The sequence below is a fragment of the Prinia subflava genome, chromosome 20, assembly GCF_021018805.1.
Source record: "Prinia subflava isolate CZ2003 ecotype Zambia chromosome 20, Cam_Psub_1.2, whole genome shotgun sequence".
NCBI lineage: Eukaryota > Metazoa > Chordata > Aves > Passeriformes > Cisticolidae > Prinia > Prinia subflava.
In genome coordinates, this window is record NC_086266.1 from 4,870,326 (window position 1) to 5,137,091 (window position 266,766).

General features: G+C 52.0%; 23 protein-coding genes and 5 non-coding genes across 48 annotated transcripts; 13 read left to right on the forward strand and 15 right to left on the reverse strand.

Annotated features, from left to right (window-relative positions):
- The first annotated feature begins 426 nt into the window (after nt 1-426).
- Nucleotides 427-23,155, forward strand: OGT (O-linked N-acetylglucosamine (GlcNAc) transferase). Of its 3 annotated transcripts, none has more exons than XM_063416953.1 (22): nt 427-604; nt 4,224-4,404; nt 5,293-5,536; nt 7,045-7,113; nt 10,120-10,236; nt 11,568-11,647; nt 12,819-13,014; nt 13,244-13,384; nt 13,560-13,660; nt 13,853-14,006; nt 14,111-14,212; nt 14,453-14,632; nt 15,378-15,536; nt 16,155-16,244; nt 16,986-17,111; nt 17,528-17,698; nt 17,824-17,940; nt 18,020-18,187; nt 20,155-20,307; nt 20,999-21,251; nt 21,448-21,571; nt 22,104-23,155. In XM_063416953.1, exons 1-22 carry the CDS (start codon nt 568-570, stop codon nt 22,276-22,278), a joined length of 3,138 nt encoding a protein of 1,045 aa, XP_063273023.1. In that variant the 5' UTR covers nt 427-567; the 3' UTR covers nt 22,279-23,155. The 3 variants fall into 3 exon arrangements, with proteins under 3 accessions (XP_063273023.1, XP_063273024.1, XP_063273025.1); XM_063416954.1 differs by having other exon boundaries at nt 4,254-4,404; XM_063416955.1 differs by lacking the exons at nt 427-604; nt 4,224-4,404 and having other exon boundaries at nt 5,457-5,536; nt 7,045-8,897.
- Nucleotides 23,156-23,226: 71 nt separating this feature from the next.
- GCNA (germ cell nuclear acidic peptidase) lies at nt 23,227-31,655 on the forward strand. Its single transcript, XM_063416956.1, has 10 exons — nt 23,227-23,540; nt 24,462-24,508; nt 24,905-24,956; nt 25,307-25,380; nt 25,529-25,966; nt 26,290-26,461; nt 27,492-27,636; nt 28,508-28,646; nt 29,477-29,681; nt 30,567-31,655. Exons 1-10 carry the CDS (start codon nt 23,362-23,364, stop codon nt 30,817-30,819), a joined length of 1,704 nt encoding a protein of 567 aa, XP_063273026.1. The 5' UTR covers nt 23,227-23,361; the 3' UTR covers nt 30,820-31,655.
- Nucleotides 31,656-31,788: 133 nt separating this feature from the next.
- On the reverse strand, nt 31,789-38,272 carry BRCC3 (BRCA1/BRCA2-containing complex subunit 3). Its single transcript, XM_063416958.1, has 8 exons — nt 38,116-38,272; nt 37,705-37,825; nt 36,997-37,083; nt 36,247-36,335; nt 34,877-34,932; nt 34,251-34,382; nt 33,870-33,913; nt 31,789-33,158 (listed from the first exon to the last, which is right to left on the reverse strand). Exons 1-8 carry the CDS (start codon nt 38,218-38,220, stop codon nt 32,977-32,979), a joined length of 816 nt encoding a protein of 271 aa, XP_063273028.1. The 5' UTR covers nt 38,221-38,272; the 3' UTR covers nt 31,789-32,976.
- Nucleotides 38,273-38,531: 259 nt separating this feature from the next.
- Nucleotides 38,532-44,013, forward strand: MTCP1 (mature T cell proliferation 1). 5 transcript variants are annotated; one of them, XM_063416962.1, is made up of 6 exons: nt 38,532-38,612; nt 38,927-38,980; nt 41,197-42,273; nt 42,370-42,540; nt 42,693-42,744; nt 42,826-42,971. In XM_063416962.1, the coding sequence occupies exons 3-5, from the start codon at nt 42,166-42,168 to the stop codon at nt 42,738-42,740; spliced, it is 327 nt and encodes a 108-aa protein (XP_063273032.1). In that variant the 5' UTR covers nt 38,532-38,612; nt 38,927-38,980; nt 41,197-42,165; the 3' UTR covers nt 42,741-42,744; nt 42,826-42,971. The 5 variants fall into 5 exon arrangements, with proteins under 5 accessions (XP_063273032.1, XP_063273034.1, XP_063273033.1 ...); XM_063416964.1 differs by having other exon boundaries at nt 38,534-38,612; nt 41,393-42,273; XM_063416963.1 differs by having other exon boundaries at nt 38,535-38,612; nt 41,348-42,273.
- On the forward strand, nt 38,534-47,139 carry CMC4 (C-X9-C motif containing 4). Of its 5 annotated transcripts, none has more exons than XM_063416968.1 (4): nt 38,534-38,612; nt 38,927-38,980; nt 43,947-44,013; nt 45,714-47,139. In XM_063416968.1, exons 3-4 carry the CDS (start codon nt 43,956-43,958, stop codon nt 45,881-45,883), a joined length of 228 nt encoding a protein of 75 aa, XP_063273038.1. In that variant the 5' UTR covers nt 38,534-38,612; nt 38,927-38,980; nt 43,947-43,955; the 3' UTR covers nt 45,884-47,139. The 5 variants fall into 5 exon arrangements, with proteins under 5 accessions (XP_063273038.1, XP_063273040.1, XP_063273035.1 ...); XM_063416970.1 differs by having other exon boundaries at nt 38,567-38,612; nt 38,927-39,001; XM_063416965.1 differs by lacking the exons at nt 38,534-38,612; nt 38,927-38,980 and adding an exon at nt 40,248-40,371.
- A 747-nt stretch (nt 47,140-47,886) lies between these two features.
- On the reverse strand, nt 47,887-54,340 carry FUNDC2 (FUN14 domain containing 2). Its single transcript, XM_063416959.1, has 5 exons — nt 54,206-54,340; nt 53,618-53,768; nt 52,253-52,328; nt 51,050-51,184; nt 47,887-50,634 (listed from the first exon to the last, which is right to left on the reverse strand). Exons 1-5 carry the CDS (start codon nt 54,222-54,224, stop codon nt 50,557-50,559), a joined length of 459 nt encoding a protein of 152 aa, XP_063273029.1. The 5' UTR covers nt 54,225-54,340; the 3' UTR covers nt 47,887-50,556.
- A 3,601-nt stretch (nt 54,341-57,941) lies between these two features.
- F8 (coagulation factor VIII) lies at nt 57,942-82,405 on the forward strand. The gene is made up of 27 exons (XM_063416952.1): nt 57,942-58,132; nt 58,258-58,434; nt 62,302-62,426; nt 62,707-62,829; nt 63,306-63,518; nt 64,064-64,135; nt 64,544-64,651; nt 66,407-66,628; nt 66,883-67,117; nt 67,504-67,678; nt 68,605-68,698; nt 69,323-69,534; nt 69,834-69,984; nt 70,130-70,339; nt 71,558-74,201; nt 74,498-74,663; nt 75,442-75,639; nt 76,396-76,624; nt 76,716-76,898; nt 77,091-77,207; nt 78,398-78,469; nt 78,758-78,843; nt 79,300-79,455; nt 80,243-80,387; nt 81,211-81,359; nt 81,624-81,800; nt 82,022-82,405. Exons 2-27 carry the CDS (start codon nt 58,283-58,285, stop codon nt 82,175-82,177), a joined length of 6,570 nt encoding a protein of 2,189 aa, XP_063273022.1. The 5' UTR covers nt 57,942-58,132; nt 58,258-58,282; the 3' UTR covers nt 82,178-82,405.
- Nucleotides 82,406-87,689: 5,284 nt separating this feature from the next.
- MPP1 (MAGUK p55 scaffold protein 1) lies at nt 87,690-105,857 on the forward strand. The gene is made up of 12 exons (XM_063416877.1): nt 87,690-87,914; nt 93,881-94,024; nt 94,365-94,443; nt 95,433-95,518; nt 96,648-96,716; nt 99,440-99,636; nt 99,890-99,996; nt 100,845-100,925; nt 101,515-101,595; nt 101,945-102,147; nt 102,494-102,568; nt 104,583-105,857. Exons 1-12 carry the CDS (start codon nt 87,807-87,809, stop codon nt 104,757-104,759), a joined length of 1,407 nt encoding a protein of 468 aa, XP_063272947.1. The 5' UTR covers nt 87,690-87,806; the 3' UTR covers nt 104,760-105,857.
- Nucleotides 105,858-106,059: 202 nt separating this feature from the next.
- Nucleotides 106,060-116,226, reverse strand: DKC1 (dyskerin pseudouridine synthase 1). 2 transcript variants are annotated; one of them, XM_063416874.1, is made up of 15 exons: nt 116,073-116,226; nt 115,843-115,904; nt 115,513-115,599; nt 114,919-115,010; nt 114,206-114,390; nt 113,687-113,751; nt 113,027-113,153; nt 112,540-112,670; nt 111,429-111,572; nt 110,888-111,008; nt 110,042-110,160; nt 108,952-109,055; nt 108,464-108,530; nt 107,698-107,856; nt 106,060-107,361 (listed from the first exon to the last, which is right to left on the reverse strand). In XM_063416874.1, exons 1-15 carry the CDS (start codon nt 116,209-116,211, stop codon nt 107,296-107,298), a joined length of 1,668 nt encoding a protein of 555 aa, XP_063272944.1. In that variant the 5' UTR covers nt 116,212-116,226; the 3' UTR covers nt 106,060-107,295. The 2 variants fall into 2 exon arrangements, with proteins under 2 accessions (XP_063272944.1, XP_063272945.1); XM_063416875.1 differs by having other exon boundaries at nt 116,083-116,170.
- Nucleotides 109,703-109,778, reverse strand: LOC134560721 (small nucleolar RNA SNORD83). The gene has a single exon (XR_010082784.1). It is a non-coding gene; the product is annotated as a small nucleolar RNA SNORD83 (small nucleolar RNA).
- Nucleotides 110,406-110,652, reverse strand: LOC134560724 (small nucleolar RNA SNORD17). The gene has a single exon (XR_010082787.1). It is a non-coding gene; the product is annotated as a small nucleolar RNA SNORD17 (small nucleolar RNA).
- On the reverse strand, nt 112,244-112,378 carry LOC134560723 (small nucleolar RNA SNORA36 family). Its single transcript, XR_010082786.1, has one exon. It is a non-coding gene; the product is annotated as a small nucleolar RNA SNORA36 family (small nucleolar RNA).
- On the reverse strand, nt 112,756-112,831 carry LOC134560722 (small nucleolar RNA SNORD83). Its single transcript, XR_010082785.1, has one exon. It is a non-coding gene; the product is annotated as a small nucleolar RNA SNORD83 (small nucleolar RNA).
- Nucleotides 113,339-113,585, reverse strand: LOC134560725 (small nucleolar RNA SNORD17). The gene has a single exon (XR_010082788.1). It is a non-coding gene; the product is annotated as a small nucleolar RNA SNORD17 (small nucleolar RNA).
- Nucleotides 116,227-117,314: 1,088 nt separating the features above from the next.
- On the reverse strand, nt 117,315-118,715 carry F8A1 (coagulation factor VIII associated 1). The gene has a single exon (XM_063416878.1). It carries the CDS (start codon nt 118,649-118,651, stop codon nt 117,584-117,586), a length of 1,068 nt encoding a protein of 355 aa, XP_063272948.1. The 5' UTR covers nt 118,652-118,715; the 3' UTR covers nt 117,315-117,583.
- A 399-nt stretch (nt 118,716-119,114) lies between these two features.
- TRMT2B (tRNA methyltransferase 2 homolog B) lies at nt 119,115-125,773 on the forward strand. The gene is made up of 12 exons (XM_063416876.1): nt 119,115-119,802; nt 120,550-120,604; nt 121,043-121,162; nt 121,573-121,672; nt 121,821-121,891; nt 122,327-122,473; nt 122,589-122,683; nt 123,201-123,415; nt 123,525-123,626; nt 123,796-123,915; nt 124,833-124,932; nt 125,516-125,773. The coding sequence occupies exons 1-12, from the start codon at nt 119,546-119,548 to the stop codon at nt 125,640-125,642; spliced, it is 1,509 nt and encodes a 502-aa protein (XP_063272946.1). The 5' UTR covers nt 119,115-119,545; the 3' UTR covers nt 125,643-125,773.
- Nucleotides 125,774-127,715: 1,942 nt separating this feature from the next.
- On the forward strand, nt 127,716-131,403 carry TMEM35A (transmembrane protein 35A). The gene is made up of 2 exons (XM_063416769.1): nt 127,716-128,043; nt 130,864-131,403. Exons 1-2 carry the CDS (start codon nt 127,924-127,926, stop codon nt 131,248-131,250), a joined length of 507 nt encoding a protein of 168 aa, XP_063272839.1. The 5' UTR covers nt 127,716-127,923; the 3' UTR covers nt 131,251-131,403.
- A 149-nt stretch (nt 131,404-131,552) lies between these two features.
- CENPI (centromere protein I) lies at nt 131,553-152,095 on the forward strand. Its single transcript, XM_063416768.1, has 21 exons — nt 131,553-133,996; nt 135,090-135,403; nt 136,055-136,192; nt 136,538-136,656; nt 137,690-137,797; nt 140,165-140,213; nt 140,531-140,577; nt 141,256-141,345; nt 142,835-142,963; nt 143,214-143,378; nt 143,621-143,741; nt 143,945-144,033; nt 144,332-144,449; nt 144,549-144,613; nt 145,118-145,203; nt 145,605-145,740; nt 146,464-146,588; nt 147,628-147,676; nt 147,833-148,066; nt 149,927-149,968; nt 150,771-152,095. The coding sequence occupies exons 2-21, from the start codon at nt 135,202-135,204 to the stop codon at nt 150,900-150,902; spliced, it is 2,244 nt and encodes a 747-aa protein (XP_063272838.1). The 5' UTR covers nt 131,553-133,996; nt 135,090-135,201; the 3' UTR covers nt 150,903-152,095.
- A 7,616-nt stretch (nt 152,096-159,711) lies between these two features.
- On the forward strand, nt 159,712-189,909 carry DRP2 (dystrophin related protein 2). Of its 5 annotated transcripts, none has more exons than XM_063416816.1 (24): nt 159,713-160,151; nt 167,860-167,996; nt 172,325-172,458; nt 173,214-173,370; nt 174,405-174,525; nt 175,402-175,670; nt 176,165-176,311; nt 176,834-176,912; nt 178,071-178,131; nt 178,526-178,587; nt 178,859-178,933; nt 181,354-181,555; nt 181,747-181,832; nt 182,491-182,648; nt 182,767-182,933; nt 183,201-183,312; nt 184,128-184,264; nt 184,494-184,559; nt 185,240-185,305; nt 185,576-185,719; nt 186,357-186,594; nt 186,731-186,851; nt 187,005-187,137; nt 187,858-189,909. In XM_063416816.1, the coding sequence occupies exons 2-23, from the start codon at nt 167,889-167,891 to the stop codon at nt 187,097-187,099; spliced, it is 2,805 nt and encodes a 934-aa protein (XP_063272886.1). In that variant the 5' UTR covers nt 159,713-160,151; nt 167,860-167,888; the 3' UTR covers nt 187,100-187,137; nt 187,858-189,909. The 5 variants fall into 5 exon arrangements, with proteins under 5 accessions (XP_063272888.1, XP_063272886.1, XP_063272885.1 ...); XM_063416815.1 differs by having other exon boundaries at nt 187,005-187,091; XM_063416817.1 differs by lacking the exon at nt 187,858-189,909 and adding an exon at nt 187,211-187,330.
- A 964-nt stretch (nt 189,910-190,873) lies between these two features.
- LOC134560708 (aryl-hydrocarbon-interacting protein-like 1) lies at nt 190,874-194,185 on the reverse strand. The gene is made up of 6 exons (XM_063416984.1): nt 194,090-194,185; nt 193,447-193,626; nt 193,074-193,262; nt 192,821-192,997; nt 192,576-192,717; nt 190,874-192,168 (listed from the first exon to the last, which is right to left on the reverse strand). Exons 1-6 carry the CDS (start codon nt 194,183-194,185, stop codon nt 190,874-190,876), a joined length of 2,079 nt encoding a protein of 692 aa, XP_063273054.1.
- A 482-nt stretch (nt 194,186-194,667) lies between these two features.
- TAF7L (TATA-box binding protein associated factor 7 like) lies at nt 194,668-200,548 on the reverse strand. 2 transcript variants are annotated; one of them, XM_063416513.1, is made up of 11 exons: nt 200,354-200,548; nt 199,042-199,120; nt 198,768-198,901; nt 198,284-198,410; nt 198,027-198,085; nt 196,976-197,048; nt 196,478-196,594; nt 196,188-196,376; nt 195,974-196,086; nt 195,646-195,705; nt 194,668-195,084 (listed from the first exon to the last, which is right to left on the reverse strand). In XM_063416513.1, the coding sequence occupies exons 1-11, from the start codon at nt 200,531-200,533 to the stop codon at nt 195,040-195,042; spliced, it is 1,176 nt and encodes a 391-aa protein (XP_063272583.1). In that variant the 5' UTR covers nt 200,534-200,548; the 3' UTR covers nt 194,668-195,039. The 2 variants fall into 2 exon arrangements, with proteins under 2 accessions (XP_063272583.1, XP_063272584.1); XM_063416514.1 differs by having other exon boundaries at nt 200,259-200,475.
- Nucleotides 200,549-200,577: 29 nt separating this feature from the next.
- On the forward strand, nt 200,578-205,333 carry LOC134560479 (magnesium transporter NIPA2-like). The gene is made up of 5 exons (XM_063416515.1): nt 200,578-200,832; nt 200,939-200,995; nt 202,014-202,104; nt 202,241-202,401; nt 203,331-205,333. Exons 1-5 carry the CDS (start codon nt 200,715-200,717, stop codon nt 203,960-203,962), a joined length of 1,059 nt encoding a protein of 352 aa, XP_063272585.1. The 5' UTR covers nt 200,578-200,714; the 3' UTR covers nt 203,963-205,333.
- Nucleotides 205,334-205,469: 136 nt separating this feature from the next.
- On the reverse strand, nt 205,470-206,850 carry TIMM8A (translocase of inner mitochondrial membrane 8A). The gene is made up of 2 exons (XM_063416516.1): nt 206,631-206,850; nt 205,470-206,278 (listed from the first exon to the last, which is right to left on the reverse strand). Exons 1-2 carry the CDS (start codon nt 206,751-206,753, stop codon nt 206,117-206,119), a joined length of 285 nt encoding a protein of 94 aa, XP_063272586.1. The 5' UTR covers nt 206,754-206,850; the 3' UTR covers nt 205,470-206,116.
- A 280-nt stretch (nt 206,851-207,130) lies between these two features.
- BTK (Bruton tyrosine kinase) lies at nt 207,131-218,595 on the reverse strand. 3 transcript variants are annotated; one of them, XM_063416509.1, is made up of 20 exons: nt 218,461-218,595; nt 217,396-217,473; nt 215,387-215,569; nt 215,137-215,235; nt 214,824-214,892; nt 214,215-214,296; nt 212,726-212,854; nt 212,551-212,618; nt 211,889-212,070; nt 211,551-211,613; nt 211,231-211,285; nt 210,817-210,899; nt 210,583-210,710; nt 210,360-210,434; nt 209,851-210,022; nt 209,375-209,591; nt 209,060-209,124; nt 208,491-208,609; nt 208,226-208,383; nt 207,131-208,117 (listed from the first exon to the last, which is right to left on the reverse strand). In XM_063416509.1, exons 3-20 carry the CDS (start codon nt 215,525-215,527, stop codon nt 208,046-208,048), a joined length of 1,977 nt encoding a protein of 658 aa, XP_063272579.1. In that variant the 5' UTR covers nt 215,528-215,569; nt 217,396-217,473; nt 218,461-218,595; the 3' UTR covers nt 207,131-208,045. The 3 variants fall into 3 exon arrangements, with proteins under 3 accessions (XP_063272579.1, XP_063272580.1, XP_063272581.1); XM_063416510.1 differs by having other exon boundaries at nt 217,396-217,463; nt 218,461-218,545; XM_063416511.1 differs by lacking the exon at nt 217,396-217,473 and having other exon boundaries at nt 218,461-218,554.
- An 877-nt stretch (nt 218,596-219,472) lies between these two features.
- On the forward strand, nt 219,473-223,969 carry RPL36A (ribosomal protein L36a). The gene is made up of 6 exons (XM_063416754.1): nt 219,473-219,544; nt 219,781-219,886; nt 220,624-220,691; nt 222,179-222,301; nt 222,388-222,443; nt 223,377-223,969. Exons 1-5 carry the CDS (start codon nt 219,476-219,478, stop codon nt 222,406-222,408), a joined length of 387 nt encoding a protein of 128 aa, XP_063272824.1. The 5' UTR covers nt 219,473-219,475; the 3' UTR covers nt 222,409-222,443; nt 223,377-223,969.
- On the reverse strand, nt 223,421-228,933 carry GLA (galactosidase alpha). Its single transcript, XM_063416752.1, has 7 exons — nt 228,725-228,933; nt 228,395-228,569; nt 228,022-228,199; nt 226,445-226,536; nt 225,418-225,579; nt 224,637-224,834; nt 223,421-224,513 (listed from the first exon to the last, which is right to left on the reverse strand). Exons 1-7 carry the CDS (start codon nt 228,892-228,894, stop codon nt 224,250-224,252), a joined length of 1,239 nt encoding a protein of 412 aa, XP_063272822.1. The 5' UTR covers nt 228,895-228,933; the 3' UTR covers nt 223,421-224,249.
- A 6,239-nt stretch (nt 228,934-235,172) lies between these two features.
- On the reverse strand, nt 235,173-242,122 carry LOC134560684 (glycine receptor subunit alpha-4). 2 transcript variants are annotated; one of them, XM_063416926.1, is made up of 8 exons: nt 242,008-242,122; nt 241,102-241,169; nt 240,165-240,388; nt 239,952-240,034; nt 239,625-239,765; nt 239,328-239,542; nt 238,941-239,090; nt 235,173-235,709 (listed from the first exon to the last, which is right to left on the reverse strand). In XM_063416926.1, exons 1-8 carry the CDS (start codon nt 242,084-242,086, stop codon nt 235,431-235,433), a joined length of 1,239 nt encoding a protein of 412 aa, XP_063272996.1. In that variant the 5' UTR covers nt 242,087-242,122; the 3' UTR covers nt 235,173-235,430. The 2 variants fall into 2 exon arrangements, with proteins under 2 accessions (XP_063272996.1, XP_063272994.1); XM_063416924.1 differs by having other exon boundaries at nt 235,173-235,712.
- A 15,367-nt stretch (nt 242,123-257,489) lies between these two features.
- PLP1 (proteolipid protein 1) lies at nt 257,490-264,496 on the forward strand. Of its 2 annotated transcripts, none has more exons than XM_063416783.1 (7): nt 257,490-257,645; nt 259,841-260,027; nt 260,458-260,719; nt 261,522-261,690; nt 261,889-261,962; nt 262,074-262,139; nt 262,523-264,496. In XM_063416783.1, the coding sequence occupies exons 1-7, from the start codon at nt 257,642-257,644 to the stop codon at nt 262,592-262,594; spliced, it is 834 nt and encodes a 277-aa protein (XP_063272853.1). In that variant the 5' UTR covers nt 257,490-257,641; the 3' UTR covers nt 262,595-264,496. The 2 variants fall into 2 exon arrangements, with proteins under 2 accessions (XP_063272853.1, XP_063272854.1); XM_063416784.1 differs by having other exon boundaries at nt 260,458-260,614.
- The last annotated feature ends 2,270 nt before the right edge of the window (nt 264,497-266,766 follow it).

The following is a 266,766-nucleotide window of genomic DNA, read 5'->3' on the forward strand; positions in this document are numbered from 1 at the left end:
CCCAGCTCTCCTGTCCCGCTATTTGAGCTCCGCTATCCCAGCTCTCCCGTCCCTCTATTTGAGCTCCGCTGTCCCAGCTCTCCTGTCCCGCTATCCCAGCTCTCCTGTCCCTCTATTTGAGCTCCGCTGTCCCAGCTCTCCTGTCCCGCTATCCCAGCTCTCCTGTCCCTCTATTTGAGCTCCGCTGTCCCAGCTCTCCGGTCCCGCTGTCCCAGCTCCGCCGTCCCGGTGAGCGCCGGTTCCGCGGGGCCACGTGCGGGGGTACCGGGAGGTGGCGGCGCATGCGCGGTCCCGCCGCCTTTGGCGCAGCGCTGCGCGCGGAAGGATAACCTCGTCCTAAAGCGCTGCGATTCCAGCGGGTCCCTCCGCCCGCCGTGTGGCAGCGCCGCCCGGCGCCGCCCGGACTCTTTTCCGCGGAGATAGTTCCGGCCGCGGCCATTCGGTACCGCCGCCGCCGCCATTTCGGGAGCGCCGCCTCAGCGCGCCGCGACCGCGGGCAGCTCGGCCCGGCCCGGCCCGAGCGCACCTTCTGCCGTCGCCGCCACAGCCTCCCCGGCCCCTGTCCCGATGGCGACCTCCGTGGGGAACGTGGCGGACAGCACAGGTACCGTGCGCTGCGGCGCCCCCGGGGACGGGCTGGCCGGGGACAGCGGGGGCCGGGCCGTGCCCTCGCCCCCGCTCCCCGCTCGCCGGGCCCGCGCCCTGCGGAAGTTTCCAGACGCGGCAGGGCAGGGGTGCCCCCGCCGCCTTTGTGGGGGTCTGTGCGCCCCGGGCCCGAGCGCGGTCCTGGGTGCGCTCCGGTGGGCGCTGCCCGTGGGCAGCCCCCGGGCCGCTGCCGGGGAGGCGCGGGGAGGTGTGAGTGCGGCGGGCTCGCTGCTATATTTATCAGATTATCAGGTGACTGCGTTAAAGGGCGAAGTAGGGTAAAAGCCTGACCCAAAATGTGTGTTGGTTTGCCCAGAATCGCTCGCTGCACTTAGGCAGGACTTTTTTTTTTAGCAGCCTAGTCGAATGGAAGGTGTCCCTGCTCATGGCCGTGGAATTGGAACGAGATTGTATTTGAGGTCCCTTCCAACACAAACCCTTCTGTGATTCTGTGGCATAGCCCAGCACTAAAGCGCTTTTCTGAACAGTAACACAGCGTGTTGTATCAAGGAAAAGATCCTGCCCTGAATTTAGTTCTCAGATCAAGAACTTGAGGAATGGAGGAGAAATCTGACTTTCTCTGTAGAGCAAGGAAAATAATTGTTATGCTTACTGAAAGGATGAAAGGACAACACAGCTTTATGCCCCAGATTTGGGGATTTTTGTAACCTGAGGGGCAGGAAGAGCTGAAATGATACCTGGGAAAAGTAGAAGGAAAAGGAGGATTTTTGGAGGAAGAGACGGGATAGCAGTGCGGAGATAGGGATCTAAAGAGAAACGGTAGTGATACAGAGAGGTGCTGCAGCACAGCATTTCGTCCCTTCAGAGCTAGAACTGTGTGTGTGGTCAGCGAGGCTGCAGCATCTTCTAACCGGGATCCCTGGGGCAAAAAGAGCCACGTGCGCTCTGGGCGAGAGCCCTGTGCTATCCAGCACTCCCAGCTGGAGGCAACCACTGCTCCTGTCTGGAGCTAGATTGTGTCTGCGAGGTTGAGCTTCTGTGTATTGCAAGTGTTTAGGATGGTATTTGTTGGGGGAAAACGGCCCTGGGCGCGTTTCTGATGGTTCTGTGCAGCTTTTTGTTTTGCTTGTATTGTCTAGAAGCCTCAGGGAAGGTCATTGTCACAGTACTGTGCTAGACTTTTCCAAGGTCACAGTCGAAGCATGCAGCACAAGTTAGCCTAGGTACAGAAATTAATTTATGCAAGGCTTGAAAAGGGGTTTTCCTCGCTGTGATTCCTCACTGCAATTATTTTTTTAGAAATTGATTCAGTGAGCATCCATTCGTGGGCTGTCTTACAGATACTTTGCACTGTACAACTTCCAGGCAACTTTGTGTTAAAAGTTTCTCTCATTCTGGACTTTGTGGTGTGGCTGTCCACTTCCTGCTTTTCAGTGAATTTCTTCACAGTCGTTCATAAAATAAATGCTTGGAGGTAGATGACTAGCAATTTTACACTGATTTTGCCTTATCTCTGGAGACAAAGGATGGGTTGTTTTGTAAACAGAGACACTTGATAAATAAAATGTCAGTGTTTCTTCTTTTGTTGCATTTGTTAGTAGTTCTCATTCCCAGGTGTTAAATGTGCACCGCCTGCTCTCTTGCCCTGGAAGTTCCAACTTCAATTTGACTTCTTGCTTTAAGTAGGCAAAATAGCATTTAGATCGTGATTGAAAGTTTCTTTCCTTGCATAAGGAAAGTAACTTCCCTGCAGTCATAAGTCTTGAAGTGTAAACTTCTGGATTGTTTTGGGATGCTTTTTGGTTTTCTTGGCTTCAAAATTTACTAGAAGAATTGAAATGTATTTGAAGAAGAAATTGAGATGTGCTGTTCCTCTATCTGGTTTTTCTGTTTGTGCCTCAGCAGAACTTGAAAATATGCTGACTGCCAGAAGGGCAAAACCTGTTAATAGCACAGGGGCCAAGTGAGGAACAGTCTGCTGGTGGTCCAGTGTTACTGTCAGCACCATTTATAAGTGGTGTGGTTTTCAGCCACAGTTCAACATTCTCATGTTGAATAAAGGTTGTACCTTTTTATCGTTGCCAGTAGGTTTGATCAGATCCTGAAGTCCACTTTGCCCTTAGTCAGGGTTTGAAAAACAGGAATCTAATCTGGATAAAGGTATTTGGTTACTAATTTGTCAATTATCTGAAAATGAGTGGCAATGGCAGTTCCAATTCACTGTAGAAGAGTTTATAGCACTGAGACAATATACTATCTGGAAAAACTACTGTACTTATTAGAGGACTTGCAGTCTTATACTAAAACCTACTGGTGCTAAACCCCCAAATTTGAAAGTAATTTAAATAAATTGCATCAATCCCAATTTCATAAACTAAACACTAGGTAGTAAATGTGTATCGAATCTCTTCATGATTATTATGGTCATCTTTAAAATTCTCACAAAAGCATGAGAGTCTCTGGACTTTTGTACTACCTCACTACAAAAATGTAGGCTGAGCTATTGAGGTGCTTTCTTGCATTAGGAAAGGTTTATCTGTTTCATTTAGATTCCAAACTTTAAAACTGCAGGATGAGGTGGAAGGTGTTTAATGAATGGAATTAAGGGGCTGCAGAGTACAGGAGGAAGAATGAGACACTTGCAGTAATCAAACCTTTTAATAGTAAGAGCTGTTGGTGTAAAGGCAGAATTTGAAGGCCAGCACTTCTCTCTAAGATGAGTGGTTGTGGTTTTTTTTCCAAACTGCACTTGTGTATTACTTTTTTAAAAAAATTACTTAATTTTCTCACTTCTGATTGTTTTCTCTGAAACAGGTGGTGTTTGATTTAAGTATTTCATTCTCCACAGTTGGGTATTAAATACTAAAACTGTTTTGTCACTCCTGTTCCAGCTAAGCCTCCAGGAGCAGTAACTCCTTTCCTGTACCCTGTCTGTTTAATGGTCCCTCCTGTAGGCCAGTTGCATAATCATTGAAGTGTGTGTTTGTCTCTCATCAGATATTGTTGTTCCAAGACCATTCTTTTTCTGTGAAAGGATTTTGACTCCTCAGAGAAAATGTAGATGTATGCAGGATTCAAGGAATGCTACCCGTTGTGCTTTTTTTGCCTTTTTTTTTTTAAGAGCTTTCATTACTTGCACAGTGAAAGTTTCTTTTGTTAAAGTCCTTTATTAAAATCTTTGTCTCCTGTCCTTCATTTCCCTATTAAATTGTTAGAATTTTTTTTAACATAGCAAGATAGGATTTTCAGTTGTGGGGGAGAGTGAGGAGAGTCATTGTTCTGTTAGCAGCACTTACACTGCTAATAAGGAACCAAAATATCATATCATGACAGGAGTCTCTTTCAGAATAATGGGAAGAGATTGACTTACAAATATTCACAGTCGTTACAGTCTGCATTTTTGCTATTATTAGCTGATGGAGTCAAGGAATGGTACAGATAAGATTTTAGATTCCCAACTGTTCACCTGCTGTAGTGTTTCATTTAATTTCAAACATTTTCATCCATTAGTTGTGTACATTTTTTTTCATTGTTTTGTTTTGTTTTTGTTTTCTTTTTTTTGTTCCCATCATCTAACTTTTTGTTTTCCCCCTTTAAATGTTTTGGTGATTCTCCAGAACCAACGAAACGTATGCTTTCCTTCCAAGGGTTAGCGGAGTTGGCTCATCGTGAGTATCAGGCAGGAGACTTTGAAGCAGCAGAGAGACACTGCATGCAGCTCTGGAGACAGGAGCCCGATAACACTGGTGTGCTTTTGTTACTGTCGTCCATTCACTTCCAGTGTCGCCGACTGGACAGGTAGGCTTCTTCCCTCTGGGGTAGGAGAAATACAAATAGAACTCATCAGCTTTACAGCAAACAGGAGGCCTTGCTGTTATCGTAGTGTTGTTTTAATATTGTACCTATTAACATAGGAACATCAGCCACATCGGTGTGTACTGGCAGGATTTACATAGGTAATGTTCATTCCACCTACAGTCTAAGGATTTGTGGTTTGGGGTTTTTCCTGCAAGTTTAAAACTGTTTTCCTGCACAACAACATGTTTAGTTAAAGGAGTTTAGTGATCTGGAAGTTGTTGCTATGTTCTTTCTGCTTGCCTGTTCTTCATCTTGTTTTCTGTGCCTCTAGCATTTTGAACTTCACTTGTTCTAGCTGTAAATTCATGTTTGCTGGTGAAGGAAGTAAGAACTTTTGACTTAGATTTGTTTTACATCATCTTTCTCATTGAAGTTGTACTAGTTCAGATATGGGAAAATGAATGAGGATACAACAGAATTTTGCATGTAAGACATGTCCTGCTTCTTGAAAAGACTATCAAGTGGAACATTGCTTAAAGCATACAGATGTTGGAAGAAGGATTATTTCTGTAGTGTTTTTTCTAAGTGTATTGAGCTCAGGTTTGGTGAGGCAACTTGAACCCTTCTGACTGTAAATGAGAGCTCTTTGTTCAGTGCAACCTGAAATGGGAGCCAAGGCAGAGTTTAAAGTGGGAGCATAAAGATACAGGACAGCTCAGTAAGTCCTGATTTGATGGCTGTGTATGTTTGACTCACCTAAGCATGAACGTTCACTAGAGTAACTAGATAAACAGACAAACACTGAATGTCCAGGGTGGAGTTGTTTGGATTTTTTGGTTTGTTTTTGGGTTGTGGTTTCTTATTTGCTAACTTGCCTGTTTTCTCCAGGTCTGCTCACTTCAGCACTTTGGCAATCAAACAGAACCCGCTGTTGGCCGAAGCCTACTCCAATCTGGGCAATGTGTACAAGGAGCGTGGACAGCTGCAGGAAGCAATTGAACATTACAGACATGCACTGCGCCTCAAACCAGATTTCATTGATGGATATATTAATTTGGCTGCTGCACTTGTAGCTGCAGGTGATATGGAAGGAGCAGTACAGGCATATGTGTCTGCCCTTCAGTACAATCCTGTAAGAAATGCTTTATTTTCTAAAAGTCCATTCTTTATTACTGCCTTAGGAGCAAAAGTAGCAGCTTTGAAAGAATGAACCATAGATAACCCTTCCAACCTGTATACCATAAACTCAGTGAAGGTGCTAATACTATTTTTAAGGATCTTTGAGAGGCTTTTGTTACAAAAAATTATGTATTGCAGTAAGGGCTACTGGTTGTTTCCTTTTCTGTATATGTAGCATGCTTACCTTTTTAGATAAAAGGTTTGGTTTTTCTTTTCTGAAGGCAGAAGCTTCAGTGAATGGCCCCATTTTTAGCTTTGTGTGCTTTAAGGTAGTACTACAGTGAGAGAATTAATGCTTAGACTTGAATGTTAGATCTTGGAAAATCACCAGGTATTACTTTATCATGAAGTCAGAATTTTCATGGTGGTGACTGTTGCCTTGGTAAGATTTCTGCTGTAGACTGAGTTAGATTTCCATTGTGGGCTGGTTTACAGGAGTATCACTTTAGGTTTTTTTAGGCTGAAACTGTCTATAAGTGACTCCTATAACATTGATTGATCTGGATATTTGGCTGTAGCTGTTTCAGATTGACATTTTTAGTAAACAGACTGCTGTTCTCTGTTTATTTTGCATCATACTCATTAAATTTGTATAGTACTGCTCAGCGTGATAAAGGTATTTGCTTGCTCTTTGGTCAAACATTTTGATCAAAAGTACTGCAAGGGCAGCATTGGTCCCACGTGCATAAATCCTTTTTCTGTAGGAAAAGCAAAAGCAAACCCAGTCCAGCAGGAGCCCAGAACCTTATTTCTCTGTGTTCTTAAGCCTGTGTGAACTTGTCTAACTTCATATGCCAAGTGGTGTGACTAGTGGATGCACTAGTTAGAATAATGTGAGAGGGTGGGTTTTTTTGCAGGAGTTGAGTTTTGTTTAGGCTAGTAAATCCTTTCATTAGTGTTGACAAAATGTCTACATTCTCTGTGGTCTTTACTGCTGGATAGTGCTGTTGCAGACTGCTTTCATTTCAAACAAATGAAAGAACAAAAACATGTAGAACATGTGGTAAAGCTGTTGGAAATGGATGGATTAATGGGCAAAATGGAGAAAAACTTCTTTAGGGATACAGGCAGCAAAATCACTATATATCTATTTAAAAGCCATAATGGCAATGGTGTTTCGTAAGAGTACAGGTTTGGAGTTGTTTGAAAAAAATAAGTGGGGCTTGAAATGCTTGGCAAAAGGACTTAGCTGCTGGAGGGGCATTTATTTTCAGTTTTTTATTTCTGTATAATAGGAATTGTAATACTACTTCTTAATTCTTTACAGTTGTACTTTCACAGTACTAAATTTGCTCAGATTACCTGTTGTTTGTAATCTTAGGTCAAGAAAAATAATTCACATTTGCAATGTATCTATTAAGAATCTGAACTGAGCATTAGAGCACTGGGTTGTTCTTGCAAATTCTCTGCAAAGACCTGTGGGGAATCTGAAGTCCTGATGGTGTGATTTTGATTTTTCAGGACTTGTACTGTGTTCGTAGTGACCTGGGGAACCTGCTCAAAGCCCTGGGTCGCTTGGAAGAAGCCAAGGTAGGTGTTGGGTAGAATACATGTAAACATCAGTGTTTTGAAAACTTGAACTTTGCACCAAGTCTTCAAATCTGCGTTGATCTACAGACAGTCCGAGAAACTGCTGAAAACTGAAGGCACTGAAACACCCCAGAGTAGTTGCAGGGCAAGATATGGCATGTCCATGTTTAAAAAGTTGGTTTAAGTCAAGAAATGGAAAGTTACCAAGCCTTGCTGCTGAACTAGACTATCTGATACCATTCTGAAGTATTGGGCAGGGGCTCCATCATGCTTTCATCTGGAAATAAGTAACAATCCTTCAGATCTGAGGCTTGCCTGCTGGTGCCAAGCAGAGAGCCTGTGGTTAGCTCGAGATCCCTGTACGATGCAGGTGCTATTGAAAAGGCTGCTCTTCTAAAGTCCTTTGCGGCTTGTAAGTGGAGAAGAAACTTATCCAAATGTTACCTTGTAATATTGGCTTTTAAAGATTTTTATTCTTTTAACTTTTCCCTTCCCTCGATAGTGGAAGAAAGGCTAGTAAATAATAGCTGCAGTATGCGACACACACCACCCCCCACCCCCATCCCCCAATATCTTTTCTTCATGTCTTCCCTCTCCCCTCCCCCAAAATAAAGAAATCGGAAGGACAAAGCTGGTTTGTTTGGTAAATGAACTGATCAAAAGAAAACTTGCTGTAGTGGAAAGGTGGCTTCTAGCAGTCGTGCATTTCCTAAACCGAGAATTCGAACACCCAAGATGAGTTGAAAATTCTTGGCACGTTAAAATTCGGATTGCAGAAAGAAAATTGTCTTGTTACAAGCCACCTTACGCGTCCGCGCTGCAGGGGTGAGGAGTGTGGAGAAACCAGAGCCACTCTGGGCTCCACGGCTGTCGCTCCAAGCCCCACGCGCATGCTCAGAAGTGGAGTGTATGAAGAGCGTAGCTGTCTGTTTGGCTGCAGCACCATTTGGGGAGGGTGGCGATCTTTGTGGGGTAACGGGGACTGCAGGGTCAAAATTCAATCTTGCTTTGTTTCTCACAACAACCTGGATGCGTGTACCAGCCTAGGGCAGCCTGATCGATTTGGTCGGATCCAGGTTGAAAACATTGTGTAGCAGCACGAAGAGTTGGACAGTCTTTGAGACACTTGGTTCTCAGCCCACCAAGCGGACAGCTAACATGAATTGCACTTCACTGCAGCTTTAGTGTGACTGGTATAGGCCAAGACACTGCGCCTGCCTTAGGTTGCTGACTTCTTTGTTTCAGAGCTCTGGAGACACCTAGTTTGAAAGTGATTTTCCGTTTTGTGAGAACTTAATAAATGAGGAAAAACATCTCGAGTAAATTGCAATGTGTTTCTTTGGTTATCAGTCCATTTGAAAGATCAAGCCAGCAGATTCCTTACAGTTTGAACTAAAATTTAATTTCTTTGTAGATGTTTCAGAGCCTTTCTTCCAAAAAAAAAAAAGTCCCTGCTGTATGCAATTGCCCGATTAACCCTCTCCCTTCTGCATGTCTCCCTTGTTACAGACAGATTATCCTCATTCCCATGTGTTAAGACATATCCAAAAAAATGCAATTGCTTTGTTGAACTCTTACTAATGATCTTGTTTTATTTTCTCTCTTGTTTTTGGTTTTTCACCACTGATATTGTATTTAGAAGGTTTCAGGTGGGTGAAACCTCCTATTCCATGCGTAAGGTGCCTCGCTGAAGGGAGCTCGAGGCCTGGATCTAGGGCAGACACACACCTCCTCCTCCTCTTCCAGCAAGGAACGCACCGAAAAGTCACATGATGAGAAATATGGTAACGGGTTTGTAACTGCCACAGCAAAACCATTTGCCTCCATGCCTGAATCTTCTGTCTTGTGGCTTCAGAAACAGCTTAAAATATTTAATTACAAGCAAGTAATGTAAGAATATTTTATACTATTAGCCACAAATTCTTTCAAAGAAATAAAAGTAAAAGTAAATTAAAATATTTTTTAAAGAAATAATTGGAGATAGTTAATAGTAAAAGCTTCTAACTCTTCCGGTTGTTCATTTTTTTCCTTTTTTCTTCTTTGTTTGGATTGCAGCGTTCTGCTCTTCTGATGATGCGCTGTGATCCTGCAGTAGCGCAAAGGCTGCGCAGCGGTAACGCGCATTGCGTGCGATTCAAGCCCCCGTGAACGGCTGACTCGATGATTAATCTCTGATCGGGCGACTGCCCGAGCTCCAGGCTGAAGCCTTTTGGATAAAATCGGGCCGTAACTCATTTTACAGAGTGCAGACATCAAATTTAACATGCGAGTTTTGTGTGGGCCTGCCTGGTAGATTAATGATTCAGGTTGGCTGTTCACCGTGGGGTAATCACTAGAGCCAAGCAGTTCGCAGCGATAGCGTGGCGCCGTGCTGGGTAGGATGCGCAGCGATTTCTTGCGCTTGCATTACAGGGACCTAAACCTTCATGCAATCCTGTCATTTGAGGTTTTGAAGCTGCAGGAGAGGTTGATTGTACTGGAAGAAAGTGGGAAACAAGATATGGATGGGGTGTCATCTCACTTGACAAGCACACTTAAAACTGAGGAATGGCTTGATCTTCTTCAGTAGTTTTTTCTTTTTGCCTTTTTTTTTTTTTTTTTTTTTTTAAGTCACTTCTATCTGATTTAAAATATTTAAAAATTTTGTTTCAGAGTGAGGGTATTTTTACACAGTAACTTTTTGATTTTTACGCACTTAAGGGCGGCAGATATTTCTGATGAACTTGAATTGTTTCTGAGATGATTTCTGTGGCGATCTGGTGTCTGAAGGAATTTTAATTCTTACCAGCATAACTGAAAAATGGTGGGCTTGCACCTGGGTTTTGGTTTGCGCTGGCGCAGGATCAACAACAGTTTGCAGCGCATTAGTTTTGGCGCAAGCTAGCCTATACTGCAGGGTCACTTTTGGCTGGTTAGAGAACGCATACTAACAATGATTTTTTCTCATTTTTTTCTTTTTACAAATATTCCCCTTCCCTTGTATCTCTCTTCTTTAACTATTCCAAGGCCTGTTACTTAAAAGCAATTGAGACTCAACCAAACTTTGCAGTGGCTTGGAGTAATCTTGGCTGTGTTTTCAATGCCCAAGGAGAAATTTGGCTGGCAATTCATCACTTTGAAAAGGTAACTACCTAAGGGAGTCAGCTTCACTGCTAGATTGGAATGTACATGCAGTTGTGTGCTTGCAGGTGATAAATATTTTGATAGTGGAGGACTTTGTATGATCCTGTTAGTTAACAGCTCCTGTTAATTGTTTTTTTGAACTTGCTGATGTTTCAGACTGCGTATATGCTACTAGAGAGAGACACTTGGAACTCTCCTAAGACTTCACACACGTCAAATCTGAGAAAATTCATTAAATTGTTCTTCAGCCCTTTCCCAGAGTAAATCTTTTACAAATCTAATTTGATGATAATGTTTTGCATGTTTTGTGTGTGAGAGAAAGAATCAGTTGGTGCTTAAAGTAATTTTGCATTGTGATTTTTGTTTCAGGTGTTACTGTCCTTTGAGTAACTGAGAAGAACAGTTTTAACAGACACATTAATTCTCCTCTCCAGGGTTATTTTTCACTACTGTTCAGACTTCTCTAGATTAGTGTCATTAAGTAGTTGTCTGATACCTTCCAATTAGTGGCTAATTGGCATTGTAATTAATTTTGTCCTCATCTCTTAAAGTTTCTGGAGCACCCTAAAGCTGAATTTAAGATGTGGGAACAGTTTCTTCCTGAAATTCATGACTTCAAATCTACAGAAAAAAGTCTAGCTGCTCAAGATTTTCTTTTTATGTGTTTAGTTAGTGATACATTAAATATTTTAATTTGCAGTTAATAAGTCCCATGAGACTGCAAGAGTGGGGCTTGTCAAATACTCACTTGTAGCTTTGTACTGCAGCTTCTCTAACTTCATCAGTTTAAGTGGTTTTTTGCATTTTATTAGGTTTGAAGGGAGGAAAGATGTTTTAGTTAAATGGCTCCTGAATTTTCCCTGCACACGTGATCTATTTGCTGTTTCCTTGTTCTTGTGATCTGTTTTCCTGAACTGGCAAAGCTTTAAAATTCTGTCATACTTTGCAGTAGATAAAGGATACAGATAAGGTTTTTTAGGGTTCCCTCTCTAAAAACAAGCTAAAAACAACATAGCATCAGTAGACAGGAGTGTTAAGTATGATCAACCTAATGTGAAATAAATGCTTATTAACACTTTATTATGCAGTAGTTGCAACTCAATAGGTAACCAAACAAATAAATTTGAATATAGTACATGCTACATTAATTTCTACAGATAAATAACTTTGCTATGTGATTGGTTTGTATGTTTTCCTTCCTTACTGAGTTATTGATAAAATCTTAAAAGTTTACAGATTATGTTTATCAATTTTTTAAGAAACAGCAAACAGCTCAGTTTCATAGAAAATATGTTTCTGTTTAATGCTCAAAACTTCAAAAATATTTGCAGGCTGTAACACTTGACCCAAATTTTTTGGATGCTTATATCAATCTGGGAAATGTTCTGAAGGAGGCAAGGATATTTGACAGGTAAGCAGATCAATACTGTTGCTCTCTCTGGCTTGTCAGATGTATCAAGATACAGATTATGTTCATTCTGTAAAATATTATGGACAGGGGTAGCAAATGGCTTTGAAGTGGAGACAGACCTGGCTACTGGTCTATTTAAATTTAAAAAAAAAAATCAGTGAAATGTATTCTTTCTTGTTGCTTTCTTGTACTTAATGCATTGTCAAAAACAAGAGTTTCTTTTGAAAATAGATTTGAAATTAAGGCTGGGGAGGGTGAAAATCTGATGCACGAGAAAGACCTTCTGAATGCTTGAATTCTCTGTTTTCATTATGTGATTCAGAACGTAATTTGCAAGTGTGTCTCTTCTAAAATTTCCCTTCTGTGTGAGGCAAACTGGAATGCTGGAATTCAGCTAAACATCTGATTGAATATTCTGTATTTGTGACATGTTTGTCTCATGTTATTGCCTTGGGTTGCAGTAGTGTTGCTGTATTGTTGAGCTGACCTGTTCTGAGACCTTAAATCTGATATATGGATTTTTTTGTTTCTGGGAAAAGATCCAGGCTGTGCTGTTTACATGCAATGTACCATGTTGCATCTGTTAATTGGTTTTTAATATCTGATAGCTGTGGTTTGTGGCCCCAAATTTAATAAAAGCTTGCAGGGAACAGGTTAATTATCTGCACTGCACATAGTCTAATTGATTCAGTGATGTCTGATTTAACCATGCATTAGTGGACCAAACAGAGGCATGTTTTTCTACATTTTCAGATTTTACATCACCTTTTAAACATTTACTGACATATATTGTTATGATTTTCATAGAATTTGGATTTGAATACATTAGAGATTTATATACTGCTATAGGAGCATATAATTAAAGATTTCACTTTTGAACAAAGTGATGATTTAAGTCTAAGTAAATAACGGTAGGTTAGTGGAGAGAATAAGGATGTAATGTGATACTGTTTATCTTGTTAAAATTGAATAATATACTGGCAGAAAATGGGGTAAGGAAAAAAAAGTGGGGTTTTTTTGAAAATGAAGAGTGTTTAGAAAAAGTAGCTGAAAGCTTTGCTTGTTTTCCAGAACACTTAACATTGTTCACTCTACCAAGGTAAATAATTCCTGCTCTCTGGAGGATTGTTAACCTTCTCTTTTTTTTTTTTTTCCTTTTATTTTGTTACAGAGCTGTGGCAGCTTATCTGCGAGCCTTGAGTTTGAGCCCAAATCATGCAGTTGTGCACGGCAACCTCGCCTGTGTGTACTATGAGCAGGGCCTGATTGACCTGGCCATAGACACCTACAGGAGGGCCATTGAGCTCCAGCCCCACTTCCCTGATGCCTACTGCAACCTGGCCAATGCCTTGAAGGAGAAAGGCAGTGTAAGGAGCTCTTCTTTCTTCTTCAAATGACAGTGAATGCTTTTTTAATAGACACCAGCCATTACCAGTTTGTTAAATTGTTGGGCAAGTTGTTTAGATGGATGTTACCCTCACTTAAAAGGAAGAACAATTCAGGAAATCTCCATCTTGAACCTTTAAAAGTGATTGTATAATGACATTATTTTTTACAATAAATGTTACTGTATTAACAGTGCCCTTTTTTTTGAAGGTGGTAGAAGCAGAAGAATGCTACAACACAGCCCTTCGACTTTGTCCCACTCATGCAGATTCTCTCAACAATCTGGCAAACATCAAGAGGGAGCAGGGCAATATTGAGGAAGCTGTCCGTCTTTATCGGAAGGCTCTTGAGGTACACTTGAGTGTGAGGGAGGGGTGGGTGCTTCAAATTGGGAATATGTAATAGGACGTAAGTTTTTTTCATCTCTATCTAAAAAAAGTAAGAAAATACAGTAATAAATGTACAGATACTTGTGCTATGGTCTGCTTGAGATGTTTGAGACAGACTCAATTTCTTTTTCTTCCAGGTGTTTCCAGAGTTTGCTGCAGCACATTCGAACTTAGCAAGTGTTCTGCAACAGCAGGGAAAGCTACAGGAAGCTCTGATGCATTACAAAGAGGCTATTAGGTAAATGGATACTCCCTCTAAGAGTCCCAGCCTTTCCTAATGGGAAAATGCCTAGATTCGTACAGAAGATGACTTAGTTGTGTGTTGTAATTTCCATAGTTGCTCTTCAAATGAAGAAGTCCGGGTATGAGCATGTTTTCTCATTGGAGGAGAAGCTTTTCTTGTTCGTGACATACTCTCTTTACTTTTCAGAATCAGCCCCACATTTGCAGATGCTTATTCTAATATGGGAAACACTTTGAAGGAGATGCAGGATGTTCAGGGAGCTCTGCAGTGCTACACCCGTGCCATTCAAATAAACCCAGCTTTTGCTGATGCCCACAGCAACCTGGCCTCGATTCACAAGGTAGCACATGCGAATGATTCACTCTTAGAAGAGTGTGGTGGGGCACTGTGAGTAGTTACCCTGAGGATATTTTTACCTGCTGACTCATTTCTGTTTCTTCACAGGATTCAGGGAATATACCAGAAGCCATTGCCTCTTACCGTACTGCTCTGAAACTGAAACCTGATTTCCCAGATGCCTACTGCAACTTGGCCCACTGTTTGCAGGTGAGGAAGATTGAGGCTTTGATTGTAATTCTTAGGGTTCCTCTGCAGGAGCTTACTAATTTAAATGTAAAGAGTTAGACTTGAATCTTAAATCAGGAGATTATACAGTCGTCAACAGTAATTACAGAAGTTCTTACTTCCATTTTTGGAAGAAACATTAATGTTAACCTGTGAAATAACTGATACAGGCCAAAGGAAGCTGTTGTCCTAATTTTTATGTTTTTTTTTTCTTTTTTATAGATTGTCTGTGACTGGACAGACTATGATGAAAGAATGAAGAAGCTGGTTAGCATCGTAGCTGATCAGCTGGAGAAAAACAGACTGCCTTCTGTACACCCACATCATAGCATGCTATATCCCCTTTCTCACAGTTTTAGGAAGGCAATTGCTGAGAGACATGGAAATCTCTGTTTGGACAAGGTAGGAAGTTCTATACAGGCCAGCTGTTGATTGTTGACTGAAGTTCTTCGGAGCTTTTCCTGTTCCTACTCAAAATCTAATACTCAGATTAGTCAGTATTAGCCTTTGTAAGCTTTCTGAGTCACTGACATGTGAAGAGATGGGGTGTAATGTTCATAGCTGTTTAGTGCATGTGAGTTTTAAGACAGACTACTTGTGCAGGTTGCCATTTATAATTGAAAATGTGCTGTCAGCTGCTGGGAGGGTCTGATTAACTAATGAAAGATAACACTTTGTCAAAGTGACTTGTCTGAGTAGCCTGATAATCCTGTCAGAGGTAGTGGTTACAAGCTGATATCTGGGAAACATAGAGAGCAAAGAGCAGAACAAATGCTGTGGTGCCTGACAGCAATCCTGTTCTGCTCACAAATGCCTGATGGTTTGAGAACTTCCTGAGGATTGTGGTGTGGTATCAGTGTGTTTAATAATCATGGGTGGAATACTGAAACAGTTAGAGAGGCAGGAATGCAGTAGCAATGTCTGTTTTTGTCTGAGAGCAGAGACATCACATCTTGTGACACAGTGTGTGGGCACTGCACTTGGCTCCAGTGGAATACATAGAATGCAGGTTTAGAACAACAGATGTCTGTGACTGCTTGCTTGAATGTGGGATAAGGTTAATTCTGCAAACTCCTAGAGGGGGTTTTGTCCCTTTGTTTAGATTTTAGTTCCTGAGTTTGTAAACACTTGTGTGTTTTCTTGGCAGATTAATGTTCTTCACAAGCCACCATATGAGCATCCCAAGGATTTGAAGGCCAGTGAAGGTCGACTTCGTATTGGCTATGTGAGCTCTGATTTTGGAAACCATCCAACCTCACACCTAATGCAGTCAATTCCAGGCATGCATAACCCAGACAAATTTGAGGTAAAAATACAAATGGCATGCTTAAAGCTTTAAATATGGCTATAAGTAGCACTTGTTTTTCTTGGTGCAAGCAATTAAATGAGGAAAGAGCAAATTTTTGCTTCTTGGTTTTTTTTAATGGATTTGAAGAATTCTTCAGCCCAAGTCATCCTCCTTTACCAATATGAAGTGCTGTTTTCAGATACACTTGCAGTTTCCCACTTGGGAGAACTACTCACTGTTAAAAAGCTTCCCTGAGGCTTAGCTTGTCTATTCAACCTGATTCATAGTTATGACTCTAACTAATTATAAAGTCAGAGGTGACTAGAAGGCATCCTAAGAGGTTTAATTCTTATGCAGATCTGTGTCTTAAAGTTACTTTGCCTTGCACTGATGAGAACATTGGGTATGTGGCTGTGCAGGATGCAGTGCCATACTCTGGAACCAGAAGTAGGCCCCGTTCAAATGTGTCAAAAAATGGCCCAGTGCCTCTTCTTTTTCTTCTTTGTCAACTGGTAAATGCCATGTAAATAAAAATGATATGTGTGAAACTAGATCTAATTTAAAATCGCTCTATAGCACAGTTATTTTATGGACATGCTGTCATAGATACTCAATTTTTGGTGGCTCATATTCTAGGTATTCTGTTATGCCCTGAGTCCTGATGATGGGACAAACTTCCGTGTGAAAGTGATGGCAGAAGCAAATCATTTTGTTGACTTATCTCAGGTGAGCTTGTCTTATACACTGACCTTTTAGCAAGCCTAAATTTTTCTAAATGAAGAAAGAGATGAATCTGTAGTTTGAATTCTTAGTTGCAATTATTTCTTGAATTAGGCTGATGTTAGTCTTGAGAATTTTGAAATTTGTAGATGTGTTGGCATTATGCCCTGCCTGGGATGTGGTGACTGTGACCTCTGATTATCAAAAAGTAACATTATCAATATTTAATAACTCACATTAGATCTCAAGATAAGCTATATTTAAATGTCATGGAGTAGTCAAGATGTCACAATTGCAAATACATTTAGGCTTGCCTGAGGTTCAGTGTGAAAACTGACCAGGATTTCAGTATACACAGAAGTCAAAGCAAAACCCTGCAGAGTAGTTAAAACCCTGGCTTATTCTGGATCTCCATTTTGATCTTCTGTACTACCTTAGTTTGTGAATGTGTCACTTGCCCTGTGTAAGTGTTAATTGCTAATTAGCTTTAGAGGAGAGAGTGTGGGGGAGGGTGTTCTGGTTTGTATAACCTCGGTTTCTAGCCTTTAGCTTTTGTTTCACTGCTACTCAGCTTTACTGCTGCATTGAAAATTTATGCTTCTGTAAAACCAGGAATAACAAAATTTAAGTCTCACTCAGATTAAATTATGCAGTTGGCATCTATCCATTGTTACACTGATGACTAAACACATTTATTACTGGAAGACTGAAAACAAAAAGAACATGTATTTATTTATTTATTCTTAGATCCCATGTAATGGAAAAGCAGCAGACCGCATCCATCAGGACGGGATTCACATTCTCATTAATATGAATGGCTACACCAAAGGAGCCCGAAATGAGCTGTTTGCCCTGAGACCAGCACCTATTCAGGTAATTTACAGGGCTCTTAGAAAGCCAGAATCAGTGCCAGAGTTTTTTGGGAGGATTTTTTGACTAAGAATTTTCTAAAATGCCTGTGGAAAGAGAGTGAGAGGAACCTTACTCAGAGTCATTCTAGACTACAGGAGTTGTCTCAGGTGAGAGAAGCTGTAATCTCTGATGGTGTTCTGGCTTCAAGCTGCATGTCGTGGGGAAAATGTGCTTGAGAGATCAATTTTAGACTACCTTTGAGCTGTTCACTGTCTTGGTATTGAAAGTTAGGAGTTAGGGGTTGATCTTCAGTTGGTAAAGCAGAAGAAGGAACTTGAACCTGTATGTGGCAATTGTGACTTAAAATTCGTTGATTTTTAACTGCTTCTGTTTTTGCAATGCACATGGAAACAAAACCTTGCTTGCTTGTTTTTTAGGCAATGTGGCTAGGGTATCCTGGAACCAGTGGGGCACTGTTCATGGATTATATCATCACAGATAAAGAAACTTCACCAGTTGAGGTGGCTGAGCAGTATTCAGAGAAATTAGCTTACATGCCAAACACTTTCTTTATCGGAGACCACGCCAACATGTTCCCCCATCTGAAGGTACGTTGGAAGATAGGGCAAGAAAAGCAGGTGTTTTCCATAGATGTCTTTATGAAATTTCACTTAGTATAATGTTGATAAGGAGTCTTGTAACTTCTTGTCATCTTTTTTTTTTTTTTTGACAGAAAAAAGCAGTCATTGATTTCAAATCCAATGGTCATATTTATGATAACAGGATTGTTTTGAATGGCATTGACTTGAAGGCATTCCTTGACAGCCTTCCTGATGTCAAGATTGTTAAGGTGAGAGCTGCTCTTGTCTGTGTGCAGTCCTGGGGACTGAAGGTGGTGCTCCCTCTGATCCCTGTGTGATTTCTCTCAGATGAAGTGTCCTGACAGCTGTGACAACGCCGATGGCAATGCCGCCCTCAGCATGCCAGTGATCCCCATGAACACCATAGCAGAGGCTGTGATTGAGATGATAAATCGTGGGCAAATTCAGATTACTATCAATGGCTTCAACATCAGTAATGGATTAGCAACTACTCAGGTGAGGCACTTCAGGACACTGTTCTTTTGGTGTTTATGTTATATATGATGTTTTAACATAACAATGAAGAGAAACCTCCAAGCAAATGTGTTTTCTGTCATGTTGATTTGTTTAGTTGTCATACTGAGGGAAGCTCATTATAAGCCACAGATGTACTGGAAGATGATCTTCCCTGCCAAAGATAGAGGAATTGTATCTAGAGGTATCTAAAGTCCAAAGAAATGAGTTCTTGTTGCATAAAGAAGACATTTGCTTGTTCTGAATTTGAAGGCAAGATTTCTTTACTGCCTGCAGCCTACTGAGATTTGTGACGTGTTACTCAGTGTCAATTGTGGTTTTCAGTTAGAAAAAAAATTACTGAGTGAGCGAATAGAGGCAGAATTATTCCACTGTATTTCAACAAAATTTATTCATCTCCATCTTTCCGAATTGTGGACTATATTACCACCTCTCAGTGCTTAACAGTTCATGGGATTTTAGTGACAGCTACTGGTGTTGTTTAACTCTTCCACTGCAGAACAGTTTTTCCCTTTTAGAAATGCCACATTCTGACATTGGCATAACTCATTATCTTGTGAATTTTATTCAATTTACAGTCCCTCGGGAACATCTTTTACATAATTTTGATACCTTTTACTGCCACTGCTCTGTTCATAATCTCATACTTTGGTTTATTTTTGAGTTCTTTTCTTCACAACTGAGACTTTTCTTTGAGTTGATAATAGTTTGTCTTAGTTTGATCAATAAGGCTATTAGCAAATTTTTCTCAACAGAGAAAAAAATTTTTTCTCAATAGAGAAAAAATAGAGAAACAATAGAGAATTCTTAACACTCCACCACTGAGATGAAACTCTAAGCTCTGTCTGTACACTTCTAAAAACACGATTTTGGTCTTTCAATTACACTAATATAGCACTTCTCTGTGCTGAGATCAGCTATTTTTGGGCATAGGTCAACAAGAACAGAGCATTGTGTTTTTTGAGGTCTCACTGACCTGAAAAAGTAACATATTTACAAATGTCTGCTGAGCTGTTCTGCATCTTCTAAGAGTCAGTGACAGTGAGTCATTGTCATTCACATCAAATGTGTCATCAGTGGCTGGCTGCAATGCCACTGTCTAAATTGTAAATACATAAGTATGTAAAAATACATATATCTAAGGAAAAAGGCTCTAAGTAGCTGTGTTGCTCTGTTTATGTGGTTTTGATACCATCATTGTGTGTCACTAAAAAATCAAAAATCCTGCTTCCATTTTACTAATCTTCAAGACTCTTGCATGGTAACTTGATTATTCTGACTTCATCCTCTGCTGCTTTTTATTAGCATGTTCCTATTCTTTGTGAAGGCTGTAAGATCCACTTATTTGAAAAAGTTTGTCATTAACTCTTCTAATTTTCAGCATTTTCATTATTTTCCATGTCAACTGGTTCCTTACAGTCTTATCAGTTACATATGAGTCTGCATCTTACAGTGTTCTATCTTAAAAAAGAAAATCACACACAAAAAACCCACCCAAAAATAAACCACAGAAATCCAAACAAAACAAACCCCCACCTTTGCTTTCTAAATACCTTTTTATTCTGTCTTTCAGTTTTAATTTCATTTTTGGTCTCAAGGAAATCAGGTGATCTTAAGGAGGATAAGATTCCATGTGTAATGCCTCTTTATATGATTCTTCTTTCCAATTATTCCAGTTACTTGGAATTTCGGGGAGAATTAGGAAGGGCATGAAAATGCCCAGTGTTTTTTGCCTTGGTGGTTGCAACATTGTGGCATCCACAAGCGTGTACACATACCAGTTAAATTCTTACTGTGGGTAAGTAAAAATTTTGTTTTGTATCATAAAACCAAAGATATGCTTACAGTAATTCGTTATGCTACCAAATGTGTGTCAGGACAATTCCACAGGGCATAGTCTTGTTTCCTGCAGTTTCAGTGTTTCAATAGCTTTTTTTCTTTTCTTTCAGATAAACAACAAAGCAGCAACTGGTGAAGAAGTTCCACGGACTATAATTGTCACCACCCGTTCCCAGTATGGCTTACCAGAGGATGCTGTTGTGTACTGTAACTTCAATCAGCTCTACAAGATTGATCCTTCCACCTTGCAGATGTGGGCTAATGTGAGTATCCAGCAGGAAATGTAAGGTCAGACTTGTGGCAAAGCTGTTCAGGTTAGGGGAAACTTCATGCAAGTTAAATTTTAACTTCTCTGTGGAAAACGCTGACCTTGAGCCATTTGAATCCCTTACAGTGCTCATGTCGCAGGGCTTAATGTTAGTAGAATATAGATGTATTTCAAATGATATCTGTGTATCTAGACAGTGAAAATGTATGTTTGGGACAGCTTAAGTATGCTGGTTCTCCATTGTGAAATAATTTTGGGTTTCCTTGGTCTCTGTAATTGGGTTATAACTGGCCTTGGCAGTTGGTACACTGATAAATCTTGAGTGGAGAGCCTCTGTATCAGGTTCCAGCTTACAGTGTATTGCTGAGAGCTACTTGGGGGTGATTTTTCAATATATATTCCATATTATGGGCCTATAAATAAATTAGATCATAAAGTTCAAGACTTACTCTCTTAAGGAACTGCTCTGTAAACTGTTGCTCAGTGTTGCTGTCTCTTTCAGTGGGATCAGAAATGCAGTCCCAGTGATCTTACTCATAATAATGATCTGTTTAATTTCTACTCTGTACCTCAAAGTACTGAATGATGATGCCTTCCACTACATTGTAGTATGTGCCAATTCTTTCTTCAGAAAAGTAAGTGTTCCTCTCTAAAATTTCTCTGTTTTCTTCTTATTTTTGTTACAGATCCTAAAAAGAGTTCCCAACAGTGTGCTGTGGCTGCTCCGTTTCCCAGCTGTAGGAGAGCCCAACATCCAGCAGTACGCACAAAACTTGGGTCTTGCCCAAAACAGAATCATCTTTTCCCCTGTTGCCCCCAAAGAAGAGCACGTGAGGAGAGGGCAGCTGGCTGATGTTTGTCTGGACACTCCCCTTTGCAATGGGCACACAACTGGCATGGATGTGCTCTGGGCTGGCACTCCAATGGTCACCATGCCAGGTAATGCAGCTGGGAACCTGTGTGGAATACATAGGGTGGAATATTGGTCATTTTTTCATAAGAGCAAACACATCTAACTTTGCCTTTTGTAGAGGCAGGAGGAAAGTAACTCCTAGTGTGTGATAAGTTAATTTGATAAACTGATTCCTGGTTGTTTTTGTTGGTTTTGATTTGCCTTTTGTTTTCATTTCTTCAGGGGAGACTCTTGCCTCACGAGTTGCTGCCTCACAGCTCACTTGCCTGGGTTGTCTTGAGCTCATTGCAAAAAGCAGACAGGAGTATGAGGATATTGCTGTGAAACTGGGAACTGACCTGGAATAGTAAGCAACCTTGGGCTCTGTAATGTGGGAACATCAAGAATGTAAAGTACTGTATTTGGGCACAGTGCTAAGATATAAGTAGTTTTAATCCTGCAGATATTTTATATGTAAAATAGCTGGGCAGTGGTGTCTAAAGGTGTCTTGTGTTGCAGTTAATTCAGTTAACAGCACTCCGAGTCAAGTAACAATTATGAAGAAACTGCTTGTGTGCAAAAGTGCAATACAGTTCACATTTTGTCCACTTAAAATTGAATATTAAGCAGTTTGTCAGTTGAAATTAAAATCATGCTGTAAGGTGATGCTGCACTACAGATAATGCAGGAAGTTAATGTTGCAGCTCTTCTGATTTGAGGTAGTCATGCTGGTCTGTATCAGAAATGAGAGAGAACGGGAGTTTGGTGGAGGTGGGGGGAGCAGGTGTTTTTGAAACAGTTGTACAGACAGTTCTGGGTTAGCTGAAAACAGCAGGTTTCAAAGGTAAACAGAATTACGTAGTGTTTGGAACATCTCATGACTGCTCTGTGTTTTGTAGCCTGAAAAAGATCCGTGGCAAGGTGTGGAAGCAGCGGATCTCGAGCCCCTTGTTCAACACGAAGCAGTACACGATGGACCTGGAGCGCCTGTACCTGCAGATGTGGGAGCACTGCGCCGCGGGCAACAAGCCCGACCACATGATCAAACCCGTGGAGGCCAGCGAGTCTGCATGAGGGGACACTGCAGTGCCACCAGGAACCTCCAGGAACTGAGCCTCTCCAACACCCGTGCAGAGATGACGAGCTAAAAACTGTGCATTTCTACTTAACCTGCCTGGTACTCTGTGGCTGAAGTAATACATGATGGTGATTAAAGCACAGCCAGACATATTTCTTGCATGATAGGGGAAGACTCAATAGAGCCTGGGATCCTTTTATTCCATGAGGAATTTGAATGGGATTGAGCCGTGTGTACATGTGAGCCTGTGTGTATGAGTGACAGAAGTGGTTGCTGGGGGAAGTTTGAACTGCCCAACCAGTTTATGATATCATGGATTGATTTAATCTTCCTACGAACCTCTCTCCTTTTATGTGGATTGGGAATTGGAGCGTTTTAACATTTGATTTTGAGTACTCCCGTTGGTATATGTGTGGTTCTCCCATGACAAGATTTCCAGCTAGCGAGTTGCTCCCTGTGTTAATTTCTAAACTGCGTGGACTGAAAGGGCGTATGTGCTGGTGTAGTCTTTTTTTATAGGTTTTATAAACCACTTGAGCCTATATCAGCCTTTTAATGTTTGACCTCTGTTTTGGAGCTCTCTGTAATGTGTTGGTTAAGATAAGGACTTTTTGGTTTTTTTGTTTGTTTTGTTTTTTATGCTTCTCCAATAACTCAGCTAATTGGCTTCATGATGGCAGCTCCTATTCTGTTCAAAAACCAAATTTGATTTGAAAATAATCCTCCCCACAAGTGTTTGAGGTAAACACAAACTGGTGCCAAATACAGACCTTTCAGGAATGATTGTTAATTATGTATAGGGGTGCAGTCCTAGGTACTGTAGCAAAGACTTTAAAAAAAAAAAATAAAGCTTTGGTTTGCCAGTTTGACTGATTTGACCGGTGTTTCACGTTTTGTGCTGCCGTCAGAAAGAGAACCGTACTCCTGTGTGTGATGTTTGGAGTAGTTCTTTGGGCCAAAAATGGGTGGGTTTGGGTGGATTTGGCGGAATTCCCGCGGGAAGGGGCGTGGCCGGGGAAGGGGCGGGGGCGCCGTGTGCGCATGCGCGGTGCCCCGGAAGCGCGGGCCGTTCGAACGCCATGGCGGGAGCGGCGGCGCGGGCGGGCCCCGCGCTCGGGCCCGGCCCCGGCTCGGCCCCGGGGCCCCGCCACCACCGGGAATGGCGGGGCCGGGCGGGCAGCGGGGCCGCGGCATCGGCCTCGGGCGGGAGGAGTCCCGGGAGCGGCGGCGCGGGGAGCCAGAGCTGGCGGGGCGGCAGGTGAGGGGCCGCCGGGGAGACAGCGCCCCCGCCCGTGTGTCCTGACGTATTTAAATTATTAATATAGCTTAATAATTATAAATTACTAGTATAGAGAGTTTTAAATTTATCGCTATTTAATTTATGTATTTATATCTTTACATACCCATATGTATATGTACATATATACATAGATACACATATATGCGTGTATTTATATATGTATATATGTACATAAACATATATGCATATATATACATATAATGCCTGTGTATATATATTAATACGACGTACTACATTGCATGTAGTACATATTATGTATGTTGATTTATAATTCTAGATTCTATATATTGATTTATAATTCTAGATCACGCCCTCGTTTGTTTTATGGTGATTGGTAGGAATTGCAGTCCTTAAGGTTTAAATAACGCCCATTTAAAAAAAAATTAAAAGATGTCTTCTTGTTTTTTTAGGCAGCTGCATAATGTATTTTTGAAGTTGTTAATGTTTGCTTCATGTTGTTATAAAATGAAATAAATAACTTGGTCAGGGTGTTGTGGGCTGCCTCTACATTTGCATAGGCATAGCAGCCCAGGTGGTGGTGCCTCCATTCTGCCTCTTGAAATAGCTCCATGCCAGCTGCTGCCTTTTGCTAAATATTCATGGCAGCTCTATTAAAGTGCACTTTGTGCAAAAGCAGCTTCTTACTCATCACTGCAGGGGTTGGGGTTTCAGGCTCACTGTAACACACCTCTCTGACAGATCACAGAACATGTGTTAGACAAGAATGAGCTTTCTATAAGGAGTTCAAATAGTTCAGCCTGTTTGGGTCTTGCAGCATTTTTCCCAATGTATATTTGGTTCTCAGTGTTCACGGGTGTTTCAGGCCAGTGGAGATGCAGATCCTGCTGTCACCTAAAGTTCTGCATTTCATTTTTGCAGCAGTGCCCTGTACTTCTCTTCCAGCAGCGATGATGAATTTGAAATGTGTAAGTAATGACTCCTTAATTTGTGTTATGAAGGAGTATGGAAAGGATACATTTGTGTCTAATTAAGCATTTTTACACGTTGCTTTCTTTCATTGCTTGTGCTGCAAAGTGATTCTGTCCTTGCAGTGCAGTCCTGGTGTCTGTGCCACAGGGGGTGTTCTTGAACTGCCTCAAGTCTGACTATTCTTACCTTGCATTTTATTTTTCTTATTTGCCTGAGTTTTGTCTGTTCACTTGCTGCAGCTTTAAGGAATTGAGAGTTGGAATTCTGTGTAAATATAATAGTGTTTGTTTTTTCAAAATACTTCAGACTAAATTTTCACTAGTTGCAAACTTTTAAAAATGCTTAACAAGAGACACAGAACCTTGTTCTTAATTAATCTTCTTCTGTTTCAGTTTTAGCTAAACTGAAAACTCCCAAATCTGTTCCTAAAAAGGCAGATGCAAGGTGGGTGCTGTCATTAATGAAATTTCTGTGTTCATATTTTAGTTTTCTGTATTATATTTACTAATCAGAATACAGGAAAACAATCTAAAGCTGTACTGATTCATAGGCCAGACTAGGAGAGAGTGCAGACACCTTCAGTCATGTTCAGGGCAAATGTAAAATGGGATATTTGCAGGTGCTCTTCCCATTCCTATTCATGGATGCAGTTGGTGACATTTGCTGCAAGGAGCTGATAATGTTATATTGGGAGGCTTTATTTGGATTGCTGTTTTAGTAAGGCAAACTTACTGCTCTATTTTTCTGCTTACTCCTACCTTTATTCCACACAATTTGCCTTTTTTTTTTTACAGTTTGAAAGGCTTCATTGATGACTCAGATGATTTCTTCTTGGACTTGAAAGTGAAAAAGAGCACAACCAAGAGTGGTAAGCAATCATCCATTAAAAAAAAAGTAAAGATACCTTTCTGTTCTTTGTGTTTTTGATCATTCAAGGGATTTCTTCTGTGTTAAGGCAAAGGCAGGTCTCCTAAATGCAACTCCCAAAACTTCAAGCTCTTTCTTTTGAATTGCAGCACAGAAAGATCTTCAGATCCCGAAAAAGCTGACAACTCCTGGAAACAGAAACACTTGCTGCCAGGAATTGCAGTATCCAGACACTTCAAGTGACACTGAAGATTCTGTCTTTGTAGAAAGTCCATGGCATAACCACCAAAAAGAGGGAGTGAAAGACTTAAGAGAGAGTCAGAAGTGCATAAATCTTTCACCTCCACGGAATCAGAAAGAGTCAATTTTCAAAGGCACTCCAGATTTACTTGTTAGAAGGAAAGAAAGAAGCTGTGAAAATACAGAAAATAAATTGCCAACTGTGGCACTAGGACGTGGTACCTGGGTGGAATCAGATAGCTCAGATGACAGTTTTGGCTCTCTAATGGAACGGATAAAGAAGCGAAATCTACCTCGAAAACCAGTCTTGAGCACAAGTAAATCTGTCTTTCAGCCAAGCACCTCAGGTGAGCAGTCCTGAGCTGGCTTGCAGTGGTAATTGCCTGGTTCTTTCCATTTGTGGGGCACCAACCTCTGAGGTGCAGCCCAGCACCTTGCAAAGGATTTTGGTGCAATCAAAAATTACTCCTCTGAGCATTCAGAAAATCATCTTGTGCTATCAAGATGTCAGTTTTTCATTATTGCTTGTTATGGTCATTGTAGATGCTTTTAGTTTTTAAAATTATTCTGAAAGTAAATCTGGTGGCTCCTTCTGGTGGTTTCTGATGATTCTGTGATTTCTTTTTTTAATATATGCTGTGTAATCCTATGACCCTTCCTGTTGAACTAGAAAACATCAAGCCACCCTGCAAAGACACACAGCCTGTGAAAGGGGAGGGAGTCAAGACACCAAAGCCAAAATCTATTTCACTTCAAGAAACACCTTCCATGATAAAGACTCCTGCAAGAATTCCTGGGAATGAATCAGTCAGTTGCTCACAATCAGCAAAGACAGAGAAAAGGTGAGTGTGTCTCCATTGTTCCTGTGTTCTAGGACAATTACAGATGGACAGAGATGCTGAGCATTTTGCATAGGATGATGTGATTCCTCTACTACCTAGAAACTCCTACTAATTCAGCATTTTTAAATGGTTGAGTAGCTGGAAAACAGAGTTTTCAGTCTCTAATATGGCAGGGAGAACATAAACTGATCTCTGCCGAGGGGAATTGATGACAAATCTGACAAATGTCAAATCTTCTTTGTAAATGTTCTCTCTTGCTATTCCTTGTCTTGCACAGCATGTGCTGCCTCTACAGATTGTATATATCCAGCTGCTTACCTCTGAAAAGATATCAAAACTGATTCTATTAGTAATTCTTATCTTTTAAACAAGAGTGTATTGATTTTTTTTAATCTGTATCCTTATAACTTGGAGAAATCTTGTTTCTTTTTCTATATGTGGATGCAGCTTCTGCTTTTCAAAACAATGCATTTTTCATTTCTAATAGCTGTCCTTATTATGCCTTCTAGCCATGTGCTCTTCCCTTGAATCATTTTATAAGGGTGTATACAACACCAAACCTTTAAATGATATCCTTAAAGGTGAGATTTTGTCAGAATGCTGCAGCTCTGGAGTTAGCAATCCTGGTGGAGTATCTGCTTCCCCTGAAATAATTCCTGGACCATCTTTGTGTCTGAAAGTACACCTTTATTGTGATGATCACATTAGGACTATTGATACATTGATTAAATTTTGGTCTAGTTGTGGCTTGCTGTCAAAGTCTGAGTCTCTTTTCCTACTTAGGAGTTCTCCTAATCTAATTTTGTGAATTACTGAAGTAACTGCAGGACTGCTGCAACAGCTCTGCCCCTTCATGCCCTCAGAGGGGTAAGAGGGCAGTCATGGGGTTCATGAGTGCAGGCTGGTGCAGAGTCAGGAGAGGTTGATGCACTTGAGGCATCCCTGAGATCTTTATTGGCTTTCAAGTGGCCATTATTTTTCTCCCTGTATTTTTCCATATCTCTGTACTCCTTACTGGCTTTTCCTGCAGGCTCAGGGTATGCTCAGTGCCTGATTGTTTCTTGCAAGATCTTTCAAATCCAGCTTCCCACTACGTGAAGAATTTCAAGAAAAACAAAGAGGAGCTGGCCCAGAAGCTCTACAGGCTGTTTAACAGTACCATCTTTGAGCAAAAGGTTGGTTTCAAAACAAGAACTGCCATTCTAAAATGCTAGTTAATATGTTGCTCCTCACTTTTTGATGTGATTGCTCTTTATCCTCTTCAGATTGTAGAAGTTTTATAGCAATAGGTTAAGTCTGAATTAGTCCAGGCAATTTCTTTAGAAGGGCTTTGTCACCACTGTGATGCAGCAGTTTTCAGCTTGGCTTTGCTTTCCCAGCTGTAATGGAAATACTGCATGGAACCTTTGTTCCTTCCTGTTGGATGTTTGTGTCTGCCTTTCTGGAACAGGTTAAAAAGGTGATCCTTCACATAATACTTTAGGGTGAACATGAAGCTACAAGCTGTGTTTCAGATTTAAGATTCAGTTTCAGAGAACTGCTGTCTTGACCTGGGACCATGATCTGGGATACTGGGGACCCTCCTCTGCTGAGAAATACTCTTGAAAGGAAAGGTGCTGCCCTCAGTAATTGCAATGGGACTTCCCCCAGGAGGGAAAGTGGTTTTTATGCAGATGAGAAAATAATGTTGAGCTGACAGGCTGAGGTCACGATTTCACATAAAACTGAGCTGAACACACTCACTGTTGCTGAAGCAGAGTATTTTACTGCCCACTGCTTCAGCCCTGTACCTGGAGGTTCTTGGAGGTGGAATAGAGGAACCAAGGGCTTCTGTCTCAGCCTGCATTGTGAAACTCCCATTGCTGGTCACAGGAAAACTGATGGTGGGAATAGGAAGCCATGGAGGGGAGTTGGCATCTGAAGTGTTAAGGATACCAACAGAGAGATCCTGTACTGGCCTTGCAGTAAATAAAGGGGAAGCCAGAGGGCCAGAGGTAAGAGAAGAGGTAGGAGAGGGCAGATTACATGCACTGTTTTGTTTTTCAGTTGCCAGAGAACATGGTAATAACCTGGAATAAGAAGATGAGAAAGACAGCGGGGTACTGTGTGACGGGGCAGGGGCAAGGCCCTGAAGGGAAGCGTTACGCTCGCATTGAGCTCTCTGAGAAAGTCTGTGACTCTGCAGGTGGGTCAGAGAAAAAGGGTGTGTTGGTTCTTCTTTGAGGAAGCAAGTTTTAGAGATAAAAACATAAATCTGATGCTTAAGAGATCTGGAACTGGAGCCTGCTTTGAAATTTTATCTTGTATGAATACATGTATGGATTTATCCACATTCCACAGCCCTTCTAGGAGGCTGGGCAGATGTCCAAAATGTGAAAACAGAGATGCAGTCACACTAACTGAAGTATTGTTTATATTTCTTAATGATTTGAAGACCTACTGGCCTGGTGTTACTCTTAATTCTGTGTTATAATGGCAGTCTAAAATCTGACTTCTTCCATCACAGCAAGACACCTTGTTGGTAGTACCTAAAGTTGGAATAAAGACAGGTCAGTGCCAAAGTAAGTTCTGTTACGTGGTGCTGTGACTGTTATTTCTCCCTCATCTCCTCCCACTATAGGAAAATGAATCAGAAAATGGTTTGGATTGAAAGAGATCTTAAAAACCATCTTGTACCAACTCCCTGTCATGGGCAAGGAAACCTGGAACAGCTTTCTCCAAGCCCTGCCCAACCTGGCCTTCAACACTTGCAGGGATGGGGCAGGCTTGCCAACTGAACAGAAACCCCAAGCAGATTCGGTGTGTGGGGAATTGGGGCTGATCACAAAACTGGAAATGCACTAAGTAAAACCCTGTTTTGGAACATTTTATCTTATCAAGACATTGCTAATTCTAACCTTCAAAATAATACTTACATTTTAATACAGAATGAGTGTCAGAGGCCTAAAGCAGTGACCGAGGGTGACCTTGTTCCTCCCCGCTCCTGAGGGATCTCTGTCCTTGCTTTCCCCCCAGACCGCCTTCGGGACACGCTGATCCATGAGGTTTGCCACGCGGCCTCCTGGCTCATCAACGGCGTCCGCGACGGCCACGGCCGCTTCTGGAGGTTCTATGCCAACAAATCAGCTGTGATCCACCCCGAGCTGCCCGTGGTGACACGGTGCCACAGCTATGAGATCAACTACAAATTCACCTACGAGTGTGTCCGGTGCAAAGCCACGTGAGTCGTGTTTTCTGTGTATGAACTTTCTAACTTGTCAGTCTCCTGTGTCTAGAAATCAGGGTTCTCTGAAAATGTAAAGCAGTTTGGATACTCTGATGTTTTCCAGAGCCCACAGAAGCTCAGTGTGTGATTCCACATTTGTTTCCAGGTGGTTGCAGTTCTAGTTCAGAGGTTGGGACAGGCAGAAATGTCATCTGAGGGCCACTGGTGATGAGGAAAGGTCCTTGGGAAGCAGTAAGAGATGTGTTCCTAAGCTTGGAAAGAGCAAATCCCCATAAAAACTGGGCACAGAATATTTGACAGTGATTAGATACTAGATAAAACTTAAAGAAGCTTCCAGGTTAAAGACCTGATGACTTTAAATTATAACTGCAACCTCACGGATGTGAGCAGCACTGTGATGGAAAGGATTGACAGTAGGACACAACCTGGAATAATGACACCATTTATGGCTTTTTTAACCTCAGGATCGTATGTGTGACTCCCAGAAGTACTGGAAGGAAACACCTCACATACCCTGAAATGTTATTAGCACTATGCAATGCAGTGGTTGCTTAGATGCAACAGAGCATTGAGAAGATTTTTTTTTAGTGATGTCTTTAAGGAGAAACTCCAAGAGGCAGTTGATCCATGAGTTGTGGAGATACTTGGAAATGTTGTAGCACTTCATAATGGTAGGCTAAGAGTAGAAGAGACAGAGGAAGGAACCAAGCTGAAAAAGCAGCGGAAAAAGTTCCAGGGTAGAGAAGTGTAACACAAATCTGATTGTACCACTGTCTGATGTACTGTTCTAAAATCTGCCTTACAACTCTGCCCACACAGCAGAGAAAGGGGCCCTTTCCCCTGGCTCCTGTGGAACCCCAGCCTTGTTTTTCCTTTCAGCATCGGGCGGCACTCGCGCTCCCTGGACACGGCGCGGTTTGTGTGCGCCTTCTGCGGGGGGCAGCTGGAGCTGCGGCAGCCCCCGGGCAGGGCGGGCACCCCTGCCAGGGCACAGCTCACCCCCTTTGCCAGGTATGTGAAGGAGAACTATGGACTGGCTAAGAGAGGGCAGCACAGGCTGAGCCACGCAGAGGTCATGAGGAAACTCAGCGCTGACTTTGCTTTGAAAACCAAGCTGGAAGATTCCTTTTAATGTCTCGATACACCTCCTTTCTTGGTGCCAGTTAAATTTTGTATAGAGTAGTGAAAGTTCTGAGCAGCACTTACACACAGCATGTCTTCAGTGACTCCAGGGATTTACTGTTTCATCTGGGCAGATAAAATGCTGTAGGCTCTGTGTGTGTGCTGAAGAACTGCTGTGTGTGCACCTGGCTGGGATTGCCAGAGGCAAGAAAGTCAAGGCTCACCAGCCCAAATTCTGACTGTGAATGACTCCAAGGCAGGAAAAGGGCCATACCCAAGTTGGGCTTCAACATGGGTTCAGATATTCTCTCATGTAGAGTTTCCTGAGAGATCCTTTCCTGTTTTTGATAAAATTAAGTGGTAGGTACATGTTAAATCCATTAACAGAGTATGTGAGCTTCTCCAAACCCTTTAGCCCTCAGCAACACTAATGGGGGTCTTTGATAGATTTCAATATAACATACCTCTACCACTGAGATTTCATAGAAACTAAAATAGATGCAGAAGGTCAGGTTGGGGAAAGCAGATTCAAACACTTTCCCCCATGGAATGAGGAGGTCTTGTCAATGGCTTAAGTCTTTCGTGTAAAAGGAAATTGAGTATGTTATAGTGTTTGTGTCTTCTGTAAGCAAATTGCTCAGGGGCTTGATAATTTTGATAATCAATAAATGGCATTTTGATACGAACTCTTGCAATGAACCAGGCTGCTCTGTTCCAGTTTAATCATGGCTGTGTAGGAATACAGAACCCTGGTCCCAGCCCAGCTCTCCTGGATCAGCACAGTCATTTACCTCCTTTGGTCACTGGGATTACAGTCCAAGGATCCCCAGTTCAGGAGGCTCCAGGGCTGCTGGGTCATCCCCAGGAGCCCTCACCAAGCCTGGGGGCACTGAGGCACCACCCTCCCTTCCCCAGCAATGATGAAGGTAAAGAGCTTTGGAACTAGAAACTCACAGCAAAAACAACAGCACAAAACCACTGACTGTTCAAAAGCTGATTAATTACTCTTCACAGCACTTCTAAGGAAAAAGAAAACAGTAGTGAGCATTGTACTTCAAGGAAGTTCAGCTCTTAGAGGATTTGCCAGCAGAAATGTAGAGAGATTGAAAAGGCAGGTCTGGCAAAGCAGTGGGGTTATGGAGCTTCCACATCTGACAGCAATTTCCAGCTGCTCATCAATACTGGCTGCCACTGGCAGGGAGTGCTTCCTCCCCAGCTCTGTCACTGATTGTCCCCTCCTGTGCTCACATGAGACATTCACAAGACAGAACACAGATGAGGATGTACATGATGGGGGATACTGTGAAATGCAGCAGCAAGAACATTTAAAGGGATTAATTCAACAACAGCTATTTTGTTCCAGTCTTAAGAAATTTCTGCAGTTAAATTCAGCATGGAAGAATGTCAGACTTGTATATCTATGAGTTCTCTGTATATCTATGAGCATCTTAACCTCTGTGAAGGAACCACAGTCCTCTCACTGAGCCAGCAGAAACAATTCATTTTCTTCAGAACCCCAATGCTGGGCACACACCAGCATTACACAGAGTAAGAGATGACAGACTGACCAAAAAATACTGGCACTGCCACTTTGTAGCGTTCATTTCCACTCCCAACAGCTCCAGCTGTGGAATTCTTTATTTGGTTTGACATATGCTGAACAAAGATCCATCCTACATGTCAGAGACCTTCCAGGTCTGTTCCCAAGCTTCCCTCCCACCTCTTATCTGCCTGGGTGAGTGACCAGTGATCCAGAACATTACTAGAGATACAAGACCATGGTCAACTGAAGCTACTAAGAGAAGGCAGAAGTTGGCAGCATCAGCTATGACAGCAGGGACACACTTTTCCCCTCTAACCCTCCTGTTCCAGGCTCCTGGAATACATGTAAAGCAGTAGAACTTCTGTCAAAATATAGAGGGAGAAACAACAGGTTCCCTAGGTGTGTGCTCTCCAGAACAGGAGTCTTCAGGTGCTGCCCAGCCCCACCACTGAGCCAGAAGTGCAGCAGCTGCAGCCACAGCACTGCTGTGCACCAACTGGGGCACGTAAAGTCCTGATCCTGGAGCTGTGCTCTTTGTGCAGGAGAAGAGGCACAGCCAGTACCTTCACTGAGGCAATGTAGGCCACCCTTCAACCTGGAGTAGTTCTTGAAGATTTTTCCGTGTCACTTTCCTGAAGGGTCTGCATTTCCTCCTCCCTCTAAAGCAGCAAGTTCCTGCAGCAGCTGCTCCTTCTCCTGCTGCAGCTCCTGCATGCGCTGTTTGTTCTGCTCCAGTCTGTCCTCCAGCCACTGCAGCAGGGGCCCGCTGATGGCAGACATTTGGCTGCACAGGTTCTTTGTGAACACTGCAAAGAGCAACAACACACAAACAACTCAGGGCAACACACAAAGTACTCAGTGTGCTACAGCAACCCCAGATCCCACAGCCAGCCAAGGAACCCTTCCAGCATCCTGGCCATGCCAACCACACATCTGCACAGGAAGGTCAGAACCAGCAGCTTCTAACAGGGAAAAAACATTTCACTGTGACCCAGGCAGGGGTGACAGACCTACGATGAAGATCTGCACACAGCTAATCACTGATGCTAATTAATTTCTAAATTTAGAAGCATCACAGAATGCCTCATTTCCTAAACGTGTGAGAATGGACAGTGGGGTAATAAACTTGGAACAGAAGTGGGATTAGGATTCACCCCATCACAGTGGCAAAAGGAAAGATGTCACATCCATGTAACACCTATAAAATGCCAGGAGATGGAAGTGTGCATGCAGGTCAGCCAGACATTAACACTCAACAAATCCCCTTTTCTGTTCCAACAGAAAAACCTAAACAAACCAAGCCCCAGAACCCCAAACAAGCCCAAAGTCTTTTATAATTTTAAGCAATTCTACAAAGCCTAAAGGATACAACATTCATGAACCCCAGGATTAGGGTGTTTTACAGCCTTCAGTTTTTATTTTAAGTTCCTAGTTCTAATTCTGTTCCTGTGTAACAAAACTCCACCATTTTGATTCTGGGAGCAGCACCCTGGATGAATCCAGAAAGGAATCCTTACCTGAGCCATTATGGATCTTGGTTACAGAGTCAAGATGTGTGAGGCTAAGGGAAGGAAAAGAAAACAGGTTAGAGACAAGACAGCAGGGAATTGTGTATTAAACCCAGGCTGTGAAACCAGTTGCCCCCAAATCACTGACCAGACCACAGGTACACTAAACCTCTTCATCTGCTGAAGCCCTGCACATTCACAAGGATAACAAACCCCCAAAATTCTGCTGCTCAGTTCTACAGACTTCAATAAATTCTACAGAGGCACAGGAGCTGCTAATCCTCCTTAATTTCTACATCTTTGCTAAGGCTTTGGCAGTCTAAGTACAGCAACAGTAGAACACATCAGCAAAGACAGCCCTGGAGAGGGGCAGAGCCCCAGGGCTGATACCTGTGAATTCTCCTGTAGGCATCCTGCTCTTCCTGGCAAAGGATCTTGGGCAGCTCCACAGCTGATTCCAGACACACTTTCCCAATGGTTTCATGGGGGACAACATGAATGGGAATTTCAATCCTTTCATATCTAAAAGGGTATGAGATATAATTAAAAGCAGCGAACAAGAAAATGACTTCTACAACCTCACAACAGTCTGTCCAAGGGCTGGCAGTGCTGCACATCCACTTTTAGGAATACATGCCTGAGCTGACAGGCAAAGGGAAGCATTTTGTATCCACATATTTTTCTTAAATTTTAATTGTAAGGTGCAAACCTGAGGGTTGGACTTCTAGAGCTGCCAGCAAAAAGGTGGTGCTGCTACACAACGAATTGCAGCACAAATCCCCACCCTGACCTCAGCAAATCTTAAGAGAATAAATTATCTAGGCTAAATGAATCACTCCTAATTTTTAGATTCTCTCCCAGCAGCCTGCATGAGCAGAAGTCAGGAGACCCTGTGCAGGCATCTCTATACATCTGCTCCTCACAACAGGCTGAGAAGCCACTTGTTAGAGACAACCTAGAGAAAGGAGAGACAAGACAAAATACAACTGGACATAACATTCTTCTGCTGTACTCACTCTGAGCTCTTCTGGGCCTGAATAGACTGGAAACAGGTATAGAGAATCCTGCCTGTCTAAAAGAGACAGCAGAAAGTCAGATTCCAAAGGCAAAAAACAACTAAAGCTCACATTCTTTTAGGAAGCTTTCAACAGAATTTCAGGTGTTTTGCTGTGATTTGCTTGCTGGAGGTGGTTAAAGCACACATTGATAAACCCTTTAATGATGAAAAAACTCTTTAAGCAGCAGCTGCCTGGACAGCCTACGCCTGACTGTCAGCTTATCCCACATGACAGCCACACCTCCTGGAGAGGCTGGAAGAGGGGCAGAGCTCTGTGTGCTGGGCTAGACCCGAGGGAAGAGTCCTGACCCATTTCAGAGCCACTCTGCAGCCACTGCAGCCCCCCTGGGCAGCACAGGGCAATCATCACTTGTTCTCCTGCCCTTGGGATCACAGTCCAAACCATTCCCACTGTGCTTTCCATGTGCTCCCAGCACAGCTCTGCCCTCCCTACACGCTGCACCCAAGGACTTCAGCTCTGCCCTGATGTTTCTGATGAGCACCTGGAAGGGTTTTGCCATTTTTAAGTCACCAACTCTTGCAGCAGCCCTCTTGTTAGAGGGTAGAAATGAGCTGACACAGACTTTTCATTTCTCACAGTGTGAAAAGGGCCCTGGTTTATTCCTCTTCACAGCTCAGCCATCCTGACTCCAACCATTCCCTGACTCTGGCTGCAGCAACTCCTGCTGTGGGGTTCCCTTGCAGCCTCTGACTGCAGGGATTGGTGTGCAGGGATTGGTGTGCAGGCACTGCAGGGATTGGTGTGCAGGCTCTGCAGGGATTGGTGTGCAGGCACTGCAGGGATTGGTGTGCAGGCACTGCAGGGATTGGTGTGCAGGCTGTGAGTGCAGGGATTGGTGTGCAGGCTGTGGCTGCAGGGATTGGTGTGCAGGCTGTGGCTGCAGGGATTGGTGTGCAGGCTGTGGCTGCAGGGATTGGTGTGCAGGCACTGCAGGGATTGGTGTGCAGGCTCTGCAGGGATTGGTGTGCAGGGTGTGGCTGCAGGGATTGGTGTGCAGGCTGTGGCTGCAGCTTTTACCCAGCCAGACTGTGACTGCAGGTTCCAACAGGCTCTAACTGCAGGCACAGCCTGACCTCACAGCAGGGATTCTCTCTCCCCAGGGCCTTTCTTCATGATCCCCTTGTTCCCTCTTCCTCAAGGTTCCTCCCCCTTCATGATCCTCCTCCCCAGCTCACCCCCTCCCTTTTCTCACGCTTGTCTTTACTGGATGTAGCTGTGACTCATGGGGGTGAGGCTGTTTTGGGTAATTAACACAGCTGTCACTTATCAGGGCAAGGTCACCTGCACTCCCTCCTCCTCCAGCCTACCTTGGTGTTCTTGTCCTCAATGAAGCAGGAGAAGATGAGCCCTACAAACCCTTGGTCCATCATCTGGTACATGGCCTGTGTGCGGACATCTGCAGGGACAGAGAGCACAGTGAGGGCTGCCCTGCTCACCTGCAGCACTGGGACATGATCTGCCACCTTCTGAAGGGTGGTCTGGAATTTGGCAGCAAATGTCACAAACTTTATGTTTACATCCTCACTCTGGGGGAGTTAAATTTAAAAAAAAAATCGATCCAATTTAAAATAGAATTAAATATTAAATGTTAAAAATAGAAAATCACAAGAACAAGAAATTATCTCACAGCCAGCCTGGTGCCACAGGTCACCATAAAGTCCAACACATATAAGACACTCGTGTACTTTTTTAATGAAAGTTTTCAGCTCTGCATTAACACCCACAGATGTCAGAAGTCATCACAGCAATCCTAGGATCCCCACAGCTTGTTTTGCTATTCCCCACACCCAAGCTCTGTTTTTAACATCAGGAAGAACAGCAGCACCAGCAGTAGCTGATCTGTGACTCCTGGGCCATGTCTGAGTCCTTGGGGAGCACACACAGCAATGGGGCTACACTGGCAGGGGTCCCTGCAGCCCCCCCAGACCAATCTGCCCCTATCAGGGAATGTCCCAGGCTCAGAACTGCTGGGATGTGCACTCTGCAGCTGCAGTGCCTCACTCCCAGCATCAGGAGCTGTGAGTTTTCCCCAGAGCCCAGCCCAGGGCTGCTCTTACCGACGTGTGAGGGCCACACGGTGATGTGGGGGTGGGAGTGGTACCAGCCCACCACCCTCATGGGGCGTCCTGTCATCTCAGCCAACCTGTGTGCGGGTCAAGGAGCCTTTGGAACCAACAAAGGAAGGGCTGGATGTACCAGGGAAAACAGCAGAGTTTGAAAAGGTTTCCTGTGAGTCAGCAGAATTCCAGATCCCTTTGGAGGAGTGACAAGAAACAGTGCAAGGAGCTGATGGGAGCCTCTTCCCCAGCACCATCAGGAGTTGCTGCTGCAGAAGCAAACTGGATTTTGTTTGCATGTGGCAACAAACAACATTTCAGCAGCTGTCCAAGCCAGCATCCCTGAGTGTGTGCAGAGGAGAGGCTCCCCAGTGCAGCACCTGGAGCTTTGCTAACCTTTCATTTCCCACTCAGCCTCCCTGCTGAACTGCCACCCCCCTCCACAAACACACGGCAGTTTCACCTGTGACCAAATACAAAACAAGGATAAAAAACTTCTAACACAATTGCACTGCAAGCGCTGGAACCAACAAAGACTCCAGGGAAAGGCAAGTGCCAGCACAGCCCTCCCAGGTGAGCAGGGCTGAGCTGCAGGAGGGAGCAGCTGACGGCTCCAAGCCAACTACAGGCCTAAAACCGAGCCCACGAAAAGAGCTCTGAGGTAAAGCACTGCACTAGCGAGCCTGCTGCTGTCTCTGCTGAAGGATATCTCTGCCTCAGTGGAGGCAGCTGAGAGCTGCTCTGGTGAGATCTCCACACGGTCTTTCCTCTTGTCCGAGCGGCGCAGGATTATCACAGAATGGATGTGGACGATCCGGCTGGTGTCAACCTAACGACACAGAGGGGGAATCAGCCATTCCTCTGCTGGAGAAACAACCCGCGGGGCACGGCCGGCCGCTCCCAGCATCGCAAGGCACACGCAAGGGGGATGGGGATGGGAGGCTTTCCTGACCCTGAGTTTCGGCTCTCCCAGGAGCTGCCCTAGCGCTGGCGGCTGCCAGGGCCGGGGTCGCTGCATGCGCGATGCCGGCGGTCACAGACGGCCCTGCGCAGCCCACAACCCGCATAGGCAGCGCCGCCACCCGCCCCTCCCCGGGGCCGCCCCTCCGCGGGCGGTACCTCTCCGATGCAGAGCCCCATGACCTCCTCCTTCTCGGTGCTCAGCGCGTGGTTCAGGCACACCAGGAACGCGTCCGCCTCCAGGTGCACCGCCTGCACCGCCATCTTGCCTTCCCCGGCCAGCCTGCCCCTCGCCCCGCCCCCTCGGCGGATGGACCAATAGCAGCGGCGCTCGCGGGCCCTCCCAGCCAATCGGCGCAGCCTCCGGCGAGGCGAGCGGTGCGGCGCGGCGGAAGGGCCGTGCCGCCCACGGGAGCGGCAGCGCCGGGGTTCCGCCCGCGTTCCGCGCGGCCGCCCATGCCCGCGGCGGCCCGGCGGGGGCTGGCGGGGCCGGGCCTCAACGGGACGGCCCGGCCCGATCCGGCTTAATCGGACTCGGCTCGGCCCGGAGCCCGCCCTTCGGGGCCTGCGGGCAGGCGCGGGGAGGCGGCGGGGCCGGGGGGCGGGGGACGGCTTATCGCGGCGCACGCGGCGCGGCGGTCACGGCGCGGGTGCAGGTAGGTCATGGCGGGCCCGGCCCGCCCGCGGCCGCCGCACGCCCGGGGCCGCCCGCCCGACCCCGCGGCCCCGGCGCGGGGGGGACGCGGTGCCTGTGGCGATGTGCTGCGCCTTCCTTCCGCTCGCCCCGCCATGGCCGGGCCGGCCCCACGCCCGCACCACACCCCCCTCCCCTCCGGCCCTTCCTGCCCGGCTTGGCCGCACCGCCCCCGCTCCCCGGCCCGGCTCTTGCATCCCTTCCCTCGCCCTCCCCGCCCCTCTGCGTGGCTCCCCCCGAATTATGTTCATCTTTTGGTCTTCCTGTTTTTTTTAGATCCCACCAAAGCTCGGCCTGCCCTCCCCACGCTGCTGGACAGCCCGGTGGTCGGTGAGCATCTGCTACCCCTCAGTAGGTCGGGCAGAGCGGAGCGTGGAGTCAGAGGGGCTTGCTCCAGGCAGAGTAGAGTCCAGATCCCCAAGAAGAAGCTTTAGAGTGTCTCCACATGCCCTTAAGTCACCAGATCATCAGATCGCTGAGCTGTTGCCAGAGCCAGGCTGGGTTTTTCAGGAAGGCTCATCACCCTTCAGCCCTGAGGTGTGCAGGCAGCTCTCATGCCCCACAGATGGCCAGGCTGGCCAGCCTTGCTCTGGGGGCTGTAACTTGTCAGCACAGCACTGCTGAGCCTCTGCAGTGCTTTTCCTTGGTGCCTAAATGGCATCTGAACTCACAATTGCTTTTTAGAACAGAAGGTGAAAAAGGGTGGAGTTTGTTCAGCTCACTGACCTCTGGCTCTGGGGTGGTCCAAGCAGCATCTGGAGCAATTTCTGTCACTGTTTCTATAAAATATTTTAATGTACCCAACTTTAAACCAAATAAATTGTCGTCACTACAAGCTGCATTCCTCCTCCTGGCCATTTTGACATTTATCCAGGTCCCAGAACAGCATTAAAATTCTAAGTTTGATGCTAAGATGGACAGAACATCTGCCAGTATTATTCTAATCTCTGGGGATTGGGATTTGAATGTCCCCAAAACAACACTTTGAACAGCTCAGCCTCCTACAGCTGTGTTGATGGGAATGTTGAAGTCTCAAAGAATGATGCTGCAGTCCTGCAAATTTAAGCTGTTGGGTTTTTGTTGGTTGTGGTGGGGGTTTTGATAGGTTATGAAGCAAGCACTGTAAGAACTTAGGTTGAAAACTTGTTTAAAATATGAGTAAGCTCTCTTCTCCTTCCACCCTTGTCTTCCTTCAAGCTTTGTTTTTGCTTTCTGATCAAACCTGCAGAAATAGGCTCTGTGTATGTTTTCAGGTGCACTGTCTGAGCGTGTGCTTGTGGCATCTCCAGTTTCTTTGGTGTGTTTGGGTGCTGCAGACAGACCTGTCCCACCTCAGCCCCCGTTGCTGTCCCACCTCAGCCCCCGTTGCTGTCCCACCTCAGCCCCCGTTCCTGTCCCACCTCAGCCCCCGTTCCTGTCCCACCCCAAACCCAGCTGACGGTTTTGCCTGACCTCAGGATTTTCCGTGTGGCACTACCTGGGCACCTCTAAGGCCAGACTGAGCCTTTCAGCTTTGCAGTTCTGGGGCAGCTTGGGGCAAATCAGTGGGGCAAAGGGTGAAAACCCACATTAACCTCTGCCCATTCTGCACAGTGTCCTCTGCACGAGACCTTGTTGTGTTGTCCTGGATGTGTCCTCGCTGCCATCTCCACTCACCATGAACACAAACGTGCATGTTGTGCTTTAGTCCTCCTACCTGCAGTTCAGCCAGGCTGAACCAGGTCAGTATTTGGATAGGAGACCTTCCAGGAGAGTTTACTTACAGTAGGAAACACACCTCACTTACTGAGATGCATTTTTCAAGACTGGAGCCAGTCTTGAGCCTTCTGGTTCTGGGGATGATAACCCATAGAAATTCCAGCTTTGAATGGAATAAATGCAAGTTCTTGGGCATTTCTGATCATGATGGAACTTTCTGCAGTTTGCTGCAGAGTGAGAGAGTATCCTGGCCGAATTCCACCTGGGGTGATTCCGTTTGTTCAGCTGACTGAAAATGAGCAGTGGCAATTGCTGCATTTCACTGTTGGGCAGAGTTCCACACAGGGGTTTAAATTTGTAATGTGGTTTAGGGTAAAGCAGAAAGGAAAAGAATTACAGAAATGTCCCTTTAACCCTAATCCCTGAAGGCCTTGTGAGGCTTGTCAGACTGCTGTCACATTCCTCTAAATGCCAGCGATCCAGCTGGCTGGGCATTCCTTGGAATGCCTGTCCCTCATCACAGCGTGGCTGTCAGAGCAGTGGTGCTTTGTGTAGGGCACAGACACATCCCCACACATCAAGCAAGGAAACAAACAGAATGGTGCAAAAAAGAAGTAATAAAAGAACACTCAGAGTTTTCTTTGTGATGGTGCTGTTCAGGCTGATCCGTGGTTGGTGTTTTGTTCTCAGAAAGGCTGAGTGCTCCTTTGGCCCAAAAAAGTAGAGAAACACTGATGTAAGATGTGGAAGGCATCATGGAAGAGTATTTTCTGTTAAATATGCACCCCAATGTATAACTATATATTTTTTTTCTCTCCCTGACTTTCCCTCCTTTATTTTGTACCCAGATTTTCTTGCTCCTGTTTGAAATATGCCTTATAACCTTACAAGTTTTCGGAAGACCACTGTGTTTCACTGGGATAAGGAATATTGCATCTGCTTCATAGCAGGAGGATGTTGTATGTGTTACAGCTTAACTTTGTTCTACTTTACACCTAGATAAAGGATGAAGACTGTCTGTACCATTTTGATTACCTCTTCTAGGGTTCACAGAGAATCATTTCCCCTGACCTCAATTTGCTAATGGCTCAGCTTGATCTAACTGGCACACAGATAAACGTGCTGTTAAACAAAAGTTAAAGTAGCAGGAACCACCTCAATGCCCCAAGCTCCTCTGCCCGTGTTGGTGGCTCTCTGTGACCAGCCAAAAGCCGAGCGACGCAGTCCTGAGTGCTGCTCCCGAGGAGTTTGGGTGTGAATGGACAGTGCTGCCACCCCTGAGAGATGAGACAAAGGACCCTGCACCCCGACAGCTCTGCCAGCTCCAAAGATGAGAGTCCTGCACACCGAGTTCTGTGCTTTGTCTCCAGAGTGATCTTCGTTCCTGTTAAGCTCACCTCGCTGCTGGTCACGAGTTTTGCTTTTGGGATTTAGAGCACCTCATTTTTCCCCCTGTTTTACACAAAGACTGTTAATAGGACTGTTAGTGGAATGAGCAAAGCCAACACTCACAGGGTTTAACTTTGTACCAATAGCACCTTTTGACCCAGAATGCCTTACCAATGCCACCCAGCACGCGTGTCCCAGTGTACGACTTGGCCCGACGTTTCCGCTGCCTTAGGCACCACCTCAGCCTCCCGAGCTGACTTTTAGGGACATTTCCGCACGTAGCATCTCATCCGAGGAGTCAGACACCGCCTGCCTGCCGGGCCCGGGAGTTCCCTCTCTCTCTCCGTGAATGTGCTCGGAGCTAAAGACGCCACGAGTGCACCCCGCGGGCCGGCGCCGTCCACCTGAGCTGCGGCGGCGCCCGAGGGATGGCACAGGCAGGGGAGGCTGGCGCTCCTCCCGTGCGGCTCTGGGTGCGGCGCGTCGGGGTTTACTGCGATGAGCACCGCAAAACCTGGCTCGTGGCTGCGGAAGAGGCAAGTGTGCGCTTTGAGCTTCCCCCGTGGTTGTAGCGTTGCTGTTTCAGGTGCCTCTGCCGGTAACTGCCTGCTCTGTTTGTTACTTTCCCCCAGGAGGAAGGTATGCTGAGGGCTCGGATCCAAAGAGTTCAGGTTCCCCTGGGTGAGGCGCTGCGACCCAGCCAGCTGCCCCCATCCCGGCTGCCTCACATGTGGCAGCTGTCCCAGGGTGAGCAGTACAGGGATAGTAACTCTCGCGTTTGGGAGATAGAGCACCATCTCATGGTAAGGATGGTGGCAACAATAGACCATAGTCATGCCTGTTTGTGAAGTCATTTGAGATCCTTGAGGGACGGCAAAGGACTGTTATTTTGTAAAGTCCATTAGCTCAGCCACGGTAACTGTAGACGTATTGAACTTTTCCTTGTCGCTTACAGCTTGGTGGTGTTGAAGAACTGCTGCTTAAACTCGTGCCTGGGGATTAATCTGGTATGTGCAGACATTACCCCTGCTTTGTACTGTGCACTGTTTACTCCCAGTCTTTCTTTAATACGAATTTTTGTCTTTCAGGAGCAGTGGCTCTAGGAAGATGCCATTGTCTGTTTTGTACAATAAAAGGTTCTCTCTCCACTGAAATGCAGCCACCTTTTGAGGTGGAAGCAGTTAAACAACACGCAGCAACATCACACAAGAGTTTAGGACAGGCAGTGAAGAGGAATATTGTGACCCAGTGAAGCATCAGGGAGAGTTCTAGGTAGGCAGAAAGCAATTGCCCCAAGTGGAATTTGGCCAGGATGCTGCAAATAATGCCCTAGTGATGTTGGAAACTGCTGTGGGCTGGTGAATTGTCAGCATCTGGAAAGGCAGCAGCTCCCAGCTCTGAGCAGAGGCTGAACTGTGGCTCAGAGGGTTCAGTCTCACCACCACTTTTGGTGACACTGGTGCTTTCCTGAAAGGTCTCCTGTTCAACTACTGGTACCACCAGCTTTTGCTTGGCTTTTGATCTTACACTGACACGGTTACAGGTGTCATAGCTGCAGAAAAATCAACCTGAGTGTCTGAAATCCTTTTCTGATGGGTATGAACAAGATGGAGCTGTCCTCTGATCTGGTGGAGGGGGTTTTTGGATAGAGGAAGAGGATTTCCAAGAGACTTTCTCCTGAAACAAAATGAAAAAAGCCCTTCTTGTTGGCTTTATGGCATGTACACAACTGAGTTGTTTGTTTGGTTGTTTTTTTAAATGCCTTCTTCAGCTGCAGTTCCATGACTTGCCACCAAATCTTTGGTTGTGTAAAACTCACAGAGGTGGATTTCACATAAATACTTGTCTCAGTATAAGACCTAGAGATAGAAAACTCTTTAAATTTCATCAGCCATGTTAATTTGACTCTTTTCTGGAATCTTTGTACATCCACGTGGAAAAGGACACATTTTAACTAGAGAAAAGAAAAAGGCTTTTCAACATAGTGACATAAAACTTCCCCTGTTCATTGTCTCCATCATCATCTTTTAGCCAGACACAGAGAGTCCTTGTGTGTGTTGGCAGGCACCTGCAAGCAGCTGTAGATGTTTTCTGAGTGATGACAGTGGGGAAATTGGGAGCTCCTGAAAGGTGTGGCTGTAGGATACTGTCCTTCCCCCACCCCCTGAAAAGAACCTTGATCTGCAGTAACATTTGCTTATCATTTTAGTTCCTGAACATGTCCCGGAAGGATCCCTGCCAGAAACAAGCCTGTGAAATACAGAAATGCTTGCAAGGTACTAAGTGTCATTTTGTCTTTGGTGTCTTGATTTTTGGTAGGACTTAATTCTTTTCTTGTTGTCCTTTCACATTGAGAAGGAAGGAGGCACATTAGCATCACCTGGTTGCAAAATGAACAAAGTTATAATGTCTTTGTGCTTAATTGTAAATAATGAGACATCATTAGTATAAAGCAGAGCATTAGTAACAGTGGAGTGTTCTCCATGCTGGCAGTGAGATCCCAGGTGTATTTTTGGGACTCAGCTGTGGGCAGGGAGAGCTAGACATTATAATGAGCTCTCTTACAGCGTGGTTAGTGAGGGAGTGGGTGGACTGTGTGAGAAGACTGCAGAGCTGCTCCAGGGGCGTTTCAAGAGCAGGTGAGACAGAAGTCTGTCAGTCTGTCAGGTTAGGTGATCTGTCCTCATGGTATGAGATGGTCTTTATGTCCCAGCATCTGTCTAGAGACTACCTTTTCTGTCCTCATGGCTTGGAGCATTCTCCCATGGAGGATGACTTTCTCTCCCTGTACTACTGCACTGAAAAGCTGATGGTTGACCTTGTTTTGGTCCCATCTGTGACAGTGTTCTTTTTATAACATTTGTGGAAGTTATTCCAAGTGTTTTGCCTGTGTAGGTTTGTGTACAGTGTTGATCTGAATGGTGAAGTGTTGGCAGAGAAGCTCTTTGCTGCATGTACACTTCACTGTCACTGCTGCTCGAGCTGTCATTTGGAGAGCTGCTGTTCCTGCATTGTGCTGTGGACTTGTCTGATGTGCACAGATGAAGCAGCTGAGTTGACAGAGAGCAAAGTAATTTTCCCCTGTAAAAATTAAAGTGCAGAGTCTTAACTGAGGAATGCACAGTCACTGTACCCAGTGTATGAGATGGAGGGTGGGAGCTGGACCTTTGGGAGATGCTGACTTCTCAAAAGTCATTGTTCCAAAAGATCTTGCTGCTTCCTCTGTGAGTCTGAAAGCCTGCTTTAAATCTCTTTTGTGTTTTCCTATCTGTGTGTGACTTTCAGGAATGTATCCTTGACAGATAACGGTGTGCCTGTACATAGCCAGTTTTAGAAACCAAGCTGCAAAGGCAGAGGGACAGTTAGGAGAGCCTTGGAGCACCCATCAGCTGCAGGTTATGGCAGAGAGAGATCAGCTGTCCTCCCCAAGGGCCTGCCCTGCCTCCTGGGCTGCCAACTTGCAGAAATCACCACAACCTTTTTCTCAGGGCTGATCTCTGTATTTGTGTTGTTGCTCACTCACCAACCCAGCCAGGCAATTCATAGCCTGGTGATCACAGCAGTGTGGTTTGCTCATTAACCAGAATGCATTCACTGCTGCTTTCTGGGCTCTCCGTGGCTGCTGTGTGTCTCACATTATACTGCTGTTGCTTCTTTTAATCTTTTAAAAGCCAGTGTGGGTGTGAGTGCAGCTGTGTAGTGGCTGCAGAGCTCAGCCAAGGTGGCTCTGCATGCCCTGTGTTTCTGGGCAGACAGGCAGGTGATTATTAAAACAAACCAAACTCAGTCTCTTCCTGCAGGGCTCCTCTCTGAGAGCCTTTGGCCAGAGCTTTAGATAGCTGGAACTGAAGAGAAGTTTTTGTGCACAAGAAAATGATAGAATGCTTGTGAGCAGCTGAAGAGCTGGGCTAGGTGTGCTCCCTCAGGGAACAAAGCCTGTTCCTCTCTGCAGACCTGCTGTCTCCTTATTTTCCAGCTAACAACTACCTGGAGTCCAAGTGTGAGGCGGCGCTTCAGGAGATGCGGAAATGCTGCGCTCGCTACGCCAAGGGCAGATCCATCTGCTGTTCAGGGTTTGAGAGAGAAGAAAGGGAGAGAGAAAAGGCTAAGTTGACTTCAGAAGGAATTTCCCCACCACCTCAATAACACAATGCAGCTCCAGCAGGTGCTGGAGCGTGGACTCACTTGACGAGCTCGTGTGTGTTTTTTCAAGCCTTCTTTAGACTTTCAGAAAAGCCAGATTGCTCCTGGAACACACCGTTCAGCACACCAAAAAGCATTACACAGTACCAACATATGGCCTGGTTAACAAACTTTATTTTCTGTACGAAAACATAGTCTATGTTGCCTCTGCATCACACCTGTGAAATGTCAACTTGATGTTTTTAGGATGCTTACCTTACTCTAATCCATCCTTGCTGTAAAAATGGAGAATTGGAACAGAGTTATTCTGGCTTCTGGAGCGAGAGGTACAGGAAATGAGCTCAGAAGAGTGAGTTTAAACATGAAACAAGCCCATCTTGACATAACAAAGGTATTGCTGCCACCATGCAGTAGTTCCAGACAACATTTGCCTGTCCAGTGGTTCAAGCTCAAGAATGGGAATCAGGTCTGATGATTGTTCCTAAGTCTTGCATAGATCATGAGTGACCACAAGTCACTTTGCCTAAGTGCCTCACTTTTCCACTGGACAGAGTTGTTTATTTTATATTTGAATTGCCTACACGCTGCTATTTGCATGATAAAGATGTTACAGGAATATTATTTCAGGGATTGCTACAGGGATAGGCTATTTTTTTAAAAAAGCAATATTCATTTGAAAGATTTGACTGTTGATACAAAATTTATAAATTTATGTCTAATTGAACACCTTTAAGCAATATGCTTTGAATCCAAGTCTAGATAAAACTGCTGATACCCAAAGGCCTGTCACAGAGCCCTGGGCTAGATCCAAGAACTGACTTAGGTGCTGCTTACTGAACAAGCAGTTGTAGGCAGTTATTTTCCACACAGCATTCCAGACTCACTCCCAAGCCAGTTGTGTCTGGACGCCAGGAGAGATGGCTTTCCAGAAGCTCTCGGCTATGCAGCAGAATTTCCTGTAACCTGTAGGAAGAGCTCGTAGACAGGTTCCTGCACCACCCTTCAGAGCTGCCTGTCTCGCTGTCCCCTGTAGCAGGAGTCCAGGCACCCAAATATCAGGCTCCCAATCCACTAGCCCTAACTCTGTATTAGATCTAGCCGTAAAGGACTTTTGTGCTGTGATCAAGTACAACTTACTTATGAAATAGAGCTTCTATAAACCACTGAGGTCTAGGCACAATAGTTGTGTGTATTGAAGCCTAGAAGAGCAAACCATCTGTATTCACTGCTCTGAAATAAATACCATGGTACAAAATAAACGACTGGAACAAATCGTGGTCTCTGGTTGTTTGTTGAGCTGCAAGCCCGGCGGCTTGGCTGCCATTCACAGCCAGAGCCACATGTGATCATGTTGAAATAGAAGCTGCTTGGTATTTTTATAACTGGGGCTGAAGATCAGAGTAATTTAGGGCTTGTCTTCCCTCCCACTGCCCTCCCCCCCAAGAAAAAACCCTTAAGAGAAAACAGGGGTTTTAGTGTTCCTGAAAAGTAGGGAAAAATTATGACAATGTTGTGAACCCCCTCAAACACTGACACATAGCTCATTTTTCTCTTTTGCCCTATCTGAGCAGGAACATTGGAAAGAAAATCACCAATAGATGATTATATATATATATATATTTAGGCTTCTGTTGTACCCATGAAAAAGAAATAGCCTTGTCTCCATGCCCATTTGAAGTTGGGTGGAACAAATCTGCTCAACAGAGGGAACCCAGGCTGGCTACAGACCCATCTCCTGCCCTAGTAGCATCCCACTTCTTGGGAATGTGGGTGATTGGTGCCAGGATGAACAGGGAGAGGAATTTATTATGGCAGCCCGGGTTACCTGAGGGATGAGGGGAGGCTGGAGCTCTCATAGAATCATTGATGTTAAAAAAGACCTTGAAGATTGAGTCCAACCATTCCCCCAGCACTGCCAAGCTGACCACTAACCCATGCCCTCAAGTTCTCCTGCTGCAGATGCTCCCCTCAGTCACTGTGAGACAGGAACCTCACACAGAGAAGCATTTAGAGCAAAACTGTTTAATAAAATATCACTTCAACAAGCATTTACATACAATATATAAAACCACTTTAAAAGCCTAATGTGTTTGAAATCTCCAGAGTGTAACAGATGTCAGAAGTTGTTGAAACAAGGCTAAAAGGAGCAGGAGTGGGGAGGGGAAGGGACACCTCATCTGGCACCTGCAGCAATGAAAATGCATCCCCACAGAGACTGATTGAACATCAAAGCTTCCAGTGCTGACCCACAGCTTCAAACAGTGCCAGCCACGAGCCTAACACCAGCACAGCAGAAAGATTTGCCACATCCTGATGTCCTTGTCCATTCCCTGCCTACATTCACATCAAAGTCAGCATAAACCTGCTAACTGTTTCCCCTTCCAGCAGCAATACAAACATTTCAGCTCCCTCTCTGGGCCATTTCCCTGTGTAGCAGCAGACTGGGATTTGAGCAGATCTCACCCCACCTAGGGCTGGGCAGAAGTAGTGACTTACTTGAGCCTGAAAAACATCCCTAAGGTCTGTTAATGACTGCTCTGAGCTTTGTCATTGGAGACAGCTTTGTGGAGATCAGTGCATCTCAGAAGAAATTGAGTTCTGCAGCCCACCCAGTCAAAGAGCAGCAATGCTGTTGTCCTACAGGAACAGGAGATACCCTGCAAGACCAATGTATCAATTTATGCATGTTCACATCTGCAGATCCTACAGAAAAACAAACCACATCCCAAAAAACTCCACCACCGTCTGTGACTCCACTGCTAAACACCAATTTATCGAAGACCTATTTGCTGCATCCCATCACTCCTGCCGTCCAGGATGGCCTTTAGGAAAGCAGTTGTTAAAAGGATGAGAGGCAAGCTGCTCCTTCAATCTCCCTGGCCACGTATGGCAGGACAGGAGCAAAGACAGCAACTTCTATTTCTTGATTACCCACAGCGCCTTTTCAGATCCTGGAGGTGAGAAAAACCTCAGCTTAATCAATGTGGTGCTACACAGACATTTCAATCAACAGAGCTGAAACAGAATTACCAACTGCAAGTGCTCATTCCAAACCCTCTGTGGTGGAGGAACTCGCCATTTCAGCTCTGCCAGCAGCTCTGAGGGGAAGATCCCCTTTCCAGCCAGACTGAGAGCAGCAGATCACAAAGCCATGGCACAGTACTGGAATCGGGGTGCAGCTGCTGAGCCAGGTTGTGCAAACCACCCACCCACGAGTGTCATTGTTCCCTACCACGTCTCCCATTGAATGATGAGCTGACTTTCACATAAAACCCCAATTCTGGGCAAAAACTCCTACCTATACCTGCTGCAGGAATCACCACGTTGTCAGGCAAGTCTCTATGCTCACAGAATACCTCTGGGGATGTTTGTTTGTACTGCACACAGCTGTGCTGAGTCAGATGTCCAAAACCAGCTGAGCTCTGTGCCTGGGCTGCCTCATCTCCTGCAGGAGAAGGGCTGCAGCTGATGGAATTAAGCAAACAGCTTTTCTTGTGGAAATGGCAAACACAGAAGGAACATAACTGAGGCAGAAATATGCAAATGAACTGCTCTCACAAGAGCACGGTCTCATTTTCACAAAAGTTTTGTCATTACTGTTGCTTGCAGAGACCAGTGAGAAGGAATCTGTGCTCCTCAGAGGCAGGTAAAGGACTGCACTCCAGATTTCACATCAGCCCCCTTTCTCCAGTACAGCTGGCAACAGGGACCTGGACCAGCACAGTGTACCCTAGGCAGGGACACATTTCCTGTCTACAATCCTGTCCCACATGGTTCCAGCTCAAAGAGCATCACCAACACCACAGCGACCAGAGAAGGTCGTGGTAGACATGGAAACCCCAGCCAGAGGCCCAGGGTGATTTACAGTGAGTGGCACAGCTGAAATGTCCCCATCTGGCACAGCCAGGCTGGGCCTGCTGGAGGCAGGAGAGCCTCAAAGGCTGAGCAGTCAGGCGGCTCTAGAGCACAGAACTTGGTGACTTTCAGAACACACGATGAGGAAAGGGCCTGGAGAATCAGCCTCAGTGCTCAGTTTCCATCAGCAGTGCCAGTGCTGCAGTTCCAGTGTGGGGAAGGATACCAGCAGAGACAAAGCCAAATGGCCATCTATGTGCAGTGCAACAGCAGGGGGAAAAAATCCATATTCCCCTGTCCTGGATACAGCTCAGGCTGTCCTCTGACACTTCTGCATCCACCCCAGGACAGTCAACCACATTCTGGATAGCACAGACCACCTCTGTGCAGAGGGAAGCAGAGGTTTTCCAGGTACCAGGGCAGGAATACTGAAAGCTAAACTGTGGTGAAGAGCTGACAGCTGTTTGACACATATACTGGCAGACAAAAGTACATGTAACAGTCCTGAGCACCTGGAAGAAGCACATTTAAGAGGTTTCTCTGCCACTACATTTTTATGACATTGAAAGTCATCTGAATATTTGAGACTGGACATACTTGGTGGGAAATCATGATACACTGGGAGTTGTAAGCTTCCAGACCAACCTCAGCCCAGACAGAAGAAAAAGGTGGAAATCAGAAGCAGCGTTGTAAAAAATAAGGGCTGGAACCTGTGAGTAGATGGGACTGAGTCTGTTGGCAACATCCTTTGACTTCTAAGTGAAAGGTAACAGCAGCAGAGGTGGGGAGGGGAGCTTGGGCATGAGAGGAGAGTGCAGCTTCTAGGATGCCATTCCAAGCAGGAATCCTCCAGCAAACCCTCCAGTCAGGATAACATTCTTCTTCAGAAATATGATCGCCTAAGCAGGGGTGAGAAGAGACAACACTGCTCAGTAACTTCAGGCAACCCACTGACCCTCCTGCTCAGAAGAAATCCCTCAGGCTGTTCCTCATGGCAAGTGAAGCTCACAGATGTCACTGCTCAGATTTGGGAAAGTTTCCTACCTAACGACCCCCCCTCCCTGACTGCACCAGCACACAGCCAGATCTTCACCCTGCTCAGGGGGAGTCAGGTCCTCCAGGAGAACGCTGAGGGAAATTATGTCTTCCTAAATTCTAAGGAGACAACACCCACAGCTTTTGCCATCTCTCCCATTTTGCTGTCATGCAAAAATTCCCTCCTTGTATTTGCACAATTGAACATCCAGAACAGCTCAGGATTCAATCCTGTTTTCTGCTGTCCCTTCAGCGCATGCCCTGGGAGAGCTGTCTCACCTCATCCACTCTGCTCTTCACTTCTGGAGGCATTTTATTACCACTGCTGTGAAATTTCAGCTGCTGCTTGGCTTTGTCCATGTCCCGTTGTACCAGATTCCAGTCTACCTTGATGTATCCCGTGTGGTTTGCAATCTAGAGTTTTGAGGATTAGAAAAAGGTTCCTGAAGTCCTGCATGACCACAGCTAAACAGACCCCTTGCTCACCCACAGCCACCTCCCACTCACTGGTTCAGTGAGCACACTGGCTTAAAAATTGAACAGAACATCACCCCTGGAGCTGTGTCAAGTGTTCTGCAACATCTGTTGCCCACAGTAATCCCCAACAGCTGGGCACACACTGTAGCTTAGCCTGCTTCAGCCTTTCTTCCCCAGTGTAAGGCTGGCATCACCTCCCCCTCACAAGTGCCACGGATATTGTTGGGACTCCCTGCAGTTCTCCTGCTGCTGTGGGTGGACACAGCTATTAATAGCCCATTCCTCTCAAACTATTTTATCTGCTCAGGGTGATTCAGCTGTGGAACTCCATCTGCCCAGGGCAAGCTTTTGACTGTCAGTAGAACAAGCAGAACCAGGAGATAGAGGGGGAATGAGTCACACATAAGCCCTGTCTGCCTGAGGAGCAAACAGGTGAGAGCTGAACAAGGCCTGAGAGCTGCTCTACCTGCTCCAGGATGCACCAGATACATGAACACATCCAAGCACCTCCCCTCAATGCCAGGGCTCTTGGAAACCAGCAGGACACAGAGAGATCTCCTTTCTCTCCTCTTTCCCAGTGCTCTACAGCAAGCCCCATCTGTGCTGGCTGGACTCCTGGAGAAGCCAGGTTGGCAGGAAGCATATCACAGGTATGGATATGTCCTTCTTGACATCCAGGGCTGTCCTCCAGGGACACCGTGTCCACAGCCACAGGACTCAGTGTGTTAGCCTGTCCTGCAGCTGGAGGCTGTCCCATGCTGCACTCTGCAGTAACAGCTCTCCTGTGCCTTTGGCAGCAGATCCTCAGCGGATCCTCTAGCAACCCTGGAGTTTCTGCACACTGACCCTGCCTTGCTGCTGCATCCATGTGCCCTGGAGAACACACACCTGTGATATTCACAGCCACCCCCTGGCAGAGGAGGGGACTGACCCCACATGTCCCAAGAGGCAGTGGATCCTAGAGAGCACAGTTCCCAGAAAGGCTGGGCTGCTGTTCATACACACCTGAAGTAGGAAAAAGCCTCCTCCCACTGCCGTCGCTGCCAGCTTCCCAACTTTCTGGAAGATGAATCCAGTACACCTACAAATCAACCAGGATTCAGTCAGGAGAATGAAACACCACACACACTACTCATCATGCTTCCCACAGGTAAGGCAGGAATTACCCAAGACTGGAGACAGCCTGACAAACACCACAAGAAACCCATGTGCAAGCAGAGAGAAGGATTTGCACCCAGCAAAAATTGATGCTTTATAGCTTTTCACTTTGTGCTGTCACATTCCAGGCTTTTTCAGTTTGATTCTTATCTCTTCAGCCTCATCCTTCTCCCAAAAGAGTAACCAGAAACCTGTGATTTCACCAAAACCAACAAGTGATTTTCGGTTTTGATGTAGTTTTTTTTTAACTGCTATCATCTCTGAGGGGAAATTAGGGAGCACATGTACTGCTCCATGATAGGGCATGGGGAGCAAATCCCAAGCCTCCTTCTTATTTATTTGTAAAGTAAGCAGTAAACAACTACTTACTTGACCTTTTAATTTCTCAGAAGAGAAAAACAATGGAACAAGCACACAGCAGTGATCTAAGACTAATACTGGTCTCCAGAATGGGTTACCTGCTTTCAACACGAAAAACATTCCTGCAGCCACCAGGACTGCAGCCAGCACCACCCCACTGCTCAGTCATGCAGCCACGGGCTGGTGTGTTGTGCCACCCAAACCACACTTTCCTTGGAACATGGTTTCCTTATGAGCACAGCAAACAACACAGCAACCTGCCTTTACCCACTTCTGAATGCACTCAGTGAAGAGAGACGTGGCCAGGTCACACCTCTATAAGATAAAGCTCTGCCATACACTGTTAAATAATTCCTCTGTTGCCAGGTGAAGACGAGGGGCATGGTAAGAGGCAAAGCAGTGATTACACAAAGTTTTCAACTCAAACGATGCTGTGGCAATGAAGTTGCAAACAGAGCCACACTCAGTCCCAGCTACAAGTGACATGAAACCCTGAGAACTGCGATCCCAGGAGGTTCTTAATGCAGATGCCTGAAGCACACCCCCCTCCAGTGTAGAAGGCATCCTTGTTTCCAGGGGGTCATATCTGCCTGTCCTCATTCAACAGCACCACTTTTTGCCAGAAGTTAAAAATAATTACAGACTGGAGCAATTTTCTTCCCTTCGACACACTCTCAGTTCTTCAAGTTATAGCCAGCATTTAAGACATCCCAGAGCTCAGCAGCCCATGCCAAGGGACAGCAGGCTGAGCACTGGCCTTCTCTCAATGACTGCCACATGACCACCCAGCACCTGTCAGTGTGACCCCACGGACCCTGCCACGAGCAGCAAGGACAGTGCTGTCGCTCTTACCATCCCGTGACCCCTCCGATCACCAGCTGCGTGGCCACATTGTATTTCTCAGCGCTCGACCCCGAGCTGGGGGCGAAGATCTTGCGCCACCAGGGCCGGTTCTTGGTGTACTCCGCCAGGTCCAGCACGTTGAACGTGTCGTCCTTCGCACCTGCAGGCACCTGCAGAGGCTCAGTGCCGGGACTAGCGTACCACAGCCCCCTGCAGCTGCCCGGTGCCTCCCCAGGGGCGCGGGAGCCGTGCCCGGACACACAGCTCACGGGACTGGCACTCCCCCGGTGTCTGGGAATTCCCAGGCCCCTCAGCCCCCTCCCAGGGCCTCCGGGACCCCTCACCCCCTCGGGGACGCCCCTCGCCCAGCGGCCGGGGCTGGGGGCCCGTGCCCGGAGCCGCCCCCTCGGGCCCTCACGCGGGGCCAGACCCCGGCAGCCGCCGCCGCGCGGTGCAGAGGGAACGACACCGCGCTATGGAGCGGGGAAGCCGAGTTGGGGGAGCCGGGCACCCGCTGCCAGGGGAGAGGGGTGGGGGGACCCGCGCTCCGAGCCATCCCCGGCCCGGCCCGGCCCGGCCCGGCCCGGCCCGGCGCACCTCCGCCCGGCACCGCCATGACGCCGCTGCGCTCCGCGCAGGCGCGGGCACGGCGCGCGCGTCACCGGGAGCGCGCGACAGGGGAACCGGGGGAGAGCGATGAGGGGAGAGAGGGGAAGCGGGAGAGAGGGGAACGGGGGAGAGAGGGGAACCGGGGGAGAGAGGGGAACCGGGGGAGAGAGGGGAACCAGGGGAGAGAGGGGAACCAGGGGAGAGAGGGATGAGGGGAGAGAGGGGAAGCGGGGGAGAGAGGGGAACCAGGGGAGAGAGGGATGAGGGGTGAGAGGGGAACCGGGGGAGAGAGGGGAACCGGGGGAGAGAGGGGAACCAGGGGAGAGAGGGATGAGGGGTGAGAGGGGAACGGGGGGAGGGAGGATGAGGGGAGAGAGGGATGAGGGGAGAGAGGATGAGGGGAGAGAGAGAAACCAGGGGAGAGGGATGAGGGGAGAGAGGGGAACGAGGGGAGAGGGACTGCAGGAGAGATGGGCACACACGGGGAGAGGGGTGGGCGAATGAAATCAATCAGAGAATCACAGAATCACCAGGTTGGAAGAGACCTCCCAGATCACCGAGTCCAACCCAGCCCTAACACCTCAATTAAACCATGAGTGCCACATCCAGTCCATGTTTAAACACATCCAGGGATGGTGACTCCACCACCTCCCCGGGCAGACCATTCCAGTGCTTTATCACCCTTTCTGTAAAAAACTTCTTCCTAATATCCAGCCTTAATTTCCCTTGGCGCAGCTTGAGGCTGTGTCCTCTCGTACTGTCAGTGCTGCCTGGGAGAGGGGCATTCAGCCAGCACACCCAGCTGTGCCTCTGCCCCGGAGCTGATCTGGGCAGCCTGGACATACTGCCTAGTAGGGACACATTTTACTGTTTCCCGTGAAAAAATGACACCTCTGCTTTCTGGGCCATTACTCACTTGAGCTCCTGTAGAACAAATGCCACCTACTTCCCAGCTGGGGATGCAGCTACCGAGGGTGTAGCAAAGATGGAAATCCCGAGACACAACAAGCATAAAAAAATAAAAATTCTCATGGAGAGATTGTGACAGAGAAGACTTGACCCTCGTTTGGGGTTAAGGGAAAGCAGGGTGTGAGTGGGAGCAGGCGGCGTGGGACGGATAGGGGAACAAACACTCTTCTAGGAACTAAACACTCTTCTAGGAACTAACAGCAGCACTGGTCAGGACATCCCACTCGTAAACATCTCAGCACCTCGTTGCCCCTTGCACGTAGGTCTGGACTGCAGCAATGTCCCAGTGTTTCCTGCACTGTCCTGATTAGGGGGAAGTGGCTGGAGCGGTGTGTGCACATTCAGACCAAAGTGATAGCACAGCACTTCTCTGGGCACGGAAGGAAAAGATGTGAGATGTGGCTGGGGAAGGGATGGCTGGAGGCAAGCCGGCCTCTAGAAATCCAATCTGAACACCAGTGTGAGATGGCAATAGGGTCTCCTGCATATCTGGTACATGACAGGCTTCCATCCCTGAGCAGCGCATGTCCCTGGTTTTGCCTCCCCTGCCCTGAGCAAAGGGATGCCCTCATGCCCTGGGGCCAGGCAGGTCTCCTTGGGTCCCTGCAGCTGTGGGCTCTCCTGCACACATGATTCCAGGGGCACTTAATGGCCTGGGCATCTGCAGCATGGCCTCATCTTTCCTAGCACATGTGCACCTTCATCTGGTGTAGGCACTCAGCTTCCTCCAGCAGGAGACAAGGATCTGGGCTGACAAGGTGCTTCAGGGTTGGGGGCTCCTGTGTGGTGGGGTCAGGCACAGCCTGGTGCAGTGGGTGGCACAGGCGTGGTGGGTGCAAGGACAGAACCCAGCAGTAGCACCTCAGCAGCCCACAGCTCCCTGCCAGGTGCCTTCCAGGTGTCCAGCTTTGGAGGCACAGCCATGAAACACCATTCCCCATCTCAAAGGTGTTCTCTCCCTGCTGGCACCACCAAAACCTCCCAGCCTCCATGGCCAGGCTGAGCTCACCAGCCCATGGGAGCTTCCAGCAAGTGCTTCTGCTGCCTGACTCTCCAGAGACGCCTCTGATGTGAGGAACAAGAGAGAAAGCAGAAATGCTCCACTGACCCACTTACTGCAGGGAAACCCAGCAGAGGAAAGCAGACTTAGTTTTGGGGCCGCCTCCATATTAGTATTTCTACTCTGATGCTAGGGTAGATCCACCAGGGATGGATTTCCTGGATACTCAGGGGTGTTGATGGCATCAGCCCTGCTGCACTGCTGCACTGCTGTTCCCTGGGGGTCCCTGTGTCTGTGATTTTGCCCATCCAAGAACTGCACTGGGTTGCAGCCCCTCTTTGCTGGGGTGCAGTAGCTTGGAAGTGCTGATATAAGGGGCTTTGGCTGGTCCTCCAGACAGATCTGTGCCCTGTGGCATAGCTGTTTTCCTGGTGCCAGGAAGGGTGAGTGCCCCGTGTGCTCTGGCTGCTGCTTCTGAGACACTCAGCCTTCCTGAGAAGCTGTCACGAATGACTTGTTCTCTCTCACATACACAAAAAAAAAAAAAAAAAGTTCCAGAAGAGATTGGACAAGGTTCAAATGATTCTGAGTAATTTTTATCCACTCCAGTCTGTTATTGTTCTGAGAACTGCACATTTCAGGGAAGCAACCAGCGCTTTCTGCATGCATGTGGGTCCTTGGCTCTGGCAAAATATATTTCTCTGGGAGTCTCATGGCAGGAGCCTGTCATCTCTCCCAGAAAACTCTCTTCCCTCCAGTACTGAGTATGCTTTTGCTTCACTGCAGTAGGGCAGGATGCAAAGAACCCTGGGGCATCCCCAAATGTGACACACCACTTCCTTTGCCCCAAAATATTGGCTGGAAAAAGTGAGGTGAGTTGTTGCTCACAAAGAAAAGGAGCCCCAGGCTAGTCATGGAGACAGCTGTGCATGTACAAGCTGGAGGAAATGTTTCTCACACACTCTTTGCTTTCCCAGGAGCAAGGTAGGTGGTCTGGGGGAATCAGTTTCTGCCTGTGCTCAGGATTCATGTCAGAGACCCCCAAAAGCCCAACCCTCCACTGTCTCCACTGTGTCCCTCTGTTTCTCAGTCACTAAGACCTGCCACATGGATGCTTCTGCACACACTGGGACTGTCACCAAAGGGGTCACTGCCCCCGTTGCACTCCTGCTGCCCTGTGACATGATTTATGGGACATTTCCCCACCTCACTCATCCAGGGGATGCTGGGACCATGCAGGGCGTTCCTCCTCATCTTCCTGCCTTCGTGAGCCAAGGGACAACCACACGGCAGTGTGTGTGCCTGATCACACGTGTGTGCATTGATGAGGGGAGGGGGATCTCACGGGCTTTTAAAAGGAGAGATTGAAAATCTGTGAGTAAAATGAAAGAAAATTGCAAAAATATTTCAGTGCATCTTCTCTGAGCTCTACTGCAGGACCCTGGGAGAAGAGGAGCAGCTGGTGGGAAGGGGACTCCGGGGATCATCCCAACCCACTCCCTCCCATGTGGCTTGAGGCAGGGATAAGTCACTCCTTGCCATGAGGCAAAGTTGTGTGGCCAAATCATCGTTGTTTGGGGTGCAGGCATCCCAGAGGCAGGGATAAGTCACGTGTGTACATCTGCATCCCTGGCAAACCACCCTCCTTCTCTTCAGAAGTGACAAAGAAGGTGAGGCTGGGCAAAGACCACACCTAAGTTCTGCTGCCTCTGCAACCCTCCCTTTCCTCGTCTTGCTCCCAGACAGGAGCCAGGACACTGAGCCAGCTGGGTCCTGCAGCGGAACTTACTGCTGTGCTTGCCCTCCCTTTCCTTTTGTTTTTTCCTCTCCTCCTGCCACTACGAGAGGAAGAACAGGAAAGTCCATCATTCACATGCTGCTCTTTGCACAAACCTGCTCAAGCGATTCCCCTCCTGAAATCTTTGAGAAACTCTTCAGTGCTCTGAGTGAGTCTGTGGGTGCTGGCTTTAAATCATCATCTCTGGTGGATTACAGCAGCTGGGTGAGAAGATAAAGGCTTTTCTCTCCTCTTTCCCTTCTCATTCCTTCCTTTTCACTTTTCTTCCCCAAGTCAGAGCAGTTCCCAGCCAGGAGGCATGGTGCTGGCGGGAGCCCTGTGCAGCCTCCTGCTCCTCTGCCTGGTCGAGGAGGGCATCAGCAAAGTGAGAAGATACTACATTGCTGCAGTGGAAACCACCTGGGACTACACACACAGCGACCTGCTGTCTGTGCTGCAGGCACCTCCAAGGTAAAGCTCTTCCTTTTGCCATTCTAGAACCCTGCCCTGGGTGTTCTCCCACCCTGGCATGTGGCACTGTGAGCTTGGCTCCAGGCAGGCAGGTACATGGGGCCAACCTGGCAAGGTGGGTGCACTGAGCTGCTGGTACAGCTGGGAAGGGGCGTGTGATGGGGAGTCACTGAGTGCAACCCCTGATGAGGGACAGGTGGAACTGAGAGAGACAGAAAGATGCATACCTGCCCTGCATCACTGTTCTGCACTGGTTTATCTTAATGCCATTTACCTATGACCCTTTAAAGTCTGTGCTAGGAACCATGAGCTGATTTTCCACCTGTGCTTTCTTTTCTGCTCTGCATCTTGGGGGCTTTGGGGAAGTGTGAAGGGAGACAGACTCCCTGGGCACTGCAGAGGAAGCTTGGCTGTGCCTCCCTAATATAACTCTGAGCAGCAAAGGCTTTCCACTGTGTCTGCTGGTAAAATCCAGCTTTAGTTATTTATGTCTTTGTGTATGTTACACTGCTGGGCCTGAAAATTTTCTTTAGGGATATGAAAATAATTTGTAGTGTTTGGGCAAAGAATGGTATTCATGCATAGCGGAAAGAAGGAGGAATCCATGGTGGTTTTGCCTTTGTACTTTGAAGTAGGAAGGAAAAATGGGAGTTGCGTTGCTCAGGCATCAGGATGGTGTTGTCTGAAGACACAGCTGGCTTGGACATGCATGGTTGTGAATGTTCTGAGGTCAGCATGGAGAATGGAGCTGGGTGGCTACACTCCCTTTGTATCAAGATGTGCCCATTCCCTCTGCCCTGTGTCCCTATCCCCTTCCCCAGACTCTCTGCTGAGGCTGCATCAGCCCATGACCCCATCTCAGTGGCCTGAGCAGTGAGGAGCTGGGGTCAAGCACTGGAAGCTCTAGAGATGACCCAGGTCAGCCTGACTCGCTGCTGTAGTCACTGTGTCCCAGTTATGTTGGTTTTTCCCCTTTTGATTACTTCAGAAGGAAAATTGCACCCAGCACCCCCCATGTTACTAATCCCCCTGCCCTGCTTTCGCTGATGTTGCCTCCAGATCCATTAGGCTATGGCAGAGATGATGACTTCACTCACACTATTAATTCAGGCCTGTGGCTTTCCATTTCAGCACCGGCCTTATGATGCACTTGGGCACTGTTTCTGACCCTGCAGTGACTCAGGGACCTGACCCTGCCTGGGGATGAGTGGGGCATTGGCAGGCAGTGTGAGGTCACTTGTCCTTCTCTAAAATGGGGAAAGATAACATTGCCTGTCTCAGAGGGACTTGCTGGTGTGCTCCAGCCTGGAGAGGCAGAGAATTCCTGGGCAGTGCAGCTCCTGGGGCAGCTGTGATGGGAACCAGGGCTTGCTTCTCGTGGCTGTTCCCAGCTGAATGATGGTGCCTTTTCCCTGGTCCTGCAACCTCAGCCCAGTTCCCTGCAACAGAGGAGGGCACAGGAAAACAGCCAGGCTGGAAATAAGAGGCATGCAGGAGTGAGCCAGAAAAGCAAGGTAGGCAGAGCTGGGCTGTCTCTGAGCTCTGTGTGTGGTGTCTTCTGCTCCACACGTTCTCCCTCAGCCTACCAGCCTCTAATAGCAGCTCCCAAACGTGCAACTCCAGGCAGGATCTCCCAACCAGGGGAGATCCTGTAGGTATCCAGGGGTTTATGTTTGTGAAAAGCTCTGTCAAATTAATGGGCTACAACACACCAGGCAGAGCTGCTCACACCTTCCCCGTGATTTCAGTTTCTCTTCCTCCCAAACACAGCTCCACCAGCAGGGTCAGAGCCAGCACATCCTGCAATGGCTCCAGGGATCCCAGCTCGGACATGGAGCTGGTGGACACGTAGCAGCAGCCCATGCCTGAGTGTTTTGGCAGCGCAGGATGTCTCCTAGCTCCAAGAGATGAACAGATAGTGTGGCTAACAATGCTGATCCAAGGTGCCAGAAACTTATCGGCCTGCCTCAGCTTCAGCTGAAATTGGGGAAGGAAGTTCAAGGGACCCCAAGTACAGAGGACTGGCCAGAGAACTTTGATCAGACATCCCTGGGCTGAACTCTGCCTGTCTGTCTCCTGTGGGCTCTGCTCTGCCAGCACTGGGACCCAGCACTGAGCCCTGTTGTCTCTAAGTCCCCTCCCAGCCATGCCCCTGCATGCCAGCAAAATCCCCCTGGCTCCAGAGGATTTCTGCCTTGTTTACTGCAGAACGAGCAGGGCCAGACCATCATATCTCAGGGCCGCATTCTCAAATTTGGGCTTTCTGTGAGCCAGAGATTAAGGCACAGTTTCCTGGGGGTGAACAGCTGAGTGCCAGCAACCCGGCAGCTCAGCTACCTCCCAGTGTGGGGACAGGCTGGAGAGCAAAGCTGGGGCTGGACCCCACTGCCATCGAGCCAGGAATGATAATGGTTCATGGGCAAAGTCAGCTGAATGCAGTGGCACTGCTCACTGGGGCTGTGCCTGCTGGGGGCTTCTTGCCAGCCTGGACGTGGGGTTATAGGAATTGGGTGTCTGTGGGGTTATAGGATTTGGGTGTCTGTGGGGTTATAGGATCTGGGTGTCTGTGGGGTTATAGGAATTGGGTGCCTGTGGGGTTATAGGAGCTGGGTGCCTGTGGGGTTATAGGAGCTGGGTGCCTGTGGGGTTATAGGAGCTGGGTGCCTGTAGGGTTATAGGAGCTGGGTGTCTGTGGGGTTATAGGAGCTGGGTGCCTGTGGGGTTATAGGAGCTGGGTGCCTGTGGGGTTATAGGAGCTGGGTGCCTGCGGGGTTATAGGAGCTGGCTGCCTGCGGGGTTTTCATGGGCTCCCATCCTGCTGTGCCCCTGAGGAGAGTGGACCCCACTCTCCCCACAGCACCCTCCAGCTGCAGGTGGCTTCCAGCCAGTGTTGTGGGGTGAGTGTGCCTTGCCTTTCCTAGATTTGAGTCACTCTGTCTCCTTCCTCTTCCGCTTGGGGAAGAGTGGCAAAGGGAAATGCTGCTCGAATGAAGGCTTAGTCAGAGCAGGACAGAAACCTTCCCTGTTTCTTAAGTGGGAAGAAAATACCACCTGGCTTTTGCTCCAAACAAAACAAGGCTGGAAAAGTCTGTGTGGTTACTGAAAATGGTCTTAGTCCCGGGGCTGATAAGTCAGCCTCTAAAATCCTTGAAGAAATTCATGCCTTTGTAATGCTGATAAATGTGCTGGATTCCTTCTGGAAAACGAATTTGTTAAGCTTCTTACAGACAGAAAGTGGCCAGCAGAGATAAGTGGGGTGTGAAATTCATTCAAGGCTCCTTTATCTTCCTTCTGTGAAGTGTAAATCCCATTTTGGGTAGAAAAGAAACAAATGTTGGGACATTGCTCAGACACAAAGCAAACTGCCACTACCTGCCAGCACTAAGGTGCCACTAAGGTGCCAGTCCCTGCCAGTGGGAGCTGGGGAGGATGTGAGTTACACTGATGTGGTCTGTTTGCCACATCTGAAGGTGCTGGGATTGGGGTGGGGGTGGCTGCAGGGCAGAGGTCACCATGGCACTGCTCTGTGTCTCTGCTGCCAAGGAAACATGAAGCTGGACAAGGCATGAGGCAGGAGACTGGCAGCAATGCCTGCTGCTGTGCCCTGGCCCAGCTGCATCTGGCTATGGCCTTATGTCTTCTTTCACCATGATTAACAACATAATCACTGCCCTGGTGTCATCTATATGCTGAGCAAAACATTTCCAATCATACCTGGGAGCTGTCAGGAAATCCAAAGGACACAGCAGGGTGAGAAATCCCTGGGGCCCCAGCAAGCAAGCCGGAGGGAAAGGAGGCAAGAGGATGGCTTTGCCCATGCATGGATGGGTCTGTGCAATCAGCCTTGGCTTTTCCTTCCTCCTGCAGCATTTTGGGGCATGGGGGCCCACGTCCCCCCCCAGCTGGTGTCCTCCCCCGGTACAGGAAAGCTGTTTTTGTGGAGTACCCTGATGGCTCATTCACACAGCCCAAGCTCAAGCCGGCGTGGATGGGTAAGGAGCACCTGCAGTGTGGGGAACCCCAGCAATACCTGACAGCACCAAACTCATCCTGGGCTGGGTGCTGGCTGTGCTTCAGCCAGGAGCAGGGAAGCACCTGGGTGGATCCCAGTATGGCAGAGCTCCTGGGGTGCAGAGAGCCTTGCAGGAGCTGGTGCAGTTGATGCTGCTGTGCTGCATCAGGGACAGCCACTACCTGGGTATGAGTTTGGGGCTCCTGAAAGGGAGCCTGCCTGACCCCAGCTGCCTGGCCTTATTGTCTTATCCCCTTCAGGTCTTCTAGGCCCCACCATCCGAGCAGAAGTCTATGACACAGTGGTCATCACGTTTAAAAACCTGGCCTCCCGCCCCTACAACCTCCATGCTGTCGGGGTCTCCTACTGGAAGGCATCTGAAGGTGAGCTGGGCAACATCAGGTGCTGCAAGCCCTTGTGTAGCACCTCCTGCTCTGCCACCTGCCTGCCAGGTGTGCATCCCTCCCTCACCCTGCTATTCATGTCCCTCTGTGAGGACAGATGGTGACAGAGAGGGCCTAGCCTGGGCGAGCAACAGGACCATGCCCAGCTCATAAATGAGCTGAGCAAACAGTGCAGAGCAAACCTGTATCAATTATAGAGGTAATAAATGGGTTAAACCTAAGATTGGATGCTTAGGGCAAGGAAGACTGCTGTCCTCAGGGCAGGTGGTGGGTGCACAGCCCAACCTGTGAGTCTGGCACAGCTCTGTACTGCTCTCAGACCTGTCACTGCCCGTGGGACTCACTCCCCTGGGATGGAGGGGGCTGTGTTCTGGGTTGGAGGAAGGAGCATTTCTGTAGCCACGGTGTGCTGGGGATGAACCTTCAGTGACATCTGGCCGTTTTGTTAATTTTAGGAGCAGGGTATGAGGATGAGACCAGCCAGCCAGAGAAGGAGGGGGACAGGGTGGATCCTGGGAAGACACACACATATGTCTGGGAAATCCAGGAAAACCAGGGCCCGACGGACGACGACTCCACGTGCCTGACCCACTCCTACTCCTCCAACACCAACAGTGTGAAGGACATCAACTCTGGCTTGATTGGAGCCCTGCTCGTGTGCCGACCTGGTAAGGACAGCACAGGGTGGGCACAGGCCACGTGCATCCATTAACTGAAAAGCAGAATAATCACAGATGCCTTCCTGAGGCAGAGCATGGCAGTGGAGAATGAGCTGTGCTCAGTGAAAGTGCTCCTGGGGTTCAGTCCTGAAATCCTGGTGGCACAAGGTACAAGAAGATGTGACTGAAGTAAAATTGGTCATCACTGGCTGAGACATATCCTGGAGGTAGTTGCCCAGACCCCTCTATAGTCACTGGAAATGTCTGGGCACTGTCTGCAGGCTCCAGTGACTCACCAGGAGCAGCTTCTCCACTGAGAAAAGGTCTAAGAGGAGGTAGTACAAATCGACCTTTTGATGCCTTCTGGGGGCAGCTGCCTCTCAACCATGAACTTTTGGGGACTGCAAGACTGGAAGCAGGGCTGTTGCAATTGTGAGATATGACAAAAGCAAACCACAGCCTGGCCTTGGTTTACCAGTTCTTGAAGAGCACAAGGAATTCTCTGGGTGGTGCTTGCTGACCTGTAAAGAAATCCATCTCATTGCATCTTGCAGGGACCCTGGCCAGTGATGGGAATGAGGGCAAACAAAAAGAGTTTGTGCTGCTCTTCGCAGTGTTTGATGAAGGTAATTACTGACTGACTGCATTCAGCCAGGTCTGGGGTGTTTGCTTTGCCATGAGTGAGCTTCTCAGCACCCACACCCCCTCCCAAGGGCTGAAGCCTGTACAGCCTCCCCAGCCAGTGTGCTCCTGGTGCAGTACTGCCCCTCCTTCTCTTCCCCAGGTGCAGGGAGCTTGCAGCACCCCCCAGCTCTGCCATCCCATGCCCTGGCCTTGTCTCCATCACATCACACAGGCTAAGGGGGGAGTCATTCCCTGTCAGCTGTAGTGGTCACCCCACACCTTTGCAGAGCCATGGGCCAGTTGTGCTGTGGATTTCCACAGGCACCACACAACCGACCTCCCTGGGAAGGTTTATTTCTGCTTTGAAATGCTCCCAAGTGAAAGCTGACTGCACCCTCCTCTCTCCACAGGGAAAAGCTGGTACTCTGAGCAGGATTCCTCAGCAGCTGCTCAGCCCCAGGCCCAGAGCAGGACAGAGCTGCACACCATCAATGGCTACATCAATGGCTCACTGCCTGGTGGGTCCTGCTGGGACAGGGACAGGGGTGGGGGGCATGGGAGCTGATAGGAGCAGGGGTGGACCCAGGTCTGTAAACTTGAGGTAGTTTGGGAAAGGATGTAAGAAAAGAGATCAAGAGCATTTCCAGGTAATGGATCTGTTAGGCTGTGTTCACCTCAGAGGGGGTCTTATATTTCAGCTCCTCGATCTGCCTTTCCCATTTACAGCAGGGCAGGAGCTGTTTCCAGCTCTCTGTGTTGTGAAGTGCAGCTGCCTTCCCTGGAGGTCTCCCAGAATAATGCTGGTAGCAGGATTTTGTCTTTTGTAGCCCTGTGAACAAGGCTGGAGGAAGCATTTTAGATCTCTCTAAAATACCTTCATAGGATTTTGGGAATAGAACCATGGTATCAGTTAGGTTGGAAAAGACCCTTAAGACCATCAAGTTCAACAGTAAACTTTAAACTGCCAAGTCTACCACTAACCATGTCCCTGAGAGCCACATATACAGTCTTTTAAATACCTGGCAGCCTGTTCCAGTGTTTGACAACCCTTTCAGTGAAGAAATTTTTCCCAATATCTGACATAAGCTTCCCTGGTGCAGCTAGAGCAATAAGGTCTCCTTACAGAATCCTCTTCTTCAGAAGAGCAAAAGAAAAGGCTGGGCTTGATCTCAGCAAACACAGAAGTTGCTGTTTTCTGGTGTTCTCCTGGGAAAAGATCCAGATCTTCCCAAGAGTGAGGAATCTCCAAGGCAAACTGGGAAACACTGTCAGGAGAGTCATTACCACCAGCAGCTTTGGTGAACCACATCCTAAAACCTCCCACTTGGAGGTTTTAGGGTCTGGCCATTCTCCAGTAAAAGGCAAAAGCAAAACTCCCCTAAATTCCCTGTCCTGATAAGCTCATAAAGCTTAAGAGCTGAGGAAACCTCATGGTCAACCACTGTGTCTACACAGTGCTTTTTCCATGGAGAAGTTATCCACCTCCACTCAGCATGCCCCTCCCTGGATTCAGGACCTGGCCTGAGAGGTGTCTGATGGAGAGCTGAGGGCCTCAGGATGGAACCTCCACCCAGTTTCCTCCCAGGCCCTTGGGATCTGTTCCAGTCACCTCTGCACTCTGCCAAAAGCAAGCTCTTGATGCTGCATTTGACTTTGTTTGGCCTGAGTTTCCAGGAACTTGTTATTCACTTCCCTGCTAGATTACAGAGCCCGTCAGCACACATCAATTTCTCCCCAGGAAAGTATTTTTACAATGCAGTCAAGTTTTTTCCCACTTCCTAAGCACATTGAGCTCTTCTGAGGAAGGAATTTTCTCCAGCACTCAAATAATCCTGGTGACCCCTCTCTGCCTTTTGTGGTATTTCAGCTACTGCTGGGGATGTGCTGGAGGTGATGGGGACCCTGCTCCAGGTGCAAAGTTTTAGTATCAGTATTGTGATCAGACAAATGACTCTCCTGTCCATGCTCAATTTCCCTGTGTATAGAGTCAAGGAGCACATCTCCCTTCTGCCATGGCATCCCACTGTGAGCTCCTACCAGCAACCTTCCCAAAGCCCCCCAGTCTGTAAATCTATGTTATCTCAGGGGGATGATGTGATCTGTGCCTCTGTTTGCTCAGTCAGTCCATATTCATGTGTGATTTCTCCAGCTTGAAGCCAGTACAGGAACAGGGGACTCTATCAGCATGTGTGACACTCAGACTATGGCACCAAGAGTGGGGACAAGGGCTGGACACGGTGCTGACTCCTGGGTGCTTTCCTGTCTGCTGGCAGGTCTCACACTGTGCCTCAAGAAGCAGGTCCACTGGCACGTCATCGGGTTGGGCTCAGGGCCAGAAGTCCACTCCATCTTCTTTGAAGGCCACACATTCCTGGTGAGAGGCCACCGTCTCAGCAGCCTAGAAATCTCCCCTGCCACGTATCTCACAGCCCAGACCATGCCAGGAACAGCTGGCTGGTTTCGGATGTTCTGCCAGATTCTGTCCCATCAGCAAGGTAACCTTATTTTCCAAGAGCTCGGGGAAAAAGCCCTTCAGGGGATGGGGTCAGGGTTCTGTGTGGTGCTGCAGCTCCAATGTTCCTCCTGCTCCCCAGTGTTAAATCCACCTGCAGTCTGGCCCATACCTGATGGCATGGCTTGGTCCACGTTGGCCCATTTGATGGGAACAGTAGTGGGGAGAGCTTCCCCCAGGCAGGGCCTGTGTTGGCACATCAGTGTGACCCTTTCTGCCCGGCTTGTCTGCACCCAGCTGGCATGGAGGCCTTTGTGAAGGTGGAGGAGTGCCCTGAGGAACGCCTGCTGAAGACAGGGAAGCTGCTAAACGAGCCAGAGTACCTGGATTACCCTGAGGAAGAGGAGGAGACTTACCATGTGATCCAAGTGCGCTCTTTTGCCAAAGACAAGCCCATGACCTGGACTTACTACATTGCAGCTGAGGAAGTGGACTGGGACTATGCCCCTGTGAAGCCAATGTCTCTGGACAGGTGAGAGTGGGCATTTGTGCTCGTGAGGCTGCTCCTCAAGGCAGCCCTGCCAGCTCTTCCCCTTTCCCCCAGAAATTAGTTTTCATTTTGCCCAACCTGGACAGTTTTGTTCTTCTTTATTAGCACCAACAGTATGGATGCAGGTCTTGGGGATGCCATGGGAAGGCAGGACCTGGCTTTGCTCCATTTTACCAAATGCCCTGCAGAGTCATTTGTCTCCAGGGCATTTGTCTCTCTGTCACCAAGGCCTCTGGAATCTGAGCAGACAACAACTCCTGGTGACCTTCTCAGCCATGTGCCAGGTCCTTGGATGATGGAAGGTCTTGCTCTGTTCCTGGCAGTGTCCTGCATGTGGCCATTTGCTCTTTCTCTGCCTTTGCCTGCAGAAACATGTCGAGCCTGTACCTGGAGCCTGGCCCACAGCGGGTGGGTTCCAAGTACAAGAAAGTGGTGTTTGTGGAGTATGAGGATAAAACCTTCAAGAAGCGCAAGGTGTCCAACCAGCAGGACAAGGGAATCCTGGGGCCTGTCATCAAGGGGGAGGTGGGAGATCAGTTTAAGGTAAGAGAAATGCAGCTTTCCACCGTGGAAACTTCAGAGCTTTGTGCTGTTCCTACTAATAGCTCTTGGCTCGTGGCTAAGGTCTGACTTAAGTCCTTCAGGTGCTCTCTCATGTTTGGCAATGTTCAAAGTTCACTGGAAAGGCAGTTCACTGGCACCTCAAGGTTACATACTCTCAGTAAGGTGCACAGGATATGGCCCAGTCCCTCTGATTTGACTTTGTTGCAGGTGTCCCAGGAGCTGTGTGAGTTAATACATGACACACAACATCCAGCACCTTCCTCTGAGGCAGGACTGTCCTCTCATCCTCTGCTCTTCTCCAGCTGTTTGCTGTTACCTCACAGCACTGGGGACTGTCACTTTTGTCGCCCAAAGTGCCTCTCCTGACCACTTGACTTGTTTGCAGCTGGGTGGAATGGGATGGTTTCCAGCAGCTTCACATTTCTGCTCCCTCCCTGGGATTCCCTGTGCAGTTGTGGGCATGTGACAGAGCTATTTAGAGAAATAAAGGAAGGGCTTCATGCAGTGAAGTGGGGAGCACTTTAAAGCTCTTGACTGCTGTGCATACTTAATGTCCTGGTCCTCTGAGGCCTGGATTGATGGACCTCTTCTGACTCAGATGTAAAGTAAGAATAAATGCAGCAACTTTCTCTTTAATAAATCTGATATTTTCACGCCCTCCTTAAAACAGACTCCTCCCAGAACAATGGACAGTATACAGCTCCATCCCAGAGAAATTGTGGTTTCTTGTACTCTGATTTGTGGTCCCAGGCATGTCCAGGTCCCTCCTGTTGATCACTGGCACTACCCAACCCCAGGGCACTGCTGTCAGGTGTTTCCCTCTCTGCAAGGACACTGAGAGCAGCTTCAAGGGCTCACAGGAATCAGAAATCACCAAACATTTTTGCTGCCTGTCCTCATTTCAGATTGTGTTCAAGAACCTGGCCAGCCGACCCTACAACATCTACCCCCACGGCCTCACCAGCGTCAGGCCCTTCTATGCCATGAAACCCTCACAAGGTAAGGCAGGCCATGGGATATCACCTGGCCACTGCCATTTCTCTGGGCCAGGAGAGTTTCCTAAAGCTTGTAGTGACACTGGTTGTCCATTCATCCAAGCAGCCAAGCTCTACAATCCCAGGGATTGTGATGATTCTGGGTTCATGTTCTCATTGGTGCCATGTAACCCTGTCTTTAAGGAGGGCTCCAATGATGAGTGGGAGAAGGGGCATTCTCAACCAGGGACTGGGATCATGTTAACTGGTCCACGCTGGAGGCCTTCACTTTCTGATGAGGCAGAAACCATCCTGGTGATCCTGCCAGTGTCTGCAGTTTATTTACAGCCCTCATTCCCCAGGCTTCCTCTGACCTGCATTAGTGTAGGGGTTCACTGTGACCTAGACTCTCCCTCTTGCAGCTTTGTGGGTTTTGCTCTGGGGTTGTTTTCTTTTTCCAGGTTTCCTTCCCAGAACTGCTTTCACCCCTTGTTATTGTGCTCCCAGACTTGTGCAAGGCTATCCCAGATCCCACCAGGACCCTGGGATGGGCACGGGTGGTTCCCTCTGCAGCTTGTGTGGTCAGGAAACCTTTCTGAGCCCTTTTAAAAAGACATAACTGGTCTGCTCTTGGGTTGTGTGTTGCCAGAGAAAGATGTGAAGGATATTCCTATTCACCCTGGGCAGTCATTCACCTACAGCTGGAGTCTCACCACTGAGGATGGCCCAACAGAGGCAGATCCTCGCTGCCTCACCCGTTTCTACTACAGCTCCATCAACCCAGTCCGAGACACAGCCTCAGGCCTGATTGGGCCCCTCCTCATCTGCTCCAAGAAGTCCATGGATCAGAGGGGGAACCAGGTGGGTCTTTGCTTTGTTGCCTCAACTTCTAGGCTGAAAGGCTGGAATAACTGTGGTGGGTGAAATATTTAAGTAAACCCAAATTTGTCTGTCCTGTTTCCTTCAACCCTACCAGCAGTCCTAATGCATCTGCCTTCCCCATCCTCCCTTGCATGCTCTCTTTGCCCCAAATCTGCACCCTAACTCCTGTGAAATAGCAGTAAACGTCTCCATGCACCCAGACTGAGACCTGACAGCTACACTGAGCACCAGGGGTGCTCTAATCTGACCAGGAATAATTTCTTCCCTCTCTTTTCTAGATAATGTCAGACAACATGAAGCTGGTGCTGTTTTCAGTCTTTGATGAGAACCACAGCTGGTACCTGGAGGAGAACATCAAGAGGTTCTGCTCTGATGCAGCCCACGTGGATACCCAGGACCCCCAGTTTTACGCCTCCAATGTGATGCACAGTGAGTACTCAGCCAGGGGCTCCCTGCAAAGCCCCCACAGACACAGCCTCATCCCTGCCCCAGGGAAGGAGCAGGGGATACACAGCAGCTCAGCAGCCACGGGGAGAATTTGGTCTTGAAATGTTTCACCCCTGCCCTCTTGCAGCTATTAACGGCTTTGTATTTGACAACCTCCAAACCAAACTCTGCCTGAACGACGTTGTGTACTGGTATGTCCTGAGTGTTGGGGCCCAAACAGATTTCCTCTCCATCTTCTTCTCTGGAAACACCTTCAAGCGCAACATGGTCTTTGAGGACGTGCTGACTCTTTTCCCATTTTCTGGAGACACAGTCATCATGAGTTTGGAAAAGCCAGGTTAGTAGCATGGGCTATCCTGTAAACCACGGGCTTGGCAGCCCAGCAGAGATCAGTGAGCAGCTCCAGTCAGTTCTCTGGTGCCCAATTCCTTCTGACAGCTCTGAGAGAAAAGGGATCCACAGCCTGCTGGAATAGCAAAGTGAGAGGCAGTGATTAAATCTTTCAAAGCTTAAATGAAATAAATTGAATTATTTTACTTAACTAGTAGGGTATGTTAAGGTCACACATGCTGCCAAACCAGTAAGCTGGCAGCAGTAACATGAGCCTGGTGGACATTTGCAGTCTTGGCTCCAAGCTTGGAGGTCAAGGGGAGTGGCAGTGCTGTCCCTGCTGTGGGTTCAGCTGGTCGTGCCATTTATCTCCACACTTTTGCAAGGACAGAAACCACAGCTATGGAGAAGATTTGCTTCTGAGTTCAGTTAAATTTCCCCCCACTCAGCAGTTTTTCCTTAGCGCTGGCAAAAGCAGTGCTGTCAAACCATTTCCTCACTCCCAGAGAAGACACAGGATTTACCATGCGGATGAACACTGATAGGATGGTCATGAGCACTGCACCCTGAGCCAAGCTGTCAGGATTTCTAGACACCCCAGGAAGTTTTCTACAACCCAGCCAAGCCCCACATCCGTTCGAGCTCGGATTCCTGCCTGCTGCTCAGAAGCAGAGCAGCAGCTCAGCCGGCAGCAGGTGGCAGCTCTCTCCAGCAGCAGAGCCCAGAAATCACACACCTCACCCTCTCTGCTGGGAGCAAACACACTGGCTGGGGATGTGAGGGATGTGAGCCTTTCCCTTCTTTCTCCTTCAGTGGGAGAGATGTGGTGACTGTCTTTGGGAGAGAGGTGTGTTTGACAACACTGCAATGTCCTTGGGGGTGGGTTATGGTGACTGCTGCTGCTGGAGGCTCCGTGGGTTCTCACTGCACTAACTCCTCTCTCCAAGCTGTGCTTGGGCCCTCACTGGTGTGTGTAGCTCACTAAGCTCTGCCAGGAAACACCAGCCCTGCTGATGGTGCTTGTCAGGCTCTGATGTTGCCAGCAACACCGTGGGTCTGGCTCTAAGACACTCTAGGGACTACGAAAACATGGAATCATTACTGTGAGCCAGAGGCTGCCTGAAAATATAGTTTGCACCAGCAAGGGAGCAGCATGGGAATGGCATCTCTTCCAATTTCCCACTGAAGCGGGCTGATGGTGTCCTTTTGCCCTCTCTTGAGACAGGTGTCTGGACGCTGGGGTGCCTAAATCCTGATTTCAGAGACCGAGGGATGCATGCCAAGTTCACGGTCTCGCAGTGCCAGTATGAGCAGTACACTGATGAGGAAGACTATGTGTACCCCGATGGGGAGGAGGTTGCCTTTGAATTCCAGCCCAGGGGCTTCTCTAAAAGAAAGAAGTCATGTGTGAATGAGCAACTGAACAACGTCACTTCTGGAAATGAGATACAGAAGACAAGATTGTGCCTGACAGAACATGGGGCTGTCCTGAGCAACAACAGGATTTCTGATCCCTCTTCCAATGGAACATCAACATTTTTAGGATCAATGCCAAATCCACGTGATATTTCCATGTCTTCTCTGCCAGAGACAAACTATGAGCCAGTGTCCTATGAGTCCTACCTGGAAGATGAAGAATTGTCAAACATCATCAGCCAGGATGAAGGGCTTGGAGCAATCCCACCTGGAGAACACTTGGCAAGTATCCATGGTACTGTGAGCTCAGAGGATGAGCAACGGCTGCACCAAGCCACAGCAGCTCCAGGAGATGCTCTGGCAGGAATGAAGGTGACAAAAACCCCAGAGGTGCAGGAGCCAGTAAAAGGAGTGACAGTGCAGTCTGGTGGTAGAACAGAGAACCTGGAAGCAGAGCCTCAGAAGACAACTTCTCATGCAACAAGCCTGGGGGACCCCATTGCTTATGCTGCTGGCAGAGCCTCTCTTCAGGACAGGAGCTCAATTCACCAGAATGATCTGGAGCACAACCTGGCACTTCAAGATGTGTCTTCACAGGGTAATGAGGGCAAGCTGCTAAAAGGGCCTGATAAAATATCCTTTAACCTGCATCACTCAGAGGAGACAATCAGTACAGCACCCTCTTTAGATATTGATCACAACTCTTCCTCCACATTGAACAGTCCTTCTGCATCTCCAGATGAGACAGAAAATAATAAGACTTCTCATGCTGTGGTTCAGAGTCACGCCATAGAAAGCAATTATTCATCAAATGACCTAGATGTTAGGCTGGAAAAAAGGCCTCACGAAGTGGTTTCACAAGGCTTTTATGAAACTTTTGAAAAGCAAAATGTTTCTTTGTCAGACAAGCCTGTACAAGGAGAAATCTTCACAGATGGGAGTAACTCCTTGCCTGCAAAAAGTGGCACAGAACAAGCCAGTGGACTTGCCAAAGGCACCCGACTTCAAGACACCACCTTTGCAGACACCAATGACCTTGAGCCATCCAGCTATGTGATGACAGAAGAGAGGGATGAAGTCATTTTGAAAGAAGTGTTTCAGGATGCTAAGGAATTAGCAGAGCTGGACAGTATTGCGCTTCCTGAATCAAATGTTGTGACCAATGACACCAGGCCATTCCCAAATGGTTTCTTCAAGAGCTCTGAGCAGTTTCTGAGACACAGAGTTACAGCCAGAAGCACGAGTGGCTCTGATTGGAGACCTAAACATGTCAGGTCACCGGAGAGCAGAGGTTTGTCTGACACCAGCAGCAGGAAAACCCTCTCTGATGGTAGGACAGCAGAGCAGGATCTGGCCAGCCAGCCCCCTGAGACAGCAGTGAATAAGGAAGCCCCAAAGATGTGTGGACCTCATTCCCCTTTTTGCATCACTCGCTTGAAAAAGAGGTCTGTGGTATCAAGTGACACCTTGCCTGAGGTGATGGTGGCCCTGCAAAGCCTGGAAGAAAAATCCAGCCTGGCTGAGAGGAGGCTGCACCCAGGCAGGGATGCTGTACAGGCTGCTGAGATGTATCCTGAGGGGGGGCTGAGCACAGACAGGGGGGTACCGGGCAGCAGGGAGGGGGCTCAGCCCAGCAGACGCTCCCTCCCCTCACAGGGAGCACTGGGGACAGGACCAGCAGGGACAGTGGGCAGCTCAGAAAGGCAGGTGGCTGCTGAGGCTGCAGACCTGGCCTCAAACTGGGACCCAGCCTCCCCAGGGGCTGTGGTGAACACGGGGGACCTGCAGAGCCCAGCTTTGGCCGAGCTGCAGCCAGGCAGAGCTGCGGTGTGGGGGGCTCCTGGCAGTGAGCAAGCTCAGGGGAGAAGCCAGATGGAGGAGGAGACAAACTCTGTGGAGCAGCTGGGTCGGTTCAGCCCTGAGCCTCAGCAGGTCAAGGCCAATGCCACAGAGGAGCATGTGCCTGGGCAAAGCCCAGAAGGAGTGTCTCTGAAATCAGCCATCAGAGAGAACTGCTCACTGTCTCCAAGTAGCTCCCCTCACAACAACAACAGCACCAAAAAGCCAGCACAGTCTGGGCAAGACACTCCTCATGGATGTCAGGGGCTCAGCAGGGAAGATGTCCTCAGAGAAACAGAGAAGACAGAGGGCCTCGGAGAGCCCAAGGAGGATGGGGAAAGCAGCAGCACAGCTGGGGAGAGGAGCCACGTCCCAGGACAGAGGGAGGAACCGGCCCTGAACAACGGGACACATTCCAGCCCCTCAAAGACTGCCAAGGCAGACTATGATGAGTACAGTGACACAGAGCAGACCATGGAGGATTTTGACATGTATGGGGAAGAGGAGCACGACCCGCGCTCCTTCCAGGGGGAGATACGGCAATACTTCATCGCAGCAGTGGAGGTGATGTGGGAATACGGGGACCAGAGACCCCAGCACTTCCTAAAAGCAACGTAAGTGTGGTTTTCCTGCATGCATCCCTCCTGCACTGCATGGCATGATGCATGAGATGGCATGTCCTGGCAGGCAGGTTGTGCACCAGTGCAACCCAGCCAAGCAGCCCATGGCAAGGATGCTCCCAGCATCTCCCCTCTGCCTGGGCTGGTTTGAACCTCCAGAAGCTTTGAGCTTCCTTGCAAGTGGTCAGGGATGTCTGGCTCTGTTTCCCCCTGAGCTGTAACAACCCTACCATGCTGTCCCCACTGTGGGGCAGTGTCACCTGGCTTACCTGACTGTCACCCCCCTGCAGGGACCCCCGAGGAGGCAGGAGGAAGCACTCCTGGCAGTACCGCAAGGTGGTTTTCAGGGAGTACCTGGATGATTCCTTCACGCAGCCGGTGCAGCGGAGAGAGCTGGATGAACACCTGGGCATCCTCGGGCCCTACATCAGGGCAGAAGTTCAAGATGTCATCATGGTGAGTAGAAAGTGCTCATCTCCTGTAAAACCATAAATCCCCCCCGTTGAGATTTAGAGGGAGTGCTGAGGTGGGCCTGCAGTGCCCGTGGGTTAAGCTTCAGGGCTCGGGGACAGGAGCTGCCCTGCTGGCATGTGAATGGCACCAGACTGGGAGGCAGAGCCACCATTCAGAGGGACCTCAGTGGCTGGAGGAATGGGCCAGCAGGAACCTCAGAGTGTTCAGATGCAAAGCCCCGGACCTGAGACAGACCCAGCCCCTGCCACACATGGCCTGATCAGCTCCTGGGCTCCATGGGGAGCCTTTTGGGCAAAGGAATTGCAAAAAGGGTCGTGAGCTAAGCAGGGCTCAGCTCTTTTAGCTGCTCTGTATGAGGGAAGGCTACACCTTACACACCACCAAAGGTCCTTCAACACCCACCTGAGAAGGAGATAAAGGCTCAGGACTTGTATCACTGGAGAAGTTGCCCAGTTTTCACAGAAATCTTCACCAGGGTGGATTCAGCACCTTTGGGCTCCAGAGACAGTAGAATAGCTGACCTTGCTTCCATTGAGCAGGAAAAGGGCCTCATCTTGCTGACATGAATCCAGGATGTGCTTTCCACCTGAGATTGCACTGCACAGCTACAGCTTGTGGTTCAGCAGGGGCTGGCCACTGCATGGAGGTCTGGGAACCAGGGACATCCTTCCCACCAGCTGACTGGACTCACCACCAGGGTTCAGAGCACTGTCAGCATTGCTCCCTCACATTCCACTGCGTTGCCTTCCCTCTGGTGCAGGTGACATTCAAGAACCTGGCCTCACGGCCCTTCTCCTTCCACTCCACACTGACAGCCTATGAGGGCACAACACAGCAGGCTGGGGTGGTGCAGCCCGGTGGCCAACAGAAATACTCCTGGAAAGTCCTGCCCCAGATGGCTCCCACCACGCAGGAGTTCGACTGCAAGGCCTGGGCTTACTTCTCCAACGTGGACCTGGTAGGTGGGAGTCTCCACAGGGCATCCCAGGAAGGGGAGGTGGGCAGCGTGCCTGGGTCCTGGCTGGGAGGTCAAGGAATTTCCTACAGGGCTGTGCTGAAAGCAGCTGGGGCTGTGTAGATTATCAGGTGTCTGATACAAGGATCAATACATTCGCCTCCTCTCCTCTCCTCTCCTCTCCTCTCCTCTCCTCTCCTCTCCTCTCCTCTCCTCTCCTCTCCTCTCCTCTCCTCTCCTCTCCTCTCCTCTCCTCTCCTCTCCTCTCCTCTCCTCTCCTCTCCTCTCCTCTCCTCTCCTCTCCTCTCCTCTCCTCTCCTCTCCTCTCCTCTCCTCTCCTCTCCTCTCCTCTCCTCTCCTCTCCTCTCCTCTCCTCTCCTCTCCTCTCCTCTCCTCTCCTCTCCTCTCCTCTCCTCTCCGGTTTTCACCCTTTTCCCCAATTTTTCCAGTTTATGACACTTACAAAAACCAGCATTCTGCAGTTCCTTATCCCTGTGCCAAACCTGCCTGAATTTGGCCTCTGGGTCCAACACAGCAGGGACTGTTGGACAGTTGGACAGACACCACATCTCTTGAAAGCACAAGCCAACACATGCTGCTCAGCCTTTCTTAGCTCAGGGCAGGGTGGGGATGCCTCAGTGAACCCAACCTGTCCTTCCCTCCCTGCCCGTGCCCCAGAGTGGCAGCCAGGCCGGGGATGCAGATGGGCTCTCTGCTTTCCTCTCTGCTGTGAACCTTTATTTCCTGGCTCCCTGGCAGGAGAGGGACCTGCACTCGGGCCTCATCGGGCCACTGATCATCTGCAACCACGGGGTGCTGAGCTACGTTTCCAGGAGGCAGCTGGCTGTGCAGGAGTTCTCCCTGCTCTTCACCATCTTCGACGAGACCAAAAGCTGGTACTTCCAGGAGAACGTGGGCAGAAACTGCCGCCCTCCCTGCCGGCTGCAGCAGGACAGCCCTGACTTCAAGAGAAACCATTCCTTCCACGGTGAGGATCCTTGCCCTTTGCATCCCACAGCCTGTACTGGGATGGAAATACCCCAGAGCCTTGAGCCCCTCCTGACTGCTGCCTTTCCCAGCCATCAATGGCTACGTGAGTGACACCCTGCCTGGGCTGGTGATGGCCCAGCAGCAGCGGGTCCGGTGGCACCTCCTGAACATGGGCAGCACCGAGGACATCCACTCTGTTCACTTCCACGGGCACCTGTTCAACGTCAGGACTGGCCAGGAGTATCGCATGGGAGTCTACAACCTTTATCCTGGTGAGATGCAGCACAGGCACTGTGCACCCCTCTCTGCCAGGGCTTCATGTTTGTGCCATTAAGAAGTTTCTGTGGGGGAAGTGGGGAGGGGGATCTGGACTATTGTGTCCCTGTGGTTGCACAGCACTTGGCACAGTGGCATCCCCTTACAGGCAGTAATTCCCCTCTGCTCTGCTCTCCATTTCTGGCCAGGTGTCTTTGGGACAGTGGAGATGTGGCCCTCACATGCTGGGATCTGGAGGGTGGAGTGCAAAGTGGGAGAGCACCAACAAGCTGGAATGAGTGCCCTCTTCCTCGTGTACGACCTGAGTGAGTGATCTCTCTGTGCCTGACCCCCTGGGCACGGCCACAACCGTGGTGTATTTGAGCTTCCTTCCTCAGATCTCTCAGCATTTCTCTTGGGGTGATCACATGGGATCTTCTGGGTATTCACTCTGAAAGAAAGGCACTGCATCATCCCAGCAGAGAGCACAGAGTCAGGGACAGAGCTGGGTGAAGGCTGGGGGACCAGTTTCATCAGCCTGCACATATTTACTCCAAAGAGCTCTTGTTATCCAAATCTGAGGGTCCCTGGACCTTCCATAAAATGCACTTACCCAAGCAAGTGCATGCATGGGCTGGTTCCTGTTCCCAGCTGCCTAGCCATGTATCAGGAGGTAAACTGAGGCACAGAGCAATGGCAGGAGGCAGTGAGTGATGCTGCCTGACTGCAGGTTGGTCTGATAGAAATAGCTCCAAGAGCAACCGCAAAATCCACAGTAAATCTCTGACTGCACCCCAGAACAACATGTTTCCAACTCACCATAAGTAAGGACTGGGGAAGTGGTGTGGGAGAGTAGTATTTTATCACACTGTGACAGTCTCTCTCCTGTTTCTAAAAGAGTATTAAATGTCAGCCAGAAAATGTTGCCGTAAGTTAAAAATCCGCTTAAGATTTCAAATTTGTGTTTTCCCCAGGAGCATTTGACACACAGTGGAGATGCCAAGGTGTGACAAGTTGCTAATAATAATGATTATTATAAGAGACAAACATCCCTGTGCTCAGCAGACCAGAAAAGAGACACAGAGACACAGGGGTGTCAGGCAGACTTTCCTTTAGCAATGTGATATTTGTTTTCAAAAGGTGCTGCCTAGCAACAAAAAGGTGCAAGAGCAAGATGTGGGTATAAGGAAGAGACACTTGTCAGCACTGCTGGGACATTAGGACATGGGAATGAGAGGTCATGGAGTCAGGAAAAGGAGTTTGGCAAAAGGCTGCTGTGTCTGATGCTGGAAACTCTCTGCTCTTGACATGGAGGGAGTGAGCAAGAACTTCTGGCTATCCTAAAATTCAGGGATGGATGTGGAAGCCTCTGAAACCTATCCCTTGGTGTGAGAGAAACAAGCCTGGGAGCTCCTGGAGGCTTGCAAACCTCCCTGAGCCTAAAGGCTGCTACCCAGCCTAGACTTTTGTTCTCTAACCAACTCTCCCTGTTTTTTGCCTTCCCCTGTTCCTGCAGACTGCCGGAATGCCCTGGGTATGGCCTCAGGTGGCATTGCAAACTCTCAGATCACAGCCTCGGGGCAGTACGGTGAGTAGCTGGAGGGCAGGTGAGGTCAGGGCAGCTTCAGCCAGCATAACTCACACATCTGCCTGCCCTAAGTTCTGCTGCACTGAGTCCCTGCTAGTGGAGTCCTTCCTCCATCCATGCCCGTGCCAGCATCCCAGTCAGGACCTGGAGCCTTCCCCCACAGCTGGCCCATTGTGCCAGTGCTCTGCCACCCTCTGCGTGGCTACTAAACCACGTAGTGGACCTCTCACCACCTTAGGCAGCACCAAGGGCCAGCAGCAACCTTGTGTCTGTGCTCTCTCCTTGCAGGGCAGTGGGCTCCTTCCCTGGCCAGGCTGGGCAACTCCGGCTCCATCAACGCTTGGAGCACAGACCGCAGCAACGCCTGGATCCAGGTAAGAGGGGCTTTGTCTGGAGGCACCTCTGGGGCCACTGCAAGGCCATGCTCATGCAGGAGGGCTCGGGATGGGCAGTGCCTCCCCAGCTATATCCTGCTGTTTCCTCTTCCCTCTGAGAGGGGATCCTAAAGGCAGCTGCTCTGGTCAGGCTGCTGCTGGCCTGACCCCCATATCCATCTTAGTGCAGCAGAAGAATCATTTGATGGTCCAGCCACAGCACCGGATTGTGCAAAAATCCCCCAAAGATCAAGGCAGAACAGCTCACCTCTCCAAACAGTTCTCACCTGCTCACTCCAGCTGTTGGCTGACTTGTGTCTTTATGAACTGTTTTAATTACTTTCATAACCAGTGCTCAGTTGTGTCAGGAGGAAGCAAGTTTGCAGGTTTGCAGGGCATTGCCTGAACATGGCTTGGGTTTTCCATCAGAAGTGAATCCCTGACTTTCATTCTCAGGTGGATCTTTTGCATCCCACCATTATTCATGGCATAAAAACCCAAGGGGCCCGACAGAGGTTCTCCAGCCTCTACATCTCCCAGTTTGTTGTGTTCTACAGCCTGGATGGGCAAAGGTGGAAGACATACAAGGGGAATGCCACGAGCACACAGATGGTAAGGTGAAGGGTCCTGAGCAGAGTGTTTTCCCCAAATGGGGTGTCCTGGGGTGATGAGGGCTGGGGAGCTCTGTACAACAGGCAGAAACCTCCTGAGCCCCTGGGATTAAGGCAGGGAGAGATCATTCAGTGCCAGGTGAATCACAGATCTGCAAGGGACTCACTGTCTGCGTCCACCAGTCTTATTTTAAATTGTTTGAGCTACCTCTTTCCACTATCCCAGGTGGCTGTGAGATACACCTCTTAATGCTGTGTTGCATTTTACTTAGAGCTAGGCATAAGATTCTATCTGAAAATCTTTTTTTGACCTCAAAGGCAAATTTGCCTTTCTAAAAATATTGTGCAGACGCAGGTGATTTGGAGAATCTATAGTCACTAGAAAAAACCCACAACCTAAATATGCATAAGCTGATCAATCCACTGGGAGAAGAGTAGCCAGAAAAGCCTCCATTGTGTGCACCATCTGTGGCTGCAGTTTTTCCCAGGTTCAAATCTTTTGAGGACTGTCTTTTCTTCCTTCTTTTTCTCACCCTTGTTTGGTGAAAATATAAAACCAAGTTAATTTGCACAGACTCAAAGCTTCTTCTTCTCTTTTTCTTTCCCAGTGGCCTGCTCACACTTCTTTGGCCTGAACCTCATCTCAAATCATTTCCCTGAGCTGCCATTCCTGTAAGGATGGTGATAAGATACAGAAGTGCCAGACACGAATGTTCTTCTCCCCAGTAATCCTTGTCCTATCTCTCTTTCCACTGGTACAACAATCCTTTTCCTCCCTTTTTCTGCAGCTATTCTTTGGCAACGTGGACGCAACAGGAGTGAAAGAAAACCACTTCAAGCCCCCAGTCGTGGCCCGGTTCATCCGCATCCACCCCACCCACTACAACATCCGAGCCACGCTGCGCATGGAGCTCCTGGGCTGCGACCTCAACAGTGCGTCCCACACACACACACCAACCCAGAGCTGGGCTCTGCCCTGCTGGGTGCCAGCTCCACCTCTGCCAGCACTCCCAGGCACTTCTGGAGGTGCAAGGAGGGAGCTGGAGATGGCACTGAGGCATTGAGGGAACAAAGCTGGAAAGTCTCATTGTGGCCTTGGAGATAAAAATGCCAGAGGGAGAGGCTGGGGTCAGATCTCAGCAGATTTTTTAGTTAAGCACAGGGAGCTTTGAGCAGCAGCTAAGCTGATGGATGGGGAGCTGCTGCCTCAGTCTGGAGGAGCAGGCAACAAGCACAGACAGATGCTGCTGGCTTTTATTTTGGTTTTACCAGTTGAAGGTGAGATGGCTCTGAACAACAGTGCAGCCTGAGGAAATGGTGCCCTGGGATCCTTTCTTTGGCTTTGCACACCTGCTCTGCAGCAGCTAAAAGCAGCAGTGGCTGTGCTGTCAGCCCATGCCCCAAACCTGCCAGCTGGCTCTGAAGCAGCTGTGCACAGGCACACCTGGTCACACATGTGCAGGGTGTCTCCCTGCAGGTATTCTTGTCCTTTCCCCGAGACAGGTTCTCCTTATGTCTCCTTGCACCATAAATTCTTCACATTCCTCTTAGATAAAATCTCCAGGGAGAAAAGAAGGTGGAGTAGTTTGGCCAGAGCCATGCTGCACACAGGGGCCCCGAGCAGTGCCATGGCACTGCAGCAAGGCACAGAAGAACCTGTAACCAGGGAAAAGGGCAGTGAGCAGGTGAGCAGGCAGAAGGCATCTCCATGAAGGGTCTGTTCTAGCCCCTGACAAACATTGCCCCTCTCTTCCAGGCTGCTCCATGCCCTTAGGAATGGAGAACAGAGGGATTCCTGATGAGCACATCTCTGCATCCTCCTACAGTGCCAACGTCTTCTCCCGATGGACACCTGCCCTGGCCCGCCTGAACCTGCAGGGCAGGACCAATGCCTGGAGGCCACAGGTAGCCTGTGCAAGGAGATTCCAGGCAGGCAGCTGGGATTCCAGCAGGGTCTCCTAGTCAGGGCTGCGTGGGAAATGTGTGCAGCTACAATCACCATGCAAGCTGCACACTCACTGCCACAGATTTAGCACCCAGCAGCTCCAACCAGGTGCCTGATAGGGCAGGTGAAGCAGAGGGAAGTGCAGGGCAGGCTTGGCTCCAGCTGCATTGAGTGTGTCTTTCTCATTGCTGCTGGAGGGCTGAAGGCAGTCTGTCCCTCCTCAGAGCAACAGCCGCAGAGAGTGGCTGCAGGTGGACTTCGAAGTAACCAAGAAGGTGACTGCAATCATAACCCAAGGTGCCAAAGCTCTCTTCACCCAGATGTTTGTGAAGAAGTTTGCTGTCTCCATCAGCCAGGATGGCGTGCACTGGAGCCCAGTCCTGCAAAGTGGCAAGGAGAAGGTAGGCAGAGCTGCTTCGTGGCCAGAGCCCATGGCCATCCCCAGGACAGCAAGCACAGCCCTTGGCAGCCAACATGTTCACAGGATGTCTTTCCAAGAGCAGTCAGCCAGGCTGTGCTTCTTCCTTCCTTAAAGCATTCCAAGGGATGTTTGTCTGGGTTGATCCTGTCCTCACTATGCCAGCAGAGGAAAGTGCATCCCTGGTGTCTCTCTCCTCTCCAGATTTTCGAGGCAAACCAAGACCATCAGAGCACAGTGACAAATACCCTGGAGCCCCCTCTCTTTGCCCGCTATGTGAGGATACACCCCCACGAGTGGCACAACCACATTGCCCTGCGAGTGGAGTTCCTTGGCTGTGACACTCAGCAGGAGTACTGACGGCTGCAGGGCCAGGAAGAGGCAGTGCCAGCCCAAGGACACACATCCCACCAGACACTGAGCCCTGCCCAACGCTGGAGCCTTCCCTCCAGCAGCCTGGCTGCCCCTGCTGCTGGGGAAGAGAAGGGCTGCAGAGCTTTGCAGTGGCTGGGTCGTTATCTGCCTTTTCCTGTGTCTACCAGATGTCATATACCCAGATGTAAAGATGAAGAATTAAACAGTAATTTTCCAGTATCTCCCTGCACTTTCTCTTCTGCTTTAGCCTTGGAGTCCTCAGGGGTTCAGTCAACATTACCAGCAGCTACTAATTAATTAGCCCCAGAGCTTCTCAGCCTCCTTTTGCAGAAGCTCCTGCTGCCCTGGGCACAGTCCTGGAGGAGGAAGAGCAAAGATAAGGATGGGGGATGAAGGCCCTGCTCCAGGCCCCAGTGAATTTCATAATGGAGGGGATCAGAGGCTGGAGGGAGGCAGCTCTTGCTCAACCTGACTCAACACTGGGCTTTGGCCCTGCACTTCCCTTTGTCTCCTTTCCACAGTGCTCCTTTCCTGCTGCTGTGGCTGGGTGCCATCACCCTGCTTTCTGTTGCTGCCTTGAGCAAACCCTTCTTGTTCTCCACAGGAGTTCTGTGGGTGCCTGTGGCTCCCACGGATCCTGGTCGATGAGCTGCCACCTTGGCACAATCCCCACAAGGTGTGCCGTGGGCCAGAGCCATCTTCCTGACACCTGTGCCCTCCCTGGCACCCACCCTGCACAGTGGCAGATGTTTCCCCTCCCAGGAATGATGATGAGCAGGGTGACACCGGCTCCTGCCGAATTTCCCTCATGGGGTGGGGACCTTTCAGAACAACAGCCACCTCAGAAGGGTGGGGAGCACCTGGAGGGAAAGGCCTAGGGTCACCCTTGTTGGGCAGCATTTCTCCTCTGGCAGCTTGCCAGAGCCTGTGCCATCCCACCTCCAGGGCAGTGAGTCCTCCATCTGTGATGGGGGAGCTGGGTGGCCCCACAAAGCCTCTGGCAGCTGGTGTGGAAGGGAAAATAGGGTTATGAGGGGGCTTTGGAGAATGGCAGGGATCAGCTGGGTGCAGTCACAGTGGGATGGGCAGGGTGGCTGCAGCAGCCCAGCAACATCCAGCAATTGCCTTGTGAACTGCCAGCGTGTCCCATCAGAGTGGGGCAGTCTCTGCTCACACCTGTATGAGACGTGGCCTGAAGCAGGTCCAAGAACAGCCCTGCCAGCAGCACAGGGGACAGCTGTGCTGGGGACACCAGGGCTGTGTCATGAGCAGGGTGGTTGTGTGAGGGATGGCTGCTGTGGGGCACCCAGCTGCTGCCTGCCATCAGCTGCAGTGGGCTGTGTGGTGCACAGAGGTGCTCCCCTCCATGGCCTGTGTCTGGAGAGGGACACGTGCTGCAGACCACCCCAGTGGTGTGACCTGTCCAGGAACCCCCACCCAGGGGAGATCAGAAACTGGTGTTTCAAATAACAGCTTAAAAAAGCCTCATGCATCTGCCAAGTTCCACACTGCTATACAGGGAGCCTTTGCTGTGGCCCTGGCAGTGATTACATTACAACCCAAGCAGGAGATGCAATCAGCCTTTGGCTTAATTGCATTCTGACAATAACCAGGCACAGAGGTGAGGAGAGGCTGTCTGGCAAGCACTGGCCTGAAGAGAGGGATAGGAGCCATGATCTCACAAGGAACACCCCTGCCTGAGGCAGAGTAGCCCTCAGCCTGGGAGGACAAAATCTGCCACCTCAGGCCCTTCTCAAGGCATCCTTTCTCAGCTCCAAGGCAATTCCACCTCTCCTGTGCTTAAAGCATAAATACCCTTCAGGATCCTGCCAGTGGATGGTCAGGCTCATCTGCCCTCCAGAGAGAGGCTGCCATGTTGTGGCACATTTGTCTGGTGACACAGAGCTAGACCAGAGCAAAAGCTCTGTGCACCAGAGCCCACTCTGGGTTATTTCCAAAGAGGAAGCATAGCTGAAATCTCTGCAGGCATTCCAGCAGCCTTTATCCACCAGCCCCGAGCAGTTCCAGGATGTTCTCCAGCCAGGCAGGCAGCAGGGAAGGGACTGTGCTGAGCAAGAGCAGTAGTGGGCAGGCAGGCAGATGTGTCAGCCTGCCAAGTCCTGGCATCCATTACTGGAAGCATGTCTTGACATTTATCTTGTGAGGAACGGAGACCAGACGCTGTTTCCTCAGAGCACGACGCAGATCTGAAATGCATCACATCCTCCCCCAGCCACAGACGTTTCTGTGCAGGGGAAGGGCTTGACCAGCATGAAGCCCTCGGCTTTTCAGCCAGCAGATGCCCTGCCTAGTCACGACCCTGCAAAGAGCCCTGCTGCAGCACGGGCTGCCTGGCTGAATCCTCCTGGACCCCAGGGATCTTTTGTCTTTCATGGCTCATCTGCCAGGGTTGCCTGGGCTGGGTGATCTGGTGTTCACACAGCTTTCTGGTGTCTCCAGGAAGACAAAACACATCCTGGCTGTCTCTTTCTATTACAGCCCAAGGAGAGATTGATTTGCAGTGTGTGAGGTTTCCCTGCTGAGCCCCAGCCAGAGAAGCCATGGGCCAGGGAGATTTCTGAGTCTCCCTTCCCTCGTATTGGATGGAGAGCTCTCGGTGTGCTCCCCACCCTGAGTCAGATGTGGGCAGTGTTTGCAGCTATTGCAGCTCTGCAGGTGGGCACCATTCTCTGAAAAAGCTGCCTGCACATAACAGAAACAGGCTGAAGAGAGCACCTGAGCAGGGACCATGGCTGATTTGGGCAATCGCAGCTTAAATCCAAGCTCAGCCACGGAGCTACGGCCAAGCTCCTCACCACCTCCTCCACCTCAGTTTTCCCATATGCAACCAAGAGGGAATGAACAGACTTAGACATCATTTTTATGTCTGTCAGGTGTCTCTTGTCACATTTCTCCCTCCTACTACACATTCCATGATTAACTTCAGGGCTTGTCTCTGCTCTCTGTATGTCTTGCCTCCTACTCCACGTTTCTGTTTCTAGCCCGTGAGTCCAAGAGAAGCCCTGCACCAAGGGGTCCTGCCTCCAGCACATCTCAAAGCTGTGCCCTACCAATCCCAGTGTGTGTCCACCTCCCCCACCTCCTCAAAGGCTGTTTCAGCTGCTGTAAGGATGCTACAAAGTGCTCTGCAGAGCCTTCTTGCTCAGCAGGGCAGGGATGGGGAAGATGAGGCTCCGAGCAGCATTCTCCAGCCTGGTGGGCACATCTGCTGGGCCTCAAGGCAGCCAGGCACCCTTTGAGTTTTCTAGTCCATTATTTTTTCATCCTTATCAACCCTGCAGACAAAGTCTGGGCCACGGGTTCCACCAGACACAGCTGCAAAACATGGCCCTCTTAGCTGTCTTTTTTCTGCTCCTGGTATTGACTCCCCTGATCTCCTACTAACACTGCAAACCTGTTGTGTGCTTGGTACACAGAGCTTGCTTAGCATCAGGAGCTAAATTTGATGAAGCCTTAGACCACAAGTTGTGAATTTCCACCCAGACAGGCTGAACTTTTACCAAGTTAAGTAAAAAGGGGCCCCAGAACTGGTTTGAGCTGGAAGATAAGGAAGCAGGGAAGGCTGCTACCATCATTAGGTCAGCTGACACAGCAGTGTTAGAGATAAGAGAAGGAACAGCCCACCTAGAGACAGTGAGTGGACCCAATAAAGAATAGAAATACCCCAGATCCTAATTTTACTAGTGAACTGTCATGTGAGGGGTGGGGAACTTACATTGTAAGGATATAATTGCTCAAGGACTTCTTTGATTTGGGTTCCTCTTTGGAGGTACCCAGCCCAAGCTGCTCTAAAGGGTCAGCCGACACATAAATAAACAACCCATTTACTCAGTGGATTGGCAACTTGTCTTCTTCAAGCAGGCCCAAGCCCTGTTGATGGTGGCATAAATCCTGGCAGGTGGGGTAATTCCTTCAACAAAGGAAAGCCCAAGGCTCCAGGTGGGCAGTGTGAGGCTGAGGATAGGGCAAGAAGTGGAGCTACCCTTGGACAATGCAGGACCTCAGGCAGGTTATCCCACAAAAGTGCACAACAGCTGCCACAGGAGTGTTGGGAAGAGCCCTCCCAGCCCAGGCTGTGCTTTGGGATTCTTTGTTTCTGGTACTGCTAGAGCAGCTTGCTGTAGTCAGCCACATCAGTGCCTGCAGCTCCCACATCTTCTTTTCTCACAGCATTCGGGGCTTTCTTATAGCCCAGTCAGGAACAGTTTTTTTCCCACAAGGCAGGAGAAACTTGCTGTCAGAACGAGATGGATTTTGCTTCTTTCTTCCCCCTTTCCCCTCCCACCCACCCTTCTGTTTTCCTGTTTCCTTTCTCTAGGAGTCTGCGCCCTTCTTCTTCTTGTATTTCTTAGGGTAACTTTAGACCAACTCAGCCTGGAGAACTCATCTAGCAGCAGTGTGTGAGTCTGGCACAAGGCAACTTGTAAACCTCCAGGGTCCCAGGGATGGTGTGAAAAACCCTTTCAGTGATTTCTTAAAGAAATATACAGCAGAATTAACTTTCCATCCCCAAATAAAACTCACACTTCACTTGGACCCTCCCATCAGTAAGACCTACAGTAATGGCAGAAATGCTTTGGCAGAAGTCCTTTGCACCATGCATGGCTCACAAATGCAGGGATTTGCCATCCCACCCCTGCAAGCTGAAGGATGTGGAAGACCCAGAACAGCTCAAGAAGAGGGCTGTCCTTACTAGAGTGCAGAGAACTCCCTGGGTCTCCTTGCCTTGGAGGTACCTCTGCACAGTGGCAGAGCCCAGGAATGACCATTGGTTTGTGAGAACCAGCCACCCCCCAGTGCTGCTTTGGAGAGGTGCTCCCTGTGTCCGTGCTGGGCTCCTGCCCAGAGGGTGCAAATGAGGGAAATGCAGATGGTGAAGGCCTTGAGAGGAGCAGCTGAGGTCGCTTGGTCTGTCCAGCCCGGAGCAGAGACTGAGGACAGACCTCACTGCAGTTACAACATGAGGAGGAGCAGGCACTGATCCCTTCTCTGTGGTGCCCCGTGACAGGACCCGAGGGAATGGCTGAAGCTGTGTCAGGAGAGGTTTAGTTGCACATTAGGGATAGCCAGAGGGTGGTGGGGCACTGGAACAGGCTACCAGGGCAGTGCTGACAGCAGCAGCCCGGCAGAGCTCACGGAGCGGCCGGACAACGCTCTCGGGCTCAGGCTGTGACTCTTGGGGGTGCCCTGTGCAGGGCCAGCAGCTGGACTCGATGACCTTTGCGGGTCCGTTTGGGGTCGCTCGGGTGCACTCTGCCATCTGAATGCTTGGGCAAGGCACGGGCGAGGGGCTGGCACCGCACCGCCGTGACGGGGACACTGCCGTGACGGGGACACTGCCGTGACGGGGACACTGCCGTGACAGGAACAGTGCTGCGGAGCCCAGGCCCGGCTGAGGGGCGGCGGGGATAGACCCTCCCAGCGCCGGCCCCTCCGCCAAGCCCCGGGCCCGTCCCCGGCCCGCCCCCGGCTCCGCCCGGCCCCGTCGCACACGGGCGGAGCGAGAGCAGAGCCCGCGGCGCTGCCGCAGCCGGGCCGGGCCGGGCCCTCAGCGCTGCCGGGGCCAGCGGGACCGGCCGCAGCCGCCGCCGCGATGACCCTCAAGTCGGGGCGCAGCGCCGGCGGCGGCAGCAGCAGCATGAGGACGGCGCTCTCCGACCTCTACCTGGAGCACCTCCTGCAGAACCGGCCCAAGCCCGAGGTGAGCGGCCCGCGGCGCCCCCAGACCCCGCTGCTGGGCCCCGCTGCCGGCTCCATCCCCGCCGAGCCCCGCAGGGAGCCCCGGCGTGCCCCGCTCTCCTGCGGGCCCAGCCCCGCGCTCTGAGCCCGGCTCGGGCCCGGCTCGGCTCCCCGGGGTCCCGCTCCATCCCCACATGCCGGGGTCCCAAAGGCAGAGCCCCCGTGTCGCGCAGCCGGTGCGTGCCCTGTACCGCAGCCCGGGAGCGGGGATGCTCGCTGGGTGCCTCCGGGAAGGGTCAGCCGGCACAGCCGGCACGGCAGAAGGAGCTGGGTGCAGGGGAGGAAGGCTCCAGCATCCTGCCGCGGAAAGAGATTGTGCTTGTTTTGCTGCGAAGTTGTAGCTGGTCTGAACTGGAACTGCCTGTCACATGAGCTGATTCAGCTGCTGAGCAACCTCCGGGTCCGCGGCATGGGCTGGAGGAGGGTGGGGGTCTCTTCCCCAGGGAAGGAGGACGCAAGCAGCGCTTCTCACGCCTGCCCTGGGACAGGGAGTGAGCCGATGGCTGCAGCAGAAGGCGAGCAGGCTGCACCAGCCCTCCTGGTTCTGCTGGGTGGGCTCTTTCCTCGCTTAGTGTCGTTTGGGGTAGCTTGAGTGCAACCAGAAGGTCGGTGCTTGCCACTGTTAAACAGCTCGTGCTTTTCTCCCTGCAGAGATTTCCAGGTTTGAAAAGGCATCCTTGGTGAAGCCATGGCATAATGTGCCTGGGCTAAGGTTTCCTTGCAGCTGTGGGGAGCCTCTGAGAGAGAGCAGGGAGGAAATTTCCCTGAGATGCTGTCCTTAGCCCATCTTGTTGGAGACCTTAATGTGCAAAAGAGGCTTGTCAGATGTGTCTCACGCCAGTGGTTCATCTGCTTTTCATGGTTCAACCCTGACAGGGTGCTTTGAAAAAAAAACCCAACAAAACAGTAGGAAAAAAAATAATTAAAGCAAAGTGTGTGGACCTGGCAGCTGCTGAGAGGAGCTCTCCCATCCCTCTCCTGCCAGATCCAAGCACAGGGCCTGCCTGGCTGCAAACAGAGCAAGGATAAATTGCCAATAGCATCAGAGCATGGCAAGTGTAGGAGCTGCCCTACAGCTTCCTGGTGTTATGGTGTGTTTATTTCAGTAGGGATAAAGGGAGAGATGGCGAACTGAAATCTACATGAGGCCATTTAAAAAGGAGCCCTGTAGGGCTGGCTCCCAGCAGTGCTCTGAGTTTGCCAGTCAGATACCTGTCCCTGTGTCACAGGCATGCAGAGATGGTGCTGGCCCACAGTGGCTGTGGCCCCTCCCTGGGACACCAGGACATCGCCCAGCAGCAATGTCCCTTTTGGGAAGGGTCCTGAGTCTGCCTGGCTGCTCCTGGAGTCAAACAGGGTGACTGGGAGGTTTCTCTTCTGCATTTTCTCTGGCAGAGCCGCGTGCTGGGAAGTGCTGTCCTGTGTTCCTCACGTGGTGGCAGGGCATGCAAATTGTGGCAAGTGGAAGCCTTATTATTGCTAGGAAACAACCCCAGGCCTCTCCTCTTGAGCCTCACCACGTGCCTGCATATCTTTGTCATATCTCCTGGCTGACAAATACAGATTTAACAAAAAGGTGTGGGCTTTATTTCCAGCTGTGCACCTGGTTGGCAGGATGACCTTGGGCTTGTCCCTTTATCATCTGTGACTCAGTTCCCCAGCTGTAAAATGGGCAGCGAGCGTGACCTTTGGGAGTTTGGTGGAGAAAAGGAGGGTACTTCTGGGGAGAGCTGATCTTGAGGGTGCAGAGAGAACAGAGAGAACACTGCACTTTCCTCTGGGCAGCAGTTCTCAGCATCCAACTGGCAGCAGCTCCAAATCAGACTGAGGCCCCAGGATCAACCACAGGTAAAACTCAGCTGAAAGCTTAGCTAAACTTCTGGCTTTGACAAATTAAGCGGGGTGGGCTGGTTCCAACTTTTTAATCTGAAATGTATTTTGCTGTGTGTTAACAGCTGCAGGGAAAAAGCTGTTTTGCAGGGCTTGTTCCGGCAGCTGGGATGGAGTGGCAGGGCAGCTCCTCCTTCTGTCAGTGTTGTGGTTTCACTGGCTGTCCCTTGGAGGTTACCAGCTTCACAAAAACATCTGGAGGGCTGCATCAGCCTTTTCTGGTGGGAAGGTGGTGCCTCAGCAAAACTCACTGCGCTCCCTTGAAAATCTGGCCCATCTCCATTGCAGCACTCTGTGATCAGGAGTCAGTGTGAGGGCACTCAGAGCTGGCAGCACCTTCTGGCTGCCACGACCATTTTGAATCCTTCCTATTTCTCTTTTCCCCTTCCCACAGAGACCTGTTGGTGTTGCCAGGCCTTTTCCTGGTGTCAGCAATGTAATCCTTTTTGGTTTAAATGTTTGTTGGTTTGATTCTTGTTTTGAAATTCCAGTCATATTGCTAGAAGGGATTTTAGATGAGATTGTTCCTGTGGCTGTGCAGGCAGACTTGAGAAGTCAGTAGCCCCTGGCAGAATTAATTATGTCTAAATGTCTACGTGGCTGTTGCTCCACAGCCTGCTGGAGCAGCCCTAAAGCAGCTCCCAAGCTCGATTTTTTGCTAGTTGCCTCTTTTTACACATTGCTGTGGTTTTTTTAGCTGTACAAGACTGAGATGGACAGATCCTGGATGGGGAGGGAGGCGAAGCTGGAAGCACTGGAGGGTGTGAAGAGATATTGGTGGGTCAGGACATCTCTGCACAAGCAGTGCCCCAACCTCCCTGCATGCACCCATGGCAATTATAATGTGAGGGTGATGATTCATGGAGGGAGCTGGGATTTTGCTCCTCACAGTGTGAGAAGAGCCTGTCTTCCTGCCAGCCAAGAGGGCAATCCCAGAGAAACCTGGCTCCAGGGTTCCTTCTTGCATCCAAGCTGCTGTACTTTGGGTCTTCTTGGCAAAACCAGCGGTACTTTTCACCACGTACTCACCAGGCAGCCCTGTTTTTCCAAGGCTACCTGATACTGAAATCTCTTGGTTGGAGCAGCAAGGAGAGCCCAGGAACCAAATCTTTGAATGTGCCCTTTGCACTGTAGGGCTGCTTTCTTCAAGTGCTGCTTCAGCCTCCTGCAGATAAGCTGCCCAGTTAATGTTTGATTTACCCATGGTGTGCAGCCTGGTGGAGCCAGTGTGGCTGGGGGGACCAGGATGCCAGGTCCTGGGATCCTTGCCACATTCCCTGTTGGTAAACACTGCCCAAGGAACTGGTACACTTTCCTCTGCCCTGGGACATGGGGCAGAAACCTGGGTTCTTGAGAAAAATGCAAACAGGGAGTTGTGGGGTACCTCTGACCCATGGAGCTGGTGGCTCTTGTGTGCATTGCCACTGCAGCAGGATTTGTGCAGGAGGATTTGGACCCTTGTCAGCCAGCTGCAGGGCACTCAGAGCTGCTGGGCTGTCCAGCACCCCTGTTGCACAGCTCAGCCCCCCAACCTCCTTGCCCCACATCTGCCCCAGTGGCAGAGCCCGGGGCTGTGCAGAGCTGGCAGTGGCTGGTGGCCACGAGCTGGCTCTCAGCAGCACTCACAGATGTTTCCTGTGGAGCAGTGCACAGGGAGCAGAATCTGGCCAGTCACCAGTGTGACTCGAAGGGCTCTTGAGGTCACAGACTGCACTGGGCCAAGCCAGCCAAGAGCGTGGCAGCTGCCTGCTATCCAGCCAGCTCATGTGCATTGGGGCATAAGAGCCACACACGTCTCCTGTTTCTGGGTGCCACAATCAGGGCTGAATCTGCCACCCTGAAGGTCCTGGTTGTCCTCATGAGCCAGGCATTTTCCCATCCTCATCCACTGGCTGCCCAGTCCCATCAGCAAAAAAGCCCACACCATCCCAGCATGGCTCTGGTGTTGGAGGACCCTGCATTCAGAGTTGCCATCAAGTGACTGGTGGCCATCCCCAGGCACAGCAGCCAGTCTGTGGTGACAGACCTTGTTCTCCAGGAGTCACCAGGGTGACACTGGTGCTGTGTCAGCACTGAGGCCTGGGTGTTTTCTCCATCTCTCAGCAAAAAGCAAAGGTCGGGGCCAGGAGGGTCAGCTGATGGGGATGGTGAGGATGGGAACTCCCAGTCCCTGGAGCAGACTGTGCTGTGCCCTGGGTCATTGGGCTCTGCTGAGCCTAGAGGTTTGAAGCCAGGAATTGCATGGTCTAAAGCTCTCCCAAGGCATGGCCAAGATAAGTATGATCTGTGCTGACTCCAACCACCTCATGGGCACTTTGGCCTCAGGTCGGGCTGGAGGAGGTCCTTGTCCTCCTGGTCCTCCTTGCACCTGCTGGTTTGGCAGAGGGGGACAGAGAGCTGTGGGACAGCTCTAGGCACACACACTGCTGGATCTGTTCCTCTGCTCTGCAAATGGTGTGGTAGCATCATGCCCTGCTAGTGCTGGCAAGCCAGGCTGGGGAGGGTGGACGCAAGCTGTTCTTCCTTCCACCCTGCAAGGCCATGGCCTGGGTGCTGTTCTGGGCTGGGATTCAGCCTTCTCCGTGTTCAAGGCATTGGCAGCTGGAGCCCACGTGGTCGCCTTTTGAGGAGGAGGTTGGTTGGCACTTTTGGAAGTAGTTGGCTTAAAAATAAATCTCTGCATTTTGGGCACACAACTCCTTGAGCCCCTCCCTTCCTGCCCCAGCCCCACCAGTGCCCTGTCTGGGGGCTGTGACAGTGACCATGCCTGGTCTGTCCCTCTCTGCCAGCACCTTTCCTGCTATCCTTGTTAGTCCTGACTCTGCTGCCCCTTTCTTTGGCTCAGCTGACAAGTCAGGCTGTGGTGGGGAGAGGTGTTGGCTCTGCCTGTCTGGGCATGGCCACGTTGCTGATGCAGGACTGAAGCTGGTGGGGACCTTGCTGGGCATCCCTGCAGCTTTGCTGGCTGTGGCTCTCAGCTCAGGGACTGGTGAGAGGGAGGGTGCAGGCTGCAAACTGGGCAGCAAAGCCAGGAGTCTGGTGTGGAGTGGGACAGTCAGGAGGGTTTGTTTTGCATCCTGGGCTGGTGTGGGAATTTGTGCCAACAGGGCAGGCAGGGTCTCCAGATCAAAGCTCGTCTGGGGTTTTGCTGGGCCAGCACTGATTTGGGAGAGGCTTGAGGAAAGTCTGCTGCACTTGGGGACAAACAGGCACATTTATGAGTTGTGTGGAGACATTGCCCAGTGTATCTGAGGGATTTAACAGGACTGTGTAGGGTTTCTTGGGCTGTGAGGGAGAAGCTCACCATGCAGGATGGATTTGGAGGTTTTTGTATGGGATCCCAAGCACTCTCCATCAGCCCTGGTGCCTGCACATGCTGGAAACCAAGGACAGAGGTTTCCTCAGGACTGAAAGCCTGTGCTTGGCTTCCCAGTGCAAACCAGCATGAAAGGACCTGGAGCTGGGAAGGGGAGTGGGATGTGTGTGGCTGGCTTGGGAGCACACTGCCTTCAGTGCCTGGATGTTGTGTCCATGGCTCTGCACCACGTCAGTTGTCCACTGATGTAGGTCAGGAAAGGTTGAACTTGCAAACTGAGCAGGAACAAAGCCTGGCTCCAGTTCTCAGGGGTGAGTCCCAAACTCTTCTGTTCACTTGGTGAAGATGTCCTGGGCTTTATGCTCTGCAACAAGCTGTTAGCCAAGTGCTGCTGCGACACACGAGGAGTGTTTGTGACTCTGCTTCAGAAGATCAGCTGTGGACTCTTTTGGCTTCTGCTACCTGCAGCTTTTCCAAAGTTTTCTTACCTCCTGTATTTCCCAGGCTGGAAAACTGCAGATTAAACCTACATCCACATCTCCATCTCCAAGGCACAAGTTCTTCTGCTCCTTTTCTTGCCCTTAGTGTCTTCTTCTCCGCTGCGTTCCACTTGCACCGCACGCGCTCTAACCTTAACACGTTGGAGTAGCTCAGCCCCAGAGCAGGGATCCAGCATTCCCAGGTGGAGCCCCTAAACCCTGGTGTCTGTTTTGCCCCGACAGGCCATGACTCAGTCCCCAAACACCCTGACTGAGGACATTTACACCAACGGCTCAGCGACCCTGGGCAGCCCCTCGCACAGCGGCGGCCGCGAGGTGCGCAAGATCCGCCTTGTCCAGTTCGAGAAGGTCACCGAGGAGCCCATGGTGAGGACTGGCAAGGCCCCAAGGCTGGATGGCCCCTGGGGGGTGGAGGGGCACGTTGAGCTGTGCCAGCAGGCTGGCCTTGAGGGAAACAGGTCACTGGAGATCTCGGCCATGGGAAAAACGGTGCTGGACTCTGCCTTCTGCTCAGGGACGCGAAGTGAGCCCCAGAAAGGGTGGTGATGCTTGTGCCAAGAGGAGCTGCAGCAGACTGAGTTGGCCTAGCAGGGTCTTTCCCCCAGCCACTGCACAGGTCGCTGTGGACATGGGCCTGGAGAGGCCTTTGTGAGGGCAGGAGAGCTCTCCCCTGCAGCGAGCAGTCATGGATTTTCCTGTCTTCCAGGGAATCACGCTGAAGCAAAATGACAAGCAGAGCTGCATGGTGGCCAGGATCTTCCATGGGGGCATGATTCACAGACAAGGTAACAAGGCCTTTGCACAAGCAGTGCATGGGGTGCACGTCTGCAGGTGGTTTCTCCCCATGCAGCAGTAATTGCAGGTCCTCAGCACTGCTGGCTTTCCCCTGTGTCATGGACATCTGTGCTTGTTCCTCCCCTAGGGGTGTGTCAGGAACTTGGGACTCACTGCTCTCTCTGCATGGTTGTCATGTTAAAACACTGGAGGCTTTAGTGATAAATAAAGGGTTGGGGGAAGGGCTCTCCCAAAAAGGAACTGGAGATCATCTGTCTCATGATGGGGTCAGTGTAAGAAGAGATGGATCATACCCTGGAGTGGGGGAAGCTCTTCCCATTCCTAAAGTGCATAGGTGGGACAGGCATCCTGTAGATTGGCTCTGCAGACCAAAAGAGGGTGCCAAAAGAAATAAATAGGTGCTATTTTCTGGTTTTGGTTTTGCCAAGGAGGTGTGGATACAAGATGTTCTCTGCTAGAAGAGGCTGCTTTTCCAGCCTTGGATCCAAGTGGGAAGTCTGTGCTTACCACTGCCAAAATAAGACAGGAGCCATTCCAGTAACACTACTGGAGCCTGATTTTTAGTAGTATATCTGAGGCTGTAATCTGCCTGGGTATATAAACTGGAAACACACGGAGTCAGGAATGCTTGTGTTAAGGGCCCTGTAAAGGAGGTTGTGATTGGTGAGGTGAGGTACTTTAGGTTGTGTTTGAAATGCTGATGCAGGTGCTTTGACCACTCCAAAGCACTTTCCACACTGTGGAAAGCAGCCTGATGACCTTCGGACTGGCTTGGTGTGTGTATTGGGTGGAGGGGGAAGAATTCATTCCCCTTGTGCTTTCCTCCCATGTGCTTAGATGGCACGTGTGGTTCCAGAAGCACTGCCAGGCAAACACTGCAGTGTCCTGGCCCTGGAGGCTGATGGAGCTGTGTAAATTTGGTTTGGTGAGGAGCTCTTGTTCCTTTTCTGCATTTTCACATTTCTCACATTGCTGGCAGGCTCCCTTCACGTGGGTGATGAAATCATAGAAATCAATGGGCAGAGTGCAAGCAACCACTCAGTTGACCAGCTGCAGAAGATGCTGGTAGGTATCTGTGTGTGTCAGGGCTGTTCCCTGGGAAGGACCCCTTTGTCCTGCATGCTGTGAGCATTCACCCCCTCCCACACACCACAGCCAGCACACAGCTGCCTGCATACAGCACTGTGATGTGGCAGCAACCATCCTGCATGCAGCCCCCGTGGGGTCTGTGCTTGCTGCTTGTTTCTGGCCTCTTGGAGCAGCAGTGGAGGCTGCTGACTGAGTCCCTGACACGTGCTGATCCTGTGTGGGTCTTGGAAACCACCTCTGTTTGCCTTGCAGACCTGAGCCACACGTGCATGTCATGCTGGTGCCATTTGCCTGCTGCTGAGGTCATGGTGATCCTGTCAGGCCCTTGCCAGACACAGCTTTGGACAGGGTCTCAGACCTGCCTTGGGTTCATCCATTGATGACCCTGATCTATGTCCAGCATGTGCCACCTTGTTGGAGGGAGGTGGTGGTGCTGCTGAGGACCCCCACCAGCAGCCTAAGCATGAAGCTTGGCCTTGCCAAAGTGCCACGGGATGTCCCTGCTCCAGACAGCAGGACCAAAGAAGAGCTTGTCTTTGGTTTTGCCTCCTGAGAAGAGTGGTTGGCCCCTCCAAGCCTCCACCAGGACCAAAGAGGAGCTTGTCTTTGGTTTTGCCTCCTGAGAAGGGTGGTTGGCCCCTCCAAGCCTCCACCATGTGGGTGTTGTGATGCATGTGAGTGCATTGGCCTGTGGCAGGCAAGAGAGTGCTGTGCCTCTAATGTCACCAGGAGGGCCAGAGCAAGGGGCCAACGTGGAGGGGACCTGGAAGAATCAGCCTCTCCTCCCAGACTCCTCACTGTGGCTGCCAGGGTGGAGATGCTGCAGGTCTCCATGTTCATTCTGCTGGTGCTTAGCAGTGCCCACAGCCAGACCCTTGTGGGGGTGCTGGTGTCCCCCCATGGGAATGGGACAAGGATGGCAAAGGCAAGCACAGCTATCTCTGACCAGGCTGTGGTGTCCCCCAGTACCACAGCACGGTGGGGTACCCAGGAGCTCTGCCTTTGCAGGTCTTGGCACTCAGCACCTCCCTGCACAGGTTGCTGCTGTTGAGCTGCCTCCAGACACCATCTCCTCCAACTCTTCTTTCTCCCCTTTGTTCACTAGAAAGAAACCAAGGGGATGGTCTCATTAAAAGTCATTCCCAACCAGCAAAGCCGCCTCCCTGCTCTCCAGGTAAGTGCAGCCTCTGGAGCCTCGGGCAGGGTGGGACCAGAGCAAACCATGCAGGAGCAGTGCTGGGGAGAGAGCTGTGCTCAGCCAGGGCTGTCAGGGCAAGGGGGTGGCTGCCTTGTCTGAGCTGCTGGAGGCACCTGTCCTGTGCTTACATCACTGCAAACAACCCTGTGTGGGGCCTGTGTGGGTGTACTTCCCCAAAGTGTGTCTAGGAACACGGGCTGGGATGTGTGAGCCAGCAGTGGTGTTTGGGATGGGAGAGCAGTGCCAGGGGCACACCAGGGAGCACGTGAGGGTCTCCTTCAGAGCCATGCCCGATTGTGGCAGCTCTGTGGTCCCTGCACCAGCCCCAGTAAAGGTGACGTTGGTGTGGATGCACAGCGTGGGAGGAAGGAAGCAGTGGGGAAGGAAGGCAGCTCCTTGCACCTGCTGTCACTGCCAGGGTGAGGGGCCGTGCTGTGTCACCAGGGGGTGACACCTGCGTGGCTCTGCCTTTGAAGTCCTGCTGTGGGCAAAATAGAATAGGGGGAGGGCTGTGTTCTCTGCCAAGACTTCAGGACGTGGTAGCTGGGTTGTGTCTTGTCTTCTTGTCATGGACAGGAGTTCAGAGGGAGAGGGTGGGGGCTGGATGGTGCTGGGATGGGCTGAGGGAACTCATGTCATTCTTTACCAGAGAAGCTGAAGTTTTGAATGTTGTGGCAAGTGTTGGTGGTTCTGTTTCTTCCTTGGTTTATGCTGTCCCCAGTCCTGCTCAACCAGCTTTGCATGTGTGTTTTTTAAACACTGGCCCATGCCTGTCCTTCCCTGCTGTCAGTCTGCCCTCCCTGTCCTGACCCAGCCACCTCCAGTTGGCCAACTCCATGCCAGAGGAAAAGAATGCAGTTGCTGGTTCACCTGAGGCTGGGAAAGACACAGGGACAAATTCCTTCCCAGCAACAATTGTACTCCTTCCTGCTGTGCCCAGAGCAGTGGTGCTGTCTGCTCCCCAGAGCCACAGCTGCTTGTGTCTGTGTTTGTTGCAGTACCATCACCAAGAGTGGACTGTTTCCACTCCTGGATCCCCATGATCACCTTGATTTCAGTGCCTGGCAGGCAGGATGAGGGAGATCCTGGCATGATTTTCCTCTGCCCTGGCTCACGAGGCCAAGTGTCTCTTGGAGCAGGTCTCCTTGGGAGTGTCCTAAGGAGAGGAAGCACAGAGCATTCAAGGCTCTTGAGGCCTCCTCCAGCATATTCCCTGCAGCCCTTTGACTTTAAAAGACCAGGACTTCTCATGCTGGAGCCTGCTCAGCAGCTGAGTGTCTGGCCCCCGAGGGGCTGGCAGCAGGCAGGCAGAGAGCCCTGTGCAGCTGTGGGTGATGTGTGGAGCTGACTGATGCCAGCTCCTACCTGGTGTGTGGGGTCTTTCCAAAGTGTCCTGGCTCAGGACACCAGTGCTGCAGGAGCAGAGAGCTCTGGGCAGGTACCTGGGCAGTGCCTGCTGTGTATCCCTTGTGCCTATGTGGATGATCAGCTTCCTGGTGCCAGAGAGAGCTTTCAAAGCAAGCAGCAGTCCTCATCCTCAAAGGAGATGCACTCTTACTGTTTTTCCCAATTCCATGTGTTTTGTGAGCGCTCTCATGTCACAGCTTGATCCATATGGTCTTTTCTGGCAGTGAAAGGGAACCATGTTTGTGTCCTGCTGGCTCTGTGCCTCCAGCAGCACAGCTGAGGGAAATGGTTTGAATGTGGAACAAGGACAGCATGGTCTACCCTACTGAGGGAGGATGAGTTTCCAGGCCCTGCCTATCACATCTGAGGACAGGACAGGCATCACCCCATGAGAAACTCTTTTCCCCCTTGCTACATGTTGTGTTTCTAGGGTCATGCTCAGCATTCCCTAAACTCTGCTTTTCACTCCCAATCCTCCACACTCTGCCTGGCTTTGCCTCCACTCTAGTCCTGACTGGGAGTGGGTGCTGTAGACTCCCTCCCAAGGAGCTGAACAAGCAGTAGGGACAGGGAAAGCCAACTTTCTCACTCCTCCTTGGTCCCCAGGGCTTCCCCAGCCTCAGGAGGGTGCACAGTGGCCTGGGAAGCAATAGCAGCAGTTCATTTCCAGTTGCATGAATTGTAATTTTGTGAGAGTAGCCAATGCCAAAGGGACCAGGACAGACCAAGGCATGGATGGATACAGCACTGCAGCCTTGGCTCCTCAGAGGCCTCGTGCCATGCAGGGATTGCCCAGCTGTGGGGAAAGGCAGCACAGAGCAGCTGAGATTGAGCCACAGCCTTCCCTGGGGTGCCCTGTTGCAATGTCACCTCTGTGCTCACTCCACTGCAGACCCCAGTTGTGCAGCACATTGGTAGGACTGCTCTGTGGCTGGCCAAACTCACCAGTATTGTGCAGCAGCCAGGGCACTGCAGGGAGGCTCCATGGCAGGGTTTGAACACCAGCTGTGGTTGTGTGTGTGCCTAGAGGCAGCAGCCCTGCCACCAGCTCCCAGTGAGGCCAAGATACCGTCCTACTCCATCCCTCATCCACTCACCAGCACATCTCACTACAGTTCCATGCCCAAGACTTTCCCCCTAAGCTTTGTGCAGCTCCTTTCTCCCCAAACAGCCTTGTGGGGCCTGGAAAGGAGCAGGGACTTTGTGCCTGGAGCCTTGGGAATGCAATGTGGGAGCCAAATTCAGCCACCCTGCATGGCCATGCTGACTCAGGTCTCCTCTCTCTTCTACAGATGTTCATGAGGGCACAGTTTGACTACGACCCCAAGAAAGACAACCTGATCCCCTGCAAGGAAGCAGGCCTGAAGTTTCAGATCGGTGATGTGATTCAGATCATAAACAAGGACGACAGCAACTGGTGGCAGGGCCGGGTGGAGGGCTCCTGCACTGAGTCAGCAGGACTCATCCCTTCTCCAGAGCTGCAGGAGTGGTAGGTCCCTGGATGTGCCCAGAAGGGCTGGATGTGGGAGTGGAGGCGGGAGCTGTGACTGTGTGCTCTCAGGAGTTTGTGTTGGGCAACACCAGTGTCACTGCTGGGACAAGGAGGAAAATGTCCCCTTCATGTGCTGCAGCCTGTCCCAGCAGCCAGCCTGTTTCTCTTGCATGTCTGAGGGACAATCCTGCTGCTGTCCCAGGGCTTGGGGTGACAGCTGGGCCATGGTGGTGTCCTCCTCTCTTGGCAGGCGTGTGGCGAGCGTCACCCAGCCCAGCCAGAGCGAATCCCCGAGCTGCAGCCCCTTTGGGAAGAAGAAGAAGTGCAAAGATAAATACCTGGCCAAGCACAGCTCAAGTAAGTGTGAGCAGGGCAGTGGGCTCAATCCCCAGCCCTGGCCATCCCCCTGCCTCTGGGCAGGGCTGGGTTTGTCCTCCATGGGAGGACACAAGCACCCAGCTGTGTCAGCAGTGGAATCTCAGGATACCCCACAGCTGTCAGGTTTTTTTGAGTCTCTTCTGTAGTCTTCCCGTTCCTCAGCTGTGTCCCCATTGGAGCACGAGGCCAGGGCTCAGCACTCAGCTCCTGTGCTCTCCCCTGGTGACAGTCCCTTGCACTCCTGGCCCTGTGAGCTCAGGGGTGACCCTCAGAGGCTCCCCAGCCTCAGACCCACCAAGGCTGCTGAGCACAGGGCAGGCAGTGGCAGTGCTGCTTCTCAGCAGTAAGGGAGCAGCCTGAACTGCTCCTGGTGAGGCAGGGAACTGCCCCTCAGCCACCCATGCAAGCACCCTGTGCTAAACTGAGCAAAGAGCTGGCAGAGGTGGGTGCCTGGGGACTGCTGGCTCCTGGCCCGGCCTGCAGCTCCAACCAGCAGCAAACAAAGCTGTAAATCACCCAGATATATAAAGCTCCTCCAGCAACAAGCTCCCTGCAGCATCCTGCTGCCTCCAGCCCAGCTCCCAGGTCCTACTGTCCTGAGCAGAATTACTGAGTAAAAGCAGCCCTGGCTTCTTTGGCAGCTCCCCAGCACCCACTGTGCCCCTCACATGCTGCCTGCTGTTGGTGCTGCCAAACGTGGATGAGCTCCCAGCCCAGTCCTGACCCCTCCTGTCCATTTGACGTGGCTTTGGTCTGATACACACATGTGGGTCATGCTGGTGTGGCCAATTCTGACCTCTCCATGTCTCTTTTCTCCTCCACCCCAGTTTTTGACCAGCTGGATGTCGTTTCCTACGAGGAGGTGGTGAGGCTGCCTGCCTTCAAGAGGAAGACTCTGGTGCTCATTGGTAGGTCCTGTCCCAGGCACCCTCTGCAGCACTGGGGCCGTGTGCTGGGAACCAGGGGGAACCGGGGCTGTGCAGGGCTGGGGCAGCACAGCCCTTCAAGACCTGGTAAGGTCTGGGCAGCATTTCTTCAGCCTGCAGCAGCCATCCCATAGGCTGACCCCTTCCATGCAGCATTGTGCATGGTCTGGCATCTGTGCTGCAATGCTGGGGAAGAGTTAATTCAGGCATTTGCAACTCCTGAGTATCTTCATGTTAAATCTCTGCTAAAAGCAGCTCTGCAGTTGCACAAAAGGGGACTGAGCACTTGGTGGTGGACTCCACAGGCATGGGCAGCCCACCCAGTCCAGCCAGGCTGGTTGCTCTGTGGCAGCAGTCCTGTCTCCAGTTGGGGCTGGAGATGAGCAGGGCACAAAGAGCCTCCTCCAGGGCTGGAAGACACCACTGACCAGCCCAGAAAGAACATCTTGGGCAGGCCCAGGCCAAGCTCTGCATTTTTTGTCAGACCCACAGCTGTGGAGGGGCCCCAGCATCTCCCACCAGGCTGCTCTGAGCCCAGCTCTAGTGTCCATCTCTCTCTCTCTCTCTCCAGGGGCCAGTGGTGTGGGTCGTAGCCACATCAAGAATGCTCTGCTCAGCAACAACCCAGACAAGTTCATGTACCCACCCCCATGTAAGTACCAGCCCAGGCTGCATTTCCTCTCGCCTCTTTGATCCAGGACCTTCTGACAGCAGCTGGGAGGTGGGGAGATGTTCTTCCAGCAAAGTCAGAGGTCCCCACGTGCAGGGCCTCCCTGCCTGCAGTCCCAGCTTTACCCACAGAGGCTGCAGGGCTGCTGCCACCCACACACACACTCCTCACTCTTTTCCACCCAGTGTCTGTCCCCAGCTGGCTGAGGTCCCTGCTTGTGCAAAGCAGGAAACAGTTAACAGGGGATTAGTACAGCTTAGTCTTGATGCCTGCTCCACTCTGTTCCCCTCTCCTTCTGGGGGCCAGCATTCACCTCTCTCTCCCTCCCCAGACACCACACGCCCCCAGAAGAAGAATGAGGTGGATGGGAAGGACTATTACTTTGTCTCCACCGAGGAGATGACCCGGGACATCTCAGCCAATGAGTTCTTGGAGTTTGGAAGCTACCAGGGAAACATGTTTGGCACCAAGTTTGAAACAGTGCACAAGATCCACCAGCAGGACAAAGTCGCTATTTTGGACATCGAGCCCCAGGTAGGGAGCAGGGGAAGGGTTGGGGGACAGGGGCTCCCACAGATTGAACTACCTGGGTGCTGGCTGTGACTGTTCCTGCCTTCTCTTCCCAAAGGAAAAAACCAGCAAGCCCTGGAGTGGCATTTCCATTCCCAAGACATGGGTACAGTGAGGGTGTTCCCTGTCACAGCACACCCGTGGCTGTGTCACCACAGCCAGGCTGCTGTGGGAGTGGGTTTTCCAGGAGTCCACCCAGTGAGCTCATGTCCCCAAAGAGGGGTGTCCCCTTTAGCCCCCAGTGCCTCACAGGCAGCACAGCAGCAGTGCTTGCTGCCAGCCTGGAGTAACTGCACCCCTCTCTCCACAGACCCTCAAGATCGTCCGCACGGCCGAGCTCTCCCCGTTCATTGTCTTCATCGCCCCCACAGACAAGGCAGAGGAGGTGAGTGGCAGGGTGTCCCCTCCTGTCCCCCTCTGGGCTTCGTGGTCCATGGCAGCACCTGCTGCAGCAGCCCAGGGCTCCCCATCAGCACGTTCGTGCTTGGTTTTTAGTGCTCCAGAACTCGGCCCAGAGCTGAGAACAGGAGCTGCCAATTCCTGCAGCTGCAGACTCAGCACCCTCATCCCAGCACCATCACCGTGGGGAGCACAGCCCAGCAGTGGGGCAGGACCACTTATCCTGCCATCAGCTATGCAAATAGACACACAAACAATGCTCCTTTCATTCTTTGCCTCATTAGGATGCTGATCCCTTTAACGTGAGCATGAAAGCAGCACTGATAGCGCAGTTAACTCATTCAGTGCCAAGCATCAGGCTGGCAGCCACAGGCTGTCACTTCCCAGGAAGCCCCCTGGGTGCAGGGGTGCTGCCTACCCTGCCCTACACCCAGCCTGGCAGGGAGATGGGGAAACAGAGGCCAGCAAGAAAACCCAGAGCTGTGCTCCTCCTGGATTCAATGGCAACACGGCCACCTTTTCCAACGTATAGTTTGTGTTTGTAAAGCTTATGCCACAGCGAGGATATTTATGCAACCCTCAGAGTGTTGTGCAGGTATTTAGAGGCACATTAACTGCGTGATGCAGCAGGCTGGGGAGGGGGAAGGGGACAGATCTCAGAACAGAAAGGGCCACTCTTGTCACCCACCACTGCCTCCATCCAGAGAGGAATCACATCCTGCTGCAGTGGGCAGGGCTGCCAGGCACTAAATATAACCCTGCAGCTCCCTCACTCTGAGGGATGCGGCAGAGTTAATGTGACCCCGCAGAGCTCACCAGCAAAAGCTGCTGCTTGCCCTCCCTCCCCTCTCCACCCCCAACAGCTGCTGGCTCCATCCACAATACAAGAAAAATAAGTTTTATAAGAATAGATGAATATTTTTAGTAACTCTTTCAAGATGAAGGTAGCTAAGCAATATCTTGGGTGGTTTTTTTCAGTTGGTTGTGATTTTTTTTGTTTTGTTTTGTTTTGTTTTGTTGCCCTGGGGTAATAATTATATTTAAAGTTTGTCAATGTTGAACTGAACACCTTAAAAACAGAAGCCTGCTGTGCCCTGAGGGAGAGTGTGGTTATTACAAATAATACTGTGGCATCTGTAATATGTTTTTAGTGCTGACCACTAAAGGTATCAGTACTGTGATATAGACCCAGGTGGTCTAACAAAAAAGGACATAAAGATTGGTCTGATTAAGTCTATTAATATATTTTTAGGTCTACTTTGTCTGTTGATTATAGATATAATTATATAATAGATATGATAATTAATATAATCTAATAATACCCGTTTAGATCTATTAATATCTGCACAGAGCAGAGCTCAGTGAGCACTGCACCCCAAGCTATCCCTCCTCCCCTGTCTTTCAAGCTCCATTAGGGAAATACGTGGAAATGGTCTGGACCTCATTGCCAGGGGCAGAGCTGCCCAGTGAGGCGCCCCTGGGATGCCCCTACAAGCCACATTGGCAGGAGGGAAGAGGCAGCTTTGCTTTTAGTATCAAAATACAGCACTAAAAACCCAGCCAAAACCAGTGGAGAGGCTGGTAAAGCTCTGCCAGCTGGTGCTGTTTTGGTGAAAAGCCAGTGGGAAAGGAGCATCCTGCAGGAATCCCACCTCCAACCCAGCCTGAGGCCTGGAGCTGGTGACAATGCCACCAGAGCACTGAGCAGCTTGCTGCTCGTGAACCTTCTCCCTGGGAGCTGCCACAGAGCATTTTAAAGGTAAATACGAGAGCCAGCAGGTCTGGCCTTACTCTGGCAGGCAACCTGATGCTTCCAGCACCACACAAAGTCCAGCAAAACCCCAGAGCTCACACAACAGCTCCTGGCCCATCAGACAAACTCTAGGGATCCTCTGTGCTCCGATACTTCACACGCACTGGGGTTGTTTGGTGTTGGGAGGGTGTTTCCTGGTGGGGTGTGCTGTGCAGTTCCTCTCCTGAGCGCTGTCCTGTCCCCGCAGTCGGAGGCGCTGCAGCAGCTCCGCAAGGACTCGGAGAGCATCCGCAGCCGCTACGCACACTACTTCGACCTGTCCCTGGTCAACAACGGCGTGGAAGAGAGCCTCCAGCTGCTGCAGGAGGCCTTCGAGCAGGCCTGCAGCTCTCCACAGTGGGTGCCCGTCTCCTGGGTCTACTGAGGGCACCCGAGCCCAGCTGCTGCCCATCTGCCATCCTGCAGCCACGGGGAAACACCACCTCAGCCTCCCCTGCCTCACACAGCCCAGCACAACTCCCCTCCTCTGCTGCTCCACGGACACGGTCTCGGTTCACACTCTCACAGCTCCTCTCCTGGGGGAACAAACACAGGACAGAGGCTGCCTGGGGGGGCAGACACCTCCTGTGGCACTGCAGGGCAGGGCAGTGGCTACAGCAGAGCCCAGGTTAGCTCAGAGCACAGCTCCCTGCCCTCCCCGGGGCAAGGGAAAGCACAGTCCTGCTGTAGCACCCAGCTGATCTTCCCTGCAGCAGTCAGTCCCCAGGGAAGTGGCAGAACGGGGGTTCTTCAGGCAGATGTCTCCTGAGATGGCAGGAATGCACACAACTCAAACCCTTCCCGGTGTCCACGAGGCTTCAAGGAAGCTCATGTCTAAGAGGCTTCTCCCAGACCACACCAGAGCTCCTCCATCCCAGGGGTTCCTCTCACAAATGGGGAAGGTGATGAATGTGGCATGGAGCACCCCCAGGCAGGCCTCACCCCATGATCCCAGGTTGGAGTTTTCTCATTCACCCTGTGCAGCCATAGGTGTAAAAACTCACTGTATTGGAATTCTCACCGTGCAGCTTGGATTGTTACTGCCTGGCCAGAGAAACTGGGCAGCAGCTGAGCCAGTCCCACAGACCAAACCCCAGAGGGACTCTTCAATGGGTAAATTACATCCAGCCACATCTGTTGCATGCAGTAGGAAAGTGTCTACAAAGATCATCCAGGCATGTTTTCCAGTCTAGGGTGTCTCTCTCACTGTATGCAGACATGAAAGCCATGCTCACGTGGGGTTTGTACTTACTCACAAGCCCCACACTACCACGTCTGGGAAATACCACCACATCCACCATGTAGGTGAAAAAAATCTCATTTGTGTGTTCAGTCAGCTATAGGGGCAAGGGGAAGTTGGTTAAAAGTCTTGTGCAATTTTTTTTTAAGGATGCCAAAAATAAAAATCTATGTGCAATAGGGACCTTCGTTCTGATCCACTGCAGGGAAACAATGAGCAGCAATAAATGTGTGCTGAAACATTGCCATGGCTGGTGTTTTACCTCTCAGGCTGGGCACTGACTAAGCCTCTTCTAGTGATGGTCCTCATCAACATGACCATTTCTCTGCTCCAGCAGTTTCTTCAGGAGAGGAGCAGAGGCTGGGCACGTGGTAAAATCTGCCCCCTTGCCCCATGAATGCCACTGACCTTTTGGGAGAAGCCAGAGGAGCAAGAACACCACCTGTTCAAAACCAGAAGTTTTTTTATTTCTTTTTTGTACAAAAGAGTAAATAAAAGTGAACCTTTTTTTTTCCCTGCTCAGGTTGTAACACCCCCACTGCCTGCATCTCCAGCGCTGGAGGGGAGGATAGACCATTAAGACTAAAGCAATGCACAAGGTTAAACCAACAGTTAACAGAATCTCTGCAGGGGTGAAACTCAGAACAAAACAGCCTGGAGTCCTTCCCCATTAAAAGGAGATAAATCCTGGCTCAGCACTACCCCTGTGACAGAGGAGAGACCTTCTGCCCCCAGCAAATCATTCCTGATAGGTTAGCAACAAATTTATCTGAAACCGTTCGAGCCCAGAGCCAGTGGCTCTTGGCAGAGCTGCCTCTGAACAAACTTCTCAGGAGGGCTCCAGTCCCAGCAGCAGGAAGAACATTTGGTCATCACCTCCAGCCCTCAGAGCACACTGGGCATCAGAACCAGGCAAGGCAACCAAAAGCTTTGCAGTCCAACAAATGGGTAAAGAGCAAAGAACCAGCAAAAGGGACACACTGCCCAGGGCACTGAGGCAAACTGCGCTTGGCTATCAGCACACAATGAACAAGCATGTCCCTGTGCCATGAGCAAGGAGGAGTAATTAAGTTTTCTAATCCTTTCATGATAAAGGTAAAAAAAAGGAGTGAAAAATACTCTGGGTGGACTATTTGTTCTCATTTAACTGAAGGTCAAGCCAAGCCTGTGGCCAGGTAAAGACAAAACACAGTCCTTCAGAAATAACTGATCTGACTGTCCCCATGCAAGCCCATTCACGTGGGCTGTGACAAAGCCACTCCTCCAGGCAGTAACACATTCTTTAACTGTCAGGTAACAGCCTCAGCCTTGGGAGAAAAGGAAGAAAGAAGCAGCACATGGGGGGAGAGAAAGACTATTCCACCCTCTCTAGGTGAAAACAGAGACCAAGGAAGAGCCAGAAGCTACAGTTTCCCTGAAGATACCACCTCTGTTGGCATCACGGTGCTCAGCTTTAGAGATCAGTCCAGTGCAGGGACAGTGAGGCACCCTGCTCCTCTGGCAACCCTTAAAACAGGATGAAGAGGGGCACCTGAGCAGGGCAAAAACCCACTCACTCTATATAAACAGCAGAAAAGAACTTGGAACTCGCTGGCTCCTCTGCCATGCAGCCAGTCCTCTTCTCAAGGCCTACAACTCTTCCCTCCTTACTGATGAGGTTGCCTGCTTTGGATCCAGTTCCTTACTCCGAGCTCTCTTCTACCTCCTTATGTTTCTTCTTCTTCTTCTTGCTGCTGGTCTCACTGGTCTGTGGAGAGGTTGGAAAGGTCAGGAAGCCACCAAAAAGGAATCCCTCAATGGCCATTTCAGGAGGAACAGCTCCCCAGAAGCAGTGCAGGCTCCCCATGGCACACTCCACCACTGGGACCCCTGACAGGGCACCAGAGCCTGGCAGGAACCCACCCACTGTCCTGGGCCACCTGCCCTATCTCCCAGCACCAGTTCAGTTTAGAATGCACCTCTAATACAGCCTCCCCTTGAGTGGAAAGCCTGGCACTCTGGACACGCACTGCAGGCTGCTGCTCCCTTAATCCTGAGTGTAACTAGGGACAGACAGCGAACTCTACCATGCCCAGTTACATACCCTCTCTGTTTGTTCTCCTCCACTCTCAGCAGCCTCTTTGGCTTTCTTCTCTTTCTTCCTCTTTTTCTTTTCCTTTCTGCTCAGCTCCTCTGGTGGTGGGGTGGCAGGGGACGGTGGGGTCACAGCTTCCTCGTTTTCACTCTCTGAGTCTCGCTTCCTCTGTTGGGGGAACACATTGTCAGACACACCAAAACCTTCCAACAGAGCTCAGGTGAGGGCAAATCTGATTGCCCGATTCAATACAACTTCATTTAACAATAGGGGGACTTGCAGACTCTCCAGCATACACTGTCTAGGATTTCCTTCTGCCAGAATTGCTCCCTGTATTTTTCAGTGTTTCCTGTATCCCAAATATTAATTTAAAACACTGCTGCACCTTTCCAAGGGCAGGCAAAAGCCCTGAGTTGGGGAATTTTAGGGGCAACTCTTGCATGGACATTTCTGCAGCTCTCTGTAGTCTCCAAAAAGGTTCTCTGGCACAACAAATCTCTGTTGTGGCTCCATACAATATATTTTCTTGTGCTGTGTTGAATTTACTCAGGGCCAGTAGCTTGGTGTTTGAGCTGCAAATTGTGCCCTGAGTGGTGGGAAATTGCTGGAGCCCCAGGCAAGGAACTGTGAATGGGCACTAAACCTTGTGCCTAACAAAGGGCACGGAACACCCTGGACTAAAGATCATCATTGGACCAAAATGCAGGTGCAAGATATGTGCAGATAATGGCTATAGCAGGGGTATAAAGAGCCAGAGAGCACTGGCAATACTCACTTTTGCAGCCCTGTCCACCTCTGAAACAGCTTGGTGATCAGCAGCTGCTTCTGTCCTAGATGTATCCCTGAAAGAAAAGATCCCAGGGCTGCACAGGACAGTCGTTGCCTGATGCTGCTCTGGACTGGTCCAGATCCCTGTCCCCTCACAAGGGCTCTGTGGCCCACCCCAGGAGCTGGTGGGTGTGGGGGAGACCTGCAGCCTGCACCAGGGCACTGGGCTGGGCAACAGCACGGCCTCCCCTGTTTACTTTAGCAGACTGACTCCCTCTAAAACCACAACAGGCTAAAAAGGGATAACTGTCTGCTCAGAGCCTTCCCTTCCAACACTGCCCAAGAGAAACACACTCCAACCTCATCCCACAGGTCCAGACAGCCTTGGGCCAAGCCTAACATGATCTGTGCACAAATTGCAGCATCCAGGCCAGCCCCTGCTGGACAGAGCTCCCCTCTGAACAACCCTGTGGGAGCCACAGCCACAGTACCCACCTGTAATCTACATATTCCGATTTCCAGGACTCTGGTGTGTTCTCATTAGGTTTTCCATGCTTGTCCAGCAGACCCCTCTGGATCATCATCTTCTTCTGACTGGCCTGAAAGTGAAGTGCAACAAGTCAAACTGCAGCTCCAGGTAGGAAAAATCTTCCCTCAAGTCAAGAGGAGGGAATCCAGCAACAAGCCAAGCCAACAATCACAGCACTACCTATTTGCCAGTGTTCCAAGGACCTTAAGACAAACGAGACAAAACATCCTCTGCACAGAGGCCTTAATCTCAGACAAGAGGCATCTTTATCAGTAAATAATGGCTAATTTGATGGGGGAGACACAAGAAGCAGTAATACAACTGGATATCATGGAGTCTGGATCTTTGACTGGGTTACTCCAGTTTAATGACCTGCAGCATTTGAGCTGGAGCACTTGTTTCTGAGTGCAAAGGACTCCAAAATGTTTGAACTGTCCTGCATTACCTCACCTTTGCCGTGAGAGATGTGTAGGCAGCCCCAAAGCTTTCACCTGAACCACAAGAACAGGGTGAGCCACAGCAACTCAACAGGGAGTTTTGAGTCCAACCTGCCTCAGGCCAGCCTGGCTGCTGTTATGCTACCACCACATCCCTGAGGTGGGAGAGGAACCCAGCACTGTGTGTTCCCACTGCTCCTGTCCTTCAGTTTAGTGTCTCAGTCTGCATTTATGGAGTGTTGCACCAGAAGGAAAAGAAGCTCCTGCCCAGCCCCTCCAGAGCCATCAGCATGGGGTGATGGATGAAGGTCATCTTTGCACAGAGTGCTAATGCCATCCACTTCACATCATTTGGCTCTTTACCAGAGGAGGGCTGGTGCTGTACAGATCTGGGGAGCCCATGGCAGAGCACCAGCAGTGGCCTCCAGGCTCTTTTGGGAGGGAAAGCCTCACTCCCACCAGCACTGGGCATTGCCACCATCATAGCTCCAGGAGACCACAGAATTACAGCAAGACCCTGAAGAAGATACAAGCACAGCTCTGCCCAGGAGTCCCACACCCCAATATCCAGGCTCCCACCACTGCCCTGGACTGAGCCCAGGCCCACAGCAGCACTCACCTTGGGACCCAGCCCCCATTTCCGGGGATAAGTGTCTCTCTCCATGATCACTCTCTTGATCTTTGCCACGATGCCATGGTCACATGTGGAAATGACTGCTGTGGTCATCAAGGCAATGGCTGCAGAAGCAGGCATGGAGGTCAGTGACTCCTCAAGAGCAGAACTGTGACAGCTTGTTCTGCCTCTGTCAGCACAAATACAACCAACACCCCCCAAGCAGTGTCACCCCAAGGTGACACTGACTGTCACACAGCTTCTCTGAAGACCCTGCTCAGAACTGGGCACCCTCTCAAGGCAAGCTGGCAGTTGCTGGAGTCCCTTTGCACTGATCTGCCAGGAGGTGAGATGTGCCTGGTGGCAGCATGTGATCAGACACCATGGCTCGTCCCAGTGAGGATGGAGCCCCCCAGAGAGGGGCTCCAAGCCTGCCAGCACTGCTCCCCTCCTGCAGGCAGCCAGCCACACACCACAGCAGCCCCCAGCAGCACACTGGGACACTGCAGCGTGTCTGGAGGCTGCACAGCACCCAGACCCCAGAACAGGGCCTGGGGTGCTGCAGGAGGGCAGCTCCAGTGCACTCAGAGAATGGATAAACTGTGTCATCACCTCACACACGGCACACCTGAGCACCACACAGCTGCTGAGCCCCTCACACCTTGCTGGGACTGATGCAGCCACTGCTTCTTAACATCCTGCCCAAAACCAGCTGCCTTGGGCCCACATTCCCTGTCAGGAAGCACTGATTAAACCTTCTGCACATGGGAACTCATTTGTGGTGCCTTTACTGCCACACAGTCTGATATTTTTGCAGTTAGCTGGACACAAGGAGAAGGAGGCATTTCAGACCTAGGCAGATGGCTTCTCCTTTCGTGGTGATGACAACAATCTCCTGATTGAGCTCAATCCCGTCCTCATACCGCAGAACACCAGGCAGCATGATCTTGGCTCCATAGCAAATGGCATTTACCTGAAAATGTGGGCAGTGGGAGGGCTTAGAAACTATTATAAGAATCAAGAGTACAAAGTGTCTCTAGTTTTTAGCTTTCCATTGCCATTACTGTCCTAGGAATACCATCCCTGACTATTCATTTTCGTCCACTACATAAAGCTTGGGAGCTTTTGAAGGAGAAAGCAAAGCACTTATCACAGCAAACATCTCTCATAACCATCAGCATCCTCCTCAAGCAAGGAGAGCAGATCCTTTGCCATTTAATTCATGGATTCTGCATCTTAGTGCTGCTCTGGCAGCAGCCCACATAAGGCTCTACACAAGTCACCATCAGGACAGCATCAGATACCACACAACTCCTGATCCTCTGTGCATTTTATCAGCCGCACAAATCACTTTGCAGCCTGTGTGTCCCCTGGCACTGCCTCAGGAACTCACTGCACTGTCTTTCATGACGAGCCTCTTGTGTGAAGTGAGCAGCTTCTCCAGGGGCAGGATGACCCTCCGCAGGTAGCTGTCGTCCTTGTTGTTGTCGTACTGCCACTGCGCGTCCAGCACGTCGTGCATGGTCACCATGTTGTCCTGCAAAGACAAAACCCTCCTGAGCTCTCCCACCAGCCACCAGCTGAAACATGCACAAGAGAACAGCTGAAATCCAACAGCAAGTAGTGTTTGAAAAAGGGAGTAAAATCAGATGCCTATCATAAGCATGAGAACACAACTTAAGAGAGGAAAGAGTATTTTCATCAGCAGCTTGAGGTCAGGCTGGTGTAAGCTACCAGACTTCAACCTTCCCAATCTCAGACAGCATTTAGATCAACAGGCTAAAGTCTGCCCACATGAAACTTTAAAATATGACCTAACTTAAATTCCTGGGCCTCCTAGACAGAAGTTAGTGAGCAGAAGTCTAAATTAACCAGCTGTTTAATCTGTGACGTGGAATAAATTCTGAGGCAGCTCTGAGCACCCAACACCTGGAAATCAGGAATGACCTGGTGATTACAGCTGTGCTAAGAGCACAGATGGGTGGGGAAGCACTTGCACTCTGATACTGCTGCTTTGCAAAAAAAAGAAATCAATTCTGGAGTTTGAACCAGCAACGGGATCTGTCTATGACCAGAGTGAAAAGACTGTACAAGTGTCCAAGATCACACAAGACTGCATCTCCCAGGCTCATTCCAATGAACCACATTCCCTGAGCTGTGCTGACTCCAAGCAGTCACTTCACACTCTTGACCTCATGGGACACCGGGGTCTGTAGGCTGAGAAACACAGGTGACATAAAACAAACTTTCAGCCACCACTGTGCACTTCTCAGTCACTCACTGTCCCAAAGTTTAATTACCAGCACAGGAGCAACATCCTGAACTGAACTCAACACTTTGGTTACAGACCACTACAGCAAGAGCTCTCACTGTCCAGGGGCTATTCACCAAACTCCTCCCAGAGCCTAAACCTGCTCCTAACACTGTAAAACTCACACAGTCCCAAGGAACTGGTAACTCTGAGAGTTTCAGGTGGGCTGGTTATATTTGGGGTGTCACTGTACCATCTCTCCCAGGATGCCCGAGCGGACTCTGCGCAGCTCCTGCATCTGGCCCCCCACGCCCAGCAGCAGCCCCAGGTGAACGCAGAGGGTTCGGATGTATGTGCCTGCTTCACAGCTCACCCAGAAGATACCTGAAAGGCACGACAGGACAGAGGGCTTTTAGGCAGAAAATAAACCACATCCTTCACGAGAAGCTGTCAGCCCAGTCCTTCCCAGAGCCATCAGAATGGGGTGATAGATGAAGGTCATCTTTGCCCTGAGAGCTAATGCCATCTAATTGACATCATTTGGCTCTTCTGTGAAGGGTGCAGCAGTACAAACAGAGATGGGGTTTGCTTCCCAGCACACCACAGCAATGCATGAAGCAGTTACTGCTGGATAATGGGAGTATTTGGGTCTTAAGACATCTGCCAAAAGCAGCCCATTTCACAGAAAATTTTATCAGTTGTCAGTTTTACAGGAAGAAGGCAGGAAAGCCCTGTTTTACCTAATCTTCTCTCAGGATCATACTCCACCAGCTTGCTCTCGTAGATGGTTCTGACTCTCAGCTGTCGTTTGACAGCAGCAATGAGGGGTGGCCGCTGGAACAGGGCACCTGTCAGGGTTTCTATGGCCTGAGGGAGGAAGGAGAAGCAAGAATTTACACCTGTGCCCTAATGCAGGAGCAACTAAGAGTCTGTCGACTTCCAAGAGTGAGAAACCACAAGGTTTATCCTGATTTAGTAAAGCAAATCCAAGCCAGTGATGTGGTCAAGATGCCAGTGAGCACAGCCAGGATTTTCCCATTAGATGGCAGCATGTGATCAGACACCATGGCTCGTCCCAGTGAGGATGGAGCCCCCCAGAGAGGGGCTCCAAGCCTGCCAGCACTGCTCCCCTCCTGCAGGCAGCCAGCCACACACCACAGCAGCCCCCAGCAGCACCCTGGGACACTGCAGCGTGTCTGGAGGCTGCACAGCAGCCAGACCCTAGAACAGGGCCTGGAGTGCTGCAGGAGGGCAGCTCCAGTGCACTCAGAGAATGGATAAACTGTGTCATCACCTCACACACGGCACACCTGAGCTCCATTCCTGGCCCTTCATCTCCCACCTGTGCCCAGCACTCTGCATGCCAGATGCCAGCGTGGCTACGAGCACGTGAGACTTACCCTGGCCAGCTGAGCCTCACTTTCAATGGCATTGTGCAGCCGAACAATTCCCACATACTCTTTGCCTGAAAGAATGACAAGAGCAGTCAGGAGTGGCCACTTGGATTTAATGTTGACCTCAAAGTCCATCCTGATCTTAGGCACACGTCCCCAGAACCCTGACATCCTACCACTTCTTCCAGGTTTATTACAGAGTTGGTTATTCTTCCAGGGAAATAAATCTACATTTATTTCTTCTCTGGACTGGTAGAGGCTGAGGCAGTAAATTCAACTGGTACCTAAAACCCTGTCAGAGGTGTTTTCACTGACTTTTAACAGCCCAAGCACCAGAGAAGCAATGAAAAAACCACCTGAGACAACACGGATGTGTCCTCAGTGGCTTGGAATAACATGCAGCCCTTAAGATCAAGGCACTGAAAACTCAGATTGGCCTTTTCACGTTTTAGGAGTCTCCATTCTGTCTCCAAAAGCATTCAGACATCCCCAGTCGCTGCAAATGGCCCTGAGCACCCCACCAACCTGCGCTCTGCTGGGATTTGACCAGGCGAGTTGCCCTCTCGATGCACACGATGAGGCAGCCGGTCACCTTGGGGTCCAGCGTGCCGCTGTGCCCCGTCTTGTCCACGCGCAGGATGCGCCGGATCCACGCCACCACCTCGTGGGAGGACGGATTGGAGGGCTTGTCGAGGTTAATAAAGCCAGACCTGTGGGGCAAAATGGCAGGGGAAGGGAGCTGAGCATCGAGGCAGGCACGGCAACAGTGCAGTAACTCTGAATACTGCCCTGGCTGTGAAGAAATGTATTTCTGTACAGCCAGATAAGCAAGGAGCCTCCCAGAGCTCTCAGTGAGCCCATATTGAACTGCTCCATGCACAACAGGTGATATAATCCATGGTCAAGGAATTCTCCCATGCCTTATCACTACTCTGCACTTAAAGAAACCCCCTAATTCTACTAACTCCAAGCAGTTTCAAAGCCCAGCAGGCCAAGGGACTTCTCCCAAGACCCCAGAGAATTCCTTAAATGGTTTCCATGTTCACCCACAGACCTGCTACAACCCCAGAATAAAGAAAACTTTACAGGGAGAGATCAGTGAGTCCTCTGTAAATGTTTACTGATACAGCAGGGCACTGAGTGAAGAAGAAAGGTACAAGGGGAATCCAGATAGAAAATATTTTGAAAGTATTAACTGTGAAAGAAAAATAAACCACTCTGGCCTGTATTGCACTCACCTAACATAGTCAGAAATCTCTCTCTTCAGGGGATTAGCACCGGAAGGAAGAGGTGTGTAGTGTGCTGTCCTCACATTTAACTTGTCAAAGTTCTACAAAATCCAAGCAGAAGATATAAAGCTTTTTAAGCTTCCTTGATTTCAGTATTGCTGTGCTGCAGTACATCTCCCCAGATACACCAGGTCTGATTTGTACATTTAAGTGATAGAGCCACTTCCAAAATGAAAATACGTTATTTTACAATAATCGAGGCAAATAGAAATCCTGAACGGAAGGAGATGGGAAAGCAGCACAATGTATGCATCGACAATAAAGGATAAACCAAACATACTCCAGAAATTCAGCAGAAGCAACCTGGAAGTCTACACACACCACAGGCCATGATCAGACCCAAATTAAAAACTCAAGAAATATGGCGGGATCTCTCCAAGGCATGGAAAACTCCCCAAACTTAAAAACCATAGCGCCGGAGAGACTTCATAACTCGATTTCTGCAGGCAGAGCACCACGTGCGCTGCTCCCCGCGGCGGGGCTGCACCTCCGGGGCAGAGGACAAAAGGCCCGGGAGCACGAGGTGAGCGGAGCCCGCCCTACCTTCAGCAGCAGCGGCCACTGCGACGTGTCCAGCTGGGCCACCCGCGACTCGGGCTTGATGAGAAAGTCCTCGGTGTGCTGGATGTCCTGGGGAGGGGGCGAAGCGAGGCGGGATCAGAGCGGGGCAGCGGCCGGGCCGCTCCCGCCGCCCCACGCGCTCTCTCCACGTGGCCCGGGAGGCTCCGCTGGCGCTCCCGCCGGGCGGAGCGGGAAGAGCCCGGCCCGGCCCTACCCACGGGCCCCGGAACGCGGCCCCACGCATGGGGATGGGGTCTGGGGTTGGGGGGACCCCCCGAGCACGGCCCGATAACCCCCGCACCCCGCGCTCACCGCGACATCATCATCGCCCAGCGCCCGCTTCTCCTTCTTCCGCCGCTTCTTGGCGCTGGAACCTGCGGGAGCGACACGCCGGGAGTGAGCGCGGGGAGCGCGGCAGGGCCGGGAGGGGACAAGGGTAAAGGCCCGGCGGGGCAAAGCGACCCGCAGCCCCTTCCCCGCTGGCCCCGAGCCCTTCCCGTGCGCTCCCCGCCGCGGGTGCCCGCGGCCCCGCCGGTCCCCACCGCTGCGCACCGTCCCCGTCCGCCATGGCCGCGCCGCGTGCTGTCCCCGCCGCGCCGTCCCGCCGGGCCCCGCGCTCCGCGTCACCGGCACCGCCCCGCGCCCCGCGCCCCGCCCGGGACCGCCCCCGCACCGCCCCATCGCCGGCCGGCCTCGGCGGAGTTACCGCTCTGAGAACAGTTTCATCTGCGTGCATTTAAAAAGGACGCGGATTTCAGTCATTTCGCCGCGTGGGTTTTTAGTTTTGCCTCCCGGCCTGGCGCATCCACGGCTACCTTATCCATAAGATAATATCCATTCGGATCCGAGCCTTTCTCAACATTTTACCTTGTCAAAATGAGGCTTGTGGTAATTAAGCCTGCCTAAAATGACCAGCTTCTCTGTTTGCGTTTCAGAGGGGAAAACGGCAAATTCTTCATTATTTAAGTGTGGAAGGTGAAAAACACTGGAAAAGCGTTTGAAAAATTGCTGGCTCCAGACCCAAATATTAAAATGAGATGTAATACCACTGTTTAACAGAATTACCTCGGGCTTCTCTCCCAGGTTTTGCCTTTCTTCCTTGGGATTGCCTTCTTTCCAAAAGCCTCAGCCTCTGCAGGGTCTCTGGAAGTGCTGGCTGAGCGCGTTTGTCTCACTGACCAGTGGCTGGCTACCCTAGAATTGCTCTTTATCCACCCAACATGCACAGCCCCGGGGCATCTCCAGTTTCCAGGATAAAGCCTCCCTGCCTGAGGTTGTATATTAGCACTGGAATTTAGCAAGGCCTGTACCCAACAGCAGGGCTTTCCTCCTCTAAAGACCAGCTGCCTTCACCTAAAGGTCCCAAGAAGCAGAAAGCAAGAGACAGAAGTGCCCAAGAGCAGACGGTAACAGCTGAAAAGAACTAAGCAAATAGTCCACATTCCAATAACTCCTGTAACTTCACCATCTCCACCATTAATTCCGTTCCCAGATTCCCTCAGCTGAAGTGGATTTGCCACCGTGCAGGCTCAGTTCTCTGTTAATAGCTACAGAGACTGAGTCAGGCCACCATCACCCCAGGATCCACTTGCAGGTCAGTGACCAACTCTTTCACCCACCACAAAACTCAGGGCCTCGTGCTGCCTGCAGTGTCAGCTGTTTTCAGGAAGGGGAAAAATGAAAATCGTATTTTTACAGGGGGATCTGTTTGCTTGGTTGGTTTTTTAGAAAAAGCAAGTCTAACATTTGATTCCTAGATACCCAAATCCTCAAACACATGCAAATTGCAGCCAGTCTTTTAATGAGCAGCTTCCTTCTGCCCTGAAATGGCCTTTCTGCTTTAGGGTGACACTTTTTCCAAGCATGACAACTTTCAGTTCATACAGTGAGCGGTTTACTATGACACAAGGCAAACGTGTAGATGAACGCATTCTCTCATCACCCATAACCTCATCGCGTTACAGAACTCGTATTAAAAATAAATAACGGAGTAGAGTCTTTGCTGGCACCGTCTGAAGCGACTAGTCCGAGCTATCCGTGCGGGCGGCGGCGCTCAGAGCCCCTGCCCGGCGGGGCTCAGCGTCTCCTGCAGCACCAGGTGCAGCAGATGGTTCTGCTCGGCGCTCAGCAGCGGCCACAGTTCGGCCTGCAGCGCCTTCAGCGCCTCCGCGTCCTTCTCCTGGCACGCCAGCACCGCCGACTGCAGCAGCAGGAACAGCTCTGCGGGCAGGTAGCTGGCGGCCGGCGGCAGCCCCCCGCCCGTCCCGCTGCCGCTCCCGGTGCCCGGCCCGCCGTCGGGCGCCTCCCAGCAGTACTGCTCCAGTGTGCGGGCGTGCTCGGGCAGCAGCTTGGCGGGCGGCGGCTGCAGCAGGAGCAGCAGCAGCACCCGCGACACCTCGCAGCGCGCCAGCACGTCCAGGAAGGCGCCGCCGGGCGCGGCTCCGGCCCCGGCCGCACCGCCCAGCCCGGCCCCGGCCAGCGCCTGCGCCCGCGTCAGCGTGGCCAGCGCCCCGGCGTAGTCGCGGGCCAGCAGCAGGCAGGACGCGCGCTCGGCCAGGCAGCGCAGGGCCTGCAGCGGCAGCCGCGCCGCCGTCAGCAGCTCCGCCGCCCGCTGCAGGGGCGCGGCGGCGCGGGCGGGCTGCCCCGTGTCGCGGAGCGCCGCCGCCAGCTCCAGGCACGGCCCGGCCGCCAGCGCGGGCTGCCCCCGCTCCAGGTGCAGGCGGGCGGCGAAGGCCCCGCAGCTCTGCGCCGCCGCCACGTGCTCGCCGAAGCCGCCGCGTAACCCCAGGCGCTGCCGCAGGTCCCGCTCCTGGCGCAGGAAGAGCCGCGCGGCCTCGGCCAGCGCGGCCGCCTCGGCGGGGCCGTGGAAGAGGCTCTGGGCGCAGCGCGCCACGGCCAGCTGGCACCAGGCGGCGTAGGGCAGGCTCTCCTGGGCGCGCAGTTCCCGCGCCAGCGCCGCGAACTGCTCCGCCGCCTCCGCCACGTTCGGTTTCCGCAGGAACCGCCGCCGCAGCTTGGCCGACACCAGCCGGTACCGCGAGAGGAAATCGCCGTCTCCGCCGAGCCCCGTCCCGGAGCCGCCCGCCCCGGCGGGGCCGGAGCCGCCGCCCGCCGACAGCATCGCGGGCCCAGCGCGGAACTGACGCGCTGCGCCGGGCCCCGCTCCGCCGCGCGCCGCCGGCCAATCAGCGCTCGCCCCGCCCCGCGCCGACGGCCAATCAGCGCCCGTGCCAGCAGGGCGTGGCGAGGGCGCGGCTACTGCCGGCAGCGCATCCCAGCTGTCACCGCCCGCCGTGGGCGTGGCTATGTGGTACAGGCCCCGCCCATGGCGCGCGGGAACGCGGCGAGCACCGCTCAAGGTACGCAGTGGGCCTGAACTGTGTTGCGCCCCCTTGCGGAGTGGAGGACCTCTGCTCCTGCCCCTGCTCCGGCCTCACCGGGAGACGACCGGGACAGGGACTGGGACCGGGCGGGGAGAGGACGAGGCTCTGGAGCTCTTGGGGGGAACCGCAGTAGCCAGGTTCACAGAAGAACAATTCACCCAAATGGTAGCAAGTGGACTTGGACTAGAGAACTCTTGAGGCCCCTAAACAGATAGACCACATCTGACTCGGAAAATCTCCAGCGCTGAAAATATTTCGTGATGGAGAGATTAAGTGAGCATAGGACCACGTGTGCTTGCGTGCTTTTCCCTGAGCAGTTGCTGGAGGCACAGCTGGGACAGGCTGTTCTTGCACTCCTGTCCCTATGTCACATGTACCCAACTGCACCCACCCTGCGAGCCGAGGGGACACGGCAGGCAGACCTCCCTCCTGCTCTCTCCGCAGTCCTGAGCATCCCATGGGACAGGCTCGGTGGCGGCAGGTGGCACTGAGCTGTCAGTCCGCAGCTCAGCACGGCCACGCAGCTGCTGCGGCACTTCGCTAGCACGGGGTGAGAGCTCAGCCCTCCGCAGCAGCCCGGGGCCGGCCACGGGGAGGGCCCCGGGCTCTCACCGCGCCCCTTCCGCTGGCCGATGCCGCTGCCGGAGCGGGTTGCCGTCGCTGCCCGAAGCGGGGCCGGTTCTCCAGCCCGTACCGCCGTTCGCTGCCCGCGGTGGGCGCAGCCCCTCGGCCCGGCCATGGCTCTGAGGCTCCCGCGCTGCCGCCTGCGCGCTCCGCCGCTCGCCCTGCTCAGCCTCCGCAGCCTGGTGACAACCACGGCAGCAGCGTGCCAAGGCAGGAAAAAGGCCAGGGTGAGCTGCAGCCCGCCAGAGCCTTCCTGGGAGGAGAGGTAAGGCTTTTCCAAATTGATCGAGCGTTCTTTCAAAGCAGCAAGCACCTAAAGCTGTGAACGTGGTGGGTTGGGGGGTTATTTCTACCCTGTAGGAATAGATGAGCCAGGGCTCGGCTCGTTTGCCTGGAATCTGGCCTGGGGAGGGGATAGTAGAGAAGACAAATGAAAAGTTCTGAGAGAAAAGGAGCAGATAAGTTGCCATCTTGGCAAGCAAAAAGTAATAGTCCGTTTGATTTGCAGTCTTGGACCTCAGAGTAGTTGGCACTGGGTGCTTTGGAAGCAACTCCAAAAATTCCTAGATAAGCAATAGCTGCAACTTATCCAGCTGTGGGGTGGTGTTCCCCATGGGCTCAGGGAGTCTATTAAGAGTGCTTGAATCATATCAGACCCACCTGTTTTTGGCGAGTCTTTTTTGGGTATATATGTCTTATTATTAAATTTTTTAACCAGCTTTTATGCGTTTTGTTCTTTCTTGTTCTGCTTTGGATATGAGTAGTGGCAGGTTCTGAGGTTTATCTCTAAACTACTTCTGTGTGGCTGGCGGGGTCAGTGAAAATGGGCAGCTTGAAATTCCCTCCTGCTACACACAAAGTGTGCATTTCACTGTGGTTCCCTGGGAGTCTGGGTGTGCACAGCCCACTCCAGAACAGTCCTGCCCATGAAGCAGCTGACAGGGATGTTATCATGCCTTAGGAATCAGGAGTCAGGTAGCTCTGGGCACTGCACTGCTGTTCTGCTTTTCAGGTTAGCAAATGCAGTGACACCACTGTGGAGACTTCCCTACCAAGAGCAGCTGCGGGTAAGATGTGTTTACTCAGACTTTTCTCTGTTGTGTTGACCCAGCTGTCCCTCCTATCCCCTTGAGCCCTTAGTATCTTGATGCTGCAAATTGTTCAGACCCCTTTTACTGCTACTGTAATCCTGTTGTTGGGAAGGATGGAACTGGGAGGTTCCTCGTAGTTCAGAGGATGGGCATTTGCACAGTGATCCTGTTCTCTGTGACTGCTGTGCTTCACTGGGGCTTCGGCTTAGACAAAGTGTTCCAGGCCAGCATTTGAGGACCACAGACACAGAGTTTTTCTTTCTTCTTGTAGTTATGAAAAGGCAGAGTTCCTCTGGGGCTGTATTTTCACTTGCAGTTTTTCCTCCTGTTGGACTCTGCAGGGGTGGGTGACGAAGAGCTGCCCACCATCGTGTGGTGCTGTGAGAGTGTTTCTGCCTTAGACCTTCTCTGCAGGTAAAGTATGAAAGCCAGAGGAAGATTTTGCAGACACTGGCATCCCGTCTTGAGGAGCTGGGCATAGATGCACAGAAACCTGGTGGGCTCTGCTGTCCTCTGCAGCCTGTAGTCCCTTCGGTGAGTGTCCCATGGGAATGCTCTTCTCTCTGAGCGATGAACAGTCTCTCAACAGCTCTAGAGTCTCATGGGGGGCATCATTTGGTTGCAGAGAGAGTGTCTGAGTCAGCCCTTGCTAACTTGTGCTTTGCAGCTTGAGACTGCCCAAGAGTGAAATAAGCCCAGTGCTTAGGAATCCTTTTTGTGCCTAAGGCCTGCCTGTTAAACCTGTCACCATTCTGTCACAGAGAGCCACTTCTTGTCCCCAAGGGGCAGTACTGGGGTTCTTGTGCACAAGCTCTGTTTCTGTGTTTTGCCCATTCACATACATCTTCCCATGTTGGCAACAAATAACCGGGCTGGGGTTTGCCTTTCCTCCATTGCTTTTTCTTTTAATCCAAGGTTTTGCTTTTCCTTCTTTTCTCCCGCAGCCCATCATTAATGGCTACAGAAACAAATCAACTTTCTCTGTGAACCGAGGACCAGATGGGAACCCCAAAACTGTGGGGTTGTATGTGGGAACTGGCAGAGGTCAGTGCAGGACAAGAAACTCATAGAAAACAGCTGGCATGGGCTGTGGAAATAGGGAAAGGACTCTCTACAGTTTATCATGTCACATGCTACAGTAGTTTATATGCCCTGAACCAGAGGAATTAAATACATGTCCATTTCTCTACAGGAAGAAATATTGTCTGTGTGAAAGCCAACCATGTGGAGAACATACCCTCAAAACACAAACAAGTGGCCCAGGTAAATAAATGTCATGTCTGTCCTTTCACTGTGGTATAGAGAGGCTGCAATAACTCTTACTTGGGAGAACACTATAATTTTAATCATGCCATATTTCCATTTTCATGTACTGAAAATTTTCATGCCTGATTCTACTTGAAGGATAAATACTTTTATAAAACCTCACATGTTAATATTGCAGCCTGTAAACTGTCCTGAGTAATGAAGTTAATCAAGTGACAATGAATTTCTGCCAATCTATTAAAATACATAAGAATTGCAAATTGAAATTATTAAAATGTGTTGTCTTTCAAGAGCCTGGAAGGAGCTTTCACCCAGTGTATTGAAATCAAACAGAAAAAGCAGACCACAGTCGTTGAAGGGCTGCCTGTCTGTGGGCTAAGAGCAGGGCAGTTGTCCTCGTGGTACTAAAGGTGCCATTTCCCCTCCCCTCAGTGCTATGAGGAGTTCATCTGTCGCTCCCCTCTGGACTCCTGCATCCTCTTCCACGAGGGTGGGCACTGGCGAGAGCTCGTGGTTCGTACCACCAGCTGTGGCCACACCATGGCTATCGTCACCTTCCACCCCCAGCAGCTGGGCCAGGTGAGCACCTGGAGCACAGGGCAAGAGGCACAGCAGGCATCTGGCTGAGCTGAGCCTGCTGGGTGTATTTCTGGGGAGAGGAATCCCATCAGCTTTTCTTTTTCACTCTTGACAGGAGGCACTGGCTACTCAGAAAGCATTGCTGAAGGAGTTCTTCACAGAGGGGCCTGGAGCAGTCTGTGCCTTGACTTCACTTTATTTCCAAGAGAGGTAAATACCTTGACAAGGGGAATGAGTGGAAACAAAGCCACCTCCTTCTTCTACCCCCTTTCTGACCAAGTTCCGCTAGTTCAGGGACTGCTGGAAGAGAATGATAAGTGTTAAAGTCCCTCCTGAAGATGTGGCTTTAAGATGGCCCCATCTTTTATTTTTCCAGACTTATTTGAACACACTATGGCTGTACCTCATGGGAATTATGAGTCTGGGAAACAAAAAACTTCCGGTGACTATCTCAAGACAGTAAATCATATTAGCAGCAAAACTGGGGAATAGACCTGACGAATGCTGCCTTCTGCTAAGTCATTTTGATCCTTTTAATGAAATTTAGGCTGTGTAAGTCACAGATCCCTTACAAAGAATCAAAATGCTTTAATCTTGTTGAAAGGCTCACATCAAATATAAGTTGCTGGGGGGAGGAACCATCTTCTGCTGCCCATGAACGCCCTGGGAATGGAAACCAGCTCCTCTCTGCTGCCTTCTCACAGATGTTTTTTGTGTGACCTGCCAGCACCATGACACGCTGCTCCCATGAGCAGTCCCCCTACCAGCTCCTCCACGGAGCACCTCACATCTTCGAGGAACTGCTGGGCCTGAAGTTCCGCATCTCTCCAGACGCCTTTTTCCAAGTCAACACAGCTGGAGCAGAAGTTCTGTACCAGGCAGTCGGGGAGCTCTGCCAGGCTGCTGGGGACACTGTCCTCCTTGACATCTGCTGTGGAACAGGTGGGTTCTTGGGCTCCCAGGGCTTTGCATTCCAGAGCTGATCCTTGCTAAGTAAAGCCTGTTTCTTCAGCATGACTTTATGGAGTATTTTTGTTTCTCGTGTTTCCAGGCACGATTGGTCTCTCTCTGGCTCACCGAGTGTCCAAGGTTATTGGTGTTGAAGTGGTGGAGAAGGCAATAGAGGATGCTGAGTGGAATGCAGCATTCAATGGTGAGTTCAAAATCCCTGTGGCAAAAAGTTTCAAACTAAGTGCTGAAAAATGGGAGTAGAAGTGAGCAGAGGGACTCTAACCAGTTGCCTTTACACAGCAAAGGGTGGTTCTTGTTATACCTAACTCTTGGTGAGACTCAGTTCATGTGGTTGCTTTTTTGTTTCACAGGGATCTCAAACTGTGAGTTTCACAGTGCAAAGGCAGAGGCTGTGTTACCACAGCTCCTGGCATCGTGGGAGGATGCCCGACCGCTTGTTGCTGTGGTGAACCCTTCTCGGGCTGGCCTACGTGAGAGAAAATGCTATTTATTTTCCTCTTGTAAACAGAGAGTTTTGAACAAGTTCTGTGAGACCTTTTATACTGGCTCCAAACCCTTTCCTTGCTTAGTCTCTTGTTTCTTTTTGCTGACAGCAGCTAAAATCCCATGAAGTCTGCTGTTTTTGGTGCCTTCATCATACTTTCTCTTTAGCTCTGATCTTTTTTCCATCTTTCACAGGCTCACACAACTATTTAAGAGAGAAGGGACCTCTGGAGGTCTGTGGTGCAATCTCTCAATTATAGCAAGGCCAACTTCAGAGTTGTATGAGGTTGCATAAGGATATAAAGCCTAGCTGAGGTTTGAATGTGTCCAAGGGTGTATCCCCTCTCCTGAGAATGTTTTCTTTAATATATTTGATCAGAAATTTCCCTTGCTGCCATACATGTATTGCTTCTCATGCTCTTCTCATGCCCCTCTGAGAAGATTCTCAGTTATCTGTAACCCCTGAAGAGGTCCCTGAAGATATCACATGGATACTTGCTTACCCTCTCTTCCCCAGGATGAACAACCCAGCCCTCAAACAGTCTCAGTTGTCTCCCCTGGAGTGTGGACTGGGAAGTCACACACTGATCCTGGTGCCCAGATACACTCTCACAAGTGTGTGTGGAAGGTTTTATATGCCTTTGCTTAAATGAGTAACATTTTTTCTCTCATCCTCCATCCCCCTGGGAAGCAAAGGGACTTCTCCCATTGCTCTGCCCTGCCTGCCAAATTGGCTAAGCTGTCAGTGGTGTGGGTTGCACCCTTGGCCTCCTGAGAGACTGCATCTGAGACAGAACAGGGCAAAATATGCATCTGTATTTTTGACAGTTCTGTGATGCTGTGCAGTCATTCCCTCTGGAGAGCTCGGGGTGGTGGTGGGAAAGCAGGCTGTCTGTTTTTACAGATTACAGGGTTGTACGAGCCATCCGGAACTGCAGGTCCATCCGCAGGCTGCTCTACATCTCCTGCAAGCCAGAGGGTGAAGCCATGAGGAACTTCCTTGAGTGAGCACTCTCCTCCTTTCTGTTGATCTCAGTGACAGACCCTGCTAAGTCCAGACAGGGCATCAGTGAAGAATAGAAAATAATTCAAACATGGCACAATGACATTGTGCATCCTTCTGAAAAACACCCACATCTGCATGGGAGACAGAGTCCCTGGAGTTCACTGCAGGAAGGTTGGCCCCTCCCAAGAAAGTGAAGCCAAGGGGATTTGTCACCTGCTTAGGGGTTAATCATGCAGCTTTATCTGGTCAGCTTTTAGCTGGGGTAGACCCAGGTGATAAATCTGTCTGCAGGCAGCCATTGGGGCAGTGCAGGACTGAAACTGAGCGTCTTTCAGCTGGGATGGCTTCTGAGAAAAGGAGCTTTAAACTTGCCACTGACTGTTCAGCTTGTCCCTGAGATTTTCAGAGCTGCTTTGGGATTCAGTATTGATGGTTCCACCCCTCAGCCAGTGTCAGCTGCAGACTCTGAGGAATGTTAGCCAAACACATGATACCTCCTTTGTGGATCCCCCGTGGATTGTGATACCAGTGGTGGGAAGGCTTCTGCTACTGGTCTGAAGGATGCTTTTTGCTTTCCACAGGCTGTGCTGCCCACCTGACCCAAGGAAGAAGCTGGCAGGGGAGCCATTTACCCCTGTGTTGGCTATTCCTTTTGACATGTTTCCTCACACTGTTCATTGTGAGCTGGTGCTGCTGTTTACCCGCTGACAAGGAGGCAGGAATGAGCTCTGGGAGCTTGGGAAGCAACCTCCTCCTGTCCTGAAGAGCCAATGTAGTTAGGATTTTAACTTATTTTCTGTGAAGTTGTATAAAAATAAATAATTTTGGTTTTTCTCTTACTTTGGGTTGCATAGCAACACTGTTCTGTAAAGAACTACTTGGATTTCTGGGGTGAAAAGGTTCTCTGGAGCATTTCATTGTTGCCATGAATTTTCTTAGTTTGCTAAGCGTTCATATTAAAGGAGAAACGTGCAGTTTCTCACGCTAGTGAATTGTAAACACAAGACCATGTTTTGTAAATATTGACAATGTTATGAATACTTTCTCCAAGAGAAGGGGAGGCTGAATGACAGCCTCCTGGACCAATGTGACAGGAGAGGTAGCAATACCCTTCTCCAGTCCATAGTCACCTTGACACAGATATAAAATGGAAAAATAAACTAAGGGCAGGTCTTCTGCCCTGCTGCTCTGTTGCACCCAGATCTGTGTCCCCAGTCTGTGTTCCTGGTTGGGCCTCCACGGTGATATTTCATCACCCTTCCTTCCCCTGCAAACCTTGGGCTGCTGCTTAAAGCAGCCTGGCAAATACTTTCTCCCTGTGTTGAGGAATATGTGCCTTGGTGTTCGAGCTGCAAATTGTGCCCGGGGTAGTGGGAAATCTCTGCAGCCCCGGGCAAGGAGCCGTGAATGGGTGCTGACCTTGTGCCTAACAAAGGACACGGGACTTCCAGCGCTGGCTGGGTGTGGGTGGCTTCTCATCCACAGACTGCACAAATTAATGAACAATGAGAAGACACCAGACTCTAATTTTGTTGTGCAAGGGGTGGGAGATTTAGGATGGAAGAGTATGGAAGCCCAGGGATTCCTTTGTTGGGGTCCCTGCCTGGAGGAGGCACCAGCTTTGGAAATGAGATTTTTCTATAAAACGAAATAAAGAGAACAGATTTCAGTGTCTCTCTTTCCACATCTGCCTCCCCCTTCTCCACTAATGATTGCTGGTGCCTAAATATGAAGTGCCCTGTGAAAATGTCAACTTCAGTTTTTTTCCTCTTCAGGATGTTCTGCAATAGCAAATCAAAAATTTTCTTGTGTTTTGTATGTGTCCTGTCCTGCTCACAGTGTTGTATTTCTCCAGCTCTTCCGGAGGTGGAATCGCTGTAATGGGGAGGGGAGTCTGAGTAAAGTTCCTTTGTGTTGTGTGAGTCCCAGAATGTTTTGAATCAAGGCTGGTACACTCCCAAGGAAACTAGGAGAATTGCTTGTAATTTTCAGACTTTTAATTCAAGTCCTCAGCTTTGAATAATAACAACAACCAGTTCTCAAGCCATGGAGGCTCAAAATACATGTGTTTAGGACTTGAGAATTACTACACCATAAAGGGAGTGATGATGAGATTCCTGACAGGCATAGGAAGTATCAGTCTTGCACTGTACCATGTGTGTAGGTTTTTACACACAGGTGCAGCCTCTTGTTTTCATTTTATACCAAAGGATGCAATATTCCAGCAATTCTGTTTCATGTAATTATACCTTGGTTTCTCACTGCAAGATCTGAATAGATTTCTGCTTGGCTTTGGTCACAAGGAAACTTATTGCATTAATTGCAGGGGAGACAATGGCTTTAAATCAGGAAGTACCGGAGGATCATAAAACCTTTCCACTATCTTCTGGATAGCTGAACATACAGGATAGGTTTTATCTGCAGTGGGGGCGGGTGACAAAAGCGGCCTCACCTTCCCTTTTGAGCATCAGGTTCCAGGAGAGCCACAGGGATGAAACATTTCTTTTTCTTTCCTGGTGCAAATAAATGAAGCAATATGTTGTTTGCTATGTATGAGCATCTGAATATCTGAAAGCTCTCGGTGTACAAGAGACCCCTGCCCACTTCTCCTCGACAACACGTTAACTCCTGTGCCCTCTGTTAACATGTCCTTATTTTCCCACTACTGAATAACTGTGCTCTGCCTTTGGCTGCCATCCCACGTCCCTCGAATTGACTCAGTTTCGGGTTTCTGTGGGCGATTTATGGAACACGCAAGGTAACAAGAGGATGAGCTCCTCTCGCGCTCCAGCACTGGAGCTGCCTGGCTCTGGCTGCAGGGCTTTAGGACCCAGGGGTTGCTGAGTGGAGGAGGCTGAATCCCCTCCCGCTGTCATCCTCCTGCCTCTGCAGCTTTATTCCTACAGCCTTCAATGGTGACGGACTCCCTCCCCGCCGGGCTGGCAGCCAGAGCCACAAGGCCTCGCTAGGACCGGATCCCCGCGGCTCTATGGCATCTCCCAGGACCATCACCATCGTCGCCCTCTCGGTGGCCCTGGGGCTCTTCTTCGTCTTTATGGGGACAATCAAACTGACCCCGCGGCTGAGCAGGGATGCCTACAATGAGATGGTGAGTCGGGCAACGAGGAGGGACGTGCTTTAGGGCTCTCCCGCCTTGCAGCAGGAGCGGTGGGGATGCAGGGGGTGTCTGCCCTGGAACCCCGAGCAAGGGGCCGGAGAGGGAAGAAGCTGATCTGACTCCTTCCTTGATAGACATGGAGAGAAGCCAATAATACGCAGCCCCCAGGATATCCTGGCAGCCCTCGCTTGGGTTCCTGCTGAGCCTATCCACGGAGAAACCTCCGCTGGATAAGGATGGGGAAGGGAGGCAGGGAGGATGGGGTGGCTCAGTACACACAGCCCGCAGAAGATGGGGACACAAAGGCCTCTAAAAGCAAGGCCTGCACAAGTGCCAGACATGCAGCAGGCAGGGACAGCTGATCCCTGAGGAGAAATCCATCCACTGGATGGGGGTAGGAAAAGCAGATGCCTGCTCTGGCAGATGTTCATCCTCAAAATTGGATGCTTTAAAGCAAGGATAATGATACTGACTGTCCCTACTTCACCAGACTTGTGCAGGGATTAATTAATGATTGTGAAATGCTTTGAGATTCTTAGCTGGCAGAGGACGGTATTATTAATAGTCTCATTATTCTGTTTGGCCTGGGAAATGAGCCTCTCCCGCTCTTGCCTAAGAGGAAAGGGGTGAGGAGAGGACGGAGAAGTCGCTGTTTGCATTTCTCACCTGGTGAAGTGGTTTATGCTCCTCTCTGCTCAGGGCCAGCCCTGCTGCAGAGCTTTGCCAGCTGCCAGCTGCAGGCAGGTGGGGGACTGGCTGCCACATTTTGCTTTCTCATCTGTGTTTATTTATTCTCCTGCCCCCCCTCCCGCCCCCTTTTCCAGTTATTTATTGTGGTGGTTGAAAAGATTAGTATAATTTTCGTGCCCCTAAAAAAACAGTGCTGGAAGTTTCCAGCACATTCTGTTCTCTCCCTTTGCTCCACCTGCCCAGCTGCTTTTCCTTAGCTCTCAAATAACATCTGAATTGCAGTGCCTAGTCTGCAGCCCAGCACAGGGATCTCACAGAGGAAAATCCCCAAGAAGTAACTCATGGGCAAGAGACATATGAGGTAAAACCCCTAGAAAACAAAGCTCTTAAGCTTCTGCCTCAGGGAAAAAAAAAAAAAGGCACAGAGACTTTAGGAGCATTGCAAAACGTTTGCTCTGTAAAATATTTTGCTTCTGTGTCCCCTTCTACTTTATGAAGAGTCAGGCCTAGAGGTAGGAGTGATCTCTGGCTTTATAAAGCAGGTATTACACAGCATCATTATTCTTCATAGCACATCTTGTTACATATTCATGGCTCATTAGGCTCTCCTGCCTTTGCTGTGCTATGCACTGTGGTGGTCTGTCAGGTCATGCAGACAGGAAAAACCTGACCTTGCTAATCCATAAGGATGGCTTTTTGCCCCCAGCAAACAGAGAACCTCTGTTATCTACCTAAAACACCAAACTTGTAGTTTTTCATTCAACAAAAACCACATTAGCTTGCCTATTAAAATATCTAAAATACCAGAGTACTCTAGGACATGCTTATAGTACATTTCTTAAAAATGTTGTATTTTTCACAGCTGTTTAAAAATATTCTGCTCTGAGGTTTTCGTTGCTGATGTTTAAAATACATCTTTACAATGCAAACACTTGGGGGAAATGTGTCATGAGATCTTCAATTATTTTGTAGCAAAAATGACAATGCTGGATATTTTTTAACCACCTGTGAAACCATCAGATCCTCTCAGAAGGAAGCATCAAAATCCATGGAGATATGGGAAAGTTCTGTATGCCTGTAATGTACGTTTCCAAAATTGTATGGAAGTAAATCCACAGTGTGATTAGAGCCTGTGAGAGCTGAACAATCCTGTAGCTGAGATTTGGCTTCCATTTCCCTCCCGCTGTTGAGAAAACAGGGAACACAATGGCAAAAATGTCTTCAGGGATATTATACTCAAGTATAAGTGGAAATAATTTCTGTGTCTCACACTGAATATAGGAGCCTTATTAAATATATATACATATAAGGAAATACTTGATTGCAAAACATAAAGAGAAAAAACCCAAAACAAAACAGTAAGGCCACCAGCACCTAATGTTCAAATGCAAGAACCTGGACATGTATAAGGACAAAGTTTGTTTCCCCAAAAGAATGAGGCAGCTCTGTAAGCAGGCTGAGTATTGCAACTTACACTGCTTCTACATCCAGCATAAACCAGGGAGCAAATAATGTCAAATGTCAACTTGCTTTCACCTGAGGAAAGAAAGGATCATAAAGGTATGTGAGCATGGGATAGGACTGGTGAATCTCAGCTTTGATGTTTAGTCCCACCCTAAGCCTGGACTGCCCATAACTACTGTAAGTAGCTTTGGAATATTGTAAGTTGCTTTGGGATGTTGTAAGTTGCTTTGGAGTAGAGAGAGACTTGTATTTACTTGCTGTGCTTTGGCTTTGCAGGTATTGGGTGTATTAGTCAATTTTAAAGCACAAGGTACTCTTAGAAAGAGGTTTTTTAAAAAACATGGTTCTGCACTGCTAATTCCAGCAATCAGAACCTCACATTTCAGGGTAAGGAACACCTGGCCTGGTTGTAGTTCCAAAGATGGATGAGAGGTTGCAGAACTGTTGTCCAGTGAGGAGACAACAACTTAGAAAGAGGGAATTGCAGATTGATGGTTTAATATAGCCCCAAACAGAAGCTTTACAGATGGGGTTTGTACCAGAGGGGTCTGTGACAATTGAAATAATTTGTAGGTCATGTTGCACATCAGTCTGTTTCAATGGAAGTCACCTTTGCCCTCAGTTCCTCACACGGTGTCCTTGGCTGCTTGATTCCAGAAACGAGCATACAAAAGCTACGTGCGGGCCCTGCCCATGCTCAAGAAGATGGGAGTCAGCTCCATCCTCCTCCGCAAGAGCATCGGCGCCCTGGAAGTGGCGTGCGGCATTGTCATGACACTGGTGCCTGGTCGCCCCAAGGACGTGGCCAACTTCCTGCTCCTCCTCCTCGTGCTGGCTGTGCTCTTTTTCCACCAGCTTGTGGGGGACCCCCTCAAGCGTTATGCCCACGCCCTGGTCTTTGGGATCCTGCTCACCTGCCGCCTGCTGATCGCTCGCCAGCCCGAGGAGCTGCCGCCGGAGAAGAGGATGCTGTCGGTGAACGGGGATGAGCAGCCACTCATCCACGAAGCAGCTCCTGAGAAAGGCAAAATGAAGGTATCCTAGTTGAGTGCATGTGAGGAAACACGGACCCTCGAGGCAGCTCTCTCCAAAATCACCCAGAAAATTTGGTTTTTATTTACCTACTTGCATTTCTTTTTTTTTTTCTTTTTTTTGTCTGTCTAAATAAAGTTGCACTTGGGGTCTGAGAGATACAAGGTATGTCTACACTGTAGTCTTGCTTTTGCTGCTGCCCTGTAATGTAGAAAAACACAAGCTAGCTTCCACAGGGACAGCTTGGAGGCAGTCAGCAACCCAGCTGGAGCAGTGCTGGCCTCAGCAGGAGCTGCAAAACTAGCCTGAGACCCTGGGCAGAGACCTGGGCGGGCAGTCAGGCTACCCTGGCACTGCTGCAGTGGGGAGATGGGTGCTGAGCACCAGCCCTGAGCCCCACGGCAGCAGAGCTGGCCTGGCTGTGCTGTTGCTGCCCAGACAGTGGCTGGGCAGGACATGACCAGTGTCCCTGTGCAGCCCCACACACACATCTGCATTTCCCTTTCCATGGTCAAGAAGTAAAAGGGACCCTGTTACCAAAAAATGCTGTTTGTTGTGTTGGAGAGAAGGATTCCTTGGGCTTTGCTGCCTCTGTGCCCAGTCCTTTCTGTGGAATGGTTATCCAGAGAAAATATGGGATGCTCTGTTTACATCTTATTTGATTTCCATGCAGAGGCTCCAAAACCGGGACAATGGCCTGATAACAGTAGTTTTTTGCCTGCTTCACACAAGGCAGTGGTGTCTCTTTACCCTTCTTGGCAGAGAGTAAGGGTGCCTGGAGAAGGGATGGGGAGCAGAACTGCCCAAACAACTCCAAAATATCTCTCTGATGCAAGTAGCATTGTGCTCCCCAGTTCCCTGCAAGTTCCTTTTCCCCTGCCCCACAGCTACTGTGACTTTATAGAATTGTTGTTTATTTCTGGTAGATGAGGGTCTGAACAATTGCAGGTACCTCACTGCTCATCCCACATACAGCCTCAGTGAGCTGGGATAAGTCCTGTTACCAGAGCCTGAATCCCTGTGTTGTATCTGAAATCTTAGAGTGTCATAAGGAGCATGTGTTACCTCTGAAATTTGTCTGGTTTTCTTAATGTTTGTCTGTTTTCAGTTTTTCCTTTTTTTTTCTTTTTTTTTTTTTAATTAGTCACAAAAATAAACTTTTTGAAATTTGGAGAAAAATGTCTTTACAGAAACAAATTTCTTATTTGAGAGACGTGTCTGAAAACATTTCCCTGTCGTCAAACACTCCACCTAAAATGGGCAGAATCATGTCAGGCCAATTTGAGAGACAAGGTGATGCAGAGTGGAAGTCAGATAAACTCTTACTTGATTATATATTAATAACCACAGATATTTAAAAGAGACACTTGGGTATGTTACTGAAACAGTCTCAAATAAATTTCTGCTACAATTCAATGTAGCGGTGAGAAAAAGTAACTCCAGTAAACCGTCAACATTGTATCTCTCTAAAAACTGATGATGGATGTTCATATGCAGTTTTCTCCTGAAGTTTGCTGTTAAAACAGATGCAGCTCTGTATATATATTCACACATACATACATATATATATATGCTGAAAAAGCCTCCTCCCAGAGCTCCAGATAGATTAAATCTCTCTTCTCAGATGTACACTCTGAGCAAAGGAACCAGCAGGCCATTTCTGTTAAACAATCTCATCCTCACACACTATTTCACGGTCATCCAAAACATATTTACAGAATTCCCTTTACTTTCCAAAGGATGCTTTGACTACCATGTCCTGGCTGGGGTTATTAATTGTGTTTTAATTCAAAACCAAATGAAAGTACTACCAACTCAAACCCACACCATGCTGTGCATTCCTACACAACTGAACTGCCCTTTCACCTGGGCATCTAACCCAGGAAACCTTTGGGAACACTGGTTGTGTTTATCTTTTGTAACATTTCTCACTGAAACTTGTAGAGATGATAATAATAAGGCATCCCATGGAGCAAAGATTATCTCTGTAAAAGCTTCAGACTGTTCAGCAAATACTAAAAAATTCATGTTTTTTCACACTGGCAGGGATATGAACAACTGATTCGCAGCAGTGGTTGCCTGTTCTTTGTTACAGCGCGACACAACTCATCTTGGAGCCCAGAAACAAGAATTCTGTATTTATCTTAGCGGGCTGACCTCTATCACTGCCCTGCAGCATAAAACAGCTATTTTTGGACTCTTCCAGCCATCTGTGCTCGCTGGAAGTGACAAGAACAGATCCACTCCTTCTGCAAGACCTCGATGCTAATTTACTCTTCCTTTTTTTTTCTTCAATTCTTTATTTCTATTTTTTCCCCTCATGCGCGTTTCTATCTTATCTCCACGCCTCTCATTTCATTCCGGTCGGCCTAAGAATTACTGCTTCTCTTTATAAGTGCGTTATTTCCCGTCCCCTCTCTTTATTAAAACGAAATCTTAGGCCGCCGTTCCCAGCCGAACAGATGAGGAGACACCTGAGGGGACGGAACGCTTCCCCTCACGGGGAATTCCCGCCCAGCACGGACCGCGCATGCGCAGCAGCGCCCGGCGCAGGAAGGGCGGAAGCGTCGCCGTCCTTCCCGCCCGCGGAGCGCTGTGGCGGTGCTGCGCATGCGCAGCTGCGAGGCGGGCGGCAGGGAATACGCCAGGCAGGCGCTTGCGCTGAGGGGCGGCTGCGGTCAGTGCGCATGCGCTGGGCGGCGGCGCCGAGGTTTGAATACGGGGACGGTTGGAGCCGGCGTGAGGCGATTCTTGAGTGGTCAGTGGCCGTGGGAAGGGGTGGTCAGTGCCTAGGGCAGCAGGAGGGCTAGTTGCCCTGGAGTGGTCAGTGCCCCCAGTAGAGGGCCGGTTAGTGGTTGAGGGTTGGTGAGTGGCCAGAGCAGCGGGAGGATCAGTGGTCGTGGCAACGGGGGTCGGTGCCCAGGGCAGTGGGAGGGTCAATTGCCCCGGCGAATGGTCAGTGGTCAGGGCAGCGGGAGGGTCAGTTGCCCCGGGGAATGGTCAGTGGCCAGGGCAGCGGGAGGGCCAGTGGCAGTGGGAGGGGCTGGTCAGTAGCCGTTGGAGGGGGTGGTGACTCTCCTTTCCCCCGGCCCGCCTCCCCACTGAGGGCCGGGGGGCCCCACCACTTCTCTGAGGGTGCCGGAGCCTCCGTGCTGGGCTGGGCCTGGAAGGGCTCACCCCGTCCGTCCCCTCGGGATGCACCGGGTGGCCCTGGGGGAGTCGCGGTGGGGGCTGCAGGGGAAGGGGGTGCAGGGGAGGAGGGTGAGGAGTGCTGATCCCACACTCCTGGTGTCGGCACCGAGGGGATGCGCAGGGCTGGGCTCGCTGTCAGCCAGAGCTGCCCTTCCAGCTGCTCTCTTCTTCACCAAATCTTTCTGGTAGAGCTCCTGCACGACAAAAGGAAACAAAACACATGTAGAGGAAGTGCTGAGGGAGCTGATAGAAAGCTGTTGCTGTACCCCGAAGTGTGGTCACCGAGCTTTGCTTCACAGGCAAGGAACAAACAAACCTCTAGGGAAATAGTGATGATTCTAACCTTGTAAGGAAGTGAGAGGTGGAGAGGGAGTATGAATTGAAAGTCATTCTGTTTTATTGTGTCAGGAAAAATAGGTTCCAGCAATCCAGGAACAGGGGTGCATACTCTACCAAGTTCAGGAAACTGTAGCAAAATTTCCTGTTTTGTGGGTAAAAGGCTGATGTCTCCAGCATATTGAGGAGAAAATGCCACTTTTTTGTCTGATCTTTTGGGGAGCAGTCAGCTCGAAACTATTTCTTCTGAATTCACCCTTGTGTTATGCAGGATGCTTCTAAAATCTGCTTGTTGGGAAAGCACATGTTTCTTTTCCTTGCAGGGACCCAGCTCTCCATCATTCCTCAGCTGATCTCTTTTCTTGCCTAATGAAGGATTGGCTCTCACATGACAAATGAATAAAATTCTCCAGTCTCACCGGGGAGTCTGACAGGATGCAGCGAAGGCAGGGCTCCAGGACCCCAAAGCAGCCTCGGCTCGTTGGCCATAAAAGCCAAACTGATCTCTCTGCGTGGCGAAAAGGAGGAAGAACTGACTCTGAAAAAAGTTTGCAGAATCATCAATCTGCTAATAATGATCAGAAACACGATAGCCAGGAAGGGTCTCTAGAGCAAGCTTTGAGCTACTTGGAGAAAGGTAAGAGAATTTTTTGGGTGGCTACCTAGGACTGAGATGATAATAACTACATTATTAATTTTTAAAAAATCGATTTTTTTGTCTGTTTTTCCTCTTTAATGCCTGAGCTATATATTATTTCTTTAATGTCTTAGAGGTTTTGTGTTACTACTATGTAAAAAATTGAGTAATATAGAATGGTTTGGCCTGGAAGGACCAAACCCCCCTGCTGTGGGCAGGGACACCCTCCAGCCTGACCTTGAACACTTTCAGGGATGGAGCAGCCACAGCTTCTCTGGACAGCCTGTGCCAGGACCTCCCCACCCTCACAGCTGATGCTGTACTCCAGAGTATATCCAATTTCATTCCAATATCCTATCTAAACTTCCTTCAGTTTGAAGCTATTCCCCTTGTCCTGTCACTATGTGCTCTTGTAAGAAGTCTCTCTACATATTTCTTATTAAATATTAATAATTTTAGAATAATTTTACTTCTGTTTCCCCTCTTTAATCCCTGAGCTATTTAATGTTTCTTTAATGTCTTAGAAGTTTTTCTGCTGTGTTACTGTGTCAAGAAAAAGGAGTCTGTTACAGGGACAGTTCAGAGAAGCTTTAAGTTAATTTCTGTTCAGAAGATGTCTCATCCTGTGCTTGTCCTGTTGGTTTTTCCTAGTTCAAGACCGTGTTGCACTGAAGAAGAACCACGTTCTGCAGAAACACTTGGATGCTGTGGAAAGCACTGCCCTAAAACAAGGGCTGCCTCCTGAAGGGTTTGAGATACTGCTGAATGTGGTGCTCAGTGGCAAATTAGGTACAGCTTTTTTATACTGCTGGTGTATCTCCTGTGAATGTGCCTTTCCCCTCTCATCAAACCTGCTGAGAGAATGTGTTTATGGTTCTGTAGCATAAAACTAATTTTTCTGGCATGCTTCAGTGTATTTTCCATTTTCTTTTGTTAAGCTTGAATTAGTTATTTGTCATCATTTTGAGGCATAGGCGAGTCCTTACTAAATTCTTATACACCATTATTTTAAGCAAGGATGTTCTACATAATTTTGTTCAGAGGGAATTTTGACCTAAGCTGCAAAACAATATTGAAGAACCTGGTACATGAACACCATCTTATTTGAAATAGTTTTTTTTTTTTTTTTTCCAGCTGATACAGTGAATACTCGTTTATTGAAGAGCCTGATTCCTGCCTCAGTGATTCCAGAAAGTTCTGTGGTTACAGCTGTGTCTTGGCTCTGTGTCGGCAAATGCTCAGGCAACATACAGGTAACTTAGTAAGTGTTTACAGTAGTTACTGTTTCTGCACAGGAACCATAAGAACAGGTTATTTTGAGGAGTCAAAAATCCTGACAAGATATTGTCATTTACCAAGACTGGCAGAGATGCCCATTGCTGGAATGGCAGTGGGAACTAAGAAACACATGAAAAGTGTCAGTGGAGATTTGGTTCCTGCTTGTCTTGTATCTCCGAACTCCTCAAGAATGGTGTCTCCACCAACATTTCTGTGAAATACTTCTGCTGTGTGAGGCATCCTTTAATTTCAGTGAGACATCCCTTAGGTTATGTGCACCTTGGTTGTGGCAACATTAGGAAAAGAGTCTTTTTTATGTTCACATGGTCTGCTCAAAGATTTACATGCTAGAATCATTTAGATTGGAAAAGATTAAGGCCACAGAATCCAACCATTAACCTAATGGTGCCAAGCCAACCATGTCCCCAAGAGCCACAGCTGCACATCCTTTAAATCCCTCCAGGGATGGTGATTCAGCCACTTCCCTGGGCAGTCTGTTCCAGTGCTTGACAACCCTTTCAGTGATGAAATTTCTTTTATTATCCAGTCTCAACCTCCCTGGCAGAACCTGTTGCTTGTTTCTTCTTGACCTACACTTTTGTACTTGGGAGAAGAGACCGGCCCCTGCCTCACCTCAGCCTCCTTTCAGGGAGTTTAAAGAGTGAGAAGATCCCCCTGAGCCTCCTTTTCTCCAGGCTGAATCCACGTGTGTCCCATGTATTGGATTCCCTCTCTCTCAATTCCACTGATACACAAATAAGACCCCATGGTTATAGAAACCAAAACCCAGTTGCCAACAGCAGTGACTGGGCCAGTTGTTGACCTGGTGGATCCCTTGGCAGACTTTCTTCATCTGAATTACCCCTGAACCGTTTGTCTGTAGCTCTCTGGTTCTCCTTGAGAATGGTGTTTATCCTTACTGATCGTGTCTCTAGAGCTGCCTTCTGATTCCTCTGCCTTGCTTTTTGCCCATCACTTAATGTAATGTGGGTTTTTTCCTGTCTGCAGCTGTTTTTTTTAAAGTGGCTGATCACAATGTTTGACTTCATTGATCACAAGGAACAACTTAATGCCCTCTATGGTTTCTTCTTCTCCTTCCTGCAAGATGAGAAGATGGTGAGTAGAGCTGAAGAACATACGGAACTTGTCGGAGTCCATGTTTCCAGGGATCCTCCACAGAGAGTGAAAAGTACAGAGATAGAATTAAAGCCTTTAGAAAAATTAGAATGTATAAAAGCTTTAAATGCATAAAGTAGAAATCTAACCCTTAGCTTTAAGCTTTACATGCCCTAAGTCCTAGTTCAGTGTAGAAGGACACAGCTTCAGGCTTAGTGATAGAGTGAAGACATAACAAAAATAGGGTAGACTGCTGTTTGTAACTCGTATAAACTTTATGTAGGGAAGACAGAGTTTTTCATATATGATAGGATAGAGGTTTTTTACAATAACAAGATAGAACTTCAGGCTAGCAAGATAGTGTTTTGCGTTAATAGATATGTTATGTGCGTAGGTTCTGATACTGTTTTTCATAGTTTTACGAACTTTAGAATTGTACCTAGATTGGTTAGTGTGTAGATAAAAGATATGAATATGCATTTTGCAATTTGGGATAAAAAGCCTCTGTGTCAGTCAGTCAGGGGGACGGATTGGAGGGATTGATTGATCAATCCGATCTATCGATCCAACCTCCACCTCCTGCAGCCTGAGGAAAGAACCTTGCCAGGGAGCCGAATGGGATTCTAAAGGTATCATCTAAAGGTAGCCTGGGATCTGGGCCCTGGGGTCCCGTCCCTTCCTCCTGCGAGGGTTCGGGACCCCAGGGATCCTCCCTGGCCCCTGCGATCCTGTCCCTTCCCTTTTCCCCTGTGGTGTTTGCCCCGGGACTCTGTTCGGGGCTGCTGGGGAGTCTGTGAGGGTTTCTGTCTCTGCAACCGGGAACTGCAAGGGTTTGGGACCCCGGGACCCCTCCTTGTCCTTGCGGCCCTGCTTTCGGGAACTCTGCCAAGTTGGGGACCCCTCCACTGCCACTGTGATCCCTGCGGCCGGGACCCCTGTCTGGGATCTGTGATCTTGTGTTCCCTTTCTGTTATTGTGACCCCACGGTTGGAAAATCCTGCTTGGGGTCAGATGGGAGGCTGATTTACCTAGAGGCTGTAATGTCAGATATGTGCTTTGCTTATAGTCTTACTAGTTCTGCTTGTTAGGAATTCTGTGCTTTGTTTGCTGTTTCATTAGAACTCTGTATGTTAAGATTTCTATGCTTTAGTTATTGTCTTGTTTAGACTTTGTTTGCCTAGGTTTGTAATTGGTTGTAGAATAAGGCCGCTCTTAGAACTCTCGTGCCTTCAGATATGTGCTTTTGTATAAATAAACTACTTTATTTAGATACTAAGATGTGGTAAGATCTTTAGAGACTTTATACCCGTACCCAGCCTAGGCAGGAACTGACAAAATAAACCTAAATGTTCATTAGTAGTATGCATATTAATGCTAGAATTGCTCTGGAGTAGGTGTTGGATAGAGACCATTTTCTGATAGTTGGATTTCCTTTTTTATTTTCTCTTTGCATTATAAGATTGCTGGGTAATTAAGATGCATAAACAGGCAAGTACTGTAAGATTGCTGTGATCTATCTGCTTAAACATGTTTCCAACAATTGCTATGCTGTATCAGAGAGTGTGACCATTTATTCTGTCCAAATTCCCAAGAGTAACAGTGGTCTCTGAGATTGTCAGACATCAGCAGGTAAAGTCTCCTGCTGCTGGGCAGACACTGACTTGTATACCTTGGGCAAAAAGAAAAAAAACCAAACATTTTAGAGCAGTGTTTTTATAAGGTGAGAAACTAATTGCTGTTGTACTTAATTAATTTGAAATATAGCTTAAAAGAGAACAAGCATTCAGGCAATTTCTGCCATATGGCAACTGTAAAATGTAGAAATTTTGAAGTGTTTGGATTCAGTGCATACTAAGATGATCTTGGCAATTGTGCTAGGTATGAAATTCTGTTAATATTTTTTCAGTTTAGGATATTCTATGGTTAAAACAAGTACCCAAAGTTCTGAGTTATATTTCTTGTAATGTCTTTAATGGTTGTAGATTAACTTTAGTTATAATCTTTCCATAAAACTGGATTTATGGAAAGTTCTTGATGTTTAAAATAGCTTTTTCAGACATGATGGGCCAGTTGGAAAGTGCACCAGAGCTAGTTTGAAGCTAATTTAAGCCTTTACAACTTCAACTGCAGTTAAAAGCTCTAAAAAAGTATATTGGTTCAAAGGTGCCTTTTTTTTTTTTGAAAATGTAATTGCACTTTCACTGCTGACTCTTGTAATTTCTAGACTCCATTCCAAAAGAAATGATCCAAGTTAATTAAATAAATTAAATGGTTACTGATGGTGCAGATGAAGTTTGAAATGAAGTTGATACACAGGGCTGTCTCTTGTGCTGATTTTTGTGTCTCATGGCTGTGTTTGCTTTGCAGTGCCCCTACATCTGCCACCTGCTCTACCTGCTGACCAGGAAAGAAAATGGTGAGTCTGATCTTTGTGAGCTGAAATACCATTTTATTTCTAATTCTGTTTGCTTGTACTGCCTTTCTTCCAATGCAGCTGATATAATGATTAGCCAATATTGTGCTTTTAATGCAAGGAAGAATCAGTGCTAGTTCAGGTGTAATTTTGTGTAACACCTGCTGAATTGGAAACCTCTCTAATACCCTAGAAATAAGAATTATTGGTTCTGCTTGCTTTGTCATGATTTTAAAATAAAAATGTTATTTATATAACTTTTGCTTAAATGACTGATAAGGTCTTTTTAAAATCCTTTATATTCTTAATTGTATTTCCAGTCAAGCCTTTTCGGATTAGGAGACTGCTTGACCTCCAAGCAAAAATGGTGAGTTTATTTCAGATCTTGTAGAGTCTGAACTGTGGTTAATTATGCACTTTGTAAGACTAATGTCTTTACAGAGTGGAGAAGAGTGGTTGGACTTGGAATTGTAGGTTTTAGACTTTGTAGCATCAAAGTTGCTCTCTTGCACCTGCATCCCTAATTTTCATGTGTGTTTTGTGAGCACATGCAGTGATATATGCAAAGCTCAGTGATTTGTGACCACGTATGGTAAAATCTCTGATGAAAGGGGCAACTTCATTTATCTATTACAGTCTTTAATTTTCTATTCATCTTCCTTTTTCAAGTGGTACCAAAAATGACTGAAAAATGTAAGATTATAGAGGACCTTCTTCCCTTTTTTTTAAAGAAAAAAACATTGCTGTAATAACATGGTTTTTAGACAGCAGAAGACTATTTTTTATCACTTTGATTGTTAAATTCCTTTTTATCTGTTATGAGTACAGAAAGGTTTTCAGTCCCCTTCCTATAGTTATTTCAATGCCCCAGTTTCTGTTTCTGTCACTCTCAGTTGTTTATCTATGGTTACTTGGTGAGGTGTAGATCTACAAATTTAGCTTTTACTGATCACGGGGTTTTTTTTTTGCTTCTAAAACACAGCATTCAGTTCCTATATTAAAAACACACCCCACATGTTTTCCCTCTTGTTCTGTTATTTGACAGGGAATGCAGTCTCATCTGCAAGCTCTGCTATCACTTTACAAACTCTTCTGCCCAGAACAGGTGACCATAACCCTTCCTGGGAAAATGAAGGTAAGGAATTCAATTTAGTCAATTTGAAACCAGGATTTACTACAGTATTTGTATGGAGCTTTCTGTTTAAGCTGTAGCTGATTTACTGGTGAAGATTAATTCTATTTCCTCTTTTTACTGAGTAAAATCAGGTTTAGATGAGGATTCCTTGCCTTGTGTTTTGTTTCCTCTTCAGCATAATAAGATGATTTGGTAAGGAATGACATCTACCTTTATATTTTGAGGATTACTTTAATCCTTCTTTTGGTGTTCCTGCTGGGTTTGACTTGTTTCACACAATATTAAATTCTGCAGGAAGCAAACTGTCTAATTTGTCAAGGCATTGTTCTAATTGCTGCCATTTTCAAGTACAAATGACAGTGGAACTCAGTAAGTAGCTCTGCACTTGGAAAGTCTGTGTCATAGGAGAGAGAAAAATAGGTAGAAATATAAAAAATAAAAATATAGCAGGTAAAAATATAGCAAACTGATTTGTCAGAGCTGCAAGGAACAGCAGAAAATGGATCCCCTTTAGAGAGGCCTGTGTGCCTGCTCAGCCCTTTGACCAAGTGGAAACATGTAGCAGAGCCAGATACACAACAGAAAACAGCAGCTGGTGAGACCTAAATTGTAAAACAAAACTTTATTTGAGTAGGATAGACTTAAAAGGTTAATATTTTTGTTGGCTTTTAGAACAGACATTTTCGTTTATATGCAGGCAAATTGAGTTTCTATAAAATAAAACTTGTTTTCTTTCAATCTGCTTATGTATTTATATTGTCCTCTAAATTTATACTTTGCATTGTGCTGCACAGTCATCTGTTGGAGAATTTACATTTTTTATCATGCACAGAACTGCAGTAACTTCTAGCAACTGGATCCCAAATATTTATTCAACTGTCTTTATGAACACAGTGTTGTGTACAAAAAGCTTGAATAACTAGGTCCAAGCCAATCTGAATTCTTTTGTGATGGTTTGGCACTTGATTAGAATTTGAAGACTGATTGGCATTGAAATGTCAAAAATATATTTTTGTGCAGAAAAGGTGTTAGCTTTTCCAATTTTCTGTGGTAATACTTACATTAATTGGAGTATTTGGTTATTACTCAAGGCATTGTTCTGTTATGTGGGTGTCATTGATGCGGAATTCAGGAAATTTTTCTATTAACTGCATGAACACACCTTGGTCATGTTTAATGTATACTTGAGATTTAATCTGTGAATTGATGATTGGTTTGAATTACGATTATAAGATAGAAGTGTTGGAGATTGCTTCTGAAAAGGGGGATGTTGTTTCAAAAGGAAATAAATTAATAAAAGCCCAACTTGAATTGTAGACCAAAGGTAATGAAACTGAGGCATGATGAGAGTTCTGTGCTGTGAAAATCTGCCAAGCAGAGCTGAGTGTCTCTACATGACTGTGATAATGTTTATCAGAATAGAAATTGATCTTTCAGTTGCTTTGTCTTAGCTTGGCTTCTTGCATGGATGTCTGATTTCTGTTTCCAGACTTACTTCAAGAATTCAGAGGGCCCATGGAAAGCAGCAATCACTGCAGTGAGACAAAGAAACCGGGGAGCCTCTCCCCTGTCCCAGGCAGTGTTTTTAGGCACATCTCAACCTCAGTCACGAAAAAGGGTATGTTACAGGCCTAAGGCACACTCCAGAAGGTGCCAAGTAGTGGTTTTCATGATGAATATTGGCAAATAATGGGAGTCTGGCTTTATTTCAGCACTGGAAAGGGAGGAGTAACTGTAGGGAAATGCAACAATCCATTATACTGAAAGCCTGGATACCTTTTTTGTAAAACTGGGTCTTTCTGGCAATACTGTCCATGAGTGCAGCCAGTTACACTGGAAGCTGAGTCATTTGTGTTTCCTTTCTGCAGAAATGGAACTCCCAGTTGGTTATACCTGCAAGCAGTACAAACACAAATAATTTAGGAGAGGTTGGGGAGAAGAACCATGTTGATTTGTACAGTACAAACACGGCTTTTCCAGTGGAGCAGCTGCAGACCTTCCCTCAGCTCCTACAAAATATCCACCGTCTACAGGTGAGTTTAAGAAAGGTCTTGGTGAATGTTTTGGGAGATCAAAGGATGTTCCTCTATGCCCTGTTTATGTGTGAGCAGTGTGTGGGCTATCTAACTCCAACAGAACATGTAGTCCTAACTGAGGATGGTGGACGAGTCCTGGGAATGATCTTGTTGCTGGTAAAAAGACTGGACATGAGATTCTCTGGCAGTTTATTGATGTAAATACTGAATATTTCTTTTCTTTTTTTTTTTTCTTGCAGTTTCCTTCCCAGATGGGTTCAGTGCTAACAAACCCCTTATTGCTTCATTACATGAATTGTGTGAAAGATGAATCTGTTTATCTGAGACTCTACTATTGGATGGGCCAGGTACTCCAGGAAGGTAGGAACTTTACTATTATCTTGTGAAGTAGGGAGCTAAAGGATGTCTGAGGCTTTTCACTTTTCAGTAATGGTGCTCTGCTATTCAGATTTACAGTGATAACATAGTGTTAAAACAGTTACTGGAGGAGAACTGAATTTGGTTTCTCATTGTGCTCGTTCATGCTGTGTTCATATTCAAGTACAGTATTCTCTCCTGTTCAGAATGCACCTGGTGTGTGGTTGATAACCCAAATGAAGAAGAATTCAAGAGCTTCCTGGAAACTGTCTACAAGGCAGAATGTTTCTTGCAGGTAAGAGCATGTTTTGTGGAAAGCAAGGCTTTCACAAAGTCTTCCCTTAAAGAACTTGTGGCACCTACCTGTTTCCTGTAATATTTCTGAGACTCAAGTGATAAAAATACCTTTACCTATGGCAAGTCAATATTCTGGAAATGGCCTTGTTTTCTGCAAGAAAAGTAATCTAAGAATGATAATTTGAATGTCCTGGCAAGGATGGCAGGAAGGAGGTGTAGGCCTCTTGCTTTCTCCAGAGTGACGTGGGCACGGCAAGCTGCAGTCAGATGAATTTTTGAATGCTTCTCTAATGCAGGAGGGATTTTCTGCCTGTGAAGAGTTCCTGTATAAGACCCTCCCTCTCTGGGATGGCGTCTGCTGCCGCTCAGAAATCCTCAGACTCGTGAGCTGGATCCCCCCCAGAAGTTTCTCTGGTATGTGCTGCAGATCCTTTGGGCGAGCTTGGACAGTGGGGATATCTCGGGGCATAGAATTTGTGCACTGATATCATACTGCTTGCTCATTTTTTTCAGACATCAAGTCATATCTCTGTGACCCCCTGGCACAGCTCTTTTTCACATCATCTATTTACTTTAAGGTAATTTAAGTGAACACCATGGCTGTTTACTTCTAGTTGATACTGCTATCTGTACTTGTGTTAGGTGTAGCAGTCTGAGGGATTGTATAGGAAACATCTTTTTGAGAAGTCTGTGCCCCAACAGGATAAAATACATACTTACAGTTAAACTTCTTTAGGAAATTGATGCCTTTAAGGTGTCTTCCTTTTTTGACTGGAATTAAGCTGGGGCACTGGAGATAAAAAGAACTGACAGCACACAACACAATAGTTTGTTTGTTTTATTGCAGTTTTAACTACTTGTTAAAACTGTTTAATTGTAGTTTTTTCACTACTTGAAATTCACATTCTCCAGAAAAGGCTATACAACACATATATTCAGCTCTAGGGGCCATACAACTATGTCACTGCTCATGAAAACTCCTGGTACCTTTCCTTGGATATGCCAATTCTCAAGGCATTGTTTATTCAGAATTATTCTCTTGCATACATTGTCATCAACCTGATTTCTTTTTGCTATTGCAGTGCAGTGTTCTTGAGAGCCTGAAAGAGCTGTTGCAGAACTGGTTAAATTGCAATGTGATTCAAGTGGATTCAGAGTTTTCCTCTTTGTAAGTTTGTCTTTAAAGGATGCAAGCAATGTTATATGCATTGCTCACTGGTGTATTTAGATCTATACTCTAGCCCTAACACCCAGCATAAAGACCAGCCAGAAGTTATTAATAATGCTGATTCTGTTATATTGTAAGCTACCTTGTCAGGCCTGTTCTTTGTCTTCCTTTAGAAGTATTTATGCTGACACTGGAAATTGAGATGTCCAGAATTCAAAATCCTCCTAACACTGACAACTGGGTGTTTAGAATGGTGCTGATAACTATGTATGAGTGGCTGTATTGAAGAAAAGTGTCTTTTGTTGAGTATTTGATGGGGCAAATTCAATTTTGTTTGACCATTTTCCATGTTGCTGTTTGCAAAGAGGGGTCTGTAACGTTGTGCCCTGTCATTGCTGCAGGAACACCACCCTCTCTGAACTGGTGAACGTGGTGGCTGAACTGGTTCACTTTGTGGGACGGATCTCTACTGTTGCACTGCGTTTGGAAAACAATTCCACGTTCTTGATGTACTTCATTATGGATTTCTATGGAACTGTGTGTATACCAGTCATTTTGTCTTTCTTTTCAAGTATTCCTAAGGCTGTTAGCATTTTTAAGCTAGAGCATAAAAACATCATCCTCATTCTAATTTACAGAACTTTGTGATTAAATGCCAGAATATTCCAAATACTTGGTAGATCTACAGGTGAAAGCTGCTGTTGTTGCATCCACAGGCAGAACTAAAAATGCTGCTAGAAGGTGGTTGCTCTTAATTCAGAGGTGAACTGAGGAAGGAAAAGTAACAGTAGGCCATAACCTGTTTTTTAATGCTGACTTAAAGAACAGTGATCAGCTCAATTTCAAACAACATACCTTATTTTTTTCCTTAAATCTTTCCTTGAAAATGTGGGCGTTTTTTTCCTAGTTTGTGCTGTAGGCAATCTAAACAGTATCAAATAGCCTTAAGTCTATTCTCCAGCTTCCTCATGTTTTCTCTGTAGTTGTGCTTATTGTGAACTCCAGCCATGCTGTAAAAACAGCAGCAGCTCGTACAATTTAGGTTGGGAATAACTGAAAAAACAGCGATAGTTCTGGGATCTATTTGTAACTGAATTGTCCATTAAAAATTGATGTTGAAGTTGATAGATCTGGCTGGAATTCAGTGTTGTGCTCTCTGTTGCTCTCACCTCCTTGGGAGTTTGTAATAATCATTACTTTGGCAGTAATAATTATTACTTTGGCAGTAATAATCAGCCTGGATGTGCTTCTTTCCTGCAGGTGTGTGACATGTACCTGAAGTACAACCTGCCTTTGCTGATAATGCCTCCTGCTGGGGTTTTCTACCCAGCACTGCTCAGCATGGATTCTGTCAACTTGAATCAGCTCTGCCACATTATGTACAGGTACTACAACATGTGTGGGCTGCAGGGGCTCCCTGTCTTCTTTCAGTCTTTTGGAAATGAAATTACTTTGTTATAAAAACCTGGGATCTACTTCTTGCTGTGCAAGGCGAAGGTAAAAATTCCACTTGTGTCCAGCTTTCATGATAAAGGATTTTATAGCTGTAGTTCCTACTCTTTTTTTTTTCAGTCTGTTATCCAAACCAGCAGGATTCTGACCTCTTTCCTGGTATTATTTCAATATCTTTGATATGTGAAGGAAGAAGTTCCCCTATTGTTTTGGGAGAACTAAGGTCAGCCAGCTGGAATTAACAGTAGTAACTATACAACTTCTCACTCCTGTACTTTGACTATTACACTTGAGTTTTCCTTACAAATTCTGTCAAATTCCACCTCCAAACTCCAGGAATTTGGGACTGCCTCGTGCTGCTGGCAAGGCCAGAGAGAGCACTGTTTATTGCTCTGCAGGATCTACCACCAAGGCTGCACTTCTTGGCCTTGTTAGTTCCAGTGGCTGCATCTGAGGAGAAGAGTGGCCAATAGCTGACAGCTGGTGCAGGGCTCTCCATGTGGCTTTTTCTCTAAGGAATCTGCAGGGTAATTAACATGACAGGAAGGTCTCTAGGAAATATGAAGAGCTAGTGCTTATTATATAGAACAACTGTCAAGTTGCATTATTTCCAGCGGCTTCCATTTCTTTGCTTAGTGAATGAAAGTCTCCCTTCTTAAAAACACACTGCATTTCTCTGCTGATTTTAAGGCTGGGTGTCCATTCTTGTGCATTGCATTTATGAAGGTGACTGTCCCAGGCAAACTAGTCATGTGTGAATCATTTAATATTATTAGATATGTCCCTGTCTGCCAAGTGATAAAGTCCCTTTGCATTCTTTTTCATGTCTCTCTCTTTCACCAATAAAGTTTGATGATCTTTCTCGTGGAGGAAATAAGTTTTCTTGATACCTTCCTCCAGCTTTTTCAACACAGGCATGTAGTAAAAATTTATAGGCCTCTAAATTTCTTTTGTTTTTTTTTTTTTTTCCAGGTATCGAGCTAACTTGGTGGCTGCAAAAGAAAATGAGCTGAGTAAAGAGGTATTGTGAACACATTTGTTATGTGCTAGAACAGAGTTTAGCAAGGAATTGGGTTGAGTGGAGGGGAGATGTATTAATGGCCATCTTTTAAGGGCTGGAGGGAGCACACAGCTGCTTTGAGGATGTTATTTATTGGTTTTTCTTTTCCCCCCTCAGAAAGTACTGCAGTTCAAGTTCAGTAACCAGACATACAAAGAGTACAACCAGTACATAATAGCCATGGTGGGCTGTCTGTGGACATCCAATGCATTCCAGAAGGATATTCATCCTCAAGGTCTTTGTATGGATGATAAACTGCTGTGTAAAACTGCAGTGAAGGAATTAAAAACCAGCTTTAACATTGTCTATCATCCAGCCATGATGGGCTACTCTATTCAATTCCTCCAGCAGGTAAAGGTGCAGGCCAAGATTTGGATCTTTCATGGCACCAGATGTTCTGTCTTGACTGTTTCTCTAGAGAAATGTCTCTGTGTCCTGGCTGACTGGTAGAGGCAACTGGGCTTTCAAAAGCTGCTGTGGCATTCTGTGTTTGTCAAATCAATGGCACAATTTGAAGAGTCTTTTTTTTGAGTGTTATGAAAGCAGTTGAATGTATGAGTGTAGCAGTTTTGGATGTGAATTTGTACTTATGACAATTTTGAGATAGAACTAAAGTAGTTGATTAATGAAATAAATGACACTTCAGTGAAAGCTTACCAAAGGTGCACTCTGCCACAAAATAGGCAGTGTGATCTAAATAGTTAAACTCTAGAAATACAAGGTTAAATGTTACACAGCTGTTCATGATAGAATTTGTCAGCAGTGCTTTCTGGCTCTTGTGGTAGATTTTTTGGCTCATTAAAATAGAAATAAATACAAGTAGCTGCTTCAAGTACAGAGGTAAGATAACATGGCGCTATCTTGTCTTGTCTGGTGTGAGTTCTGTCAGGAGTTCTCTTGAAATGTGGGTGCCCTCCTGTGTTCAGTGCAGCTGCTGAAGAGTGGAGGGAGCAGTTTGCCAGAGCTGTTATTGTCCCAGGATGTGTTTGCTGCTCCAAGAAACCAGGTTTTGTAGGCTGAGGGCTGCACAAAGACACCAGTTTGTTGTGAGAAATGCTGGCAGGCTCAAGGCAAGCGTAGGTGTGACTCCTGGAATGCAGCAAGGGGCACCTGAGAAGTTGAAGCAAAGAATTCTGGTTAGAAACACTTGACAAATTTGCCTTTTTTATGTGCTCAGTGTCTTGAATCAAGCTAGTTTGTGTCTTACTGCTGATTAAACTCAGATTTTGTCTTTGCTCAAGGAAGCTATTTGGGTTTTGTTAGACTAAGGAAAGAAGTTGTATATATCTCATATCTTTTGTCCACATAATTTTTGTTCTGAGGCTTCCTAGAATCATGGAATGTCCTGCAGTGGAAGAGACCCACAAAAATCATAAAGTCTAACTCCTGCCTCTGCAGAGGACAGCCCAAGAATGCTGCTCTGTGCCTGGGAGTGTTTTCCAGACACTTCTTGCATTCTGTCATGGCTAGGTGCTGTCACCACTTCCCTGGGGAGTTCCAGTGCCCAATCACCCTCAGTGGGAAGAACCTTTTCCTAATATCCAACCTAAACCTTCCCTGGCACAGGGACACATACATTTCTTTGTATGTTTTGCACATTTAAAAAACCCCAAAATTCAAACCAACAACCATAACGCAAAACCAAAAAACACCCAACCTAAAAATCCCCTAAAAGAACCCCAAAATCTTCTGGTGGGGAATCCTTGCATTCTCTTCCAGCTGTAGAACTAGGAGAAATTTTGCTTAGCAGCTACAACAAATGTGTTTTATGGCAGGAGGAAGCAATGTTGAGCTGCAGGGTCACGTTTTCTTGAGCAGTGCTGAGCACCAGAGGGCGCTGCTCTGCAGCGCTGGGGGAACACAAGCACAGATCTCAGCATCAGTTCTCTCCTCTTGCTCCTTCTCGTTGTGAATTTCTGATGTTTTGAAAGGGAAACTTTTATGCTGTAGAGAGACAATGGTAAAGATACCTGTGAATATTCCCTGTTGTTATCCTGTGATGCTGCAGCACAGGGCAAGAGGATCCAGATGTTCCCTTGCCACTTATGCACAGGGTGTGATGCTGGAAGCCCCTCTGAAGCAGGATTAAAAATCTCTGAATTTCTTTGCATGTCTGCAATTCCTGATTTAGGAGAGGACTTAGCAGAGACCCAGCAACCCTGGACATACTTTTTTTTCTGACTTGATACTGTTTTGTTCCCTTTCCTTAAGATTTGTCCAGATGATAAGACCTTCAACTTCAAATTAATTAAGGTAAGATTTCTTGTTTTAGTAAATAAAGCTGGCAATTTTCATCAGCTGTGTTAAAGAGTATGAGGTTAAAATATTGAACAAACTCACAAATGCTCTAGAAAAATTTCGGAAGGGGAAAAATTCCAGCTGTAGCCTTTGATTCAGTCTCTTAAGAGGGCCAAACAAGAGGACATCAACACCTGAAAAGTTATGTACTGTGGCTAATGATTTGAGATTTTATGTATTTCCTCTATGAGTCAGTGCAGTGTCAGGACAGGGCTGTTTATGGTTCTCTGCAGCTCCAGAACAAGTTACATTCTTGATGCACTTGAAGTTCATTGATAATACAAACTCTGTTTCATATTATATTTCTGAGACAGATGTGTAGCTTTGTTACAGCTTTGAACAGGAATCCTCCACTGAGCAAACGCAGTGGTGGTTGGTTTGCTTTCCTGTATCACAGTGTACTTCAAACCTGATCTGGAGGAATCACCACTAGTGATGGAAGGAAGGCTTTAATATCCAGCTTCATTGAGTTCCTGACATATTCCCTGTTGATCCAATAGACTTTTCTTTTTCTAGAAGCAGGGTTTATAAAAACTGCTGTATTAAAGAAAGATCATGGATCAGTCTAAGAATGTATATTGTGTAATTGTGGGCATTTGGGAACAGCAGGTGACCCTGTACATCTGTGGGTATTTACAGATGACACACATCATGTGGATGTGTCCCACAGGAAGGCAGAGTTTGCAGACCTTTTCAAATTGGCTTAGGAAAGGTAAAGCTTTGTTCTGCACATCTGACTCTTCTCTCTGGTTTGCAGGGGAGGAAGTGGGACTGGTACCTGGAATATCTCTACTCCCAAGGTTTGAAGGGGCTGAAGGTCTTTATTGAGAGCAGCATCAGTCGTGTTTCCCAGGCCTCTCGCAGCAAAGCAGGGAATGTGGAAATGTGACCCTGGGACTCACTGAATTCTTCTGTCATCTGGAGAATTAGACTAGCAGACTCTAAAGGACTTCCTTCCTCAGAGGAGAGAAACAGCTCAATTACTCTTACCTGCACTTTTGTACTGACGTCTCTCTTATGGAAGTGAAGACAAGGGTGCTGAGGCTGACTTGCTTCTCTAACACTGAACCCCCTCTCGTCCCTGCTCAACTTCTGTGGTTTGAAGCTGGTGAACTCTGTTATGCAACATCCACCTTTCTCACCCTAGTGTTTCTCTGTTGGAGTATCTGTTTTGATCGAGAAACAAACATTTTCCATCTCCAAACCACCGTGAGCAGTGGTGGTTCATTTATAAGTAATGTTGACCCCTGACCTGCTTTGCCTTCCTCAGCAGCAGGTAACGAGAAGCAACTTAATCAGCCTTTCAGGGGTGCTGGGTGTGTCTTGGATTGGAGCACTGTGAGTTTCCCAATCCCCTGTTGTACCCTGAGTTTCCCAATCCCCTGTTGTACCATGTAGGACTTTTAAAAGGCTGACCAAGCTGACCTTTCTGAAATTAATTTTCATTTTGAGGCTAACAGAACACTTTGTATGCTAACTTTGGTGATAATGATGTTCTTGTACAGCTGGAAGGCTTGATGTTCAGTTGGTGGTTTATTGATTTGAGCACTTACACAGTGTTGCACCAGCTCACCATTTTATGTATTGATAATAAGTGCAAATAGAACTTTTCTTGCTGTGTTTTGAGCTCTGTAGGTGCTGTATATTATTTGCATACATGTATACAATTTATGTTCTGTAAAATATTTCTAATGTGTCATTTTGAAAAAACTCTTTCACAAAATGGATCTTCTCCTGTCATTTCACTTTAAGTCTTAGTAGAAGCTGAACAGAGATTTCCAAAATCTGAATGAACTTTCTTCTTCTGCTGTAAAACAAGGTTATAACCACTTCAGAGTTGGGTTGGTTGTAACCACTTGAGATAATACTGAATTTTGCATTGTGAATCTGTACTTTGATTCAGTAAAGGAGTCAGTCCTGAGAGCGACTCTGGAGCCACTCAAAATGTTTGCTTTCTTCATGCTCTCAAAATCAGACTGGTTGAGTACCACAGTTCTTTGATCAAGTACCTCTGGTTAAAATGTCTGAAGTGTTGCCCTTCTCATCCATCCCAAGCAGTATAAGTGCTGCTTGGTAATTTTTGTCAAGAGAAACAGATCTTCAAAACCCTGATTATATTTTCTCAACAGGAGAAACTCCACATATTAAAAATTCTTCCAAGTGAATATATTTCAAGATGTGGCCCTAACATACAATGAGTTTTATAATTTTTCTGTGAAGCTACTTTCAAAAAGATGTTAGAAATGCTATTTCCTCTTATGCTGGAAAGGCTGTGTACTGCAGTACCTAGGACACCTTAATCCTTAGCTGTTGTCCTTAAACCATGCAGGTGTCTTCAGATGCTGACCAGTACTTCCACTCCAGGTTTCTGTACAGGATCAAGGCTGGAGGGATTCCCTGAGCCCCCTGACAGATGTGTGCATGGCAGCCTCGTTCAGTGGGGAAAGGAGCAGGTGCAGAACATCTCCAAGGAGCAACAGCCAGGAAAACAAGGCTTCCTGTTGGCTGGGTGCTGTTTGGAGTTTGTGGAAGGTGCATTCCTGTCAGAATGAAGGTGCTGGCAGAGTTCATTTCACTTGTGAAAGATGCCTGGGCTCTTAAGAGTGTGTGTGATGTGTGTAAATGTATTTAAAGGAGCTTATAGCAGAAGTTTTAGGGTGTACTGATGTTTTAAAGTTACTAGTCCCTGAGATCAGTTTTCCCTTGGTGTTGGTCTTTGGTTGAGAAAACACAGAATCATGTTATGGAAGATTTGCAGCATCACAGGTCTTTATTATACCCTATGTTGTGAAAGTATTTAAGCAAACTGTGCAGTGTTTTGACATTCAAATACACAGGCTGGGTACTTGGAGGTGCAGAACTACAGCAACAGGACAGATAACTTGATTTTAATGTCAGGTTTGGTTTTTTGTTTTTGTTGGACAAGATGCCTGTTTAAAATCCATGCCATGCAGCAAAAATGTGTCTGGTATTATTAGGCACTAGAGATTGGCTTTTAGCCTCTTTATGCTGTGTTAACTCATCTTTTTTGACATTTGGACATTTTTCTTCTCTTTTTCCCCCTCTAACTATCTGAGTAGCATTTCACTTGAGTGGAAGAATGGCCCTTTTAGAGAGGAATGTGCTACTGTACCTTTTCTATTTCCTTATCTTTTTTCCTCTGCTTGCTCTTTGCATTTAAATCATCACAGCAAATTTTGCAGACCATTTTCTGTTAAAAGCATGTGCTCACAGACTTGGCTGACCACAGCTGCTCTGAGGACTAAAATGGTCATAGTCAAGACCCATCCATTTCCTGGTAAGTGACAAATGAATGCTTTACCTCTCCTGCCTGTTTCTGCCCATTGTAAGGTAGGTGGATACTAGGAAATTTTAGAAGAAACAACAGTTCTGGGGTGTTATTTGTCACAAGGCTTTTACAGGTTTTAGATTTTGGGGTTTTGTAATATCATAAACAGGCAGTGGCCATTTCAGTTTAACTGCATCCTGTAGCATTGCTAGTAGCTTTTTAGCTGATTTCAAAAAGTGAGGCTTCTCCCTTTGAAAAAAAAAATCTCTGAGTGGATATTAAATAGGCTTTCAAAGTACTGGGCCAGAATCCTGTCTGGGGTAAGCAGCCACAGCTCCACTCTTTTCTAATGGATCTGTGTGGAGTTGCACCAGCTGAACATCTGGTCCCCAGTTCACACAACCAAAGCCATTAACCCCTCCCTGTCAGACACAGTGAGCATTATGCATCTGAAAATCCAAATGCCTTGGGCTGGAGTTAATCCGAATTCTTCTTCTGAAGCCATGCTTGCTTTGCGTTTCTGTTCATCATTTTTATTTTGTGGTGGGAGACACATTTGTGCATCTTTATGCATCAGAGTCTACTCCCAGAGAGAGCTTCCTCTGAAAGAGTTAATAATTTCAACCTGTTTTCAGCTGGAATGAAGAAACTGGTTCCTCTGTATCCCTGCTTTCTATTCTTTTGTTGGCCTACTTCCCTCTGCTTGCATTTTGCATTCCTAATGCCATGAATAAATCAGGACCCAAGGATTTAGAAGGTGGTACAGCTGTAACCACTCAGAAAATTGAATCTGTGAGGCTTGTACTGCAGCTCTAACAACGGCCAATGTGGGTGTCCTGAACTCTTCTAATAACATTTAACTGCTACCAAAATAAAACTCACTTTGCCCTTCTTTTATACAACATTTGAGATTTTTGTGCCTCTAGCCAGTGTCTCCTCACTTGGTTACCTGTGTCTTTTAGGCAAAGCTCAGTTGTAAGGCCTCTAGGGCAGGGTAATCACCTCCTGGCTGCTGTGACAAAATGGCTTATCACAAATCTGTGTACAGAGGAGACAGGAACAAGGGAAACTGGGATCTGACCCGGCAAAGGGTTCATTTTCTCCACAGAAACAGCACAGTGAAAATCCTGCCTGGCTGTTGTCCTAGATCTTCTGATAACTTGTCATTAATAATACACACTGGGCTGATTTGTAGCTCCATGGCTCCTGAGAGAGTGTGTGAGGGAGCTCTTTATGTGCTCTTTAGTCTGGATGCATCTAGTCTGGATGAAAAACAACAGAGATTGGTAAAAAGCTTGCTCTGGATGATGAATATCTTGAAAGAACAAAGTCTTCAAGTATTTTCCTCCAGGAAAGACGATTTTTGTTGTACTGATGGGTTTCCCTCATTATGGCTCTGCTTTTTAAAATGGAAGCAACAATTATGGTCTGACGAAGGTTGGATGCCACCAAACCTTGCTTTGACCAAAAATGCCTTTTATGTCCTTAGCATTTGATGATTTGGTTTAGGGCACAGGAATCCTGAGAGAACTGTATGTAGCTGTTAGACCTGTCCAAGTAATTATAGCTGGCAAAGGAGGTGTTGAAGTACATAAATAACATTCTGCAAGGTGTGTACCTTGTGAGGATGCCTCTCTGCCTCTCAGCTTCCTGTGTTGTAGGAGTAAAAAGTCTGCATAACAGAGGGTAAGACTTTTTTTAAAAAATGCTTTAATAATCTCCAGGCTTGCCCTTGCACAAATGTAGAAAAAAAAAAAAAGGCTTCAGGTACCTACACAGCCTCTAAATACCATTTTAACCTTGACAGTGTTTAGAGATCTGTAGGCTGAGGTGTGATCCCATTCTGCAGTTTAATGAGTGAACATGCATCAGGCAAGCTGTGGTACCTGCCAGAAACGTGACACAGGATGGGCTGTTCCAGCACTGCCTCAGTCGTGCGATATTTCAGTCACTGTAATGTGGCTTAGCTCCTGAGCTTCAGGCACTGGGTTTAGGCTGCAAATTGCCACAGATACTTTCAAAAATTTTACTCTCTGCCCAAATCCTTTGGGCTCTTCCTGTGAAGAATTCAGGGATAAGCTTCTCCTTTGAATGTATTTTACGTGCAGCCGTATCCCCGTGCAGTTTGACTTGCTCTGCTCCAGTGTCTGTGCTGCCTGTGAGTGTGATCTCTGCAGGAAGAGGCTGCTCTCTGCAGGTTTTCTCCCAGCCCTCTCTTTCTCTCTCTCATTTCTGGGCCTGTAACATCCCCATCATGGTTTGTTGTGCACGGATCACTAAGCAGTTTCCTTTCTCTTAGGGCACCTCTGTTCTGCGTCCAAGTGAATCTTCAGCAGCTCCTGTGTGATTGCTTTCCTGCTCCTTTGAGTGCACGGCCCAGTAAATAAGGAGGGGGATGGAAAACACATTGTAAACGTGTTGGCAGCTTTTGAAGAACAAAACAGCCCCTGAAATCTGCCTTGTCTGGTTTACCCTCCTCTCCTGCATGCTTTTGCTTTCTTTTCTACCATTTTCTCCTTTCTCTTTTCTTTCTCCATATCTTCCCCCAAATTCCTTTTGATACCAACCCCTGTTTGTTTTGGCACCTGCTGCTCTGAAAAGATTTGCTTCCTCCCCTACAGCCTCTATTTCTCATTTTGGGGAATCGTTTCAAGGCCTGTGTGGGAACAAATGAAAAGGGGGATTCATTCTGTTTGAATGCATGGCAGCTGTCGGCTTGTATCAGTTCTCTGCCCATTCTTCTCTCTCACCCCAGGTACCATGTGTGTAGAAAGTACCCTGCTGTTTTTCTAAATGCTTTCAGCAGGGTGGAATCTGCTCTGGGAAGATTATTGTGCTTATTGATGCTAGCAAAAGAGGTACAGTTATTTATTTGATATCAGTTATTTAAACAAACAAAAAAGCCCCCCAGGATAGTACAATATCCAGACAACTAAATTATTTTCTTAGGGCCCTAATTGTAGTTTTGTTCCTTCTTGTTGAAGGGAGGCTCTTTGTGCTCTGCTCCCAAGCCTGCTGGCCTGTCTAATGTACTGGAATTGATGGACAGGTCTGTCCTTTGTGCAAGACCTGTTCCTGCTGCCTCCCCTTCCCAGGTAGGAACAGCACAACCACTGAGATCAGTGATCCTGAATCAAAACAGACGTACAGCTGTCTGGATGTGGGCAGCTGGGAGAGAACCCAGCCCTGTCTGATGCTTTAATTAGGAGGAGACCTAGGTGAGGGAGCCCTGTGTCTCAGGAAAACCGTGATTTGTAGGCTCTTGGGGAGGAATTTGATTTCTTCAAGACATAATGGACTTTGTCCTGGCTCACAAGCCTTTCACCAAACTCTCCTTCAGCAGATGGATCCACAAGGACTGTGGGTGTGTGGCTCTAGGGAAAGTGCTCTTCTTGGTGTCTGCTGTATTCTCTTTTTAACATTCTCTTTTTACATTCTGTTCCTGGGTAAAGCATCATTCTCTAAAACACTTTAATTGGGATAGATTTGAGCTTTACTCTGAAAGGGAAAGAATGTACTAAAATTTCCAAAGGATAGTAACAATACTTCCTCTTCTGTACCAGAGAGATGAACTTTCAGGGGTTGTGATGTTTCATAGGAGGGAAGAGAGACTGCACATTTTGGGAATCAATTCCCCGTGACAAGGACTATTTTAGAAGATAAAGTTAATTGGTGGGAACTTATGGGAAGAACAATGTAAACGTAATAGCCCTTAATTATATTGAACCTTGAAGTTTTATGTTGAAAATGTGAATGGCAGAACTTTAGGTAATGTTTTTATTTGCTTGGTGATGCAAGAATAATTAGTGTCATGGATATTTCAGCTTAAAAGTGATTAAGAATAATGGTTTTGTATATGGCGACTGTAATACAGAATTAGGGCTGAAAGCAAACACAGCCCTTATTTCTAGCTTTTAAAACTTTCAAATTAAAAATATTGTCAGTGTGTCTCTCTGTACATATATATGTCAATTTTATGTTCAAGCCTTATAAAATCTATTCCAATTTTTACCTGTTGTATGATTGTACACTGTATTTAGCACTGTGCATATTGAGATGTCCCTGTTGGGAGGGTGCACATTGTTAGTTTTCCTAACAAGGTACATATTTGCTGTTCCATAAAACATAAAATGTCTGAAATGTTTCATTAGGGGAATACATAAAGTAAGTACCACTGTATCTTCTGGAAGCTCAGCTCTTGGAGTTCCTTGGGAGATTTTTTTGGCTGAAGTTCTCTTCAGAACTCAAAGCACACCAAATTTAGCCTCTCATCTCAGAAACCTTCCCATACACTTAAAAAAGTTGTGGTGCTTATGTGAAAACTGCAATTATGACACATCCGAGTTGGTCTCCCTCGCTCCCTTTGAGTTCTGAATTCCTCCTCTCTTTGCCCTAATTATATCCTTAAAACAGAAAGTATCAGAGGACCTGGGAGGATATTCCCAGCCCAGGAAGCAACTCTCCCAGCAGAGATTCTGGTTTGCCTCATAATTTAAACTAAACTGACACAAGAGATTACTTTTTCTCTACTGCATTTAAACAATCAATAATTTAGGATGCTTGTACTGCAAAGCACCTTGTTTTTGTGGTTCATGCTGTCTGTTCACATCTCTGTGCTGATGTCTGTCTTGTGTGCATGTGTAACTTGGCTTGATATGTTTATCCGTGTTGTCACGTCCCTTACAGGTGCTGGTGGTGACAGACACATGCTGCCATCGGATTTGGTTGTGTCTCTCTGGAGAATGGTGTCTTTAGAGTTGCCTGGACAGCCCTTCCAGACTCTGCTGTTATTTTCCCCCTTGCTTGCCTTATTTAACCCAAGATTTATCATTTGTGTGTGAGCACAAAAATAGCCCAGCAGAGTCTCTGCTCATTTTTGTCTTCTGATCCATATCTGGGCTTTTTTTTTTTGGTTTAAATACAGCTTTCCAGGAGGGATTTTGTTGCATCAGTACAGCTGTTGAGGAAGCAGAAGCTATTGAAGAAGCTTTTAAGAGCAGAAGGTGTGGAGTGAGTATTCTTGGGTTGGTACTCAAAGTATTCAGTGTTGCTCCTTTTGGAACCAGCTAGAAGGAGGCTGCTATTTTAAAATCTCCTTCCAGTGTAGTTACATGAGTTTTCTGTGCCTCTCTGTGCTCTGGTGCACCCATCTAGGATGAAGGGAGAACTTCCTTGGGTCAGCCACCCACCTGCTGCAGGCTCCAGCAGGTACCACCACAAGAAGCTCACTGGTTTCTTGAGGACTCTCTCAAACTTATTTTACACAAGATCAACTATATTTCGAGTTTTAAACCTTCTCCATGTTTAAATTAGTGACCTAGAGAAGCTTTTGATCTGTTCACATCCCCATGGTGTGGGATTGAAGTTTTTGTAAGGTGCCCAAACTGGCTGAAAGGTGGTGGTGGGCTCCCCACCCTGCTGGGCAGAGCCCTGGGGTGGCTTGGGCACTGTCCCTCTGCAGCACCATCTCCTGACCATGGTCCTTCAACCCACAGGAAGCCTTGGTATAATGCAGAGAATTTGCCAGTTGCTATTTCCATTGCTGGCTTGGCCAGAAGTGATTTTTCAGGAATGTAGTGGAGTTGTGAAGATGTTACACTTGTTGGGTCTGAGTGATCCAAGTGAACCTGCACTTTGGGATACACCTGAGATGGGGAATAAATGTATAGAAATATAAAATGTTTACTAACAGCACTGATATTTCTGGATAACATGACTATATCAACAGAAAAATATAATCTTCAGTCTGTCAGCTCTGGGGAAAAAAGGACTAAGATTCATTAAAGATTGTTCTGACAAGGACCAGGAAGATTGTATTTCCCAACTTTTAATTTTCCCATGGAGAGGCTGAGACAGCCTAGTGCTTAAAACACAGAGCTGGGATTACATTTGAATCCTCTTTCTCACCAAGTAATTTAATTCTGTTTCTTTTTATGTTATATGAAAATAACATCACTTGGTGACTTGAGCAGTTGAAAGCCTTGCATGGAATGATCTGAAGAACTGTAACTGTTATCTATGGACCAAAACCCCAACTCTCTGTCCTCATCTAAGCTAGCAGCTCAAATCGTCCTGTTTCTTGTGAGCTGAGACAAGATACCCTGACATTTAAAAGATCACCCCAGCCTCGAGAATTGCCTCCTTCCTTTACTTATTTTTCTTTTCTAAGAATAGGAAGCACATCCGAAATTAAGCGATAATCCTATTTTTGCTCCTTTGATTTTAAAACGGCCTATTCTTCAATTACAAAATCTTGTGTCAGATACCCAAATTGTGGTTAAGGAAGGAGGCGACTGTGTCTGGCATTTTCCAGCACACGCGTGGCCATCTCCAACCTAAAATGAGAGCCGGCAGCCCCGAGAGGCGGTGGGAGATGTCGGCGAGCGGCGGGCAGCGTGTCTGAGCCCAGCAGCCCGTGCCAGCTCTCCAGAGGTCAGACCACGGCTCTTTCTGTGTGTTTGCACATCTCCCCTCCTCCCTTTTCTTTCCCCCTCTCCATGTGTATTTTGTCTCCTCCTCCTCCCGTGCGTGCCTCCCTTTGCATCTCCGCTGCTCTCCCTCCCCTCCCCGGCATCGACCGCCGGCCGAGCTCTCCGGAGGGCCGGGCTGGGCTCGCCCTTGCTCCCCGCTGCCTTTTGCCGAGTCAAGGGTATCTCCTCGGAGGCTCGGCGAGATGCTGCTGGCGGTGATGCGATCGCGTAGCAACCCAGCAGCCGGGGCGGCGGAGGGGGAGAGGCGGCGGCGCTGAGCCCGGCATGCAGCCCCGCCAGCGGGACCCGGCTGCTGATTCACACACGCTGCCCCTCGCCCCGCAGCCCTCCGGCGTCTCACACCTGGCCCACTCGCAAGGTAGGCCCTGACAGAATTTGTTTTGCCACCCAGGTCCTCCTGGCCCGGCTGGAAAAGGGGAGGATTTTGGACAGATGGTTTAAGCTCGGAAATGCGCTCTTTGGGGGTGTGCGTGCGTGTGTCCCTTCGCGGCAGCGCTGCCCATGCATGTGAGGTGAGGAAACTTGCAGAGAGGAAAAGAAGGGTGTCAGGGTGAGAGCAAGAGCGGTGCCCAAGACCATTTCCACCAGGGAGAGGCTAGGGAGCAGTTAGGGATGCGGATTCCCGAGGCGAACAGCAGTCTCCAGCATCCCGGTTTCGCTGGCTTTGATGCTTTGCACATTGAAGGTTTATTTACCCCGGCAGTGTTTCCGCCTGGGCTGAAGGGCTGCTCCGGGCAGGGTGCATGGTGGCCTTCTAGCATCTTCGTGGGAGGATCAGGCAGCAGGGCAAGGCAGGCACCCAAATATTCCCCACGTAGTAAGCCAGGATCAGCCCACAGTCCCAGGTCTGCCCTTTCCATTCACTCACTACCTTGCACGGTCCAGCCTTGCTCCTTTATGTGTCTGCCCTCCCCTCCCCCAGCTTCTCCTCAGTTCCTTTCACTCATCGTTCCTCCTCCTCCCCTCTCAAGGGCTTATTTTGCCACCACTGACCTTCCCTTGGATGCAGGCAGCCCTGACCGGCTGCAGGATTGCCTGCAGGAGGCACAGGACCTTTCCTGCACCCCAGGGCTCAGCACTCTGCCTCCCTCTCCCTGCCAGACAGGACAGCCTGTGGTTTCTCAAGATTTAGTAGCACAGATTATTACAGGTCCCCAGTCCAGCCTGTTTCCTCCAGCCCTCCCTCCAGCACAGCATCACAGCTGTGGAGGTCCACTGGTGGAAGTGCCAGCATTGTATTTGTGGGGTTTCGGTGCTGAAATTGCTGATGTGCAGTGACAGGGGTGTGGAACAATTACTCCCACACCCTTGAATGCCATGCTTTCTACAGAGAAACCAATGTTTGTTCGTATTTTGGGGTTTAGTACTGAAAAAAAAGTGTCTAGTCAATTTTTTGTCAGTTTGTTTTCCCTGAGCCCCAGTCCAAGGTCCTCACACCTCTCCTGCTGCTGCTCACCTCTCTGTCTTGGACCTGTGAGAGTTCTTGCTGGATTATTCTCATTAATGGCCTTTCCTGCCTGACCACAGTGCCCTTGTTGAGGAAGCTGTGTGAGGTCCCAGCCACAAGGTTCAGCTGTGCCGGGAGGGTTTCCCTTCTCCTGGCACCCATGTGTGGCTCGTGTGCCCGCTGTGGCTCTGGTGCCATCTCACACCCTCCCCTGCCAGCTCCACGAGCTGAAAGCTGCTTTCTCTGCTGCTGTGGGAGTTGTCCAGGCAGGGTTCTGGTGGCTCTCTGGAAAGGAACTGGACCACAGTCTCATTTTGCAGCAGTGTCCAGGAGTGTGGGTGCCTGGAGTGCTGGGAGGGGAAGCGTTGGAGTGGGTGTGATGCTGTGTTCAGGTACTGAGATGAGGACCACATCTCTGGATTAACACCTGAGACAGACCAAAGCTGCTCTCTAAAACTGGCCAGGACTGTAACTGTGAGTGGGGCTGCTCAGGTTGGAGTGACTCTTTGCAAAACTAAACAAAGTGAGAGGGGGAAGGGATTAAATGAATGGGTTCAAACAGAAATCCTGAATTCTGGAGACATTAGGTGAATTTCTAAATATATTCATGTTTTGAGAAATATATTCAAGGCTTCTGCTGTAGCCTGGATGTCTATGATAAAAGCATAAAAGGAGAATTAGAAGTCTCATGAAATAAGACATACTGACCAGAAAGAATTCGGTCTTCAAAACCCTCTCATTTTCATAGGTGCATAAAGATGAAACCAGTCTTTTCAGAATTGAGCCAAAACAGCTCCATCTCATTTTCTTTTACTGTTTCCCTTTGCATAAGAGGAAGGTCACTCTGATACCTCCCAAGTAGGGAAAGGAGATGTGACTCCATGGGGCACACAGCCTGGTCATAAAATTCATGGCCTCGGAAGGCCACAGAACCTTGTGCTTTGGCAGGGAGTTTATTATAAAGACGACCTTGGGGGCAAGGCAGAGTATTCAGTTTAGAGAAGCAGGTGCCAGCTTTACAGTGAGAATGAGAAGCAAAGTGCCAAGAAAGGCAGGAGTCAGCAGCATTACCTTGGCCATCAGAACCGAGTGTGGGTGTGCTCTTCCCACTGTTGATGATCAGTTACACAGCGTGGCAAATGGGTGATGGGCTTCTCACAATGCAGCCAAACCAGCAGGGAAGGGAAAGTTCAGGTGCTTAGAGGAGAAAGGCAAAGACAAGACTTGAGGTTTTTACTGGTTTGAATTGGCAGGATTTAGGGCTACAGCCATGTTTCTGAAGGAATATGTTCAGGTTTTATACTTGCTGCAACCTTCTTTCAGTCATTAAGCAAGTGATTTCCCTCCTCTTCTGCTGTCCCTTTTGCTGCTTGCCCTTCTCCTGCTCCTTCTGTCTCTCAGGTCTATCAGGCAGCAGCTTCTCTGTGTCCAGCACAGCAGGGCTGTGGGCTCACAGCTGGGTCCCCTGCCTGCTTGAGTCATTATTTCAGTAATTTAACCTGCTAAAAGATGGGAAAAGTTCCTAGGAAAAGTGAGCTTTAGAGAGAGCAACTTAAAACCCAGCTGGGAGTCTGAAATGACATGCAAAAGAAATTTAGGTTTTTCAATATTCCCCAAAAAAAAAAAAAATCCTGAAAGTTATTTTTGAGCAGAGAGGGGGGTAGTCAGTTCTGCATGACCATGTTGTGGGCACACACCCACACTCACCTGCTGAGGTGGGGACATCATCATCACAGTTTCCTAGTGCAAAGCCAACTGGTGAAATTTTTCAGTTTGAGATTGTGTGAGTGTGTATATTCTGTTGCTTGGGAAAATGGAGAGTGAGTGAGCCAGGGGAACGGATGCTGCTTCCTCATTAAGATGTGTGGCACCTGTTTCTCCTTTGAATTAAAATAACATTTTGGTTATGAGCTCGAAGTCCAAGTGGCTATTTAAGAAAGGAGCTCATTAGATGTGAGAGTCCCCACTTCACCCACCCTCAGTGACTAAGACATCTTCTGTGCTGCTTGCTCACTACCAGACAGCAAAGGTTTGATGTTCCTTCTTATGGACAGGTGCTTAATTGAAGCACCCTTCAATTTAATTAATAAAGGGAACCTGGTTCTTTGGTGGAAGGGCAGTGTGAAGCCCAGGGGCAGCTTTGGCCTCTGGGATTTTTAACCCTCAGATGACGGGGTTGGAAATGCTTCCACATGTAAAAGATTGCTGATAGCTGCCTTTCAGGGTACACAGGAGCACATAACAACCAGGAGAATGTTGGGATGGTTTTTTGTGGGAGTGTGTTTGGGTATCTATTCCGGGTCTGTAAAGAGATGGAGATGAAGGGCCCACGCTCTGAGAGGGAACTGTGTTGTTTTCATGTTGATCCCAGTGGGACAAAGGTTGCTTCTCTCTCACCAAACCTTGACCAGTGGGGTCTTGGGAAGTAGGTCGTCTGGCCCTCAATCTCAGGCTTCAATTATTTACTTACAAGTGCAGAAAATAATTTTTTTGCTGAAACAGGATGTGTTGTTAAGCTGTCGAGGGAGTCCTGCTGTCTGTCAGCCTGGGAATGCTGCCTTTGTTAGCATCTACATGGGAGCTGAACTCTGAAATATCCACAAGCCTCCCACCTTTCCCCTTAAAGGACACTGAACATGCTGAGCTAAAATGTTATTACTTCTCTGTACAGTAATTTAAACAACAACAAAGCCATTAACATTTCCAGCAGCGGGGAACAAGTTTGTATTTCCACTCTCCTCATGGGATAAAGACTGAGCTGAGCTGCCTTGCCTCAAGATGTTCCCATATATTTTTTCCTTATAGGCCAAGATCTGAAGTGGAAAGTTTCAGGAAAGAATGTTTTAGGAGGAAATTAGCAATTCAAAGCATAAACCGTGTGATTGAGAGACCTCTTGAACTATATGCTGTGTTTGCTGTTATTATATGTGGTAGAGAGCTGAAAATTCAACGTCTGACATTACACTCTGCTTCCTGTGACAGGTTTCTAATCCTGGGGGTTGCCTTCAGCCATGGAGGGTCAGCTGCAGTGTGAATTCCCTTAATGTTGGGGAGAGTTTGGATATGGGATTGTATCAGGAGGATTTTAAACCACTGCAGCAAAATTGGAGGATACTGTGCACATGTGCACTGGTGCTAAGCTGTCACCTTCCTTTTGGCTGGGATGGAGAAGAGGGCAGGAGCTGGGACACAGCCTCCAGCCTGCCAGGTCTGTAAAACAGAGAGCACAGAGATCCCCGAGTGGGAGAGAAAAAAGGCAATTATTTTTGTTTTAATACACTTTAATGCCCAAGCACTCAACTGTTGAAATGTAACATCCAGATTTTTGGCTTTCTCATTTTTCAAGTAGGTCTCATTTTGTAGTGGCTTGGGTCCTAAATTGTTTGGAAGCTGTGGGACATGCACTGCTTCATTTCTTAGGGTGTACTGAGAGCAGAGAAAAGTGTTGGTTGCTTTTCATGGGGGATGATGCAGAACAGTACCAGGCAATGAGGTTGTACCTGATCCTTCTGAGGCCTGATCTGACCACCTTTGTGCCTGGAGTGGCACCTCCAGCAAAGATGGGAGACACCAGTGCAAGAGGTTTCCCTCCTTGCTGTCTGCACTGTGTGAGTGCAGTGCCCCAGTCCCTGCTCCATGGTGATTCTACAACTGCTTCTTGTAGTGTCCACCTCTGGAAATTCTCACCTGAGCCTTGATGTTTGTTATGCTTGCACAGAGATGTGCCCAGGGGACCAAGCTCACTTTATATCTGTTTGAACAGCCTGAGCACGTTGTTCCCTGAGTCCTCCAAAGGAGGATCTCTCAACTTTCTCTCTCTACTTTCCAAGTAGAGGCTTGGAGCAGGCTGTGGGGATGATAGCTTTTGTTGTCAGCGCTTAAATCTGCTTTGTATGATGTTGAACCTTGGCTGTTGTGTGCTGGGTCTCCAGCAGCAACTTAAAGCAGAGTGCAGAAGGTGAATGGTGGTGTGGGAGAGGCAAAGTGGATCACAGGTTTGGCTCCTGACAGGCATAGACATCAGGCAATAGGAATTTAGGCAGGAAGCATCCACAAAATCTCTGCTCCACATGCTGCAGTGCCCAGACACAGAAGCACTGAAGTAGGAGTGCCAGAACTGGAGCTGTTTTGTGTGCCTCGGCAGAGAAGCAGAGCAGATCAAGAGCATTTCTTCTTGCCTGGTTCCAGTAATAGCAGGGAATTTGGCAAGGGGTCCTGTGGAGCTGTTGGCTTGCCTGCAGACGTGCCTCTCCGTCTGGTTGTCTCTCTCTCCCCCTGAATGTCCTCCTTTGTGCTGGCTGCTGTGCAGCTCAGTCACTTCCACATAATCTGGGTTCTCCTCCTCTGGGCTTTGTCTTTGCTGTTGCAGAGTGGCAAAGGGCAGCTGAGCCTCTGCCCTCCTACCTGCTCTAGTGTTTGTGGCAGCAAAGTATTGCACAGGACATGGCTGGGTAGTGCCCTGTGCTTGGCACTCAGCTTGTTCTGTGACTGCTGCCCTGGACAGGCTTTGGTCCCCTGTGCCACCTGTGTCCTGATGGGCTTTGTCACCCCTGGAGGAGTTCAGGGATCCCAGCACTCAGGAGGTGCAGCCTTGGCTGTCCTTGTTTCCATGATGCTGGCGGAGAGTGTGGAAACCTCCACGTCCTGCATGGGTATCTGTGGATACCTGCAGGACAAGAGTGACCCAGCCCTGCCTCAGAACTGCCCCTGCCCCGTGCATGCAGATCTGTCACTCTGCAAAATGCAGAGCAGAGCTCGTGACCTTCCCAGTTCTGCTCCTGTTCTGCAGTGCTGGTGGCAGGACCAAGGGGCCGGGCTGTGCTGGGAGGACTGGGAGCAGAGAGCCCCTGTGTGTGTGGTGTTGGGGGGCTGGCTGAACTCTCTGGCCAGCACACGTCACTGCAGTTTCACTGCACTGTTCCACAGAAAAACCCAGGCCTCAGGATGGCAACTGCAGTGAGACATCACTGGCAAAAGCCATGGATTTCCCAGTCCTGGGGAAGAGCTCAGTGGCATTCCTCTGTTAGAGGAAAAATAACTTTCCACACCTTGAGAATTGTATCTTGGCTAGATTGAGTGTTACTCAGAGGTCATTTAGAGGAACAGAGCCCGAATGGCACAAGCACTGGAGGAAAAGGAGGTGGTGTTACCTTCTGTCAGAAATCTTCTGTACCCTAGGAATTGGGTGTGGTGAGTTTGCCCCAAGAGACTGGGGAGCTTTGAAGACCCTGGAATTTATAATTATTAATGTGGGTCTCATAATCCCCTCATAATCCCCTGCCTGCAAGGGGAAAGGAGCAGGGATACACAGCCTGCAGCGTTCATTGGTGCTAATGGGCAGGAGAGGGAGAGGACGAGACCTTGGATTGTCAGCCTGCTGGAGAGCTCAGCACAGGCTGTTCTGCTGGAAAGGGAGAGAATTATGGCTGTAAAAAATCACTATGAGATTTAAAAAAAAATCATGACAGGATAATCTCTTAATGTGTGTAATTGAGGGGAGAGAGGCAGTGAAGGCTCAGGCAGGGGAGTGAGGGATGTGAAGTGTCAGAGATGGGCAGTGTGTGCAGGGCCGGGGGGATTTCTCCTCACCCGTCTGTGCAGGGTGCTGCTGTCACTGCAGGATGTGCTGCCTGCTCCTGCCCTGCCAGGGCCAAGCAGGAAGATTCCCCCAGCTGTCCAACTGAGCTGGGTGTGAAGGAGCAAACAACCTTCTTCCACCAGCATCACTCATTCCCCTGAAAGCAGCCTCATCTCCACACAGGCATGAACTCTCTCTGCTGGAACAGGTGATTTTTACCTCCTAAAAGTAGGAAAGCAGTCACCAAGTTTTCTCTGAGCTTTATTTCTCGTGGCTTTCCGTAAAGCTGAGATGGTGATGGCAATGAAATAAATCCCTATTTTAGCCCATGTAGAGTCCAAACAGCAAAACCCAGCAGCATTGTGACCAGAGGTTAATTCTTGTTCTATGGAATAGTCAGGGGGCCACTGTTAACTGGCTTTACAGGTCATGCAGTTCAAAAATGGGGATAATGAAGGGAATTTTGTAGCTCATAATGAGCAAACACTCATAAAAAGCTAGCTCACAGTATGAGATACATGAAGCTGGAGCTCTAGGCAATTTGCCTTGTGAATGCAAAATGAAAAAATATGTTTGAAGATGTTGTCTGTTATGGGGATATGTCTGTTCTGTCTAAACATAAGTTGTTCTGGATTAAAAACCATACTGTACCACCTGCTAGGAAGAAAGTGAATGTTATCTCCACCAAAACTAGAATAGTGGGCATGACAGTGAGATCCTCTCTCCCTCCATTTAAACCACGGGCATCTTGTACAGTTCAAGAAACCCAACCCTTTCTGAAAGTGCATTATAATCTGTGGGACTGACTTACACCATATCAATACAGCAAATTGCACAGCCAGGTGGAAAGAAAGAGTTGGACTTTTAGGTGAAACAAGACTGCAACACTAGTAGAAGTAACATTAAGAAGTACATTGAATTAAAAAAATGCTTCCTTTTAGTCTCCAGCTGCCGCGGAGGCAGCGCTCCAGGCGGCTGGGAAGGGGATCAGCTCCGTGGGGAGGTGCAAGCTGACCCAGGGACTCTAACGCTGCTTTTCAGGTGCTCCATCCCCATGACCATCAGTGCTGATGCAGCCCCTGGTGATGCAGGAGTGGCTCTATGTCCTCCCGCCTTGTCCTGAGTGGCACGTCCCGGACCAGGCGCAGCGCAGCAGCACTGCCCGCCCGCTGTCTCAGGTAAGAGCTGGCTCGGGGAGCCTTTCTCGTGGCAGCTTTCTGCAGAGCTTTGCAGATTCCTGGGGGGCAAACCAGGCCCTCTGTTGCTGGTGGCAGGGAGGGCTGCCAGCTCCAGCCCCCCTGTCAGCTGTGTTTAAGGAGAGCGTGCGCTCTCCTCCAGCGCTCTGGCTGCGAGGTGTTTCCCAAAGTAGGGGAAGAGAGACAACCTGCAGATATTTCAAGCCTCTTCCACAATAAAGGGCAGGAGGTTACTGTTAACAGCTCTTATGTATTTGGTTGGGCTTTGTTTTTTTCCTGGAAACTTGGAAGAATGTCAGCTTTTGGTGAAAATGTAGGTTTTCTGCTCTTCCTGGTTGCAGAGAAGAGCTTGGAAATAAGCCCCTGGTGGACACTGTAAGGCAGAGGAGGCATCTGACCTCTTACTAATCTACTTATCTTGAGGTTCACATCTTCCTCCTCTTTCCCTCAGGCTCCCTGAACCCCAGGCCAGGCTCCTCACCAGAGGGGAAGGAAGGTCTCAGGGGACCCCTGGGTCAATGGCAGAGCAGAGTGAAGAACAGAAAGGTGTGCTGGCAGCTCTGCAAAGCTGCCTGCGCTCTGCACTGAGCTGTCATGAGGTGGTTTAGCACCTCTGGTGTGGGGAAATGCTGCCTGGGCTCTGCCAGGCTGTGCATCCCTCTTTGCCTCTAGCTGTTGGTCCCAGGGGACCTCTCACCTGACAGGACACTGATGGACAGTGCCAAAGGTTCCCCTGGGCACTGGCAGTGTTCTTCTCAGGACAAATGAGGTCCCAGCTCTGCCTTTTTCATCGTGCTTCAGGCATGAAAAGCGAGGGCTGAGCCTGGGGTTTCTCCCTGCTGTGGCTGACCATCAGCCTGGACCTGTTCTGCCTCAGGGAGCTGGGATCTGCAGGAGGAGGGCAGAGCTGTCTCTGGAGAGGCTCCAGCATGCAAGAATGAGGCAGGGGACAGGCTCTTGGTGGCTGAGTCAGGGTTTCTTGGCCCCAGAGTGGCTGTTCCAGTGCTGCTGCCAGGCCAGTGCATGGGTGGGTGATAAACAGGCTAATGAGGTGAGGAGGGAGAGGGGTAGAAGATGATGAGCAGGGAAAAGCCTTCCTGACCTGCCTGAGCAATCCCTGAGGGGATCAGCGCCCTGTGGGATTTGCTGGGAGAGAGGAGGGGAGTGGGAGCAGGAGCAGTGGTAATGACAGCTCCCCTTGTTTGAAGGCTGTTCCCACCTAGCAAACAGCGTCCCTCTCTTGTCCTTGCTGGTCCTGAAAACTCTTGGCAGGCTGCAGACAGCCCGTCCTCAGCTGTGTCCTGGCCTCACTGGAGCCCCCTCCTCCAGTCTGGGAGCTGCTCTCCCATCTGCTGGGCTGGAGAGGTGCTGACGAGAGGAGGGGAGGGACAGCAGCCGTCAGATGTGCAGGAGGGGAAGAGAGGGAGAGATACTGGGAGCTTTTCTTTCCCTCCCTGTAGGTGGAAGAGAGCATGATAAAAATTCTGGGCGTCAGGACTGTGGGGGACACAAGAAGCCAGCCCAGAGCTTTTTGGCAAAAATAAACTATTTGCTCTTGGTCCAGGCTGGCATGAACATCTGCTGGTACCCAACACTGTGCTGGAGCATGTGGGGGACTAAAAGGGCATCTTTGACTTTTTTTGGGATTAGATCTCAAGACCTATTTACCTTCTGGGTCGCTGAGGCTTGATGGGATGATTTCCTGGATAAATCCCTTCCCTGGCAAACACCCCTGTGTGCTCTGTATGTGCTCCAGCCTCTGAGCCGAGGTCTCTGCTCGGTCCCAGCACATCCCTGTTACGATTTTCAGATGGCACAGAAATAACAGCATGTCTGTCAATATGATGGTGTAAATGAGAGCAAACTTTATTCTTCTAAATTCTACTTTTATAGAGTAGTTTGGTAAAGGAACATGATTGGTTATTAGAATCTACACTCTTTGTCAACAACCTTGCCAGTAAACGTGTTGGAAAAACACCACCTGCAGATGGTTTCTCACTTCCCAAGGTTTGTTTGAATCCCTCCTTAAGATTTTCTCAAGCCAAAATGAGAAAGTTGCTCGCCTGCCTTTCACACAGACACGGGCAGAGCCTGAAGCCTGAATTCAGACCAATTGTCAGTACCACACATCCCCTGTGCCCTGCACTGCCCGGAGCAGTGACCCCGCACACACCTCTGCTGTCCCCGGGGGCTGCCTGGGGCACATCCCTGCGCTCCGAGGGCAGCCAGGGGGTTAAGGCAGGTCGGAGGCTGCTGGAATGCCGTGCACAAAGCTGGGATTGAGGCTGGCTCCGATGCGCTGCCGCCCCCTGCGCATTCCTGGGGGGTCAGTGCCCGGCTCCCCGGCCCGCCCGCTGCCCCGCCGGGCGCTGCCGGGGCAGGGATGCCGCTCCTCCGGGTGAGCTCCGGGCGGACCCCGGGCTGAGCGCAGGGAGATGCACTCGCCACAGCCTGCGTGAGTGTTCTGTGCCCCAAAATAAACCTGTTCCAGGGCGGAGGGGGAGCAGGGGTCCAGGCTGCCGCTGCTGGGGTCTGGGGAGGGGATGCTGATGGGGTGCTTGGAGGGAAAGCACTCATTTCTCCCTCTGCTCGCTTGCTTGCGGGATTTTCTCCTAGGGAAGCAGATGTTCAGCACCTGCTCTCTGCTTGGTCACTGCTGCATGATTATCTAGGGGGCTTGGGAGTTGCAGGCGTGGTGGGATTTTAACTTATTCAATGAGGCTGTGTTGTCTGCAGAGCTGTGCTGCAGCTGCACCCAGGTAGAGCTGATCCCTTCCTTTGGTATCCTCCTTTGATCCTTTGGTATCCCTATCCTGGGATAGAGGGGAGGGCTGGAGCATTCCCTGGCACTGCCGTGGAACTGAGCTGCTTCAGTGCCATGAGCACCTGCACATGCAGAACATTGATTTTTTATGTGCAAGCAGCAGTTTTAGCTTGAGTGGATCACTATTCGTGGCCCCAAGAATCCTGTGAACTCTGTGGGTGATGGTTTTCTCTGTTTTCTTGGTGTTTCTGGAGTGGCAGGATGGGGAGGCAGAGAACAGCCTGGTAGATGTTTTTAGATGAATCAAACTTAGCACCAGGCTTGGCGATCATTTGATTTTTCTCTGAGAACTGGTGTGGAGGGGGTATTTTTAGCTGTGCAGCCAAATTCCTTGTCTGGTTGTTTTCACTTGCCTGTTGTTTCCCTCGGCTTGGCTGAATCTCTTCTCCAGACACCTCCACGAGCCCTTGGACAGCACAAGTGACAAGTATTTACACATTCCCCTTGGAAGAGCTGCTGCTTTTCCCCCAAGGCAGCTGCCCTTATCTGGCCTGTTGTATGCTGTTTAGAGAGTACTAACACATTTAATTATGGTTGATTAAGCACCGGGGGATAATTATCTCAAGCGAGCTCTAATATCAAAGCAGCATTCGATCGAAATGCTGCCACTTCTCCAACACAGCTCATTGATGTCTCACTTATGGGAACGTGTCCATGTGTTTTGCTCAACAAACTGGTTTTTGGAGAGAAAATCCCCTCTCACTCACTGAGTCCTGTGTGTTGCTGTCACCAGCACGTGCAGCAGAGTGCATTGCGAGCAGGGACATGTGCTAAAGGCTCAGGAGAGGATTCCAACAAGGATTTGTTGTCCAGGGATCAGAACCCAGTTTTTCCAGCTGGATGTGCTTCCCTTGTGTGGCTGGGTTAGGATTTGCTGTCTTCTCTCCATGGCCTTTTGCAGCACCCTTCCCACGGCTGCTCATTCTGGAGAGCTGCGGAGGAGAAGCAGCATCTGTGGAGGAGAAGTGGCTTCTCAGATTTGCCATGCAGGCAGGAAATATCCTGGAGCCTCTGGAGAGGAGCAGGTGGCAAGTCCCAGTATTGGGGATGGCATAAAGGATGTTGGCAGATCCCCTTGGTCCCTAGGAACAGCAGGATCAGCCTCCTCTCGAAGCACAGCAGCTCTGTATAACATGGAAAAATCATCATTAGCCCTGCAGGCACTGTGACACATAAGGACCAGCCCTGGCTTAACAGCTCTCAGTGAGATAATCTCACTGCTGGATAACGGGAGAACAGGAGATGTGCAGTCAGCACTCCCTTCAACCTTTGCTCTTAGTGCTGCTGGAGCTAGCACTGCATCCTTCTTCCAGAGGCAGCCAGGAGTTTCCTGGGAGCTGCTAGAGACCAGTTAAGGAACAGGGCAGCCCCCTTGAGAGATGAAAATCCAGTCAGGCTTAGGGCAGAGTGGGGTGGGTGTCCCCAGCAGGTTCCCAAAGCACCAGGCAGCAGTGTCTGGATGCAGTGTGGTTCTGTTTGTGCCCAGGTTGAAGCCTCGCAGGATGGTGCAGGACCTTCGTGTGTGACCCCCCGGGCTCCAAGCAGTGCTGCCGGGCCCCAGGCCCCTCTGGAGATGAATCTGTGCTGGAACGAGATCAAAAAAAAATCCCACAGCCTTCGGTAAGAGTCCTGCCTCGAGCAAGCTCCAGGCTGGCCTGGCCTTCCAGCCTTGCCTGCTGCTTGTGATTGTCAGGAGGTTTTTTGAACTTTTTTGCTTGATGAGCCATGTGAATTCACAGTGACCTTGGCTCAGCTCCCCCTCTGGTCCACAGACTTTTGAATCTCCTTTTGCTGGAAAGCATCTCCTGCATTTTCTACCCATCCTGTCCCCTCCTTCCCTGCTGCTCTCTCACACCTCTGCAGTTGTGTCTTTTTGCCTCCTCCTCCTCTGTGCCTGTCCCTTTGATGGGAGCCCTCTCCACTGCGTGAGGGGAACATGCCCTCCAGACTGTCAGAGTTTGCAGCTCCACAGCCAGCATGACAGAGAGCTTAACTGGGGCGTGTTAATTGTCTTCTGCCTTAATCCAAGGCTCCTGGAAGCTGCCCAGACATGTAAATGCCATTCCAAGCCCCCCTTGCTAGCCAGAGCAGTTCTGACCCACAGGCAAACTCAGAATGAACTGTCCTCTGCTCTGGGCTCCAGGGTGAGGAACAGCTTCAGTTTCTTGTCCTCAGTGCCTCTGTGCCTCCCCCCAGCTGGCAGTGTAGCCTCTCTGCTGGCTGGGGGTCCTGCACAGCCCAAGCTGAGGTGTGCTGCCACTCCCTGAGGAATCCTGGGGGTCAGAACCCAGCCATGGTGCTGTGCATCCCCTCCTCAGGGAGCCTGCTCCTCTCCTGTCTGTCTGTCTGTCTCACTGTCCCTGCTCTCCTGCCAGGGCTCGGCTGGAGGCCTTCTCTGACCACAGTGGGAAGCTGCAGGTGCCTCTCCAGGAGATCATAGACTGGCTGGGGCAGAAGGATGAGGAGCTGTCGGCACAGCTGCCCCTGCGGGGCGACGTTCTGCTGGTGCAGCAGGAGAAGGAGACACACGCGGTGCGTCCCCCCGAGGGTGGGCAGCCCTGCCTGGGACCCCTGCCTCGTGTCACTGCCCCTGCCACGGCCTGTGGGAGCACCAGTCCTTGGGTGTTTCCATCTCAGCTTCCTGAGAAGCCCATCTGGTTTTAGACAATAAACCCACATTACAGCCTCAAGTCACTTGCAGTGACCCCTGTCACTTGTAGTGGCTTCCCTGTGTCCTGCCTCTCACTGGCCTCTGCTTTTGGGATTCTGGAGCCTGAGAAGGCTGCTTGGTCTAGGGGCAGTCCTGTGGCTGGGACATGAGTGATACCTGCAGGAACAGTTATCATCATATCTGAAACTGGGGTACACCCAAACAGATCAGAGTTTCCTGCTCCCATGTTCACAGCATTTTCTTCTCACTGCCAGTGGCTGTTGGGCTTTAGTTGTTTTTACCTTGAAAACAAAAATGAAATGTTTACTGCTGCTATCCCTCATCCTTGCTGGAGCTTCCCTGGTGCACAAACAGCCCATCCAGCAGACAGCTCTGGTGTGGGAGCTGCACTTGGAGGGGAAGAGAGGACATACTAGACTAGCGTGCCTCTGAAGTCTTCCCTGGCAGATGTGCTGCTTTGGGGCATCCTGCTGTTCCTCTCCCTGCTCCAGCAGCAGCTGGACCTGTTGCTGAGCAGCTGCTGGAAGGATTGGTAGCAGGGCCATGCTCTCACTGCACGAGTGAAGAGCATTTCCAAGCAGTGCCTCTGAAAGCACCATAAATAAAACAGCTCCTCTTGTGCAGCCCTGGCTCAACACACCATCCTGGCCTTGTTCTTCTGTCTCCCCACTCCAGCAAAGCTGCAGGCCAAACCTCTCCAGGAGCCACCTTCTGCCAGGTGGTCAATCCTTCCCTGAACTGCAAAAATATTCCTCTTAACACTGACTCCTCTCTGTGCCTCCAGTAAGGTTTGGGCCTTGGGGTGAATAAATCACTGCAGCATTTGGCAAGGGGGCAGCCAGGGCACAACTTTCTGGCTCGGGCTGCTGTCTCATCTCTGTGCTCTGCTCTCCAGGCTTTCATGGAAGAAGTGAAGTCTCGGGGACCATACATTTACTCTGTCCTGGAATCAGCACAGGCTTTCCTTTCCCAGCACCCATTTGAGGAATTAGAAGAACCAACTTTGGAAAGCAAAGGTCTGTGGAGCTCTCTCTTTTTTGTTCTCTGGTTTCACAGCTCCTCCCGGGCTGGCCTGGAGGTGGCTGATGTGGCACATCTGCCTCACACCACCGTGCCCAGTTTGTGCCCAGTCCTTTGGGCAAAGCTCAGACTGGCACAGAGCAGTGTGGCTGTCCCAGGAAAAGGCAGAGGCCCTGGTGCAGTCTGAGATGGGGACACCTCATGAGGCAGCATCAGATGTGCTCTGGGGTTGGTTTCTAAAAAGCAGCACAGCTTCTTCCTGTGAGTATAGAGAGGCTGGATACCTAGAGGAGCTGCTGCAGAGATGGATACTATCATTACCTGTTTCCCTTCCCTTTTCCCACTTTTCCCTATTGTAGGAGCTTCCCGGTGATGGCAGAGTCGGTGACAAAGTATCTCTATAAGCAAAGCAACTGTGGTAGCACCTGGTTTATTGTGAGGGCCTTGCTTGTAGCTGCTAGACACAGCTAAAGCAGGCCAGTAGAGCAGGAAAGGAGAGGGAGGTTCTGAATACCGTACAATAAATACCTTTCCAAGTTGAATAGTCTGTGTTGGACCAACCAGTCTAATACAAGATAACAACATTTACATACAGCCAATAGAACTGTCCCATTACCTAAGGCAGGCAGAAGGGGATTGTTTAATCAAGAGAGATGACCCTCAGGCACATCATTATTCACTAGCTGATGGCCCTGTACCCCACACCCTAAATCTCAAAGCTTGCTTTCATTTCTATCTCGCCTGTTGATCTCATACTCCCAGAATCTAAACCACCATATCTGCAAGGTCTTTCTACTTCATCCTTCCCAGCACCCTATATTTTTTTGTCTCTCGTTTCCCTGTCCCCGTTCTCCTCCCCTCTGCCTCCCCAGATGTGTCCCCCCGGCACCGCATCCAGAACATCAGCCGCTTTGTGTGGAAGCAGGCCAACGTGGCCAGTGAGCTCTGGGAGAAGCTCACGGCGCGCTGCGTGGACCAGCACCGCCACATCGAGCGCACCCTGGAGCAGCTGCTGGAGATCAAAGGGGCCATGGAGGAGCTCAGCACCACTCTGGACCAGGCTGAAAGCGTGAGGGAGACCTGGGAGCCCATCGGGGACCTCTTCATTGACTCCTTGCCCGAGCACATCCAGTCAACCAAGGTACCTCTGGCTCTGAGGAGGCTCCAGCCCTGGTGATGAAATGCTGCTCGCCAGGGCTGCTCCCATGGACTGCTCTGTCCAAGGCAGCCTCATTACCTGGGATCTCAGGGCCAAGGCCTCTTTCCCACAACCCCCCCTGCTTTGTGAGGGGGTTTTGGCCAGCAGTGTTCTGAGCAACTGGCCATGCTGAGCACCTTGTCATGGCACAGACCTTCCACAGGTACAGTGGCTCAGCACAGTTGAGTCATTGTCCCCTTTCCATTTATCAGGAGTAATCTGAAGCCCCCCTTTCCATTTATCAGGAGTAATCTGCATCCTGGTTACCTTGGTTGGGTATTTTTCCCCTGCTAAGATACCCTGTGAGAGGGTATCTTGGCAGCCACTAGCCCACCCTAGCTTGTAGCAAAGGAAAATGATCCAAGTCCTGGCTACTCACCTGCTTCTTTTCCATTTTCCCCTGCTCTGTGCCTGTGTCCCTGTGCACTGGACTCCAGCTGTTCAAAGAGGAGCTCTCGCCCATGAAGGATGGGGTGAAAGTGGTCAATGATCTTGCACACCAGCTTGCCATCTCAGATGTCCACCTGTGCATGGAGAATTCCCGCACCCTGGAGCAGATCAACACGCGCTGGAAACAGCTGCAGGTGGGAAGGAGTCAGGAGCAAGCACTACAAATAAACCATGGGCAGGAGGGTGCTGGGAGGGGCTGCCACTGCTGGGCTTCAAGGATGATAAAGTGAGGTTTGGCACAAGGGTGATAAAGTAAGGTTTGGTTTGGATGTTATAGCTGGTGGTCCTGGAAGAGAAGAGCATCAGTTCAGTGTGAGGGAAGGGTCTGGTAAATCTGCAGAGATCTTGGTCAGGAAAAGGCAGTGGGAGGAACAAAGGGAGAATCAGGATGTGTTGGTGGAGGGGGTCAGTACCAGCTGTGACTGCTTTGATGTCTGTGAGAGTGTGGATACAGCTGAGCTGGAGCCGTGGCTGTGCTGCCTCAGCCTGTGGGAGGGTTCAGCAGGCTGGAGGAGGACACAAACACCAAGATAGGAGAGGAAGGCAAAGCATTTCTGTGCTGGGGCATGTCTGAGTCCACCCACAAGCCTTCCTGAATGGGTCATCAATCCAAAATGCCTGCTGGACTGCCAGTGAATTATTTTTCAACTCCCCAGGCCTCCATAAACGAACGCCTGAAGCAGCTCCAGGATGCCCACCGGGACTTCGGACCAGGCTCCCAGCACTTCCTCTCCTGTACGTGAGTGTGTCCCCTTGGCTTCTGCCCTGAGGCTGCCTCTGCAGAGCAGCCTGGGCTGTGGCACAGGAAGACAGGCTGCAAAGTCCTGCTGCTGAGCCCAGAGCCCTGCACGAGGCTGGAAAAGTGCCCAGGCTGGTTCCTGGTGCATGGAAGCCAAAGCAGGAGGCGTCTCCAAAGTTGGCATTGTGGGACCAAGGGTGGGACATCAGTGTTTTTTCCCTTCAGAGCACAGAGCTGTGACACTCGCAGCAGCAGCTCCCAGGGGACACTGGAACAGTCAGCCTCAGAGCAGGATAACAGATGGCAGGAAAAGGCAGTCCCTCATATCCCATGTTAGTTGTTTGGAGGCTGAAAATGTGCCTTTCCAGGAGGTTTTCACTCGTGTGCCAGGCAGAGGGATGCTGTTTTTACAGACCAGAGCTCTTGGCTGACACCTCTCAGACCTGCAAAAGGTGGGCAGCAGGTTGTGCTGCAGAGCCTGGGGTCTGTCCTTGGAAATGCTGAGCCCTGCAGAGTCTCCTGATGCCAGTGGGATTTGTTGGCCTGAGCTTCTCTGCACACTCCTATCTGAAAGGAAGAATGACTTTTCCAGTTGCTGGAATTGATATGCTACTGGTGAAAAAAGAAAATAACTGAGGGCCATGCTGTGGCTGCCATCCTCTATACAACATTGGGTGGCAGGCAGCTGGAATGGGATGAACCCTCATCTTCCCAAAATATTGCAGCTGGCACACAGAGCAGGAATAACAGGAACAGCAGATGCTTTGGGTGTCTGAGCCTGGTCATTACAGGCAGTGCTGTGTCTGTGTGCCCAGATCTCATCTGCTATGAGCCCTGCCCACTGGTGACCACAAGGTTTTCTTGGGCATCATCAGAAGCATTGGGAAATGTCTCTTCCTGAGTTCTGAGCTCAGCCAGATACAAAGCCCCTGGCTCAAGAGGCAAGATGCCTCTAACAAGACCACCAGTCTTGAGCCTTTTTTACAGGAGGCATCCCCTTGCCGGCACCAACACCTCCAGCTGGGGATTTGGGGAGATGAAGCCTCTTCAGAGGCACCCACCTGTTGGCACAGTGCTGCTGGGCTGGCACCAGAATTGGCATCAGCTCAGAGGAGCATTTGGTGTTGAAGTGACGCATGTTTCTCTCCTTGCAGCCTCTGTCCAGGTCCCCTGGGAGCGAGCCATTTCCCCCAACAAAGTGCCATACTACATCAAGTGAGTTCCCAGACACAGCCCGGGGTCTTCCCTGGCCTGGCGGGATCAGGAGTTGGGCACCAGCGAGGAGAGGGGGGCAATGAGCAGACTGGAGTGAGAGCTCACCTCCAGTGAAGCAGGTCTTCCTCAGCCTGGCAGATCCAGGCTTTCCCTGCCTGCTGGGATGCCCAAGACGAGGGGAAAGCCCAGCTGGAAGGAGAGGGGCTGGCACCAAGTGGGAATATCCTCCTGTGGCCATCCCTCATGCTGCTGTGGCTGGGGAGTGTGCTCAGTGGGATGCAGCAGTGTCTGCAGACACTGAAACACTTGCTCCCAGCACTGGCCAGGCCCTTTTTTAAATCTCTCATGGCAGCTTTTGGCTACCAGATTGACTCTTGGTCTCCATCTATTCCAGCCACCAGGCCCAGACGACGTGCTGGGACCACCCAAAGATGACAGAGTTGTACCAGACACTGGGTAAGGAGGCTGTCACAGAACTATTTGAGTGGCACTTGCATTTTTGCGGCATGGGGTGCATGTGAACCTCCCCCAGGCCCCTGCTCCCCTCTGTGGCCCAGGGTCCCCCAAAGCAGTGGGGTGTGACCCCTGCCAGGCTCTGCTCCTCGCTCTCCTGCATGTGCTCTGCTTCTTCTGGTGAGGCTGGGATCTGAGAGCTGCAACTGCTGCTTGCTGCCCTGGAGATGAGGATGCTGTGCTGTGGTTTTATTCGTTTTCCCTGTCACTGCAGCGGATTTGAACAACATCAAGTTCTCGGCGTATCGGACGGCCATGAAGCTCCGGCGGGTGCAAAAAGCCCTTCGATGTGAGTGTGGGAAGGGTTTCCCTCCTGCTGGCTCTCCCTCGGTGAAGGCATTAACCAACACAGGCTTTTACCAGCACATCAAAGGCAGGAGGCACCAGGGGACAGGTAGCTGAGGCGAGAAATGAGGAGGATCAGCCTGGGAAGCTGAGCAAATCCACTGGTCTGTGTCAGCACCTTTCTTTACAGGCTTGGGGTGAAAATGACTCCAGGGCAGGAGTTATCCAAAGGGGTGTGAGAGCAAAGTGCTCCAGCTCAGGGTTACAAAGCTGTGGGATCAGGCAGGAGCTCACCAAGCAGCTCCAAAGGAGCACGGAGAAGGTGTGGATGTAACAGAGATGAAACCAGCCTCACTGGCAGGGACAGAGAGGGCTCAAAGAGGAGGAAGGGAGCCAATAAACCTGACTTCTGCACTCGTGGTGAAAACTGGAGGATTAATAGGCAGGTGAATGTGAAACAGCAGGAGTTCAAACATCTCTCCAAGGGGTAGCTGCTCCCTGGAAACTGCTGAGCAGTTTCTGGTGGAACTGGTGAGCAGGCAGGTGAGAATCTGATAGATGCAGCATCCTTGGCTGCTCAGAGCTTTTGACAAAGCCTCTCACCTAAGGCTCTATCAAAATTAAGCAGTGGCAGGCTGAGGGAAATCCTCCTCCTGAATTAATTGTTCCTGAAGGGGAGGAGGTACAGCCAGGCAGCAGTGGGGTCCCAGGCAGAGCTGTGCTCCTTGAAAAGGAGCTGGAAAAAACTTGAAAAGCTCCTGTGAAAGGGCTGGAAGGAGGCAGCGAGTCAGGGTAGGAGGAGGTTGGGTTCTCAAGGAACCCTGGCTGTGGAGTATTTTCATAGCACTGTGATCATCAGGCTGTCCTGTACCCAGGGCCATTCAGGGATGATGTAATGCAAATGGAATAAAGCAGCAGTGGGCTTTTGCCACCATATTAAGGTGTCCATGCAGCAGCAGGCAAGGTGTGGAGAGGAAACAAGGGCAAAGAGCAAAGGAGAGTCCTCCTGTGTGCTGTCTGTGCATCTCTTGCATCTCACAAGCTGCACTGTCGCCTTCTTTCCACCCCAGAAATGACTTGAATAAGTGCTCTTTATTCACTATACACTTGAGAAAAGGGCAGGGAGGTTGCCAAGGCAGCTTTCCCACGGTGAGAAGTGTGGTGGAGTGGCTGTGCAGGGAAGAGGCAGTGAGGGATAGATCAGAGCCATATGCAGCCGTGGGCAGTGTGGACACGAGGGTGGGCAGGAGCGATTTTCCCTGCCAGGGAACCCGGGGCTTCCCAGTGCAAGTGTAGCAGCTTTGACAGGAGAAGGGAGGATTTTTCCACAGAGTGAAGGTACAGTGTGCAAAAGGCACACAGTCCCCTGGGTACTGTGAATAAAAATGGTCTCAAAGATGGAAGGACTTTCAGGAAAGAAATAATGTTGGTTGCTAACTCAGTAGCACATAAAACTTGCAGCCATGGAAATCTGAAAGCAACGCTCTCATGCTGTCCTAGCCCTGTTTTAGGTTTTTTAACTCCCTCACCCTGTCAGAGCTGGAGACAGGTCTGATCCATCTCTGGGCAGTTGCTTGTAGGGTCTGTGTGGGTCTGTGCCCCCTGACCTCCCCACACCAGCCCCACAGGGACGTGCAGAGGGGCCAGCACTGGGGTCTGCACAGAGCCCTCCATGGGTGGCATTTTCATGGCCATGGCTGGACACGGCAATGAGGAAGGAAGGTCACAGAGAATGGTGGCTCAAGGTGGAGATGTGGTATTTTGGGAGAGATTTACAAGCCAGAGAGAAATTTTAGGAGCTGCACCCATCCTACCAGCATCTTTCCCAACACAGTGGGACTAACACTGCCCCAGGTTAGGGCACTTGTGAGATAAGGACGTATCTAAACCTTTGAAAAGTACCTATGACAAATTTTGGGGAAAATGTCCAAGTACCTTGAAGGTGGTCAAATTTCTAGAAGCTGCCCTCCTTTCTGCAGTGCTGTTGTGATAGAAACTTCCAGGAAATAATTTCTACATTTCATGTATTGGAAACATGTCTAGAAAGTGATTGCTTTCTTTTGAGGAAGATTTTAAAGCTTAATCATTCATTTTGCATCTTTTTTGGAAGCTAGAAAAACCATGCTTCCAACAACCAGAGGACAAAATTCTGTCCATCATTTCCTATGCCTATTGCATTTAAGCTAAGGAAAATGTTTTCAAAATATGGTCTTTTTATCTTCTTTCCAACTCCAAGTTTTGGATTCAAAGGAAAGATTAGCTGTCTCATTTGCTGCAAAAGGCTGCAATTAATCCTGCTATTTGAATTACTAAATAATTCTTCCTGGTTCCTTGAAGGAGGCCCCTTGGGGGCAGGACTGCTTCTCTCTCCTCTTGGTTCTCACCTCTCTGATTTCCCCTCTGATCCCTCTGCTTTCTGTGCAGTGGACATGGTCACCCTGGCCACGGCTCTGGAAATCTTCAACGAGCACGACCTGCAGCCCAGCGACCGAGCCATGGACGTGGTGGAGGTCATCCACTGCCTGACCGCCCTCTACGAGCGGCTGGAGGAGGAGCGGGGCATCCTGGTCAACGTGCCCCTCTGTGTGGACATGAGCCTCAACTGGCTGCTCAATGTCTTTGACAGGTGCCTGTCCCCCTGTCCCTCCAGCTTTGGGCTGCTGTCCTCAGGAGGAAACCTCCGTGCTGCTCTTCCAGCTGGCAGAAAGGTTCTGCCTGCTGGTGGGGTGTGCTTGCCTTGATGACCCCTCTGCCAAAAAATAAAAATAAACACCACTCTGGAACATTTTCCAGCCTGTGCAATGTCTTGTCCTGCAGTGGCCGCAGTGGGAAGATGAGGGCTCTCTCCTTCAAGACGGGCATCGCGTGTCTGTGCGGGACAGAGGTCAAGGAGAAGTTCCAGTGTGAGTCCCTTGTCTCCCTCCCCTAGAAACTGGTGTGAATTCACCTGGGAAAAACAGGACTGGTTTTGTTTCCTGGCTTAGACCTTCTTTGCCCAGAAAGAGCAAAGAAATGACTTTCCTGCAGTGACTAAGCTGCTTTGCATCATCACCTCTCCCTCCCTCCCTGGGCCTACGCCACCAAAATTCGGGGGTGTTTTTGTAGACTGACTGGTGCTGCAGTGATCTTGCTTGCATGGCACTGTAAGGAACAATGCAGAGAAGGCACACAGGAAAGTCACCCAGTGCTTTCCAGAAGGAAAATACCAGGGGGTGCATGGCTGGGGGGGATGTAGGTTTGGGGCAAATTGCTTCGCTCACTGCATTTTAACTGTGGAGTATTGTGTAGGGGAATGTTGTGTAGCATAGGGTTAAATAAAGGGATGATTCATAGGGGACAGGCTAGCTGGGGCTGTTTAATAAATGATGTATGAAACCCCTGTCTGAAAAAGACACTAAACTGGTTATTAGGAGCTGGAAGAATACTGGTAAAAGTTATTTAATCACAGCTCAGGCTTTTCCTCTTTGAGCTCTCTGCTGGAGGGGATCCCTGGTGTGTCCCCACTGCTCCCCCGTGCCTGCTGCTCTCGGGGTGCCAGCTGCGTGTCTGTCGTGCCCGCAGATCTCTTCAGCCAGGTGGCCAACGCCGGGGGACTGTGTGACCAGCGGCACCTCGGGGTCCTGCTCCACGAGGCCATCCAGGTCCCACGCCAGCTCGGGGAGGTGGCCGCCTTCGGGGGCAGCAATGTGGAGCCCAGCATCCGCAGCTGCTTCCGCTTTGTGAGTGCGGGGCAGTGACGCTCTGCTGGGGACAGGCTCTGGGTGCCAGGGGACCTGCACCCTGCCACGGCCACGTGCCAGCTCTGAGCAGCCCCTTCCTCCTCCTCCTCCTCCCCAGAGTAATGGGAAGTCTGCCATCGAGGCATCCCAGTTCCTGGAGTGGGCCAACCTGGAGCCGCAGTCCATGGTGTGGCTGGCGGTGCTGCACCGCGTGGCCATGGCCGAGCAGGTGAAGCACCAGACCAAGTGCTCCGTGTGCCGCCAGTGCCCCATCAAGGGCTTCAGGTAAGGGCTGTGCCCCCGTGGGGTCCTGCAGGAGGGAGCTGAGTCTGCTCTGTGCTCTGCAGTGCTTCAGGCAGGGCAGAGCAGGTGCCAGCTCAGGGCAAGGAGCAGAGTGCTCCTCTGGGGACTTCAGCCATCAGCACTGTGGGTTCACTGGGGTGTTAGAGCACCACAGGCCACCTCTATCCCCTCCCACTGACCTCTTCTTGGCCTTTACACCTGTGCTTTGATCACTTCCAGTGCTTCCCTCTGCTCTCTTGACCTCTGCAGGTATCGGAGCCTGAAGCAGTTCAACGTGGATATCTGCCAGACCTGCTTCCTCACTGGGAGAGCCAGCAAAGGCAACAAGCTGCACTACCCCATCATGGAGTACTACACCCCGGTAAGGGGCTGGGCTGGGCTGGGAGGGCCCTGCCTCACAGCAGAGCAGCAGCTCTTGGCATGTTCAGGCTGCTGCAGCCCCACAACTGAACCCTTTGTGTGGTTTTGTACCTGTTTGGAATGCTGGAAACTTAGATTTTAAGATTTTAGTAGATGGTAATGTGTATGAGTCAAAACAGAAAATTCTACATGTTATCTAAATCTTTTTTCTTCCCCTTCTTCCTTCTTCTTCATGGGTTTAGGTAATTTCCTGTGATTAAGTATAAAAGGCCTGCATTGCGGGCCTTGAGTAGTCATTATTAGATCAAAAACATAAATAATATAAATGTCATCTTGTTATTAAGTATTTAGTGCTTAAATAACCTTAGAAAGAATTAGAAGCACTCCATTTTGCCTTCATTTTCTAGCTTGCTAAATTAAGCTCACAGCCAGTGAGTCTGTAAATACTATAAATAAATTAAAAAATAATAAACATTCCAAGTCCAAACTCGAACTTAACATTTCCCATGTTATTCAGCCTAACCTCAACAAAAGAAAAAGAAACCAAAGCTATCATAAAATAAACAGATAAACTCTGCCTGCTGGAGGCTGCCCGTGTCCCTGCTGTTCTGGGGTGAGCAGGGTGCATGGCCCCAGTGCCCAGCTTGGCCTGTGCCAGCCCCATGACAGGCTCACAGAGCTGCTGTGTGCCCTCCTTGCCTCCTCAGTTTTATCTGCCTCTTCCCCCTTGGAGGAAACTTCTCTCCTGTGGATGCTGAGCTGTGATCCCCCACTTTCCATTAAACAGGCCCCTCTGTCTTACTTGTGTCTCTGCAGACCACGTCCAGTGAGAACATGAGGGACTTTGCCACGACACTGAAGAACAAGTTTCGCTCCAAGCAGTATTTCAGCAAGCACCCCCAGAGGGGTTACCTGCCCGTGCAGTCCGTGCTCGAGGCTGACTGCTCTGAGACGTGAGTTGCCTGTGCCCTGGGTGATGTCTTTGCCCCAGAATGAGAGCCAGGTTCTGGGGATGGAAAGAGCATCTCAGCTCGTGTGGGAGTCCTGGGGGAGGGCTGCAGGAGCACCTGCTCTGAGGGTGATATGACACAGAAGGCACAGAGGTTTCAGTCTCTGTGCAGCCCATCCCTGGCCCTCCTCAGCCCCTCCCAAGCCCTGCTGATTGCTGTGCCTCTCTTGCAGCCCAGCCTCCTCCCCGATGTTACCACACGCTGACACGCACTCCCGGATTGAGCACTTTGCCAGCAGGTACCACCTCTGGGCTCTGCTGCCCTGCTGGGCATGGAGCACGGCCCTGGGGGGTGTGGGGGGGCTTTGGGGCAGAGAGATCCTCACAGACCCCTCCACCTCCCCCAGCACGCTGCAAAGGCAGCAAACCTGCCTGGGATGTTTGGGATGCTGTGTAAATTGGCAGCAAAGACCATGCATTTGACAGCAGATATCTCAGTGATGCAGCAGTCTCCATGTGCTGTCCTGCTCTTCCCAGAATGAGCTGCTGGATGGATTCTCAGCAGGCACATCCCTCCTGTCCTGCTCTGTGTCCTCACCACAGCTGTTTGCCAGCTTCCCACTGCTGCTGCCTTGTGGTTTGTGGTGCCTCTGCCCTCACTGTGGGCACCCAAGGGAGTCTGTATTGTAGCTCAGGTCCCAGGCTGGAGCTGGAATTTTTGCACCCCTTTCCTTTGCTTGTAAGAGAAGAGGCTGAGCTGACTGCACAGCAGCAGCTCTTTATTCCAGAGACTTACACCCAGAGCAGCAGTGTATTTTGGTTTTTAAAAAGGCAGAACTCTCTAGAGCCTGTGCAGAAGGGTGGACTGGTGCAGGCCAGGTGGGGGACCCTGCCAGAGAGGAGTTTTGCAGGGGCTGATGCAAGTAGGGTGCCCTGAGCAGATATCTAGGGTGTCTCAACCTTTTTGTCTTCCCTCCAGGCTTGCAGAGATGGAAAGCCAGAGTTGTTCGTTCTTCAGTGACAGCCTGTCCCCTGATGACAGCCTGTGAGTTCTCCTTTCCCTCCTCCTCACCCCCTGATGGGTCAGAGCTCCTGTGGCTCTACCCATGCCTAGCCAGGGTACAGAAATGTTTTCCTTCCCAGTCCCATGGAGTGAGAGGCTCTGGGGCACCCCCAGCTACCGGGGAGCCCCTTCTGAGCTCTGGAGCAGGCAGGAGCTCCCCTGTGTCCCTGCCTCGCTCCATGCTGTCCTTCCCCAAGGGTACACAAATCCCATGATTTTCCAACTGAGGTGTTTCTCCCCCTGCTGGAACAGGGACGAGGACCAGTACCTGCTGCGCCATTCCAGCCCCATCACCGACAGGGAGCCTGGGGGCAGCCAGCAGGCTCCAGGAAGCCTCAACACGGATGACAAGGGAGAGCTGGAGAGAGTCCTGGCCCACTTAGAGGATGAAAACAGGTAGGGACATGGGCAACTCTGGAAGTGGGGGTCATAGCCTGAGAGGGGGGAAGAGACTGGGGAAGCCTTGTAGAGCTCAGAGGGGAGCCAGGGGAGGCTGTGGGGTCTGGAGGTGGGGACTGCAGGTGCTGAGAGGGAAGTTTTTAGTGCTAAGCTAAGCACTAAAGTCTAAGCTGAGCACTAAAACTCAGTGAGTTTATGCTCTCCAACGAAGGGAGATGGCTCTGTTCCCCAAAATATTCCTTCCTACTTCCACAGAATCTGTTCCCTCCTGAGCCCCAGACAGGTTGGAGTGAGCCCAGAGGACTCTGTGTTGCCCCTGAGCCCCTCATGAGCAGTGGTGTTGCTGCTCTGGAGCACACAGGGTGAGGCTCTAGGCAGGGCACACCAGCTCAGGAGGAGGTGATGCTTTCCCTGCCCTTGTTTTCAGCCTCTTGGGATGTGGTTGCATATCTGTGAACCCCCTGTGTGGGGTAGAACCACAGACAGCCCACTCTGCAGTGCAGCATCCTGGCCCTTCAGCCTCACAAATGGCAAAGCTGTGTCTGAGCCATGGGCCATCCCCAGTGCAGCTCCCGGGTGTTTCCAGCAGTCTCCAGGAAGGATTGGGGGGATGCTGACCTGGGCTGTCCTGCAGGATCCTCCAGGGAGAGCTGAGACGTTTGAAATGGCAGCATGATGAGGCAGTGGAGTCTCCAACCTTGGCCACAGGCTCTCCTGAGTCCGTGCAGGACCCACGGAATGAGGAGCTCCTGGCAGAGGCACGAATCCTCCGGCAGCACAAGAGCCGCCTGGAGACACGGATGCAGATCCTGGAGGACCACAACAAGCAGCTGGAGTCACAGCTGCACAGGCTGAGGGAGCTGCTGCTGCAGGTGAGCTCAGAGCAAGGATGGGGTGGGCTTTGCCACAGCAGAGCTGTGACAGTGGCACAAAGGGGATGGGCAGAGCAGGGGAAGCCAAGGACAGAGGATCACAACAAGCCTCTGACAACCACTCCTCTCACTCCAGCCCCCAGCAGAGTCAGAAGGCAATGGTTCAGCAGCCTCTTCCTTGGCTTCATCCCCACATCAGTCAGAAGGCAGCCAGGCAAAAGAGAAAGAGCACAACACCCCTGACACTGAAACTGCAGGTGAGGTTTGGGCTTGGGCTGAGCTCCTGGCCCTTCTCCCTTGTTTCCACTCTGCAGGAAGCTGCCTGCACCCTGCCACCCTGCAGAGATGCTGGCAGCCAGGTGGATGTCAGAGAGCCTTTTCATACCCCCCTGCCCTCCTTCCCACTGCAGATGAGGTGGAAGCCAAAACCCAGGAGGTCAGCATGTGCCTGGAAGACATCATGGAGAAGCTGCGGAGCGCCTTCCCCAGCTCTCGAGGTACTTGAGTGAAATCCTCCTCTCTCGCTCCTGACTGCTCCCTCAGGTGAGGTTTTCCCCACAGAGCCCCGTCCCCATCCCAGCTTCCCTGCCACAGCTGCTGACCCGCAGTGCTTCAGCCAAGAGCTTTGCAGCTGCAGTGCTGCTGGGAAGGGTGCATGGCCTGGGAACAGAGGAGGAGGAGGAGGAGGCTTCACACCTGCAAGGAGAGGCGATCAGAGCTGCCAAGAGCACAGACCAAACAGATCCCTGTGATGAGCTGCAAGGCAGCCTCCTGCCCTGCTCAGGACCCTGCACCCCGTGGGGCTCCCACCGTGAGGATGGACAGATCTGCCAGCACCACCTGCAGCGACAGCTCTGAGCCAGCTCCTGGCTCCATCCCTGTCCTGACCCCTCTGCAGTAGCCTGGTGAGATGGAAGCAATGGTGCAGGCTCTCCTGGCTGCTCATGGACTGCTCTTCCCAGCAGGGATGAGACTGGGGGATGTGTGTGGGTGGCACTCCACTCACTCAGTGGGTTTTGGGTATTGGTCACTCTGCTCTTTCCCTCTGTGCTCCAGTGCAGGAGCATCCCTTGGTCTCTTGCCCAGGTTGCCAGAGGGAGGCATTGCTTGGTGCCAGCACTAACGTGAGGTCATGGTCTGCCCATGCAGAGTCTTGCCCACTTTCTGCCATCCCTGAGCAGGATCCTCCTGGCTCTGCAGCAGCCCCGTTCTAACCGGGTGGCTCTGGGTCCTGTTTTCCTGACCTGTCTATTTCTCTTTCAGGTATGACCTCCCTTATCTAACACCTCCTGTGAGCCAGAGGCTTTTCCTAACCAGCTGCCTGGCTGCTTTCCTCCCCCTCTCTCCCTGCCATGCTCCCTGTGCTGCAGCAGACCTCACACAGACTCCCTCCGAGCTGGTGGTGCAGGATGCTTGCCAGCTCCAGAAGAACTCAGGGGAACATAGGTCATGCAGGAGTGGGACTGTGGGCTCCCCAGGGGGTTTGGTCACTAAGCTGTAGTGTCCAAGCCTGGGTGGGATGGTTCAGATGAAAACTGAAGCCATGAAAACTGCCTGTCTCCCCTGGCATCACAGGCTGCTGCCTTTGCCTGTAGGTCTCAGGGGATGCAGAGCTCAGCATCCCACTCTTCATTCATGCCCAGGAGCCTCCAGGTCTAAGGGCACCAAAACACTCCTGGAGCCCCATAGTTTTTAGAATAACTCTTTATAACAGCAACCAGTTGCCAGCCTTATGGTTTGAACTCTGCCACCCAAGGCTCTGCAGCCAGCCAGGCACCAGGAGAGAGTCTGTGAGGTTTATGGAGTAGGGATTGAGTCCATGTTAGAGCTTCAGCCCAGCTAGTAGCCTTATATTGAGAGGGTCTTTATAACAGAGCCTTATTGTTTAATTTGCATATATTTCTATATATTATATATATATATACTGTATTTAAATACTCTCATGGACTCACTCTATTAAACTCTAATACCTTAAGTGTAGCTGCCCTTCACTTCCAGACCAACTCCTGCTCCCAGGGGAACCAGCACCTTCCCTGTTGCTGGTGCTGCCTTGCAGGGCTGCTGAGGGAGCTCAGGGAGGGCTGAATCCACAGCAGGTTCCTCATCCTGCCTGCTCTCCTGGGGCTCTGTGCCTTTGCCATGGCGCAGAGAGCCTGTCCTGCAGACCCAGCTCCATCCCTGCAGAGCCTCAGCTCCTGCAGGGAGGGGTTTCTCCATCTCTGAGCCCCCCTTGGTCTGGTGCAGGGCAGGGCAGGGGGGATGGGCAGCAGGACAGGCAGGGCCCCTCCTTGCTGCCCTGCTGCTGTCCCCACCTCTGAGCGGAGCTGGGGGGCTGGAGGCCCTCGTGGGAAGGGTCCCGTGGGGCAGTGAAGGGAGGCTGTTCTGCCAGGTGGCAGGGCAGCCTGGGCTGGTGGCTCCTGGTCCCCAGGGGTCCCTGGGGCTGGCTGTCTTGGGTTGTGTAATGTCGAGAAAGGCAGAGTCAGGTGCTGCAGGGTAACCCAGAGCAGGGGGCTGAGATGGCCCTGGTGCTCTGGAGAGGTTGTGGAGAGATGAGAGGCTTGAGCCCTCGGGCCAGGGCAGGGCTGGGGTGAAACACTGGGGTGAAACATCTGATTTAAACAGGGCTTGCAAGGACAGAGCCAGGGCTGTTGTTGCTGGCTGGGACAGGACACGGTGCTGAACTGTCCAGGGAGGTTGTGACCGGGGCAGGGGGTCAGGCCCAGGGCTGTGGGCTTGGCTCTGGGGTGTTGGCAGGAGTGAGGAGCAGTGCCCACACCAGGGACAATGCGGTGTGAGCCTTACAGCCAGGGGTATTGAGCACTTAGTGCTGCAGTGTCTGCTGGCAGCAGCGTGGGTGGCTGTCCTTGCTGTCCCCTGTCCAGGTGAGTGGCAGGAGGGCAGTTTGGTGGCAGGAGGGTGGCGTTGGGCATGCTGTGTCAGGCTGCAGTGAGAGGGAGCACAGGCCAGCCTGTGAGACCCAGCTGGACCCCTCTGTTATCCCTGGGGCAGGATGGGAGCAGTGTGGGGAGCAGCAGAGTGAGGCTTGGCCTGAGGGTGTGGTCAGGAGTATCCAGCCTTGGGGGGCACTGGAGGAACAAAAAAGGCAGGGTGAGGACGGAGCTGCTGGCCCCAGTGCCAGGCATGGGGAGCAGAGGTGGCCAGGTTGGGTGCTTGGGCTGTGTTTGGGAGCCAGGATGTGTCAGGGAGGGGAGCAGGCTGGCTAATGCTCTGGTAACCATGTACTGTGGTGCTGCTGTGCTCACTGCTTTGTGGCATCTCTGCTTTGGAAAGAGAATAAATTTGTATTTATACTGAGACCTGGATCAGTGCTCTGGCCTCTTCTGTCTGAGCGCCTCGGCTGAGTCAGCTCCTGTTGCTGTGCCATCCTGGCACTGCTCCTGCTGGGACACAGCCTGCACTGCCACCCTGCCTGTCCACAGCACTTGAGGCAGAACAGAGGCTGTGAGCAGAGCCCCAGGATCCCCAGACACAGCTGTGTCCCCCCACCACCATCTTCATCCTCTTCCAGCACGGTCTGTTCAGGCCTGAGGTGGGGGACAGGGTGTGTGGGGACAGTCCCTCTTCCTCACCCAGGAACTTTGGCTGTGGGAAACCCTTCAGCCCCGGGCAGGATAGGCAGAGAGCAGTGGGATGGCAGAGAAGATCCTCTCCCTCCTTTCTCTCTGGGGCTCCATGAAGTTTTCAGTGCCCAGACGTGTCTGGGTGCCTCAGTCCCAAGTGCCGCCCATATTTGCTGTGCCTTTGTGGCACAATAAGGGATTCAGATGAAAAATAGTTCAGGGTTAGGCCATGGGCTCTCTCCACTGCCCAGGCTTGGCTGATGGTGAAGCCTGCCCAGGACAGACAATTTTTGGGCTGGATCTGCTCTCAGCCCTGCCTGGGAGGTCTGGCAGTGACACGGGAGGGAAGTTTGGGGGACACTCACTCAGGAGTGATTCAGGACCTTAGTGGGGGTGACATGCAGCCTCCGTGACCCCCCTGTCAAGAGCAGCACCTCTGCTGCTCCGCGGAGCTGCGGGCTGCGATCGGGGACGCGGCTCACGTTCAGAACAAACCCAGCCACGGCGCCAGGGAAGAGGTTTTATTTCTCAGCCAGCAGAGCTCGGTGGCGCCCAGCTGAAAGGCGCTGGAGCCGCTGAGTCGGGCAGGGTCAGGACAGCGGTGTCCCCGTGTCACTGCTGCGCCAGCCCGCAGCCTCCCGGCAAACAGGAGCCCTGCTGCCGATGCTGTGCCTCTTGTCACTGATGGCTGACCCTTCTCAGGGCTGGTCATGGCCCTGCTCTTTGCTGCACTGCTCCAGGGGTGCAGCACCCCCTTCTCTGGCTGCTGTTTTTGCCCCTCCACCCAGCTCCTCACCTTTCCCAGGGGATGTTGTCCCTCCACCCATCTCTGGGGGGATGTTGCCTGCCCCAGCATTTTCTTGTGCACTGCCTGCTCCCTGCCCCCTGCAACTCACCTCTTCCAGAGCCTCTCCAGATGTTTTATCCTCCAGCCCTGGGGGCTCCTCAGCTGGACCCAGCCCTGTGCTGGGAGGCCCCAGATGTGGGGTTCTCTTTGGCTGAGCCTGGGCCTCACTCCCTGTGCCAGCTCCCTCTGCTCCACTGGCTCCTTGCTCCAACCCCTGCATGAGCCCTGCTGCTTTTGTCTCCCCTCTTGTCCCACATTTCCCTGCTTTAGGCTTTTCTATTTTTGCTGGTAGACACTCTTTCTCTTTTTCCTTCTCCACTTTCCCTTTCACTACTGCCTCTTCCTTCCTCTCCTTTTTTTCTTTGTTTTCTTCTTCCTTCTCTACTTCTTCACCCTCTTTTAATTTCTCATCTTCTTCTTCTGCTCCCCTTTCCACCTTCTCCTCCATCTCCCCTTTGTCTTCCTTTTCTTCCTTGTCTACCTCCCCCTCCTCCTTCTCCTCCTCCAATTTTCCATCTTCTTCCTCTGCCCTCCTCTCCACCTTTTCCTCTTCACTCTCCTCTTTTTCTTCCTCTTTCTTCTCCTCTTCCCTCTCCTCTTCTTCCTCTTCCCTCTCCTCCTCTTTCTCATCTCCCTCCTCTGTTCCCAGGCTCTCTGGCTTTGCCACACAGGTACCCAGGTTTACTTCTTCCCCCACTGCTGCCCGATCCCTCCCTTCCACCTCCTGTCCCACAGGCTCTCCCCGGGCTTCTTCTCCTCCTGGTGCTGCCCCTTCCCCCCCAGCCCTGGGGGTCCCTTGTTCTGCCTGGGGAGCCCTGGGTTGTTCTGTCACTTCAGTCTCAGCACCCTGCTGCCCCTGCCCAGGGGTCTCCCGGACTCCAGGCTCACCCTGCGGTGCCCCATCACCCACCTCCCTGCTCTCACGGCCCTTCAGACCCTGGGATGACTGGAAGAGGCCCTGGTAGCGCTTCCTGTCCTCCACATGCTTCTTCCTCATCCTCTCCCCCAATTGCTTCAGCTCCTTCTTCACCGCAGCCGCCATGGAGGGGTCGAGGTGAGCCACGCGCTGGAAATCCTCCCGCGCCTCCCTCTCGTTCCAGACAGCAGCGTGGGCCTTTGCCCGCTTGAAATAGGCCTTGGCATTGTCTGCCAGGAGAGAAGAGCCCTCACTAGGGGTCCTGCAGCTCAGGGCCACCAGCCACAGGAGCTGGGCACCAGGGGACGTGAAGCACATGGGGCACTGGGGTGGACAGAGCTGCAGGGAGACCTGGGCTATGCACTGCCACAGCAGGGCACAGGGAGGGCAGGGATCATCGTGGAAAGGGGATTTACGGTGTGGTGTGATGGGTGAGGGGGACAGTGAGGGCAGGGGAAACCAGTGCCATGAGCACTGTGCATGGGCAGGGCAAACTGGGACGTAGGGATCCAGGTGACACGGATACTGTCACAGGCAGAGGGACACAGGATCAGCATTGTCACAAATGGGGGTTCAGAGGATGGAGTCCCTGGGAGCCGGGGGCACAACAGGGGGTGGGATGCAGGGGCACAGGTACCATTGTGCTTCTGGAGAAGCTCCGTGGTGTGCTCCAGCACCTCGTAGTACTCGCCCAGCTCCAGCTGGCACTGGCAGTAGTTGAGCACCAGCGGCGTGACCAGGCTCTCCAGCTTCAGCCAGTCGTCCTCCCACGGCTTCTCCTGCCCCACGAGCACCTCATGGCTGAGTCCATCCCCTCCCAGGCACCCAGGGCACACAGGGAAGCGCTCTGAGGTGTGACCCAGAGCTGTTGGTGCTGCTCACCTTGGCCTGCAGGTTCCTGAGGCAGATGACAGCCTCCTGGTACTTGGCCGCCGCCTGGGCGAACTCCCTGCGCAGGACGAGGCGGTTGCCCTCGCTGTGCAGCACAGGCACTGCTGCCAGCTTCTCCTCCTTGCTCATGGCCCAGGTGTCACGTTTGTACGCTGAGGGATCCTCCACCTGCACCAGCAGGAGGGGCTGAGCGGCCTGTGCCAGCTGTTCCCTCCCTGGCAGCCATCCCTGCCATCCCCCTTACCCGGAACAGCTCCATGATGAAGATGAGAGGCTGCGGCGTCCGCTGCAGCTCGTCCAGGTCATCGTAGCCCGTGCTGTGGTAGTCAAACATGTTGCCCATGCCACAGCGGTGCTTCTGGCCTTCCAGGGGGTCCCGGCCCTCCGCGATCCTCCGCATGCCCCTGGAGACCAGGGCGTACATGCCTGTGTGCTGCAAGAGGGGAGCACCCGCTCAGCCCTGGGGGAACGACTGCACCCCCTTGTCTGGGCAGCCCCCGTGGTGCTGAGGCCAAGAGTTTGCACCAGACAAGGCTGGAGCATCTCTGAGATGCACGGTCCTGTGTCCTGGCTCTGCAGGAGGGAGGGAAGTGGGCACCCATGGGCCCCTCACTCACAATGGCGTCGCACCAGAACTCAGCCACCTCCCCAATCCTCATGGAGCTGAGCAGCGTCTCCCAGATCTCCAGCTTGAACATCTTGCCCACGATGATCTCCATGGGCATGCCAGCCTCCCGGCTGTCATCGATCACCGTCCGCTCAAAGTCGTCCTTCAGCGTCTGGAAGTGGAAGGTGAACTGGCCCGGAGAGAGCCCGGAGTGAGACTCCCCTCAGCAGCCACCGTGACCTCAGCTGGGGGGTCAAGCCTGCTCCCAGCCCTGTGCTGATCTGGCTGGCAGCTCTCCCTCCACAGCAGGAGATTGTGCCTCTTGCCCACTTGAGACAGCAGGCAGATGGTCAAATGTCTTAACATGCAACCATGCTCTAGCTTGCTTCTCCCTAGGGATCCCCCTTTATAGCCCAGTGCTCTCACAGTGTGCACCAGGACCTGGTGGAACCCACAGAGATCAGAGGCTGGGGAATCTCCCAGGAACAACCCACTGACACATCTCACTCCTGCTGAGCACATGGCAGGAAAGGCACATTTCAGCTGCCCACAAGGGGCTCTCACTCATCCCCAGACCTGGGCTTGTGAAGCATAATGGGCAGTGATATCAGACCCACTCCCAGGGCTCTGCAGGAACAACCCAGACAATTTACCTTGCTCCCATCCTGCAACTTGGGCAGCTCCCCTCGGCCTCCATGCAGAATCTTCTTTTTGACCCCTTCCACGTTCAGCAGGTAGGTTTCTTCCATGGCTGCTCACAGATCACACGCACCCCAGCACGCTCTGTCCCTTCTAGAGCTCCACCTCCTTCTTGGGTGTCTCTTTCTTGACTATCTGGACATACACATTGTCTTCCAGGGCTCCTGCTGACTTTTTCCTTTGTGTGCTGGGGGCAGAGCCTTCTTCCCCTGCCCTGGGGTTGTGACAGAGGCGTCCCCTCGTAGCACACACTCGCTGGAGCCCCCGGTGTCCTCTGTTGCTTTCTGTAACTGCCCTTCTAATCCTCTTCCCACCCTGCCAGGTTAATCTGGGATTTGCTTGCATAGTCTATGAGGAATTACAGGAACTCCCTGATCAGGAGGGCCTCGTTCCTCCCACCAAGTGACAGCACTTTTGACCCAGCTCCACCAAGAGCACTTTGGGGAAGGAGCAGTGCCCCACCAGAGGTGCCAGGCATGGCTCCCTGCCAGGGGCTGTGCAGCTGGGAGACCACAAAGGAACAGACCAGGGCTGAAAAGGAAACTTTATTGAGTTTGGTTTGCAGATGTAAGTATTCCTCAAACACAAGAACAAACTCTTACCAGGCCACAGTCCATCAAGCCCAAGACTCAGTAAGATGCAGAAACCAGCACTGTCCTGGGGAGGCCAGTGCTGACTATTTACAGTAAATCTGCTGCTTTGGCTGCTCTCACAGGCACAGTCCAATTCTTTAGCTCCACCAGCCAAACCCAGCACAGTGGATGTGAAATCAGCTCTGGACACAGATCCTCCACCACTGCCCAGCAGCACACGTGGCAGCAGAAGTGTGTGACTGAAGCAAAGACCTCGGCGTGGCAGGTGACCACCACTTCCAGCCCTGCTCATGAAGACCCAGGCCCACGCCTCACTTCTCCATGAGGGACTCCAGCTGCTCCTGCAGGGATGCCATCTGGGAAGAGGCAGGGAGACATTACAGTAAGGCACCATCTCAGACCCCGGGCAGCCCCAGCATTTTTGTGTTCTTGCACATCTTCCACCCACAGCAGTGGCTGCTGTCCCTGTGTGTTGCCTGGAGCTGTGCTTGGGCTCCTCTGGGCCAGAACTGGCACTGCCCCACAGGGATCTGAGAGTGAGAACCTCCTGCCTTGGTACCTGGCTGGAACAGAGCTGCCCAGACAGGACATCTGCCACAACCCTACTGCCAGTACACGGGTGCTAACAGGTTTGTGGATGGTGTTTTACCCCAGGCAGAAATCCTGGCAGCTCTGGACTGCTGACTGCACACGTTTTGGCTCCTCCAGAAGCAAGGCTAATGTCAACCCTGCTCCTTGTATCTCCTTCTGCCTTGGGAGGCTCCATGCAACTACAAATGAGGTACAACCCCCCCTGACCTGTGACACTGGAGCTCACAGCAGCAGCTGAGGTAGAAGACTCAAGGAACTCTGTCAGGCCAAGCCTAGAACGGTGTTGTGCCCCAGTACCTCCCACTCCACTGTGGGAGCTTCCTCACCTGCTGCTTCTCTCGCTCTTCCTGCTGCTTGAACTCATCCAGCACGGCCTGCAGACGGGTCTGCAGACACAAACACAAAAACCACAGTTACCAGGGTGTTCTCAACAGAATGGCTGCTGCTACAGCGTGTCAAATGGTGCACTGACAACCAGCTCCTTGCCTCCTCCAGTTTCACAGGTTACTTCACCTCCATGGGGAAATTCTGTAGTGTGTAGGGCCACCACAGCTATTTTTAACCCAGCAGGCAAAGGCTTGTCCAAATCAGCCTGCTGGATCTAACAGTGAGCTGTGTCAAGCAGGTTTGAAGAGACTGCAGGAGAGCTCTCACCTTGAGGGCAAGGTTCTCCACTTTCATGATGAGATCCTCCTGGCGCTTCCTCCTGTCTTGAGTTTCCTGGAGTTTACTTTTCAGGTTGTCAATCTGTTTCTGGATGCCCATGGCTGGAAGGGAGAGGGAATTCAGACCCGGAGCAGCAGCAGAGCTGGGAAGCACAGCCTGCCTGGCATCCCAACAATTCTGCCATGCTCTGCTGCCCACTCACCAATCTGGTTGGACCCCTCATTCTCCTGCTGCTGCCCATCAGACTCGTTCAGCTTGTCCTGCAGCTGTCTGTCCAAGTCTTCCTCAGTGTCCATGATGTTCAGGTCTTCATCATCATGATGATCCCTCTCATCTTCATCCTCGCTGCTGCTGCTGATATCATTAAATATCTCCCGCAGTTCATCGTGTTCTAGGTGGGGGCAAAAGAGGTAAAACACAGCTGATGACCTGCCAGTGCCCTTGGCCTGCCAGGGACCACAGCTAGAAATAAAACAGCCTTCCCCACTGCACCTGAGGAGCCATGGCCCTGCTTGTGCCCTGACATCCCTGGGGAGGAGATGTCCAGGCTGGTGAGTGAACCATGGTTGTCCACTTCTTTTGTTTCATCTTCAGCAATGACTTCCCAGCCTGGCAGCAGGAACAGGTGAGTCAAGGGAAAAAGAGGAGCTTGGAAGATGCAGTTGTGATGGAAGAGGTTGAAAATGGCAGATCACTGCCACTCCAACCAGTCTGGCCTTGTACCTATGGATACCCAGGATGAAACACCCCAGACTTCCTGATAACTTCTCCTCTACTATTTCAGTTCCTTCTCAGTACAACTGCACAGTCCACAAGAAAAGTCACCTTGAAGAAACAATATGCTTTGAACAAGGTCAAGATGAAGCTCCAAAACTTCAGTGCCTCTGGTGTGTTTATCTCCCAGTGTCCCACACCCACACAAAGCTTGTTCTTTGGGTCACACACACGTCCTGTCCTACTCCTGAGCTTTATTTGCCCCTCAAAGGATACGGACACTGACAGCCTCAGCATCGGTGCTCAGGAGACGCTTCACCTCTTTTTCCACATCAGGAGATTCGATATACTGGGCCAGAGAGGGGAAAGAGAACACAGACACTGTTAAATGCCTCGTGCCAACTACAAGCCTTCACCTCTGGATAAAGAACTGTTTCGAGGCTTTCTTATCTTCTGCTTTCTGCTCAGAATTTGCTCATATTTAACTGTGAAGTGATTTATGTACCCTCCAAAAAACAATCCATCTTTTTTGTACCTTGGTAGGTTGAGTGCTCTCGCTTTTCTGCTTATACTACGGGTTTTTTTAAGACTTCCTGTGTCTATGCAGAAAGTCCTTGAGGTGTTGATGGTCAACTCAACTCAACTCCTTCCCACCCCACTCAAAAGACGGCTTCATTTTTCATTTTTAAATTAGTCAGGAATTTTATGCAGTGATATCAAATCTCTCCTGTGGGCTACAAGAACGTCTCAAGTAATTTGTTTCCCAAATGTCATGCAAAATCACACTCAACCCTGTTCTCAAAAACTGCAAAGGAGAGAAGAACAAGTCTTCCCAGCCTCAGGGTGCTGCATCTCCCCAACGCCTTGCCTGGCTTGTGCATATGCACAGAGACAGTCTCTGAGCTCCATCTGTTGTCACTCCCCCAGCTGAAATGACAGTGGTACTATTTGGGGAAGGGAAAGGGCCATGCATACAGAGAAGATTTAAGCTGGGAAAGCAGGAATGAGTGAAGCCTCATTTCCATGTGTCTTCCTTTCTTCTCTAAGAGCAGGAAGAGATGTGGTGTAGCAGGGCAGCCACAGGAATGAGATTCAGCAGTACTCTGCATAGAGAATTTTCCCCTCAGGAGCATCTTGGAAAATACAGAGGAAGCACCCAAAGAAGTGCTTCAATCTACTATCCTATCCACACCCTCATCTTGGGCAAGGAAAGTGAACAAATGTTTAGAAAACACATGATTCTGGATTGATCACAGTTACAGCTGTAATGTCTCTGCCCTCCTAGCCCTTGGGTATTTTATCTGTATCTGAGTGAGAAGCAGCTCACCTTCTTCTTAGCTGTCTTCCGGAACCGCCGCTTCCGTACATTTTTCAGGGGAAGAGTGACTGTGATAGAGGAAACAGATTTCATCTGTCAGGCAGATGGCCCAGTGAGAGAAGCACGTGTCAGAAGGGAGAAGATCCCTTCTGCAACAGAGAGAGCCGTGGAAAGGAGCAGCAGCACCACCAGTGCCTGGCAGCTGTGAGCATCCTGCTCAGATGTGGGGTACTGGGGTGGAGGGGCGTGGCACAGCCTCTACTCACTGCCATGGTTCCATATGAATTTCTTCTCTCTGTCCTTGTCCTTCTTCTTGTTTGCCTTGGGGTCAGTGGCCACAGTTTGCTCCTCCAAGGGCGGGTAGAGATCACCATCCACAGTGCAAACAAGCATCTGGAATCCCCACACAAACACAAGGATGTGAAGGAACAGTGACTGCCCACTCCATATTGTGAGCCAGAGGGATTCAGGGGCACAGGGTGTGGGAAACACAGCTGCACCCCCAGCTCAGCTGGATACAGCAGCTGTATCCAAGATAAGGCTGTCACAAGGACAATCACATTTCACACTTCAGGAATGAGGTTTCTAAACACCAAGCGGAATGGGGAATTTTAAACTGCTAATACTGTGAGAGACAGGAATTGGGTATGTTATAATGGGTGTCCAGTTGCCAAAGTGTACAAGGGTTTTCCTGGCGAGGGGAGCAATGAGAATTAAGCTGTTGGTGCAGGCAAGAAGGACAGCTCATACCTGGCAGATATCCGCTGTCTTGTAGAAAGTTTTCTTGTCAATGGTTTTTAAGCTCTCGATGATGCAGGGCAGATCCACCAGCTTGGCCGCCAGCGGCACCCGGTCCACACGGACAATGCCATGGCGCCCGTCGGCTGGGAGAGCCAAGGGACAGCTCAGTGCTGGGGCTGCACAGCCACCCCAGGCAGCACAGCCCTGGGCAGCAGGAACTCCTCAGGACAGCACGTGCGAGTGGCACAGCTTCACCTGAGGACAGGCAGGGGTGCTCACTCACCGTGCAGCTCAATGGTGAGCCTGTCCTTCAGGTTGACGTTCCCGGACTGGACTGCTCGCCGCACAGTCGAGGCATATTCCTGAGAAGGGAATTCTTCAGGAGCGGGTGTGCTTCCTCCAAGAATTACCAAAGGCTTCTGCCCAACCTACCCAGCTTTGAACACCTGCCATCCACATGCTGGATACCAACTGCAAGACCCAGGGTGAGCTGCACCCTCCTCCCAACACCACGTTAACGCCGTGGCTCTGCGATTCCGGGTGCTCTCCACACCCCTGGCATGACACAGCTGCGACAGTGGTGTGAGGTCCCCGGCAGAGACACCTGCCAGAGCTCCACAGCACTGTGGGCAGTTAGAGCTCTCATCACCAGTCCTTTGTGCTATCAGCAGGATATAGTCTCAGAATCCCAGAATAACTGGGGTTGGAAGAAGAGATCATCCAGTCCAACCCCCCTGCCAAGGTATGGCATGTATCACCCCTTTGGTGATACACATACACATCTAGGTGGGTTTGGGATGCCTCCAGAGAGGGAGATTCCACAACCTCCATGGACAAGTGTTTCAGTGCTCTGCCAATCTGAATGGGAAGTTCTTCCTCATGGTGAGGTGGAACTTGTGCTTTAGTTTATCATCCTGTCATCCCGGTTTTCCGGGCACCAGAAAAAGAGAGTCTCAGCTCTAAAACCTAACAAACAGCAGCCGTGCCCTTGGGCACTTATAGCCACTGCAACTCAAGAGCCAGTACTTGTTAACTCTCTATCCTTACAGAAAGTTCCTCCCAAACCCTCTAGCTGTCTGAACCTCCTGCTCTGTGTGGCCAGAGCACCTCCCTAGGAATGGCCGTGTAAAATCCATTCAAAAGGGTGGGAATGGGCTAGCCACGCCCCAGAGCACCCGGCCTGCTTCCACACCCCTTCCCAGACCCGCAGCTGTTAAACCCACCCGGGGCTGAGCCCGGTGTGACTCGGGGGAGCCCGAGGGGACGGGCCGAGCCCTCAGCGGGGACGGGCCGAGCCCTTACCGGAGACGGGCCGAGCCCTTACCGGGGACGGGCCGAGCCCTTACCGGGGACGGGCCGAGCCCCTACCGGGGACGTGCCGAGCCCTCAGCGGGGACGGGCCGAGCCCTTACCGGGGACGGACCGAGCCCTTACCGGGGACGGGCCGAGCCCTTACCGGGGACGGACCGAGCCCTTACCGGGGACGGGCCGAGCCCTTACCGGCGGCAGCCGCAGCACGAACTGGCTCTCGAGCTCGTGCGGGGCATCGTCCTTGCCCTTGCTCATGCCGCCTCCTCCCGCTCCGCCACACTCACGCTGTCACCTCGCCCTCGGGAAGGCTCCTGCACGGACACCCCAGCCCGAACGGCTGCCAGAGCTTCCCCCAGCCCCGCTCCCGCTCCGCTCCGGGCTCCGCCCGCCCCGCGGAAGCCGCGCCCGGCGCGCCGCCCCTTCCGCTCCGTCCCCGTTCCCGTCCCGCTCCCACCCCGCTCCATCCCCGTTCCAGCCCCATTCCAGCCTGGCTCCGTCCCCGCTCCATCCCCGCTCCATCCCCGTTCCATCCCCGCTCCATCCCCGCTCCTTCCGCGCTCCATCCCCGCTCCATCCCCGTTCCATTCCATTCCCGTCCCCGTTCCATCCCGGTTCCAGCCCCGCTCCGGGGAAGTGCCGGTGTCCATGGGGACCGGGTTCGTCGCCGGGCTAGGATTGGCCCTGGCCTCCAGCGCCTTCATCGGTGGCAGCTTCGTCCTGAAGAAGAAGGGGCTGCTCCGGCTGTGCGGCCGCGCCAGGGCAGGTACGGCCGCTCCCGGGGCGCTGCTGCCGCTGCCTCCCCCGAGCGTCGTGACGAGAATTTTGTTTGGCTTCATCGGAGGTTTCTCGTTTGTTTCCTCCGCACTCAGGGCAAGGAGGGCACGCGTACCTGCGAGAGTGGCTTTGGTGGGCAGGGCTGCTGTGCAGTAAGTACCGCGCTCAGGCTGTGGTAAGGCGCACTTATGGGATCAGGGACTGGTTTGGGCTGGTGGAGACCTTAAAGATCATCTCGTTCCAACCCCCTCCCATAGGAACACCCTCTATCCCAGATTGCTCCAAGCCCCTTCCAACCCGGCCTTGGACACTTCCCGGGATGGGGCAGCCACAGCTCCTCTGGGCAGCCTCTCCACCTTCACAAGGAAGAATTTCTTCCTGGTGTCTTATCTAAACCTACTCGCTTTCAGTTTCAACCCATTCCCCCTTGTCCTGTCTCTACATGCCCTTGTAAAAAGTCTCTCCTTCTTTCTTCTATCTTCGCATACTGGGAGGCCACAATTAGGTCACTCCAGAGCCCTCCCTTGTAAGACTGTGGTTGTTTGTGGTTGTTTCCAGTTGCTTTCATGTTTTGGTATCACCATTTTTGTTTGACTGCCTGAATTTTATCCAAGTTTCTGATGATGATCTCATTGTAACGAAACTATTCTAAAGTCTCGTGCATTACCAGGTTTCTCTGCTAAGCAGGAGCTGAGGAGCTGGTTTAGCTGGGTTGGCTAAGTGCTTCTGAAGTGGCCCGCCCTGAGGATGCAGGGTAATGGCACATCCAGCACTGTGTACGGCAATTTCAGCAGCTTCACTTTACACTTTTCAATGTTAAGAACGAACTGTAACTGATTTTCCCTTTAAAAAGCGGTAAAAGCTGTTCCAGGAAAAGGACAGATGTCTTTCAGCATTGTGGAAATTATGAAAATACTTTTCTGTGGCTGCTGCTCACTGTAGTGGCACGTGTGACTAAGGATCACAGTGCTTAACACTGAGGCTTCCCTTCCCAAGAAAAGCTGTGTGGAGCTTCTGCTTGTTCGTGCTGGTGCTGTTCTTCCCTGGTTGCTCAACATACCTCAGAGAAACAGGATGCTCAGGAGGAAACTGAGGCTTTTCTGACTACACTCAAACTTGTATTAGGGTGAATTGCTCCCACTGTGATGCTCACAGGAGTTTCTCTTGCAGTGGGAGTTGGAGAAGCTGCAAATTTTGCTGCCTATGCCTTTGCCCCTGCAACACTGGTAACTCCACTGGGTGCTCTGAGTGTCCTTGTTAGGTAAGCAGCCTCAGAAACAGCCCCACTTCACCTGCCAGCCCCTAGTGATGGAAGCAGTTGCTCTGCTCTCTTCCCTCAGGTGTCCATTTCTTGTCCTGATCGGTTTTGAATGTTTTTTTCTTTTTTACTCTTTCAGTGCAGTTCTGTCTTCCATCTTCCTGAACGAGCAGCTGAACGTTCACGGGAAGATTGGCTGCATCCTGAGTATCCTGGGCTCCACAGTGATGGTGATCCATGCTCCCCAGGAAGAAGAGGTTTCCAGCCTGGAGTCAATGGCAGAGAAGCTGAAAGATCCAGGTACTAAAACGAAAGGATTCCTGTTGACTTCAGGTTAATGACAGTAGAAGGTGGGATACAACTTGGATAGACTGGAAAGGACTGAACTAAAATGGTAATTGAGCTGTTTCTTGTTCTGCACACCCTACTGGAATCAGTAGTTACCCAGTGGGCTGGGGTTTTTTATTGTCTGTGAGGTATAGATGCAAAAAGTGAGGAGCAGGGAAATGAGGTGCAGCTGTCAGCAGAAGGGATTGGCCTGTGGCAATGCCAGGAATTGCAGAGGGAATTCCTGTACATAAGGGTGGTAGTGGAGTGGCTGAGAGAAGACAGAGGAGGAAATTCAGGTAGAAGAATTCGAGGCAAAAGAATTCAATGAGTTATGCCCAAGATCAGGTAGTCCTGGTATTTATATTCGAGGATGAATCAAGTTGCAAGGAAATGATGTAGGCAATGGCACAAATGGCAGAATAAGCCAAGAGGTGGAGGGAGGAAGCATAAGGAGAAGAGCAAAGCAGAGTAGCAGGTAGATGTTGCTGCTCATTAGGGGGAGCACTGGCAGGGCATTCCTGTGATGTGGCACTTTGCTTTTTGTCCCACCAATCTGCAGAGTTCAGCCACAGCTTCCCAAGGCTTCTGTCACCTTCCTGGGCCACCTCCTGGACTAGTCAAAAGCCCCCCAGCTCTGTTAGTGCTGTGGAGCCTGGCAGTGCCCCTGCCCCTCGCAGCAGACTGCATCCCCAACAGCCTGTAATGATCACACTGTAATGAGCTGCTGTTGTCTCTGCAGCTTTGCTCAGGCTTTCCAACTCTGTTCCCTTCAGATGGAGGCCAGAAAGGCTCAGGGGGCAGTTACCTGCCTGTCCTCCATCTCTACTTGCTGTTCAGTCATATCTGTCACTGGTGCTGCTGCATTCTGATGGGAGTTCTTGAATTTTTCTTTCCCCAAGGATTCATTGCATTTGCTGTGTGTGTCCTGGTGAGCTCCCTTCTGCTCATCTTTGTGGCTGGACCCCGTTATGGACAGAGCAACGTCCTGGTTTATGTTTTGGTCTGCTCTGCCATTGGCTCACTGTCCGTCTCCTGTGTCAAAGGCCTGGGGATTGCCCTGAAAGAACTGTTCTCTGGGAAGCCAGTCCTGAAGGAACCCCTGGGCTGGGTGCTCCTGGTGTGCCTGGTGATCTGCATCAGCATCCAGATCAACTATCTGAACAAAGCCCTGGACATTTTCAACACCTCTGTGGTCACCCCCATTTACTACGTGCTGTTCACCACAGCAGTCATGATGTGCTCAGCCATCCTCTTCAAGGAGTGGCAGCACATGGTGCTGGACAACGTCATCGGCTCCCTCAGCGGCTTCCTCACCATCGTGTCGGGCATCTTCCTCCTGCACGCCTTCAGGGACTTGCCCTTCAGCCCCAGCCTCCTGCCCCTCTTCCTACAGCCCTCCAGGGCAGGCCCACACCCGCCCTGGAGCAGTGCAGACAGACATCAGTCCTGCCACCACCAGCCTCTGCTGCCCGCGGAGGACAAGGGCTCTCAGAGTGCAGAGGAGGAGGAGGAGGAGGAAGAGGAGAAGTGAAAGTAGGTGAGAGAGCATCTGAACTGCTGGCTTCCTGCTCCCACTGCCAAGACTGAATATTGAGCAGGAGCTGTGAGTTACCGTCTGCCTGCCCCAGGCACCACCACGCTGACAGGAGGCTGACAGGGCCAGCAGCCTCCTGTGGCTGCAGACAGGAGCCCTGGGAGCTGCCCAGTTCCTGGCATCCTGTGCTTCTTCACTGTTCTTTTATGTGAAGAATTGATCAGCCCTCATCAGGACTCAGACCTTGGCTGTGCAGAGAGAGGTCTGTGGCACTAACACAGTGCTAACCCTGACTCCGTGGCAGATCACACATTTGGGGAGGCTCACAGTGTTTTTTAAAACCAGAATTAACAGTTACAAAATGATTTAACACGGTGCTAAGGTTATGCAGAGAGAAAATGGATGTCTGGCTTTAAAGGTGACATACCGAGAATATTAATGCAAAAATTCCTCTGTCAAGTACTTGGTTTTGCTCACTCTGCTAGAATTTATTTATAGATTCACATCCAAAAACAGAATACAGCCCAAACTGGGAAATTTCAGTGGTGCTGCCACACGCTGCTGTGGCTCTTAGAGAGGGACCAACCTCTTCATGCAACGTCTGCTGTGCAGGTTGATGAAGCTTCCTGTATTCTATTAAAAACTGATCTGTTCAGTTACCAAGTGGTGAGTGATACATTTACACCAAGAGCTGGGCCAACACTGGAAGGCATGGAGGATCCCAGGGGTGGGAAGAACTCTGTGAGTGCTCCAGAGAAACTCAAGTTAGGACAGGAGAGGGAATCACCTACTCTGGGAACCTAGTCCTTAGCTACTGAGGTAAGTTTCTGACATAACTAGACAGCTGTGTCCTCACTGCACAGCTCCTGAACACACCCTGAGCTTGCTCCCAGGAAGGCTGCTGGCTACAAACCACCCACCTTAGGAGCTCTGTTCAGCAGCCCCTGCAGTGGGTTGTGTGCAGAACTGCTTTACCAAGCTCCTGTGTAGAGCTCCAGACCACTGTCAGTGTCACTCCAGGATTCCCAGAGCCCTGCAGCATATAAGCACTGCTGAAATGCTGCTGCCTTCCCAGAGAGTTGATCAGTAGCTGGTTGTTTTTCCAGTTTGAAGCTCCTCTTTTGTGTCCTGGGGGCAGAGGTCCAGAAGACACACCCACAGGCCTCCTGCCAGGGACCTCCACAGGTGAAGGTGCACCAGGTTATAAAGTAGCTGGTTAGTTATTCCCTGCATTTAATCTCTCTAAAGAAACTACTCTCCAGGACAGCAGGAGCTGTTAACCTTTTGGGGAAGAAAAGGGAAGGCCACAGCCTCTCCCAGAAACAAGTTTAATTCATGACACCAAATTAGTTGAGCAACAAATCAGAATTCAGTAAAGGCCTTCTAGCCAGAAGTCAGTTATGCCCCCTTCCTAAATAGGATCACTGGGAAGGAGGGGGAGTGACAAGAAGGCCACATTTTCCATTCTCAGCATGGAACTATCTGAAAAAAGGAGAATCTCATATTAAAAATTGACCCAGTTAATATTTATTACATTTACCCAGGGAAAGCAGTTAATGGAGCAAGTCAGCATTGACAGAGTTGTGCTGCAGTGTGAAAATTGGTCACTTGGCCATACGAAGGATTAACCTATGAAAGCCTGGAAGTGTTTTCCAGCAGTGGCACTGCCTGGGATGGTCACTGTTCCCAACATGCTCTTCTTGCTCAGGGTGCCCGTCCCAGCCTGCGCAGCAGCGATGGTGCCCGGGGGCAGGTGAGGATGTGCCCAGCAGGGCTGGGTTGTGCAGCACTCTTTAAGGCAGCGCCCACGGGCTGGCCTCACCCAGAGCCCAGCTTCCCATCAGCGCTGGGAGCATCCACGAAACAAGCACCAGCCCCGCTGTGCTCAGCCCAGGGGGCACATTCCCGATGCTCCCCGCATGGCACCGAGGTCCCGGCACAAAGCTGGCCCGCGGGGCTGGGAGCAGCACGTCACCCCACGTGGAGCGTCCTTGTGTCTGTCGTGGGCTCTCATCTGGCTGCAACTTCCCCGAGACTGGCATTTAATTAAATCCTAACCAACCCCCCCGAGCCGATCCTGGCTCCCTCGGGCAGCGGAGTGACCGGGAGCGGGCATGGGCGAGGGCCTGGCCTGGCGGGGCTGGGTCCGGCTCAGTCGGACAGGCTCTCCGAAAAGGCCGATTTGGACTTCTGCGTCTGCTCCAGCCGGTTCAGGATGAACTGGCTCGTGTCGATGAATCGCTCCACGCAGTTCACGAAGCACGTCTCGGCCCGGCTGTCCAGCTTGGGGCCCGGCTTGTCCATGCACTTCTCCTGCACACAGCGGGGTCCCGTTGGTCCCGGGGGCACCGCGGCCCGACCTGCCCCACCCCGCACCGGGGCCGCGCCTCTGGGCACCTCCAGCCCTGGGACACGCTCCCCTCCCCTGGGGATCCCGATCCTCCCGGGCCCCTCGCCGCTCCCCACGCGTGGCTCTCCCCGCCCGCCGCTCCCGGAGAGCCGCCCCCTCTCGCCCCGTGCTCACCGGAGCTGCGGCTGCTCCCGCGGCGGCTCCATTTTGGCCCCGCCAGCCTCCTCCCCCCGGGGACAAAGCTCTCCCAGCCCGCCTCGCCCCAGCATCGCCACCCGGTCACCGGAGCCGGCGGCCCTGCCCCGCCGCCCGTACCCAGCAGAGCTCGGTCATCTGGTGCACCAGCTGCTGGAAGCGCTGCTTCTGCGTCTCCACCTCGATGAAGCGCTGGAGCTGCGGGTCGGCCCCGCCCAGGCCGGCGGCGGACGGCGCGTCCATGGCGCTCCCGGTGTGCGCCGGTCCCTCCCGGTGCCGCCGCGCCGCGACCTTCACGTGCCGCCGGTGCCGCGCCCGCCCCTTCCGCCCGCGCCGCGCCTGCGCGCCCGCCCGGCCGCGCCCCCTGCCGGCGGGGCGGAGCGCCCGCAGCCCGGCAGCCGTGGAAGCGTTTTATTGTCCGGGAGCGCCCCGGGAGCCGCGGCGGAGCGTCCGGGTGCGGGGAGCCCCGGGCGGTGATGGGGCTCCGGGGCGTGATGGAGCTCCGGGGCGTGATGGAGCTCCGGGGCGGTGATGGGGCTCCGGGGCGTGATGGAGCTCCGGGCGGTGATGGGGCTCCGGGGCGTGATGGAGCTCCGGGGCGGTGATGGGGCTCCGGGGCGTGATGGAACCCCGGGGCGGTGATGGAACCCCAGGGCGGTGATGGAACCCCAGGGCGGTCATGGAACCCCGGGGCGGTGATGGAGCTCCGGGCGGTGATGGAACCCCGGGGCGGTGATGGAGCTCCGGGGTGTGATGGGGCTCCGGGGCGTGATGGAGCCCCGCGGCGGTGATGGAGCCCCGGGCGGTGATGGGGCTCCGGTTCGTGATAGAACTCCGGGGCGGCGATGGGGCTCCGGTTCGTGATAGAACCCCGGGGCGGCGATGGGGCTCCGGGGCGTGATGGAGCTCCGGGGCGGTGATGGAGCCCCGGGCGGTGATGGAGCCCCGCGGCGGTGATGGAGCTCCTGGGTGTGGTGGAGCCCCGGGGCAGTGACGGAGTTCCAGGGATGTGATGGAGTTCCAGGGCTGTGATAGAGCTCTGAGCATGTGATGAGCTCCAGGGTGCTGATGGAGCTCTGGGGCAGTGATGGAGTTCCAGGGATGCGCTGGAGCTCTGAGCACGTGATGGAGCTTCAGGGCCCAGATGGAGTTCTGGGAATGTGATGGAACTCTGAGCATGTGATGGAGCTCCAGGGCCCTGATGGAGTTCCAGGGATGCAATGGAGCTCTGAGCATGTGATGGAGCTCCAGGGTGCTGATGTAGTTCCAGGATTTGATGGAGCTCTGAGCACATGATGAAGCTCCAGGGTGCTGATGGAGTTCCAGGATTTGATGGAGCTCTGAGCACATGATGAAGCTCCAGGGTGCTGATGGAGTTCCAGGATGCGATGGAGCTCTGAGCACGTGCTGGAGCTATGGGCACAGCCGTGGGGGTCCCCAGGCTCCCGCACGCTGTGCCGTGTCCGTGTCCGTGCCAGCTGGTGTGGGTGTGCCCTGCAGTGGCAGTGGCAGCGCTCAGCGGGCACTGCCCGCGGTCAGCACTCCTCGTCAGCGATGTCCAGGATGCCGCCCAGCAGCGCGGTGAAGGTGGGGCGCTCCTCAGGCTTCTGTGGGGTGAGAGGGGAGCCTGGCTGGAGCACGTGTGTGCCCCAACTGCGCCCTGGGGAGCCCTGTCACCCTGCCGGGAGGTGTCACCGGGGATGGGAGGCACTGACCTCGTGCCAGCAGCTGTACATGATGGCGTAGACCCGCTCCGAGGCCGCCTGCGGCCGGTACAGGCGCAGGCCCTGGATGACGTGCTCGGTTGTCTCGCTGTTGTTAAACCTCTCGTAAGGCATCTTTCCCAGGGAGTAAACTTCCCACATCAGGACGCCTGTTGGGGGAAACAGCAGGGAGAGCTCGTGGCATTGGAGCGCCTGTGCCCGCCCCTGGTTTGCAGAGGAGTTCCCAGCCTCCAAATCATCAGTGCTGTGCCCTTACCAAAGGACCAGACGTCAGACTTGCTGCTGAACTTGCTGTACAGCAGCACTTCAGGGGGAGACCACCGCACTGGAAACTTGGAGCCCATGGAGCTTGTGTACTCATCATCTAGCACGTACCTGCAGCAGGAAAATGGATCAGGGTGCCTCAGCTGGAGTTCACATTTCGCTCCTCTACACAACTGACCAAGCCCAAAAGGAATGGGCAGCTCAGAATGACCAGAGGTTGCAGCTCTGCATGGGTTTCAGCAGCCAGTGTGTGTTAGTCAGGATTGCAAGAGATCGGCTGACATGGAAGCACAGCAAAAAGGGGATGTGGAGAGAAAGCTGCAGCCAGGAAACTACAGGTAGGGGAAACAAGATGCAAAGAGAGAGGGGAAAGGGCCACGGGAAGTAAGAAAAGGATGGTGCAAAGTGGAGAGGCAGAAAGTGGAGCCAGGCAGATGAAATGGGAAGACAATGGAAAAGCAGAGCTGGAGGGTGATGGGGACAAAGACTGAAGTGTAGAGCTGATGGAAGGAGGAGATGGGATACTGAGACAGGAAAGTGACACAGACACATCTACCAGACCTGGAAAGACCAAAATCTGACACTTTCACAATTCCTTGGTCGTTCACCAAACAGTTTCGAGCAGCCTGTGAATGGAGAGGGGGAAGCAGTTACTTCTACCTGCTCTTGCCCCTTCCATCCCCCTGTAGCAGGTGAACTTCATCTCATCCCCACCCACCAAACACTTCTCACTTTGTCCTGCAAGTTCACCTGGACTGGGGCAAACTAGAAAATCCTCAGCAGAGAGCAACTGAGACCTCCAAACATCCCATTTATCTACGTAGGGATGACTTCCCTGGTGGGATTTTGCCTGAACAAAGCAGCCACAGCCCCTACCAGGTCTCTGTGCAGGAACTGCTTGGATTCCAGGTACTCCATAGCTTCACAGACATCCTTGCACATCTCCAGCAGCTCGGCAGGCTGGAACCGCTGCCGTGCTTCCCTCAGGAAGCTCAGGAGGCACCCGTTGGCCATGTACTCGGTGATGATGAAGATGGGACGCTGCTTAGTGCAGACCCCGTAGAGCTGCACCAGCTTCTCATGAGACAGGTTCCTGTGTTGGGGACAAAGGCAGTTCTGAGCATCTAGAAAGCCACTCAGCAAAGGAAGTACCTGTGAATAAGGAGAGTTTGGGAAGGGAAGGTGCTTCTGGCCCAGCTGACAGTGGAAAACCTCCCCAAGAAATCAGCACAAAATTAGTGGGATCTTGGATGCATTTTGCATTTTGCCCAAGACTGTCCCACACTTCCCAGGAGTGCAGCCATTCTGGCAAGGAGCACCTAGCACTGACCTGCATGGTGCTCACCACTTACATCATGACTTTGGCTTCGTCAATAAACTCATCCTCTGACATGGAGCCCTCCCTGATCATCTTGATGGCAACGTTGTACTGGCCTCTCCATTTCCCGTACTTGACCACGCCAAACTGCCCTGTCCCAAGTTCCTTCAGGAAGGTCAGATCCTTGGGGTCGATCTCCCACGACCCTAGGACAGAGTGTGAGTGTAATGTGGGTACAGGTTACCTCCCTGCACGGTGCTCCCAGTCACCTGGTTTAGCAAGCCCAAGAAAAGCTCACGAGCATTTGCTGCCTGAAAAATCAGCCACAAAATCCACAAAATCAGAGACCCGTTCCTCCAGGGGATGGGAGCAGGGTAGCTTGTGGAGCCTTTTGGTCAATACTGTCATCAGAGAGCAGTTGGGAGGTGGTTCCTGGGAAGGCTGTGAGCCATGCGACAGCCAGGATCCCAGCCGGGGAAAGTTGCTGCCAGCAAAAACAAACCCTGCAACCAGAGAAATGCGAGGTAGCCCAGGCTGGCTTACCATAGCCAAGGCCAGCTGTGGAAGGAGCACTTTTCTTGTGCTGAGACACAGGGTACTTCAGCCTGGATATCAGCCCTGAAACACAGCAGCAGAGATTGCCACTCTAGGCTTACCTGCCTCATTCCAGCAGGGAACACAACTCCTGCCTTCGGCTCAGGAAGGTGGGGATACCGTGGGGCCAGTGAAAGCACTGCTGGCTTCACTCTGTGTCCAAAACACTGACCTGCAGAGTTGTGCTGGTGGTAGGTGATCAGCTCTGGGATGCTGTTGAACAGGTGTTTTTCTGCCAGGTAATACTGGTTTTGGGGGGTGCAGCAGACGACATAGTGGCGGATCATGCCTTGGGGGTCTCTGGAGAGGGACATCAAGTCAGTGCCATGGGGAGGAGAGGCAGAGGGTGAGGGGTGCCTGGAGGGCCCCTCTGAAGGAGGAACAAGCTGTTCTGAGAGCCACTTACGCAGAGGACTTGGCATAGACAGAGACAGTGTATTTCCCTGTCTTGCTGGTGGAATCTCGGACAATGAAGCCCCCCTCCTTACCCTAAAACAGAAAGGGGAGAGGGCACTGGGTGTTTGTGGGGACTGTGTGTGACTGTAACAGGCAAAACTTAAAAGTGACTGAAGATCACAGCATGGCTGGAGAGGATGCAGTGAGTCAGAGGAATCCTCCTTCCAGTCCCTGCATGGGAAGCCACCTCCTGAAGTGGCTGCCTGGAGGAGCTCACATTGGGATAGGGAAGGCTCCTGGGGCTGCTGGGGCAACACTTCCCTCCCAGCAAAGCCAGGGCTGGTGCCATGCTGGACATAATGTGAGAACAGCCCGTGGAGGGCTGGTGTGTAGAACAGACCCAGCCTCGGGAGCCAACACTCACCTCCTGTTTCAGCAGCTGCTCTGCTTGGCTCCGAGTGATATTCTTTGAGTACCACCTGGAACAGGGACACAACCATCAGGGACATCTCCACAGCCACCTCTGTCCCCAGTCCCAGTCCCAGTCTGACCCTGGCCCAGCCAGGACAGGCAGTGCAGAGAGCAGGGCAAGGACTGCAGAGCCAGGAGCTGGAGGCTGCCAGAGGATGTGGGAGAGGGAGAATGACCCAGCCAGGCTGGGCTCACAGGCTGTGCAGGGTAACAACCAAATGGAAAATGTCTCCAACCAAGTGCAACTCCCCAGGTCCCCGTGCCCTCTCTTACTCAAAGATCTCCAGGGAATTTCTGGTTTCAGTGACGTAGTTGCTGGGGATGTATCCTTCCCTCCTGCAGGAAAAAAGGGGCTGGTCACACTCCGATGGAGGAGGCCAAGGGGAAAGGATATCCCTGTCTCAGGAGGCTGAGTAGAAATGGGCTCAAAACCATCTGGGGAGGGCTGACACCACAGCTGGTTTCAGCCTCCTCCCCAGGGCAGCCCACAGGTGGGCAGGCAGCCTGTCCTCACCCTGGGGGTGCCAAAGGGCTGTGTTTGCCACCAGTGCCCGAGTGCCAGGGCAGGGCAGCGCTGCAGAGCCACAGCCAGGGGCTGGGAGAGCTCTCACCCGTTCTTGTCAAGGGCTTTCCACCAGGGCAGGTGGCTCTCCTCCAGGATGAAGTACTCCTCGCCCTTCTGCAGCTGCAGGTCCTGCGCGTTCATGGGCTCGTAGTTGTAGAGGGCCACCACCTTCTTCATCTCCCCTGCTGTGCTGGGGGCTGGCTCGGGAGGCAGAGGCTTCATCACCATCTTCCCACAGGGAGAGGGAGAGCGTGGGACACGGTCAGGCTTGCACACACACCACGTGAGACCCTTCCCCAGCCTGGCAGGGCAGTGGTCTCAGGCAAGGTCAGCACAGTGTTTGTCTCAGCTCCCACATGTATCTCTACCAGAACACCAGTTTTGTCTCCCTGGACTTTTTATCAAAACATTTTTTCCTATCTCCACACAAGATAAGTGTTTTCTCTTTACCTTTTGGTAACCTATGACTCCTCCAGCCTACATCAGGGCTTTAATCTCTCAGCTGCCCTGGGAAACCTCAGGGTTGAGATAATTTGACTTTCCTGTAGGCCTTTGGGCTCCATCCCCTGCTTCAGGCTTCTTCTCCCTTAGGTCACCATCTTGCCCTCCCTCCCCAGAGCAGACTCCTGGCCTGTACATCTCTGAGCAGTCATTGAACATGTTGGTTTTCTCAAACCCCTTGGAGCAAACCCTGCTGCTGGCCTTTACCTGGTCCTCCTCAGGAGTTGGAGGAAGCGGCTTCTTCGTCTTGCGATGTGACCGCCCGACTTTTAAACCTGCAGAACAGAGGAGGGGGCTAAGGTGAGAAAAGATCCCTGGCTCTGAGCTGCAGTGATCCCCAGGTCAGGGGGACGAGGCAGTGGGAGGGTGCCTGGTGCCTTACTGCCGTTCCTGCTCTCCAGAATCTGGCAGCCCATGGCGTTCTTGGCTGTCTGGGAGCAGCACAGGTACTGGCCATCGATCCAGAAGCAGGGGTGGTACTTCTGCACCAGGTCGCTGTTGTACCGGATCACTGTGGCAGAGGAGGGAAGATGTGTGACCCAGGACTGTGACCCCAGCCTGCTGCAAGAGCTCTCTGCTCCCTCAGTGCAAGTGGTCAGCTGCATTAAATCATTTCCTCTCAGCTTTGCTGCTGTGCCCTGATGTTCAGGTTTCCTTCAGCTTACCACTCTTGTTTTAGTGCTGTGGCTGTGCAATCCACAGGGAAGGGCCAGGCTTGGCTCTCAGATCTTATTTAAGCTCTTGAGCAGCTCTGCAAAGGGGTATGAGCATGTTTGGAGCCAGTCACAGAAGGATCTGGCTCTCCTGCCAGCCAAAATATCCAATAACCCCCAGGCTGCTCTGGCCTATGGTTCACAGCTCTTTTAAGCCTTTTTTTTTTTTCCAGAAGTGGGGTGGGAGGCCAGCGCTGTGCCTGGCTTTTCCATGGGGAGAGGAAGGCACTGCTACCACCCTGTGCCTGCTCAGAGACTTCCCTTGCAGGGAGAATATTCCCGTGCCAGGCAGGGTGACCAGCTTCCTCATACTTGTCCCCAGGCTAGAGGGACAACTGGATGTGCCTAAACACTGCCAGCAGCCTGGGGCTGGCCCACAGCAGCTGCACAGGGTGCAGAGATGGGGAGTAAGAGGAGGACACCCTGTCAGCAAAAAGGCAGCATTTTCTCTCCTTTCCCTGTGGATTCCACACTGAGCTGCCACATCAACCCTCCTCCCTCAGCAGGGAAGTGGGGAGAGGACTGGCTGCCCTGCTGGGGCTCTGGTGAGATAACCGACTTCCCCGTTATCAGCCTGCCCCTCTTCCGCCTCACTCGAGCCAACTTCCCCGTGTCAACTCAAGCAGATAATCCCACCCTGCCAGCACAAAGCCACAGAAACACACACACACAGGCCCCAGGAGGCACACACAGGCAGCTCCAGCAGGTTTTGGGTGGTCGGAGCCCCTCGGCACAGCGCTGCTGAAACACTCTCCCTGCTCGAGGAGGTATGAGCATTAGCTCAGCATCACCCAGCAAGGCTCGGGGTGGTTTGGGAAAGATGCTCCCTGGCTCCCACCAGCCTTGTGGTCCATGTTTCCTTAAAGCACTGGGCACTCAGCCCTCACACACCAAGGCAGCAGAGCTGTATGGCCACATCTGCTGTTCCCTCTTGCCCTCAAGGATTTCTGAGCCTGCTTGAGCGACTTTGGAGCAGGTTTGTGAGGGGGCAAGGAGCCTCAGCCGAGGTAGCTGCAGTGCTGCAGAGGGTGACAGTGTCCAGCTGCCCCGGGCAGGAGCAGCTCGCTCTTCCTCAGGCATGGGACAGGTAACCTGGCACCGTGGGGCAGGCACAGGCACAGCTGAGCACCCAAGGGAGCTGCAGAGCCCGGCACTCACCGCTCTTCAGCTGATGGATCCAGCGCTTGCGCAGCTCCTCCGTGGGGGAGAAGATGTAGAGGGGCCCCTCGTCGTAGACCACCTGTGGGACCATGAACCTCAGTGCTGCAGGCAGGGCTCTCACAGGAGGTCCGGGGCAGCCAGGCCTTGTGGCCACCCCGGGCCAGCCCTGCCGGTGTCTGCTGGCCCCGAGCGGTGCTCGTGGGACCGTGACCAAGAGGTTAAAAATAAGCCCCCTCCCCCGAGACTTTCCACTTCCTTCTCTGGCTTTCGGTGTGCTGGGGGTGCATTGGGTGCTGGCAGGGCAGGCAGCTGGGCTGGGGGCTGTGTGCAGCCAGCATCCCTCCAGCATCTGCCAGGGGACTGAAAGGGGCAGGACAGAGCTCAGGAGCAGGTTTCCATCTTAGACAGGGTTGGCTGGCGGCTCAGAGAGGCTCACCTGGCTGCCCCGTGCAGTGTGGACAGCAGCAGAGTGTCTCCAAGCAGCTGAGTGACACCTGGCACTGCGGCAGTGGCGCCAGGTTTGACCCCAGGCCCCTGTGGGGTCCTGCCCTCAGGACCTGCCACCAGGCAGAGTGGACCAGCAAAGAGGGGGCAGTGAAAGCTCACCTGGAAGGGGTAGGGGAACCGTTCGATGATCGAGATCTGCTCCATGTTGTTGTAATCCTCCCCTTTCCTCTGGAAGAGAGAGGCAGAGATGGATGCTGGCATCCTGTTGCTCAGCTGCTGGCATCTCCCCTGGAGCGGGCCCACAGCTTTTGGCATCCCCTTGCTCTGCATCAAGCTGGACCCCTGGTAGGATATGCACAAAGCCCCCCACACCAAGCAGGGCTGTCCCCCACTGTCACCACCCCAGGGACTCTCCCTACTCCCCCAGTGAGGGGACGGGGGGGCAGATGCAGGACCCTGGGGCCCTCCTCACCGGGACCTGCCGCTCAGGGGGAGGGTTGTTTTCAGGCGCCACTGTCTCCACACACGTGATCTTCTCAATGTCCACGGAGCCCTTCTTGCTGCCCCGGCGCTGCAAGAGACAGTCTCGGTTCAAATGGGCACCAAGTGGAGACCTGGAGACACTCAAACCCCTCTCCCTGTCCAACCACCCCTCGGGCTCCGTGCTCCAAGGGACAGCGGGTGACCCTGGCATGGCACAGCCCCTGTGGCTGCAGACTCACCCCCCGCTCAAAGTCATACTCGTAGTAGGACAGCTTGCTCTCCGTCAGCAGGAACAGGCGCTTCTTGAAGTTGAGGGGAGATGTTTTTTTCTTCTGCTGCGAGCGCTTCAAGAAGATGCTCTCCAGGATGACGCTGGCCATGTCAGCCCCCCGCTCTCCCCCCGTGCTCTGCTCGCCGGGTTGCTGTGGGCAAGACAAAGCTGGCACGGTGCTTGCTCAGCCCAAAACCTGCTGGGCCTCGCTGGGGTGTGCTCTCCTCCTTGCCCCAAGGGCAGACAGGGGGTGCAGGGACCCCCCCAGCGGGGGTGTGAGGGCAGCTCAGCGTGGCTTGTTTGTGCTGTGACCTCTCCCAGCCCCTGTCCCACACCAGGCTGCAGACCAAGCCACCACCTGGATGGCTCCTGCTGAAGAGGCCCCTGGGATATGCAAGATGGACAGAGAGCTGGAGAAAGAGGGAAACAGGGGAAGCTTGGAGCCCCGGGGAGGAGCTGTGACACCCCGCAGGCGCTCCTCCCCTTCAGCTCTGTGCATGTGAGCCTGTGTGGGCTGTTTCCTCCTGCCCCACCGCAGCCACTCTGTGCTGGGGACGTGCTGACTTGGCAGCGTGCAAGGGGTGGGCACGAGACACTGATCCCTAAAAGGCTGTGGGTAGGTCCTGGCCCTGAAAAGTCACAGTGCAGTGCTGCCAAGAGCACGGAGTAGCCCCAAAGTCATCCCACCCCTGTGTGTCCACAGAGCCTGCAAGAGTGCAGGGATGGAGCTCAACCCCCCCTTCCTCCCCTGTGAGCAGCACTTGTCAGTGGCCAGGCTTGAAGGGCTGCCTCCAGCCAGGAGGCAGAGGGGTTAAATCCTCCCCAGCCATCAGCAAAGCTCCTCTGAGCCTCTCCGGGGAAGGGCAAGGCAAGGAAGGGCTCACAGAGCCCTGCATCCCACTGCTGCCTGGCCTGTAGGGGCTGGAAATTGCCCTGGCCCATCTCTTGAAGCAGCTTGTGCATCTCACCCCATCCCTCCATGCTGCACCCAGGAACTGTGACCCCCCAGGTGGGCCCAGCACCCCCAGAGCGCGTGGCTGGAGCTGTGGGCTGTGACCAGCACCTGGCTGCAGTCTGGGGAGATGTGGGTGAGCTGTGTGAGCCACTGCTGAGCTGTGATCCCCTGGAGCCTGGCTCTGTGTCTCCTGCCTGACCACCTACAGTCCCTGCTTCCCCTTCACCCTCACCTTGTTCCCTTTTTTCCTCCCATAAGCACAGCTTTGGAAAGCAACCTGGGAGAAGCTGGTTTTCTCCCCTGCTCCCCACAGCCCATCTCCTCGGGGGGAGGCTCAGAGGTGGGCCACAGACAGGGGTTCAGCCCCCATTCCCCAGCTCAGTATTGCATCCACTCTCCCCACACAGGAGATGGGAACTGGCTCACTCACCACAGGGCTCAGGTGGGGAACAAAGATGCCAGGACTCAGTCCCACACACTGTGCCTCTGTCCAGGGCAAGCCCCAGCTTGGGGACCAGGAGCAGAGGTGTCCTCCCACCTGCTGGCAATGCCCAGACCCTCCCAGCACAGCCCCTGCTGCTGCAGTACTGACCCTGCCCCACTGTCCCCAGAGAGGCTGGGGACAAGCAGGATTCCCTCTGCCAGCCTTCCCTCTTCCTTCCTTGTGGCTCTTATGGCTCAGACCTTTCCAGCTTGTTTGGGTGGTCAAAAAAACCCAACTTAAAAAATTAGTCACCAGAGGTTTTTGGAAAAAACAGCAGCCTGAGTGTGCTGATTGAGGCCTCAGGAGGAGGGACTTGGGGTCCCTGCAGGTGGCTGGTGTGGCCCCTGACCCCCAGAGTGATCCCAGAACCACCCTGTAGCCCTGTGCCTCATTTTCCTTATAAAGTGTAGCTGCTGCTCCTGCATTCCAAGGGCAGGAGGGCTCCCAGTGCCCTCCCTGGCACAGACACAGGGGCTGAGCAGAGGGGCCCTGGGCTCCAGCCCGTCCCAGCTGCAGTGCCAGGTCCCTGGAGCTTTACCTGGAGTCACAGCAGCAGGGTCATGGCCAGCAGTGCCAGGCAGGTGGGACACGTCCTCACTGTGTGCTCTGGATGGAACTGCCAGAGGGGAAAGGACAATGAGCTGTTTGTGCCCCATCATGGCACAGCCTCCCTGTCCCCAACACTGCCACCAGACCCGTTCTGTCCCTGAGCACAGGGCTCACCCCCACAGCCACCACAGCTGGGATGTGGCAGCAGAGTGACAAGTGGGTGGGTGGAAGCGTGTCCTGTGTCCCCCCTCCAGCCCAGTGTGACTTCCTGCCGTGCTCACACCTCAGCCCAGTGTGCTCTGAGACCACCAGGCCTGGCACACACTGCTGGCCTCATGCCACTGTGTCCCACCATGGTCCTGGGACCATCCCTCCCCCAGGCAAACTCTGGTCACTGCCTGGTTCCTGCTAAGGAGCTGAGCCACTGCTGGCTGATGTGGGGCTGGCAGGGGCCTGATATGCCTGGGACAAGAGGGAAGGGTGACAGAGTGTGAGTGACAAACTTCACAGCCCCTGTGTTTCAGGCTGAGCCCAAAAATGATGGGTGGGAGGGACAGAGGGGGAAACCTCCTGCATGGGGGAGACTGGTGAGCAAACTCAGAGCTTCACCCCAGCAGTGCCCACTGCAAAAAGCACAGGTGAGGAATGGCCAAAGACACTGGCAGAACCCCAGCCCCTGCTCTTGGCCACCCCTGGGGTCCCTGGCACCCGTGCACCGCTGTGATTCCCTGCTCCAGCACAGCCTGCAGCCCCTGGCACCCCCACTGCACCCCACAGCCCCATGGCCAGGTGACAGGGGTCACATGCCACCAGCTTGGAACTGGTCAGGCAGTGGGACAAGGCAGAGCCCTCCCAGCTTGGCTCTCCACACCGTGTGCCCCGTGCCCAGCGTGGCTCTCCTGCCCCCAAGGAGCCCAGCAGAGGTGTGAGGCCACCAGCAAGGCCACATGGAGCCTCCCGCCGCCCCGGCTGTCCCACAGCCACTTCAGCAGGTACCCAGGACCCCAGAGCCAGTGCTGTCCCGTGCCGTGGCCCCCGGGGGCTCCGTACTCACCGGGCCCTCCTGCCGCCGCTCCGGCCAGCCGGGGTCCCACCGCACCCACCCCGAGGGCTGGGGTGGCTGTGGCAGCAGGGACGGCGAGAGACGGCAGGGTGCGCAGGGAGGAAGGACGGGGCCGGCCAACCCCACCCTTTCGGTTCCCCTTTTTTAGTTTTCTGACTCAAAGGCAGCATTTGTGTTTCCTCCTGCAGGCAGCTGGGCCATTGCTGTGGGGGCACCGTGGCCGGAGCCTGCCCCGGGCTGTGGGCAGTGCCAGGTGTTGGCTGGGCTGGCTGACCATCCCTCTGTGGTCCCAAAATGAGTTCTTTCACCCGATGTGCGTGAGGCTGATCCCCACACGGAACTGAGGTATTTGGTTTATTTACAGCTCTGTGCAGAAAGAGATCTTGGTGGCAAATTCAGAAAGCCAGCAGAGTGATTATCAAAGGTTTTCACTGTTTATACATTTTAGCAAACGAAAGCATTAATCTTCATTGTACACAGATTACATCATTCATTAGTATTCCATCTTGTAGTGTTAAATTATTCCCTTGCATATGTTAATTAGGCCACTTGTTCAGTGTTTCTCTTTGTTTGGGTCAGTGGGTTTCTCCAGTCGGTGGTCTGTGAGTTGGTGGTGTGATCTCCCCGTGCTGGAATCCCTCTTATACACTCAGAGCTGGTTCAGCTCAGTTGTTGAGTTAGCTTTGCTAGTTGCATCCTTGTCTTGAGAGTTCTGCCAGCTGTTTCTGTGTCCTAAATTCTGCATTCTCTGTATCCACTATCAGTGGCAAGTCCCTCTTTCCCAAGCCTTATTAACTTCCACCCAGATCACTGAAACATGTCAAGCCCTAAACCTTAACAAGGCAACTCTGTTGACGCAGATTTTGTCTTTCAAGCACCTGGACGTCACCTGCAGACCCGGCAGATCCCCCGGCCCTCACCCCGCTCACCCCCCACTCCCACACCCCACGCTCTCCTCCCACCGCCAGGGGGCGCTGTGCTCTATGCTCCCCGCCCTCTCCTCTCTATGGTTCCCAGCTCACATTCACTTCCGCTTCCGGTAGCGCCTCCTCTCCGGGCCGCCGCCGCCAAGATGGTGAGTGCGGGGCCGGGGCTGGGCTCCATCCGCCGGCATCTGCCCCGGGGCTGCGCCGGCCCGGGCGCCCTCCGCTGCCGCGGGTGCGTGCAGGGCAGCCAGGGCAGTGCGGGGGCTTCCCCAGCCCCAGATGGCAGCGCAGGGCCCGAGGGAAGGAGAGGGCGGGAGCGGGGCCTTCGGAGCGGGATGTGGCGTATGCGCAGCGGCCGTGACCGGCTTGTGTCGTTCTCCTGCAGGTGAACGTGCCGAAAACCCGCCGGACCTACTGCAAGAAGTGCGGGAAGCACCAGCCGCACAAGGTCACGCAGTACAAGAAGGGGAAGGACTCGCTGTACGCACAGGGTGAGGACGCGGGAGCTGCGGCGGCCCGGGTGCCCTGGGCCCTGCACGGGTGCTGTAGATCGGGAACATTTGCATGGCTAGGGAGGACAACCCGACCTAAACATGTGCTGTACAATAAAGGGAATTTAAAAAATTAGCCAAAGGAAGAAAGGTTAAAGACGTGTCAGCCCAAAGCAGTTTGGGATGGTTGTGGTATAGAAATGTTTAACTAGTGAGGGGATGTGCTCAGGGTGAACCAGCTGCCTGTGAAAGCACGACTGGAGCCTGAGCTGCCCGGCCCGAGGGAGAGCCCTGCCTGCTGGCACGGGCTGTGAGTTTAAAATGTGCTGGGCCTTCAAGTCGAGGTGAAAGAAAGTGAATCCAACAGTATCTCTGCCAGTAGTGATGTGGATTAATTATGCAGCTATCAGCTGAACAGGACTGTATAAATATTTTTGGCCCTTTGTGTGCTGGCTTTGAGGATTTATCATGCAGCACCCTTCTCTGCACAGAACTCTGAATAAATCAAGTCCCTTGACCCTGTGTGTGTGTTGTGTGCACAGTGAGGGAAAGGTTCCACTTTTGGGGAGCACAAGAGCTGTGGCCACGGGCTGAGCACGGGGCTGCTGGAGGAGGGAGGCGCTGGTTCTGTTGGGCTGTGCAGGGACAGGCTGAGCTCTGCTGGGATTTAGGAAGTGCCAGTTGTGCTTGTAGCACCTCCTAGGCTGTTGCCTGACCAGGGGCATTTTTCCCCACAGGAAAAAGGCGTTATGATCGGAAGCAGAGTGGGTACGGGGGCCAGACAAAGCCCATCTTCCGTAAAAAGGTAAGTGAGTGTTGCTCCTCAGGAACGGGAATCTTCCTGGGCATGCCCAGCTGAGGGAGGGTTCCTCAGTGCTCTGCTCTGGCTGTGTTAGGGCAGCTCTGTGCAGTGCCAGTGTCCCCTCCTCATCACAGAATGTTGGAAGGGACCCTAAAAGGCATCTTGTTCCAGCTCCCTGCCAAGGGTAGCGCCACCTTCCACTATCCCAGGTTGTCCCAAGGCCCATCCAGCCTGGCCTTGGACACTTCCAGGGATGGGGCAGCCACAGCTTCTCTGGGAATCCTGTGCCAGGGCCTCCCCACGCTCACAGGGAAGAATTTCTTCCTACTCTAATCTAAATCTCTGTCAGTCTGAAGCCAGTGACACTGCCCTGTCACTCTGTGCTCTTGTAAAAAGTCCTTTTCTCTTGTAAGCTCTCATCAAATACATGGCTCATCTCCTTGCTGTCTTATGGAGATGCTCCTCATTTGCAGGGTGACTTGGGATGTGCTTGCAGTCAGGTTCTCAGCTTTGATGCTGCAGGGCAGTGAGGTCTTTCTGGGAGGGATATTTGCAATGAAGGGAATGTTTCCTTCACTGCCTGCCCAAGGGGAAGGGCTTGGCAAAGGGAAGGGAGCTGTCTGCTTGCTTGGTGTGGTGTTTACAGCAGGGAACCAAAACCCGGGGTGGATTTGTTACTTTGTGGGAATTGTTTAGCTGTGCTCATAGAGCTGCTTGGCTTTTTGCTGGGAAGCCCTGGTGTCCTGCTGGAGGTGTACAGGAAGCCTTCCAGCAAGAAGAAAATGAGGCAGCGGGTTTTCAAGTTGACTTTGTGCCAGGAAGTGGGGAGACCTCACAGAAAATGCTTCTGCAAGCAGGGTGCATCAAACAGCTGCATTGCTGGCACTCTCTACCTGTACATTGCAATCCCCATTTCTGTTTTTTTCCCAGTCAGCATTGTTGGGATGATTGGCTGAGGTTTTTAGCTGCTGGTTACAGCCCTGTCCAGCTGCTGCAGCAGCCTCCCAGCTTTGGATTCTTCCCTCTGCAGCCTTTCAGGTTTCATCCAACTTCTGAGTAGCTGCAGGCCTGCATTGAGCCTGTTGTGTCATTGCTTCTTTCAGAGAAGGTTTGCCTTCCAGGTGTTTCTTTTGCTCAGTTTGCTTCTGGATTTCTCCTGAGCACTGCTAGTTTGTGCTCCCACACTGTAAAAGTGCAAATTTCTTGCTCTGTTCAGTGGAACAGACTTTTCCAGCATGGCTGATTGCTGTAGGATCCAGCCCTGTCTCCCTGAACGCTTTTGCCAGTGCCCTTTTTGTGAAGATACAGGTCCACTTCACTCCTGTACTGATCCTTAAAATGCTGCCTTGTTTTCAGTGGAGGGAGCCTGTGTTTGTAGTCTCTAGACAAATCAAATGTTCAGGAGTGCAGGGAACAAGCTCTCCCTGAGAGCAGCAGTTTGTCTGCTTGGGGGTGTGTGGTTCATTGACACCCTGCTCTTCCTCTCCCAGGCCAAGACCACCAAGAAGATTGTGCTGAGGCTGGAGTGTGTGGAGCCCAACTGCAGGTCCAAGAGGATGCTGGCAATTAAGAGGTGCAAGCACTTTGAGCTGGGAGGAGACAAGAAGAGAAAGGTGAGTTTGTATTCTGTGAAATACAAAAGAAAGGGGGGCGATACTCAGTGGTGAATAAACTCACTCTTGTCTCTTGCTTCTTACAGGGCCAGGTGATCCAGTTCTGAGCATCATCCTGTTCATCCTTACGGACCATATTAAAGTAATTAGATTAATCTCTTGCTTTTTTTAATGTCTTTTCTTTTGGAGTGGGAGCTGTGAGTATATCAGCTCAGGGAGGTGTTGTTTGCAGAACCATTTAACAGAGGAGTTTTTAACCTGGCTTTTGAAAAATCCCTGCCAGGGGCTGGGATCTCTTTACTGTGTCTCCAAGGGAGTTTTGTAATGGTGCCAGTGACTTCTCTGTATGAATGTGCTGCAGGCTCCTGTATGAACTCCCCTGCACTTGGTTGTAGGCCCCTTTTTCCAAACAGCTGCACAGCCCTAAGGAGCAAAGGCCTTGGAGCAGCCACTGGTTTGATCCCTGCACCATTAGGCAGGTGCCTAATTAGTAATTAGGCAGGTGCCATTAACTGTGGCAGCTGAGAGAGGTGAGGGACAGCTCCGTGCCTGTGGTTGCTCCTGGTGTAACAGGCCTGAGCTGCCTTCCCCTGTGCCAACTGCTGTCGGCTCCTCTTCCTTGAAGGAGGAAGGCCAAGCACAGCAGTGAAGCTTCAAATGGGCAACAAGCAGAGTGTGGTGGGTTGTGGGGACAGCCTGCAGGAGAGCTTCCCCTTAGAGAGAACATTTCTGTGAGGAGGATGTCTGCTGTTAGCAGGTGCTGGGAATGCAATGCAGAGTTCAACTTTCTTGTCGTGGAAATGGAGCTGGAGGATGGAGAGATGCCTCTTCACATCTTCATGATGATTGAGAGCACTCAGTTACTGAATTCTAAGGGAATCTGTGTTCTTGCTTATTAAACATTGGCTGTTGTGACTGCCTTTTCAGATTTGTGTAGGCAGTGGTAGCTTTGGACTGTATGGCTGTATTATGTCAGCTTCACTGACTGCCGTTTCTAGTAATCCTGACAAATTTCACAGAAACTTCCATGGCTGGAACAAACTGGCCTGTTTTCTAAACCATTATTTAATTTCAGATACCATGCTGTACTCTTGAACACTGCAAGTAAGAAAAAGCACAGCCTTTTAAAGGGATTTTAATCAAAGTGCTTAATCACAGAAGAACAAATCAAGAAATCCTGATTGTATCGTAGCCAGAGGAGAATATACTTGCACATGATGGTTGTTTAAGTGATTATCCATCTCCTGTGTCGGAGAGCCCATGTTATTCAAGTTAAAGGCTGCTGCCAGCAGTGGGAAGCAAGCACACTCAGATTTCTGGGAGGCAGGATTCATGGAGAAAAGGGACTCCGGTGGCCACATAAAGGGTGGAGAGGGAGTTGTCATCTAAAAGGAAGTGACAGCCACTGGTGAGAGACTCCTGGAGCGAGGAGAAACCCTCAAAAACTTGAGTCCTAAGGCATGATAGCAGCTGTCAATAAAGTTGCTAAGACGTGCAGTGGTTCATGTCAGTCCCTGAGTTGTCCAAAGATGGAAGTGCATGTGCAGTGTTGGGTTTCCTCAGCAGGGGTGGGAGCAGCTGTTCTTGGACTGTGTGCCCTGTTCTGGAAAACACCAAAGTGGCCAAGGTGTGTTTCTCTACTGTCCCTGAAATGCTCAAGGCCAGCTGTTTTCTTGCTTGGTAGTGGCAGTGGGTATAAACAGCAGTTGCTGCCCTGCTGGAGTCCTCCCTTGGAGGAGTCGGGTGAGATGCCAGGGACAGGGACACTGCTCTGCTGTTCCCCCTTGGTCACCTCTTGATGGAGTGATGGCTATTTGTCACATTAGGCTGAAAGTTCAGATAATGAATGCCTGAGGAAAAAAAGCACCTGCTTGGAAGAAGGAGACAAGTTTCTTGCCACAAGTGCAGACAGAGCCTAAAGCTTAGGAAAAGCTTGTCTTTGTGCTGCCTACAGTGGCAGGACTTTGAGCAGCACAGTGCCTGTGGGGTTCACCTCCACGCTCAGGGAGGAGATCCAGCTGTAAACGCCCCAGTCCCTGCTGGCTGGCAGCACCTGTCGGATGGAGCAGGCCGGGTTGCAGGCCAGCCCATTGCCCAGGAAGGTGAGGGAGAAGGTGAAGTTCTGGGGTCCTCCAATCTCCTGCTGGTTCAGCACTGCCACAGCATAGGCTCGGCCAGACAGGGGCCGCTCCCACAGCTGGAAGTTCCCATCCTGCCAAGGAGAAAACAAACCCAGGGCTTAGGCTGTGGGAGGCTGAAGTGGTGGACTCACAGGGTTCCCAAACCCTGAGCACCTCTCCATCCCTCCTGTGACCCCAGCCCTATCCTGCTGTACCTTGACAACCTGGTATCCCTGCTTGCCCAGCGGGTCCTGGTTGATGGCGATCACCTCTTTGTTCTGGAGCAGACACTTGGCCTCAGGACTGATGTGCCGCAGGTCGTTGGACATGAACAGGGGAGCGGCCATAATGGCCCACAGGGCCATCTGAGTCACCGACTGGTCCCAGCTCAGCCCAAAGTTTCCAATCACCAGCTAGGACAAGCAAACAAAAAGTGCCTGGTAACGCTGCTTGCCGAGGAGAAATGGGGCCACCAGTAGCAGGAAATCACAGGGTGGGACCTCCCTCTGGAACCTGGCTAGATAGGCTGAGTGCCAGGAGCAGGACCAGCTGGTTGGGAAAAGCAAGGCTTAACTGCGTGGTAGTTTAGGATGAGTCCTTGGTGGAAGAGAAGAGAGCTCTTTAAGTGGCTGGGCAGTGTTTAGGAATGCTTTTGGATTCACATCCTTGCAATGCTGGCACCCAGGGGTTTTTACTCTGGTGGGACATGAGCACTTTGGAGACTGTCCCCCAGTGCCACACACCTGTGTTCTGAGCTGGTACTGCTTGTGGAGGCTGCAGGACACAAAGATGGTGTTCCCTTGGTACTGTCCATAGCTGCAGTTCTCTTTCCCTTTCTACCCTGGACCTTCTCATCAAGATCCTGATGCTGGTGTCCCATCAGAGGCCTTCCCCTCAATGTTTCTCCCCCAGTTCTCTCTCTTCCCATTCTTAGCCCACAGCTGAGGGAAGGTTTTTCCCTGATGTTTCATGCAGGGTGGGTGTTGCTGTACTTGCCATATCAGGATCATTCCAGCCCCCTGGCCCAGCTATCTGCACAATGGTGTCCTGGTGAAGTGCTGTCCACTCTAAGATACTCTTGATGCTGCTCCAGGAGTCATAGACATCATAGAAGTTCCTCCAGTGATTGCAGTACTGTTTGATTTCTGTGTAATTGGGCTGCCAGAACAATGAGTGTGATTAGACAGAGCACCTGGCTGTACAACAAGAGTCAACAAGGCTAGACTGGGCCAAAGGTAGCTTGGGGGAAAACCAAGATACCACCTTCCATACCAGCTATCTGGATATCTAGTGCATGTTGATTCCCTTGAATGCTTTGTGCCCAGTAACTCCACTCTGACACATCCTAGACAACACCATTGCTCCCCTTGGGAGAACACTTGTGACCACCAGTTTGTTGCAAAATTCCCTCACAAATTTACTGAAGGTGTGACAAGGCCAGTGGAATTAAACGGTAATGTCACAGTAATTATTGCTATTTCTTGGGTTTACACCCTTTGGTGAGTAATACATTTAATTCCAGTGGGAGGGAATGGCACCATCCTGTCACAGTGGCACAGGGGAAGGAGCTGTGGGTGGAGGGCAGTGTGTCAGTCACAGACCCTGGCTGGCAGAAATCTGTCACTGAACAATGTGGAGGATGTCACAAAGCCTCTCTCGTGGTCCCCAGAGCTGTCTGCAAGGCTGAGCCTGCAGCACTGTGTGTCCAGGAGGAATAACACTGGGCTAGCTGCTAGGCTGTGTGTCTGCACTGCCAATGGTTTGCTGCTTAGCTCCTTGAGGAGAGGAAGCAGATGGATGCTGTGGTTTTTTTGGCACGCTCCATCTGGGCTGTGCCTTCATGCTGCAGGATCCTATTGAATCAGTTTCCTGAAAGAAAGTTTTTTTTCCCTCCATTTTACAGCCTTGTACCCTGTCAGAGTGGAGAGCAGCAAGTTTCTCAGGATGCTGTTTTGCAATCTTAACATGTTTTTCTCTTCTTCCCACTTGAGCCCCAGGATAAACCTTGGGAGGCACTCCTTACCTGCTGCACAGGCCTCAGGTAGAAGGGCCACTCACAGGAGTACACAATGCTCCTTCCAGTCCTGTTCAGGGCCAGAGACATGCGCTTGTATCCTAAAGGAAGAGGACAGACAGAGGTTACACAACCTCTGTGGTCACACAGCAGAACTGTTCCAATGTCACAGGTTCAGGTTTCAGTTCAACTCTTGCAAAATTAAAATTGAACACATTTTTCTGGTTGAGATACCACGGGGAGGACAGGGGAATTTAAAGTCTGCAGCTGGTTCCCTGCCTCCCAAGGACAGGAGCTTTGCTTGGGCAGGCTGTCACTCCAAGACTGCTGATCTCTGTACATACAGCCAGGGGAAGAGGTTAAAAGCTTTCCTGTATGGCATTTTTCCTCTAGATACCCAGGAAACACAAGTCAGTATCTAGCAAGCAGGGCAGCTTTGCTGGGTTATGTAGGAGTACGTTCTCTTGAGGCACTTGCACCATATGGACTGGGCAGGAATGCAAAAGCTCCAGTTTTTCCTGTCCTTGTCCCCAAACAGCCCTGTTAAGTCCCTTCCAATTGGCAGAGAGAGAATGAAAAGTCTGCTGTCTCCTCTGGAACTGCCTCAGTACAGCTGGATTGTATCTGGGTTGCACATATGATCCAACAGGAGCTCTCAGCTCAGCTGTCACTCAGGGTGCTGAGCTGTGCTCCTGTCTGTGGCAGTTGGCATATGCCCCACCATCTGGCATTGTCACTTGGGCAGGTTCTCCCTGCCAGGCAGAGACAGGACTTTGTGCAGGGCTTTGTGCTGTCAAACATTGTGGTGCTGACTGTGCCAGCAGCCAGAGAGCCCAGTCAAGAGAAAAAGGCTTTCCAAGTTAAAGCATTCTTCCCACAAATCTACTCTTGTGGCACTGGGATTTGCCTGTGCTTCAAAAGAGTCTGTAGCCAAGTTCCCTCAGCACAGGGAGCTGCTGAGCTTTCAGCTGCTGCCTTGCCTGCCTTTGTGCAAATGACTTCTGAAATGGTATTTACACTGGTGTGCTTTAAAAGGAAAACCCCAGTAGGATTTTTATGCCATAATTGCCTTCATTTTTATCTGTTAAAAGCCCTCCTAAGTGCTCCTTTCATGGCTGACACAAGCTGTTCTAGCTTCAGGCTGATTCACGTTGACAAGGCCTCACCAAAGGGATTAAGGGTTAAGTGTGTGAAACGCTCTGGGCTCTCCAGCACAGGCACTGCAGAGGGGCAGAGCCTGTGCTGAGTTAATAGCTGAGGGAGCAGCCTGCACACCCCCCTAGAGCACACAGCTGATGTGTCTGTGCTCAGTGTGATCCGTGATTTCTCAGTGTGAGAAAGCTCTTTTTCCAAGCTGTCCTTGAAGGAGAGCTCCAGGAGACTGAGCAGGTAAAAACACTTAACACAGCAATACTCAACACCTTGGGCTTGAGAACAGGGCCTCAGATTTGCTTTTGTAAGCAAGTCCCATAAATGGGAATGCTCAGGGAAAAGCAGGTCCCTGGGGCCTGATGCCGGGCCTGGAATTGCTGCTGCCTGCAGAATATTCCCACCCATGGGAATAGCTGCCTTGAGCCCGTGCCTACCTTCTGCCAGCAGCTCCAGTGAGTCAGAGTTGCAGCCATCAAACTTGAGCAGGTCCACACCCCAGGAAGCAAATGTCTGGGCATCCAGGTCATAGTGGTTGTAGCTGCCAGGGAAGCCAGCACATGTCTTCTTGCCAACATCGCTGTAGATCCCCAGCTTCAGACCCTTGGAGTGCACCTGTGTGTGCAGACAGAAACAGAGCCTGGGATGGGGCAGCCACAAGGCAGGAGCAAGAGGATTTGGGCCAGCACGGGAAGCAAAGCCCCGGTGTGGCAGGCAGGGCCTTATCTCAGCAGTGGTGCAGCCATACCCACCCAGCCCTGCCCTGTCCTGCGCCCAGGCTGGGTCACACCGTGCCATGGTGGCACTCACGTAGTCGGCCAGCTTGCGGATGCCGCCGGGGAACCGTTTCGGGTCCGCCTGCAGCCTGCCCTGCCGGTCCCGCGTCGGGGCCATCCAGCAGTCGTCAATGCAGATGAACTCGTAGCCGGCGTCCCTCCAGCCGTCGGCAGCCATCCTGTCAGCCATCTCCACGAACAGCTGCTCGCTGGGCAGGGCGCACCACCGGGAAAGGAAGCGGAGAACGTCTGCTGTCTACCACCGGCACAGCCACGGGGGGCACACGGGGGAGCCACGGCGGCCGCCACAGCCCCGGGCCGGCTGCGCGCTACCCGGGCTGCCCCGACCTCCCCGCACCGGTACCTGACGCAGCGGCGCGGGTCGGCGGCGCAGTCGGTGGCGCAGAGGAAGCGCTCCCAGTGCAGCCAGCCCATGGGCGGTGTCCGCGCCAGGCCGTTGTCCAGCGCCAGCGCCGCCGCCACCGCGGCCGCCGCCGCCGTCACCCAGCGCAGCATCCACCGCAGCGCAGCCATCGCCCCGCCGCGCCGCGGGACTGCCGCGGGACTGACAGCCCGGATGCCCAATCCTCGGGGCAATAGCAGGCGGGGCTGACCGCAAAACCAATCGCCGCGCGGCACCGCCAGCCCCGACCGCCAATCACAGGCAGCGAAGAGCACATAGGCCCGCCCTCTCGCGGATCACGTGGGGCGTGTCACGTGACTGAGGTGGCCGCCATGGCGGCCGGGCCGGGCAGTGCCGGCGCTGCCGGGGGAGCCGCGCTCGGGGCGGCACCGTCCGTGTGCCCGCCAGCAGCGAGCCCAGCGACCGAGAGACCAGCGGCACCCGGCCGGTACAGCGATAGTGTGGCCAGCGGGACCAGGGCAGTGGTTGTCCCCCTGTGCCGGCACTGCTGCGGCCACAGCTCGAGTGCCGTGTCCGGTTCTGGCCCCTCAGCTCGGGAAGGACACTGAGCTGCTGAAGGAATAAAGCTGCGAAGGGAATGGAGCACAGTCCCTGAGGAGAGGCTGGGGGAGGTGTGGGGGCTCGGCCTGGAGAAAAGGAGGCTCAGGGGTGTCCTTATCGCACAAATCCTGCAGGAGGGGGCAGCCAGGGGGGGTCAGGCTCTGCTCGCAGGGAACAGGACAGCGTCAGAGGGCAGAAGCTGTGCCGGGGGAGGTTTAGGCTGCATATCAGGAGTAATTTCTTCCCAGAAAGGGTGATTAGACATTGGAATGGGCTGCCCAGGGAGGTGCAGTCCTGGTCCATGGAGGTGTTCAAGCACTGGACACGACAATCACTGCCATGGTCTGGTTGGCACGGTGGTGATGGGTCATAGGTGAGACTCGATCTCAGAGATCTTTTCTGACCTTTATGATTCTGAGCTCAGCAGTGCCGGGGCTGCCCGAGGGCTGGGGGCTGCAGTGAGTGCAGGGTGTGGGTCTGTGTGTGTTCTGTGTGCCAGCACTGGGTCCTGGGGAGGAGGGCATTGTACCCCATGGGCTCAGGACTTGATTTTGGCCCTGGGCTTTCAGCACTGCCTCAAAAACTCTGTGAGAAGCTCCTGAATGAGCCTCCAGAGCACCTCTCCGTGTGCCCTTCCCCAGAGTGTGGATTATGACCAGGCTGTTTGCTGTCTCTGCCTGCGTGTGTGGACTCTGTGGTGTTGTACCCAGTCTGTCTCTGCTTGGGATGCTTGGGCCCATCCAGATCTTTGCACTCAAAGGTCTCGGTCTCTCTTCAACAAGTTCAGCCACAAGAATAAGTCATGGCCAGTGGGCATCGCCCCATTTGCACCAATTACACCTGGCTGGCCGTTGAGATGAGAACCTCTGGAAATGAGCAGTGCTGGTGTCAGCAAGACCTGGGGAGCTGTAAAGAGCACCTGTGTGCCAGCCAGCACCTCTGAGGTGAGCCCTGGGTTCAATCCCTGGTTTTGCAGGAGTAACACAGCATTGGTAGCATGTGTGGCCGGCCAAGGAGACTTGGAGGCTCCCACTGCCAAGGCAGCAGTGAGAAATGGGATATGAGGAGCCAGTTTTCCCCTGTGCCTCTCCCCCAGGGCTGGAGCAGCCCTGCAGCCCCCTGGAGCTCCTGTTGTGGGCCCCACCACAGCAGGAGGAGAGGGCAGGATGGAGCCACAGCAGGGCTGTGGCCACCCAGGCACAGAGCTCTGGGTGCCATCGAGGCATCTCGCTAGGTGTCCTCCGATCCCTGCTCTGCACATCAGGGAACAAAAGCTCTTCAGAGCCCGTGGGCTGATAATCACTCCTTGTTTCAGTGCCGGGGTCCTCCCCCTGTCCCTTGGGGAGCTGAAGCGCAGAGATTTCTCAAAGTCGGACAAAACAAGGCGCTCTGGAGGCTGGAAAACCTCATGGCTTTGTTTTCTCTGGTGCAAAGCGACACTGCAGAGCTGGGCAGTCATCTCCTATTCCCAGCGTTTGGGAGAGCTGCAGGGCTGATCCCTGCTCGTCTCTGTGTTCCAGCACTCCCTCACTGTTGCTTCCCAGGTGTCCTGCCTGGCCCCAGGAGTACCTGGCACCTCCACACCCTTGGGATGGGGAGTGTGGGGTGCTGTGTGGGCTGTATGTACTGGCTGATGTCCCCAGAGTGGTGCAGGCTGTCCCCAAGCCACGCTGTGGGCTGGATGTGGCCATGGTGGTGTGGGCTTTGGCAGGGTCGTGGTGCAGCCTCCCTGAGCAGGTGGAGGTGACAGGTTGTGCTGTGATGCCACAGCGGGAGTGGCAGGGGATGCACTGGGACTCCTCTCTCAGGGGGACAGCTTTGTGCTGAGGGCTGGGGTGCTGGCACAGCCACGCTACCAGAGCACCCTGTACCTGGACCTTCCCTGTGCCAGAAGGTCCTGTCCCCATGGGGGCTGTGGTCCTGTGAGGGCCCTGTTCCCATGGCATGGCTGATCCCAGCAGGGCACACTGCCAGTCCAGCTCCTGGTGCTCTCCTCTCGTGTCCATTTTCCCCACTTGTAAAGGGGCAGTCCTGGCCTGCTCAGGACTGCCTGGCTGACTTTTGGAGCTTGATATTTCTTTAAAAGAATTCTGTGCTCAGGCAATGTGCAAAGGTTGCTCAGAGCCCCAGAAGAGCTGTCACCTGTTCCTGTGGCATTGCCCTGGCCTTGGAGTTGGGATCAGTGTGGGCCAGGCTGTCCTGCAGGCATCGCTCTCTCTGCACAGGATGCTTTGCTGAATCTCTGGCAGTTGGAGTTGCCCCACGGGAGCTCCAGGCTGGATGTGGGCAGAGGCCCTGGTGAGGGAGAGGGGGAAGAACAGAAGGTTTGGCACCCTGATGCTGCCAGGGACAGCAGCAGAGCTCAGTGCCAGCAGGGTCAGGCCCTCCGTAGTTGGTGGGACAGTGCCTGGCTGGCATGTCACTGCAGTGCCCAGCCAAGGGCACAATTCCTTGGCCCCACACAGGCCCCCCAAGGAGCCCTTGGGGCTGGCAAGGGGCTGTGCTGTCCCAACCTGTGTGTGCTCCTGGCCCTGGGCATGCTGCAAGCAGGAGTTGGGAAGCTGCCAGTGCTGATGGTGCTCATTTTACTGTCTGGGAGTTCTATTAACCTGGTGTTAACTTCATTAGCTTCCTTTTAAACCAGCAATTAACTTGGCCGTGGCTGTTGGTGCTGTGCCCACAGCTGCTGTCTGTGGTGACTGCGATGCATCCACCAATGCACAGCCTTGAGCAGGGAGTGAGAAGCTGATTCCCTCCACAGGCTGTGGGCTTTGCTGGGGGCTGAGCCATCTGGGCTGGTCCCTGGCCGTGCTGTGAGAGGACGTGGGGCTCAGCACCCCCATCCCCAAGATGTGAGGGACCCACTGGAGCTTTGTGCTGCAGGGCAGTAGCAGCCCTGCAGCTGTGAGGGGGCCCCAGTGACTCCCAGTTCAAACTGGGTTGCTGGGAGGACGAGGGGCAGGGCCTGGGGGCTGCACCCGACTCTGAAACTGCCCTCTGGGACACCAGAACCACAAGGACCTGCAGAGCCATGGGGCAGTGCTACCCTCATGCCTTTTCAAGTGCGATGCCAGAAATAATCTCCTCACCTTGCTGTGAGCAGTGCCTGGGGGCTTTTGCTTGGGAGGAATGTGTTGGGTTTTTACAATTTTCATTTTTTTCTGGGATGTGCTTGTTCCTGGAGCTGAATGGCTCAGGGCTGACTGCAATGTTTGTCTCCAAACAGACACTGAGTGCCCAGACGTGATGTCCTGGCTCCAGAACAGGGGAAGGAATCAGGGACACCAAACTGGTGTGAAATATCTCACAACTCTCCCCTTGGCTGCATCCTCTCTCAGTTTTGGGTGGGGACAGCAGCAAGACCCTGGGGAAGCTTCGTTTGTCCCATCTAAAGAAGAACCCCAGCCTCAAACCGGTGTGGGTGCAGCTCGCTTTCTCTCCTTGCTGCCTCAGAAGGCCCTCGGTGGGGCCGGGCGGGCGATGGGGCTGCGAGGTACCAACAGAGCCGCTCTGTGAAACTTGGCTGGGAGCACAGAGGGAGATTGATGCTTGCAAGGGCGCTCAGCCCTCAGCTGCGGGCTCTGCCCGCCCCTGCACCAGCTGGGGACAAAAGCCCCGGCCCCGGGTGGCACTGCAGGGCTGGCGTAAGCCCCCCAGGACAGCTGGCAGCTCTGTAAGGTTGGCACCTGCCCAGCGAGCTGGAGTGAAGGGGCCGAGGGGCCACGCAGGGAGGTTTGCCCTTGGGATGCTGCACATGCTCGGGTGTCTGAGCTCCACCACAGGGCTGGAACCCCCCAGCCCCACCTCTGCCTCATCGTGGGTCTGTCCCGTGGCCAAGCCTGGATGGGTGCAAAGGGGCTGGGGTGACTGTGGGGAGCACCCCACAGAGCTGGGTGGGGACAGAAAGTGATGAGGTTTGGGGCTGAGGGCTTGCAGGGGGCTCCTGCCCAGCCCTCCTGGCATCTCCCAAATGGGAGTTAAATGTGTCAGTCATCAATTATGTCAGAAAAATCACCCGTGGAGAGGTAATGATATCTGTATGGGTATGATGGTGGGTCAGGGCTGCTGTCCCCACAGGGCAGTTGTGCCCTTGTCCCCTCCCCACACTCTGAGTAGGAGCTGGCTGCAGCGTTCTTGGCAGAGACAAACCCACAGCACACACCACCGAAAATCCCAGAAAGCTTTATTTGCGTAGGAAGATCGATGCTGTTTAAAAACCCACCACTGCTGGAGGTTGGCGTGGCTGCCAGTGCCCGTGGGTGCTGCTCAGCCACTGGTACCTCCCTGTTTGGCACTGCCTCGGGTGCTGGGGGAGCCGAGGGTGCCTCCAAACGGGGCCTCCCCAAAAGCAAAGTCTGGCCTGGACACACGGTGGGGCCCCATGGGGAACCCCACGGCAGGGGAGGCATGCACAGTGGTGGCAATGGGATGGAGCTGGCTCAGCCGGTCCTGTGGGTGCCTCAGTCCCCTCATGGGGTGGCCTGGGGGCCAGTTCTCTGCTTGCCCCATCTGTGAAATGGGTGCCTGTGGTGAGCACTCTGTGGTGCTCAGGGGGCTCAGAGGACGATGCTGCCAGTCAGTCCTGTGGGGAAGGGGGTGATGAGTGGTGCCTGAGGAGCCAGGCCAGGTGTCACAGCAGGGGTTTCTGCCTGGGTCTGGTTTCAGAAGGCAGTGCTGGCCTCCTGCTCGCGTCCCCCTGCCCTGCAGGCTCCATTCTGCCATGGCAGGTGGGTCACCGGAGCACTCGCTGTGCCATGGGGGCAGCACAGCCTTCAAGGAAAGGGGTGAATCCTATTCCCATCCTGCCATCCTGCACCCATGGCCATGGGGCCTGCTGGGCTGAACCCCCTCCAGGCTGACTGTGGGCAGGGGGAAAGGAGAGCATCACCACACTCCTCTCTGGAGGACTTAAACATCACCTGCTGCTTTTATTTCCTGCAAAGCGTGGAGGGTATCCAGGTCTGGAGGGCTGGAAGCCTTGCTGAGCTTGTCCTGTCAGGGTTCCAGTTGCTCACCTCTCCAGTGGAGGACTATTGTGGATGAGCCTGCCCAGGGGGTGCTGCACTTGGATGCTGGGCTGGGGAATGGGGCAATTTTCACCTCCACCTATCTTCTGGCACTGTGGTGCTGTGGGAATGCAGCAGTCTGCTCACTATTCCTCCAAAAAGATTGGCCAAGCTTTCCCCACTGCTTTCATCCCAAAAATTCTCCCTTGTAAGATGGGCTGTGGGTCCCACCCTGCTGATAATGCAGTGCCATCTCCCCAGTGCCAAGTGACTCCCATGTGCAACTGCAGTGGCCATCTGTGCCCCTTCAGTAGGATTGAGCTTGCCTGCTGCCTGCCTCAGGGCTGGCATTTCCTTGGAGCAAACAGAGCCTCCTGCCACAGTCCTGCCTGCAGCCCTGGGCATCACGGGCAGTTCTGAGCTCTGCAGGGAGGGCAGCATCCCCGACCTGCTGCTTTGCTGTGCATTGGAGCTGGCTGGGCCCTGTCCATTGCTGGGCAGGGGGCTATGGGGCCATAGCCAGCCCCTGTGCAGCCCAGCTGCAGGCAGGGGTGCTGCCTGCTCTTTCCTTTAACCAAGCTCCAGGCCAGAGGAGAGGACTGTGACCTAATCCCTGGCTGCTCGGGGCCCACAGCTCAGTGATGCAGGCTGGGGAAGCAGCAGCCTGACATGGTAGGTGTGGAGAGGGGAAGGGATTTTTCTGGAAGGTGATGTTTTCTGGCCACTGGCTGTGCCAAAGTACCCAGGGCTCTCCTGTGCCCCTGGATATCCAGGGCCTCCCCCAGCAGCACAGCACTCCTGGGGAGCAGTTTTTTCCCTGTGTCCTGACAGCACATCCTGGGGTACCTGGGGGTGACACCATGCAGGAAGAAGGAGGGGTCCCTCTCTCCAGCTGACCGTGGGGACCTGTGATTGTTGATCCCCCCATTTTGTGCCACAGAATCCAGTGGGGCATGGGGGCTGCCACATGTCCAGGCTCTGAGGCCCAGCCCAGCTGTGCCACCGCTCCGGGGCAGAGGGAAATGCAGTTCTGGCTGAGCCTGTGGCACCCGGGGCACGCCGTGGGGGTCACACCAAGAGGCAGTCCTACTTCCCCAGCCTCAGGGCACCAGGTGGATGTCCTCTGAGCGCAGCACTTTATAAACGACCCAGTAGAAGATATTGAAGAGCAGGAAGGTGAAGGGGAAGACGGCTCTGGAGATGGTGTCGATGCGCTTGGCGCGGTCGAGGTAGCGCCGGCGGAGGCTCTCCCCTTCCCGCAGCGCGGCTGCCGCGGGGCTGTACACACCAGGACCCTCCGCAGCCCCCTCCTGGGGCTGCAGGCACTGGCCCAGCCCGTAGCCCCGCAGGTAGAAGCGGCTCTCGCGGCTGAGCTCTTCCTCCTGGTGAAGGGAGACGCCGTCAGCCAGGGCACCCGCGGGTGCTGGCGCTGCGGGGTGACGAGGCTGTGCCAGGCTGGGCGCTGGCAGAGCCCCGGCCGTGCAGGCAGAGCAGGGGCCGGCAGCGCTGTGCACAGGGTGAGCGCTGAGCCCCGGCCTTCTCATCTTCCATCAGGGTGTACCCAAAGGCAGCCCGACCCTGGCAGCCCCACACGCATCCCCCCAGCTTCCTCCCAGCTCCAGCTGCGGGGCTGGGGAAGCCTGACTCTGGCAGCCAGAGGGACGGGAGGTGAGCTGGTGGAAGGGGGCACACAGGGGTGCAGGGTGCATCTGGTGCAGGGAGCTGAGGTGTGCAGGCACTGCTGTGGCTGTGCTGTGTTTGCTGTGGGGTGGAAGAGTGACTGTGATGGGGAATAGGAGGGGATGGGCAGCTTGCTGGGGCAGAGCAGGGCAGGGATGCAGGAACCTGGCTACCACCAGGGCTTGCAGGGCACCTCAGTCCCTCTGAGAACCCAGGCCCTCATTTTTCCCCATGTCTGCTCAGCAGAGACTGCCTGCTGCAGCGGAGGAGGGAGGCTGAGAGAGCTGGACTCCTTGCTGCTCTCTGTGCCCTTGCTCACCCTCTCTCTCCCCTCGCTGCAGAGAGGACAGAGTGCCCATGGAGTTGCACGTTCATGATCAAGGCTGCAAAACTGCCGAGAGAGTGTCTGGCCGCTGCCCACTGCCGCTGCTCAGGGCCCGATTGTGTGCCTCAGGGGCTGGCCAGCAGTGCCTGCACTCCTCCCCATCAGCAGCTGTGCACTGTTAGCCACTTGCCTTGTCCTGCTCTTTTAGCCTTGAAGAGGGTTATGTGTGCAAAGGTTTGATGAGGGATGGGCGTGTGCAAGCACAGGCTGCACATCTGGCTTTTTGCTGAGCCCCTGGACTCATTTCATCTCTGTGGCTCAGCTCAGCTCCCCTCTGCCTTTGCTGGTGCTGTATCTGGCTGTGGTGGGTCCCTTCTTCCAAGGCCTGCTGCAGGTCAGTGCCTCACTCTGTGTCTGGGTGCTGTTTGGGATCCCAAACACCATCTCAGGCTGGCACTGCCCTCCAGGACACAGAGGCTGCTTGCTGAGGTCAGCCCCTGCAGGCGCTCAGCTAGCACGGGGGCTCTCATGCAGAGAGTTTGTACCCTGGCATCTTTATTTAACTCAGCAATCCACTGCTAAGGAAGATTTTACAGTGGGAGAGCAGCAGTGGCTCGGATTGCTGAGGTTAGCTGTCATTTGCAGTACAGTTTTATTTCCTGGCTGCAGGCTGAGTGCCTGCAGCCACTCTGGATGGGGGAGCTGGGGTGTTCTGTGTGCCCTGGGGACCAGCAGCTACTCCCCCAGCCCGGGGAGCCAGCGGGCCCAGCCTGTTCCTGAGCCTGCATTTGGGTGATCTGTGGGGGGAATTTGTGAAACCCAGGCTTTGCTTTCTCAGGCACAGCAGCTGTGTGTAGCGGGGCTCTGCTCCCATCTCTGACTGAGCAGCACCCTGGGGTGCTCCTGGCTGCATCCAGTGCTGTGCCTGCAGCACCCTGGGGTGGCTCTGCAGCCTCCACCACAGGGCAACTGCATTTTGGTCAGTTCTAAGCCAGCTGATGGTCCTTGGGTTGGACAGAGCCTCCCTCTCCCTGCCCTGGCTGTGTGAGTGATGATCTCCAGGAGTCATCTGTGAAAGGCAGGGTGCAAAGATGCCTCCCCTGGCATCCAAGGGCTGATGATGGTGTAGAGGAGGTGAGGGTGGCCAGGCCTGATCTCCTCCCTGAGCTGTGATTGCCCCCCTGCATCTCCCCAACATCCTGGGAGCTTGCCCTGCCCCATGATTCTCCCTCAAGCTGCAAAGTGCCCGTGTGCCCTGAGCCTCTGCCTGTGCTGGAGTGACCGCAGGCAGCTGGGAGTGCCTCAAGCTGCCTGCAGGGAGGCAGAGCCCTCGCCCTGCCAGAGCTGTGGGCATGGCTGGGGAGCTGGGCAGCAGCCCAGGAGCAGCCACCAGTCAGCCTCAGCACCTCTCACCCTCAGCAAAGGGGACTGTGCTGGTGCTGCTTTACAGAAGAGGAACCCAAGGCATGGAGTGGAGGTGTCTGCAGGGCAACCTGCTCCATTCCCATCCCTCTCTCTAAACTTTGGAGCCCAGGAATTGGCAGCCACATCCTCTTGCAAATCACTGTCCTGATTCCTCCACAGGCCCCTCGGGGCTGGCTCCTGGGGGCTCCTCCTGGGGCGGGGAGGGTGAGGCTGGCTGGGGAAGCACGGGGGGCTGCCGGAGGGTCGTGCTTTACCCGGGAGCTGGAGAGCTGCGAGAGCGTCGCGTAGGTGTGCTCGCTGCCGTGCCGGCTGCTCAGCTGCCGCAGGGACTCCAGGCTGGCCGTGCCGCTGCTCAGGCCCTTTTGGCATCCAGCAGTGTGCACCAAACAGAAACAGGACAGCGGGTGACCGAGGGCTCTACCCCGGCCCCGGGGCAGCGGCTCTGGGTGCCAGGGTGGGGATGGTGGGGACACAGGGGCTCTGTGTGGGGGGAAAAAGCCCCCCTGGTGTGCCCTGGCACCGGGGTCTGTCTTCAGCACATGCTGAAGGGATTTGGTTGCAGGGGACGCTGTGAGTCTGTGTGGTGTGGGGGTGTGTGTGTACTCATGTCTTCTGTGGAGATCTGGTGCCTCACAGAGTGATTATGGAGAGAAAATGAGAGTGGGGCACACACGTGCCTACCCCAAGCTTCTTGCAGGCCTGATGCCTTGTGTTGATGGGCTGAGAGAGGGGAGGGCTGTTTCCATGAGTGAGGAATCCTGCCTCTCCAGACCCTGTTGCGCTCCCATCTGCATCCCAGACCTGTCCCTGGGTGCCACCAGGTCCCTGACACAGCAGTGAGTCCCTGTCACCACTACAGCACAGCAAGGAGCCCAGGTTAGGGGCTGCAGGTAAGGGGAAAAGCTGGTTTTCCCCCATCCTCACTGTTTATTTTTCTGCATTTTTAGAGGAAGCAGAGGATGTCCCAGCAGAAGGACAGCACCTTAAGCAGGGCCTGAAGCACCCATGGGTGCTGTGCACTGTGCTGCAGTGCCCGTGGGTCCCCGGGGTGCTGGAGGAGCCATCTGGGGCAATGGAACGCAGCCCTGCCCTGGGGACTGCCCAGAAACTGTCCCTGCAGCCCTGGGGTGTCCCCTCAGGGGCTGAGGAGGAGCAGATGTCATGAGAGGGGGGGACTCACCATCCTCTGCCGTCGCTGGCGGCGGCGCAGGCGCATGAACTCCTTGTGCTGGCGGGAGACAAAGTTGACGGCCGCGTACTCCAGCAGGGCGGCGAAGACGAAGAGCAGGCACACGGCCATCCAGATGTCAATGGCCTTCACGTAGGACACCTGCCGGGGCAAGGGGGGGCTCAGGGACCCACTGCCCCCCACCTTGCTCATCCCTCCCCTCTGCCAGCTTCATCCCGCTGCCAACAGGCATGGGAGCCCTCTCAGCCCAGGGCAGAGCAGCCTGTGTTTCCCCCCCAGCTGATGAGGCTCCAAAGCCAAGCCATTCCCAGGGAAAGGCTGCTCCTGGGGCACTGGGGGTGGCTGCAGGGGGGAGCCCAGCGGGCAGCCAGCACTGACCTTGGGCAGGGAGGCACGGGAGCCGGCGCTCTGCGTGGTCATGGTGAGCACCGTGGTGATGCCCAAGCCCACCCGGGCTGGCGCCGCGTCCATGTTGATCCAGAAGGAGACCCAGGAGAGGATGACAATGAGGAGGCTGGGGATGTACATCTGGATCAGGTAGTAACCCATCTGCCTCTCCAGGTGGAACTTCACCTCGATGCAGGTGAACTTGCCTGTAGGGAAAGACAGCCCCGATGGGAGAGAGGGACCCCTGGGCCATGGCGGGGGGTGGCAGCAGGTCCCTGGGGTGCTCACCTGTGTTGTAGTACTTGGTGCAATAGCCCAGGTCCTTCTCGTCCCTGAGGATGAACTGTGGGAGTGTCAAGCCCTCTGCCACCTGCACGGCCTCCTGCTCCTCCAGCCACTCGAAGATGAGGTCGTTCATAGTGTAGCCAACTGGAGGGGATGTAGGGAGCCATGGGATGGGGATGTGTGCCCTGTTCAACCCCACCCTGAATAAATGCTTTTTCCTGCTTATGTCCCTCGGAAAAAGTGAGCTGCTGGCTTTTGGGATGGCATGGAATGGGAGGGGATGGGATGGGAAGAGGGAAATGAAGCATTGAACCCCCTCGAGGTACTCACAACTCTCCAGCTGCATGGTGCATGTCTGGATATCCATGGGGAAGTTCTTGAGGTCCATGGGGCAGGACAGGATCAGTGTCAGCCTGGAGGAGGCAGAGGAAAGGAGGGAGTTGCTGGAGCTGGGGTAATCAGTGGGGAAAAGCTGCCACACAGAAGGCAAGAGGAAAGCTTTGCCTCCTCATTCAGGCACTGCACCACAGGGGGAGGCTCTACCTGATGCTGTAGAGCACGTTGCCATTCTTGAAGATGCGCAGGAGCTTGTTGTCGGTGGTGACCTCGTGGAAATTGGCCCCTTTCTCGTTGGCAAAGAACAAGTCTGGCTTCCAGATGGAGTCGAGCATGGAGGGGTCGAGGTCGAGGGAGTCGTCGGGGTACTCCCGGTACGCCAGGCGGGGGTCGTTCCACTGCTGCCGCAGGAACACGTTCACCCGGTAGTCCTGGGACAGAGGGCACGCGTCAGGCGTGAGCACCCCCTGGTGCCCGGGGAGGAGGAGGAGGAGGAGGAGGAGGAGGAGGAGGAGGAGGAGGAAGGGATGGAGGAGGAGGAAGGGGCTGCCTCCACTGAGGCTCAGCCCTGCTGTTCCTGCATGCCTGCCACTAATAAAGCGTGGAGCAGGGGCAGCTCAGGAGCCTTCCCATGCTGTTGGCAGCCAGGGGAAATTCAAATCCAAGGCCACAGCAGCTGAGAGGAGGAGGAGGAGGAGGAGGGAGACCAGTAACTGCTGCCTGCAGCATTTGGCACAGGCTCTGCGGGCCTGTTGATACTATTAAGGTTTTTGCAGAAACATAAATAGGAAATTTTTAGCCTTGGGACTTCGTCTGAGGTGTTCCTCATGCACACAAGGAGGTTCAGGAGGGCAGGGGGCTACATCCAGCTGCCCCACTGTGACCCTTTGGGGGGAGGTCTTTCTTCCAGCTCATGCACAGGGAATGTGACCCACACAAGCCAAGCTTGTGTGAGCTGACCCCAGAAAAGCCACAGCCATGTGCTTTGCATGTCCCCACTGTGGTGCCAGGGATGGCTCCAGAGAAAGGGTCACAGGAGCCCCTGTAAGCCCCAGGGGCACTGGGACCCCCACGACCCTGGCACAGCCACTGCCAGCCCCGGGTGCTGGGAGAGGAGAGCCCCTCGCGCCAGCAAAACCCTCACCATGGTGGTCTCGGTGACGGAGCCAAAGCTGTTGATGAAGATGTTGCACGTCACGTTGACGGGGGGACCTGGAAAACAGCGTGAGGCCTCCTCTTGCTGCCAGCTGCTGAGCCACGCGCGGGGACACGCGGGGACACCGGCCCGGGACCGCGGCGTGGCTGAACGCACACAGGGATCCTGCTGCTCTGGGGCCACCCCCGGGTGTGGGGAGGAAACCCAGCAAGCCCTGCAGCCTCCCTGGGTGTGGGGATCGACCCCAGCACACCCTGCAGACCCCCGGGTGTGGGGATGGACCCCAGCACGCCCTGCAGACCCCTGGGGTGTGAGGGTGAACCCCAGCACGCCCTGCAGACCCCCGGGGTGTGGGAGTGAACCCCAGCACGCCCTGCAGACCCCCAGGGAGGTGGGAATGGACCCCAGCACATCCTGCAGACCCCCAGGGTGTGGGGATGGACCCCAGCACATCCTGCAGAACCCCGGGGGGTGGGAGATGGACCCCACCAAGCCCTGCAGGCACTGCAGACCTCCGGGGTGTGGGAGTGAACCCCAGCACACCCTGCAGACCCCCGGGGGGTGGGGATGGACCCCAACAAGCCCTGCAGACCCCCAGGGTGTGGGGAGGAGGAAACCCAGCAAGCCCTGCAGACCCCCGGGTGTGGGGATGGACCCCAGGGAGCCCTGCAGACCCCCGGGTGTGGGGATGGACTCCAGAATGCCCTGCCAGCACCACAGACCCCCGTGCTGTCAGGCAAAGCGAGCACACGGTGCTGGCAGGAGCAGCAGAGACTCTGGGGGGGGTGTGGGGACAGAGGGATGTGGGTCACAGTCCTGCCACAAAGCCCCTGGGTTTGGGCAGCCATAAGCATGGATCTGCCAGGTTGGGAACCCCCACATGTTCCCTCTTACCTTTGAAGTTGGGTCGAATGCGGGCGTCATACCCTGAGGTTCGTCCCATGAGCTTGTCCAGGAAGTCGGAGGGGGACATGGGCTGGGGTGAGCCTCGGGAAGCAGCTTTAATCTCCTCCCGCCCTGAGACCAGCCTGTGGGGCAGAGGAGGCAGGTCAGCTGCTGCCTGCTGGGGTCTGCAGGAACATTTTGGCACACCTTGGGGACACTCAGCTGCCAGGGCAGGCGGCTGTGCCTGTGCTGCATCCACTCCAGTGCCCAGTCAGAATGTTGGGGGAATCCCTTCCTTCTGCTGGCATCCTGCTGCCTTTTCCCCTCACCTGCAGCAGCCTGAGTGCCACATGCCCACATTTTTCCTGTCCCTGCTCCACCATGTCCCTTGGCATGGGGTTGGGGGTCACCCTCCTGCCTCCAGGGCTGTGGTGGGGACACAGCACAACCAGAGCTGGAGAGGAAAAGCAGGAAGGCTCCTTCTCAGGTTCCACCTACAGCTCCAGCTTGGGTTGCTGAGCAAACAATCTCACCCTGCCTGTCATGGCTTGGGAGGGGGGGCCACAACGGCCCTGCCTGAATGAGGAGGTGTCCAGAGCACAGCTGGGTTCTGACTTCTTGCCAGGGGCCAAGGAGATGTGGCAGGAGAGGAGCAGCAAAGCCCACCTCCAAACCAGCCATGGCGATGAGCTCTCCCACACAGCGCTCTGAATGATGATGGAGATTTATTTAAACTGACTCTGGAGGGGATATTTTTGTGAATGCATCTTAGCCTGCCAGCTTCTCTCCTCCCGTCAGTCTATAATGATAATTTCAAGGAACAATGCGAGAGATGTTCACTCACCACATTGCCAGGCATGTGGCTGTGATGGAGAGGAATCGGCCAGAGATCTCTGGACACAAAAGGAGCTTTGAGAATGCTGCTGGTGCTGCTGCATGCTGCCTTGTAACTCCACCAGGTCTATGTCCAGGTGGATCTCATTCCTGCTTGGAGCTACGACCCCATCACTACAAGAAGAGGATGATGCTGGGAACCCTGTGGTCCTTCTTCCTACCTCTTTTCAAGGGGGTGAAATTCATCCTAGAGGGGTTTATGTCCACCCTTACCAGCTAGAAATGGCCACAACCAAAATGTCCCAGTGGGGCATCTTTAACTGGACAAGGGCAGCAGAGAGTACCTGAAATTCATCCTGATCAAGAGGAAAAGACTGGGAGAAATTCCCCGCCAGGAGCTGCACGAGCAAGGTGTGGTGCCTTTGGGAGGAGGGCTGCAAGAGGCCAGGCTAGCAAGGAGTTAAGGGAAGCTCCTGCCTGTCACATAGCTGTGAACCATGTCCTCCTCAGCAGGAGAGGACAGTGAGGGCTCTCCCCTGGAGCACGTGGGAGGGAGGCCCCCGGGCTCCCTTGGCAGTAGCTCCTTGAAGAGGCTCAGATAACTGGCTGAGCCACAGCGGATCTGCAGCCCTGGTGATGCTCAAACCTGCATGGGGGATGCCAAAATGCCCAGAGTGCAGCCACTTCTCATGGCATTCCTGGCTGAAACGCAGCCCTTGGGCACAGCCCCTGCCTGCAGCTCCCCACCTGAGGCAATGCCTGCCCTGGGGCCTCTGCCCCGACCCTGGGCTGGGCACCGCAGGGCCCTGGGACTCAGCACCTCTGTGGAGTGAGTAGGGCTGGAAAATGCTGATGTCTGCCTAAAAATGCTGCCCTGAGACATGCAGTTTCTGCACGTGAAGCAATTCTGGTTTACCCCTCCCTGCCACAAATTTTGAAATCCCCCCCATGCTGCTCCAGCCACACCAGCAGAGTGTGGGAGAGAACGGGAATCAGGCTCAGCCCAGGAGTCCTGCAGCCTCCAACCCCTCCCTCCCTGACCCCTCTCCACTGCATCCCACCCTGTCCCAGATAACACCCAAGGTGGACAGAGATGGAAAAAGGGACCTGGGGGCTTTAGATTTTTCATCCAAGTGGGCCAAGAATTGTTTCTGCACCCATGGGACCTGGGGCACCCACCCATTGTCCCAAGTGACCCAGGGTCTGGGTCAGGGACTGTCCTGAGCTCTCCTCTCCCCAAATACCATGAGCCAGAGAGGATCTGGACATCTCGGGGCTTTGCAGCACCAGAGAAGGAGCTGTCTGGGCTATCACCTGGCTCAGCTCGCCCTCTCCCATGGTGGGAAGGCTCTCCCTGCTGGCCTGGGGCCAGGGGAACCCTCGGGGGCTGCTGGGGACAGGCAGGGTCTGGCTGTGTGCGATGGGGGACTGGAGGGGGAAGGTCCGGGGGTCTCCCGCGGTGCTGGGTCGGGTCCTGGGGAGTGGGGAAGGAGGCCAGATTTGCGGGAGGTGCAGATAGGAGCTGGGGGCGTTCTGTCTGGGGCATCAGGCCCCGGAGGCGGGGCCGGGTTGGGGTCGGGATAAGGGTTCAGGGCTCGTCCGGGTCTGAAAGGGGCTGCCCAGGTCCCGCAGGAGCGATCTGTCTCGGGGATGGGGTGATGCCCGGTGCCGGAGGGGAATCGCGGCTCCCGGGGTGGGTCCGGGTGCCGCGGGAGCGGCTCAGAGAGCAGCGGTCGCGCAGCCCCGCGCAGCCCCGAGCACCCGCGCCGTGCGCTCACCTGAGCGGGCCGCGCCGGGGCAGGAGGCAGCCGAGGAGGAGGAGGAGGAGGAAGGCGAGGGCACCGGCCCGGAGCGCGCCCATCCCGCCGCAGCCCGCAGCCCCGCCGCCCCGGGCGCACGGGCATGACCCGGCCGGCGGCGGCGGCGTCCCCGCTCCCGCTCCCGCCGCACCGGGGCCGCTGCCGCCGCCGCTGCCGCCGCCCCCCGCCCGGTCCCGCTCCTCATAGTCCGGGCGCCCGCCGCGGGGTGGGCGCCGGCCGGCTGAGGGCCCCGGGAGCCGGGCGGAGCTTCGCCCGCCGCGGCGGGGAGGAGGCGGGCACGGCGGTGGGGGGCTCCCGGCCCCGTGCCCGCCTCCTCCCGTGCCCTCGGGGCCCTCTGCCGCCCCGCCCGGGCTGTCCCGGAGCCCGCGTCCCCCGTGGGGGCTCCGCGGCGCGGGGAGGGAGCGACCCCCGAGGGGTTTGGGAGGGTCCCGGGGCGCACAGGGGGCGAGGGATGCTCCGGGGCTGAGGAATGTGGCAGCGCTGATGGCTGTGCAAGGGATGGGAGGACGAGAACAGTGCCGGGATCAGAGGACGCGCGGGGCTGAGGGATGAGCGGGGATCGAGGGATGTGCGGGGATCGAGGGATGTGCGGGGATCGAGGGATGTGGGGGGCTGAGGGATGTGCAGGGATCGAGGGCTGTGCAGGGGCTGAGGGATGTGCGGGGGCTGAGGGATGTGCAGGGCTGAGGGATGTGCAGGGCTGAGGGATGTGCAGGGATCGAGGGATGTGCAGGGGCTGAGGGATGTGCGGGGCTGAGGGATGTCCCAGAGGAACTGCCCGTCGGATGGGGGGGGAGCGGCTGGGGAAAACCGGGCTCCTAAACCCTTCTGCTTGGCCTTGGGGCCGCAGCTCAGGTCCCTCCTGCTGGGACCCCCGCGCTTGCCTTTCCTAGAGACTCAGCGGGTGGACAAGACTGTCCTGGGTGAGCCTTGGAGAACACAAGATGGACAGTCATGTCTGCGTGATGCCGGAGCTGCGGCGGCTGCCAGGGAGAGGGAAACAGAGGCAGAGGGAGGGGAGCTGCCTGTTAACCAGAGCCGCGGCTGGGATCGGGCTGCTCGGCCGCCTGTGCCCTGTCCCCTGAGGCCACCTGGCCAAGCCGCAGAGTGACTCTGGTCCAAGGCAATCTGTGATTAATTTGCAAGGAAGTAAATAGTATTTTAAAAAAAGATAAAAGTGCAGAATAAATGATTCCTGGCAGATATGTCAGTCAGGTTTCTGTGCACTCTGCTGTGGCTGGCTCATCTCATTTATTTGTATTAATTGCAGTCTGGTAATGGCTGGGAGCTGCTGTACAAAGCCACTGCTGCAGGGCTCCACAGAGGAGGATCTCAGAGGAGAAGGAGGGCACGGTGCCCCCTGTGCCTGCTCTCCCCAGGGCGAGTGAGGGGCTGCTTGGAGAGCTCCCCGATGGGTTCGGTGTAGGAAGGCAGTGTGAGACAGGCTGAGCCCGCGGTGCCTGCCCAGCACGGGGCAGAGGGGGCTGGAGGCGGCGGCCAGCGGGCCCTCGGCTCGGGGCAGCGCTCAGGAGTCCTGATCGCCTCCCCGGGACTCCCCCGGCACCGGGAGCTGGGCGCAGTCTGCTCCGATTACCGCCGCCGTTGATGTTTACGGTGCCGCGGTGCTGGGAGGCGCAAGGCACGGCGAGGAGCCCCGGGGAGCGCGCTCTGTGTGACAGCTCCTCCTCCAGACACTGTCCGAGCTAAGCCGACCTGACACCGCGGGGAGGAGGGGAGCCAGTGCGGCCTCTCCGCGCTCTGGGGAAACTGAGGCACTGGCGTGGAGCCCCTACATCAGCTGAGGGGCCTGGGGATGGTCAGAGCAGCGGTGGGGCCAGCGTGTCGGGTGGCCACGAGCATGGGAGCTCAAGAAATCCAGCCACAAGCCACGCTGTGGTCAGCAGGGCGCTGGGACCGAGCTGAGGAGCTCTTGGGGAGGTGGTGAAGCCAGCGTGGCTCCCTGGTGGGCAGCACCACGGGGGATGTTGCAGCCCAGCCCTCCTGCCCGCCCTGCAGCTCTGCAGGCAGCCAGAGCTGCGAGGAGAGCAGCGGTGCTGGGAATGAGCTCTGAGAAAAGGAAGGCAGCGAGCATCCCGTCAGGAGGGCGAGGGCAGCGCTGGTTTGTTGCTGGCTGGGTCGGGAGGATGGAGCAGGAACTGCACAAGCAGAGCCCCAGCAGCGCCCAGGGGATCCCAGGATGGCTCCTCACCCCAGCCAGGGGATTTTTGGGAGTGACAAGACCAGGCTTATCCCCCATGTCCCTCGAATCAAAGCATGAGGTGGTTTTTCTGTAAGCAGTCAAGATTCCAGCCAGCAGGCAGCTGTCAGCATTGGGCTCCTGGAGACAGGCATCCACCACCAGCTTGCCCTGTGGCTGCTCTCCCCAGAGGCAGCAAGGCTGGCAGGGGGCAAAGACCACACTGTGATCCAGTGGCTGCCAGCCTGGTGCAGCCCCCAGGGGATCCCCGTGTCCCTGCCCCATAGCTGGCCCTGTCACCGTGCCAGGCTCTGCTCACAGGAGACGTGCAGGCAGCAGAGACTGAGTTTGCTCAGATGGGGAGAAAAGTGGGATATCTTTTTTTCCCTTTCCCTCCACTATCTCTGAGTTCACATCAAATTCCTTCTTTAAGGCCAGACACTTACCTGCCCCAAATGTTCCTGGCTCCAAAGCCTGGAGAAGGGCTGTGCCAATCTGTGCCAATCCACACTGCCTGTACCCCAAACCCTCTCTGCTGCTCAGCCCCACATTTATAGGTTTAATCTATATGTCACATCTATAGATTTAATCCTGTCTGATAAATGAAACCCTGAAGTGTATTTGCAGACAACACCATTACAAGGTGGGGGTGAGTCATTCAGCCCCTTGAAAACAGGTTTGGGTTTTTTTTCCAGAGATAAGGTTCAGGTGCTTAAGCTCAGTTTCAGGATAAAGACCAGCTTTATGCTATTTGTGTTGAGGGAGAGGAAGGACAGCAGGCAAAGGAGTGCACTTTTCTCTTCATGCAGGGCCACAAAGTCATCCTGCTTCTTCTCCCTCATCCTTGGTCTCTCCTTTGGAGTGAGCACAGATTTGCTTTGCCCTGGAGCCAGGAAAACCTGAAGCATCAGGAGGGACAGAAGCTTCAGGTGAGCACAGGTTTATGGTGGGCTTTGAGTTCTCTGCTTCAGCACCCCTCCAGCAGTTTTGGAGGGTCAGTTGCTCTGGGGAGGGCTTGGTAGCAGCTTGAGGCAGCTCCTGGTTTGGGGGCATTGCTTGCTCTGCATCTTTCAGCTCCAGAGCCAGTGAAGGGCTGGCACGTGGGCCAGGGTGGGATAACAACTCTGCAATTCCTCAGGCACAGAGGAGACTGTGCTTGTTGTCACCACTTCACAGGCACCTCCATCCTGTCTCCTAATTCTCTCCTGACTTCCTTCCCCTCTCCCAAGGCTCCCAGCCAGCCCAGCCAGCTCTGGACACCCTCCTCCCTCTTTTGTCCCAGGATTGGGATTTTCTTTTGCAGAAGCCAAGGTGTGAGATGGAGCTGCTGTGTGCAGAGGGCTCTGCCAGCCAGCGTGCAAGGGCTGCTGTGCCTTTCTCTGGACCAACTGCTTAAATGCTTAATGAGCCCTGGGGAGCAAAGCACTCCTTGTGAACGATTCAAATTCTCTGTTGCCTTCGGTTTAGGGCCATGTCAGCTCTCCTTTCTCTTTTTAAATCCTCTGACCAGGGAAAATAAGGGAGAGCAGGCACAGCCTCATCACTGTTTCTGAAGAAAATCAGCAAAACAAACAGGAAAACCCCACACGCCTGCAGCTGGGGAGAGAACATCCCCTCTGCCCCGGGGGGACACGGAAGCAGACTCGCGCAAAGCAAACGTTTTGAGGCATTTAATGGGGTGTGAAATTAATGCTGGAGAAAACACATTCTCGTGGGTTGCTGTGCAGTGCTGTCAGCCTGGGGCTCTGCCCGGCGTGAGCCCAGTTTGGACACTGTGTTGTCATGTAATGTCACTGCTTTTCCAGTGTCCTGCTGGTCCCTGTCTCTCCCTGGAGAAGCTGTATAATGGGATGTGGGTGTTTTCCTTTCCTAGCAGGAGCAAAAATCATCTCATTGCAATGAACGGTGAAGGGATAAGTAACTGTGTGGAGCTTTGGTGGAGGGAATGGGGTCCCACTGGCACCAGGGCGTGGGCAGAGACCCCAAACGTGCCCCCATTCCTTAGCAGGGCAAACAGGCACCGAGTTCAGAGGGACAGGACAGGATACCAGAGGGACAGGGCAGGATGTCCCTTTCTGTGGCCTGGAAGGTCATAGCTTGTTGGGATATTTAGGAACTGCTCCTAAAGGAAGGTGGTACCAGGGTGTAGGAGGAGGGGACAAGTGGCACTAGGGACCCCAGTGGGGGCTCGGTGTTTATGTGGCAGTGCCAGCAGCACCCAGTGCCTCCCCCAGCAGCGCAGGGTGACCCAGAGACAATTGCAAGGTGAACTGAGACATTGGTCCCAACTCCAGCAAATGTTGCTCTACGATTCTGTGGCACTTTTCCAGGCTAAAAATACCCCTGGTGCTGGTGCTGGGGGTGGGCTGTGCGTGCAGCAGCTGCCAAGGGACGCTCTGTGCTGCGGGGCTGGCCAAGGGCAGCTGCACCATCCGGCTGGGGTGGCCCTGCCAGCAGCCTCGGGGCTGCCCCTCCTGCTCCACGAGCAGCCAGGCGCAGAGGTCACCTCCCCTCCCGCTCCAAGTGACCTGGCGCCTCTCTCCAGGGCTGTGCCAGATGCTGCTGCTCATCCATCAGTCCCCAAAACACTGTGTGGGGGCAGAGCATCCTCAGCCAGCACTCTGAGCTGTGTGTCAGGCCAGCACTGGGGGTTTTGCTGGTCCCAGGGGGTCACTTAGGCTCATCTGGGAGCTCCTCAGGGGTGGGATGTTGCAACAGGGCTCATTTTCCTAATGAGGTGCAGTGAGACCTGAGGATTCAGCCCATCGCTGTGGTTGTGGGGCTGCTGCATGTGCTAGGGAAATGTGCCCCCAGACCCCCCCTACAGCTATGGGGGGACATCACTGGGCTGAGGGGGCACTTCCCTGTCCCTGTGTCTCCGAGCTGCTGGGGAGCTGGGTTTGGGACACTGGAGTGGGTGGCTGGAGGGGGCAGGGTTGATGAGCCTCTCTTGGATGCAAGCCCAGCCTGGCAGGATCCAGCTGGGTCAGCCCCATCCCACTTCCCTGCCCCCCTGGCCATGGGGAGCAGCTTTGTCCTGCTGCCCTCTGCCCTTCCAAGCAGATCACTCAGAGCACCCTGGAGCCCCTGAGCACCTTCCCTGCAGGCTGGGAGGACTTTCAGCTATTGTTCTGAAAGCCATCAAAGAAAAGAGAGTCCAGTGCTTGTTCTTCAAAACCACCCCCTCATCAACAGGTGCTTATCCTCATCTAACATATTTCTGATATTTTATGGCAGGTTCTCAAGAAACTCTTCTGTGTGCATCCCACCCATCATGTCCAACCAAGTGACTGCCACCCTGGCCTGAAGACGTGGACTGGATGGTCCCAAATTTCCTTTGTCTGTCCATGGCTGCAGAGCTCGTGTCTCCTGGCCCTGGTGGTGCTCTGGGTGACTCTGGGGGTTGTATTTGCAGACAGAGCAAGCAAGGAGGGAACTGCAGACAGAGGGAAGGCTGGAGCAATGGCAATGCCTGATCCTGCGACCTTGGCAAGCCAGCAGGATGAGCAGGGAGATTTAATTTAGATAAGTGTCAAGCAAGACTCTTGGGGACAGCAGCAAAGCCTGGCACAGATTCCAACACCCTCAGAGGACACCTCGCTTCCCCAGGGTGCTGGCCTGACCCCTGCTCTGGTTCCTCCAGCATTTCCAATGACTCTGGAGAAAATCCACTGGGCTTTGACCCTGCAAGACCCCTCAGCCCTGGCCTCTGCCTTGCCCTCACCCACTGCAGCTCTTTGCCCAGCTTGGCATGGGAGGGGAGGAGCTGCTGTGCCAAATCAATGCCTCAGCAAGTGCTGGGTAAGGGGTGGCACTGGGGGAGTGGGGACAGGGTCAGCGTGGTCCCCCAGTCTCCTCCCCATTTGGGGGACCCAGCTCCGTGCATCCTTGGCCACGGTTGCCATGGTGATGCACATCTCTCCCTGCAGCAGGAGCACTGGGGTTTGATGAGCTCTGTTCACTGCTCTGGCTTCCGCAGCTCTCCTGCCCTCAGCCCCAGCAGTCTGCAGGCAGGAAGGCAGAAGGAGATCACCAGGAGCAGACCCTGAGCTCGGGCTGGGTGCCATTCCCTGTAGGCTGCCTGCCCCCACCTCATTCGATGGGACCGGTTTTGTCTTCAACTAGAGACCCCCAGGAGGAACAAGTTTGGGAAATGGAACATTACACATCAAGTGGCAAGTACAGGGAAGAAGGAAGAAGAAACGAGCCCCTGTGCCCCTGCTGTTCCCCTCCATCTCAGCGTGGCCTCTGAGGTGGAGATGGAGGATTTATTGGAGATGCAAATCCTCCCACTGCTGCCCAGATGGAACAGCAGCAGGTCAGGCAGCTGGTTCCAGGGGGAATATCGGCAGTGGGAGTCAGTGTGAGGAGCTGCCACGGGGGCACCTGCACCCCTCAGAGCAGGTAGATGTCACTGTGCCAGAGAAGCCACGGCAGGGAGGGGACAGTGTGCTGAGTGCCACTCGGGCGGTGTTGATTGTGTGGCTGCAGGGGACGGTGCATGAGGAGCTGGCTGTGACCCCGGGTTCTGCCCCATCCTCTGCCTCCCACTGCTCTGGGCTCTGTGCTGCCTGCTCTGGGCTCCCTGCTGCAAGTGACATCTTGGCAAAGCCCCTCCTCTGTCCCCATGTCACCACCTCGCCACCCCCAGGGGCTGAGGCTGATTCCCCGTGCAGCTGCTGGCACGGGAGGGTTGCACGGGGACATCACCATAAGAAAAGTAATGCCTGGAGCCACAGATGAGTCCATGGGCCTCAGAGCCACCCCAGAACCTGCGTGGTGTCCCTGGGCTGTTCCCAGCTGGAGGGGGGCACAGGAGGGGTTTATGGCTGCTGTCCCCTGTCCGCTCTCTGTGTCTGCAGCCCTGGGGGAGGCAGTGGGTGCCAGCTGAGGAATGTCTGCACCTCTCACCCCCACTCCCTGGTCCTACTGTTGGCTTTGCTCCCCAGGAATCACCACAGCACGGTCTCTGTGGCTCAGGCACAAGGAGCAGTGACACTAATGCCACCCTGGGGGCTGTCACTGCTGTCCTTTTGCTGTCCAGCCCAGCCCTCACCTCCCAGTGCCCACTTTCTCATCCTTCAGGAGAGCCCTGCTGCACCTGCTGGGCATCGTGCCAGCCTGAGGACAGGGCTCAGAGTGGCTGGGTCAGGCCCTGTCCCCTGGTCTCTGAGAGGGGCATCACCCTGGCACGTGTGGGGATGGGGCTGGCAGGGGACAGGCATGAGGCACATCCTCCTGGGCTCTAGAGGGAAGCACAGGGATAGGCTCTGTCTCTGTGCAGGAACCCTGGGCTGAGCACTGCAGGCACAACCTCCACTGCTCAAGGGCTGCTCTGACTGACCCAGGACCTCCCTCAGCATCGCTGGCCCTCCCGTGGGCTTTGGGAAGCTGTGGGACAAGTTAACACCTCCTTGGCTCTTTGGAAGCTCATGGATTCACCTGAGCCTTTTCAAATGGGTCCCCTGGGCAGCAAGAAATAAATGGGGACACCCCAGGACTGAGCCTGGTGCTGGCATTGCCTGCACCCTCCCTTTACAGAGCCCAGTGCAGCTTCACAGAACCAGAGCACTCCTGGGCTGTATTTGCTGTTCTCACCTACCACCCCCTCCACGGAGGCAGGATGACATTTGTCTTTCCCTTCCAGGATTTTCTGAAAAGTAAATGAGAACAGTTCAAGAATATGACCCCACAAATGGCAGAGTGAGAGAGTAATGAACAGCCTGGAAAACATCAGAGTGAGGCATCTGTTTACCCTCCAGTAGAGAGAAAATCAAGGAGAAAGGCAGCGGATGTGAAAGGCAAATCTGCTGGAGAAGGAGCCAGGGGAAAAGAAATCACCTTCTCCACAAACCTGTAATTAATCTGAGGGACTCACTGCACCGAGTGAGAGGCTTTGTGGGAGTTCCTTTTGAAATTGGAAACCAGGCTAAGAAAGCTGTTTGTACCACTGTATTATCCCCGATTTCTGCAGTAAATAACAGGGCTGCTTGGTGGATAAATGGAGCAGTGAGCAGCCAGGAAGGCTCCCAGTGCCTGGGCTGTCCTCCCATCAGCTGGGCCCTGGGTAAGGGCACTGCATGTGCCATCGCTGGCATCTCTTGGGTGCACCCTGGGTTCTGCTGCCAGCAGCTGCCTGAGCCCCTGATCCCCCCAGGCACAAACACAGCCTGAACACCTGCCCTCAGCGGGGTGACACAGCCTGTGAAGGGCGTGGGGACAGCAGGGAGGCTCCTGCATGTGTCACCCCTGGGATGGCAGGCACCCTGCCCTGAGCCGGGTGGTCCCCACTGCCCCCCAGCAGGGAGCCCAGGCACGGTGCACAGGCTGCACAAGATCTTCCAAACCTAAAAACTTGGTAGGTTTAAAAAAATCTGGCTCCTGCAGAGGGAAACATCAGCAAGAGACACCACAACACAAGGGCAGACATCTGCCTAGCTTCTCTGAAGGGTGACTGCGTGGGAGGTGAGCTCACCTCGGTGCCATCCCTGCTGGCCAGCACCTCCTCTGTGGTCCCAGAGAGGGTCTGGACAGGCAGGAGATGAGTGCTGGTGCCAGGTAGGAGGGCTCTGTCCCGGGTTATCCTGCACTGCCTGCAACCCTGCTTGCTGGGGAGGGTGCTGAGAGCCCCAGAGCATCCCTGGGGGGCTCAGGGTGCAGGGTCCCACAGCCAGGACTGGCACCCTCTGCCCAGCCCTTGCTGAGCCTCACAAGAGTTTTAGCCTCACAAGGGTTTTAGTCTGAAAAGGTTTTAGCCTCTCTCCTGAGCAGCCCCTGCCCTTCCTCTGTCATCCTGCAACACTGGCCTGTCTGTCTGTCCTTCAGCACGCCTCCCCTGTCCTCTGAGAGCCTCTACCAGCTGCTTCTTCTCCTTTTTTTAAATTTAATTTTTATTAGCACGTTTTGCAGCCTTGGAGCAACCCGGGAATACAAATAGGACAGCGAGGACAGCCAGGCTCGGGCAGCGGGAGCGGGGCTGGCTCTGCAGGGAGCCCTTGGCATCCCGGGGGGAGGCAGCTGGACAGATGCTGCTGGAGCCACCACAGCCTGCCCACGGCCACTCTCTCCTCCTGCTTTGGTCAGGGCCACCTGGGAAAAACAGGAGTTTTTGCACAGCTGGAAAAATCCCTGCTACTCGGGCTCCCTGGCTGGGGGGGTCTCACCTTGCTGGTGGGCGAGGAGGAGCAGGGGGGGTGGGTGAAAAGGAGAGGTAAAATCGGCAGCAGATGACAAGAAATTCATCCTGACCGGGGAAGGGAGTGGCTAAAAATAGCAGCAAGGTTCTCAGCTGTGACAGGATGCGCTGGGGCTTCTCCTGCTGGCAGATGTATAATGGATAAGGGCACTGCACTGGCGCCTCTCGGGGGTACCCAGGGCTGTGCCTGCATTTTTGGGGAGCAGAGTGGAGGGGCTGGCTGTGCTTTGCAGGGTCAGCACACACAGATTTTGGCCGCTGTGCATCTTTGAAAGCCCAGCCCCAAGCCCAGGGGAGTGCAGAAAATGAGGAGTGCAGGGAGTGCAGCCCCTGTGGGGCTGTAAGCAAAGAAATCAATTAGCAGGGAATACAAATCCTTCGTGAGACCGCAGGAAACCTCCTTCTCCCAGCTGGCCTCCCTGCTGCCTCCTGCCTCACGCCAGGGAGGGCTGCCTGCACGCCCAGCCTGTGCTGGGAGGGGTAGGACAAGCAGGGAGCTGTCCTGTGCCATCAGGGTGATGGGACAAGTGTGACAGTCTGTGGTGATCGTGGAGGAGGTGGCTGCACATAGAGACAGGGACAGGGAGGGTGCTTTGGTTCTCTGCCCCACGTGCTGCTGCTTGCTTTTCCATCTCACTTCTTTGCCTGAAGTAGTGGAGTGGCATCAACCAGTGGTGCCTGCGTGGCTGTCCCTTTGCCACTGATGTCCCTTGCTTGTCCCCCCAGCCCCAAGCTCCTTTCCCCTTGACCCAGAGGAAATCTGAGTCTGAGCTGCAGCTGCAAAGAGAAAAACCCACAAAAATTCCAGAGGGTCCTTTCCACTAGCATGTTTAGAGATGTGTGTGTGCCCATCCAAATCCTTCATTTTGGTGCAGCCCTTTGCAGCATCTCAGTGCAGATTGTGGGTGGCTGGGGAGGGAAAACCCCCTCCAAGCCTTGCCCCTGTCAGCTCCCAGCACACCTCCCAAGGGGCAAAGTGTGGCAGCCCCAGGCTCTGCTAATGAGGGCTCCGAGCCCTTCATTTCCCCAGGGGGGTGTGGGCGGTTTTGGATGTAATTGGTCCCTGCCCAGGGGTCAGAACAAATTGCAAGGTGATCCATATTGATTTATAAGCATGTTTATTTTTACCAGCCTGGCGTGTTCCCCTCCTGGCTGGCGCACAGGGATGCGTCCTCCCTTCCCCACCCCAGAAGCAGCAGTGTTTTCTCTGGCAGGGGAGAGCCAACAAGAGAACTTTGATTTGGGGGCTGGCAGGCTCCCTGCAGCCCCCTGAGGTCTCATCCCGGGAGGGGCTGAGCTGCAGGATTGCTCTGAGCATGCAGAAGTGTGGCTTTGCAGCAGAGACTCTCACAAACTCTCCAACTCAGGTGCAAAGGGAGAGGGATGCCACTGCTGGTGCCTCTCGGGGTGTGCCTGCATTTTTGGGAGCAGAGTGGAGGGGCTGGCTGTGCTTTGCAGGGTCAGCACACACAGATTTTGGCCGCTGATTTTGCATCTTTGAAAGCCCAGCCCCAAGCCCGGGGGAGTGCAGAAAATGAGGAGTGCAGGGAGTGCAGCCCCTGTGGGGCTGTAAATCAATTCACTTGGCTTTCCAACATCCCCACGGCCACAGGTGCCCCCGGGGCTCTGGCAGTGCAGGCACGGGGCAGCGTTTGGGGTGGGCTGTGGGATGCCCACCCGGCTGCTTGGGGCAGGGCACCCTCCAAGCTGCCACGGGAAAGGCAGCTCCAAACACTTTCCTGCACATTTTCTTCTCCCTCAAGCTGTAGAAATCCAGGGAGGGGATTTCTCCCTTTTCCCTGCCTTGCAGCCCTGCTCTGGAGCATCCAGCACGGACAGGAGGTGGTGGCTGGACCCCACTGGCACTAATGACAAGGCCAGGGGGTTTCCTTCGCATCCATTTGCTGACAAGAAGTGCCCAACAGCCAAGGATTTTAAGCCAATTTGTGCAGAAGTCACAGTCCCTCCGAGCTGCTCACCTCGTGCTCAGTGAGGTAAAACTCCCACTTCCCTCCAGAGTGCTCAGAAATGGCAGAGTCAGCAAGCCTGGCATCTCTGTGGAAACAAAAAGAGGGGCTAGTATGTTTTTGCCCCATGTCGTATTTTTTTATTTTCCTGTTATGTTGCATTTTATATGTTTTATTTATGGGGGACTTCTTATGTAATACTTTTTCCTCCTAGTGGCTGGGGTTCCCTCTGGGCTTCCCTGGGATGCAGGCAGGGCTCTGCTGGTTTCCAGTGGCTGGAGGGGTTCTGGTAATTTCCAAAGGGTGTAGCAAGTCTGTCACCTTCCCATGGCCATTTTGAGGGGGTCACGGCCAGGTGACATCACTGCCAGGCAACCTGGGGGCCACCTTGGGAGGTAAGGGAGTTGCCACAGTGGTGGCAGAGGCTCTGTCTGCTCTGTTGTCCCCTCCCATTCCACACCTGGCTGTCACTGGTGTCACACTGGTGTCACTGGTGCCACTGCCCCACTCTGCCATCCTGCCTTGCAGTGGGAAACTGAGGCAGGGAGCGGTGCTGTGGGGCCAGGGGCTGTGCCCTGCTGTCCTGGGGTGCACCACAGAGCCCTGGCAGCATTCACACAGATGACCAGGTGCTGTTTCCCCCCAGCCCAACTGTGGGCAAGCCAAGGGGTGGCTTTTTGGGTTGGTGGGGAGGGGACAGGGTCCCCACAGAGTGGCCCACCCTGGTCCCAGCCTGCCACAGCCCAGAGGCTCCCCAGCCCAGCAGTGTCCCCGAGCCCAGGGACAGCCAGGCCCTGCCACCTCGCTGCCTGGCACACAGTGGGACATTGAGGGACACAGCAGGGCTTTGTCCACCCTGTGCCTGCCGGGAAGGGGCTGGTTGCCCTCTGCAGGCTCCCTTGGCCCTGTGCTGCCTCCACAGCTGCAGGGGGCCAGGGGCACCCATGGGAACTGTGGCACCCACAGGGCATGGGGCACCCAAGGGACCAGGCTGCGCCTGCTGCAGCCCTGAGGCCATGAGGACCCACGAGTGTCCCCACCAGAAGGCCATTGCCCCATGGGGCTGGGGACAGTTGCTGCAAGGTTCCCATCAAAAGGGGGAAAGCTTCCAGTTTGGAGCCCCCAGTGCTGAAAGCAGGTCCCTGGGATGGGGGACTCCTTTGCTGCCAGATGCTGGGAATGAGGGAGGTGACAGGGGGACACCACTGCTGTCCCACAGGGCCACACTCCCACAGTGAACAGCTTGGACAAACACAGCCTGGTGGGCCTGGGGGATGTCCCTAGAGCCACCAATGAGGGGGGACAACCCCTTCCCCTGGCCCCAGACCTCTCTCTTACTTGTGCAAGAGCCTTTTACCCCAAGAGCACCGAGTGTGGCCATCGGGCAGCGCTGTCCTGGCCGGGCACCCCGGAGCTGGCAGCCAAGGGGTGCTGGGGGGGCCGGGGGAGGGCGGGCCCGCTGCCTTTAAGGGGGGTGGCTGGCACTCAGAGAGCCCTTTTCTTTGCTGGAGGGCCGGGCGGGCACCCAGAGGGGGAAATCCAGGGCGTGGGACCGCCTGGCAGGGGAGGGCTCCACACAGCAGCAGAGCAGCAGAGCAGGCGGCCGGGGCGCTTGACCAAGTCCAGCACCATGGGTGAGTATGAGGGGAGGGTGGGGGCCACCTGCTGCTGCTCCTTATCCCACCTGGGCACCTTATCCCAGAGCACAGCCTGCTGAAACTTTCCTCTGGCACCGGTGGGGTCCTGGTAACCCCGGGGGGAGGATGCCTTGGCATGGCAAGGAGGACGTTTCCTTTCTCAGGGCAGTTTTCTGTCCCTGTGCACTCGTGGGCTCTTTGTGGGGGCAGGTGCCATCCCCACAGCCTGTCCCACCTGAGCCCTCACCCATGGAGAGATGAGAGCTCCTCCTGGAGCTGGCAGGAGCTGCTCTGTCCGGGCAGGGCACTGAGCCTGGCAATGCTCGTGCCACTTGTATGCCAGCAGCCTTGGGAAAACAGAGGCACAGCTGGTGCCTCAGTTTCCCTGCTGATACAGCAGAGCTAACACTCACCAGTGTGCCCTTGGGGTACCAGGGGTGCTCTGTTCCTGGGGGTGCTCTGTTCCTGGGGGTGCCTCGTGCTGCTGGCTCCCTGTTTCCTCCTCCTGTCTGCAGCACGTTGTTTGGTGCTGGCAGCAGCGGAGCCTGGGTACAAGGCTCAGGATTGTGTGGCACAAGGGCTCTTTCTCCCCTCCTTTCCCCTCCCCAGGCTCCCCCACTGCAGCTTCCCGAAGCAGAGGGGCTGTGGCAGGGAGCCTGCCAGGCCCTGTCGCATCCCAGGACTCGCAGCAGTCCCCTGGGAATGGAGCTGTTCACTGCCCCAGCCTGGGCACCTCCAGGTGGCCAAAAACAAAACCAGAAGAAGCAGCTTTGGTCCCTGTGGGTCCCAGCGAGGTCAGGAGCGGTGCTGGCCAGGATGAACGGGGCCCCCCCTGGATCTGCTGCGTCCAAGGCAAACAAGAGGGAGGGGTCCCAGCACTCCCCTATAGCGCTGCCTTTGTTCCCTGTTTGCTCTTGGCAGGGGGCAGCCACTGGGGTGGCAGTGCCAGGACAATTCCCCATTGTCCTCAGTGCCACTGCACACCCTTGCTCCCAGTGGGGAGGGGAGAGCTGGCCAGGACCCCACGGCTCTCTTGTCCTCTTGGGGAGGAGATAAGCGCTGTGGGGTTTGTGGAGGGAGCGTGGGTTTGGTGTGGGTGCCTTTTTGGCATTCAAGGCAGAAATTCTGTGCACAGATGGGATGTGCCCAGGCAGCCACTGTGCCCTGGGCAGTGGGGTGCCAGAGCCCACATCCTGGGGAAGGGGAGCAGCTTCCCTGTGCTCAGGTGTCACACAGCCAGGGTGGCAGCTTGTCACAGCTTAACTGGAGCCAAGTGCAGGTGGGTGCAAACCCACCTGGCTGTCTGCCCCCAAAGCAGGCAGGAGAGCAGCTGGCTGGGCACCTCCAAACCCAGCCCACTGGGAAACTGAGCCAACACTCCTGCGTGTTAGAGCCCTGACGTGCAGAAGGAGCAGGTGCCCATGGCCTCGCTGCTGAAAAAACCCAGCATTTAGGCACTGCAAGCAGCACACTGCTGCGTGTCCTTGCTTTCCCTGCCCACGCACGGGTCCTGGAGGACCAAACCTATTACACAAGTGCTGTCATTTGTGGAACTAACACGGCTCCTTCCTACAAGCACATCTGCCTACATAAAGGGGCGGCTGCAGCCCGAGCTGCCTGAGGGGTGCCAGGCAAGGCACAAGTGCCCAGGGTGCCACCTGGAAGTCCAGAGTGCTCGTTGTGTGTGCTGGCTCCTGCTGTGCTGCCCCAAGCAGTGTCACCTTGCTGGAACTTCCCTGGGGTTTGTCTCTGTGGAGGTGCTGGGTTTCCCTCCATCTTCGATGGCAAAATTAAACTGCAGGCAGCTGGCGTGGCTGCCGGGCTGTGGTGGCAGTGGGGAGCCCATTAGCAGCTCGTTTTGCCAGGTCCCACTGGCATTACGCTACATCACGCTCTATTTCCATTTGTTTGTCACGGGTCAGCATGGCTGGCTCGCCTCAGCTCCTCACAGCCCCTGTGCCCCACTCTGCCACCATCCTGGGTGGGCTCCTGAGCTGCTTAGAGAGCTCTCAGTGGAGGTGGTGGGTTTGGCTCTACAGAACTGCAATGGGTCATTTCTGGGGTTTTCCTTCAACCTGTTTCCCTCCTCCTGCCAGGCACCTTTTTCCCACTGCACTGGTTCTCCTGAGCTGTGGGCTCCAAGCAATCCCTGTCCCAGGAGAACGGTCCCACCTCACCTCTTTTCTCCATAGGTTTACTTGAGTGCTGTGCCAGATGTCTCATTGGGGCACCCTTTGCTTCCTTGGTTGCCACTGGCCTGTGCTTCTTTGGGGTAGCGCTGTTTTGTGGCTGTGGGCACGAAGCCCTCACAGGCACCGAGCAGCTCATCGAGACCTACTTCTCCAAAAACTACCAGGACTATGAATTTCTCATTGATGTGTAAGTATCGTGCTGCAGAGCACCCCTCTCACAGCTCTATCCTGCTCTGTGCCAGGCTGAAGTGTCTGGCTGGGCTGGCCAGGGCCAGGCTCTCACCCGGGCACCAGGGAGAGCCCAAGCTGCCTTTGCCCATGGCAGGGTCCAAGTGGCTGCTTGTTTTCATTTCACACCAGTTTTTATCTGACCCTTGTCCTGGGTAGAGCTGGACCTGTGCACTGGGTAGGTATGGAGGATGTGGGGGGGTCATGGCAGCCTTGCTCACCTCAGCTTTGCCCCAGCTTGCTCTTCTTGTGGCTTCACCCTCTGTTTTGGTCCCCTTGGGGCAGCGCGGGGAGGGAAAGTGGCAGTGGCCAGGCTGCCCCACACAGGGCTGAGCTCTCCAGCACCACCCCAGCACCTGAGCCTCCCTGCCCACTCCTCTCCCCTGCAGCATCCACGGCTTTCAGTACTTCATCTATGGCACAGCTGCCTTCTTCTTCCTCTATGGAGCCCTGCTGTTGGCCGAAGGCTTCTACACCACTGGTGCCGTCCGGCAAATCTTTGGGGACTACAGGACCACCATCTGCGGCAAGGGCCTGAGCGCAACGGTAACTGGGGGCCCGAAAGGGAGGGGAGCGCGAGGCCCCCAGCGAGCGCACTCGTGGCAGCGGGTGTGTCATTGTTTGGGAAAGTGGCTAGGACATCCTGACAAGGTGATCTTAACCGGGGTTTGTGACCCCTTCGCGCGCCCCAGCGGGTTCGCCACGCTCGGCGTGGCCAGAGGGCAGGAGGCTGCGGCCGTCCGGGTTTGGGGGTGTCCCAAAGGGAAGCACAGCCCTGCTGTCCTGCCCCAGGCCTGCCGTGTTTCCTGAGGGCTAAAGCAGTGCAAATGGCTCCGCTTAATGAAACTGCTTCATGTTTAAACATCAGCAGGGGGAATCAGAGCATCCCTGCAGTGCTGGCAGCTCAGAGCTCAATGGCACCCGGTACCCCTGGGGTCGTCCACTCCACTGGGCTTGGGAACCACGACAAAGTGCTGGCAAAGGGGTCCTGTGGCCTGGGAGGCAGAGGGGCATGGCTGTGGTTCCCTCGGGGGCTGGTTGGGGTGGCACCATGGAGGGAGGGCAGGAGAGATGCATTGACAAGCCAAGGCAGCTTTTGCAGCTGCCCTCCTGCAGAGACCAAACCCTGCTTGGCCGTGGCCACGGTTATCCACCCCCAAAAGTGGCAGCCATCCTGCTGCTGGTCACCCCCTTGCACACACTGCCGGGCGTGAATCTGGGGCTGGCACTGGCCCTGCGAGCTGCAGGAGCCCCCAGCTTGGGCTGCTGTGCTGTGCTGCCTGCCTGGGGACACGCTGGCTCTGGCAGGTGGTGCAGAGCTGGGTGCAGGCAGCATCGCAGTCCCCTCCCTGCCCCATGCCCTCCCCTGCCTGGGGAACCTCGCGCTCCCCTGTCCGTGTCCTTGGCCACTCGGTAACCACGGCCCTGCCCGGGTTTGTCCTGCCCCTTGCAGTTTGTGGGCATTACCTACGTCCTGACCATCATCTGGCTCCTGGTGTTCGCCTGCTCCGCCGTGCCTGTCTACATCTATTTTAACACTTGGACCACCTGCCAGTCCATTGGCAACCCCACCAAGACCTCGGCCAGCATTGGCACCCTGTGTGCAGATGCCAGGATGTACGGTGAGTGCTGGGTTCACCCCCTCAGGGCAGAGGAGAGGGGATGGGGTCAGGGGCCAGGCATGTTGGGTGGGATAAAGCAGGGCAAGTGCTGAAGAGCCCTGAAATGCTGGGGGTTGTTTGATGGGTGGCTGCAGGGAGATAAGCGAGGAATTCAGCTGTCAGCCGTGCCCTGCTCACCTGGCTCCCACATCTCCACAGGTATCCTGCCCTGGAATGCTTTCCCTGGCAAGGTGTGTGGCTCCAACCTGCTCTCCATCTGCAAGACCAGCGAGGTGAGTAACTCCTGCCACTTTATGTGTGCTCCCCTCAGGGGGACACCTTGACTCTGGCCTCCCCAGGCAGCACTTGGGACCCTGTGAGCTCACCCTCCTCTTCCCTTGCAGTTCCAGATGACTTTCCACCTCTTCATCGCAGCCTTCGTGGGGGCAGCTGCCACGCTGGTCTCACTGGTGAGTCAGTGCTCCCCCTGCCCAGCCGTTCTTCTCCGCCTGGCAAAGATGTGGGGGAAAAGGACAGCGAAGGTGGTGGGCATGGATGGGACAGAGCCTGTGCTCGTGTCATTTTCTGGCACGTAAGTGCAGATGGTGAATCCAGGCCATAAGGCAGAGGTGGCTGCAGGAGGGGATCTGGAGAGGCTTTAGGAGACTGCCAGGGAGAGGCCCTGCATTACTGAGTCCCCTGCCTTTGCCCGCCTCTCCTCTTGCTTTACTCCAGGGACACGACACTGCGGTGTCCCGGTGGTGCAGCGGGGCTGTGGGGCTCTGCAGGGCACTGCTCTGTTGGGGTGTGGGGCTGGGGGCTGCCCCCTGGCTCACTCTTTTCCTACCCACAGGTCACCTTCATCATCGCCACCACCTACAACTTCGCAGTCCTCAGGCTGATGGGCCGAGGCACCAAGTTCTAGCCGGCGTGGCGGAGCCCAGCCAGACCAAACGCCCTTCTTTTGTCTAACCCCGAGGCTTTAACACTGCAGCCACCTGACACCAGGTCTCCTGCGTTAACTCTGCCTTCGCTGATGACTCCCCTCCTCTTCCTCCCTCTCATCCATTGTGCTGAGCGTGACCAGGAAGGAGAGCTTCCCACCAATGGACGCCTCTTCATGCACTTTTCTCTCGTTGCTCATCCGTAACTGGTTTGCTCTAGAGCCAAGCCCATCAAAACCAGCCAGAGAAGAGGAGGGACGTTATTCCAGTGTCCCAATGTTGCCTAGGGATGAGCAAAGGCCTTCGAGCTCCTGGGAGGAAGAAATCCATGTAGGTTGCTCCGTGAGTAGCAGGAGGCTACCTAGAGAGAAAAGGAAGTTGGCCCAGTCCTGGTACCATTGCTAGAGACTCTCCTGGAGCTGTCTGCTGTCACCACCCATGGATGGAGAATAAGAGAAGGATTTTTTTCCCTTAGCAGAGAAAGATGAATTTAACCTATATCACCTGCTGCAGCCACGGCAAAGGGAGTTCAGGGCAAGGATCTTCCCAGTGTGGAGAAGAGAGTGCTGCTCCCAATGCTGATAAAGCCCTAACCCAGCTGCCCCTATTAAAGCCTAAAGGAGTTTGGTGTCTCTGTAGACAAGGGGGACTCTTGGCTTTACCCTCCAGGCAGCAGAGAGGCAGCAAATAGGTTTGACTGAGGGGGGGACACATCTGCACCAAGCCCTGGGAACATAAAGCCAGAGCCATCCCTCCGTAGGCAGGGGATAACCCTCGGGACCGCGTGCCTTGCCTGCCCTGCCAGTGCCCTTCACAATGGTGCTCTTCTCTGGGGTGATGTCTGCTTCTCTAACCTGTGCTGCACTGGAGAGCTCAGCTCACTTCTCCCCTTTGTCCAATGTAACTCCCCCTCCTTCTGTCCCCCTCGTCCCCTCACTGTTTTTTCCTGCAAGTCAGGACAGCTGTCTTGTGCCTGTCAGGGTGGGAGGGACGGGCAGCATCTCGCTTCCAGGTGAAACCCAGGAAGGAACTGAGGAGGGAAGGAAAGGTGGTGGTTTGGGGGTCACAGGGTGCAAACACAGCCTGTCTCTGCAATCCAGATCCTTTCTGGTGCCAGTCTTTTCCCATGGAGAGGAGCAGGGGGGTGAGGGGTTGGGTGGAGACCTCTCCATGACTGTTCTCCAGCTGGAGGAAAGCCCCCTGGCTGGGTAGCATGGGTCCAGCCAGACCTGCAGAAGTGCTGTTTGCACTCCTCCCTGACAACTGGTGATTTGTTTTGCTCTCCCTAAAGCTAATCTTTGTGTTTATTTATTGGAGAAACTACTTTCAGTGGCAGACTGTAGCTCCATCTTGCATGGATTTCTTTTTTCTTTTTCATGTCTGTATTATTGTTATATATATTTTTTAGTGCTGGTTTCAGCAGGGGCAAGGATAAGGAGGCAGATCTGCTGAGCAGTGCATTTGAAGGATCCTTGCCTCCAGGAATGCTGAAATAGGTTGGCCAGGCTACCAACGCACACGGGATGGGGATGGGGGGAGATGCCAGGAGGGGTGGCAGGGTTGGGAGAAACCAGTCCAGATCTGGAAATTCACATCAATGCTATCTCTCTTGGGGGTTTGCTGGGGTTTTTTTACATATCCATTTAACAAAAAATAACCAGGTCCTCCTTCCCACCCTTGTCCCCAGACCCCACACACGCACACAGACGTACACACACACACACGCAAAAAGAGTTAATCAACTGAAAGTGTTTCCTTCATTTCTGATCTAGAATTTCAACTTGTTAACCAGCAATAAAATGGAGCAAGTTTTTAGAGACTTATCTTACAAGATGTATTTTATAAAAATTAAAGAAAATACATTAAAATTAAGAACATTCTGAACAAGATGTACGTCTCCCTGTCCGTTTGTGGTGCTGGCTTTCCCACCTCCCACCCCCAATAAGAAAAATAAAGGGGAGGCTGTCCAGGGAAAGGGAGGTTGCAGAGGAGAAGGTCTCAGCACTTGCTGACCCATGTGTGGGCCAGCAGACCCTGCAGGGCTCTGCCCACTCCAGCCACGAGGTTCATAACTCTGATTCCAAAATCATTGTTCCCTGCTCGGGGGGGCCCTTAAAACCTCTTATTTCTCCTCCAGCCACCCTGAGAAAAGCTGGGGTCTTGTAGCAGCTGCTTGCTTGTGTTTGGTGGTGATGCTGCCCTTTAACACTCGGCCCACGTCCTGACAGCCTCTGCTGTGTCTCGTCATGTAGCACAACAAAACCACAACAAAACTAACAGGGCATCTCAAGCCAAGCTGGCTGGCACTGAGGCAGCATGTGTGGGATGAACATGTCCAGAGCCATGCAGGGTGGGCGATTCTCTCGCTTGCAGAGAGCCCTGTGTGGGACAGGATGGTCTTGTTGAGACACATGGGCACACTGGACTGTCACAGAGCCCTGCATGTCCTGTCTGTGGCTGCTTGGTGCCATTTGCTGCAGAATTGTTAATGGTGTGCACAGTGCTGGTGTGTGGGAGGGCATCAGCTTCTGCCTGTCTGCCCCAGAAACCCTTAGGTGCATCTTTCCATGGCAGCTGTTCAAAAATTATTGATTCAAATATTGTTTCTCCTGGAAATCTCCCCAGGAGCTGTGCTCAAGGGCCTCCAGGGAGTGAGGCCACAGAGGGATGCTCCCAGCCCCACAGGTCTGCCCAGAAAAGCAGATTTCAGGCACAGCCACATGCCCATGAGTGGCACGGAGGGACCTTCACTACTGTTCCAAAATGGGACTCTAGCCCAAATCCCACTCCCCCCTCTCTTCTCTGGCTTCGGTCCCCTCTGAACAGGCAGCAAAGTTGCCCGTGCAGCCTGGCCAGGGGAGGTTTAGCTCATCCACTGCTGCTGCCCCAGCTCAGAGGCACAGCTCGGCCTTGCTGTGGCTGATAGAAACCCATGGGGCTGCAGCCAGCATCAATGGGGCCCTTTGTTCCCTGCGTTCCCAGATGCCATCACCCTCCTCTCCCCATGCTGAAAGGGTCCTGTGTGTGCACAACAGGACCGAGCTGGGGAACAAAACAGCGTCTCTTTCCCCTGGCAGAGACTGGTGCCCCCCCGGCCGGGGCGAGTGCTGGGGACAGCGAGTGCGAGGTGGTGTGTGAGAGCAGCCAGCGAGGCCAGGGTGCCTCGGGCCAAAGGACACACGCAGCATCAGCAGGTGTGCCCTTGGCCACGCCCCGCTGTCACCCCACCTGGGGACATGGGACCTGCCCTCACGGCTCCTTTCCTGGGCACCCAGCGCCCTCCAGGAACTGCCCGAGAAAAGACAGCGAATAAGCTCTGCCTCATCCCAGACAACATCCCTGTAAACCGGCCCATCTGGAGAGCTCCAAGCAGGGGACCCGGTGCAATCACCTGTTTTCCCTTATCTAGAGGCTAAAATGGGGCTGTACTTTGCTCCCGCAGAGGCTGGACCAGAGAAAGGGACCCTGGACCAAGTCCCACGGGCTGGCTTGCTGGCAAGAAGGCGAGGCGACTCCCATCCCTCCATCCTGTGCCCTGCCGCCCGGGGAGACGGCCCTGCGTGCCCTGGGGAGAGGAAAAGACAGGGGAGGGGATGGCAGCACCCAGAGGGGTTGGTGATGACCACGGGTCCCCAGCCTTGCGCTCAGGCAGCCCCCAAGGGCGAAGGGCCCCGGGCTGATGCTGCTCCCGGCCGCCTCCGCATCCCCGATCCTCCGGGTGCGCATCCCCGGTCCTGCGGCTCCTCCCCGCGGCCACCGGGTGCAGCGGCGGCTCCTGGGGCAGCGAGGCAAGCGGCGGCGAGCCCCGGTTCCCTCCGCAGCCCCGGTCCCTGCCCGGCCCCGGCTGACGGCGCTTCCTGGGGACCCCTCCCCTGAGCCTCCGGAGCACACAGAGCCCACCAGCACACACCACAAACCGCTCACTTCTCTTAGCACGGATTCGGGCTCAGCCCTGGAAGGGCTGTGTAGGATGATGTGCTGGTTTCAGCTAGGAGTTTTCTTCACAGCGGCTACTAACAGAGGTGTGCTTTGCAAAAGCCATGCCTGGCAAGCAGCTCTGCCTGCCAGGGCCGTGGCATGGCACTGACACCCACCTGCCCTGGCTCAAGTCCTCACCTGCATCTGATCAAGCACCCAGCTGCTTTCTCTCCAT

Bases quoted from the DNA above. Each gene is read 5' to 3' on its own strand.
- TAF7L (XM_063416513.1), bottom strand. From the start codon at position 200,533: ATGGAGCGGGGTGGGAGCGGGACGGGAACGGGGACGGAGCGGAAGGGG. The intron at 198,086-198,283 runs GTGAGTAGAGGC...CCTCTATCACAG, and splicing joins ATTCATATGGAACCATGGCA to TCACTCTTCCCCTGAAAAAT. The intron at 195,085-195,645 runs GTGAGGAAGCTC...GCCTCTTCCCAG, and splicing joins AAGAGCGAGAGAAGCAGCAG to ATGGCATCCCTGCAGGAGCA.
- TRMT2B (XM_063416876.1), top strand. From the start codon at position 119,546: ATGCCGCTGCCGGAGCGGGTTGCCGTCGCTGCCCGAAGCGGGGCCGGT. The intron at 120,605-121,042 runs GTAAGATGTGTT...CCTTCTCTGCAG, and splicing joins CCTACCAAGAGCAGCTGCGG to GTAAAGTATGAAAGCCAGAG. The intron at 121,673-121,820 runs GTCAGTGCAGGA...ATTTCTCTACAG, and splicing joins GTATGTGGGAACTGGCAGAG to GAAGAAATATTGTCTGTGTG.
- GCNA (XM_063416956.1), top strand. From the start codon at position 23,362: ATGGCGGGAGCGGCGGCGCGGGCGGGCCCCGCGCTCGGGCCCGGCCCC. The intron at 25,967-26,289 runs GTGAGCAGTCCT...CTGTTGAACTAG, and splicing joins CTTTCAGCCAAGCACCTCAG to AAAACATCAAGCCACCCTGC. The intron at 28,647-29,476 runs GTGGGTCAGAGA...CTTTCCCCCCAG, and splicing joins GAAAGTCTGTGACTCTGCAG to ACCGCCTTCGGGACACGCTG.
- OGT (XM_063416953.1), top strand. From the start codon at position 568: ATGGCGACCTCCGTGGGGAACGTGGCGGACAGCACAG. The intron at 4,405-5,292 runs GTAGGCTTCTTC...TGTTTTCTCCAG, and splicing joins CAGTGTCGCCGACTGGACAG to GTCTGCTCACTTCAGCACTT. The intron at 7,114-10,119 runs GTAGGTGTTGGG...AACTATTCCAAG, and splicing joins GTCGCTTGGAAGAAGCCAAG to GCCTGTTACTTAAAAGCAAT.
- MTCP1 (XM_063416962.1), top strand. From the start codon at position 42,166: ATGGCACAGGCAGGGGAGGCTGGCGCTCCTCCCGTGCGGCTCTGGGTG. The intron at 42,274-42,369 runs GCAAGTGTGCGC...ACTTTCCCCCAG, and splicing joins GGCTCGTGGCTGCGGAAGAG to GAGGAAGGTATGCTGAGGGC. The intron at 42,541-42,692 runs GTAAGGATGGTG...TGTCGCTTACAG, and splicing joins AGATAGAGCACCATCTCATG to CTTGGTGGTGTTGAAGAACT.
- LOC134560479 (XM_063416515.1), top strand. From the start codon at position 200,715: ATGGGGACCGGGTTCGTCGCCGGGCTAGGATTGGCCCTGGCCTCCAGC. The intron at 200,996-202,013 runs GTAAGTACCGCG...TTTCTCTTGCAG, and splicing joins GTGGGCAGGGCTGCTGTGCA to TGGGAGTTGGAGAAGCTGCA. The intron at 202,105-202,240 runs GTAAGCAGCCTC...TTACTCTTTCAG, and splicing joins GCTCTGAGTGTCCTTGTTAG to TGCAGTTCTGTCTTCCATCT.
- LOC134560708 (XM_063416984.1), bottom strand. From the start codon at position 194,185: ATGGAAGAAACCTACCTGCTGAACGTGGAAGGGGTCAAAAAGAAGATT. The intron at 193,263-193,446 runs GTGAGTGAGGGG...CCCCTCTTGCAG, and splicing joins AGTTCTGGTGCGACGCCATT to CACACAGGCATGTACGCCCT. The intron at 192,998-193,073 runs GTAAGGGGGATG...CTGCTGGTGCAG, and splicing joins TCATCATGGAGCTGTTCCGG to GTGGAGGATCCCTCAGCGTA.
- TIMM8A (XM_063416516.1), bottom strand. From the start codon at position 206,753: ATGGACGCGCCGTCCGCCGCCGGCCTGGGCGGGGCCGACCCGCAGCTC. The intron at 206,279-206,630 runs GTACGGGCGGCG...CGCTGTGTGCAG, and splicing joins AGATGACCGAGCTCTGCTGG to GAGAAGTGCATGGACAAGCC.
- FUNDC2 (XM_063416959.1), bottom strand. The intron at 52,329-53,617 runs GTAAGAGCGACA...GTTGATTTGTAG, and splicing joins ATCGGAGGGGTCACGGGATG to GTGTACTGGATTCATCTTCC. The intron at 50,635-51,049 runs GTGAGACAGCTC...ACCCCTGCTTAG, and splicing joins TGAAGAGCAGAGTGGATGAG to GCGATCATATTTCTGAAGAA.
- RPL36A (XM_063416754.1), top strand. From the start codon at position 219,476: ATGGTTCCCAGCTCACATTCACTTCCGCTTCCGGTAGCGCCTCCTCTC. The intron at 219,545-219,780 runs GTGAGTGCGGGG...GTTCTCCTGCAG, and splicing joins GGGCCGCCGCCGCCAAGATG to GTGAACGTGCCGAAAACCCG. The intron at 219,887-220,623 runs GTGAGGACGCGG...TTTTCCCCACAG, and splicing joins GGACTCGCTGTACGCACAGG to GAAAAAGGCGTTATGATCGG.
- DKC1 (XM_063416874.1), bottom strand. From the start codon at position 116,211: ATGGGGCGGTGCGGGGGCGGTCCCGGGCGGGGCGCGGGGCGCGGGGCG. The intron at 113,154-113,686 runs GTAAGTCTCACG...TTCCTCCCTCAG, and splicing joins GTGAGGCTCAGCTGGCCAGG to GCCATAGAAACCCTGACAGG. The intron at 111,009-111,428 runs GTGAGTTCCTGA...CCACATTTTCAG, and splicing joins TCGTCATGAAAGACAGTGCA to GTAAATGCCATTTGCTATGG.
- GLA (XM_063416752.1), bottom strand. From the start codon at position 228,894: ATGGCTGCGCTGCGGTGGATGCTGCGCTGGGTGACGGCGGCGGCGGCC. The intron at 228,570-228,724 runs GTACCGGTGCGG...CGCCCTGCCCAG, and splicing joins GACCCGCGCCGCTGCGTCAG to CGAGCAGCTGTTCGTGGAGA. The intron at 224,835-225,417 runs GCAAGTACAGCA...TGCTTGTCCTAG, and splicing joins GCTGGAATGATCCTGATATG to CTGGTGATTGGAAACTTTGG.
- F8 (XM_063416952.1), top strand. From the start codon at position 58,283: ATGGTGCTGGCGGGAGCCCTGTGCAGCCTCCTGCTCCTCTGCCTGGTC. The intron at 74,664-75,441 runs GTGAGTAGAAAG...CCTCTGGTGCAG, and splicing joins AAGTTCAAGATGTCATCATG to GTGACATTCAAGAACCTGGC. The intron at 80,388-81,210 runs GTGCGTCCCACA...CCTCTCTTCCAG, and splicing joins CCTGGGCTGCGACCTCAACA to GCTGCTCCATGCCCTTAGGA.
- DRP2 (XM_063416815.1), top strand. From the start codon at position 167,889: ATGCAGCCCCTGGTGATGCAGGAGTGGCTCTATGTCCTCCCGCCTTGT. The intron at 175,671-176,164 runs GTACCTCTGGCT...ACTGGACTCCAG, and splicing joins AGCACATCCAGTCAACCAAG to CTGTTCAAAGAGGAGCTCTC. The intron at 178,588-178,858 runs GTAAGGAGGCTG...CTGTCACTGCAG, and splicing joins AGAGTTGTACCAGACACTGG to CGGATTTGAACAACATCAAG.
- MPP1 (XM_063416877.1), top strand. From the start codon at position 87,807: ATGACCCTCAAGTCGGGGCGCAGCGCCGGCGGCGGCAGCAGCAGCATG. The intron at 94,025-94,364 runs GTGAGGACTGGC...CCTGTCTTCCAG, and splicing joins AGGTCACCGAGGAGCCCATG to GGAATCACGCTGAAGCAAAA. The intron at 94,444-95,432 runs GTAACAAGGCCT...CATTGCTGGCAG, and splicing joins GGGCATGATTCACAGACAAG to GCTCCCTTCACGTGGGTGAT.
- BRCC3 (XM_063416958.1), bottom strand. From the start codon at position 38,220: ATGGCGGTGCAGGCGGTGCACCTGGAGGCGGACGCGTTCCTGGTGTGC. The intron at 37,084-37,704 runs TATCCTTCAGCA...GACCCGCACACA, and splicing joins TGCCTCCACTGAGGCAGAGA to GGTTGGCTGAGATGACAGGA. The intron at 36,336-36,996 runs GTAAGAGCAGCC...CTGTCCCTGCAG, and splicing joins CGTGTGGCCCTCACACGTCG to ATGTCCGCACACAGGCCATG.
- TMEM35A (XM_063416769.1), top strand. From the start codon at position 127,924: ATGGCATCTCCCAGGACCATCACCATCGTCGCCCTCTCGGTGGCCCTG. The intron at 128,044-130,863 runs GTGAGTCGGGCA...GCTTGATTCCAG, and splicing joins GGGATGCCTACAATGAGATG to AAACGAGCATACAAAAGCTA.
- F8A1 (XM_063416878.1), bottom strand. From the start codon at position 118,651: ATGCTGTCGGCGGGCGGCGGCTCCGGCCCCGCCGGGGCGGGCGGCTCC.
- PLP1 (XM_063416783.1), top strand. The intron at 261,963-262,073 runs GTGAGTAACTCC...CTTCCCTTGCAG, and splicing joins CCATCTGCAAGACCAGCGAG to TTCCAGATGACTTTCCACCT. The intron at 262,140-262,522 runs GTGAGTCAGTGC...TCCTACCCACAG, and splicing joins CTGCCACGCTGGTCTCACTG to GTCACCTTCATCATCGCCAC.
- CENPI (XM_063416768.1), top strand. From the start codon at position 135,202: ATGCAGCGAAGGCAGGGCTCCAGGACCCCAAAGCAGCCTCGGCTCGTT. The intron at 141,346-142,834 runs GTAAGGAATTCA...TTCTGTTTCCAG, and splicing joins CCCTTCCTGGGAAAATGAAG to ACTTACTTCAAGAATTCAGA. The intron at 142,964-143,213 runs GTATGTTACAGG...TCCTTTCTGCAG, and splicing joins AACCTCAGTCACGAAAAAGG to AAATGGAACTCCCAGTTGGT.
- LOC134560684 (XM_063416924.1), bottom strand. From the start codon at position 242,086: ATGTCCCCCTCCGACTTCCTGGACAAGCTCATGGGACGAACCTCAGGG. The intron at 240,035-240,164 runs GTAGAGCCTCCC...TGCCTCCTCCAG, and splicing joins AACGTGCTCTACAGCATCAG to GCTGACACTGATCCTGTCCT. The intron at 239,091-239,327 runs GTCAGTGCTGGC...TTGCCCCGGCAG, and splicing joins CCCGTGCCTCCCTGCCCAAG to GTGTCCTACGTGAAGGCCAT.
- BTK (XM_063416509.1), bottom strand. From the start codon at position 215,527: ATGGCCAGCGTCATCCTGGAGAGCATCTTCTTGAAGCGCTCGCAGCAG. The intron at 212,619-212,725 runs GTAAGGCACCAG...TCTGTTCTGCAG, and splicing joins TCTGGAGAGCAGGAACGGCA to GTTTAAAAGTCGGGCGGTCA. The intron at 209,592-209,850 runs GTAAGTGGTGAG...TCCCCAACACAG, and splicing joins GACGAAGCCAAAGTCATGAT to GAACCTGTCTCATGAGAAGC.
- CMC4 (XM_063416965.1), top strand. From the start codon at position 40,324: ATGTTGTGCTTTAGTCCTCCTACCTGCAGTTCAGCCAGGCTGAACCAG. The intron at 40,372-43,946 runs GTCAGTATTTGG...TTATCATTTTAG, and splicing joins GTTCAGCCAGGCTGAACCAG to TTCCTGAACATGTCCCGGAA. The intron at 44,014-45,713 runs GTACTAAGTGTC...CTTATTTTCCAG, and splicing joins AATACAGAAATGCTTGCAAG to CTAACAACTACCTGGAGTCC.